The 246,660-nt window shown below is 39.3% G+C and overlaps 31 protein-coding genes across 40 annotated transcripts; 11 read left to right on the top strand and 20 right to left on the bottom strand.

Annotated features, from left to right (window-relative positions):
• Nucleotides 1-3,109: 3,109 nt before the first annotated feature.
• Nucleotides 3,110-4,271, bottom strand: LOC108595716 (serine-threonine kinase receptor-associated protein). The gene has a single exon (XM_033293124.1). The coding sequence runs from the start codon at nt 4,183-4,185 to the stop codon at nt 3,208-3,210; it is 978 nt and encodes a 325-aa protein (XP_033149015.1). The 5' UTR covers nt 4,186-4,271; the 3' UTR covers nt 3,110-3,207.
• Nucleotides 4,272-17,018: 12,747 nt separating this feature from the next.
• Nucleotides 17,019-22,326, top strand: LOC108597186 (ubiquitin-like modifier-activating enzyme 1). The gene is made up of 4 exons (XM_017983614.2): nt 17,019-17,998; nt 18,829-20,544; nt 20,604-20,912; nt 20,971-22,326. Exons 1-4 carry the CDS (start codon nt 17,276-17,278, stop codon nt 21,754-21,756), a joined length of 3,534 nt encoding a protein of 1,177 aa, XP_017839103.2. The 5' UTR covers nt 17,019-17,275; the 3' UTR covers nt 21,757-22,326.
• A 3,844-nt stretch (nt 22,327-26,170) lies between these two features.
• On the top strand, nt 26,171-108,178 carry LOC108596750 (matrix metalloproteinase-2). Of its 2 annotated transcripts, XM_017982825.2 has the most exons (8): nt 26,171-27,531; nt 49,800-49,901; nt 50,029-50,237; nt 105,095-105,235; nt 105,614-105,759; nt 106,290-106,867; nt 107,005-107,146; nt 107,204-108,178. In XM_017982825.2, the coding sequence occupies exons 1-8, from the start codon at nt 27,289-27,291 to the stop codon at nt 107,731-107,733; spliced, it is 2,091 nt and encodes a 696-aa protein (XP_017838314.2). In that variant the 5' UTR covers nt 26,171-27,288; the 3' UTR covers nt 107,734-108,178. The 2 variants fall into 2 exon arrangements, with proteins under 2 accessions (XP_017838314.2, XP_017838315.2); XM_017982826.2 differs by lacking the exons at nt 26,171-27,531; nt 49,800-49,901; nt 50,029-50,237 and adding an exon at nt 63,232-63,769.
• A 1,925-nt stretch (nt 108,179-110,103) lies between these two features.
• On the top strand, nt 110,104-111,675 carry LOC108595000 (alpha-tocopherol transfer protein-like). 2 transcript variants are annotated; one of them, XM_017980132.1, is made up of 3 exons: nt 110,104-110,258; nt 110,642-110,960; nt 111,022-111,675. In XM_017980132.1, the coding sequence occupies exons 2-3, from the start codon at nt 110,647-110,649 to the stop codon at nt 111,647-111,649; spliced, it is 942 nt and encodes a 313-aa protein (XP_017835621.1). In that variant the 5' UTR covers nt 110,104-110,258; nt 110,642-110,646; the 3' UTR covers nt 111,650-111,675. The 2 variants fall into 2 exon arrangements, with proteins under 2 accessions (XP_017835621.1, XP_017835623.1); XM_017980134.1 differs by having other exon boundaries at nt 110,628-110,960.
• LOC108597580 (glutathione S-transferase theta-1) lies at nt 111,656-112,749 on the bottom strand. Its single transcript, XM_017980135.2, has 4 exons — nt 112,533-112,749; nt 112,367-112,469; nt 111,995-112,311; nt 111,656-111,942 (listed from the first exon to the last, which is right to left on the bottom strand). Exons 1-4 carry the CDS (start codon nt 112,648-112,650, stop codon nt 111,794-111,796), a joined length of 687 nt encoding a protein of 228 aa, XP_017835624.1. The 5' UTR covers nt 112,651-112,749; the 3' UTR covers nt 111,656-111,793.
• Nucleotides 112,750-113,292: 543 nt separating this feature from the next.
• Nucleotides 113,293-114,971, bottom strand: LOC108596532 (retinol-binding protein pinta). Its single transcript, XM_017982723.2, has 3 exons — nt 114,582-114,971; nt 114,156-114,522; nt 113,293-114,101 (listed from the first exon to the last, which is right to left on the bottom strand). Exons 1-3 carry the CDS (start codon nt 114,878-114,880, stop codon nt 113,835-113,837), a joined length of 933 nt encoding a protein of 310 aa, XP_017838212.2. The 5' UTR covers nt 114,881-114,971; the 3' UTR covers nt 113,293-113,834.
• A 756-nt stretch (nt 114,972-115,727) lies between these two features.
• Nucleotides 115,728-116,887, top strand: LOC108596533 (alpha-tocopherol transfer protein-like). Its single transcript, XM_017982422.2, has 3 exons — nt 115,728-116,026; nt 116,084-116,456; nt 116,626-116,887. Exons 1-3 carry the CDS (start codon nt 115,728-115,730, stop codon nt 116,878-116,880), a joined length of 927 nt encoding a protein of 308 aa, XP_017837911.1. The 3' UTR covers nt 116,881-116,887.
• Nucleotides 116,888-117,092: 205 nt separating this feature from the next.
• On the top strand, nt 117,093-118,448 carry LOC108594673 (neuropeptide FF receptor 2). The gene is made up of 3 exons (XM_017979774.2): nt 117,093-117,128; nt 117,181-117,810; nt 117,861-118,448. Exons 1-3 carry the CDS (start codon nt 117,093-117,095, stop codon nt 118,389-118,391), a joined length of 1,197 nt encoding a protein of 398 aa, XP_017835263.2. The 3' UTR covers nt 118,392-118,448.
• Nucleotides 118,449-119,051: 603 nt separating this feature from the next.
• On the top strand, nt 119,052-131,092 carry LOC108594674 (maker20). Its single transcript, XM_033293275.1, is given in 13 exon segments — nt 119,052-119,221; nt 120,814-121,676; nt 121,729-121,903; nt 122,166-122,389; nt 122,441-123,154; nt 123,207-123,959; nt 123,961-124,306; nt 124,374-124,759; nt 124,827-125,014; nt 125,526-126,277; nt 126,335-126,445; nt 130,296-130,722; nt 130,777-131,092. Coding segments are annotated over 13 exon segments (5,403 nt in total). The 5' UTR covers nt 119,052-119,073.
• On the bottom strand, nt 119,219-125,382 carry LOC108596702 (RWD domain-containing protein 2A). The gene is made up of 2 exons (XM_017982725.2): nt 125,274-125,382; nt 119,219-120,158 (listed from the first exon to the last, which is right to left on the bottom strand). The coding sequence occupies exon 2, from the start codon at nt 120,140-120,142 to the stop codon at nt 119,255-119,257; it is 888 nt and encodes a 295-aa protein (XP_017838214.2). The 5' UTR covers nt 120,143-120,158; nt 125,274-125,382; the 3' UTR covers nt 119,219-119,254.
• Nucleotides 126,760-128,432, bottom strand: LOC108596530. The gene is made up of 2 exons (XM_017982722.1): nt 128,050-128,432; nt 126,760-127,975 (listed from the first exon to the last, which is right to left on the bottom strand). The coding sequence occupies exons 1-2, from the start codon at nt 128,325-128,327 to the stop codon at nt 126,898-126,900; spliced, it is 1,356 nt and encodes a 451-aa protein (XP_017838211.1). The 5' UTR covers nt 128,328-128,432; the 3' UTR covers nt 126,760-126,897.
• LOC108594607 (putative N(4)-(beta-N-acetylglucosaminyl)-L-asparaginase GA14866) lies at nt 128,758-129,778 on the bottom strand. Its single transcript, XM_017979749.2, has one exon. It carries the CDS (start codon nt 129,770-129,772, stop codon nt 128,759-128,761), a length of 1,014 nt encoding a protein of 337 aa, XP_017835238.1. The 5' UTR covers nt 129,773-129,778; the 3' UTR covers nt 128,758.
• A 498-nt stretch (nt 131,093-131,590) lies between the features above and the next one.
• On the bottom strand, nt 131,591-133,127 carry LOC108596531 (putative N(4)-(beta-N-acetylglucosaminyl)-L-asparaginase GA14866). Its single transcript, XM_017982417.2, has one exon. The coding sequence runs from the start codon at nt 132,971-132,973 to the stop codon at nt 131,729-131,731; it is 1,245 nt and encodes a 414-aa protein (XP_017837906.1). The 5' UTR covers nt 132,974-133,127; the 3' UTR covers nt 131,591-131,728.
• A 77-nt stretch (nt 133,128-133,204) lies between these two features.
• Nucleotides 133,205-134,077, top strand: LOC108595305 (maker22). Of its 2 annotated transcripts, none has more exons than XM_017980521.2 (2): nt 133,205-133,666; nt 133,726-134,077. In XM_017980521.2, the coding sequence occupies exons 1-2, from the start codon at nt 133,638-133,640 to the stop codon at nt 134,063-134,065; spliced, it is 369 nt and encodes a 122-aa protein (XP_017836010.1). In that variant the 5' UTR covers nt 133,205-133,637; the 3' UTR covers nt 134,066-134,077. The 2 variants fall into 2 exon arrangements, with proteins under 2 accessions (XP_017836010.1, XP_017836009.1); XM_017980520.2 differs by having other exon boundaries at nt 133,205-133,671.
• Nucleotides 134,078-134,089: 12 nt separating this feature from the next.
• On the bottom strand, nt 134,090-134,890 carry LOC108595306 (60S ribosomal protein L31). The gene is made up of 3 exons (XM_017980523.1): nt 134,831-134,890; nt 134,345-134,588; nt 134,090-134,280 (listed from the first exon to the last, which is right to left on the bottom strand). Exons 2-3 carry the CDS (start codon nt 134,566-134,568, stop codon nt 134,130-134,132), a joined length of 375 nt encoding a protein of 124 aa, XP_017836012.1. The 5' UTR covers nt 134,569-134,588; nt 134,831-134,890; the 3' UTR covers nt 134,090-134,129.
• Nucleotides 134,891-134,970: 80 nt separating this feature from the next.
• On the top strand, nt 134,971-135,622 carry LOC108595201 (transmembrane protein 234 homolog). Its single transcript, XM_017980389.2, has 3 exons — nt 134,971-135,025; nt 135,085-135,375; nt 135,435-135,622. Exons 1-3 carry the CDS (start codon nt 135,010-135,012, stop codon nt 135,533-135,535), a joined length of 408 nt encoding a protein of 135 aa, XP_017835878.1. The 5' UTR covers nt 134,971-135,009; the 3' UTR covers nt 135,536-135,622.
• On the bottom strand, nt 135,563-137,019 carry LOC108595200 (uroporphyrinogen decarboxylase). The gene is made up of 3 exons (XM_017980388.2): nt 136,918-137,019; nt 136,024-136,767; nt 135,563-135,964 (listed from the first exon to the last, which is right to left on the bottom strand). Exons 1-3 carry the CDS (start codon nt 136,930-136,932, stop codon nt 135,653-135,655), a joined length of 1,071 nt encoding a protein of 356 aa, XP_017835877.1. The 5' UTR covers nt 136,933-137,019; the 3' UTR covers nt 135,563-135,652.
• Nucleotides 137,020-137,368: 349 nt separating this feature from the next.
• On the top strand, nt 137,369-138,261 carry LOC108597623 (death-associated protein 1). The gene is made up of 3 exons (XM_017984266.1): nt 137,369-137,515; nt 137,854-137,942; nt 137,998-138,261. Exons 1-3 carry the CDS (start codon nt 137,470-137,472, stop codon nt 138,151-138,153), a joined length of 291 nt encoding a protein of 96 aa, XP_017839755.1. The 5' UTR covers nt 137,369-137,469; the 3' UTR covers nt 138,154-138,261.
• A 91-nt stretch (nt 138,262-138,352) lies between these two features.
• Nucleotides 138,353-139,460, bottom strand: LOC108597621 (trypsin iota). Its single transcript, XM_017984264.2, has one exon. It carries the CDS (start codon nt 139,362-139,364, stop codon nt 138,609-138,611), a length of 756 nt encoding a protein of 251 aa, XP_017839753.1. The 5' UTR covers nt 139,365-139,460; the 3' UTR covers nt 138,353-138,608.
• LOC108597624 (coiled-coil domain-containing protein 103) lies at nt 139,395-140,012 on the top strand. Its single transcript, XM_017984267.2, has 3 exons — nt 139,395-139,482; nt 139,598-139,754; nt 139,817-140,012. The coding sequence occupies exons 2-3, from the start codon at nt 139,606-139,608 to the stop codon at nt 139,929-139,931; spliced, it is 264 nt and encodes an 87-aa protein (XP_017839756.1). The 5' UTR covers nt 139,395-139,482; nt 139,598-139,605; the 3' UTR covers nt 139,932-140,012.
• LOC108597622 (trypsin delta-like) lies at nt 139,922-140,759 on the bottom strand. Its single transcript, XM_017984265.1, has one exon. The coding sequence runs from the start codon at nt 140,757-140,759 to the stop codon at nt 140,028-140,030; it is 732 nt and encodes a 243-aa protein (XP_017839754.1). The 3' UTR covers nt 139,922-140,027.
• A 611-nt stretch (nt 140,760-141,370) lies between these two features.
• On the bottom strand, nt 141,371-144,953 carry LOC108595541. 2 transcript variants are annotated; one of them, XM_017980796.1, is made up of 6 exons: nt 144,901-144,953; nt 143,362-143,742; nt 142,858-143,014; nt 142,581-142,791; nt 141,990-142,092; nt 141,371-141,928 (listed from the first exon to the last, which is right to left on the bottom strand). In XM_017980796.1, the coding sequence occupies exons 2-6, from the start codon at nt 143,641-143,643 to the stop codon at nt 141,893-141,895; spliced, it is 789 nt and encodes a 262-aa protein (XP_017836285.1). In that variant the 5' UTR covers nt 143,644-143,742; nt 144,901-144,953; the 3' UTR covers nt 141,371-141,892. The 2 variants fall into 2 exon arrangements, with proteins under 2 accessions (XP_017836285.1, XP_017836286.1); XM_017980797.1 differs by having other exon boundaries at nt 143,362-143,696; nt 144,901-144,942.
• A 1,729-nt stretch (nt 144,954-146,682) lies between these two features.
• LOC108594676 (serine protease filzig) lies at nt 146,683-159,824 on the bottom strand. Its single transcript, XM_017979816.1, has 8 exons — nt 159,656-159,824; nt 150,863-151,908; nt 148,498-150,802; nt 147,932-148,118; nt 147,689-147,873; nt 147,244-147,359; nt 147,040-147,159; nt 146,683-146,971 (listed from the first exon to the last, which is right to left on the bottom strand). Exons 1-8 carry the CDS (start codon nt 159,822-159,824, stop codon nt 146,807-146,809), a joined length of 4,293 nt encoding a protein of 1,430 aa, XP_017835305.1. The 3' UTR covers nt 146,683-146,806.
• Nucleotides 159,825-170,190: 10,366 nt separating this feature from the next.
• Nucleotides 170,191-176,666, bottom strand: LOC108595403 (serine proteinase stubble). The gene is made up of 8 exons (XM_017980629.1): nt 176,522-176,666; nt 174,236-174,393; nt 172,742-174,179; nt 172,197-172,682; nt 171,247-171,424; nt 171,034-171,186; nt 170,704-170,975; nt 170,191-170,646 (listed from the first exon to the last, which is right to left on the bottom strand). Exons 1-8 carry the CDS (start codon nt 176,610-176,612, stop codon nt 170,483-170,485), a joined length of 2,940 nt encoding a protein of 979 aa, XP_017836118.1. The 5' UTR covers nt 176,613-176,666; the 3' UTR covers nt 170,191-170,482.
• Nucleotides 176,667-182,602: 5,936 nt separating this feature from the next.
• On the bottom strand, nt 182,603-206,783 carry LOC108594677 (CG13744). The gene is made up of 19 exons (XM_033293264.1): nt 206,634-206,783; nt 206,024-206,106; nt 198,245-200,184; nt 197,672-197,802; nt 196,480-196,591; nt 195,910-196,163; nt 195,516-195,853; nt 195,411-195,458; nt 193,882-194,013; nt 191,529-191,636; nt 190,917-191,436; nt 190,739-190,846; nt 189,986-190,148; nt 188,248-188,360; nt 186,630-186,809; nt 183,956-184,432; nt 183,595-183,772; nt 183,149-183,527; nt 182,603-183,089 (listed from the first exon to the last, which is right to left on the bottom strand). The coding sequence occupies exons 3-19, from the start codon at nt 199,594-199,596 to the stop codon at nt 182,871-182,873; spliced, it is 4,812 nt and encodes a 1,603-aa protein (XP_033149155.1). The 5' UTR covers nt 199,597-200,184; nt 206,024-206,106; nt 206,634-206,783; the 3' UTR covers nt 182,603-182,870.
• Nucleotides 193,663-195,150, top strand: LOC108597595. The gene is made up of 4 exons (XM_017984217.2): nt 193,663-194,023; nt 194,087-194,172; nt 194,670-194,820; nt 194,873-195,150. Exons 1-4 carry the CDS (start codon nt 193,783-193,785, stop codon nt 195,040-195,042), a joined length of 648 nt encoding a protein of 215 aa, XP_017839706.1. The 5' UTR covers nt 193,663-193,782; the 3' UTR covers nt 195,043-195,150.
• Nucleotides 206,784-211,823: 5,040 nt separating the features above from the next.
• On the bottom strand, nt 211,824-214,229 carry LOC108595645 (synaptic vesicle glycoprotein 2C). Of its 3 annotated transcripts, none has more exons than XM_017980918.1 (9): nt 214,127-214,229; nt 213,750-214,074; nt 213,582-213,703; nt 213,222-213,531; nt 213,065-213,172; nt 212,885-213,011; nt 212,557-212,831; nt 212,375-212,502; nt 211,824-212,052 (listed from the first exon to the last, which is right to left on the bottom strand). In XM_017980918.1, exons 1-9 carry the CDS (start codon nt 214,164-214,166, stop codon nt 211,994-211,996), a joined length of 1,494 nt encoding a protein of 497 aa, XP_017836407.1. In that variant the 5' UTR covers nt 214,167-214,229; the 3' UTR covers nt 211,824-211,993. The 3 variants fall into 3 exon arrangements, with proteins under 3 accessions (XP_017836407.1, XP_017836408.1, XP_017836409.1); XM_017980919.2 differs by having other exon boundaries at nt 213,750-214,081; nt 214,127-214,216; XM_017980920.1 differs by lacking the exon at nt 214,127-214,229 and having other exon boundaries at nt 213,582-213,695; nt 213,750-213,841.
• A 1,828-nt stretch (nt 214,230-216,057) lies between these two features.
• Nucleotides 216,058-218,500, bottom strand: LOC108595374 (angiotensin-converting enzyme). Its single transcript, XM_017980601.1, has 6 exons — nt 218,264-218,500; nt 216,924-218,189; nt 216,647-216,864; nt 216,463-216,585; nt 216,228-216,406; nt 216,058-216,168 (listed from the first exon to the last, which is right to left on the bottom strand). The coding sequence occupies exons 1-6, from the start codon at nt 218,309-218,311 to the stop codon at nt 216,158-216,160; spliced, it is 1,845 nt and encodes a 614-aa protein (XP_017836090.1). The 5' UTR covers nt 218,312-218,500; the 3' UTR covers nt 216,058-216,157.
• A 492-nt stretch (nt 218,501-218,992) lies between these two features.
• LOC108594981 (phenoloxidase 2) lies at nt 218,993-221,184 on the bottom strand. Its single transcript, XM_017980114.2, has 3 exons — nt 220,198-221,184; nt 220,045-220,140; nt 218,993-219,980 (listed from the first exon to the last, which is right to left on the bottom strand). The coding sequence occupies exons 1-3, from the start codon at nt 221,179-221,181 to the stop codon at nt 219,018-219,020; spliced, it is 2,043 nt and encodes a 680-aa protein (XP_017835603.1). The 5' UTR covers nt 221,182-221,184; the 3' UTR covers nt 218,993-219,017.
• A 1,184-nt stretch (nt 221,185-222,368) lies between these two features.
• On the bottom strand, nt 222,369-237,086 carry LOC108597329 (putative sodium-coupled neutral amino acid transporter 11). Of its 4 annotated transcripts, XM_017983821.2 has the most exons (11): nt 237,000-237,086; nt 236,435-236,737; nt 233,421-233,480; nt 227,983-228,267; nt 227,727-227,841; nt 227,408-227,660; nt 225,362-225,432; nt 225,039-225,200; nt 224,808-224,920; nt 223,630-223,821; nt 222,369-223,503 (listed from the first exon to the last, which is right to left on the bottom strand). In XM_017983821.2, the coding sequence occupies exons 2-11, from the start codon at nt 236,489-236,491 to the stop codon at nt 223,246-223,248; spliced, it is 1,566 nt and encodes a 521-aa protein (XP_017839310.1). In that variant the 5' UTR covers nt 236,492-236,737; nt 237,000-237,086; the 3' UTR covers nt 222,369-223,245. The 4 variants fall into 4 exon arrangements, with proteins under 4 accessions (XP_017839310.1, XP_017839311.1, XP_017839312.1 ...); XM_017983822.2 differs by lacking the exon at nt 233,421-233,480; XM_017983823.2 differs by lacking the exon at nt 233,421-233,480 and having other exon boundaries at nt 227,983-228,088; nt 237,000-237,078.
• An 864-nt stretch (nt 237,087-237,950) lies between these two features.
• Nucleotides 237,951-239,971, bottom strand: LOC108597331 (NLR family CARD domain-containing protein 3). The gene is made up of 2 exons (XM_017983826.1): nt 239,483-239,971; nt 237,951-238,764 (listed from the first exon to the last, which is right to left on the bottom strand). Exons 1-2 carry the CDS (start codon nt 239,895-239,897, stop codon nt 238,022-238,024), a joined length of 1,158 nt encoding a protein of 385 aa, XP_017839315.1. The 5' UTR covers nt 239,898-239,971; the 3' UTR covers nt 237,951-238,021.
• Nucleotides 239,972-246,660: the final 6,689 nt, after the last annotated feature.

Raw genomic sequence — 246,660 nt, 5'->3', positions numbered from 1 at the left:
GCTAACATTTGTGCTCTCTGAACAAATGTAAAACAACCACCACGTTTTGTCAGCAACCCTCGTTTATCTTGCGATCGATTTAGCAGCCAGAGCGCGTTCTTTGAATGCTCTTTTCAAAGTGGTTGGCACATAATTTGACAATTTGAATAAAAATTGAATTTCTTAACAAACGTTGGCTTAATACAGAGTGTAATTTATATTAATAAAAATCTTAAAAATCGTACGATATTCTATCTAAAAGTAGCGCATGCGTTAGTCGTCTTTAACGACCTGTTGTTGTGCTCTGGTTGGAGCTGTACTTTTGTTTTGAATTGAAAACTGGATTTCGTATGGAGGCGCATCCAACAGGAAAGAAGAGCTAAACAAACTGTATTTAGGGCACACGCATTTTCACTTTCCTCACGTGTCTTGGGGCATGCAACAAACTGGGCCAGACTTGTAATCTCTTTAAGCTTAGAACTTGCATTCTTTGTTGGCCGTTACATTGTCTAGAAAGCGGCATTTTCCCAAGCTTTGAGGCACCTCTATTTGTGTGCAAAATCGTAAAAAATTAAATTACACTGCCAAGGCAATAAAATACGATTTATATTGTTTGCACAAATGCAATTAAAGTATAAAACACACAAGAGAAGAAAAAAACTCAAGCTAAAAAGTCACAGCTCGGTTCAAAACTAAAGACATCATTTGCTTTGTGCATTGGCACTTCAACAAATAAAAGAAAAAACATGCACAATAAGACAGGAAAAAACTGTAGGAAATGAAAGAAAAACTCTAGCTATAATTAAACCAAGCCTCGAAGTGCAATCACCCCAAAAAGGCGATCCGACGATCCGTCGATCGATTAGGCAGCCAAGTCTCGATTTTCAGAGCCAGCCCAAGTGCTAAGCAGACACACCGCAGAGTTCTCTGTTTATGGGACACACCCTCCACCACTGGAAACTGAACGTAAATTTACACACTTTTTAACAAATTTGAAATATTCTGCCGGCGTTGCATTTCAGTTCAGGCATGAAACATAAACAACTCAAGGAGGAAGAGCAGGGTGGGGTATTGAGTTCGTGATCCTTTTAAGTAATTTCCTCAAGTTGACGATATAACTAAAGGATGTCGTGAACAGAAGAAAAAAAAACTATATTATATGGGTTGAATTTTGCTGGGTAAACAGACGGAAAAAAGGCGTCGAAATTGAGCAGGAAAATTAAAGAGGTAACTACACAATGGGGTGTATTTCAAGTGCAGTCCTTACTCCTTTTATAAGGGCAGCAAAGCTGATTTCATAAGTTTTTGGAACGTGCGGGCATTAGATGCGTATTTGTTTATTTTTATAAGCCTTTAATGCTGGCTAGACAAACAAATGAAATTTATATTCGATATAAATAAATGATCAAGCGTTTCAACTGATAAAGCCAAGTGCTTTATGGCTATACGATCTAGTTGTAGATTAGACTTGAACTCAAGTTGAAGGTCGCCATTTGCCGCAGACTGACTTATCTAGCAACAAACCTCAATGCAAGGTTCTTCAGACTGCATAAAATATACGTTACACTCATTTAGAATGCAACGCGCCTTATCGCAACGAGCCGAGCATAAAATCAACAGCGCGAACACCCCCCGTTAAAAGAACAGATATTCGGTTATGGTACTAACCTCGACTAGACTGGGTTAACTAAGAATTTTTCGTATGCCACGTGTGGTAAGTAGCCAGCTAGCGTGACAGACAAACGGCAAATGATATTAAGGTATATGTATATTAAATTTGAAACGTAGCTGCTTTATAAGGAAATTGCCATAAAATTGTTTAGCTCACGGACGTGTGACCGCAAGCTCAAAGTTCCTTGCAGTTGGGCAGGTGCGCTATGGTTAAGGATACGGACGAGGGTATAGCTTGAAAATAATTCGCATGCAGTACCGGAAGTTCTTTCGATAGGGTAGAGTACAAGATCGAAAAGTCTATGGGAAAATTGTTCGACTTTGGGAAAAGTAACGTAAAATTCAAAACAAAATTTTAATTTTAAAATAAATTCATAGTCTGTTTACGATCTTTGTGTGATTCTTATGAAAATTTAATCCTAGGTGTGGCACACTCAATTTTTCATTACTCGAGCTTGAGCTCAAGGCAAATGACCAATCATTAATATTAAACATAGAGTCAGCAGGACATTTATAAATGATCTTGGCTTATCGTGATTTCTTTTTCTATCTTTTTGGACAAATTGCTGCGGTCAGAGTTCTGTTTTGACAGTCTACATGTTAATTGATGAGTTTTCAAATGTAATGCAAATACGAATTAAATTTTAAAACTCATATGCAAATATTTGTGTTGGCTACTGGTTGGCCTAATCCTTTCAGCTACTGTGCAGGACACACTGCAATAACAATCATCATCAATCAAAGGAGGCATACACTTGTGCCAGGGACTCTCATGGACTCATGTATGTATAGCTGTCTGCTTAAAATTACAAAAACAACGCATTTTATTGGAACAACTACAGACTAAGCAAACAAAGTGCGAGAGTAAGAGAGGGAGAGCGACCAATGTGAAAAGGTTCCTCGATGAGTTTTCCTGGTAAGCGCGTGGAAAATGCAGCAGCAACGAAATGAAAACTTGTTTTTATCAGCACGCACAAAATGAAAATTATGGAAATGCTTTTTCAACAACAAGAAGAACAACAACAACAAACAAACAACACATAGAGAGTCAAACTGTTGTCAAGCAACAAAATGTTACTAAGGTCAGGGTAGCAGCTCCCAATGTTTGCTCCAGCTTAAGTGACGCGGCTGTATCTGTATCTTTGTAGCTGTTTGCTTAAACTATCTACGCTCCATGTGGCTGCAACTACCCCCAACAAGAAAAGCAAAGTGAAAGAAACTGCATAATAAAAATGATTTGAAATCCCAAAAGGGCAACAGCGCTGTATAAATAAAAATAAAATGCATTTATGACTTTGATTGGTGGGAACAGACAGACACAAACGACAAGAAGAAATCCTGAAACAGGTTAAGGCTCTAGGTAGCTCTGAGGCAAGCAGGTAGGCAGCTAGTGCCTGTGATTGGGGCAAGGGCAACGAATTTATTAGTGGTATCCCCTTGACGTGACCCTTTTTCTTGCTTTATGTATTTTTTGTATTTTAATTGAAGTCTAACACAGCAAGCAAACAGAACAAAACAAAACAAAACACGTGTGTGTACGTTTCAGTCGAGTTGCGTTTAGATTTGAGTTTCGTTGTTTGAATGTTCGGGTTCAGTATTCCACAGTGCGTACTTCTTGCCCACAGTTTGCTGCCACAAGCGCAGCCCGCCCTTGTTGGCTGCTGTGGCAAACACCTCGCCGTCGGGACTGTACTTGATGCAGCGTATTGGCTCGTCATGTGCCTGGAATTGCTCCAGCACCTCGCCCGTAGCAAAGTCGCACTTGTAGACCATTTGATTGATGCCGGCGCAGACAAAAGTTTGCTTCAGCGGATGCAGCGAAGCGCCCACCAGACGTCCTGGCATGCGGCGATGACTGATCACCTCAAAGCGTTCCACATCGATAAAGACAACGCTGCGGCCATAGGCAATGGTAACTGTGCGCTCATCGGCGCACATCTCCAGCGACTTGGCATGGTGCGGCATCTCGATGGAATGCACTTGCTGATTGCTATTGCGATCCCACAGGCGTATGCAGCGATCATGCGATGAAGTGAGCAGCGCGCGATCATCTCGACAGAAGATGGCATCGCGCACTCCATGCGTTTGTCGCTCGAACATGCTGGTCATGCCGAGTCGCTCCAGCGAGTAAACCAGCAGCAGCTGATCGTCGCAATGTCCTTTCTGCCGATCCAAGCAGCCCACAGCCATTTCGCTTGACTTGGCCGAGAGTGTAACAGCGCGCACCGGTGCTTCCAGTTGTATTTTATTCAGATGCTCGCCACTTACGGCGCTCCAGATGCGCGCCGTGCAATCCTCGCCGCCTGTAACCAACACGGTTGCATCCTTGTTGATGTCCACGCTCCAGACGGCGTCGCCTTCCTTTATGAATGTGCCCACCCAATCGCCCGAGTCGCCATGACGCAGCATCGTCTTGCCATCCAGCGAGGCGGAGGCCAAATAGTAGCCCGATTCGCAAACATTGCTAAACGCCAATTGTATCACATCGCCCTTGTGGCCAGCGCAGTTCACAGGCAGTTGCTTGGTTAGGGACATCTCTCGCTTGTTTTGTAAGTAGTTGAATATTTTTATAAAATTGTTTTATTTTGTTGTTTGCTGGCAGCCAATTGTGCTTGGTTTGATTGCTTTCCTAATGATTGTTTTCTTATGTCAAAGCAAGTGACAGCAAAGTAAAAGGTTCCTAGAATTACGAAATTATTATTGTCATACATCATTTCATACGTCGAATAGCAACAGCAAGCGAGGACTTAAAAATCAATAATGCTATTTTGGAAAATCATATAAAATAGCCAATGGCACTAGTAACTTTTCTTTATATTAAGCTTATCGAGCACACAAGACTTTATTGTCCGCTTAAAGTTTTGATTAGTATAAACTCTTTTAATTGTATTTAACTATTAATAACTAACATTAGCCTGTAGCTGATTGGCCTGGCAAACATAATGTTGGCTCTGAGTAATCCTCAATAAACTTCTTTTATCTTAATAAGCATTTTTTTCATAATATTTTTATTTTTTTTTTGGCAACTGTCGATATTAAATTAGCAATTTACGCAGCATTTTAATTTCTCAATTTTTGCGCTTAACTATTTTATTTTTAATTAAAATTTAGATTTTGAACCAAACTCTTTAAACCTGATAAGCTCTTCATTAATGATATTCTATCTACATGAGTCTAACAATAAGAATCTTTTAACTCAAGCTGCCGCCTTATCTTTTAAACTCGACATACACTATATCCGCTCTTATCTGTATGCGTTTATATATTATAGAAATAATAGAAATAGAAAAAACGTTGCATATTCTTAAAATTACTTTGCTTAGCAAAGCGTATACCGCACTAAGATTTTTAAAAAATATTTATTTTCTAACTGCTGCTGCTTAAATTGAATATCGAATACCGAATGCGTGACCTGAACTCAGCTTACAAGCCAAAGCTAATTAGCATGTTGTAGTAAGTTTAGCCAACTATTTTTGTTTGTTTAGCAAGCAGGGAAATCCGTTTAATTTCCCGCACCACTCACAACAGTCGTGCAGATTTCAGATTTTGCCAACAGACAAACTCACACACATGGGAGAGTGGCAAACAAAAGGAGCGCTGGGTATTCAGCTGTGAAAAGTGAAATTGAGTCAATTGTGGGCGTGTGTGTGTGTGTTTTCGTTTTCTTTTTCTTTTGCGTTTTTACTTGTTAGTCTTGCGGTTTGCAGGAGCAGCAGCTGCTCAGGCACGAGCCTGGAACTGGATCAGACTGCAGGTAGCAGCAGCAGCAGCAGCAGCAGCGCTAGTTATTGCAAAGGCATTGCTGAAGCGTGAAGCTGTTGTGGCTGCCACAGAGATTTAAGCAAGAGCAAGAGTCAAGGACTTGCTGCATTGTGCTGACGTCTCTGTTTGTTTGTGTGCACAGGTGGCATCGTCCAGGCTAAGAATGCCAGGCTTACCACTTAGAGGCGACGCACACGCGCGCTTCCTAAATTCCTCACATGTTGCCGCCTCGGGCGTGGGGCAGGAAGCGGTGGCAGCGGTGGCAGTGTCAAGCGCCTGCCTTTTGTTGGCTGCTGCTAATGGATGGCAAACGCTCTGAAATATGAATTCTCTCGAGTGCATTTAATATACATTACGCCATTGTATAACGTGCTGCTTTAACTTTACCTTGTTAATATCCTGCCTGCCAGGCTTGCTTGCTTGCCTGTCTGTGAAAGCAAAAAAAAAATATCATAATATCCGCCGAAACGTTTAACTGAGATTAACAAGTGATGGCTGATACGACACTCCAAGCTCCAAGCTCCAAGCCAGGCAACGAACTCTCAGCGCAAGAAAAACTTTCCAGGCGCGCTTGCTTTTGATGAATTGAATCGCGGCTTGGCTTGGTTTGGAATTTTTTTTTGATTGTTGTTGCTGCTGCAGAATGTCAATATGCTTAACTGTATTAAACGCCAACTAACTTGGCAAACTCAGCTGGGCTGCAAATATTTAACAATCAAGAAAAACTTTCAGACCAGCATGCATACGAATTATAATTTAATATTAAAGCAAGATTTTAGTTGCGGCCAAGTTAGTTGCCATGGGTGTAGTTAGCAAGTAATTTGGGATGTTTTTTCTAAAAATATCAAATTTAAATACGCTCTTGAATTTTAACAATATATGCAAATAAATTTATATAGAAATGTATAGTTGAGTGCACGAGCTAGAGATATATGTAAATATATTTTCCTTTTAATTGTTTATTTTATATGCCATTTATTATAAAAGCGTATATTGTAGTTGGCGCTTATTGTTGGAATATGCAATTGTCAATAGCAGTCACTAAAAAAAATCTGAATAAAATATTTAAGCTGATATTTCAAACAACAAACCACTAAAGATGTTGGTTTTGCCATAGGATATAAACTTGAATTAAAATATGACGCTTGTGTGCTAAAAGGCAAACGTGCTTGGTATTTGCATACACTTTGCAGAAAGCAAAACTATGCCATAAAAAACTCAAGTGCTTGAAATAGTAGAGAGAGTAAATTGAGTGTTTATGTAAGCACCTGGATGGAATTACACAAGGTGTTGCTAGTAGGCAAAGAATTTTTTCAGCATAAGCTGAGTTTACTACGTTCATACAGACGCACAAATGAAAAAAAGGCGCATAGAAAAAATAAACAACGTCCTAGCAAAACTGAGAGCGACAGTTGTTTTTACTGAAACAAACTCTATGGTAAAACACACAAGCATTTGAGATAAGTTTAACGATAAAGTGTATAACATAGTTGAGCGCTTATCAATAATAATTTGCTTCATTAGTCGCAGGCCGATTTCAAAACGCGCTATCTCATGCCAAAGACTGCTGCTCTAACATTTATAATAATTAGGCCACATATAGAGCAAAAGCCGCCAGTCATGCTCTTAATGATAGTTTAGCTGTTTGTGTTTTTGTTTTTGCTTTTTAAATCGAAAGCAAAAGTTACTTTAAAAGGGGGCGTCGAGCAAAGCAACGTACTGAAATGGAAATGGAAATGGAAACGGAAGCAATTGCTAACTGAAAAATTGTCGAACGTCAGCGCAAGTCCGAGAGCATTTTAGCGATTGCCATCAAAATATTTACAGGGCTCATAAACTCGCAGACTTTATGACCAAACAGGCAAAGAATTTTGTGTGCGTCTTGTAAAAATAATTGCATATAATTTTTATATAGAGCGTACAAGTCGTAACAGCAAGGGGTAAGCTGGGAGATGATAATACGCTGAGCAGAAGGAGTAGCCAGCCAGCCAGCATCAATCTAACCATATGCCAAAATAAGTTCCCATTGAAATATATTTGCGCTGCAGCACAGCAAGGATGTGTCAGGACAAATCAATAAACTTCTAATTTTATGAGGATGTGAGGCATTGATAGCAATAGACAGTTTAGGTAGAGTTACCGATCTGTCAATATCCATTGTCAATTTGACAATTGATATCTCACACATCATTTGATTCGAGTGCGCACAATGAAATTGTTTACGGCCCAAAGTGCCAAATGAGCGACTTGCCAAAAAATATGTTGACTACCCCAAAAAAAATCGCTAAGGTTACAGCCTCTTTTCAATATCCGAGGGTTGTCTCGGCAACTTTCTTTGCTTTCACCCCAAACACAAGCAGCGACTCAACTGAATGTCTGTCTGTCTGTCTGTCTCTACTGTTTACAGCTTGTGGTTTACTGTTGCTTTCTTTTTTGGGTTTGAAAATTGAAAAATTGGCAGCATTTTGTCCACTTAATGCCGAACGCTGGTCAGAGTTCAAATATGGGAATATTGATCTGGCAAATGTTTGCATAATTCCCAATTGTGTCTTGTGGGTCAATGCGTTCAGTTAATGTGGCTAAGCGGAGGATCAGACGAAGAAAGATTAATCTTTGCAGAGTTATAGAGGTTAAGCAGCTGAGCGATCTTTAGAGCGATTTCATTATGTTATAAAAATAATTATAGTTTAACTCAGAGCGCTTACATATATAGAGGTTAAGTGGCGATCTTTGGAAAGATCTCTAAATATCATAGCATAAGTATTTTGAATATTGTTTTAAACTAAAACAAGTTTACCTCATAGTCCTTAACGGATCAAACTCTCGGTTGATCAGCTAATAGTATAAACAATAATTCAATTGTAAATCAAGTTTACTTTAAAGTCTTTACCTAACCGATTCTTAGAGATATCTGCAAATAGGTAATGAAAATAATTTTATCGTGAGTCAAATTTAACTCAAAGATTTTACTGTATCGATCTTTAGCTAGATCACCAAATAGTATACTATAGTAAAGTATACCTATGCTGTACCGATCCTTAGAGCAAATCTCTTATTAGTATAAAAAATAATGCACTAAATCAAGTTTAACTTGAAGCCCTTACTTGAACAGCTGTCTACGAGAATTTCCCCAGCTCTGCCCAAACAAAAAGTATCGTATAACAAAATTTAATTAAAAAACTGCTGCATTTGTTTTTTAATTAGTGCACAACTTTTTTGTAATTTTACCTAAACGGTGTCTGCTTACATATAAACATAAAGTCTATGATTGATGCGTTGACAGCACGCCCAGAGAAAAAGAAACAAGTCAAAAATAATGCAAAACTTACAGTTTTTTCACCGAAAGTTTTTCCAACCACCATTTCGTCGCTTAACGCTCAAGTTACAGCTGCTCAACTATGCAAATCAGCCTAGGAGCAACGGTCGCTTTTCCGACTTGCAATTTGAGTAAGCGAGAGTGACATAATTCCCGACACCCATGACGAACTGTGATTGATATGAGCGAGGATCTGGATCGAGAGAAAGTGCGCTTAAGCGACAGGCGTAGCGAATTTAGCGCTGCGTTGTGTCAAAAACTATTTTTTGAAGGATTGATCACTTGAGCTACGTTACAATTCTCTTTTCTTTTTTTGCATAATTTAGTCTGAGAGGCTTACATGAGTTTTTACAAGGGTTTGTGCCAGGGCTATGGGAAAAACTTAACAATGCGCTATAGTTGGAAAATAACGGTCTTTTATTTATAGTTGCTAATAAAGCCATGCGCGCCTCAAAATTGTTGCAAACTTTGTGTGTCCGTCGTATATCAATCAGTTGTCAGGGCTAAATTTTATAATAATGATTTTATATGTCCAATGTCCAATAAATGAATTAAATTGCATTGAAAATTGTTGCCTGGCAGCTGCTCACACGTAGCTGTAATAAAAGTATCTAACAATGCCCAAATCGCTGTGTTTATGACCATATAAAATTTTGGGTTATTAAAGTATTTTTTTCCCAGCTCAGCTGTTTTCGCATGTCACATAACTTGGCATTTTTTGTAATTAAATCGATGTAAGCGTTGTAAGCTGACCAGACTTAGCGACTGTTGTCTTGGGTCGCGTCTCGTCGCTTCCTGTGGCACGTCTAATTACGCGCAAGGATAACAATGCTAGCACAGGAAGCGGAAACTAAAGTGGCCGCTTGGATGCGCCGCCGCCGCCAACTAACTAAGCCCAACTAGCCAAAGGCACAACACACACACACACTCGAGCAATCTTAAGCTAAGCAAATTTAAATTACGTGCGCGTCGCTCCGGGCGCATTCATTAAACGTCCGCTCGATAATTAACGCCCTTATACACTAGGCCAGGCTCTCTCACAAAATATGTCACTTAACAATGAGCAACGTCCGGCTCTTTATGCGCTCGCATGTGTGTGTGTGTCTGCCAGGAACAAAAGTGTCCCGTGTGTCCATTGTGACTAATTGATTTGCCTTTCGGACTCTCCAGAAATGCGTCGCGTTAATTTACAATTTGCCTGCCCGTCCGGACTTCTATGCAATTTGTATGTGGCTATGGCTAGTTAATGTCACTTGAATTGCTTTTTGTAAAATAAATGCATTTAAATTTTGCATTTTGCATGCTATTTACATTCAATAGGCAATCAACAGAGGGAAACTTTTAACAAAATACGCTTAATATATCTTTAATTAGCTTGCGGAACTGTTTCAAGTCAATTCAATGGAATTTGCGCTAAATAAAATCAAAAGAAATGCAATAAATCGAAAAGAATAAAGATTATCAAATATATATATAAATATAAAATAAAAAAAATGCAATAAATAGAAAAAAATGTATACTAAAGGCTATCAAAAATATATATAAAAATTAAATATCAACAGATGTGTGACTTTATATTATAAAAAAGAATAGTTTGGTTATTTGCACAAATAAAATTCATGCAATTATTTAATAAAATAAAAAATATATGATTAGCTTAATATGCTTTGTCGCTTTATTTTATTTCAAAACTATTTTTAAAACAAAGGAAGCAATAAAATTGCTTTGCTAAATTTTAATAGATACATTTATGTAATTAAAAGTAAACGTACAAAATAAATATAATATATCAAATAATAAAGCTTGGATTTTTAATATTTAATAAACAAAGTTTTAGCATTAAAAAAATAATACTAATAACATTTTATTTCGTTTTTTTTAGAAAGTAACGAAGCAATCAAATATTTCGAATTGCAGCTTTAGTTTATTGTTGACTATTTAAAGATTTTAAAAAGAAACAGCAACAATTTTGTTGTTCTTTTTGAATGTTAAATTTATGCAAGTAATTAATTTAATTAAAAATAATGACTACATTTTGAAGACTATGCTGTTTTAATAATAAATAACTTATGCCAAGCTAAAGTTCACATTCTACATAAGCCTATATTAATTTTTCTAAATTTGAACACGTTTTATAATTTCATTAGCTCATACCCTTTTGGGTTCGTTTTAGCTATTTTTTAACTCAAATATTTGAGGAGTTCACAATGCAGCCCACGACCTTGTGCACTCTCCAGTAGACAAACTTGTCTAGCTAAAAAACTTATTGACCCGTGCTGAGCATTGAAGTGTAGAAATTTTTGGCTACACAAGAGAATGCTCAGGATATGGACAGAGAGCTCTAAGCGTATGTGTCTTTGGCAAATGACATCTTGCCGTTAAGTCGATGTCGTAGAGACTTCACTTGGAAGATGCCGACCGAACCGGCTCAAGTGGCATGCAACCCTTTGGATTTCCACGCTTTCACTTCACTACAAACTGTCAGGGATTACATGAGGATTGCAATAGGATTGTGTGTGTGCTCTGAAGGAGGCTGCCAGCTACAGTTCTAAAATTACATGCCGACCAGTTTGGTAAGGGAAAAGAGAAAGAGAGACAGATAGTTGAGTTGGCAGCTGTTGTCTGTCCAAGCGCTGAACTGACTTATTGAAATTAATTTTTAAGTTTGCCCACAGCGCCCCTTTTGTTTTAAGGGCAGCTTCAGGCCGTCCGTCCGTCTGCCATCACTCATAATGATTATGTTGCATTGTTGCAAGAGTTTTTCAGTAGTCGCCGTTATAATGATTCAATTAACGGCACACAGCAGCAGCAGCAGCAGCAGCTGACCAAAGGCTCTCGCTCTCTTCAACTTCAACTGCGCCGAGGAGCTCGCTCAGTTATTTATGTGTCATATGGGAAGGACACTCACGGAAAAACAAAAGGGTAGAGTGGCCAACAAAACAAGAAAATATATATGAAAGGAAAATAATACAAGCGCTTGGCTTTTCTCTGATTACACGTCCTTTGTTGCCGCTCAGAGTTGTCATAACTTTGGCTGTGAAATTTATGTGCATGATTTTTTCTCTCCTCAACTTCAACTCCTCAACGTCGAGAGACGCGAGACGAGACTCTGTCCATTCGAGCTGCAAGAGAAAAGCGCTTCAATATTAACGTTCAACTTTTCCACGTAGTTGTGGTTGGTAATGGTAAAAACTATGTAGCAAAAGCTTTCAAGTGAGTTAAATATTTATAAGTAATTTATAATCATTTTTTTAAAGGTATCTGTCCATTGGTCATAATAATAATAAGATTTACCTTTTTTTTCTTTTATGTAATTAAAGAAATATAAAATTTCCAAACTATTTAATAGCTATAAATATCAAATAAGAGTTAGACACACTTTTATTTTAAAACTAAAAGCAATTTAAAATTTTTTTAATTACAATTTTGAATCGTTACACTTACGGATATTTCTCAATTATTTTTCAGACTATTTTTAAAGAAGCCAAATTTTTTAGAATAATTTTTTATGTATGTAAAAATGTGCCTGAGCTCAAATACTTAAATTTGTAAATAAGTGCCTTAGATTTTGGGATTGTATTTATTTTTTAAAAGTATTTTAGCAACCAGAATTAATTATAACTAATACTCATACTAAGAAAATAAATTTAATAATAAACATAGGGCTTGGGCTATGTTTTCAGATTAAACATATATTTTATGATTTATGTACATAGATCTTGTGTGTCTTTAAAATAATGATTAAATACAGGCAATTTGGCTCTCCGAATAGCTTCAATAAATAATAACAAAATACTTAAGCTACAAACTAATTGCATACAACTTCTTCTAACATTACTTGACTATAACTTTCTTGCGCTTTGTAACATAAGTAACTCCTGAAAAAAAAAGGAGTAAAGAAAAGCATGTCCTAAGCCACGACGACAGTTGTTGGACTCTCAGTTTACCACAAGCGATGTCAACACGTTTTGAGTGGCATTTAACTTGGGCTCACCTTCGCCTTTGAATTGGCATTGTGTGGAGCGTTTTAAAAGGCTTAAGCTTTAATTAAAAGGCGAGAGAGCAGGAGCGGGAGCAGGAGCAGCTGGAAGAGCATTTGATCTGCTGCCGTGCTGACAGCCAGGAAGAAGGAACTGTAACTGTTTTCAGTTTTCGCTTGCATGTCATGTGAAAAACAAAAAGCGAAGCGAATGTGAATGAGAACGAAAAAAATGCAGTTAGTAATCGGATACTTTTATTGCTGAAAGGATAAACCACAGAATGCTTTGTATGCGCTGTCCATAATATAATATAATACATAAGTAAATGGTTTACACTCACACTCACTCACTCACTTACGCTCACTCCTTTTTTTTGAAGCTTCCTTTTCATGTGTAAGCAGCTTAAAGTCGACGCTGCAAAACTTTACGACTGTTGTTGGCTGTGGGTTTTTGCTTATGAAAGAGTAACGGCTGGATGATGACGTCTTTTGTTTCAGTTTGAGTGGTGAGGTGGGGTGGTGGGGGGTTGGGAAAAGCCATAGCAATGCCTGTGAAAAGCCATAATTGCATGCAACTGCGTATTGATGGCAACGGAATCGAAATATGGCCAGCTGAGCTGAACGTAAATAAAAATACTTGGCCATAAAATTGATGGATTCGTTGCGCGGCATAAAATAAATAAAAAGTAAGAAAAAATTACATTACAAACTGCAGTGACTGCGGCTGAGGTCGCGGGTATGTCAAAAAGTTTAGTGGCCGGAAGTGTTTTAAGCATGTTAAAGCGTTAACTACGCATTATTCAAATGCTGGCCACATTAAGAGGATTAGGCATGGCCAATAAACGGTCAGAAACCTTTGAGTATGCAAAGCTAAGTCTAAGTTTGCCTGCAGCGATCGCGAGTGCTTAGGGGTGGCTCAAAGGGTTAAAGGCTGCGCAGTCGCTTTTAATAGTCTGTGAGGCAAAGGGGTAAAGGATTTCGCATTTTCCTTTTGTTGCCTTTTTGCAAATATCCTGTGTCTGCATGTTAAGTAGCTGGCGTTGAGAATAGGATTGAATTTTCTTTTTTGCCATGTTGTAATAAAATGTTTACAAATTCAATTGCAAATTATTTTTGCATTCGCTTTTCTTTTTTGGCAAATGCTGTAAGTGATTTATTAAGGGATTAAAGCTGGGAACAAATAAAATTGTGCATATCTTGATGACTTTGTTAAATGCGCCTAAGAGGCGTTGAGCTGCTCAATGGGGGTAAAGAGTGTAAAAGGATGAAGCAAGAGAACAGGCTAAGAATCAAATATTTACATATATGAAAAATAAAATATTACTACAAAAGATGGCCAAGCAATATTATTATAAAAATTACTGTGTGGCAAAATCAACAAATGAGTTAACTGTGTAAAATATTGTGCATATTTAAATAATAATGCGTTTGAATTAATTAAATGCATTGAATTTTATGTGTTTTTAGCGCAAACAATTAGATTTAAAAATCATACTTTTTGTTTTATAATTGCACAATGCCGCAAAACATTTGTAGTTTTTATTTCATTTTAATTGTGTGATATATTTTCTATTGCATGTTTTACGAATAATGCATTTGTATTTCTGTTGAAATAAATTAAGCAATATAAAAATCGTTAAAACCCCTTTGCTGCCTTAAGCCAACATTAAAGTTAAAGATCTTAAGTTCCCATAGCGTACTCCAGTGTCTAACCCAGTGCCACACAAAGAGCAATATCTAAGACATCAAATGCAGCTTAAGAAACAGCGACCTATCTTAAACGGGCCAACACGCAATTTTACGACTTGAAGAAGAGCAACAACATTTAATTGTCTGGGAAAATGAATAAAAAAAAAAGTGCATTTTATCTGAGAATGTATCAAGTATAAAGACGCTGCCCGCACCCTCGCTATAAACACATCCCTCAGCTCAGACTAAATATAAAAATACGTTACAAATCCAACGCTTGGCTGACTTGGACTGACTAACTGAACAGAATGGTCAAGTGTCGCGACGCTGAGACTCTGAGCTGCAGTTTGAATGATGGCGCGCCCTATTAACGCGTTTGCTTTTATGCTCGCTGAGTAACGTGTGAAAGACAGCGGCAATTTCAGATTTGAAACCAGGGTGTAGCCCTGGCTACAGGTGAGTGCGTTTAGTGTACGCGGAAGTAACTACCAGTGACTAGTGCAATGAGGGCCTTTGGCTAATTGGCAGTTGAATTTGAAATGTGGCAAATGCCGCGGGCGTCGTTGGACGCAGTTGCAATCAAAATATTTACAAGGCGCAGCGCCCAGTCGAGTGTGCAGGGCGAAAGGTGTGAAAGGACAATAAGCCCGCAGACGCACAAAAAGTCACAGGCGACATCCTTTGAGGGTTGTGCGCTGTCTAACTGTTGTTGTCTTTTTTTTCTCCAGGCCGAGATGCAAATAAAGCAAATGCTGAGATGACGGCTGCACTTGAGAAAGGGTTTGGCCAGGACATAACAATGGCAGTACGACAAAATATTTTCAACAATTTCGAGTGTCTTTTTGTGTTACTGTTCGCTTGCCCCGAGGTCCTGCCAGCTAAAATGACAGCTCAGAACTGCGCTGCAGGATTTATGCAGTTAAAATGTTAATGCCAAAAAGGAAAGTTGAAAATTAAGTTGTAATCTTTGTAATTTTTGCCACTTGTGTGTGTCTATGTGTGTGTGTAAAAAGGGGTTGAAAGCTGTCTCCGAAAATGTCCTGCGACTGCGCAGCCTGCGTCGCTGCTCACACCTCGACAAAGCGACACATTTGTTTTGTAAATATTGCGTTTGTAATTAATGATTGAAATTTGAATACAGCAAAAATTAAAAGATATAATATTGTAATTTTAGTGCCCATTTGCATATCGACTGCAGCTCATTTTTCATCTTGCGTTGATAAATAGCATTTGGCTCATATTCAAATTTCAGTGTCACTCAACGTAGATTAATGAGCTGGAATTTGCATAAGCGCACACTATGGGAATGCCATATGTGATGAGCCTTAATTACGCGTCAAGGAGCACGCGATCAAACAACAGCTGCCGATCCTTGCACCCTCTCGCTCCACCCGCAACTGCATTCCGCACATTTTTATGTATGATTGTCATATGCTAATTTGTCTAACCCACGCGCTAACATAACCGCACGCGATATGCCAGATAGCTCTGACTAAATTTAAAACATAGCTGAGGGGGTTGCTGGCGCAGCTGTGTAACTGTAAATTAAAATGCATTTTACGCAACTGCTGCTGCTGCTGCTGGTCGAACGATCCGCCGCCAGCTGTTGCCGCATAGCTCTTCTAATGGCACGCATTTAGCACTTGAAAAGGTCTCCCCCACATACAAACACATACATACATGTGTATATGTGTATGCTATGCCCATTGTCAGGATCTAAGGCTCTTGTGTTTTTTCGAGGAAATTTACGCATTTTCATGCTCGACTACCGTTGTGTCGGACCGAAAATAGATTAGCTGCAGTGAAAGGATGTTGAACCCACACAGGACATACAGGCCTATTTTATATTTGGGTCGGTCGACTGTTGAAAGGCGCGTGCCAAGCCATAAGCAGCACTATTAATAGATTGATAAGGATCTAATAAAAATATCAATTATGTTTTTCGCCCATTGCTTGCATGTGTATGTGTGTGTTCCAAGCGTGCATGTTTGCTGTTGCTTTTGTTTTTTCTTATTATTTTAGCAAATATTATTTTTGAACATACACACATGAAAATTTCAAACATGTAACGTTTATTTGCACTTCAACAAGCTAGTTGGCAGGCCTTGCTTCTCAAATTAAACAGTCTGGCAGCGTTGTTTTGGTTTGCTGCCTATCGACGCACCACCGCATGACCGCATGCATGTTTTCAAAAATGAAAACTTGACGAAGCTTGTATAGTGAGGAGCAGTAATGTTAGGCATTGTTAAAATAAATTGTTGCTGCTTTTAGTTTATATTATTTATTTTTTGTAAGTCAACAAATTTCTTAGTACTTTAAAAGCAAATGCATAAAGTTGCTGTTACAATTAGGCAATTTCGTAGCTTGGCGCGTATTTTAAAACTGAACGACTAATCGTTTGACTGTAAATTCTCACATTATTAATAAATAAAAAGTACTTTTTACACTAAAACAATTCAAATTAAAGTCTCTCAAAAATATATTTCGACAATAAACGAAATAGTCGCAAATTATGTAAATTCATTTGAAAGTGATTGAATTGAAACACAGAGTTGCTTTGACAACAACATTGCCATTTTTGCAACAACACTGACATTCGCTACAACAGTGTGCTAACAGCGCATGTTAAACTACATACAATTTGCAATAACTTTAAACATTTGCTGCTTGTTACAATTGCTATTTGTTGGTCGCTTAAGTGCAAAGTGTGTGATATTGTTAAACAGCGTTGTGCAGTGTATTTGTGCAGTGAATTCAAGGACACGCTCTTAAGAAGAGCATTATAAAGAAACAAGAGATCACAGTCGCCGGACCCCCATACTCGTGCATATAAACGACACGCTATATTAGGAAATTAGGCATAAACAACAAGCAGCAGCATGTCCGACACGGCGTCTTCCTGCACCAGGACAAGGACAACCGGCACAGAAGCACCTCTATGTAAACGCCGCAAATTAGAGGAAGCCGGCGCCGATGGGGATGCCGGTGGAGCCTCAATGGAACAAGAGCCATCAAGCATCAGCAGTAGCAGCAGCAGCAACAGCAACAACAACCACGAAAATCACGGCAAAGAAGACGACGTTGACATGTCGAGCGAGACAACTAGTTGTGCCATTAATGCCGCCGAAGTATCGTCGTCCACTTCCGACTTGTCAAAGAATACGACTGCCGGTGGCATTAGCTCGTCAGCAGTGCATAAGGAAAGTAGTGGAATTAACAACTGTGCGTCGTCGTCGTCCACGTCCTTGTCGAACGTTAACGTTAATTCAACTGTCAGCTCCACAAACTCCAACGTTAGCTCCACGAACAGCTCGAATATCTGCGGCAGAAATAACAATAACAACAACAACAGCAATAATAATAGCAACAACAACAGTGCAGTGATGGCTGCCAACAGCAATAGCGGCGCCGCTGCCGGTGGTGATATAGACGAATCGCTGTATTCGCGCCAACTGTATGTGCTTGGACATGATGCGATGCGTCGCATGGCCAATTCGGACATTTTGCTTTGCGGATTGGGCGGCCTGGGTCTGGAGATAGCCAAGAATGTCATTTTGGGCGGCGTTAAATCGATCACCCTGCATGACACAGCAACTTGTACGGTAAGTAGTACTGGCTGGCGCTCGGTTAACGGGTTGTTGCTGTTATTAGGGGAGGGGCCAGGGGCTTGAAAATCAATAACTGTTAACTGTAATGTTGCATTTTAATTGCCGCGCGCGCGAAAAGAAACGCAAAACGCTCGCCCGCTCGCTTTGAAAGGCAAAGAAAGAAAAAGTTAATAATGCAAATGATTCATGTTTTTTTCTCGCAACAACAACAACAAAAGCAAATTGGCCAACTAAATGATTTTCATACAGCGTTCAGCTTTGCAGCATCACAGGCAATTTCTAGGTTATGTTTGCTTCGTTTTCTCAGTACTTTTCGTCCAAAAAGCAAGCAAAAAAAAAGAGCGCCGAAAAATTATTAAATTTTGTTAGCTTTTTTTTTATCAGTGTTTTTTTTTTTTGCTAAGTTCGTGTTGTGCGCAGTCGTTGGCGAGTGCGAGCGAGATAAATAGTGTGCTGCGAGCTTTTCGCATTGCGTTTTGTGCTACAAATTCGCTTTTGTTTAACTTGCTCGCTTTTGATACATTTTATGCAATGACAATAACAGACGGCAAACAATTTGGCCAAATTGATATTAAACAAAAAAAATATTAAATTAGCTATAAAACCATGTAGGCTAAGCTATGGCAGTCACTCGTTTAATGGAACGCGCTGGAACGTTTAACGAAACGCAGCGTCGCCCTTCGCCCCTGCACGACTTCAGTGCCTCCCCACCACCCATTTGCTCATTTAGTCACACTTTCCAGAGTCGCTGACTCTGAATTTCACCATGATTTTTTTTATAATTTGTGTTCGTTGAACTCTTGACTAATCTGCGTCTTTTGCAGCTCAACGACTTGGCCTCGCAGTTCTATTTGACCCAAGCAGACGTTGGCAAAAATCGTGCGGAGGCCTCCTGCGCCCAATTGGCGGAGCTCAACAGCTATGTGCGCACCATTTCCCACACCGCTCCACTTACGGAGGACTTTATGCGTCAGTTCCGTGTCATTGTGCTGACCAATTCATCTGCTGCGGAGCAGGCTTCGATTGCCAAGTTTGCACATGAGCAGGACATTGCCTTGATCATAGCCGAGACGCGTGGTCTCTTCGCTAAAGTGTTTTGTGATTTTGGCGACAAGTTCACCGTTTACGATCAGGATGGTGCTCAGCCCATATCCACCATGATTGCCAGCATAACACACGATGCTCAGGGCGTGGTTACTTGCTTGGATGAGACACGTCATGGCTTCAGCGATGGCGACCATGTCACCTTCTCGGAGGTGCAGGGCATGCAAGAGCTGAATGGCTGCCAGCCCATCAAGATCAATGTGCTGGGTCCTTACACCTTCAGCATTGGCGACACTAGCAAATTCGGTGCCTACAAGTCTGGTGGCGTGGCCACGCAGGTGAAGATGCCCAAGACCATAAGCTTCAAGCCGCTGGAGCAGGCAGAGAAGGAGCCTGAGTTTTTGGTCTCGGACTTTGCCAAGCTGGACGCACCAGCTACGCTGCATGTGGCATTCAGCCAGCTGGACAGCTATGTGGCAGCCAACAGCAAATTGCCGCGCCCCTGGAACAGCGCTGATGCTGAAAAGTTTTTGGAACTTTGCAAGGCCGCGAAGAGCGATGTGGATGAGCAGCTGGTGCTGCAGTTTGCCAAAATATGTGCTGGCAACACTTGCCCCATGGACGCTGCCGTTGGCGGCATTGTGGCGCAGGAAGTGCTCAAGGCCTGCAGCGGCAAGTTCACGCCCATACATCAGTGGTTCTATTTCGATGCGCTCGAGTGTTTGCCCGAGGAGGGCGTCACTGAGGAGGAGGCAGCGCCTACGGGCTCGCGTTATGATGCACAGGTTGCCATATTTGGACGCAAGTTCCAAGAGAAATTAGCTGCAGCCAAGTGGTTTATTGTTGGCGCTGGCGCCATTGGCTGCGAGTTGCTGAAGAACTTTGGCATGCTTGGCTTGGGCACGGGCGCAGGTCAGATCTACGTCACCGATATGGATCTCATTGAGAAATCGAATCTGAATCGTCAGTTCCTGTTCCGTCCGCACGATGTGCAGAAGCCCAAGGCATTGACTGCCGCCGCTGCCATCAAGCGCATGAACCCGGACGTTAAGGTGACTGCCTATGAGCTACGTGTGGGCGCCGAGACCGAAAAGGTCTTCTCCGAGAACTTCTTTGGCCAGCTGCATGGTGTGGCCAACGCGCTGGACAATGTCGATGCTCGCATCTACATGGATCGCAAGTGCATTTTCAATCGCATACCGCTGGTGGAGACTGGCACTCTGGGTACTTTGGGCAACGTGCAGGTCATTGTGCCATTTGCCACCGAGTCGTATAGCTCGTCGCAGGATCCTCCAGAGAAGAGCATACCCATCTGTACGCTCAAGAACTTTCCCAATGCCATTGAGCACACGCTGCAATGGGCACGTGACGCCTTCGAGGGCGTCTTCAAGCAATCCGCCGAAAATGCAGCTCAATACATCTCCGATCCGCAGTTCACCGAGCGCATTATCAAGCTGCCTGGCATTCAGCCACTGGAGATTCTCGACTCCATTAAGGTGAGCACATCCAGTCGGTTTACTAAGTTCATATGCTAATCTTTGCTTTTGATTTACAGAAAGCCTTGATCGATGACAAGCCCAAGAGCTTTGCCGATTGCGTGGAATGGGCGCGTCTGCACTGGGAGGATCAGTATGCAAATCAAATCAAACAATTGTTATTCAATTTCCCACCGAATCAGGTGACCTCAAGCGGCCAGCCCTTCTGGTCGGGACCCAAACGTTGTCCCGATCCGCTTGTCTTCGATGTCAACGAACCAATGCATTTGGACTATATCTATGCCGGTGCCAATCTGCGTGCCGAGGTCTATGGCATACCACAAGTGCGTGATCGTCAGCAGGTTGCTGAGATGGTGCAGCAAGTCAAGGTAAGTGTAGAAAATAATTTCCAAGTCTAGTTCCATTTCGTAATGCTCGTTTTTGTAGGTGCCCGAATTTAAGCCACGCTCTGGTGTTAAGATTGAAACGAATGAGGCAGCCGCTGCTGCAGCAGCTAATAGCTATGATGATGGCGAGGTGGATCAGGATCGTGTGGACAAGATTATTACAGAGCTGATTAAGACAGCCGGCAGCCACTCGAAGATAACACCGCTGGAGTTTGAAAAGGATGACGATAACAATCTGCACATGGACTTTATTGTGGCCTGCTCGAATCTGCGTGCCACCAACTATAAGATCACACCAGCCGATCGCCACAAGTCCAAGCTAATTGCTGGCAAGATCATACCAGCTATAGCCACCACCACATCGGTGCTGTCTGGCCTGGCCGTGCTGGAGGTCATCAAGCTTATTGCTGGCCACAGTGACTTGGCCAAGTTCAAGAATGGCTTTGCCAATTTGGCGCTGCCATTTATTGCATTTTCGGAACCGTTGCCGGCACCCAAGAAGACTTACTACGAGAAGGAGTGGACACTGTGGGATCGCTTTGAGGTCAATGGGGAAATGTCGCTGCAGGAGTTCCTCAACTACTTCGATGAGAAGGAGAAATTGAAGATAACCATGTTGTCGCAGGGCGTCTCCATGCTGTACTCGTTCTTCATGCCCAAGGCCAAGTGCTCCGAGCGCTTGCCGCTGCCCATGAGCGAGGTGGTGCGTCGCGTGTCCAAGCGACGCATCGAGTCGCATGAGCGTTCATTGGTATTCGAGATATGCTGCAACGATACGGACGGCGAGGATGTGGAGGTGCCCTATGTGCGTTATACGCTACCCTAAGCCGTTCGAGCTCGTCGCGCTCTAATCTTAATTTTAACAGTTAAATTATTATTTAAACAAATCAAAAAAATATTTTGTCGCTTTAGGCGCTTGGAAAAATTTAACAGTGTGAAATGTTTGCATTTTTAACAACACAAACACTTAAAAACAAAAGAAAAAACACCACTAAACAAAAGAGAGACCACAGAGGAGAAAACCACACTAAACAACACCAACTAACTGATATACAACAAAACAAGAAAATTTATATTATTAAATATGTATGTGTAATCCTTTAAGGCAAGGCAAATGAATTCGCATTACACGAAAAAAAAAGAAAATATTAAGACTCGACTTTACTAAACAAATGTCTGCTCAGCATAGTTTTAACTAAAAAATAACCATTGTCATGCATTGCAAATTCGAAATCGAATTCGTTTCTAAAATTGTTCTCTTATATGTTTATTACTTACTGCGCGCCCAAAACCGCCCCGCCCTATTTTGATATGAAATTAAAATTAAATAATGTATTGAAAAGCAAAGGCGTTACAATTGAATAAAGCTGTATAATTCATTTGGTAAAAAGTCAAACTACGCAGGTTTAACTAATTTTGTATGCAGCACACTTTGTTATGCACTTAAGGCTAAGGGGTAGCTTAAGTTTATGCACAATTATGTAACAGCAGCAAAAGTTTATATGCCACTTACACTTTTTCTTCGTTTGTCAAAGTGTATGTCATAGTTGAGTGGCCTGCTTTTGTTAGTTCGTGCCATTGGCTTGGCAGCTTCGTCTTTTGCATAAAACCACGCACTTCCAAGTGCTTTTCCCCCGGTGAGCTTAAGCAAAATTGCGCTGCACTTTGGTACCGGCAACTACTGGTGGAGCATTCATCCCCGTTGTGTGTTGCACTCGCAGTCAGTTCAGTTAGTAAAAAGTTACGTGACACAATTAAATATTTTATGCCCCCCCCAAAGGCGTTTATGCCGCATTGAGGGTGGTGGGCGCTAGCGGTTGCCACTAAAGTGCAATTGGCAAGTTGTGGCATGGGCTTTGGTCCATGAATGTTGCAGGTTAGCGGTGCTGATGGTGGTGGTGGCACTGGTGGAGCTGCAACGTCTTATAATTAAATATTACACGCAATGCAACTGAAGTATACAAAAGTTATGCAACTTCTCTCCTCTCGCCGCTGCGGCCAGGCAAACTTTTCGCCCAAATTATGCAGTTAATGAAACAAACGAACTGAACTCAACTTGCCACACGCATTGGAGTAGCAACATGTAATAAATACACCTGGGCGGGCTATCACTTTAATATATTTTAAGCAATAAAAATAATATTAAGATCACTCAGACTGCTGCTAATATTTGGGAATTTTATGCGTGCCTAAATTTTGAGTATGCCAGCTCATTTGAGATATGATTTTCCCTTTCTTTCTGCGTAATATTACTAAAAAGCAGAGATATGTATAGCGCTCTTGACAATATACTATATGTTTTTCATATAATTGTGCGTCAGCTCACTAACAAAAAAACGTCAGTTGACTCATCAGCGTATTGACATCTGGAATTCACCCAAGCATGACAAGCAGCAAACAAAGTTAAACCGAAAATAATGTTAACATTTATAATTTTTTAAATATTTAAATTTATATAACAGTTTATTTTATTATGCTCGACGCATGCAAATTCCAGGTGTTAATTATTAAATAGAGTGTTGAATATTTTGCATGCGTTTGAACAAGTTGCTGCCTTTTGTTTTAGCCTCCTTTGTTGTTGGCCTTTTATTTCATATGGTCATTTGTTTTCACTCACACACACACACACACGTATATATAATTGAGTTTGTATAAAGCATGTCCGGTGACGTTGCAAACCTGTTGGCCAACTCAACGATATGAGTATATAAAGCAAATAATATTTTAAAAAATATTTTAAAAATTACCAACGGAGATTCCCCCCAAATACAATGACTGTGCAACTAAATTTTTGTATTTTTTAAATTTCTTTAAATGCTTATTTATAGAGCATGACATAGTCTAATTATTGTTTTTACAATACGTTATTGCACTTGATATTTTCAACATTAATTAATTAATTCAATAAATTTTCACTTGCTGCCTGCTGTGTGACACTTTTGATGATAATGAGAGGCAAATAACAAATGCCAGGCATCGAATGTGATTAATGTACGCACAAATCCTCAAGGTGGCCATCTAGATCGGGTTAATAATATTGCATATGGTGCAATGCACCGTCTGAGGGGCAAATTGCAATTGTTATGACAAAATGTGTGTAAGCATATTTAAACATTTTAATTAATTGTCTCAGATAGGCCCCATGCAGACCTTGCTGATATTTGGGTTGCGTTTCCTGGCGCATAAAAAAAAATAATAAAAACTAGCAACTTTTACTAGTGCGTCATGTCGAGAATCTAAAAAGTAAAAATACAAGCCATATGTAATTTATCACAACTAAAAATAGATAATAGTTCATGCACAATTTCCGGTAATAGTTTTAGATTAGGTTTGCTGATCGATTCGATTTCGAATTAAACTATGAGTTAGCATACTTTTAGGTAAGCAAGCACTATAAAATTATTTTTTTGGGTAGCTGTTTTATTAACCTAAATATTTCGACAGACAATTTGTAATTGTTTTTTTATTTCCTGCCGCACTATCTGGGGGAAACGTGATCGATTTTGCGCACCTAGCGCGCCAAAAATAAAAGTTTTGACATGCGCGCGCTTACAAATAAAGCATGCAAGACGTATTAGGAGGCAAATCATATGTAAATATTGAAATTGAGTCATAAAATGTCATTGCACAATAGCGACAGGAACAGCTTGGATCAGTCTATATCGGCTAGACATCCGTATGGCGCCCACACTGGCACTCGCACACTCTGAACTGTAAGAGATAGTTGCGTATAAGCTTAGAGAGCTCCATAATTGAACCCAAGTCACGAACTCGCCTCGAAAGCTTGCAAGATATACAACATGCATATTTATCAACGGCAGAATATTGCAAAATAACATATTATGGACATTACATGGAAACAACAAACAAAACAGATAGTAAGCACTGAGTCATTGACATTATGCGAGCAAGAGATTATAACCTTAGTACCGTTAAATAAAAAATAAAACTCATTATGTACAGGATGTAATGATATGCGTATATATAATGCGCAGATACTAAACATTATTGTTATGCTTGCATGTATTACAAGGCGATTGAACTTGGCCCTGCTCTGAAAATGCAGCAACTGAACTGATCAGATCCAATCTGTAGATCGGAAGTGCAGGTGCTGAGTTTGATTGCTCAACTCATATCTTATCAACATGTTGTTTGTATGTTTTTATTATATGTGGGTCAATATAAGTAGCGCTACTACTTAGGTACACAGCCAGTGCAGAATGAGTGGAACGAGTCATTTTTAAATCCAATCCCATGTTCAATTGATGATTGAACCCATGAACTTGCGAGCAGTTTACTTAATTTTGCCGACTACTCAGACGATTTGGGGCATTGAAGCTGTTGACTGAGGTCTAGGTCCATGAGCAGCTTATTAAATAATAATAAATTGAATTTAAATGAATATGGATGACAAGATATAGGAAGCGCACAGTCAAAATTATATTATGCAAGCTGTATAAAAATATGCAAATTATTCATATTGATCGATTTCTTATTTAGAAATTCTAGGTAAACTACAAATTAAGCACAAGTATTTCATGGAATAATGCAATAAATCTTTAATTTGATTCACAAATATTAATCGATTATAATTATAATGCTAGCATGACTAGCACAAACTGACTAGCACAAAAGACAGATTGCAGCTCCAGTCATCTCCATGTCTAATAATAATTTTAACAGCAAGCACATAAAAGGAATAATAAAAATATTTACATGTTTTGCAGACTTGCAATTAAATACACAATTATGTACAGCCGTTAATACATGCAGCTAAATATAAGAGAGATGGCAATGTAAATGATTTTGCTCTATGCACTCGACGAACGAAGTTACGAATGTTACAACAAAGCGGGAGAGCAAACGTTTGGAGCTCGCTCGCGCTCTCGCTCTCTTGCGCACACACTGACTCTTTGCTGAGATCGCACAGTGGGCGCGTATATTAAGCTAACATAACAAAACTAATTACAGCACATTTTATAAATATTAATACTTAAAGCCATTAACACTTATGTGTATATATTGATTTTAATTTATAGCATTAAAATGATTAAGATTGATCGAAGAGCTGCATTGTCAGTCATTTTGCCCACTGTGCGATCGACGTGCATTACCCATGTCATGAGTCAAGAGGCAGAGACAGAGACAGAGACAGAGCAGACAAAACAACTTGGTTGGGGTTTCGCGCTTAATTCTCGCTGTCAGTCAGTAAAGACCGGGCAGCCAAAGTCAGCAGAAGGCGCTGGCGCTATAAACGAGATTTTTTGTATTGTAACGAAATAAAAAAATGCGGATTATTTAAATAAATGTATATAAAGTTAAAACGCAAAGGAAACGAAATAAAGAAGACGCATTGCACAAGTCGCGTAAGTGTTTTTGTTGTTGTTGTAGGTTAATGCGCCGCCTACTTTATTTGTAATAAACGCGCACAACAGCAACAACAACGGGATCCCCAGTACGCGCGTGTATATGTGTGTGTGTGAGTGAGAGTGCGTGGGTTAGGGATACAGCGAGTGGGAATGAGGGCGCTGAAGCCAAAGAGCGCGCGCAGTGCAAAATAAACAACGAATGCAACAGCAGCGCAGCAACAGCAGCAGCTTCTTCTTCTTGAATGTGCGTGAATTGGACGCGTGCTAATTAATTGTGTCGCTGGCATTACCGAAAAGCAAACAAAAGCAACCGCAACAACAAACTAATCGGGTGTGTCGCTTGTGTATCGTACCGTATGAAATTTACATTTAGTTTATTACAACAAACCACTGTGCGTAGTGCTACACCTCCTTCATTTAGCTCCAAGTCTTTGCTTTGTATGCGTCATACTCGCGTAGTGTGTCTTTGTGTGTGTGAGTGTGAAAAAAGGCCAAAAAATATATGTAAGCGACAACAAAAGCGAACCAACTGCCACAACAAAAGCAAGAACGCAAGAAAAACAGTTTTCCCCATACGTCTCGCCTCACCGCCGCTTCCGTTACTTTGCCTTGCCGGCTGTGCATATTGCGCATGTGTGGTGTCAACCCTCGCAGCAGCAGCAGCAGCAGCAACAACATTAATAAAAGCAAACACACCAACAAAAGAAGTTCTAAATAAAAGTGAAAAGTTCGGGCTCAACTGTAAACGCAAGCACATGCATTAATAAAGCTTCAACATGCTGCATAAATGTTCATAGTTGCAACAAGAATTTAATTCAAGTCTCTCGCTCTCTCTGTCTCTTTCTTTTGTTTGAAGTGCCTGACTTAAAGTTTAGTTACATATGTATATGCAAGTATATATTTACATAAATAAATATCTGTGAGACGCCAACCTGTGTACCAAGTGCTGTGTGCATCCTAAAAAGAAATAAAAAGTAAAAAGCAACAAAATGTGTTTCACATATGGTCTGACGCTCGCGTTCGCTCTCGCTGCGCTGCTCTGTTTGTCAACGGCGCAGGCTACAGACAACAACAACAACAACAAGCAGCATCAGCTGCTGCTGCCGCATCATAGCCACAGTCATCATCATAATGGCCATCATCAGAGCCCCCAGCCGCCACCACCAGGAGAGCAACATCAGTCAGACTATCCAAATGGCAAACAGAAGAATGCAGTCTCCGAGGATATTATGGTAAGTTGTGCTGTCTCTTTCGCTCTTTTTGTCTAATAATTGTTAACATTTGTTTATAAACACGCTTATCAATGAAAAGCTATTCAGCTGTTAGCGTTAAAAGTTAAAGACAAGTAGTTTGTTTACAGTTTGGAAAATTATTTCATTCAAAGATTGGAATAAAGTGATTTTGAAAGAATGAAAAACAGCAGAAATAATTTTTTTTAAAGATTGGAATAAAGTGATTTTGGAAGAAACAGCAGATAGCATATTTTTGTATACTCTATAGAATAACTTTTTATTTTCAATTTATTTGTAAGAAACTCTTTTTTCCATCATTTTTATTTCATGAGCTATATAGTTAGCAATTCCTGAAATATTCTCTCTCCTACGCTTTTCCCTTTTTAGAACTTTCAGCGTAACTCCTTCTACCTTTTTTTAATTTCCTTGTTATTTTTTGCTGCTTCCTTTGCTTATTGCTATTCCTTGATGATTCATTGCATTCTAAGAAATTCGACACCTACTGCGATCCAATCAACTGCCAACGTTGACTGCTTCATTAGAAAAAACTACCACCAAAAAAATAAAAAACAAGTAAAAATAGAAAGAAAAAACAAACTGCAAGCTAGCCGCAGTGCGAAGAATAAAATAAACAAAATACAAAGACAACAAATAAGAACAACAATGAAGTAACTTGAATGTCTGTGAATGACATTTTCTTTGCCTTGCTGCACTTTTGCCAATTAGAATTTGGCTAAAGTTGAAAGCAAGTTGCAACAGTTGCGCGGCAGTGTCACACAACTTTATAAACAACTCAACAGCAGCAGTAGCAGCAGCAGCTCTTGAATAATATATGTGTGTGTGCGTGCAACTTTGTGTGTGTGTGTGTGTGTAGATAAGTTAACTTCACTTTCTATGTACAATTTTCTGGGCAACTTCCGTTTGGGCATGCAACCGCATTCGCCTTTGTCCCTCACATACAATCTGCCCCAAGTGTACCCCCCACCCCCCCAAACAGCAGCTACCCTTGCAAACTGCTGCTGCTGCTTTGCTGCCCTATCATCTTGTCTTAGTCGTTTATTTGATTACCGCGACTGCGTGAGTGTATGTGTATCTACTCATTGCCATGGGAGTGTAATACATACATACACATGTGTGTGTGTGTGTGTGTGTAAGTGCGTTTATTGAACCGGGCACAGCCAACTGGCGACACTGCCGAGACTCTGTCGTCTTCATCCGCTGCCACTGCCGCTTCTGTTGCTGCTGCTGCCGCTGCGTCCGTCATACACACAAATCTTTAATATGTGCAACACACAAACAAACAAACGAGGGCAGCTGCAATAATTCTTTCACACAGCCATATAAAATTCTAAATATTTCAAGCATTTTTTTCAATTCAATAAGCAACATTTAAAATTTAATAGAAATTCATATAATTTGAATAGTTTTATATATTTATTGATAAATTAGCATCGCTTTTCAAATAAACAGTTTCATTTTTATTGCTAGTGCTAATTATAAAATAATTTGCAAATTCAAAATATACAGCAATAATTTTGCTTAAATATGTGCGCGCTAATTTCAAAGCAAATTTTAATAAAATAATCAATTGATTTAATGCATAATTTTATATATATTTTTTGCATAATAACTGCATTATTTTATGACACACGCTATATACACATCTGGTCATTTATATATATATGTTCAACTTATATTTAAACATGCAAAGCCTGCAGCTTTGCTTACTTCGATATCCTTACTAAATAAACAATATGCGGGCAACATGCAGGCGAAACACACACACACACACATACACACACATATACATGCATATCTTTGTAGGATTTCTCAGCTGAAGCGTTTTTATTTCAACTTGGCTGAACGCTCAATGCCGCTCAATTATAATTTTCTCACTTAGCGCCGCAGCAGCTTTAATAAATGTAAAGTTCTTTTTACATATATCAGCCCCCACTTGTTTTTTTTTTTTTTTTTGTTTTTTATACTTATGCCATGCCTTATATATATTTTGCTGCATGCCAATCCAATGGACTTGTAGGAGTAGTAGGAGTAGTTTCCATTTATGCTGCTGCTCGTCGCGTGTCGAGGCGTTCTGCATATGTGTGTGTGTTTGTGTGTGTGTGTGTGTCTCTGACTCATCTATGGCACTGTAGCTGGTAGTTGTAAGTTGGGCGGGTGGGTTCAATGTCCTTAGGAAAATATTTTTTCGCACTGTTCGCCTTGGCACGAATAAATTGCGCATATTTTGATTAAAAAGATTTTCGTAAAGCGACCAACAATCCAAGACCCACGCAACTCATTAAAGAAAACGCTCCGTTAGCAAAGCCAAACCACACACACGCACAGCAGTGTCAATGTATGCGTGTGTATATATATTTTATATCCTAGCCGGGCCAGACAAAAATGCATTTAACCATGGGACTTGGCCAAAACAATAAGCTTGCATTGTATGCCGGCAACAGATCCCATAGCAAACATGCTTACAATATGCATATACACTGAGAAAAATGAGCATATGGAAGAGTAGTGCAATATTTGATTGCAATGTGACATAAAATAATTATTTAACATTTTTCTTAAAGACATATAATAAGTTTTGAATGCTTAAATAAATTAAACCGATTTTAAAAAATATTAAATATTTATTTAACATTTATAATAAGTTTTGAATGCCTTAATAAATTAAATAGATTTTAAAAAATATTAAATATTTATTTAAAATTTATTTAGAGACAGATAATAAGTTTTGAATGCCTTAATAAATTAAATAGATTTTAAAAAATATTAAATTTTAAGTAGCAAAGACAAAGCATATAAAAATTAAATTATATATTTTATAGATAGGTAGAATTTATATTTATAGCTAATAATTATGTTGTGGGCATTTAAATGAATTAGTTAACAAATTAGTTGAAATGGAATTTGAAATTAATATAAATTTCGTAGCCAATTCTCGCACTGTATTTACATATATATGTATATATGCGTCTACAGTCCGTTTTCGGATTTTTGGGGTCATAGGCACGCGACACTCCCAACTCAACTCAACTGCAGCGTCAGCGTCTGTATGAGGCGCTCTTATCTTGATAGTTGGCCCGCTTCGAAAAACGCATACACATGCGTTTAAAAGGCTATATATTTATGCATACGTATGTGTGCGTGTGTGCTATTCTGGTGCATGTGTTGATTTTATTTACATTTGTTGTAGTTGTTACTGACCTCCGGCTCACGCATTTTGTTCCCTCGATCCAAATTCAGATGCATGTGTTGGGGAATTCTTGTTTGTGCGCCTGACTTTTTTCCATTGCACATTCATAATTGTTAATAATGCATAAAGCGACCTGCAGTCCGAGCTACAATCTGTTGCATTATAAATTTGCTGCTTCAAGTACAACGATTGTCACACACACAGAGCGAAGCGCTCTGCAAATTATTTAATAACAAATGGTAAATCAATGTTTCGCTTTAGGGCTGACAATGACTTTAATATAAAATTCATGTGAAGTCTGTTTTACTTTTAAGCTTAGTAAGCATCATTTTCAAATTAATTTCTTATTATTAATGCAGTTTATTAGACTTGTGTGGTTTATTCTTTCTGCTTAAGATTAGCATGTATAATTTTCTATGAATATGAATTAATATTTATTAATGCGCTGTGGATTTAAAATCTTACATAAGCTTTCTAATTTAAAAATAAGTGTAGTATTCTAGCTAACTTATTATTATTAATACAAATTAAAATAAAATCAATTTATTAGTCATTCAATTATTTCTAAATGTTTTTCTTAAGCATTAAATTAATCATTTCACTAATCTCTAATTAATTATTTATGACTCAATATTATGCAATTCATTCATTTTTAAATCCAAATGTTTTTTTTGGTGAATTAATCATTTCATTTTGACAGTCACTGTATTCAAAGAAGCTGCATATAAATAACTGAAATGGTTGCCTGAAATTTTTAATTAGTTGATCATTTAATTGCTTCCTGGCACCCTCAACAATGGTCCGAGTTTACTTTTTATGGTGCACTTAAAGTTGCTGCGTTTTTTAAGCATTTCTCTTGAATTAATCCAGCGCTGATATGAGTGAAACAATAAAAATCTGTATATAGCATATGCATGTTATTTATAAAGCCTTTCTTAATAGGCTTATGGCAGTTTCTTAAGCGCCAGTTGAATGTACTTTAACCCGCTTTATAGAGGCTACAAATGAGCATATAACGATTTTTAACGTTAATCAGTAAGTAACATTGAGTGAGGTTGAGCGGCAATAGGCGGGTATACAGCCCGCTTGAAACAGATTAAATGTCGGCTATTAATTAAGTGACGACAATTCCGAGTTAAGACCGAGTTGATTCAGCGACATTTTTTATGCACTTTAATTAAAAAACACACACACAATAAGAAAGCGAATAAAATCAAGCTGCCGTTACAAGCAATTATAAATTATATATACAACAAAAAATATTTCCGTTTGCAAAATTTACATATTTCAGTGGAAATAATTTGTCAAGTGATAAATCCGCGACACTTGTTAGCAATGTGTTAATGAGGCTTACTTTTGACAGCTCAAAGACTTGAGAGTGATGTATGGGTGGGAGCTAAGGCTGTTATGTTTTAAAAATATTTAAAGCAGAGTTATCGATAATATCGATTATGTAACGTTTATGCTGCAGCAACTTAAAAGTAAATGTTTCTATATTCTTCTTCTGTTAAAAAAAGATTTCTTAAGCTTTGAAAGCAGTATGACATAGAGTATATCGTTATAATTAATAGGTTGGCAACTCTATTTAAAGCACAAAAGCTCATTGAGTATAACATGAAAGTGTTAAGTCTGTACGCTGGTTTTGAATATATTAAATATATGTAGGCAGAAGTTGCGAAAATATTGCAAGTAAACTTATCGATATTATCGATTAACTAGCGTTTATAGTAAAGCAGCTTTATAGTAAAGTTTTAAATATTTTTTTTAAGCAGCAGAAATGTTTATAACTCATTTCGCAAGCTTTGAAAACACAAAGTGAGTTATAAACTGTTATTATCGATATTATTAACTCTAGTTAAAGCAATCTCTTTGAAAATATGTTAGTCAGCTTTGGTTTCCCCATGTGCTTACTAATTGACGGTGTTACAGCTTTTAGCATGCGAGTAAACTGGTTAAATAAAATTGTTTTAGTTTGCTTTTTAAGAGCGCTTGACATGACGCATGTGTGTGTGTGTTTGTTTGTGTGTGTGTTGGCAGCAAGTCTATGAACTGGGCCTTTTTATTAAATTTCGCTTTCAGCATAAAATGCGACGCATTTTCTATTTTCTTTTTTAGTTTTACTGCTCTTTCTTCTTTTTACTATTTGTTTATATTTTTTTTAATTGTGTCACGTAGAAAACTGCACACAAGCATTGAAAGCTGCAGCTGCCTTTTCAGCTCTTAACACAAACAAAACTGCCCAGGAGCAAATGCGTGTGTGTGTGTGTGTGCAGTTTGCACATTGAAATGCAAGTAGCGGAAAAATGTTGCACATAGAGGGCTCAGAGCTCTCAGAGGAACAAATAAGGCCCAATTTGCATTTTGGCAAATGGAATTAAGCGAATTATACAGCGGAGAATGGCCACTAAAATTTATGCACTAAAAATATTAAAAACAATATATACATGAGTGCCATACTATATAAATAAAATAAAGAAAACGCAAAACGTGTTGTGCACTGCTTATTAGCTGTAGCTCTTTATGTAAATAGGAAGTAAGCATGCATATATACATATATATATATAGAAATATATATTCAGTGCAAGATGCGCCTTTATAAACATTTACTTAATTAAACGGCTGATAAGCGCAATAAATTAAATACGCAATGGACGATAAGTAAGCCAGCCAGCCGCCCCGTTGGCTGCATTATTATTATTATAAGTATTTTCTTTTTTGCTGTTGTTTTTTTTACTTTATGTGCCATTGATTGATTTTTTATAGCATTGGGAGCATTATGTGTGTGTGTGGAGAGCTTCAAAGCAAAATGGCATTATCATCAGCGGCATCAAGCAGCCCGTACACGTGGCGTATGATTGATGCATCAGCTGCAATTCGGTTTTACTGCTGCTGCTGCTGCTGCATTTATGCATTTTATATATCCCGTATTGCATCATTATGGCTTCTAAATATGAGAAATTTGTTGTGCATACAAATTTTGACAGTCAATGTGCATGCACATTAGCCAAAAGCTCACACACACTCAAACAAACAGTTCCAATCTCAGATTATTGTTGTTGTTACCAACAGCAGCAGCACCACCCAGCCATTGTCCATCGGTCATGTGCACATGCATTTTGGTTAGTAATTGAGATGGCAGCGAAAGCGAGCAGACAAACTGAAAGACAAGATAAGTAGGTGTGCCATAAAGAATTTAAGATACTCTAAGTTTTGTTAAACTAAAGAAAAAAAAAGAAAAATATCTAAGCTTAGCTTTAAACTTAAATATGCATTTATTAATATTTTAAGCTTATTATCTTAGCTAAGCAAATTTATAAATATTTATTTTACTAAACTAAAAAGAAAAATATTTATTTATGTATTTATTAATATTTTATACTGACTATTTTAACTAAACAAATTTATACATATTTATCACTTAACTAAAAAGAAAAATATCTATTTATGTATTTATTAATATTCTATGCTTATTATTTTAACTAAACAAATTTATAAATATTTACATCACTTAACTAAATAGAAAATCATCCAACCTAACTTTAAACATAAATATGTATTTATTAATATTTTATGCGTATGCAAGCAAATTAATAAATATTTAATGCATGATATCTATAGCTTCGATATATATTTTATTATACCTATTAATTCAGTATATAATAAATTAGCAATATCGTATATAAATATTTGTTTATTGCGTGTTTCGTAATTTTTTATATATATTATTTAATTATTTTAGTACGAAAGTATATTTTTGAATATTTTAATATTTTTATTTATATATTAAATTAAGCAAAGAATTTTATAATAAATTCGCAGTTTAAGTTTTAATATATTTCTTAGTACGAAAGTATATTTTTTTTAATTTTAATATTTTTTCGTATATAAAAAAGAAGATTATAACAAAATATGCTCTAGCGAATGTCTCGTACAATTTGCTTGATATATTTTAAACTAAAGTCCCTGGAGATTTATTTGGCAGCGCTCCTAATTTTTTTTTTTATTTTAAACGTTACAAAAAATATGCAATACGTACAAATATTATTTAAATATTTATTTAAAATTTAAAATATTTGTGCTTTCTGTCATAATTCTGAATTAATTTGCACTTAGTTCGCTTTTTACTTAGCATACATGGCTTAAGCTGTTTGCTTTAATTAAGAATGCTTGCTCTCTCTCTCTCTCTCTCTCTCACATGTGCTGCCTCTCTTGTTCGCTTGTTAACTTAGAGCATTCAGTGTTCTTGTAGACTTTGGAAAAACACTTCTAAGAATTTCTTAGCAACTCAACGTCTTGACGGAAAAAAGTGCATTATCGAAATTGCACAATTGTTATTGTTTTGCTGCTCTCTCTTTTCTTTTTTTTTTGGTTGGTTGGTGGGCTAAAAGTTTTTAGTATTTGGCAAGTGTGCGACAGAGATAGCTGCTGGTGGCAACACTCCATTAGCAGCAGACGAATATAAAAAAAAGAAAGAAACAAAAGTTTGCATAAAAAACGTTTCATAGTTTGGTATGCAGATTTGCAGTTGGCACTTTTTTGTGCTTACCCCAAGCTGCTAACGGAACTTAATGGTGCCTTGAGTTGTGTGTGTGTGTGTGTGTGTGTGTGCTGCATAAAACTGCAATAAATTCAAGAGAAACATAAATAAATAAATCGCTTGTAAAAAATACAACATGAAGTGGAAAAAAAAAAATACAGAACGAAACATAAGCACATGAAATTTGTTATAGAAACATTTGGCTGTAATGTGAAAAGCGTGAGGTATTTGTTGTTATTGTAATTGCAGTTGCTGCTTCTTCTTGTGCTTTATGCTGCATATAAAGAAATATATACAACATATAAACAAAATGCATAGCAATTGAGTTTGACCTAGATACGAACGGTAAAGTCTCAGCTGCTGTTTGCTGTTGTGCTTTATTTTGTTGTTGTTGTTTTTGTTGTATTGCCTTTTGTGTATTCTTTTCATATTAATTATCACACATTTCGAGCTACAGCGAGCGGCGGCGGCCTCTGATTGCGGCAACTGAACGAACGACAATGCCAACAAATAAGAAAACGAAATCAAAATAAATAAAAAAAAAAACATGCACACAATTCTTGTTCGATATTTCAGTGATTTTTGTTTTTTGGGGCGTCGGCACGCGAGCTAACGGTAAGCGCAAGTCATGGCGCGTGGGTGGGGGGGAGACTTTCTGACATGCAGCATATTTGACATTTGCCAAAAGGCAGCAGCAGCCGCCGCAGCCTTTAAAAGTCTGACTTGATTTTAATGATGCACATGCAACGTATTGGCGACACAACTTGCCGCACTGCCTGCAATCGTTTCCAATGAAAGGCCGCAGCATTCTTGCAACAACAGTGAGAAGAGGAAGCATAAAGTTGCCAGCGACAACGCCTTTTTGGGTTCTGTTGCAAGTTTCCTTTTAAGTGTCGCCTGTTGTTGCTTGTCGACTGTGTCTGCCATCAATTATGCGGCATGTTGGCCAGTGCCTCATCCTCGCATCAGCCAAGCATCAGCCTCAATCTTTATATTGCCAAGCTGCTGCTGCTGCCACATCATTGCCTCAGCCTGTTCGGCTGTTGCAAGTGGCAGCTGCTCCACACCATAGAAGGTGCGTTAAGGCCCAAACAGTCATAGCCCCAGTCAACACGTAGGCGGGCGTGTAGTCAACTTCTCAGCTTCGCCCATAAGGAATTTAAAAACAAAAGACGCGCATTCACATGCTGTGTATTTTTATTTGTTTATTAATATTTTTAATGTGTTTATGCGTACATATTTTCATGAAATTTATTTAATTAATATATTTTATTTGTTTATTTATACACAATTTATACACATTTCAATGCATTTAATTTATAAAATTATAAAAAATGCCTTTATGTATGTTTTTTTTTTTATTTAATATTAAATATATTTATATTTTAATTTTATTTAACAATTGATTTTTGTATTTGCAATTTAAAGTTTAAATTTCTTTTTATTTTATTTTATCTTAAGCTTGCACATTTTCAGCTTTTGCTTTATTTATATTTTTCATTCATTCATTTATTTTAAGTAAATCTAAAAATTCATGCAACATTTACTTAAAATCTTTTACATTATTTTTATTATTCATTTTATTTAACAATTTTTATTTTATTGCTTATATTAATTTTAAGCTTTTGCTTTATTAATATTATATTAAATGCATTTATTTATTTAAAGCTTGCCCATTGCTTAAAAATAGTATTCACTTTTCATCTTCGACATTTATTTATTTTCATTTTCTTTAAACAACTGATTTGTTAATTTTTTTATTTCTTATATTATTTAATATATATACAGCTTTTGCAGCTTTTACTTTATATAATATTAAATTCATTTATTAAATTCATTAATTTATTTAAAGTAAATCTAAAAATTCGTTCAATTCTCTCCCTTTTATTTAACAATTAATTTTCTAATTTTATTGTCTTTAAGCTTGCCCATTTACAGTTTTTGCTTTATTTATATTATATGCAATTTTTGTTATTTTATTTAATTTATTATTTATTGCCTTCTGTCTTTTGTTTCATTCCATAAAAAGCATTCCATAATGGGCTAGACATTCTTATCTCAGATTTGCCCAACAGCAAGCATCAAATGCTTAAGATTTCTTGGCATCAATTCATTTCCTCTTTGCATACCTGCGGCTTAGCTGTTGTTGTAGCTTTCATCATTTGCGCCAGCTCACTTTTGGCTCTGATTCATGGCCCAGTCAGACTGACAGATCAAAGTGCACAGAGTTATTTGTTTACACATCGAGAGTTAATAATTTTTTTTTCGAGGGTTTTACCAAAATCTTCACTCATTCATAAGCTTGCTAATTTTGCTGTGAACAGTAGTAGTCATGCCTCTGGTTCTGGCCTGAGTCTGAGTGTCCACACAAACGAGTTTATTGACCAGCAGCTATCAGCGCTTTAAGATCTGTTAAGTGTTGCTGGCGCTTAAACAAATTCCAGTTCTACAGCAGGTTTTACTCACTTATTTATGTAATAGATGAAGCGAGCTGCACCATAAAAATGCTCTTGCATTTTGCCCAATAAAAAAGTAAACATGTGCATAGAGGAATGTAACAAAAATAAAACTATTAGTGGGTTAAAAAAGGTAGTAGAAGAAATGGTAAAGCCATAAAAGGTAGTAAACAAGTGTAGTGGAAAAAAGGTAGTAAAAAAAATGTAGTGGAAAAAAAGGTAGCAGCATACATTAGCATAAAAGGCAATAAAAGAAAAGGAGTTATATTTGTAGCATGTCAAATTTATAGCGTTCTATATAATTATGCATACATTTTAAGCTTTTTTTTATATATAAAACATTTTAGCTTGACAAATAGTAAATTGTTAATACAAAAAATCGTAACATATAATTTTTAAGCAGTTTCTTTTATGCGAAAAGCTTAAAAATATCTGCTTAATTTATAAAATATAACAGACTTGTTACTTAAAATTTATTAATTAGTTTTTTCAGTATAGACTTTTGCTTAATTAGTTGCAGAAACGACATAACTTCGATTTTAAAAATAAATTCATAATACAATAAATATTCTATAGTTTTTTTTTAGCAGTTTCTTTTATGGAAGAAGATTAGAAATATGAAGTGTATGTAAAAATTTAAATCAGCTTTGTTACTGCTGTAAGTAAATTACTTAAGATTTATTAATTAGTATTTTTCAGAATTGAATTTTGTAGCTAATACAAAAAAGCGATAATAAATAATAAATCAATATTTTTTTTATGGAAAAAGCTTAAACAGCTTAAATTATAAAATATAACAGATTTGTTACTTAAAATTGTTTAATTGGTTTTTTTTCGGTATTGACTTTTTATGCAGAAATAAGATAGCTTCGCTTTTAACAAAAAATTTCAATTATATTTTTTAATGAAATAGATATGCTGCTGTTTATTATGGTAGCAGGAGAAATAAAATGAAAAATAATTGGATTTATACAGAAATTTTGCAATTCAAAAATTTATTACTTTACTTTACTTTAAGAATTATTTTAAGACGTTTCCGTATACAATAATGAATGCAATTAATATTTTAAATTATAAACAAAAAAAATGATGCATTTTGTTTTAACTTTAAACAAATAATAACTTGGCTTATTACTTGCGCTTGCCGTTGTTGAACTTAACCCAAATTGCTGTTGGCCATTATTTGCTTCAGTTTGGTTGTTAGAGCTAGCTTGGGGGCTATTCAGTCCCCGCGGTGTGTGTCGCAGCGCGAGAGGTCCCCAGATCTCAGCTGGCCATAAACAGAGCTCGCACAATATATCAATGACCATATCGAGTGGACAAGCTGGACAAGCTTAATGTGCGCCTGCACAAATGGTCTTAATGTCATAAGTTAAAACGAAACCTTTTACCCCAAGGCAACAACGAGCGTATCGCTTGTCGCTCCACTCCGATTTCTGCAGTACGACGTTGTAAAATTTGCATATAATTGGACTGAATGTCGTCGTCAGAGTTTGATTCCTGGACAGGCGCTGAACATTCGCCATATGCTGCTGCACTTTAGTTGAAAAAAAAAAAAATATAAGCAACGTTTTTAGTTTGAGGCCTGCAGCGCTGACTGTTTATTTAACTGTCAGGCGAGTCATTGAACGCGCAGAGCTTTGTTTTAAAATAATTACACACATGCACATTGTTTAATAAAAATACTTGCATAAATAATGATTTATTTGTTTATTGCAAAAGCACAAAGCGTAGTTAATCAAGTGCATTGCCTTTAAAGTGTGTGCGACTGACTAACTGACTGACTGACTGACAGGCCTTGGCTGCTACTATTTTCCATTTGGCATTCGCAGTTTCCATTTGCCATTTGCCGTTTTGCAGTTTATTTCTTTTTCCATTTACTATTTTGCACATTTTCTATTTACGCTGCTGGCTCGAGGGAGGGCGCGCTCGAGCACTGGGAGCCGCCTGGGAATCAGAGGAACTTGCTTTGGCCATGACGATGATGACTTGTTGCTTTGGCTCTCTCAATTGCGCCGCAGGCAAAAGAGTGGGCGGTGTAGGCGTTTGCAAGTATCTCATCACTTTCCCATAAACATCGAAGCAGCCAACTTGGCAATATTGCAATTTACGTTCTGTGGTCTAATTAAAGTGCAACTACAACTAAACTTGCGGACTGGCGGCAATAGACTCCGCCGCTTCGGTCTTTGGGGTTTGGCTGCATTTGCTTTGGGTTGCGTGTTCGGTTCGTAGTTGTGGTCGGTTCATTTGGCTCTTAGGGGCGCCACTCTCTCTCTCTCTCTCTCTCTCTATCAATATACTAAGCTATATACATATACACACAGAGAGAATAAAGTCGCCTTTAATAGCAAGCGGCAGGCTTAAGCTCACTGTGCGGCTACTTAATCTCACTTGTTTAATTATTGAAAGTGCAGCGCGCACATTGACAAGATTTCTATGCATAAATTTTCAATTGCTTATAGAATTAGTTGCATTAAATTTAACATTAGCAATAAGAAAATTAATTGGTAGCAGCAAAAGTTATAAATGAGCATAGAAACATTTCAATTAATGCATTAAATAATTTAGAAAATTTGTTAAATAAGAAAAAAGTAAATAAGCAGACAATAAAATATTGAATGCATTAAATTTAACATTTTAGTAAAAGTAACTAGTAATTAGTAATTAGTAGCAGCAAAAATATATAAAATTAAAAAATAAGTAAGTGGCTTAAAAAATTAATGAGTATAGAAACATTTCAATTAATGCAATAAATAATTTAGAAAGTTTTATTAAATAAGATAAAATTAAATAAGCAAACGCTAAAACATTAAATGCTGGATTGATTGCATTAAATTTAAAATTTTAGTAAAAGAAAATTAATTGGTAGCAGCAAAAAATATAAAATTAATAAATAAGTAGCTAAATATTAATAAAATAACTAAGCAAACGGTAATATATTAATATTAATTACTTGCATACTTATTTAATTATTTGACAACATTTCTGTGTATAAATTTTAAATTGTTAATAGGATTAGTTAGACTACATTTAAAATTTAGAAAAAGAAAATGAATTGGAAGAAGAATAAATATAAATTTCAAAAACATTTCAATTAATTCAGTGGCTTATAAATTTTAATAAATAAAAAAAAAACTAGGCAAACGTTATTATATTAATTTAACCACTTGCATACCTATTTAATTATTTAAAGGGCATCAATAAATTTCAAAATAGTCAATAGAATTAGTTGGATTAAATTTAGCTCAATTTAAAATTTTAAAAAATCAATTGGTAGAACTTAAATCAATTCATTAGGGTTTAAAAATTAAAAAAAAAATAACTAAGCAAACGTTAATATATTATAAAATATTTATAATTTTTAGCGAGCACATTTGCATATAGTAATTAATATAAAAATTCGTTTGAAAATACTTTAAAAAAATATTTCATTTAATTTACTATACATTGTTTCAATAGCTGAAGCTAATAAATAAAACAAAATTAACCTTAACTTAATATTACAAATGCTTAGTAAATATTTTAAAAATCTGAAATATATGCTATAAAAAACTACTGCTACTATTTTTCTCAGTGTAACCACATAAGCAATATGTGTGTGGGCATTACTATGCTCAGAACTTGGGTCATTTCAACACTTGCTCGCTGTCGTCCCGTAGCGTATTTTATACTTTGCCATGTTGTCTATTGCTGGCCGTTCATTTTTTCTTGTATCCCACATTAATCAATGTTGATTTCAATTAATTTAACCATCTCTTCAGTTGCCAGTCATTGCGGCCTGGCCTGGCGTCCTTTTGCTGCCAGGCGCCTTTTTATTAAGCGCACAACATAAAGCAAAATAAGAACAAGAAGAAGAGCAAACCGCCTTCATTGTGTGTGTGGGGGGCACGCCCACATCTTTCAGCTTTCAGCTTGTCTGGCCATATATAGTATATGCTTTTTTATTAAAATTTGCAGTCTATAAATTTGCAAAGAGGTGTTTATTAGGTTTAGCTTATTGCCAAGTGCGTGGGCGTGACTTTAGCACCAGCACATTCCCACATATGTGGGCTTGGCCGAGGGCTTAGATTATATTGAGCGCATGTGGCGAGGCAACTGCATAGGCATTAAAGCCTTAAAGCAAATTGAAGTACAGTGAGTGTGCAGTACGAAGAATATTTACGATCAATTAAGCAAATTAAAGTGAAATTTTTAGTGCATTTTGAAGTTAATAACGCTTGAACTTAGCAAATTCTTAAGTTAATCTTCTTGTATTTTATTTTTAAAATGAAATAAAATTATTAAAATTGCGTGTCAACTCTATAAATGCTTGCACCTATCTATATATATAGATCTCAACTCTATAATGCTTGAACTTATCGAATTCTTAATTTAATCGTTTCGTCTTTTAGTTTTAAAATTAAGTAAAATTATTCAAATTTCGTTAGTCTAAAATTGTTTTATTTAAATAAAATATTTAAGCGTTCAGTTGGAAGAATATTTACTTAATTTGCTTAATTGAAAAATATAGAGAAATTGAAACAAAAAATAAAATATTCGAAGCCTTCAATGTTAGCCTAAAGTTGTTGCACTTAAATAAAATTTGTAGGCAAATTGTAAATAAAAAAATATCAATTCACATTAAATAATTAAACGAGTTAAGAATTTGGACATTTTAAGCTTTTAAGGCTTAATAATAAATGATAATAATAAAATGATTTATTTCTTTAAGTCATTCGCTCGACTTCTAATTTTTGCTAAATTCTAAAAAGCTAAAATTAGTAACTTAAGATTCCAAAGCCTTAAGTTCTGAGTAAAATTATAAAGAATTATAGCCGCATAAGAAATAAATAAAAAAAGAATTTATAACAATTTATTGCCGCATTCAAATTATATAAGAAATAAAATAAATAAAAATGAAACCAACTCAAGCTGCGCTTATTGATAAAATCGCAAGCTAAAAATACGAATTGGAATCTAAATTTCAAAGCTTGTAGTGCTATTTTAAAATGAAATTATTACTTATATTATTATTATTATTACAATTTTTGTTATTATCTAAATTTCAAAGCTTGTGGTTCCAATTTAAAATGAAATTCTTACTAATATTATTATTATTAATACTTTATTTGATGAAAATTAATACGCATAAATTTATGCGTATTCAAATTAAATAATGAAGTCATCTATTGTTTGCTTTCGATGCTTTGATCTATTGTCATTAAAAATGGAAGCAACTATTTATTATCATTTGTCACATTGCAAAGCTTGCAACAGTGCAACAACTTGCACTAACCGTAGTTCGCAGTACGTAGCACAGACAGACATTGAAACAGATGCAATGCGACCATTATATGATTGAGTTATGTTTGGTTGTCCTTGCGGTGCTGCTAACACGTAAATATCCTCGCATGTGGCAAACATAAATTTTGAGAGCCAACAACAGCAACTCGAAGTGGCATAGAATAGAGCAAACCTGTTGTTGTGCGGCAAGTAAGCATATCATGGGTTATATCCTGTCAATTTGGCCCAGCCAGGCAGCCAACCCACCCACCCACACTAGAATTTCTAGCTCGACTGCATTTTTGTTTTTTGCGCATTTTTCACAATTTGTTGCGCCTGGTCGATTGGCGTTTTGACTTTGCCACACACACACACACAGCAGTAGCTGCAACTTGGCAACTGCTGGTGTGTCCTTTAAAGGATTTGGCATTGCTTACTTGCATATGTCGCATATAGAGCGAGAGAGCGAGAGCGAGAGCGAGAGCAAGAGCTTTAGATAGATGCGCTCGTTTGTTGCAGCTTCTTGTCAGTTTTATAGGTTTGTTTGCGGCTCAGAGTCCTGCGAGTCCTGCCGCTGCTGCTGCTGCTGCTCCGCCTTAAATGGTTACTGTCTATTGGTTTTCTATTCTCATGCTCGGGGGCGCCTTTATTAGTTTGTTGCCGCCGCTGCTGCTGCTGCTGCTGTTGGCCAAGAATTATGGCTGTCAATAGACTTCATGTTGTTGCAGTCCAGATAAACCAATTTGATTTGTTTGTCTTTGCGCCCGCCGCCAGCACTTGATTAAAACATACGACACAACAGTCGGCCACGCCCCACGCCCCCCCGCCTCTTAGTCAGCTACTCAATTACCCCCACTTGGAGCAGCTTCAGCTATTTGTTCAAGTAATTGAGTTAAGTGACGCACTGCGCCCTCGCCTCGTCCTCGCTCTCACTCTCTCTCTCTTGTTCTTGCTTGTCCATTCATAATTATAATCCAATAAAATAATAAACATATCGCATCGTTCAATTTACTTTCACACACTTTCCATTCCATTCACATGCCCAAACACTTTTGGCACGCCAACTTAAGTAAATTAATACCAAACAATTACCAAGGCTTAAGCTCATGCCCTGTGTTTTGTTTATGACCCAAAGCTAAGCTAAACAAAGCTCAATGGGGTATATTCTACTTTGAAGTTGGCTTAGCAAATAGTTTATTAATTTTATAAATTCGAAAAATAAAATAATAAATTACACAAAGTCAATTTTAAAAAGCATAGACAAACAACAAATGTTAACAAATTTACTTAAATCTAAAATTTTGCACACTAAAATTTATTTTATATATATTAACTAAAATTTATTTTCTATATATTAATTTTCTGCTTAAATGTTAATTATTTATTATATATTCAAATAATAAAATTAAAAACTGTACAAAGACAATTTAAAACGCATAAACAAAAACCATAATTTGGCTAAAATCAAAAATTTGGGATCTAAATTCTTTTTTATATATTAATTTTCTGCTTAAATGTTCATTCACTTAATATTTATTAATTATTTATTATATATTCGAAAAATAAAATAAAAAACTGCACAAGGACAATTTAAAACGCTTAAACAAAAACCATAATTTTGCTAAAATCAAAAATTTGGCATCTAAAATTTTTTTATATAAATTATCTGCTTAAATGTTCCATTCATTTAATATTTATTAATTATTTGTCTTAATGAATTTATACTGCTCTCATTTTTACTTAATTTCAATTTTCTGTTAATATTTATCATATTCTATTAAAATGGAACTAATAAAATATGAGTTATTAAAATATGAAATTAATTAAATTCTCTTGTAACATATTCTGTTTTAATTTAAGTTTATTTTCAATGCTCAGTTAATTTGCCAATCGTATAATATTTTTCAAATTTAATTCGTTGAATTCTATTTACTCCATTTTTTAACACAGCTGTAAACTGAAATTATTTTTCATGCAAAGTTTATTTTGCATGCAATTTTACTTTTTTTTTTTTTGCACCTCTTCAGCGCATTTTTCCATTTGATTTGAAAAGCTTTTTTTTGCTTGTCTTTGCGGGTTTTGGGTATTTTGTTTGTCTATCAATTGTTTTGTTTCCAAAGCTTCTATTTCGCTACGTTATTGGTTTCAGCTCAGCTTGTTATTATTATGATAGTTACTTTTTTTTTTGTTTTTTTTGGCTTGTTCTCTATTTTTGTATCATGATTTTGTTTACACGGCGAATGCGCACGTAGCGCGCGTCACACTTTTTACTATTATTATTATGATATTGTTTTTTGTAGTTGTTGTATTGGCTGCTCTGCGTTTTTCACCTGCATTTGGCTGTGGTTGTTGCTGCTGCTGCTGCTGTCGCATTTCTATTAGCCCGAAACGTCGCTTGACCACGTACGACATGCACTAGAGCCAACCAACTCAGCCTGTTTTTGAACTCAACTCTTTTCGATTTTCAAACACGTAGCGCAGCAGCAAATTTTCCATTTCCCATTAAAAGCGCAAAAGGCCAATGCATAAATGATTGATATACTGCCCCCCACCCCACCGCTCACCCACTCCCACAATTGCTGATAGACTAATGCGCTTCCGCAGCTGGCGCTAAGCATGTGCAATTCATTCACTTACTCATTCATTCATTCGCTTGATTCACACACACACACTAAAAGCAACTATTGTAGTTTATTATCCGTAGCATTGGCTGCGATCATAAAACGAGCGTTGTCACTAGGCCTCACTTCGATTGCTGTATGGTCTACACTGCGTATACGTGACGCACAGCTTAAGCTCTGTGTTTATGCATTTCGTTGCTCGCTTAGCCAAATTGATATATGTACGCCCCAAAAACATCGAGGCACACTTAGTTGGCCCTTTTAGTTTCAATTTACCACAAAGATGAGCAGAGTTATGGCGAATTTGATAGCTGGCTGACCAACTGGCCTAGTTATGTGTCTACCTGTTAAATAGAGAGGTAGCTGTTTATATTTAGTGCATTGATAAACATCAAAGGGTTTAGTAAACAGAATGTTAAATATTGGTTACAAGGGCTGAATATATTAAAGTTAAAATAAATTACTTTAAATACAAGTTTGGCAGCTTTCAAATTGGTTTGATTTTTAAAAGAAATGTATACAAATTTTTGAGATATGAAGCTTAATCTTTTAAATAAAGCGTATTGTAGGTTGAGTCAGATTTGTAGAAAAGTTTCGTAAAAACAGAAAAACAATATACGGGGCTCTTTCTATCATAAAAAACTTTGACATAATGCTATAATTTATTTATATAATTACTACAATTCATTAATATTTAACGATGCTCATATCAGTTGAGTAGCAGATTTAATAAAAAGGTGTAATTGCAATCTACTTAAATAATTTAAAAAAAAATATATAAATAAAAAAAGGTGCAATTGTAATCAACTTAAATTTAAAAAAAAAATATATAATTAAAAAAAAATTTCAATTGTAATCAACTTAAATAAATTAAATATATATATATAAATTACGTTTAGAAAGTAAAATCTATAAATATATTTATTTCAATTTGCTAATTTATTAAATTATAGATAAAAACAATAAAAATACAATTACAAAAAATCAATAAAAAATATATATAAAAATAATTTATTGTTAAAGCAAAGCAAAATTTATACAATTACAAAAAAAACAATAAAAAAAATATATATAAAAATAATTTATTGTTAAAGAAAAGCGAAATTTATTAAAATATTTACTCTTTTCTATATTTGCTACAATGTGATAATAAATTAATGAAATTAAGATAAAAGACAAATTTTGGGCATATAAAGTTTGCATCTTAAACAAGCTATTAAACATAAAAATGTTATAATTTTGTTATAGTAACTAAAAATACATAAATGTAGTCATTACTATACATATAAAATAAATTAAAAAAAAAATGTATTAAATTATAGCGTAAAGCAAATTAATAAGCAGCTGCTTTCCAATTTGCTGCAAGCTTTCAAACTGATAGCCAATATAAAAGTACTTAATGCTTTTTATTGCCAACTTAATATAAATAAATGCTTGGCTCTTTCTTTTGGCTGCAATCACAATTGATTTAGCTTATAAAAAATTAAACAAGCGTCGCTATAAGCGAGAGACATACAGTTTCCGCTGTAGATGGATGTGTGTCCAAGAGCCAACAGTACAGCATAAAAAAACGTGTACATAGTTATTTTAATTGATATTGTTTGCATGTATGCAACACAAACTTGATGTTGTTGTTGGGTCTCTTCGCTTTGGCCAATACGTTATATGAATTTCAATGTGCTGCTGACATTTGTGTGGGCTTTCTTTAACGTAGCTAGCTAGCGCTACGTAACAACAATGCAACGTAACGTGCAAAGTTAACCAGCCAAACAATCGACTGACTCTCTCTCTCTCTTTCACTGACTGACTGACGCAGCTTGGCTTGTGTCACATAAACGTGACAACGTCGTCGCTGAATGACGCACTTTGACCAACCTGCAGCCTTGCCCCATGCATTGTTGCAACAAGAGTTGCAACCAAAGGGGTGACAGTTATATAAAAAGCTGCTGCTGTGCGCCAATACCAAGAAATATAACTTAAGGTAGTAGAACGAGCATAACAATGTCCTCGCTGGCAAACACGTTGCAAGCTAAAAAAACAGAAAAGTTTAACAACTGCTCAGCAACTTGCGTATGTTATGTCAAAAGCAGGCACAAGTCATATTATATATCAAAACAGCGCATAAATCTGAGCAATTCAAAAGCTGGTTATGCCACATTGCTGCAAATGCCACTAGACATATTTTAAATAACTAACTAATTAGCTTAATTTATAACTTTATAGCAATACAAACTTTTGCTGCTGCTTTAAGTTAACTCTCAACTATTTAAGTTCAAGTTTTGCTATGCTGCTCACGCTCAGTTTATTGGCAACACTATACATCAATCGATTTGCCAATAAATCGTAACTAATCTGCCGCCCAACACGTCTGTCTGACTGTCTGTCTGCAGCTTTTTAGCTTGTTAACAACTTTTCGCTGCTATTTTTAAATGTTAACTTATATAATTCGACTGCTGCTATTTTCAAGTCAATGAAACTTGTCATTTGCTATATCTTGTTATTTTGCACTTGTTGTTAAGCAAATTTGCTGTGGAGTTTGCCTCTGCGTGGGCGTGGCAATTTCTGTGTGTGTGTGTGACAATTTTCTCATATATATTCGAAATGAAAGAGAAAATTTCATTTGCAGGTCACGTAAGTTGCCACTGAATTGTGTGTGTGTACGCATTTTTGTCTATGTGTGTGTGTGTTAGTAAATAAATATGCGCACAGTTACCCTCTAGCTGTCTCTTTGTCTTACGCTCTCACTGCGTCTCTTTCGCTCTGTGCCACATGTAAAAATATGCAAATCCAGTCTATACATATGGCCAAAGCTCAGTTTGTTTGTCAGCGACGCACACTTTACAGTTATGACTGTTTACTTGGTCCGCTGCTGCCCTCCCAAAAAAAAAACCAAGAGTTATATACGCATGTATAACTTACATGTGTGTGTGTGTGTGTGTTTGTATATAATATAGTCAACAATTTGTTAAGCTGATTGAAGACAGTTCTAGTCAGTGTTGAGCTCTTAGTTGATTCTCAGTTATTTTCATAAGCTATGAAAACTATACACATCGTATTTTAGTAGCTAAATAAAATTTTGTATACGTACGTATTTTGTTAATATATTTTTCAATGGCAATAAATTCTTACGCTAGCAAAATATTTGTAACAAGCTTTCAAAACTTTGCGCCTAATACTTAAAATATTAAATACTATTTAAGATATAAATATTTCTATAAATACATTTTTAAAAAAATATTTTTCATATCATATAAAGGGATAGTTGATTAATAATAAATATTGTGCTTAAGAGCTTAAGCGATTTGACATTAAAATATTTTTAAATTGCTATCAAAATTTCACCCCAAGTATTGCTAATACTAATTACTGTTTTATATACAAAAATGCTTAATAATCTAATCTTTAAAATATTTTTATAGACATAAACATTGATTTGTATTCTTATTGTGAATTTAAAATATTTTCAATAATAATAAAATATTTTTAAAAAGCTATGAATACTTCACCCAATTTATTGTTTATATTAATTATTGTTTTATGCACAAAAATGCTTATTAAAATAATTTTTAAAATATTTTTGTAAGCATATAAGCATTTAATTAATATTATACAAAAAGTTGATTTCTTGTTTCGAAATTAAAATGTTTGCAATAAGCTTTGAAAACTCTGTAAATATTTAATACTATTTGAGCTACTATATAAACTTATTATTTATATTTTTTAATATATTTAATAGCATTTAAATAGTTAGTTAAATCCTTCACACTGCTGAGCATTAAGTTATATATTGTTGTTTAAAAAGCGTATAAGCTTACAGGCAATGAAAGTTTCAGTTTCGTGTCTTTAATCCTTTCTTTCATTTTTACTTTGCATACTTTTGGCCTATTAATGTAACGTTAAAGTTTTTGCTGTTGCTGTTGCTGCTGCTCTATGACTGTTGCTTTTATCATTAACTTTATGTAAAAACGGCAAAACTTTTGTTTTTTATATTTGTTTGTTGTTTGGCATCATTCGCCGACGCGCCTACATTAAGCCAAACGAAATTTCTGCTTTTTGGCTCACAACTGCCAGCAGCCATTTTAGTTGGCACAGTTCCCTAATGCATCTTTCTCCATATATTTAAGTGGGCTGCTGTTTGTTTGTGTGTTTCATCTACTTATGGTGCCTTTTTTTTTGGCTTGCAGTACAATTACCTCATGCAGTTTGATTATCTGCCCAAGTCAGACCTGGAAACGGGCGCTCTACGCTCCGAGGAGCAGTTCACAGATGCAATACGTAATCTTCAGGTAAGTTGCTGCTGCCAAGTTGTTGCTGCTGCTCTAGCTGCAACATGTATTATGCACAATTTCGACAATAAACATTCTGTTGTATTTTATGCTCGCCTTTTGTTTTGCTTTGCTATTTGCCTCACAGACATATGGCAACATTCCAGTCACGGGCAAAATTGACGCAGCTACAGCGCAGCTAATACAGAAGCAACGCTGCGGCGTTGGCGACAATAAGTATGCGAATAATTTCTCACCGGATAATCTGGATCATGGCATGGATCATGGCAATAGCTTACGAGTGCGACGCTATGTGCTGCAAGGTGCCAAATGGGATAAAACGGATCTAACATGGAGGTGAGTGCGAAGGTTTTAAATTACATACATATGTGTGTGCTTTAAGTAGGACATAAAGGACTCTTATAAGCGTGAAATTGAATTTTTGACTATTAGGTAAAGCAATTTGTAATAAAGGATTCTTATTAGCGGGAAATTGAACTTTTGACTATTTGGTTAAGCAATTTTTAGTTATTTTCAATGCTGTTAAATTTTTAATGTTGTTTAATAAATCTTGGTAAATATTCGTAAGGTTCAGATGTATGATTATCAATTAATACCTACACTATAAAGCAAAAATGATTATATATTAATTGTGATTATTTACAACAATTGATATTAACAGCTTAATTATTATGAATCATTAATTGAATGCAAATACTACGCTGCAAAAATGATTATAGATTTAACGAGATTATTTACAACAATTGATATGGCAGTTAGTTTATGTTTAATTACTTAGAAAATTTCAATGAATTGTAAATAATTTGCAATATTTTTGTATTCTGAATGACATGGTGCATTATTTTTAAATTATGATTATAGATGATTCAACATTCAATTCTGAATTTCAATGATTTGCAAATATTTTGCAATATTTTAGTAATTGGGATGCGCTGCTGAATGATTTTCAAATTAAGATTATAGCTAATCCAACAATAATTCTGGATTACTTGAGCTTATACAAAAGAATTAATAGAAGCTTTAAAAGTAGTCAGATTATTCTTATTGACTTTCAATTATATATCAATTATTTGGCATTAGTTTTGTTTGAACGAGTAACTCTGTTTATTTTGCTATGAAACAAATATAAATATTTCAAATTAAAATATAATATTTGTATAAGCTTGCGCTGTAAGTTGGTACAATTTAAATACATTAATTATGATTTATTGATATATATTTTAAATTTCAAATTGTATAATTTTAATGCTCAAGCTGCCGCTAGAAGTTAGAATTGACACTTAAAATGTTTACAAAATATTTAAAAATTCTGCTGCATATTTTTTGAGCTTTAAGCTGCTAAGCAAATGCTTTTTGTTTAATAATATAATTAATAACTTGCGCATAACTGTTGCTGCTTTAACAAGTTATTCAATGTTGCATTACTTTATTATTTTTTAGTTGCTTGAAAATCAAAGTGGCACTTAATTTTGCGTGTACAACTCTTTGATTATTCAACTGAAATTGGTTCTCATTATGAGTGAGTTCTTTTTTTAGATTGCAACACGTAGCACCCTTTGCGCTTGCCACTTGCCACTTGCCAATTCAGTTGGCTATGGTAGCTGCGCATTTCAATTAAACTGCATGCAGTTCATTAATTTTGCAACGCTCATTTAGACGCGAATTTATAATTTTATAAGGCAAGCAGCAGCAGCAGCAGCAATTCTTTGCTAAAATTCCATTGGGGGTGCTGTGCTGGTTGGGGGTGTTGCAGCAACTGCTGAGCGCTTACGCGCTTTCAATTAATTCAAAACTCAAACGTAGCGTAGCTTGTTAATTTTTATTACAGTCATTGCATTTTGTCAGTGTGCAGAAAAAAAAAAAATAAAGAAAAAACAGCAACTACTACACAAACCCCCAGACAGCTCGAGGGGGGTGTGCATTGCATAATTTGATGTGTAAAGTGTGTTTTTATGTAAAACAACGTCATGTTTTTTACGCTGCTTGTTGTTGCTGCTGCTGTTGTTTGGTATATTTTGAGCTTACTTAGCGCATCCCAGTCAGAGCCAACTTGAATTGTTAATGGCCAAGTTTAGACCCGCTGTGCGGACTGTGCTGGGGTCGCCAACTTGGCGCTTTCATTAAACACTTTGCGCCAAATTGAGTTTTATGATGAGCAGCACCCAAAAAAGTTCGGCATGAAAAATATGCAGCTGCTCAAACTGATTGCAGCTGTCGCTTGTATTTGATTTTTAATGCATAAAACTGCAAAAGCAGCTGCAGCTCAATTTAAATTTTTACAAAATACTGTTGCATACTTGCGGGCTGCTTTTGAAAAAAAGGACTCAGCGCGCCCACATGAGCGCGCCCATGTAGGAATTTAATTATTTCTTGTGTCGTCTACGCTTAATTGGCCATTAAGGCCAAGGCAATGGGGGGGCCCCACTCGATTAACTGTGTGTGGGCTGCACAGCGTGGCGCTGCACGCATCAAATTGACTTTACATGAATTATATTATATATATATACTTATTGACTGACCTGGTTTACTATGTGTAATATGATTGCTTGACTGCATGTGTTCGCACTTAATTGCAAACACAAAGGACGCTTGGGGGGCACTATAAGTAAGCGAAACATAAGTCGCAAGTGTTTTTCCATTTCCGTTTGACGCACAACAGCATGCAAATTGCCAAACGGAAGTCGTTTTAAGCATTTTCCAACTCAAACACACACACACACACACAGACATTGCGAACATCCTGCAGCTTGGACAAAGTTGCTAACAAACATTTCTTAACTTACAAGTTACGAGGCATTAACTGCTAAAATTGCTACGACTTTTATACAAAGACACAAATACACAATGAACAACAGCACAGCGAGCCGAACCGCAAGCAAACGGATGTTGGCAACAGCAGAAGCAAGAAAAAAGTCCAAAATACTTGCACTTGCCCCAAAAGTGTGTTCAGCGAAATTGCCAATTGGCTTTGGCGCGTTGCAAGCGGAAGCAGCTGCCGCACAATTGTTTTATAATGTGGCATTTGCTTCAACGCAAATGAACTTGTGTAGCAACTAGCCCCTCCTCTAAAATAAAAAAACTGTTGCCATTTGTTTATAAACTGCGCTGTCCACTTCTCCAAGGTGTTTTTGTTGACACTTTTTTTTGTGTCGCTCTCTTTTCTAGTCTTAATTAAACTTGTTTAACTCGGCAAAAAGTCAACTGTTGACTTAACGCAGCCATCAAATTGGCTTTATTCGTTGCCTTCTTTGCTGTCTAGTTCGCTTTGCTCGCATTTCCCAGTTTGGCTATGCAACTTGCGTGAGCACTAAATTTGGTTGCATTGTTTAAATTGTTATCCACTGAAGCTGGTTAAATGCATTGGCAAACAGTTTCAAACTGTTGCATATTTGAATCATAAATTGCTCTGCAGTTGAATTCATTTCGAATTTGAAGCCGCAGCACAGCTCTGAGCTTTAATTTTTAAATTAGTGAGTCAAGCGCTGCTGCTAAAATTAGAAAAGAATTATTGAGCTGTTGTTGATATAAATAATTATTGTATTATAAATAAATAAATAAATGGTTTTTATTATTTTCACAAGATTTGTTTTGAAATTAAAAATATTTATCAAATCATTTCTTATATCTGACAGCCTAAGCCATGAACTAAAGCCTGAAATTAAATGTTTATATGCTTACAAAGACTTTAGTTAATTTTAATGTACATTTCACAAATTTTTTAAATCAAAAAAAACGTAAAAAAATAATTTTGCTTTAATTAAAACTCAACTAGACAGTTTGGGAGTCTTCATACTAAAATAATTAAGCGAGTCTATGTTAAGCCAACATATTACGCATACGCTATGTTGTATCGCTTTTTGCTTTAGTGCATTTATTTTATGATGTTAGACAACTTTAAAGTAAATTTTACATTTGTAAAAATCGCAAAACTTTAGAATTTAAATTGACAGAAGAAAAAAATAATTTGTCTTTAATAAAAACTCAACTAGATGGTTGCTTACATAGCTAAATAATTAAGCAAGTGCATGTTAAGCAAACTGTAGACAATGCGTATGAATATTACGCATACGCTACGTTGCTTCACTTTTTGCTTTAGTGCGCGGTAGAAAAAATGAAAAACGCTTGGCTATATTTTATTTTTAGTGCCCAACACGACACTTTGTGCAATCATGCAACAATGTTGAACAGTGATCAGCCCTTGGTTTGGCCTGGGGCAACATTAATTGAAGCTTTTATGTGCAAGCGCTGCTTGTGTGTGTGTGTGGCATTAATAAAGAGAGCGGCGAGAGCTGGACAGTTGATAATGCCTGTGCACAGAGCAGAGCCTGGTTGTGGGACATTTGTTAGATTTTTAATAACATTAATAAAGTGCACAAAGAAGTCAAAGTGCTGAACGAACGAACGAAGCAGCGAGCACACGCCAACGCTTGTCCACGCACGCAGCAAACGGAAGCGAGAGCGTCTCACATGGCAGCAGTGAGGCGTTTATGCTTATTAGCGTTGGGTGGGTGGGCTGGTTGGGTGGGCTGGTTGGGTGGCTTGGCGTGCATGTCAGCCATTAATACAATGCAATGACGCTGAAGCTTGCCAAGCTGTTAGCTAAGTTGAAAGGCAGCGTGGGGTGGGGCAGCATCCTTTTAGCTGCAACATAAAGAAAAACGTGCATGAATGTGTGCCTGGCCTAGCTGACAGACAGACAGACACACAGACAGACAGACGGACGTACGAAGTCTCATAAAACCGACGCACATCAGCGTCAAGCTACTACTGCTGTCATGTTACAATGATAAAAAGTAATTTTATGACGCACTCACTCAGACACAGGCACAGGCACAGTCACCCCACCCCCTACATAGAACTAAGTGTACGCCCGTTGCACTTATTGGTTCGACAGCGTTCTTGTCCTTGGCAGACGCCACACGCATTCACATGTATGTCCTTTTTTTTTCTATTTTATTTTTGTTTTGTAATGACTCGCATTGTTTCTGTCTCTCTCTCTCTCTCTCTCTCACACTCTTTTGCGCTATAGCATAAAAGGCGTTTTGCTTTTAAAAGCGCACTCCACGCTCACGTGTAACATGAAACGCCAAACAAAGTTGTAAACTTTAACGCCGCCGCTCACTGCATTTTTTTTCTAAGCCATGCGCTTGCCAATTAACCCCAAAAATTAAACTGCGTGCATAAAAACTCGCTTTGTTGTTGTTGCTGCTGCTGCTGCTGTCGCTTTGCTTGATTTTAATATCATTTGCTGCAGCTGTTACGCTTTGCGTCTAAACCATGGCAACCATTTGTGCAACTAAAACCCAAAAACGCGCGCACAATTTTTGTTTTGGCCAAAACGTTACGTTTAAATCAATTTTTGGTTTTTTCGTCCAGTCCGTGCAACAAAAGCCACATGTGGCAAAGTGTCAATGCAATGGCCACACACACACATACGACAATTGCGCTTCCGTTTCCTGCTGCTGCTGCCCCTGCGGTCGCTGCATTGTTTTTAATTTGCGTTTATTTTTATGACCAACGCGCTTATAATAATTTATGCAAAAATTCTTTGTAAAGTAAATCAAACGCACAACTGGCAGAGCGTATGAAAAAAATTTAAAACTAGCGCAAAAAACGTGCGTAATGCTCTTAAAATGCCGCAAACAGCCAAACGCACTACCCTTAACGCCCCCAACTGTTATTGTTCTTTCTCTGCTTCTTCTTCTCTTTTGGCCAGCAGTCATTTGCAGTTGCACTTTGTTGCCAGTTCCAACCTCATTCACTTATTTTGGCCATGGCGCGTCTAATGGACGTCATTGGCCATAGTTTCGTAGTCGTAGTCGGACTCGGACTCTTTTTTGTTTGCTGTCAAGTGCGCTCGCACTCGAAATTATTATCTGCCATTAATCATGGCTATAATGTTTGGCTCTGTTGCTATAAAAATCGCAGTCCAAACAGCAAGAGAGCACCAACTCTCGAGCGCCAACTCTCTAGCGCTCTCTCTCTGTCCCGCTCACTCCCAGAGCAGACGAGGGCCAGCCAACAAGTCGAAAATTATGATAAATTATGCTAGAAAGTCGCCGAGAAGAAAATTCATACCTCACATAGCATAATAAGTAAGAGCTAAGTATTAAGCTTAATTAAAAGCTTAAGACATTATTAAAAGCGAACTGAGTTCAGGCTGAAAATGAAAAGTTTTTAATTCATTTATATAAAATTTAATAACTTTAATTGAGAAAAAATGCTAAGTTATATTTTTGCTGTTGTTTGCGAAAAAGTTTTCGAACTTTGCAGCTACTAGAGCCTTTAACCATTGGGGGTTCCACTTCGAAATTTTTGTCGTATAATTTCTAAAACCAATTTCAGCTTTTGGGATTTTGAATTAAATAACTTTAACTAGGAAAAAGCTAAAAATTATATTGTTTTTGTGTCTCTTGACGGATTTCTCAGTCTTCCTTTGCTTAAAGGTTTTCGAACTTTACTACTACTACTACTACTAACTAACCATTGGACCTTCTATTTCGAGATTTCTCTTGTATATTTTCCAAAACCAATTTAATCTTTTGAGCTTTATATTATTTATATTAATTATATTTTCTTCTTTTCATGCATTTATCAGTCTGCAGAAAGGTTATCGAACTTCGCTTCTATTAAAACCTTTAACCTTTAATTACTTCGAAATTGCTTTCGTATATTTTCTAAGACTAACTTCATCCATATGGCTTTAGAATTGAATAACTTTAATTAGGGAAGAAGCTAAAAATGATATTTTTATATTTGCTGCATTTCTCAGTTTGCCTTTTCGTAAAGATTTTCGAACTTCGCTTCTACTAAAACCTTTAACCATTGCGAACTCTACTTCGAAATTGCTTTCGTATAGCTTCTAAACCCAATTTCAGCTTTTGGGCTTTAGTATTGAATAACTTTAATTAGTGAAAAGCTTAAAATTATGATTTGCATTGAGTCTTTTGACGCATTTCTCAGTTTGCCTTTGCTTAAAGGTTTTCGAAATTCGCGCACTCTACTTCGAATTTGCTTTTGTATATTTTCTAAAAGCAATTTCCTCTTGAGGGCTTTAGAATTAAATATCTTTAATTAGTGAAAAGCTAAAAATTATATTTTCTTTGGGGCTCTTAACGGATTTCTTAGACTGTCTTTGCTTAAATGTTTTCGAAATTGCACTCTACAGCTTCCACTTCGAATTCGCGTTCGAACTGCGACTTTTCGTATTACACATAAACTTCTTTGTCTGCCCTTGCATATTTTTTATGAAATACTCTTTTTGTTTTTTATTTTGCACTGCGCTGTGACAATTATTTTAACTGCAGGGCACATTTTTATTACAACTGTTGATGTTGTTATTGCTTTATTACTATTACAATAATTTTGTTGATATTGTGTGAGCTCTCTGGCTTTAAGCCCACTTGTCTAGATTTATTTACATTTTTATTATTAAACAGCAAGCCACATGCTGTGGGTTAACTTTAGGCAAAGTCTGTCGGCAATGTAAACTCTGCATATAGATGGGAAGATAAAGCTCAATTTGGTGCTCATATTAAAATAGCCAAAGATGTTTTTGCTGAGCTTAGCAAAAGGTGTGCAGTAGTAGTAAACTGTGTCAATATATTTGTGTGTAAAGGATATAAATATGAGCACACACACACACACACACACACAGATAGAGAGACCGACAACTGAAGCTCATTGAAAATTTATGACATGGCATATTTTCTTATGCTGGTCCAAGTCCTTTGCATTTTGCATGAACTATATCCTTTTGTCTTAACGCTCTTAAGGCAATCTGATATGCCACAAGGTGTAGCATTTCAAATTTAATAACCCCAAAACAACAGCCAAACCGCAACAGCATAAAATCCATAAGCTGCCAACAATGCTAAAGCTGCGGGCCCACACCCACACCCAAGCGAAAAATCCATTGAAAAACCATTTAGTATCAAAATTCCAAAGCTGCGTTGCCCGCACAATTTCCACACACACACTCGCACTCCTTGCTGCTCCTTTTTTTGTTGTTGTTGTGCGCACAGCTTTGTGCTCGGTCAGTGCGTGTCAATGCAGAGTTTTTGTGCCTGTCTTGCGTGTTTTTTTGTCGGTTCTGTCACATCAGTCAAAGCAGTTGGAGGACACACATACGCAGGCGGCTTCATTGCTGTTGCAACGTTTCTATCGCTGCAGCAACTTAACACTCACAGCTGACGTTGCTTGTTCGTTTGTCCAGCTCCGGACGCTCATTTTGGCAGCCGTTTCTGGTTTGGGTTTTGGTTCTCTGCGCTCTTCAGTTTTGTGTGCTAATTTGGCTTCTAATTTTTGATGGCCAGCAAATGAGCAAGTGCTGCTGCTGCTGTTGCTGCTGCTGCTGATTTTGCCTTTTGCCTCACATAACGCAATCGCAGCTGTCAAACCATCAAAATTGAGATGACGCCAGCACTCGTTTCGTTACGTACGCCCGCAATTGCATTTTGTAGCTCAACACATAACAAAACTGCATTAATGCACAGAGCCAGCATTGAAACTCATTTAGATGCCAAGTGCTGCTCTCTCTCTCTCTGCTTGCTGCTAAAAGTGAGAAATGCTGTTAACTAAAATTGCAATGCGAGAAACTTATTTAATCAACTTGCACTTAGTGCAAAGAGTCGAGTCGAGCGCTTTGATTGTTGACTCAAGCGCAATTAGCTAAGCTAAGCCTACAATTTTGGGTTTGGAGTAAGCTGCAGCAATTAAATTAACTTTAAATTTAGTTCGAACAGGCATTGATTGCGATTAATTGCAGTTAGACATGGACTATGGCTAATAGTTAAAAGCGAATTACTTAAAAAATGCGTTATTTGTGACTTTTCTATTTCGAATTATAAAAAAAATTGTTTTGAAAAAATGCACAACACTTTTTAATCTAAATTTTAATATAAAAGTTATTATATAAAGTTGTTTATAAGTATTTATCTTTTAGTTTTGATTCGCACATGATTTAAATCTTTGCTGAAAGTTCAAAATTATTTATCTATTTGACCATTTTTATTTCAATGCATTTATTACTATTTAAAATCATAAAAATAGTGCATAAAATATAAAGAATATATGCTTATGACATTTTTATAACGCAATTTTAATTGCAAAATTTTATATATAATTTTTTTTAAATATTCGTGATTAACAAAATTGCAATCTAATGATAAATATCAAAATAATTTCTATGCACAAAATATTCTTTATATATGCTTATGATATTTTTTAATCGCAATTTTTATATGCTAAAATTTGTTTAAAACATTTTTTTTTTAAATTTTAGCACCAAATTCTTGTAATTAACAAAATCTAATTATAAATTTGAAAATAATTTTTTTTATATATGCCAAATGCAATTTTCAGTGAATTTATTTGTGTCTAGAATATAAAAATTGTATACTTATATGTATATTTTTTTTTAAATATTTTTTGCTCATTTTTGTGCGCTCTAATATTAAATATCAAAATAATTTTTTTTATATAGACAATTTCATATAATATAAAAATAATGTATAATATTTTTTTCACTTGCTCTTATTTTTTATTATTATAACATAAACCATTGCTGTTTGTTTGCTTGTTAACATTTTACTGTAAGCAGCAAGCAGCAGCTTAACATAAACTGCCTGCCTGCTCGATTTAAAAGCTGTTAACAGCTGCTTAACAGTGTATTAATTATAAAGCCCATGTAAGGCAAGCAAATACTTTTGAATGTTTGCTGTGCATAATTTATGCTCAAAAGCAGTGAAATTCAGTGAAGCTTCGCAGCTCTCGCTCTGGTCATGACGCACAGCCAGGACACTGATAGGGGGGATTTAAGACATGAGGCATGTCAGCCATTTATATGTGTGTGTGTGTGTGTGTGTGTATTTTATATGTATGTGCAAAAGGTTATAACATTGGCATCGGCGTAATTATGTTTGCTTACGTGGCCAGTGTCGCCAGCAACAACAACAAAAGCAAAAGCAAAAGCAAACAGTAACAAGGATGTCGCCAGTGTCGCCGACAACAGCAACAAGAACAACAAGAACATCATCATCAACAATGTGGCTTGAAATTTGACACTTTCACAGTTGGTCAGTTGATTTGCTCGCTTGGCCACCACGTTGCTGCTGCCCTCTTGGCCACCTGCTTCGCCCTGCTCATTCCCTCCTATGAGCGCTGCCCTTAGACGGCTGCTTGGTGGCCATGTTAGGTACTGTTACCACCACCCCGCACCTCTAACATTTTGTTAGATTAATGTCCTGCTCAATCATCAATAGGTTCAGCGTACTGCGCCTTTTTGTTTGTATAGCACTTGTTTATCGCCCGGACGCGCACCACAGGCCACTGTTTGGGGCTTGTAGCTCTTGGATTTTGTTTTTTCTTTCAGCGCTGCGCTTTATTCTATTTATTACGGCTTTCATTTTGGCTTGTGCATTCATCCTTTGCTTTGTTCTTTCGTTTACTTTTAATTCATTTAGGTTTTCTTGTTGTTCAATTTGATTGATGACCACTTTAATTGCGGATATTAAATGACAAGCGAATGGCTGGCCAACTTAACACTCCCCAAGTTCCCAAGAGTTCCCTCGGTTTCCTCAGTTATTCGTTTCTTTCGCTCTTCTATTGCCTTGTGCACATTTTGTGGCTTCCTTATAGCGCTCTAATTTTTCCTGCTCGCTGGTCAACAACTGCATGGGTCAAGCTCATATCGATCGTTACGGGTCTTGACCCGTGTATGTTTCAGCTGCTGCTACTCCTGCTGCTTCTTCTTCTTCAATATGAAACTGTAGCCATTGATAAAGCATTGCAGTTAAACATTAAGCAAGCAAAGAAAACAAACTTAATGAGCAGCAAAAGCAAACAACTAATTTAATGTTTATACGTGTTAACATTACAGTTAGCAGTCAGTTAAAAAAAAGTCTCACTTAGTTAAACGCTTTGTTTATATTTTATATTACATCAATTTGCAGTCACATCTGTTAAATTTTACTTGTTAATTAACTTAACTTTTGGTAAAAATCTTGAAATATTTTCACATAACCAAACAATTGTTTACAAAAAATAGTTTAATAAATGAGTATTATTAGCGTTTATTCAAAATAATTTAAAGCATTTGAAAATAATCTTTTTATGTTGTCTAGTCTTTATAAAATAATCGATAAATTATATTTTATTGGAGATTATTCAAAATAATTTAAAGCATTTGAAAATAATCTTTTTAAATGTTGTCTAGTCTTTATTATCTCTTTCAATTATTTTCAGTTATAATCGAAATTCCATTTCTTTATTATCGTTTTCAATTATTTTCAGTTATAATCGAAATTCCAAATTTCTATTCAATTAATTTTAATTATTTTTCTTTAGTTAGTTTAAATTGTAAAATTAAATTAAGCTTTGGAATATTTTGCTGCTTTTCAGTTATATTCCTAATTCCAAATTTCATTTGAATTCATTTTAATTATTTTGGTTAGTTAGTTTTGTAGAATTAAAATGCTTAATAGCGTTGGAAATTATTGCAAATAATTTAATTAATAATGTTTGGAATATATAATAATGTTTTCCTGCTTTTCAATTATTTTTAGTAATTTCTAATATACGTGTATATTTCATTCAATTATTTTCAGTTATATTCCAAAGTTTCTATTCAATTTATTTCAATTATTTTTCTTTAGTTAGTTTTGTAGAATTAAAATGCTTTAATAGCGTTGGAAAATCATTGCAAATAAGTCTAATTAAATAATGCTGTAGGAATATTTTGCAGCTTTTCAATTATTTTTAGTAATTATCAAATATAAGCGTATCATTCATTCAATTATTTTCACTAATATTACAAATTTTTTTCAATTAATTTAATTAATATCTTTACTTAGTGTTGTAGAATTAAATTACCTAACAGCGTTGAAAATAATTGAAAATAATCTAATAAATAAACTTTGGAATATTTTGCAGCTTTTCAATTCAATTTTTAGTTATATCAAATATGCGCTTATAGTTAATCAATTGTAATATTATAGTAATTGTATTTTTAGTATTCTAAGCTGCTGTTTACCTATAACATGCAACTAAGCTAATTAGTAATGATTATAATTAGTTTACATTTGTAGTTAGAATATTGCAATGAGCATTTGCTGCAGCTTGCAGTGAATCAAACGTCAACTTTCTATTACTTTTACTCTTGCTTGGTGTCAATTACTTGTCACAGAATTACGCCTAATGAAATTGCTGTAAATAAAATTCACACTGCAGTTATAACATTTACACTGTTCGCATAAACTAAAAGACATTGCAACTAATTTAACGCTCTGTAGCTGTAACTAAGCTATAAATACATAATAATTCTAATGAAAAATGTCAAGCTGCAAATTTGATTAGCTGCTTTGATTGTCAATTAAAGGGCCAGCAACAACAAATTTGCACAAGAAATCTCGTTAGAGCGCCACAGTGTGAGGGGGTGGTAGTGGATGGGTGGGTGGGAGTGTGTGTGTGTGGCTTGGGCAGAGTTAAAGTGCGAGTATAAATTAATATGGATGCGTGGCTGTTGATGATGATGATGAGTGAATCCTTATTAATTTGCTATACACACACATACATATATATACTATATAGCATGACATGGCAAATCAGTTTGGCTTACTCCTTCATTAGCCGCATTAATTGATAAATTGACATTGGGCAGTAGCAGTTGCTTTACTGTAGTCGCTGTGTGTGGCACTTAAAGTTCAAGTAGTTGAAAGTCGTTCGTGCGCAGCAAATATAAAAAAGATATATACTATATATTCAATTGAAGTTGAGCAAAGCGTGCAGCTTCTAACTTGTCTGGCTGTCAAATCAAACTTTGATTTGATTTGATATTTTTTCGTGCAACTTTTATGCGAACTGACATAAAGTTTGGCGCAGCTTTGACTGCCCAACAACAATCAGTTAATGCAATGTGGCCAGGACTAGAGACGCACACACACATATGTGCGCTAGCATTTTTTTTTTTGGGGGATTGCTGTTGATTAATTATGTGGCAAGCAAGTTGATTAATGTCATTTTGTTGCTGTGGCGCGCATAAATTTGTTTGTTAGCTTAATGTGGCCAATTGTTAATTGTTGTTAAGCGTTTTAATTTTCATATGCGGCCAGGTTAAATGCCAAAGCCAAAGACGAGCGAGAGTCGAGCGCATAGCCGAAGCCAGCCGAAGTAAACTAATTAAAGGCAGCGCCTGCGCTTGAGCGCGCGCGCGCTACTCTTCGAAAGCTTTTATAAGTATAAGTGTGAAAGCTTTTTTGGGATCTCAGTCTTATACGCATTTCATTTGAAATACGAGCGCACAACCGCTCGAGCGCTCAGTTGCTGACAACAGTTCGGTGTGAGTGGTGCTAAGCATAAGACAAAGCAACAAGCAGCAGCAGCAGCAGCAGCAGCAGCACGCAGCAACACGCACACGCAGCTACAATTTTTTTACTTCAATGGCAGTCTCAGTGCATGGCAATCAAAGTTTATTTTCTCTCTCTGTGTGTGTGTGTGCGCCACAAAAGATCGAGCACAACATACTCGAAATCAGCAACGCATTCAACGTCAACATAATCCCAGCCACTTGACAAGATTGCCGCAGCGCTGAAGCAAGCAGCAGAGCACAGAGCACAGAGCACAGAGCTCAGAGTTAGAAGCTGCCAACACACAATGGGCACGATTAAAAAACAAAAAGCCAAACGCTCAAGTGCTCAAGTGGCGGCCAAGTCATTTGTGCGCTTATTGTGCAGCAGGATCTCTAAATGGCAAACAGAATATGAAGAAATGACTTGAAGAGTGAGCGCAGCTTAGCCCCTGCTAATATTTGAAGAGTGCGCCTGCAATAATTGACATGAAAGCGGAAAAGATGCAGCTTACTAATGAGTGAGGTAAGTGGCCTAAGGCCTTAAGCCGCTGCAGCTTTTACTTAATACTCGGACTAGACTGTAGTGCATGCATTTAAATTTTTTGTACCCAAGTGATTTATGCGGCAATAAATGCAAGCAATGGCATTAATATTGCATACGCAATTCACACTTATCTCGCTCTCGCTCTAATGTACTTCTCTGATTGCTCAGCTCGCCAATATATTTTATGGCAAATTAGCTTTGGGGCGTAATTTAGTATTGCATAGCCAACAGGCGCAATCAAGCCAAACAGCCAGACACTAAATTACATAAACTCCAAACAGTCGCGCACAGCACTGAGCATTAGTGTGAGTGAGACAAACAGTCAGCGCGGCTGCCATATGGCAACAAATTATTCAACAAATTTACAAATTAGTGTGTTCACACACACACACAAACACAAACACACAGTTATGGCAATTGCAAATTTGTTGATTTCTGTATTTTTTTACTTGTCGCCTAGCAATCAGCCATCAATTGTCAAACATATTGCACTTAATATTGCCCTAATTTGGATTTACAAATAGCAATGTGCGGTCTTTTTGTCTGTGGCTTTGTTTGTTTTTCACATAATTGCTTGCAATTATTTAACATTCTACTATGCGTATTCATTTACACATTAAGCGATTTTAATTATAGCCCCATAGCCATGGGAAAATGTTAACAAAGTGGTGTGAATTTGGTTTAAAATTCGTTAAGCAGCTTAGCCAAAAGTTAAGTTAGTTATGCTGTTTATAAATTAAGCCAGCAGCTACAAAGTTGTGCAAAATATATAAATATTTAAAAAAAAAACAAGCAAGAGCTTTATATATATAAATATATGCTTGGAAATTAATAAAAAAAATTATATAAAGAATTTAATACAAAATACACGTTCAATAATTTAATAAGCGAAGTAGCGCTTCAAAAATATTTAATATACATAAAAAGACGCTTGGAAATTAATTAAAAAAAATGCATATAAAAATATTTTCAATTGCTAAATACACATTAAATAATTTCGTAAGCGTACGAAGCGCTTCAAAAATATTTAAAATATATAAAAAGACGCTTAGAACTATTAAAAAAAATGCATATAAAAATATTTTTAATATTAAAATTGCAAAATATTTTTTTAAATAATTTTGTGAGCATGCGAAGCGCCTCAAAAATATTTGAAATATTTAAAAAGACGCTTGAAAATTGTACAAAAAATGCATATAAAAATATTTTTAATTTTAAAATTGCAAAATACACATTAAATAATTTTGTAAGCATCCGAAGCGCTTCATAAATATTTAAAATATATAAAAGTCTTGCAAATTATGCAAAAAAAATTCATAATTAATAATATTTTTAATTATTAAAATTGCAATATGCACATTTTAAATAATTTTGTGCGCTTCAAAAATATTTAAAATTTATAAAAAGACGCTTGGAAATGATGCAAAGTGCTTCAAAATTATTTTAAATATTTATTATTCAAAGAATTAAATTATGTTGAATGCTTTCTAGCTCTTCTTAAAATATTTAAATATAGAAAATTCAATTTAATTAATTCATTTGCTTTTCTAAGCTCTACAAATAGTTTGCTCTTCTTTATGCTTAAATTATTTGTCTATGCCGCTTGTGTTCTAAATTGTTTCAACCTTGGTCAAGCATAAACTGCGCGCTTTATTGTTTAATTCATTACGCGCCCAAAAACTAATTGTTTCAAACACTTGCAGCTTAAGTAACACATTCAATTAAGTACTAGAAAAAGCAGCAGCCACAAGCGTTTGGCGCTGGACACTGAAATCTTTTGCTTTTTGAAATAATATTTAAATGAAATTACTTTTATTAAGTACAGAATACCACAAAAAGGCAACGCCAACAGACTCAAATTACCAAAAACAAAAAAGACACAAAAGAAAGGCAACAAAAAAAAGTAGCAAAAAAAGTAGCGCAAGAAAGTGATTAAAATTTAGCTACCTAGCGACTGTTGCCTTTTGCTGCCTTTCATAATTTTGTTGCGTGTTGCCTTTGGGGCCAAAGAGAAAAAGTTGTTAAAGTTACTCAATACAGCAAAAAATCTATAACAATATAGAGCGTAGTGTATGTCAAGTGCGGCGCTGTCTGCGCTGTTATTTTAATAAGTATTAATTAATGCAAAAATGTAAAACTTGTAAGTAGATGGGGCTTCACTTTACAAATGAGCAAAGCTTTGTGCAGCTTTTTTTTGGCGCATTTCCTGCATGAAATTTGAGAGTTGCGTGCCAAGTGACGCAAATTAAGAACCCCCTAAAATAATTATACAAAAAAAAAAAAAAAGAGACACTGGGCAGGACTGTTTTAGGCTAAGGGGCAACAGCTTTAGCTTGTAGCTGCTGCTGCTGCTGCTGCTGGTTGAACTGCCAGTCAAGCAGAAGTAACTTAATGAAAATGAAATTGACACCTCTGGCTGCTTATAAATTGTTGTAGTTGTTGTTGTTGTTGCTGACGACCGCAGCTCAGCGTAAAAGTAAAATTATACGCACGTCTGAAGTTACGTTGAATGTCCTCGCTGAAGTTGCTCATGATGATGATGATGACGATGAGCAGACACTGCGTGTCAATAGTTGCAACCCCAAATATATACACAGCAAGCAGTTCAGTTATACAATACTGCTGTGTGTGCAGCCCTGGCACTTCCTGTATGCTACGTTGACATTCTGTTCGCCATCATCGCACACACAGCTCAGAGTTTTGCGGCAGCCTCATAAATCTTCGCACAGCGCCCCATACTTCAGTTTTGCGCTGCGTTATTTCGATTTCAAAACTACACACACACACACACATACATGTGTATCTCTCTGTGTGTGTGTGTGTGCGTGGCGACTTTATGTTTTATCTTGCTTTTACGCTTCCGAGCTGTTACTCCTGCCTTTTGGCAATGTTCTTGTCACCTCATGCCAGAGCAGCGCATGAGGCGCTGGCCAGGCCTAAACCCTTACTTGGCTCTCCACAGTTATTTCAGTTTTGTTGTTTAGCTCATAAATCTGCTTATCTGGCGACTCGTCGCATTGGCTGCTGCGCCAAACGCCTAAAAGCTTCAACTTGCTTCAATTTGCTTTCAGTTTTTTTCACATACTCTACAAATTGGCGAGTCGTGTCACTTGACAGTGAAAAAAATACAATTTTAAATTAATTAATATATAAATTTTAAATAAATATTAAGCACGCTTGCGGGCAATTCGAAATTGCATAGCAATATTTTGTTTGTTTAATTGCAAATGACAGACATGCGTTAAATAAAAATAAAAAGAGGAATTTTATGCAGCAAAAAAAATATACAAATTAATAATTTAAACATGTTACTTGCATTTGATATTGAAATTTAATGAAAATTGCAATCAAATTGAAAGTTTTTAGTTTAAATTATGTTTAAATGAAAAGAAAAATATATTGCTGCAATTTTATGAAGCAAAAACATGCAAATTAATTATGTAAAATTTTTTAACTTGCATTAAATGAAAATAAAATTTATAATATTATAAAACTCCAATTCAGATGTGTATTTAAATTGAAAGCAAATTGAAAGTTTTTAGTTTAAATTATAGTTAAATAAAAATAAATAAAGCACATTGCTGCAATTTTATGCTTTAATAAAACATTTTACTTGCATTTAATGTTGTAATTAAATTAAAATTATTATTATAAAATTATTATTATAAATTATAAAATTCCATTTCAGATGTGTATTAAAATTGAATGCAAATTGAAAGTTTTTAGTTTAAATTATAGTTAAATAAAAAGAATTAAAGCATATTGCAGCAATTTTATGCAGCAAAACATATGCAAATTAATTATATAAAATATTTTACTTGCATTTAATGTTGTAATTAAATTAAAATTGAAGCAATTCTTAGAGTATTTGAAGTTTGCTGCGCTACTTTGGCAATTGGCTACTGTTTGCTTTTGCTTTTAGCAGTTTGCTTATGCGTTGTTTGGTTTTTTTCTTGCTTTGCTTTTTTTTTTGTTGTTGTCTGCAGCTGCGTCGTATTAAAGGATTTTGCAACTTGACCCTGTTGCAGTCATGCATAAATTTGCTAGATTTTGGCCATTGACAAGCAGCAAAACCAAAAACCCCAAACGCACGCACCGCAGCAACAGCAACAGCAACAATAACAAAATGCTAACCCACAACCCAAAAGTACCTAAAAGTTATAAATATTTTTGGAAATTAATTAAGCCGCTGCACGAAATGCAAAGGACAACAAAAGCCTGACCTGAGTGGCTACAGTTGGGGCCCAGAGTGAAATTAGTAGCCAAAAGATAAAAACATAATGAAATAAAATGGGGCATAAATGTTGCGCGCTCAGTTGCAGATTCTGTGTGACGCGCCAGCAAACAAATACAAAGGGGCCAGGGCCAATAAGCAGAGCTAAATTGAATTATGTGCGCCTATAAATGGGTTACAATGGACAGACGTGGCGACGACTGAGGCGTAAAGCCAAAATTAAAGTTTATAAAAGCTTAAGACTTGGATCAAAAGCAAAAGTTTTAGAACTTTTTGCTTGCATAAATATTTGTCTCAGGAATTTTTATAACTGCAAGCAATAATATAAATTTTTATATATGCTGCATATTTTGTGCTGTTGTCTTGTGACTGCTGCCATAATTTTTAAGTCAAAAGGGTTGTGTGAGTGTGTGTGTGTGTGTGTGTGTGTGGGTTGTCTGCATGCGTCATCGAACTGTTGACCGAGTTGGCATTTGGCCAGCTCTGCAGCAGTTGCCTGTTGCCGCCTTGAGCTTGAGCTTTTTGCATGCAGCACAGACTTTGCTGTCAGCAGAAATTGCAGCAGCAAGATAGTGGCAGGACACGCAGCAGCTGCAGCTAGGACACTGTTTTATGCATTGCATGCATTAAGGCGCAAAGTGTTGATAGGCCACAGTCAGTGCAAGAGAGAGCGAGACGCAGCGATTTGTGCTGAGGCAGCCTGTGGTCATAAAAATGCAGCAAACGGCAATGTTGCCACATTGTGGGTGCCACACTGCCACACACAGTGTGCTGACCACAAAGACATATATATATATATATATATATATACAAATGTAGCAGCAACTTGCTACCTGCTCGCCTGGGGCCGCTTGGCTTTGGCTACAGCAGCATCCATCAAATGTCGCCATATTGAATCAACGTAAAATAATTGCTTTTTAAATGGGTTTTTATGCGATATGCAACGCGCACATAAATTTCAAAGGCGCCACCCGAGCTGCGCTTATGTCTTGTAGTATTTTTTTTATTATTTTTGTAAGCTTTAATTTTGAGATTTATGCGCGCTGTGCAAGCCGCAAGGACAATTTTTAATGAGATTTCTTTAGCCGTAGCACGTAGCCCAAGTCCCCAGCTTCACTTTTAAGCGATGACAGACACAGATTATGAGCCAATGCCAAAAAGTCACTTTTAGCAGCTGCTTGGCCCTGGCCAAAACGCAAATCTGACTATGACAACGCAGCAACGTCTAGAAATGGAAATAGCAATTGCAATTGCAATGGAAATGAAGATTCAAGATTGCAACTTCAAGTTTTATTTGCGCAAAGTTTTTTTTATTATTTCTAGTGCGAGCTTAGAACTTCCTTATGCTTATATTTTTCTTTTATTTTTTGTTATCTGCTGGGGCAACAAACATAATTGACTCATTTATCAACTGAAGTTGGTCGAATCCGTAGCACAAATTGCCAAGTGCTCTGAACTCTGCTCTGCAATTTCAATTGCAACACAAGCTGCAAACTACAGCAAAACATAATTTCTGCAGCTCTGCAACAAATTACGAGCTGAGCTTAGAGCAGCCGCAGCGTAATCTTTAATTTAAGCTTTGCTCTTCCATTTAACAATAAATAAACAGCGCATTTAGCTTGAATTGCTTAAACAAAGCTTTAAATGAATTATTTATGTAGCAACAGCAAATTCATTTCTCTTTTTTATATATGCAATGCAAACAAAATATTGTGCTATGCACAAATAAATTTAATGAATCATTAGCACTGCTTTATGCTTTAATTTTCTTTGGCATAATAATTGTTTAAATGCTCAAAAAATGTTGTGAACATTGCAGCAATCATTAGCAGCTGAAATAAAATTTGAAATTAGAAGCAAATTTCTAAGAAATATTTAAACTAAAACTATGAATATTTTAAAAAAATCTAATTAACTATTAGCATAGCTTCTTTATGCTTTAATTTTCTTTGGCATAATAATTGTTTTAATACTTAAAAAATTTTATGAATTAACTGATTTTAAATTAACTGTCTCAATCATTGCAGCTGAAATGAAATTACATTTACTTTTAATTTTAATATTAATTGTTAATACTTCATATTCGGCAATTGCTTAGAAATATTCAAACTAAAACTATGAATATTTTAAATAAATTTAATGAATTATTTGGAGAACTTCTTTGTACTTTAATTTTGTTAATAACATTCCACGAATCATTAGAAGCTGATGTGAAATTTAATTTGCTTTTAATTTGCTTTTAATTTTAATAATTGCTTAGAATATTAATTCATTCAATAATTTAAACTATGAATATTTTAAATAAATTCAATGATTTATTAGCAGAACTTCTTTATACTTTAATTTTCTTTATAACAATAATTGTTTAAATACGCAAAAATGTCATGAACATTGCAGGAATCATTAGAAGGTGAAATGAAATTATAATTATTCAATTTCTGATAATTTAAACTATGAATATTTTTTAAATAAATTCAATGAGTCATACACAGCAATTTAGTATTAAAAACTAATACTATAAAAAAAACATTCTACAGAAAATTGGGGAGTGACTTTGCAATTGTTAGAACTTTGCTTTGAATTTGTTTCAAAATGCTTTAAAATCTATTATTACAAAAGTGTAGCTAACTTAATTTGTATTAATTGGCTTACAGCATAAATTTTATAAACGTGATTTATATTTATGACATGTAAATAATTGTTAATGAAACTAACTGTGCTCATTGCCAGAGCAATCAAGTTGCTTGTAACAAAAATTAGAGCTGCGTTGAATGAAAAATCCAAATAAATCTCATAGTTGCCGCTTTGTGCCACTTGCTGCAACACACACACACACACACACACACACGCACACAGCAGTAAATTGAGCACAGACATTCGACGCATAGCAACAATCGAATACAAATTTTGATTAGGCACATTGAGCGACAGAGAGCGGGCGACAATTGGAGACACACGAGGCCATAGATTTGTCATCGAATGTTGTTTATGTATGAACTTAATTGAGTTCAACTGAAAGTGTCAAGTCAAGTGCTGCAAGAGTGAGAAAGCGAGCGAGTTAGAGCGAGAGAGCGAGAGCAAAGTAATGTGCGTAACATGCTACGAATATTTTGATGCAAATGTCAAGCGTTTAATGTGACTGCTTCGCTTATGTGTGTGTGCGTGTGTGTGTGTGTGTGTGTGGGTGTGTGGGTGGGTGGTTGATTAGCAATTTGTGGCTATTGTGCAAGTTATATCACTGCATGATAATTGCCGTCATCAAGGCAAACGCATAAAAACGCCCGAGCATTTAGCATATCCGCTATATACGGCGGCAACTGCCAAACGGAAACGGAAGTGTGACTGGCAACACTTAGTGCAACGCTTATCTGAGTGTACACATGTGTGCGTGTGTGTGTGCTAAATGTTTGTCTGTCTGGTTTTTGTGGCAGTCTTTGAGCTGAGGCGCATTTATAATTAACATAATGATGGCATTTTGCTAAACAGCGTTTTCCGCACACACACATAGATAGAGAGACACAGCACACAGACATGCATATACAAAGGACACTTGAGTGTGCTGGCATATGCGTTGTTGAGTAGCACACGCTGCATAGTTGACATGAAATGCCAACTTAATGTCAAAAAGTTAACATGCCACTTGAAATTAACAAGCCGCGCTAGCAACCCCCACACACAAGCACACACACACACACACACACACTTCAGTGGCAGGCTCAACCCTTTTCCTGATGCCATTGTGTGCATGTGTGTGTGTGATCTGACTGAAGTACTTGTCGTGCAGCTCGTCAGGTGAGACGCATTAAAAATGTAGAGTTTTCATCTTTTAGTCAGGAATTGTTACCATTTTCTTGCGCTCTCACTCACTCCCACTCTCTCGCTCTCTGCTGCTGCTTTGTTTTAAGTGCCTGCCTGCCTGCCTGACTGTCTAAGTACTCAAGTGTTTTGGTGTGGGGCGTATTTGGTGTGTGGCTTTGTTTAAAACTGTCGCGCACTTTTGTAACCACACTGAAGTGGGCAGGCCAACGCCAGCAGCACCCGCCTTCAAGTCTTTATATATACATATATATATATATACTATATATGCATGTGCGTGCCTTGTCGCTTTGTATATTAATTTATGCACACACACCCACAATATTACGCCCACTGTCGCTCTCTTTTACATAACTAATGAAGCGCAGCTGAGCAAATTTTGTGTTTTTTTTTTTGTATTTTGCGCCGCATATTTTACAAACGATAGTTGTGCATAAATTTTCTAGCTATATATTTCATAAGCTTCGCCCATCAGCCGCATCATGTCAATTTATTGGAAATGTGAGCTGCACAAAATCTTTTATAATGCAGACTTTAGCATAAATATGATATATATATTCATGTATATTATGAAAGTCAGTGCACAACTTTTCTGTTTGTATTAGCAACAGCTTAAAGCAGCTTCGAGCAAGTTTTGAAAATTATATTACAGCCTCAAGTTTCAAACTGCATAGCAAATCACAAGCTTAAGCTGATTTTAGCTAATACAAGTTGCTATTGTTGTTAGCTAGTTGCTGCAAGTTAAATATTAAGTATACGCAGTATGCTTTATAAAGTTTTTAAAATTATCGATAACAATGTAGACAGCTGGCCTGCAATGCTACAATTTAATTTGAGCACTATTTTTATACTCATTTCTCAATTAGCTAATACAAGCGACTGCTTTAGTTACTATTGTTGCTACAATTCAAATATTAAGTACGCTGTGTGGTTTTCACTTTAAAGCAATATGAGGCTTTGATTATCGATACTATCGATTGCAATTTTATCAGCCGGAATGCCAATCTATAGTTTATTTTAATTCACCTATTTTCGCTAAAATAAAATCTCAATCTCATGTCAATTTCTAGGCATTGTCAATATAGCGTCTTTACTATCGATAACAATCTACTCAGCTGGTCAGCTAGTCTATAATTTAATTTTAGCACAATTTTTACAACTCTTCCAATATCAAATTAGCTAATACAAGCAACTGCTTTAGTTACTATTGTGGCTACAATTTAAATATTAAGCATACGCCGCATGCTTTATAAAGTTTTTGGCTTGACTATCGATAACAGTCTACGCAGCTGGCCAATTTAATTTTAGCACAATTCTTACAACTCTTCTCATTTCAAATCTCTAGAGATTTCTGCAACACAATCCCACTTGATTACAAATTGAAATTGCGTGTAAAAAATTCAATGTGTTAACCTCAGCAATATTTAATTCTAATATATGCGCATTAATCAATGCTCAAAGCTAATTAAAATTAAATTACAAAAAATCACATTTAGTCAGCAATTTTTTTATTTGCAGCTGTCAGCTTCAATTTATTTAAACTCTTAAATGTTTACATGTAATTTGATATGCACATTTCTAAGCAAAACAACAACAGGCACGAAAATAAAAGAAAATGGCAAAGGAAAAATGAAAAAAAAATTAACTGCTGTGGCTGTGGCTGTGGCGCTGTGTGCTCGACCAAATTGGTCGTTAGCACATTATGTTGTAGGCAAGGGCGTGGCTCTCGGCCCCCCCTCGAAAAAAGGTTGCTGTGCAAATTACACGTGACGAAGCAAATGGTAAATGGCAGACTGAATGATGATGTTGCCTTTGCGCTGGCGCTGGCTGACAAAAAGATCATAAAATTAGCGCACAAAAGTAAAACATATGAGACGCGATTTGAATTTGACACCATTAGCCACATTTTGTGGCACGACGCAGGCAACGAAAATGACGCACCAGGCGCCAAAGTCATTTGCATATGCGAAATACACACCGCTCTATATGTGTGTGTGTGTGTGTGTGTGTGTGTTGTGTATTTTTGGTGGTTGAATTTTTTGACTGCTTTGCAGTTTTTTTTATTGATGTCGCTTAAATGAGCGCAGCGTGTGTGGCATACTAAGCGTATTTTATTTTTTATGTTAATAACGATAAAAATAAACGCATAATTATGTATGCTGCTGATAGCATTAATTATGCAGCGCCAGCGCCGAAGCAGCGACAGAGCAGAGCTAATTATGAATTTTTTGAAAAATGTGTTGCCTACTTGCAGGCGCTGCCAGCCAACTTATGTGTGTGGCAATCAATGAGCTCTGCTGTCTATTGTAAGTTGGCAAAACCACCACTCAAGCAACTTCGCACTCAAAATGTGCGCAATCTGCAATCGCCTTAGCAGCAAAGCGTCTGAGCGTTTAGTACGCCACTTGAGCTAAACAAAAGAAAACACACACAGACACAGACACAGACACAGCAGAAAATGCAAGCACAAAGTCACATCCGTCGCAATTATGCTACAAAACGTTGCAATTAAGCAAAGCTCTAACAAAAGCCGTTGACCAGAGCAAACGCTGACTTCCTACATATATATATATATATATATGTTTTATATATAGCGTTGAACTTCCGCTGCTGTTGTCTCGTTTTGCTCATCAGCACTTGAGTGCACTTGCGCTGCAGCAAATTCATAAAAAAGTTGCATGTGTATGCGTGTGAAACGTGTTCAATTGATAATTCTGCACGCGCTGCGTTGCGCAGCTTGGCAAGCAAAAGAAAGTTATAAATAAGCTAAGAAAAGTTAGAGTGCCAAAAAGAACAGACATGGCTAAAAATACAGCCATAGAGACACTTGAGCATGTGTAAGTTAAACTCAAGCCACTCAAGCTAGCCACTCTGCATAGCATAGCTGGGGCTAAGGAAGTCAAACAAGTGCGCCGGCTGTTCATATTGATGACTGCAGCTAAAGCTTTGCAGCTGCGAGGCGTTCAACCAAACATAAGCAGAGAAATTAAATGCGAGACAGCAAAAAGGCTGCCAGCAAGCCAATATTGGCTAAAAGTAAACTTGGCATTGGACTCAAAAATGTAGCCATGTTTTCATTTGAGTGTCACCCACACAAGCACAAGGACACATGTACACGTAGTTGGGGCAAGTTGCTCGGCAGCCAAAAGCCATTTACCTGCCAGGCGAGCAACGAAACTGCATATTGAAATTTTATTGCACACACACACACACACACACATACACTCTGTGTGCGGTACAGTTCAGTCAAGCGGCACAAATTCAAACATTTGTGTTGCTGAAATTGGAAAAAAAAGGTGTCGAGGCTGCAAATGAAAAATTACCCAACGGCCAGGCCAGCCAGCCAGCCAGCCAGCCTCACTCACTGATTGGCAACACAGCAAACAAAGTTGATAAAAATGAACGCGACGCGCGACGCGCTGTGGCATGCAGCATGTTGCAAGGCTTGACAACGAGTGGTCGCGCATTGATAGCAACGTTTTTGTCTTAATTTTCAGTGCTGTTTTTTATCGACTGTCTGGCAGTGTAAATGGCTCAGCCCACTAGTCAGCTAGGCAATTACCAAAGCATATGTCGGCTGTTTGGCTTTATTATTTGTGTTTATTATTAATAATATTTTCTGATTTATGATTTATGTGCTGCGTGTGCTAAATTACGCTTTAGTTAGTTACAACTAATTAATGTCGCATTTTATAACTTTACTGATTTATGTTGATGTCAAATCAATGCACAATTTAGCTGCTGCATTGTGTAATTTAATTAATAAAGCGCTTATAGTTGTTTTAAAATATGCTGACATATTTAATGCATTTTGCGTTAGAAATTATTGTAAATTAGTTGCGACAAGTAATTATAAATGTTAGCTTAGAGCTTAGCACTAAAGCGTTAAATTATATTATTATATTTATATATTCTCTACAAGTGACTAAAGTCGATAATTAAAGCCACTAACGTTGGCCAATCAGCAACTACGTTAGTCCTTATGCTTATTTTGTATATGAGCTGCAGCTTATTGTTTTAATTGTGATTTAAATTTTGAATTTTGCATTTGTAAATTATTAAATTACTGCTATTGATTTTTAGCTTGAGCGTTGACTCATTTTTTTATTTATGAACTTATTTGTTTTTTTACAGCTGCATTTATTTCTAAATAATTTTATTACAATTAATTTTATTATAGTTAAAAAAAAAGAAAGATTATTAGAAAATTTATTAGTGTTTGCTTAAGTTTGAATGCAGCTTAAGCCTTTCAATTATTTTGCTAGCAGCAGCAGCTTCAAGTGTTATCAATTTTATTATTAAACAATAAAAGTCTGTCAGCAGCACTCGCAGCTTGCTATGCGCTGATTTTTGTATGGAACATATTGCTTGAATTTTTTGCTGCGTGTTTGCGAAATTTATCTTTCATTTTGATGCTGGCGCTTTTATGCAAACATTTGCAGCACGTACTGTGAGGCAGGCAGGCAAACAAAACATTTTTTCTAGCAAGCGCAGACAGGCTGCAAAAAAAGCAAAAGCATGACCCAAACCTTGTGCAACAGACAGCTGTCAACAGTCAAATATGCAGCCCTGGCAAAGGACATTGCTGCAACACGTTTGCGGCCATGTATTTTGCTTAGGCCAGCGCCACTTAATCAAGCAAGACAAGCTGCTGCTGCTGTTGCAATCATTATTTGGCATGCTAATAAATTTGAAATAATTTCAAATTCAAGCTTAGACAAACAGCACAGCAGCTGCTGTAGCTAAAGCAATTTTCACAACTCGCCAAAAGTTCTCACTGCTCACTGCTCACTGTTTGTTAAGTGTAAACAAAAGGCGCACAGACAGTCGAGAGTTGAGCTGAGTTGAGCTGCTGAGGCTGAGGCTATAGCCTGTCATTTCCACCTCTGGCAGCAGCTAAAGCTGCAACTCACGTCGTTTTGTTGTTTTGGCTTTTTCATGCACCATTTATATGAGGCAGCTAACCCACAGCCACTCCCCCCACTCCTCACTCACAACATTGTCTGCCATGGCAGCTGTTCCGGCTACCCAAGCCTGCTTCACACCCTTGCACGCTTAGCTGGGGCTACAATTTGACGTGTGCTCGTTTATCATTCATTTTGTGCTCGCCTACATTACGAGCGAACAACAACAACAACAACAACAACAATCCTGACACCTAAAAACATTAAATTTTAGCACGTTTCGCGCTAACGTGCGCTCACTTTAGCTTTTCGGGGCCAGCAATGTCTTTGGCATTACGCACACCATAAAGCTTAGCCTTAGTGCCCAGGCCCAGCTTCTCAGCCTTAACGCTCATTATGCTTCTATCAGCATCGATGCCATAATGAAGTTAACTGATGGCACCGACACGCTCGGCCCTGTCGCCTGGCTTAACAATTTTCTTTTTTAACACAACACACACACACAGGCACAAACATTCACACGTACAGTGATACATAAATAAACAATAAACTTGAGTTGAGACCTTCGCCAGCTTAAATTGACAGCTTGAAACTCAGAAAATTACTTGACTTGACTTGCTTATTTCATAAGCGTTAGACAATATAAATTTAAGAAAATAAAAAAATAAATTACTGTACTTTGTTATAATTCAAATGCAAACAGCTGCCTGTCAGTTGTTAATTGTTAGCGACCTGTTAAGTTAAGTTAGCAGCTCAACTTACAGCAGCTGAAGAACTTCGATGGTTTGCAGCTTAGCTAACGCAATTGATCTAGTTCTGTTAAGTCAAGTTATGTTAAGTTAACAGCTCAGCTCACAGCAGCTGTACTTCGATGGTTTGCAGCTTAGCTAACGCAGCTGATCTAGACTGTCATTTTCGTTAAGTCAAATTATGTTAAATTAACAGCTGAACTTCAATAGTGCGCAGCTACTGATCTCAGCTGCCATTTGCGTTAAACTTATAGCAGCTATAAATTTAAATTTAAAATTCATACGCAGCTAAAACATATTTATTTATTTGTTTGCTGCTTAATTTGCCTGCAGCCAAATTCATTAGAGTAAGAAGTTTTCAAGCTCGCAACAACAAACTTTGCTAGCTGAACAAAATGTGTTCTCCATGTTCTGCTTATGTCCTTAAGCGAAAGCAACAACAACAACAACAACCGTCTGAGCCTATGTTATGTTCATGGCTATTAGTTTGACAGCAGGTGTAATTACATTAGGCTGAACAAAGATGAGCAAGCAGCATAAAAAATGCTAAAATCAACGCAATTTATTTATTTATTATTAATGCCCAAAAAAGCGCAACGGAAGAAGCGAGCAGCACAAAGCTTTTAAACAATTACTATATGCGGCCATGTGAAATTAAAATCCAGCCCAGCCGCCCAACGCACGCAACATAAAAAATAACAACAAATGAGTGTGCGCACTTTGGCGACATTTAAAATTCAATAAACATAATTAAATAGCGTCCAGCGCCAAAGGCAAATGTTATTAAAACGCTGCAACGATATTCAACTGTAGTTGGGGCTGGGGCTGGGGTTGGGGGGCTGAGCAGGAAGTTGGAAAATATGAGAACTGCAGACATAACTTTTAATGTTTTCTAACTACTGCCAGTATAAGTGCCTGCCTGATGTGTATGTCGCTTCCTCCCCAGTTGGGACTGACTGTCTTTCTATAATGGAAAACTTGTTTCGAAACTTTTAAATTAAATTTGATTTTTCGTGCGAGGCAACTGACCAACTTCAAATGTGCTATCCTTTTGTTTAAATTAAAAGTCTCAACTGCTGCCACACAGCTAGCAATTAAAATAACAATATACACTGCAGTTAGTAGCAACTGACAGTTGTTTATGCTTTGCTCTTGCATAATGTGCAGAGTTAAACATAAATCTTTGGGCCCAAGTGCTTATCAACTTGGTGGGCTTGGATCGATATGAGCCCCAAGGTAGCCAAATTATTAGACACGCAAACCTCAACGGGCAGTTGGTCAGCTTAATATATAGCTGAGCTGTGTGTGTGTGCCCCAAGGCACACAACAACAAAACGTTCGTATCTGTGTGTGTGTGCATACATTTTTTTTTGTTTACAGTGTCTGCTGTTGTGTTTTTGTTTAGTTTACTTTACGCTATTGCCACAGTGTTGAGGCCAGTTGTTAAACACGCACACTTTGACCGTTGGGGTCAGCTCGGAAAAAAAAATATAAACAAAAGCAAGCGCTGTGTGTGTGCGTGTTGTGGGCAAGGCAAAACTTTTCAAATTGCTTTTTATACGCTTATCAATTTTTTGTATACTTTGAAATTAAAATTAGCTTAATTATTGTTATAAACCAAACTAATTTTTTATGCTATTTGTTTCATTGCAGGTATGTATCTATTGAAGACGCCATTTTGCAAGCTGAAGGCGGCGGCGGCGGCGGCGGCGGCTACTTCCGCTGCTCACTGCAGTTTGTGCGTTTTTTTTGCTGCTGCTGCGCGTTAACTTTTCATCTGCTGCAAAAGTTTCTAACATGCTGTCATTATGGCCTGGCGACACTTTGCGTGTCTTACAAGCAAACTCGCTGTCTCACTTGCCCCGCTAATGCCGCCTGCCACTTGCAATTTCCGCCATTTTGTAGCCCAACCCACACATTTATATATTTGCGCTTCCAAGTGCGGTGAGTTTTTGCGCATTATGTTCAGCAAAAGTTTCAAGTGTTACTTTCTAATGTAATTAAAGTGAGTTGACGGCTGGCAAATAAATATAATTTGGCACTTAAAGTCTGACGCGCGCGCGCGCCAGACAATCAACAACTAATTTTGCAGCATCAAATAAAAATCAAATAAAATTATCAGTGCAACGTGTAAATGCTTAACAAATTGACACACACACACACATGCATGCAATACACACACGCAGACATATGAGCGCAGTTGTTAGACGTCAAAAGGCGACGACTGGCAATGTCTGGCAAACGAAAATTTGTTAGCAACGTCCTGCCACTTAAGCTTGCTCTGCACGTAGGCGATAATGTTTGCCTGCCATTTGTGTTGTGTGTGCCACAGCAGCCAGTCCTTAAAAACTGCAAAATAGTGAGACGTGGCACATGCTGCTAAAGCCTAAACGTATGCCACACCCCCCACCCCAACCCACCCATTCACACTTACATAACATGTTCAACATACAAAAAACTGTTTATCATCCACCAAGGCGAGAGCTGTCAGCTTTTGCTTGTTTATTCTCTTTTATTTCTTGTTGCTGTTCATACCTTATCGCTACAATTATTTATTGAACGCCTGTGCATGTGCATATGCATATTTATATTTATATTTATATTCATACGCCTGCGTATGTGATTAAACAATTTGTTCATTAAAACTGACCTTTTATGTGGCGCACATGCACATAAATTGCGCTACGTTTCAATTAAATATTTACTTTATTATGCAGAGCCCGCAGTATGCTATAGACAATCAAATGACGTCATATACAGTGGGTGCAGTTTAAGCTAAACGGGCTGCAAATAGCCTAGTAAACATTTTGGGCCATAGCTGACAATATAGCGCATTGAAAATGAAGTATACGCAGTGGCAACAGCTTAATAAATATTTTCAAAATATTTAAACTTGTTTTGAATACATTTGGCGTATTTCTTTTGTTAATTAACAAGTGTAGCTACTGTAGCAAATTATAAACTGGCAATTACGTATGCAAAAATTAAGTATACGCTGCGTTAATATTTATATTAGCTATTTATTATATTATGAGGAAATTATACAAAATATTTAGTGCCAATAAACTATACATATGTATATTAAGTATACGCAGCGTTAACAGCAATAATTTACGCAAGCCTTTAAATACTGACTCATTATAATATTAACAAGTGCTTGCTTCTTAAACATATTTAGTGTCAATAAATTATTAAGCATACGCAGCATTAACAGCATAGCAAACATAATTAAATATTTAGTTTATTTATTAAAATTAATAAACATATTTAATGGCAATTATATATTGAGCATACGCAGCGTTAACAGCATAGCACACATAATTAAATATTTAGTTTATTTTTTAAAATTAATAAACATATTTAATGGCAATTATATATTAAGTTTACGCAGCATTAACAGCATAGCAAGGCATTCTTCACTACTTATGAAATATTCAAAGCTTCTACAAATTTGGAAATTATGACTTCCAAATTTTGGAAATTATTTCTGCATTTTTGCCCACTGTACGCATGGGCCATAAACCATGCCTATGTCAATATCTCATTGTAGGTTCCCTATTGTATAATGCGCTCAATTTTTTTTTTTGTGTTGGGGGGGGGGGGGCCGCCACGCATTCTGCGCATTGTCACGCAAGCCGCAATAAATAGAATATAAAAGTACATAAAAATTGCTACAAAGCCAGATATTTATCTGGGCTTTATTGACAATAGCGTTTTGTCGATTGTTCAAATAAATTATGCCCTTATCAATAAAGTTTGCTCTGGCGATTGCCACTGTGCCGTGCCGTGTGCTGCTGAGTGAGCTCGGTGCCATGCCGTGCTCGACTTTTCTACGTGCTGTCGTGCTTTGGGGGTAAAAGATTTGTTATGCCCATAATTCGAGGCAGCCCAAAATCAAGTGGTTTTTTATTTATGCGTATTTATGAACTGTTCTCGGGGTGTAGTCAACGTTAAAGTGCCGCCCTGTGGCATATAAATCTTTAAAGAGGGTACGCGGCTTGGCTTGACTTTCATTGCGGACGAGCGAGCAGACAGTCGAGAGTGTGGGTGGTGGTGGTGTGGACGAAATCAAAAAATCAAATTGTTTAAGTGATTTTTCATTTTGCGCTTTCACCTTGTTACGTTAACATAATTTTCAGCGCCACTTCAAACAAACAGCGAAGCAAGCGAACAGTAAAAATGGCAGCATAAGTGATTTCGTCTTGTTGTTTTATGTGCCTTTTGATATATATTGTTGTGCACAGTTCACACACACACCAACACACACACCAACACACACACATACGCGTTATATAGTGCGGGCGGCAACCCCAAGCAGCCGTCATTTAATTTTATCGTGCGGAAGTTCTAAGTGCAATGTTTTTAACATTATTGTTTTTGTTGTTGTTGCTAGACAGGTGTGCGTGTGTGTGTGTCGAGCACGACAACATTGCTTAAAAGCGCGCTAAAATGTTCAATTTACGTTTGCTTGCTACGTTTTTTTTTTGTCTTCTTGTTTTCCAATTTTTTTGTGTGGCTGCTTTTTTTTTTATTTACTTCAAGATACATTGAAAATAAATTGAAAATGTTGGGGCAGCACCCCACTCATAAAAGCTTGTTGACAACACAACAGCCGCATGTAGTGTACAATATAAAAAAAAGCAACAACAAATAGCAGCAGCAATAGCTACAATATGCAATTTAAAATTTTGTTATTTATTCATGTTGATTTTATTGCAAACGTAGCAATTTAAAATTGATGTTTGTTGATTTAATAATTGTTGGGGAAAAACACAAGTCAAGTGCCCATAGAATGTGGCTTAAAGTTTGCTGAAAAGTATGCTATACAATTTGTAGCCACACCAATGCGACAGCATTAGCAAACTTTGTTGAACTAATTAAACGAGTAGCGCAGCTAATTACATTTAATGACGACGGCTAAGCAACTGCTGAACCCCAAGCATAAAGCTGAGCGCATGGACTCGTTGGCTATGCAGTGTATGTGGCACTTGTAGCTTTTTGAAGAGCACGTAGCTCATAGAGAGCGCTTGTGGTTGTAACTGTAGCTGCTGCTGCTGCTGCTGCTTAAGTGTTGCGCCTGGCAACGTGTGCTCTCAACTTAATTATAACTAATTTGCGGCTCATGTGAGCCGTGTGGACAGTCCGAAGAAGGCGACAAAGCAACTAAGCCGCAACTTTTCGCAAGCGGCTTAGGCAACATACAAATGTCTAATGATGTAGCAATTAGCCAGCGACAGCAACAGCAACAACTAATCGCATTTGAAATTTACATATATTTTGCGCTGGCGGCAGCTTAAGCGCCATTGAAATTAAAAACCACAGGCGTACATAAAAAATCGCTTAAGCTTAAAAGCAGCAGCAGCAACTGCTGGCCGACACACGTAACCGCATAAAATCAAACGAAATAAGCCAATGCTGGCGAAATGGCAACAAAATGCACTTTATACGCACCCGCAACCCCCCACCCCCACCCCCATCCCAACATCAGTGTAGCGAAAGGTGCTGCAATAATAGCCCTAAGGACACGCACGTGTGCCAGCAATGAAGCGAACCGAACCGAACGTCCGCTCTCGTTGTAATGAAAACTGGCCACAAAAACTACTGCAAACTGCAAACTGTGCAAAAATGTGTGTGCGCATAAATGTTTTGGCAAATAGAAAATTCCGAGAACGAAAAATTTTGTTGCATTGCTGTGCCTTTAATTTGATTTGCAACTGTAATTTAACTAATATTAGTTGTGTGCTGTGCTGGTCAACTTTAGGCAATTAAAAACTTGCAGCTTAAATATTACGCATACGCCACAGCGTGCTCATTTAAATGCAATTGCCGTAGCAAGTACTTAACTGTTTTGTTCTACTCAATTGCTGGCCAATTGGCTATGTCCAGACATACGCAGAGCTTATTGGTTTGGCAAAAGTTTACGTACGTAACTGAATCGCAAAGCTACAGATTGCCAAGCTCAACAGCACTCAAGCACACACACACACACACACACACAGAAGACAATAACCCAAATGCAACTGCCAATATTACTTAGTTAGAAGCAGGCAACGTCAAACACACACGCAGGCACATAGATCGAAGCACATCCTGTGCACAAATCGAACGTGAATCCTACTGAATAGAATAGAATGGAATGGAGCAGAGAGCCCCGTAGAGCTAACGACATAAACGACATACGTGCTGGCTGGCAGATTGGCAGCAATGCCAGCAATCGAGCACAAAAGGCAAAAGTTTTTACCCCCCACACAAGCGGGAGAGGGAGAGCGGGCGGATGAGTTGGAAAACCGTCAAAAAGTAAATATGCAACAAACAATAGCATGATGCAACTACTGTAACTTAAAGTGAGCAGCTTGCTGAGGCGAAGCATGCACAACAATGAACCCCAAAATCCGATTAATGCAGCTGCTGCTACTACCAATGCAAAAGATGCTGCAGCTCCACGCTCCACACTCCACACTCCACGCTCTTCACTGTTGCAAGCGATATAGAGTTGCCACAATGAAGCGAAGCGAGCGCTGCATGGCACATGGCCAATAAACAAAAGGACAAATGCGACGCATCGCAACGCCCCAGAGCCAATCAATCGCTATGGCACCCCAGGGATATGGCAACATGCATGTGTATGAGCTAAAGGGGGGAGCTCGAGCTAGCAAAGGCAAAGGCGATTGAACGCAAAACCTGACACGCGACCAGTTCAATGCACGTTGCCTGCGTCACACACACACACACACACACACTCAAGGCAATGCTAAGCATGTAGCATATAATAAGCTGACTAGCATGACAATTCAAATTATGCAAACTAAAAGGCAATTAAGCAATTAAAATAGCAGAAGAGAGTAGCATAGACAACAAGGCGTATGCGTGTTCTTGAGCAAGCAAAGCGCTCAAGCAATTGATTCAGTTTAACATTTTAATGCCTTCCAAGCAGTGCCGCTCTATGTTATGCTCTATAACAGTTAATGTTAAAAGCTATGCTGATCGATACATGAAACGCACTGTTATGCTAACAGTTTATGTTAAAGCTGCACTTAAGCGTTTGTGTATATAGCATTAAGTTCTAAGCTTTAATTAGCATTTGCGTCATTGATACCATAGAGAGAGAGAGTTGGCATGGTATAGACAATTAGGCGTATGCGTGTTCTACGCTGAGCTGCCAATAAATTAATCAAGCCAAGCGTTCAGGCAATGGATTTAGCTTAATATTTTAACACACGCTTCATATTTCACTGCAGGGCGGCTCTGTTATACATACAGACTATATTAGTCCCTTGAACAGCTCATGTTAAAAGCTATGCAGATCGAGTTTAGAATCGCGCTGTTATTCTAACAGTTTATCTTAAGGCTGTACTTTATCGATTGTGTATATGGCATAAAGCTCTGTAGTCAACACTCTTAGCTTTAATTAGCATTGAAACCATAGAAAGAGAGTTGGCATAGCATAGACAACTAGGCGTATGCGTGTTCTGAGCTGCCAATAAATTAATCAAGGCAAGCGTTCAAACAATTGATTCCGTTTAATATTTTAGCACAGTCTTCTTATTTCGCACTTAGCCAAGCAGTGCCGCTCTGTTATTTATGCAGACTATGTTATGCTCTTTAACAGCTCACGCTATGCTGATCGATAGTCAAGTCTTGAACCGCTCTGTTGTGCTAAAAGTTTATGGTAGCGCATCAATTTCTTTAGTCAGCTGCTCACTACTACACGCTTAGCTTTAATTAGCATTTATGTGATTGTTGCCATAGTGTGAAAATAAAAAAAATAAAATTCTATAGCTGCAGCTTAAAGCGCACAAATTGTGTCGAGGTTAAGCTGTGGCTCACAGCTCAAAGAGCTGTGTTTGTCTGTGGCTGCAAATCAATATGTAACAAATCCACAAACACACACACAACACAGAAACACACACACACATGCAGGCAGCAACACTTTGGCTGGCTTAATTCAATTACATAAACCAGACAGCGAGAGCAGCGAGCGTTTGAAAACTTTAATTTGTATGCAAAATCAATGTGATGCGCAACAGGGAATTGGCAACAGCAACAACAATAAAGCGCATAATGGCAAACAGTGCGAGCTGTGAGTTGCGCGTGGGTGGGCTGATCGTGGGGGGTGTGCGTTGTATGGAAATGTATGCGTCATTGCTGTCATGTCCTTGCGCACTCAGGCATCTAATCCTTTGAAATTGCCATACCGCACACACACACACAAACACACACACACACACACAATATAAAATACTGTAGCTTAAATGCAATATAGCAAAGCTTGTTTATATTACGCATACGACGCATAGCACAGCACAGCGCAGCAGCACATATAAATAAAGCCCGACAAAAGAGCATAAAAATTAATGCATAAATGTGCGTGAATATTGCATAAGCAAATTACAAGTGTAAATGTTAACAGCTTGCCATTTGCTATGCTTCAAATTAGTTTAAAAGCCAGACACACACACACACACACACAGACAGACACATTTGTTGCCAAAATATTTGTATGAGCATTGCCCCTTGCATGTTTTTCTCATTTCCGACAAATTCATATATAAATATATATGTATATATTTTTGCGATTTCCGCTACGCCAAACCCTTATCATTGTCACCCCTTTTTTTTTTTTTGTTGTTAGACGAGAGCACAGCGTGAAATATAAATATTGTGCGAAATAAACGCGTATTGCGCAATATTGTGGAACGCGATATTTATGCACAGACGGACAAACAGTAACGGTTAAGTTGCTACTCGCACGGCTGACAATTTGTCAGTTCTAAAAACATTTTCAGTTGTTAGTTAGTTGTGAAAATTTGTGTGCTGCATTTTAGATGCTAATAGGCTTATAACTGCAAATGTTGCGGCACTAAAAATATTGCAAAATAAATAAATAAGCGCATTTAGTTTAATTTTATTTAAAGCAACATAAATAAAACTGCTCGTCAAGCAGCAATGCAATGCAAATAAAATAAAATTAAAGCTCAATATTTATTTTGATGTTAGTGGCAAACTAAGCAAAAAGCTGCAACTATGCTTAAGTGTATTAATTTTCATGCTATAGCAACAAATATTTTTCAATTTTAAATTCATTAATTTTAGCTTTGGGCAATGCGCTTTGCTGTTTATTTAATTTTTTATGCTACATTTTTGCTAAACTTAAATTTTAAATATTTTTAAACAAAAGTCTCTGCATGCTTGAAATTGTTGAAATAAATTGTTTGTCGCCAGCACCTGCTGTACCCTTTTTGCATTGCAAATCTTTGTAGGGGGGGAGGGACGTTGCCCAGCATATTCATATGACACTCATTTGTAGCGCCAAATGGCAAAAAGCGTTGAAGCAATGAAATGAATTTGCACGCGCTCATAAATATTTTACATATGCATATTGGCCACAAAATTCTACGCTTCGTTGTCTGCTGCTGCTGTTGCTGACACGCTGCCTGCCACGAATGGCGCCTACAAAATGTGAAGATGTTAGCTGCTGGCACATGAAATGAATACATATATAATACGCAAACACACACACATACACATGACTGTGTGTGTGTGTGTGTATACAAATGGCAAAGCGCGTTGCAAATTATTGTGACATAAAGTGCTTTGACAGCGACACCCAACAGCAGGCTGAGCGAAACTGAGGCTGGCATTTAAGCAGCTGCTGTTGCTGCTGCTGCATGTGTATGCGTATGCGTATGCGTATGTGTGTGTGTGACATTCATGCGCAACATAATTCACTGCATACAACGAGGGGGCGCCTCGCATTGCAAATTCAAAATGCTAAGCCCGTAGTCATATGATTAGTCTCAGAGTCATATGCATATGACATATCTAAGTGGGTTATATTATAGCACACACACACACACACACACACACATATATATGCTCATTAAACTGAGTTTGCCTCTCGTTCAAAGTTAATACCACACATATATATGATAGATAGTTAGTACTCTGCAGTTGTCACCGTAAGCGCCTTAACTACTCAAAGGCAATCTCTAGTGGCATATAATACGCTTAACTGCATTATAAAACGCATTTTTAGTTTTTAATTGGCAGCTGTGTATGTCACAAAGCCAATTTATGCAAAATGAATAACGCAATTAACAGTTAATTTGCTGTGCGTTAGTTGCATTAGTTACACACACACGCACGCACAATAAATGCATTTAATAAAATTATGTATATTACAATTGCAGCCTAATTAACAGCTGAGCAATCAACAGCTGCTAACAGCGACTGTGAGCTACGAACTGTTAAGATCAACAGCGCAACTGTTACTTAACAGCTGCTGCTGTTGCTATGTTTGCTGTCACTGTCTCTATTGAGTAATTAACAGCTGCTAACAGCGAGGCTGTTAAGATCAACAGCGTGACTGTTACTTAACAGCTGCAGCTTTTGCTTATGCAAATTTGCTATGTTTGCTGTCACTGTCTAGCTTTTGAGCTTATTTAAATTCTAATCTATGGCTTACTATTATCTTATAATATGCATTATCGTTTAGGCCAACTAACTTACTTTTTTGGTTGCGTTTGCCAGCTCGTTCCATTTGGCTTATAGGCTAATAAGGCTCAAAATACAGCTGCGTGGCGCTAAGCAGCTCAGCAGCAGCAGCAAAAAAAAAAGAAAAATCCGTACAGCCGTCAGCGTAACAACAACAACAACAAACAACAAGAATACAACAAGTGCGAAACTGTCAAGTATCACACTTGAGCTGGCGTTGCTTACGCTCCCACAGCGTCGCTCCAACGCCATCGTCGTCGTCGTCGTCTTCGCCATGAGTTTTTGTTGCTTCCCCTGGGGGCAGTTGGTTGCTTTACTTGGGTTTCAGCGTTATTCTTTTTTCGTTGGCTGCTGCTGTTATTTCATTCACTTTGCCTTATCCAAAAGTAATTATTTTCCATTTAACGTAATAATGATGCCTGGAGACTGATAACAGCGTCAACTGTGCAAATTAAATTATGCGCCGTTTGTTTTTACTTGGCATTTGTAATGGACAATGCCCAAAGGCGCGTGTTGTCACTGCTGCTAGCTGAGAGTGTTACGTGCCGAAAAAAAAGAAGAAAAAAGTAACAGCAACAACAACAATTGCTGCTGTCGCTTGCTGTTGTCGAGGTTTGTTAAGCGGCAGCCATAAAACGGCTCAGTACACTTGATCGACGCCACAAATGACTTTGGCCACACACACATTGAAACACACACATGCATGTGTGCAAATAGACAAGCAAGTACTCCAACGCTTAGCTGCTGGCTGTTGGTCTAGGCCTGTGCCAAGTGAACGCCTGACTGGCTTTCAATGCGTTTATCAAGCAACGTATACGTAATATTGCTCGTCTGCCCATTTGTATGGGGCGCCTGCACATTATAACAAATTTCTCGCTTGCATAAGCAACACACACACTCAACACAAATATGTGTGTGTGTATTGGGTATGCGCACGTGAGCGTAAAATTTATAAAAAATATGCAAAAATTATTTATTTGCAAAGGCTGCACCGCTCTAAGGCTAAACAAATGGTAGACACACACACACAAAAATGGAACGGAACTGCAAGTAAATTAGCAGCGCAAGCAGACACAAGACTCAACTCACACTAGCAAAAAAACATAGCATACATATGTGCGCACTTGTTTTACATAATCAAACCTCACTCACACACACATGCAACGCATATATATGTGTGTTATATGTGTGCTGCTGGCTACTTAGGTTACACAATGACATTTTTGAATGTGTCAGTATTTTATTGTTGCAAGTTTGCTTGCATTGTTGTTGACAACTGACATCTTTCTTTTTTCTGCAACTGACAGTGGCGCGTCAGTCGTCGCTGCTATTTACAAATGATGCTGCTGCTGCTGCCTCGCTGCTGTTTTAGCCCATTGTTGGTTGCCATGTCCGGAACTGTTGCTGCTGCTGCTGCTGTTTTTGCTTGTTTTGTCTTTGGAATATGCTGACAACTGTTTTGCCACTTTTGCTGTAATTGAAAAAAAAATACATGCAACGGCAACTTTTAGCATAAAATGTTATATGCACAGTTTTCAATTTTCAGTTTTTCAATTATAGCACTGATCTTGACAAACACTCAGCGTTGTTGCTGTTAATTTCCTTGCAATGCAACTCAATTTGCCAGCAAGCTAATGTTGCCTGCAAGTCATAAATATCAAAAGCGCTAAAGCAATTTACAGTACAGCAGCCGTGTGGCATGCAACTGACCTGGCAAGTGGCAAGAACTCAAGTTTGAGCGTCAGCGCCACAGCCAAAAGCAAATAAATGCAAAAAAATTCAAATTATCTGCAAGGCAGCATAAAAAATAAAGCAGCGCTGAAAAGTACAGTAAAACTCCAGCGCGTAGTTGTGTCTGTGTGTAACTGTGTGTGTGTGTGCCAAACTTGAGTTCTTTGCACACATTCTGGCACTTGAACATTTTTCTTATTGTTTGCCAGCAAGTTGTTGAGGGGTGTGGAGCGGGGGGCAGTTACAGCGGTTCGGTTGTTGGAATTTGGTGGAACCAAATTGCGCGCGTTCCTTTTGTGCATGTGTGTGTGTGTGTGTGTGAGCTCTTAACGTGTTGGCCTTAAGTTGGCTTGGTTAGCTGTTCTCAGTTTTGCGTTTTCGCAAGCTTTGCCTTCTTTTTTTTTTTTTTTGGGTATTTTGGCGTTTTATTTGCATGCCAAAAGGCAACACACACACACACACACACACACACGTAAGTTAAGTGAAATGCTGCGTCTGTGTGCGGCGTTATGCTCATTTTTTCACATTTTCTTCAAGTTATTTTCTTGGTCGCTCTCTCTTGTGTGTAGGCGAACTTACTTTTGTGTTGGCTGCTTAATGCATGAGCGCAAATGAAAAATGAACGTAATACACTTGCCCCAAACACATATAATTGCACGCTGATTTACAAAATGGCCGCACACACACACACACACACACACATACAAATTGTGGCTAATAGCGTGTATTAAACTTTTGAGTTTTTGTGTGCTAAAGTTAAAGCCGTTTGCCCACATTTTGCTTTCTGCGGTGCGCTTGCGGTCTGACCGTAAAAACCTCAACCAAAAACAACAACAAAAAAAAACCAAGCAGAAATTAAAATAAATAATGTAGCAACTGTGCAGCAAAAAAAAAAGGGGAAAATATTTGACAGTTGGCATTTTGCAACAGTTTAGCAGTTAAACAAAATGTCAAGCGCACAAACATATTGAAATGTAAGCAATGTGGCAGCCTTTCGGCAACTTGCCGCAAAACCCATTCTCTGCCTCTCTCACTCTCTCTCTCTCTGTTGCTTTGTCTGGACTGCCTAAGCTCCATGTTGCTGCCTCCATGTGGCTTTTGAAGCTGACAATTTATTCATTGTATGCTCTGCTCGCCTTTTGGCTACACATAATCCATTAATGTTGCCAGCAACAAAGCCTTGACTAATAGCTGCAAGCCACTATGATATATACATATGTATATATGCTACATATATATGATTTTAATCTGCTGATTGATTTTTTGCAAGCTTTGCTTTAGTAGCAGAAGGCTGCACTTAGGAGAACTCTGAGCAAAATATTCCTATAGAGCAATATGAATTTTTAAACAAGCATTTGAGTTGCTTTAACTTTGAAACGCATAGATCGGGCATCAAAGTTAAAAATAGAATCGATAGATTGTTAATATCAAGCGACGTCTGTAGTCAGCTGCTCAACTATATAAACAAATAGTTTTGAGATTAATTTTAGATTTCTAAAGAAAATGTTGCTGTTGGAAATTCACAAGCCTCAAAAATTATCTCTAAGTGCAGTCCATAATTTTTTACATTAAGCTGTTGCTTTAAGCTTAACAACAATTTAATTTTGTAGCGCATGCAATGCATGAATTATTAATCTTCTTGTTGTTGTTGCTTGTATTATGCTGATTGCATTACATGGCTCATTTAATAAAATAAAAAGCGTAAAACAAATCAATTATTTTTCATATGACACCATGTCAAGCAATTTAATTAAATTACAATAATTAACAGTTGAGCAAATAGTCGACAGCCAATTGCAAAAGTTTTCCGCACAATTGCGTTGCATAAACAAATAGTGTTGCCTACTTTGTGGGGCGCATTGGCAGCACTGGCAGTTGTCATTTAGAGTCTCTCTGGGCTGACAGCTAATGCACTTAAAACTTCACAAAACGTCTTGTCAATGTTTAAACGCTTGCGCATGTGTGTGTGTGTGTGTGTGTGTGTGTGTGTGTGAGCGCGCACTCTGCGCCCCAAAAACGACAGCGTCAACGACTTGAGTGCAAAATTCAATTAACTTGCTTAAGCACACATACAATGACACACATGTGCATGTGTGTTTGTATATGTGAGCTATCAATTTCATGTCCAATCAAGCAGTCAACCAGCCAGTCAGGCAGCTGCAGTTGATGCTTGCAGTACATTGACTTACGTAAAAGCCAATGCGGATTGCCCAAAACCCCAGCCACTTAAGCAGATGTCAACTTCATTTTGCATATGCCAGCTGCCACCAATTGATGCAGCATACATATATGCAGCTGTCTCGCTTGCACAATCGATCGTTACAGCAGCAGCAGCTGCGGTTTGGTGCTTGCGTAACGCTCTAACTGTAAATGCAGCTAATTGTTTTGTGCGGTGCCCGCTCGGCTTAATTATTATGTAACTGCCCCAGCAACAACAAATGAGCGCATAAACAAAAGTCTAATTAAAACGCTTTGCATAATTATTTGGCGCACACACACAAAGTTGGGCGGCAGCTGTGGCAACCACATGGCCATGTCAGTGTCAAGTGACCTGTCAAATAAGAAAGCAGTTTGTCCAAATGTTACCGTTACCGTTACAACAACAGCAAAGTTTGACAGCCTTATGACGAGTGCCCGCCCAAACTAAACGCCCAACCCTATGGCGGGCTTATGTCAATTACAGCAGCTTTTCGTATCTGAGCGCTGCTCGTTATGCATTTGACAATTTCCACTCAATATAAATATATAAAATAAATGTGTGTGTGTGTGCGCACCTTTTTGCATTTGACAACACTATAAATAATCAATGAATTTGCTGCCATCTTATGTATTATGCAATTGATTCATTTTATTTGCTTTTCAATACAAATACAATTTATATAATAATCAATTGTTGGCACTTAAAATGCTGCCATTAAAAATTCCATTTGCTTTGATATAGATTATTTATTTATTGGCTTTGGCCTATTGGCGTGACTAGCAAGTAAATTAGTTTGGAATTCTTGTCGTGAACTTTTGAAAGAGAAAGAAGCAAAATTGCCCAAGCTCAAAGCCAAATGTGAGCTTGTGCGCTTAACTATACATTGGGGTATGTGTATTTAACACTAGACAGCAGCAGTGTGGGTCGAGTGGGTGGTGGGTGGGTGGTTGGAGTCAATGGTTAAACTATTGTTGTGCGTCCTGCTAGCCAAAGCTTAATTGGCTAGTTTAATTGTCAGCAAATGAAAAACAAAAGAAATTTAATCAAGCAAAGAACAATTGCTATACATAGACACACACACACAGGCACACACATACATGTGCATAAAAAGTGCAAACGTTTATTGGATTTAACGAGCGCTCAGTGTCGTCGCGTCGTGGCATGCGGCATGTGATATGTGGCAAGCAGTGGGTGTTGGTTGCAGCGCTCTCGACATGAAAGCACTTTTAACAACGTTGGCAGCTTAATTTAAATGTCACCTGCACTAAACAAATAAAAAGCAGCCAAAAAAAAAGGACGAAACGCTGGGGCGTGGCGCGTCAATGTAAAGCAACGCAGTTGGGCGTAGGATATTGTTAGTGACACTCTTTCAGCATTAAGTGTGTACATGACAAACACACACACACACACACAGACTGCACTTCAGCAGCCACTCAACACTTGTGTGTGTGTGAGTCCAGCGCTGTCTGCAGCTGCTTAAATATTTTGATTGCCAAGCTTTTCTTTTTTTTCCCCAACACAACAAAATAAACACACTCCCACTCTCTTTCGCTCTCACTCTCCCATTATAATGCCAATGAAAATAAATAATTGACAAGTTGGCAGCTAGGCAAATGCTGTAGCTCATAGTTCTAACATCAATTCCAAGTCTGAGCTCTTGCAATCGCCATTTTGTGCGCTGCTTTTCTTTTTGATTACTTTCTGCTTTCTTTTTTTTGGTTTTGTTTTTGTGGTTAATGGTGCGCGTCTTGTGTCTCATATCATTATGCATCATTAAGTTGATGGGGCCCAGCAACGGACACACTTCGATTTTATGGCAATCGAACATACGTTCCCAGCCCTGGCAGCGTCTGCTGTGCGCGCTATTAAGCAAAGGACAATATTTTTGTCGCCTTGCCTGGCTGATTGCAAAAGTCATAAGAGCCATTAAACAAAATAATAAACGCCAAAGCCAAGCCGTAGCTAATAATTTCATAGTTACTTATGTGGCCAGGCAAAGGGCGTAGTCAGGGGGGGCTGAGCTGTTAAAAATTCAATTTAAAAAACAAATATACAAGACAAACATAAATCAATCATTAACTTTGATACTAGTACACTGCAAAAAAAGAAGCAGAAAAATAATGTTGAGCTGTATTTGGCGCAGTTTTAATTTAAACTGTAAATTAACATTGCGTAAAATTTGTAAACTAAATTAAAATAAATAGCAACAGCTGCTGCTGAACTAATGTCGCTCCCTTTAATTACCAACTGACTACGCCGCTGCTCGCGCTCACTCTTATATGAGATTTTGGGGCGTTACGTAACGACTTATTAATCTATTGGTAATTAAATACTTTGTCCTTGCGTAAGACACAAATTTTGTTTGGCAACTTAACTTAATCAAGTGTTAATGCGCGTAATTAATAAAGTGTTTGCCAATTAGTTTTTGCAACGCCGTCGTCAGCGACATTGCATTACGTAAGACGCTTACGTCAGCGCGCGCGCGCGCACACACACAACTGTACAGCCCTATAACTTGCCATCTTTATGTCAACTTGGCTACATTCTTATTTATTTATTTTCTACGTTCTTATTATATTTTTTTTTTTTGCTGTAGCACATTTGCTTGACAAATTGTTTTGTTTGCGCCGCTTGACGTGGGCAATCGATAGCATAAAAAGCACTTTGCTTGGGTTAAGAATGTTGATATAGTATCACGTAGATAATATAGGAAAGCAGCGACAGACACACCCAGACGCACAGTAGTTGCCAGAGCAACAGCAGCAGCTAACATTATATATATATATATATATAGACTACGATTGACTAAAATTTCAATTTCATTATATGCTAACTTTTCTACACTTTTCTTTGCAGGTAAGTCGCAAATGCTGATGCCTTGAGCTGCTTACAACGCTCGCTCGTTTCGTTATAAAATCAAAGTACGTACACACACACACACAAACACACACAGGCACACCTACAGCAGTGTCAACAATGGCGTCAGGCCATGAGCAGCGAGCGTGGGCGAGTGTGAGATGAAATCAATAAAGTCAAACGTATCCTGCTGATAGCTGTTTAATGTTTACAATATGTCTTTATTTTCTTTGGCTGCTACGACGCTCAACGCCCTACACCATTTGCCTTTGAGTTTACCTTGAAGCCCAAGCCCTTTGGCAATTGCGCTGCGCTGTCTGTCTATGCAAAACGATTTGATAATATCCCCAGCGTTATGACCAGCTCCAGCTCCAACTCGAGCTGTAGCTGCAGCTGTTGTGATAGCAACTCTAGGGGTCGTGGCTAGGTCAAGCATAATGCCAAACAATTTAGTGCTTAGGTTGAGTGGGTGCTGCCGTCGAGTGTCGTCTGACAAAGGTATAACCTGCATTATCCGATTTGCATTTAGGTTTAGGTGAATGCGCTCAAAATGTGCAATTCAATTTAAAGCCAACCAAACAAACAGCAGCAGTAGCAGCACTAGCAACGGCAGTTAGTGGGGTAACTGTGTTTTGGCCCTGCAAAAAGCAGCTTAGCTTACAGGCCAAGTGGAACAACAGCAAGCTTAACATTGCGCATAAAAAATTCAAAGTCACTGAAACGCAACTTAAGCCATTTTTTTTTCTTTGCAACTCGTACATACGCTGGTTAGCACAAAATCAGGATAAACACACATGTACTACAAGGCAGGCAGGCAGTTAGAGTGAGATGCAGTGTGTGTGTGAGCGAGAGAGACACTGTGTGTGTGGAAAAGCGGAAAAGCGCACAGGAAGTTAGCACATGAGCAAAGTAGATTAAACACCGCAAAACAGGCGCTCAATGAGTCGCATGCAAATGCTACACACATACACACACACACATACACATGCATACAAAAGTTGAGCTGCATTTTTTTTAGTTTTATGCTGTTGCTGCTTTTTTTTGATGCCCACAAAGTGCGCTTAAAAATGTCAAAACAAACGTAGCAAACGCTTCTGCTACTCAAATCAGAGAATTGCACAAAGTGAATGCACAAACTGTTGGCAACTCATTGCCACACACACACACACACACAACAACTTTGTTGACCAACTCTAACTACTGTTGGCTGACTGATATGAGCATAAGTATATAAATGTTAGGCTAGGATTAAACACAAACACTTTTGCATTTAATTAGCATAGCTAAAAAATAAGATTAAATTAGTTTCGTAGCTTTCGAGCATTTATAAATATAAACAGAGCCAAAGTTGCATGCAAATGGCTTTGCATATGCAATGAAATTAGTTTCGCCCATTTGAATTGCTTAGTTGTGTGCAGGTTCAAGTAGAAATTAGTAACTCTTTGCACTAAATATTTATAGCATTTATTGTTAAATAAAATTTGATAGTAAGCAAGAACTGCAGCTTAAGCTATTACTATGCAAATTTGCATATTTAAGTTGTTAAATATTTTAATAAAAATCATATAATGTTTTCATCTTCATACTAGTTTTTATACTCTCGCAAAAGTAACTAGCATTTATATTAAGAATTCATAATTAGCTCAGCTTGCCCATTTAATTTCCATACAATTGCTTTTGTTATTGCTCATGCATTTGTAATTGGCTTTCATTAATTTTTAGCTGCTTTGGCTTAAACAAATGTTTTTACAATTATTGAGTCAACATTTCCTATTGCCGCATAAAGCGAATTAAGCATTTAACAAACCATAAAAAGCACATATAGAAATATTTTATGCATTAGCTTGGTTCACTTGCTGCGCACACAAGCAAAAGCGCGCACACACACACATGCACACACATGTAATGGCATTTTATAAAATGTATTTTACAAGTGTTTTATTCAATTCTTTTATACACTTTGACAACAAGAAAATATAAGTTAAGGTGTGCCATAAATTTGGCTTAGATATGTTTTCATTATTAAGTAAAATAGCTGCTCAAAGTGTATGCAGCAGTTGGTTGCAACCCATGTTAGACTCGTCCTACTTCTTACTATCTTCTTCAAAGTGTATGCTGCAGTTGAAATATTACTCAATGCTGTGATTACTAAGAGAAGCAAAGCTACGCTCAAGGTGTAAGCAGCAGTTGGTTTCAGTACTTTGCCTTTAATGATTTATTCAAAGTGTATGCAGCAGTTGCTTGCAGTCTCTTTTGTCATACGTTTGTATTCCTCCTCACTATTAAAAGTAGTGCAGCCTTGTTCAAAGTGTATGCAGCAGTTGTTTGCATCCCTTTTTCATACGTTTGCTTAATGCATTGCTCAAATTATATAAAGCAGTCGCTTCCAGTCGCTTGCAGTCGCTTTGTTATGCCCTTAACTTAATGCTTAGCCCCTTTGTATTGCTTACAACCATTCAGTCTTGCTCAAAGTGTATGCTGCACTCAGTTGCAGCCATTTTTTGCAACTCTTACTTAATGCTTTGCTCATATTATATAAAGCAGTCGCTTGCAGTCGCTTTGTTATGGCTTTTACCTAATGCTAAGCTCCTTTGTATTGCTCAGTCTTGTTTAAAGTGTATGCAGCTCTCAGTTGCAGCCTTTTTTTTATACGCTCACTTAATGCTAGTTGCTGCTGTATTACTCGTAATGCTTTTCTCTTGCACAACCGCAGCCACGTGGCGCCGCAATGTGTTAAATTTTTACAGTTGAATTGTGTGCTGTGCTGTGTGTGCGTGTGTGTGTGTGTGAGTGCACTGAGTAAATTTGAATTTGATTGAAAAGCATGTGACATAGCGCCACAAAAAAAGAGAGAAAAAAAAACCAAGAACCATTTGCTCGTTTGCTGCTTTTCCTACCTTAGCTTGTCGTTTCCTTTTGACGCTCGCAGCAGCGGCAGCAGCAGCTCGACGTTGTCGTTGTCGTCTGCAGTTTAGATAACGTTGAACGGTGCGCATCATTTGGCGCTCAGGTTTGACTGCTTACTTTGCCACACGTTGGGTTGCGTTGCGAGTTGCGGCTCTGCGGGTTGCGGGTGTGGTCTGGGTCTGGGTCTGGGGCTCCGCTTGTCAAATGGTTTTGTATAGATTTCTGCCTTTCCTCGCCAAAACGAAACCCGAGCGGGCTTTTGTGAGTTTTTGTGACAGCTTGTTAGACGTAGCGTGTACTCTAGTTAGTGCTAAGCCAGCAGCAGCAGCAGCAAGCTGGACAAAGCGTCTAGCTGAGGGAGTGGGGAGCGGGGAGCAACAAACTGACAACGATGAATGTAAGCGATTTATTTTATGATTTATTGCGTATACGCATTGTATGCGCTGCCAAGCTATATGCTAACAAATACAAACATGCATGCATGTGTGTGTGTGTGTGTGAGCCCATTTATTTTGCCGCATTGTTAACACTTGCAAATAACTTGGCTATTGAGATTTCCGTTGCTTTTGCACAACAAATGAAATGAACGCGCATGTAAATCGTGCGGCTTGGCAGCATTTAAAAATTTAAACTCAATCAACTGTCAAATTAGTGTGCATGCTTAATTTAAGCATTCAGTGTTTCGTGAGTCCCTTTTTTTTTTTTACATCTTTTGATAGCTTTTATTTTCGTTCAGTGCTCCCTTTTCGGCTGGCATTCGGCTCATAAATAAAACATGCACCTGTCACTCAATTAGGGAACCCTGAATAACAATCGGCTGCCGGCTCGACCCGTGCCAGCGCCAGCTGGGCAGCTTGGACAGCAACATTGCATGCGCCTGGCCCAGACCGGCACTGCCAAGTGCCAAAAGTTACAAATCAAAATGTATAAAACATGCAATTTGTTTGCCAAAAGTCACGCATAAAGTGCGCCCAGGCTACAGTCGAACTTCTTTAGGGACTAGCTACAAAAAAATAAGTAAATAGGAATTCAAATGAAAAGCACTCAGCATATAAGTCATATAGCTTTAGTGTGTGTATTAAGTGCTAAGAACTGAAAGAAAGTTAGTAACATTTTGTCTTGCTTTGACTCACTCAACCTGGGTGTGATGTTATTTCTATATGGTATCCATCACAACCTCCTTGAGTGAGCGATAGCAGGGTAGAATATCCACAAGAGCATGCCAACGTTTATGCAAAAACAATAAATATAAAGTGCAATAGTGAATGAATAATTATTTATGTAAGTGAAAAGTGCTGCGCGCTAAGCTAAGTCAAGTTATGTTATGTTAAAATATCGAGTTGTGACTGCCAAACTGATCTTGAAGCGCTGTGTTAAGCTAAGCAACATATGTTATGTTAAGTTTAAATTTTATGTTAAATGACCAATATTGAGTCGTGACAATCGAAGTGATCTTAACACGCTCTGTTATGTTAAGTTTACATTCTATGTTAAATAAGCTTATCGAGTCGTGACTATCGAAGTGATCTGAACGTGCCGCCACAAGTTATGCTCACTTTACATTTTATGTTAAATAGAATTAAGAATATCGAGTCGTGTCTATCGAAGTGTTAAGGTTAAGCTGGCTAACGAATGTTGTGTTCAGGTTATATTTTATTTTTAACAAGTTTAACAATATGGAGACGTGTTTAAACTAGAAAACACTTTATTTAAATGAAAATGAAATTATAAATAAATAATTTATCTCTTAGCTCTGATATTCAATTTCCACACACTCACACTTTAAGCGTAAAATCTTTGCCTAAGCTTGCGCTTGCGCTTGCTTCGAAAAAAGCGATTGCTTTAAAATTCATAATGCATGCTGGCCTCAGAGGCCTCGAGGGCAAAAGTCAAACTGCGAACATGCATAATAAAATTTTGGAAATGCCAATTTAATAATGCTTAATGGCAAAAATCATTTTTGGTAATAAATTTATAAACACATGCCAAGCAAATATTAGGCGGCTGAGCTGAGCTCTTGGCGCCTCTGTGCGTTGCCACATGCGTGTGTGTGTGGCTGTGTATTTGTGTGTGTGTGTCCTCGGGGCAAACACTCAAGCTGATGTTGTAGCATATTTCTAGGTAGCGGCAGAGAGTCTTGTGGCAAATATTTACCTTAATCAGGGGTTGCTGGTTGGGCATGTCAAAATAGCATTTGCAATTTTAAACACTTGAGACTTGTCGCCAGTCGCTTCATAATTTTCACAAGCAGTCAAAATGCGTACATGTGTATGTGTGTGTGTCTTCGCCTAATGACAATTTTCATTTATATAGATTGTTTTTGATTATTTTCTTTTGCGTTTTATGCTTGTTGTTGTTGTTGTTTTTGTGGTGCCTGCAGCTCGTTATTACACTTGTGGTTACAATGTGATTATTTATTAATTAAATTTGTTATGAGACAGCTCTGGCTTGTTACGTAGGCCTTTGTGGCTTTAAGCTTAGCAGGCAGCTCTATTATTTTTTGCATTTTAGCCTGCGCTGCTCTGCCTTTGTATGTTTTTATTATTATGTCTATACAGTTTTTTAAGCTCACTTAATTGGCTTTATGAGACCCTTTTCAGTAGAAAAGGTACAGAACTCTACCTGTGCCCAGTTTTAATGTCAAACGTAATTATTTTGCTATGCTCAATGCTGAGCCTGAATTATGTGCAGCTCAGCTGCAATAAATTGAGCCTGGCAAGGATACGCCTGCAATAAAAAATTAAAGCAATGGGATGTCCCCAACGCAATTTTCGTTTATGAAACAAGAGTGAGGCAGCATACAAACTATTTAGACAGCGCCAACAGCTCATGCGCTTAGTATTTTTATTTATTGCAAATAATTTAAAGTGACAGTTATGTTGATGACCCCTTTCTGGCCAGGGCTGGGCGCAAAAGCCGTTAGCTGCCACTCTTCACTTGCCAAAATGTCAGCATTACGCCAAACTGTGACAGCCTATCTCAGTCATGTCACAAGTATCCGTTCACACAAACACACACATAGAGACGCGCCCAATATTTTTGATTAAAATTGCAGGAAGGCAATCTGTATAAGGTAAAAATAGCATAGAGCAGAGCACACAAAGGGGTGGGGGTGTGGGGTAGCCAAGCAGGGGTGATTCGCTCTCTGTCTGGCAGCGATTTGTTCGCCCTTCGTTTGCCAATTGATTGAATTGAGCACATCGAGCCATGAAATGTTTGTCCGACGGCTAACAACTAAATCACCGTTGGCAGCGTTTGCATGTAGCTCTCAGTCTCAGTCACAGTCGCTGCTTTGCCCAGACAGCAAAAGTCTAGAGGCAAACCTACTTTATAGCATAAAATATATACAAATCAGTCCAACTTATTTTATTTATACTTTTAACTTGCACTATAAGCCATTAAATATAAACATGCAATAGTTTAACTTTTTTTTTAAATTGACAAATCTTTGCTACCCTTTCCCTCTCAACTTACAGCGTGTTTAGGCGCATTTTGCACAATTTTTCCTGCAGCGCGCAGATTTTTCGTTTTTCATGCAGAGACAATTTCATGCACATTTTCGCTGAAGAAAACTTCCTCCGAAAAGTTTGCGCAGTGTGCGCGATTTTTTGGCTTGAGTTCGTTTCACATTTTCTTCTCTTATTTTTTTTTGTCGATTTAATTTTTTTTTTATTATTGTCAGACAGCTATCGAAAAAGTTTTCTGTGCTATGTTTGGCCAAAAGCGTTGCGAACTAACAAAATGAGTTTATTTTTTGCTTAATTTCGCACAAATTAAAAGCGTAGCAGCAGCATCGGTTACAGCTGCAAAAAAAGTAGTAGAAAAAAAAATAAAGATACGAATAGATAGAAGTTTGGCTGGCTGGGAAAAAAATGTAAAAGTTTAAGCTGCGTGCGCTTGGCTGGAAATAGCAATTTTTCGTCGCGAATGCGAAAACTTTTAGACGGCAGTGTAAGGACTTGCGTATAAATATTAAGCTACATGTAAAACATACACATGTGTGTGTGGGTGTTTTCGTTGGTGTGTAAAGTAAATTACATAATTTTTTATTAAGAGTTTTTTCACCCCACACACACACACACATACACATATAAATATTTATGAGTGTGCGTATGCGTAGCACTTCTTAAAAGTCAATTCAAAAGCGCAACTTAACTTATCCAGACACTCCAATAAGTTTGCTTAAAGTGCTTAATACTTAAGCCCCTCGAGTGTGGGCCAAGTGTAGCGCAGACGAATCCAGAAGATCCAGACAGCTCAAGTTATAAGTAGCTGCAGCTACTTTATGTCTATAGCTCCGAATCGAAATGACAATAACTTCAAGTTGTTGTGTGTGTGTGTGCGGCAAATAAAAATACATTCAATGCTGTAAACATAAAGTTATCGATAGCAAAGCTGTTAACGCTTAGCTGTTAAAATTTGAATTAACATTTTATTGCAAAGTATTTTAAATAATTTGCTTAATGTTGTAAAAGTACTTCAATAAAATATCATTGCATTATACTTAATGTTATAAAAATTCCTTAAAATTGCTTATGATTCAGTTTTTTGCTTGTACTGTAAAATCCTTGGGCTGCCATTTGGCTAATTGTTCAGTTTGTTTTACGTGTAAGACTACAAATTGGCCAAAGCACACGGTTGTTGAAAACAGCAGCAGTCATGGCAGGTGCTTGCTTTACGGCGGACAGCAGCAATATACGGCAGACCGAAAACCCATAAAGCCGAGCCTCAATGACAGTGGCAAGGCATGGCCTGTGCTGCTCCTGCTGCTGCTCCTGCTGCCTACAAAGCAACGAGCTTACTGCCAGTTAGCGAGGCGGGTTCATAATAATTTAAATGCTCGGCACACAAACTGACATGGCAAAGACAAACAGAGGTCAAACCGAGGCTACAGTTGCTGCTGCTGCTGCTGTCGTTGCAGCTGAAAATGACTACGTGACAGGACACAGTGCAATGGTTTACATTTAAATCCAAGCGCAGCAGCAGCAGCAGCAGCAACAAAATTAGCACGACAAAGGGTCCGTGGGTTTTTGGTTTTAGCACTGTGCGAGACTTGGGAGTGGGAGTGGGAGTGGCAGGCAGCTGGGAGTAGTGCGCAGTTAATTTAGCATTGCAAGCTAACGACAAGAACAGTGGCTGGCACTCTAAGCAAATAGCAAACGAGACAATCCTTGCCGCCTTTGCCTGTTACTGCTGCTGCTGGCAAGGCAAACGGATCAACAACTAAGCAAACAAATGGCGTTGCAATTGAGCACGTTTTGGGCCAAAAGCGACAGCGACAGCAACAGTCGCCCCATGGAAATGAACTGAATGACAGCAACGCCACACGACGTTCAGGTCAAGTGCTCCAGCAACAGCAGCAGCAGTCTCCAATCATATGTTAGTACGTGTGGCTAATGATGTTGCAGTCTACGCAATAGCAAACGCAAACGCTCTTCGATTTGCCAAACGTGTCAGCAAGCAATGCGATGGGGCAAGGCTCTAACACAAATGTAAAGAAAAAAAAGAAAAGAGTAACAAGCGGAATTGGAATTGGAAGCATAACACTGAGAGAAATGCAAGCAAACTAAACAAAAATGAATGACAAGTTGGCATGAATATTCATAAATAAAAACATACTTAATATATTTTAATTTTCTCTAATATTTAGGGTGAAGCAAATCATAAATCATACTTCTTAATATATAGACAATCTTTTTAGTTTTTCAACTCGCCATTTATTATAATTTTGCAAAGCTGCTACATAAATTTTCAGCATCAAGTGTCAGATCATAAATTTTAGTTTGCAGCTTTTATTTTTGTTTTTTGCTGTGTAGAGCGTTTAACTGAAACGATCATATGGGTGTGCCGCAAACAGTTAAATGCCTCAATGCATATTGAGTAAACACGCATACGCACTGTAGGCTATGCCAACTAAGGCCAGCAGCAGCAGCAGCACTAAAGCTAGCGTAAAAAGCACAACAAGAAAGCAAAAACATCAGCTGGAATAAGAAAGGAACAAGCACACAGCGGCTCTGTCTTTGGCTAACAACCTCAACCTCAGCTTTGGCCAGTTGGCTGTTGTTGCTGCTGTTGCCTTTATTAGCTGCCATCTCCCCTGGGGGCAGGCGTCGCTGCTTCGTGAGCAGCAACTGGCACGTTGGCATAAAAGAAACATAACTAATTTGCATAAAATGTTTGAAACATAGTGCTTTGGAGCCAACACCGAAGCGACAGAGTGAACTTCTGTCCAAGCGGAAATCGAGTAAGTGAGTGGCTGTTGTTGTTGTTTCTACCTGCTGTGCTCTCCTGGCTGTTGGCTGCTGTTGTGGTCCAGACAACTTTGCTGTCAGCAAATAAGCCAAATAGGCAACTAAGTGAATCCCCTACAACTGACCGCCTCTTAGCCTTGCTATCTACACACAGCAAACAAAGGATATTTTTGCATTTCAAAGTCAAACTTAGTTACGTGTGTGCGTGTGTTCATGTGTCTATGTCTATGTGTGTGTGCCTCATATTAGCGGTTTTTGTTTCTTTGGCAACCTGACCACGTTGACACAAAGTTCTAGGCCAAAATGTCAGCAGACAATGCGCAAAGAGTGCAATTTATTTATTTTTATACAAGTGCTGTCTATGCAAAGTACAGTGAGCACACACAATAGCGAAAGTCAGTAATTGGAATGCACATTGTTTTTATATTAAGCAGAGTTACACAATAAAGTGAACAAATTTGAATATATTAATTTAATAAATCTTTTACTGCAATCAAACTGCTTTAGATTTGTTTATAAAATGCATTAATGTAATTTTTAGCTTAAATGTTATTTAATATCAGCGTCGCCCAAAATAGATTTGTTTAAAAAGTAATCAATTATAGGTGTGTTTATTTTATAAATTATAAAAGTTACAACGCTCTCGAAGTTGAAATTTAAATTAACTTCAAGTCTAAGATTTATCTGGAGCAAACTTTTCACAAGCAAATAGCAAGAGCCAAGGTAGGAAGACAACTTTAATATTTCTTAGAATCTAGAGCGCTGCTGTTTGCGGCCCAAAATTAAAATTGCTTCACCTTTTATTTGCCAACACCCACTGTATGTGTGTGTGTGTGTGTGTGTTAAAAGCAACAAGATACACATAATTTTAGCCAAGTTATGCACTTTGAAGTACGTTTATAATTTGAATACAAGTAAAAGGGCAACATGCCTTGCTTAAAGAATTTCCATTACTTGAAACGAACACAAAAAATGAAAATTTTGCTCTGTGTGCATGAGAGCATAATAAATCAATCTATTTAAGTGAACCCAACAGGCAACAACAGTTATGCATTGCTCTTTAACTTGCGTGTGCTTTACAGTTGCAGCAACTATTTTATATTTTATGGCTTTATAATAATTACACTACTTTTAATTTGCTCTCTCTCTCTCTCTCTTGCAGTTTGGTCAATCAATCAATGCCCGAGGCGGACAAGATACGCATAATGGTGGCACGAGCCTTGAACGTTTGGGAGAGCAACTCCAAGTTGACATTCCGTGAAGTGTACAGCAGTCAGGCCGATATACAAGTACTTTTTGCACGGTGCGTATGAGTGATATGCGTTAAAAATTGGCTGTAGCTAGAGTTATGTGCTGCGCCATAAAAAATAACGTTCTTACGTTACGCAATAAACTTGGCGCTGCAGCAGGCAACGCTCATAAAATGGGACACTTAAAACTGGAGGCAGCGATAAATATTCCCAAGTATTAAAAGCATGAAACCAATGAAGATGCTGACAACAACAGCAACAGCAACAGCAACAGCAACAGCAACAGCAACTGAGCGTAAACTGAGTCATGGCCACATTGATGTTAAATCAAAGAGTTTATGCTGCTGCTGCCCTGACTGCGCTTAGATAAAATGTTTGCCCGTTGCCATTGATTGAAGCTAATAATGTGCGTTTGTGTGTGTGTTTTGCAGGCGCGATCATGGCGATAGCTACAAATTCGATGGGCCTGGGCAGGTGCTGGCGCACGCCTTTTATCCCGGCACAGGACGCGGCGGCGATGCGCACTTCGATGCCGACGAGCAGTGGGAGTTCGAGTCCAGCACGGACGATAGCCGAGGTGAGTCTATTTATAATATGCATTATGCATTTTATTAGATAATAATGTAATGCAGCTGCTGCTGCTGCTGCTGCTGCTGTTGTGTGGTTTGCTTGCGGGCAAATTACTGGCCGGCGCCACAGCCACAAGGCAAAATCAATAAACGAGCGGGCAACCAGCTGGGCACAATGACTGGCGCCAGCGCCATCGCCAGCGCCAGCGCCTGCATGCGTTTTGTAATTTAGCGCAATAAATTGTGTGCAGCAGCAGCAACAGCAACAGACTCCCAAACCCACACCCAAACCAAACCATGAATGGTTTTTAATGCCAATAAAAAATTGTCAGCATGACGCGTCACGTTGGCAACGCCACAACTGAACAGTTATTGTTGCTGCTGCTTGAGTAAAATGTTGCAGCGACGCCATTTTTATGCCACTTACAAAGTCGTCAAGGCGACGACAACGCACGTCTTTGTGTCAGTGGCTTTTCTTTTCGCTTTTGCTGCTGCCATTAACCAATTCGCATGTTCTTCATTTTTTTTTTGTCTGCAGGCACCAACTTTTTAAACGTTGCCGTGCACGAATTGGGTCACTCGCTGGGCCTGGGCCACTCCTCGGACTCCAATGCGATTATGTTTCCCTGGTATCAGAACAATGAGGTGGAGGGCAAGCTGCCCGACGACGACCGCTTGGGCATACAAGAGCTCTATGGTGCCAAAAGCAAAACCTGGGGTGTCTACCGCCCACAGACCACGCCCTCAACAACGAGCACTACAACAACAACCACCACCACCATGCGCAGCTACTATCCACAAGTGCGACCCAAGAATCCCAATCGCCATCCCTACTATCCCAACTACTATCCAAACAAGGATCGCAGCCGCGATCGCGATCGCTATACAACAACAACTACAACAACAACTTCGACAACGCGCGCGCCAGCAACACGCCGCACTGCAGCCACAAGATCGCCACACAAGCCATATTACTATCCCGGCTATCCCACCTATGGCCAACGACACAACAAGCCCATCAAGCCAATCAAGCGCAAGCCCAAGCCAGACAAATGCTTGACCAACTACGATGCCATCTCCATGATACGCGGCGAGCTGTTCATCTTCAGAGGACAGGTAAGACACACAATTAAATGAAAACGCATTTTCCAAGTATTGCTATAAATTTAAATATTTATTGCGTATTCTTTTTACTATAATTTTAACATCAATTGATATTTTTATAATACGTATGCGTCATTTATTTCCTACAGTTTCTTTGGCGCATTGGTACCAAAGGCTTATACAACGACGAAGCTACCGAAACGCGCAGCTATTGGTCAGTTCTGCCCGAGGATTTCGGCAAAGTGGATGCAGTCTATGAAAATAAACAGCATCAAATTGTGTTCTTTATAGGTAAGTTTAAACGTTACTCGCGTTGCAGCTTAATATTTAATTACATTTTATTATTAGGGCGTCAATACTATGTCTTCGATTCGGTGAGTTTGGCGCCTGGTTATCCACAGCCCTTGACCAGCTTGGGTCTGCCGCCCTCGTTGACGCACATTGACGCCGCCTTTGTTTGGGGCTATAATAATCGCACGTATTTGACCAGCGGCACTTTGTACTGGCGCATCGATGAGTTTACGGGCAAGGTGGAGCTGGATTATCCCCGTGACATGTCCATTTGGGCAGGCGTGGGCTACAACATTGATGCAGCCTTCCAGTGGGAGAATGGCAAGACCTATTTCTTCAAGAATCTGGGCTACTGGGAGTTCAACGATGCGCGCATGAAAGTGGCGCATGCCCGGCCCAAGCTATCGGCACGCCACTGGATGAAGTGCCCGCGCAATGCCAACGATGTGGACGAGGAGCAGCGCTGGACGTCGCCGCTGGTCTCGGGCAGCAATGAGACAACGGCAGGCAATGCGGCGGCTGGCAGCACTAAGCAAATCTATAGACTGACTTTATGCTTAGTTTTGCTGTTTACGTCTTTAGCCTGACGTTTTTAGGATTGGCCTGCATTGATCTATAAATAATATATTATAAATACTAGCTTAAGTTTAGGCAACTGGCCACGCGTTTATATTTTTATTGAGTTGTGATTGAATTCAAGAGTTTCTGTCAACTTCCGCATATGGAAAGCTTGCCAATTGTGCCTACTACCAGCATAATTGCTTGAGACAGTTGCTGTCAAACTGTAATGTCAGCAGAGTTTCATACAATATACATACCTAACTATTAGTTTATATATACAATGACTAGTTACATAAGCAGCTGCGAACGATAAATCGAGAAATTCAGAGCCACAACTGCCTTATAATTAAGTACAGTATTCTCTTTGAATATATATATAACCAACAGATGGGCTTAAGCCCACACATTTGTATGTATGTAGCTATGAGCTACCCGAATATATATTTTTTTGATTTGTGTTTTGTGTTCAAGATTGCCTTTCTAATAATATTTATTTTTAAATAATGTGATATTATCTTAAATTTAATGTGTGCGTTGAAAAACAAACAAAAGCAAGCAAACAACAAAATAACACAATATGCCTTATACAATTTGCTTAGAATCCGAATTCTTACTAGTGTTAGTTATACTTTTAATTTACGCTTAAACAAGATTTTAGGTTGAACAATTGTATTTTTAAACATTTTTTTAATAAATCATATTGAAAGTAATAATTTTGAATTGAAGCGATCTCTGCTATTTAAAAACAATTAAGTTAAAAATAAAACAAAAAGTTACTTTGGGTACTTGGAGAAAAAGTTAGCCACGAAAAAGATAGCCAGCTAGCGGCAATTTTATGAAACATCAACCGAACAGAAATTAACAGAAGATGGCTGCACTAAGCCGCGACACGCACCAGCAGCTAGTCGCGACACTAACCCGTGTTAATCGAGGTAACAACCAACAACACTTTGCAGCTTAAAGTATGCAGCATTTTCGGAGTTGTTTCTGCACGGACAATTCCTGCAGGGAAAAATAGCCATAACTCTGCCGTATCCTGCCGAATTTTCAAAATTTTTGGATTGCCACACTCGCAGGACGCCACTCTATCGATCGGCATTCAAATTTGAAAAATTTCGATTTTTCACTAAAAATTACTTTGGCCCATTGGACCAAAATTCAGAAAGGACGCAAACCACTTTTTGAGGTTTCAAGCCACTGTTTACGTCCTGGCTAACTTTTGGTCCAAGTGTCCCAAAGCAATTTTTGTTCAATTTTTTATTTAAATTTTAATTGTTTTGGTAATTTTGGCGATTTAATTTTGAAAATTCAAATGCAGAGGAATTCCGACACACTCACTGTTCAATCAGCATTCAAATTTGGAAAATCCAAAAGATTCGATTTTTTGACAAAATTCATGATGGTTACATCACGATTTTTCTCAAAATCGCGAAAAAATTAAAAGTTGTAAAATGCAAAATGTAATGATGCAACTGTTGTTTCTAGCATCAATTTACGAGCATAAACAGTAAACAGTTAGAAGCTGAACTAGCTAAAAAAAAAACTGATTAACTGTTACCCGTTTTACTAAGCGTGGAAAGCATAAATAGATGGTTTAAAATGGTATGAACAAAAGAGTATAAAACATTAAACCGTTTTAGAATCGGATATTTATTGTCCTTGTTATAACAAAAATACATATGCTTAGCGTTTTGTTATATTTCCAGCCAGTATAAAACAAAAGCAAATACATTATATACATCAATCAATATCTCAATATATTAGGCAGTAGTTATGAAAAACAACTGAACATAGTAGCTACTTGGTTAAAGCACAATTTTGACTGGGTTCAATATGCAACGATAACAGCTGATAAAAAGTGAATATAACTAAGTATAGTTAAGCAAAAAAAAACCATAATAATCAAAACAGATGTATCATGTTTATAGATAAGGACATTATCTATGTAACTCCCTGGACAGCTAAATGGAAAATACTTAGTAGATAGTAACTGATAATTGAGGCATTGACAGTGCAACTGACTTGACATTTGTAAAGAGCCAAATATTTGCATTTCGTTGATGAACATAGAACACAACTGTTATGCAAACTACAAATAGTTTGTCTTACTCAAATAGATTTGCTAACTTTGATATCTTATCGCCCACACAGATAATTGACTTATATGACAATAGGCGTAAATTACTGTAACAAGCTCTCGCCGGCCCCCAAACTCAAAAGCGAACTTAACTCTCTCACTTGTTCGCTCAATTGCACTCACTTAAGTTTCAAGAGCAAGCAACTGTCATTAGTCGATGCGTCACGACGACATGACGAAAGCGAGGAGTGCGAGAACATAATCACTGAGCAGGGCGCAGGTGAGAGGTGATCGGACCAAATTGGCCAGCACGCTACCGAAGCGTCGACAGTCGTGCATGGAACGCAGACAGCGGCAGTAGTTCAATATTTAAATACGGAGCAGTCGCCGTAATTTATAAAAAGCGCGCCTGGTCAGCTACATAACAAGTGCACGCAATCCATATATACATCTATATATAAACATTTATAACTGGTAATTTAAATTAAAGACAATTGCAAAGTGAAGTGGCGCAGCTGAAAAAGTTCGGAGCAGATCAAAGCACTGATTAGAAATCTGTTGTACTTATAACTAAAATTTACGAGTATGACTAAGCTATACACTCACTATAACTGGAGAATACCAGCTGAACTCAAGTCTGGGCATTTAATTTAATCTAATCTGCAGATTGTTTAATGTGTTTTGTTTGCCAATATTGATGACAAACTGTTTCACAAATTCCATCACCTGCTGGCCTTACTTAGTTCATATCTAATCTAATGTATAAAACAGCATGACAACCCAAATAGAATAGCCGGAAAGAAAATTAGTAACTTATCGCTAAACTTGTTCAATAAATCAAAGTCTTCTTTACATAGCCAACATGAGCGCCAATGAGGACTATGCCATACGCCCGCTGAGCGCTGAGCTGGCGCTGAAGGCGCAACAGGAACTGGGCGAGGTGCCCGAACGCATTGAAGAGGACATCAACATGCTGCGCGCATGGATCTCAAAGCAGCCGCATCTGAGCGCACGCCAGGATGCACAATTCCTAGTGGCCTTTCTGCGTGGCTGCAAGTACAGCATAGAGAAGACGAAGCACAAGCTGGACAACTTTTATGCCATGCGTGGAGCAGTCCCCGAGCTGTACAAGAATCGCTTTGTGGGCGAGAAACAATTGGCTATCTTTAAAACCGGGTATGCACTTTTCCACTTTAAAGTCTCTTTTGTTGTAAATCAATTGATTTTCCCATTAAAGCTGCCTGTTGCGTCTGCCCAAGCCGCTGACAATCGATGGTCCACGCATACACATATCACGCTATGCCCAGTACGACGCTGCTAAGTATTCCATTGCAGAGGTCATGCAGGTCAACACAATGCTGGGCGAAATACAAATACGTGAAGACGACAATGCTATGGTCTCCGGTTTTGTTGAAATTATCGATATGAAAGGCGTCACGGCTGGGCACATGTTTCAGTTTGATGTGGTGCTAATTAAGAAGCTCGCAGTGCTGGGCGACAAGGCATTGCCGTATAGACCCAAAGGCTTTCACTTTATCAATGCACCTGCCACCGCCGAGACGGCCATGTCCATAGCCAAGAGCTTAATGAGCGAGAAGATACGCAAACGTTTTCATATACACTCCAAACTGGATACGCTCTATGAATATGTGCCCAAGGAGTGCCTGCCAGCTGAATATGGCGGCACCAATGGCTGCATACAAGATGTTATCGACACTTGGACTCAAAAGCTGGAGAGCTATACGCAATTCTTTGAGCAAGATGTGGCCTATGGCACAAATGAAAAGCTGCGACGTGGTCAGCCCATTAACTCGGAAACACTTTTCGGCTTGGAGGGCTCCTTTAGAAAATTGGACATTGATTAGTTCTTATGGTTCAGTACACAATTAAGTATTATTTCTTTGTAAATTATTAACGTTTAAACAAAAAAGCACAACAATAAATATACATACTTTAATTTAACTGGGCAGTAAATGCTGTGACTAAAACCAAATTGTTGCTGTAGCTGCTCAAAGCTTAGCTTGAGCGGCTTGCTTGGACTTTTTGTTTACAAACTCATGTGCAAAATCATGATAGGGATTGGCTGCTTCACGCACTTGCTCCAGCCATTTGGCAACCTTTGGAAACCGCTTTTCGCTAACATTGTACATACAGAGCTCTGAAAAATACACAACATTAATGCATAAACAAAGGTAGACTACGCGACTTACTAATCTGTTCAATTTCAACGCTGCCAAATAAATCAGCTATTGTTAACTTGTCTCCGTTAAGGAAACCCTTGTCCAGCCAAAAGCGCTCGAGTAATTCCAAGTTGGTCTCAACATCTTTGATGTATTGATCGATCTTGTCTGCCTTTGGCTTGGGTGCAATCCCGTTTATAGGTAGCAGCCAAGCATCGCGGAAGTACTTGCCACAAGCCATACGCAAGTTGAGGTGTTGCCACTCCAGGAACTCATCCACACGTGCACGTGCCTGCAAATCCTTTGGATATAATTGCTGGCTTATCTGTCCTTTATCAGCCAAGTAACTAAAACAAAGTAAATTTTTATAAATTTATATTGTACTTTGACTAAAGTGCAAACCGTGTCATGGCAATGCTCTCGCCCATATGAAAATCACCGTCCACCAGCGCTGGCACCTTCTGGAAGCGATTAATCTTCTTGTACTCATCTGTCAACTGTTCACCTGCATAACAAAGCTTTTAGAGCACCTGCACCGATCTCAATTGCAGCAGCTTGTAGTACTTACGTTTGCGCAATGCTACAGGACAATCTTCAAAGGTAGCTTTGCTCAATTTAAGTCCAAGCCATAGAGCACGCGATGGCGGCGAAAGAAAATCGTAATAAAACTTAATAGACTTTGCCATTTTAAACAAAATAGCAATTATGTGCAGCGGCTAAACAAAGTACAAAGTGCAGTAGCCGTTTTACAACACAAATATCGCTAGCCAGTTACCAACACTGCTTGAGCTAACTAGTATAGCTATTTCGCTCGCACACGATTGGGCGCTTGAATTTGAATTTCAAATTGAAGGAAATTATGCACAAAAGCTGCTGCTGTCAGTCTAAATGTGAAACGTCGCACAAATGAATCAAATGTTAAATGCCACACACACACACACACACACACAGACACATTAAGATATTGGAGCATCAGCTTATCAGTTGGCAAATGTGCATAAATCAAAGTGTCAAACTCTAGGTTATTGTCCAAAAAAATGTAGATACAAAAATGTTTAAAAGGGGCCAATTATGCTTACAATTTTTTTTGTTGCTGTTTATTTTTTTTTTTTTTTTGACATTCAAACAAATTTGTTATAATTTATTAACGTACTCAACATGGGTCGCTACAATACACTGTCAATTATTTCAATAGTTTATATGTATGTAGACTAAATTTACCTATGTATGTATGTAATATATGTATATATATGTAAACTAGTATCAAAATTAGTAGAAACGACACTTAACTAATGAAAAATAATTATCAAAAATTATATGCTTGTATATATGTATTTATATGCATGTATTTGTATGTGCGTATCGATGCTTAACTTAAAAGCCAACAACAACTTAGCATAGTACAAAATATAGAAGACCTTTCCGAAATGAGCAGGGGGGTAACATGTACACATGCTTGTCATGTTTGTATGTATGTATGCAGTTAGATAAGAACAATAAATTATAATCGACTTTCATGAGGTTTGTTGCCATTTGATGGCCGTTTAAGTTTCTTCTTTAGTGTGTGTGCACTTTGCATTAAAATTACATTTACTTTTTTCTTTTTGCATTATAATCTTGTTCAAATTTATGTTCGATGTTGCTTTCTATGAATTTTTATAAAATATCAGGTTCTGCTATGACCAATGTTTCACTTTAGCTCTGCACTACATACAATTAAGTAGAATGTATATATAAATATATATGTATAGAGAGAGGAGGAGGTGTTTGTTTGTTTGTTTGTTGTATGTGCAATCTGGATATACAACTAGTTATCTGCAACAGGGACTGCATCTGTATCTGCATCTGCATCTGCGCTTGAGCCGCGACCTCAATCAAAGTTCAGTTTGCGAAACGAACCTTCCGTGGTGACAGGAGACACGATGGTGGTGCGCGCCTGCTTCTCACAGGCCTCACGCAAGTTCTCGTCGACTCTGTAGCGTTCGTCCTCCTTGAAGTAAGTCTCGAAGCTCTTCAGCTGCTCCTCATAGCGTGCTGGGGCATCGTTGAGCGAACTGTTGTTGCCGCCCAGCTCTGTTGGCAGATATTCCTTACCCAGTGCACGCGCCAGCGAGTCCACATTGGAATGTATGTGCAGCTAAGGACAAGCAGATAATTAGTTTACGTTTAGCAAGTTGACCTGCATACGCACCAGTTCCTTCTGCTTCATTACATTCCGCACCAGGCCAAGCACAAATTGAGTTTCTCGCGAGGCGTGCACAATGTGCGTGGCCACTAAATTCGTGGGTATGCCATGCTCGAGGAAGGCATTCATGCGCTTGAACATGCCCGCATCGAACTGCAGCATAAGTGAATAGGGGATTTTTGTGAAATCGATGATTTCAATGACGCCAGCAATGTTCCAATTGTCGTCTGTGTTGATCTCAATTTCGGAACGGAATGCATGAAAGCGAAAGATGTCGCTGACGCTGTGCTTGGAAGTCTCAATGTGTCCCATGCGTGTGTAGTGTATACGCGGGCCACCGGGACCTATGGGATTTGGTAATGTTGCGAAAATTCTGGAAACAATAAAACAATTAAAAATTAATTTGTTGGGCTTATCTACATCTGCTCTTACCCCGTTCTGGCCAACTCGTAGAGCTTTTCGTCTATGCTGCGCGACTTGAACAGCTCGTGCTCCTTGGTCTTGTATGTGTAATAGAACAATATGCGCTTCTGTGCCTCCTCCACGTCCCAGTGACAGAAGCGCAGGAATGCAACCAAGAACTGATCATCGGTGCGTGCGGTCAGATAGTCTTGCTCATTGATCCAGTTGCGCATTTGTTCAATCAGCGCCGCCATGTTCTCATCGATCTCATTTAGCTGCGTGCGCGCCACCTCCTTCAGCTCTGGCGCCAGCTCTCTGATATTAGCCATGTTGTGGAATTAACTGCAAAATTTGGAATTTCGAAATTTTAATACAAAAATTTCGAAAGGTGATGTTGTCCAAAATGTTTCTAAAGTGGCTACTGTACTCGAACTAAGCAGGAACACGACTAATGACAAAATCGACGCCTGCTTTGAGGCAACAGCAAAGCACAAACAACAACAAAGGCAGCGAAAAAAATAAATATGAGTGTAAATGTACTAGCCAAAGCTAGAGCGATTCGTAGTTAGCGTAAAGCAATGCACAGTGGTGCAAAAGCAATATGCAAGCAGGCAAATTAATTGAGCTTTCCCATAGATAACAACATAATTGTTAAAGCAGTAAATTGCAAATTTATGGCTTATAATTTATATGTATTAATATTGTGCGTTAAATTAAAGTGCCAACAACTAGAAAATGCTGCACACAATTAATATAGCAGCTTAACAAGCATTTTGGCGTCACTGTGCAGCGACAGTTATGCGATAAGATAACTCTCAAAAGTACATATCTACCCTGGTGTGTGGTGTATGGTTCGATTAATAGATGACGCTATAAAAAATATGTGAAAAAGTTGCGCGGCCTTTGCAGCTGCACTTCGCTGCCTCTTTAATCCCCAAGCCAACCCTCAGACCTTGACTTATCAGCTATATAGCAGCCAATTAAGTTGTAATTGCTGCCGAAACTCTTAAGTTTCCACAGCAAAATGCAGTGTCCAGTTTTAGTCGCACTATCAAAACTCAACAGTTGGTCATAAAGAGACCTTCGAGATTAGCTGGAACTGATTAGCGTAGAGTGAGAGCAGCAGCAACTGCTAGATTTTTAGTTTACGCACAATTGCCACGAGACACAGTTGTTATGGCCAACATACGTCCGCTTAGCGCCGAGCTGCGCCACATAGCCGAAACGGAGCTGAACGAGGTGGAGGCGCGTCTGCCAGAGGATATAGCAACGCTACGTGAGTGGCTGGCCAAGCAGCCGCATTTGAAATCACGTGACGATGAGCAGTTTCTGGTGGCTTTTCTACGTGGCTGCAAGTTTAGTCTGGAGAAGGCCAAGTCCAAGCTGGATCACTTCTATACAATCAAGACCATGATGCCCGAGCTGTTTGCCAATCGCCAACTGGATGACAAAACGCTAGCGCTTTGCCGCACTGGGTGCGTTACTCAAAGATATTTAAGCAGTTTATCTTACAACAATATTTAATTTGATAGCACCTATCTGCGTTTGCCCAAGCCCTTGGGGCCGGGTGGTCCACGCATACAGCTAACGGACTATGCCAAGTTCGATCCCAAAGTGTTTAAGCTGCTCGATTTGTTTCGCTATCAGACTGCGCTGCTGGAGCGCCAAATACGCGAGGATGACAACAGCATTATTAGCGGCTATGTGGAAATATTGGACTTGTCCAAAATGAGTCTCAGCTTTCTGGCCCAAATGGACTTTCCGCTGTTTAAGAAAATGGGCGTCTTTGCCGAAAAGGCGCAGCCGACGCGCGTCAAAGGCATACACTTGGTTAACTGCCCCAAAGAGGCGGTAACAGTGCTCAACTTGGCCAAAAGCTTAATGCCAACAAAGCTGCAGCAACGTGTAAGTAGCGTGTAAATTATCAAATGTCTAGATTTATAACAGATTGTATCAATGGGGAAGTACACAAGATACTTTCAGTTGATAAGCGTTTAGTCATGAAAATAATTCTAAACTCGCTTTATCAACATATATAAATGTTTAATAGGCAAGTTTTATTGCTATATTGCAGTTCTACATCTACAAGAACCTGGAGGAGCTGTATAAGGTAATTCCACGCGAGTATTTGCCTGAGGAATATGGCGGCAGCAATGGACGCATTGCAGAGATTATAGCACAAATGGAGTCAGATATACGCGCCTATACGGATTATCTACAGCAGGATAGTCAATATGGTGTCAATGAGCAGCTGCGTCCTGGCAAGCGCCTGAATCCCGATACGCTCTTTGGCATTGAGGGCTCTTTTCGTAAATTGGATATTGATTAACTAACTGAACTGAATTTTGTATTTATTAGTTTAAATTAAATAATGAAATTAAACAAGTTTGCATTAGCATATGTTAATCTATATCAGATGTCAAACAAGCTAATTGTTTATCAGTGACAAGTGTTAAAAGCCTTATCAATCAAATCAGTTAAGTGAATTACATGGCCAACAATTTGCATGTTCGCACATTTACCAAACAGTAGCTGCTCAAAATGGCTGCAAGCAATGCCAGCGGTATCAGCGCTCAGGTAAGTTAAGTTAAACAACTTTTGATATTACTAATTTTTAATTTGTGCGTAGCTGGACTTTAGCAAATGGGACTTTCCGCAGGAGCGCATTTGGTGGCGCAAGTCGGACTTTGAAATGGCTTGCAAAATTTGCACGTTTGTGCCTTTGATTGTGTTTGGTTTGTATGGCAATTTCATGATGGTTTACCTCATAGCCAGGAATCGTGCGCTACGCACGCCTACGAATCTAATTATAGCCAACATGGCTGTAGCGGACTTTCTAACGCTGCTCATCTGCCCAGCTATGTTTATGATCAATGACTTCTATCAAAACTATCAGCTGGGCTGTGTGGGCTGCAAGCTGGAGGGTTTCCTTGTCATGGTGTTTCTCATCACAGCCGTGCTGAATCTATCTGTGGTTAGCTATGATCGTCTGACTGCCATAGTGCTGCCCATGGAGACGCGCCTGACGCTGCGTGCTGGCAAAATTCTCATTGGCTGCACTTGGCTGGCGGGCGTGCTGCTCGCTCTACCGCTGGCTATCTATAGAGAGTACAGGGTGCGGGTTTGGCGCAACTTCAAGGAGCGCTACTGCAAGGAGAACACCAATGTGCTGCCCAAGTATTGGTATGTGCTCATTACTGTGCTGGTCTGGCTGCCTTTGAGCATTATGCTCATCTGTTATTCTGCCATATTCTATAAGGTAAGTGAGTCGAACTTCTCTTCGAATCTAATCTGCATTTCTTCGCTCAGCTCGATCGCTATGAGAAGCGCGTTATGAGCCGCGAGCATCCCTTGACTGTCAGCTATAAGCGCAGCGTGGCCAAGACGCTCTTCATTGTGGTTATTGTATTTGTCGCGCTGCGTTTGCCCTTCACCATTTTGGTGGTGCTGCGCGCCAAGTATTTCTACACCGCCCAGACCAGCTGGAGCAGCGGCATGCAGTTCTTTTGGTACTTTTCGCAATATCTAATGTTCGTCAATGCCGCCGTCAATCCCATTATCTATGGCTTCAACAATGAGAACTTTAAGCGCGCCTATGCCCAAATCGCGTGCGTGCAACGTCGTCGTCGAGCAGCAGCAGCAGCCACAGCCAACCGCAGTCACTATTGTTGCTATTGCGAATTTATGCAACGTCAGCGGCCAACAGCAAAGCGGCCTGAGCAGTCAAGCGAACAAATTACTGAGACGGCTGCCAAGCAATCGAAACAATTGCAAAAAACAACACAAGACAATGCTGACGCATCGTTAGTTTGTCAATTAGATGCAGATGGTTTTATATAATAAAGTGAATGCTGGCTAATTTGCAATGCAGACCAGTCAACAGTTTAAGCAAATTGTGGCAATTTAAAGAACAAACATATAAATAACACATAACTGTTTTATGCTTGTTGTTAGCATATTATTTAAAACAAAATGCAGCACGCACTATGTATTCAATTTTAATTGCGCTTTATTATTTTGTTGTAAATAAATTTAATAGTTTTTTGAATTGATTGAAGTTTGTTTATAAAACAAATTCAAAGCAATTCATTTGCGTAAAATTGTTGTATATTTAGTAAAAAAATACAGCAAGTCTAGTATATAAAATTTCAAATTACAATTCACAGCATATTTTCAAAAGGGCGGGGCTCAATTTTAAATTGCAAACTGTTGCCTAACGAGTGTTTACTGTATTAAAGCAAAAAAATATTGTTGAGTATAAATTGCTAAGTTAGCTAAATTTTGTTTTTTAAGTTTGTCGCACAAACAAATAAAAACTTTGTATACAAAATATGTTTGGCTATTGACAAAAGCAAACTAAATAAACTTTGTAAGACAAACAAACAGCTGATCAGCCTACTCAACTCTCTCTCGCCCTCTCTCACTCTTTTATCTTTGCAGCTTTTAAAGCCGTTAGAATTATTTAGTTAGCTTTGTGTGTAATGCACGTGTTTAGTTTTTTGTGTTTCTTTGATAACTAAAAATGTTTAAAATTGTGTTTATGTTCATGTTCATCTGGCTGGGATGTCTGGGATTTGAGGTGCGCTTTAAGCAGAGCTATCCCAGCTATGGCATAAGCTCGGACTCGGCTGCGCGCGACAAACGCGACAATCAGCAATTTTTTGATAAAGGTGCGCAGCTTTAATAATTTGATTAAAAAAACATTAACAATTTTGCTTAGCCAAAGAAAAGAGCAAGGCTTTCATGTAGCCAGAGTTGTGGCTCTCTAGGAATTTGATAAACTGCGACATGCTCATAATATTCTCCTGGCTCGGCTGCTCGCTGTCGTTGAAGAGCTGCTCCTGGAAGCCATCGAAGCGCCGCTTGCGCTGCTGCTGCTCAATGCGCACCAGGCTTATCTTTTGAAAGTGCAATCCCTTAATGCTGCGATAATATTCGTGCAGCTGCTCCGGCGCACCCTCTACGCAAATGATGGCCGGCTTGCCGGGACGGCTGAAGCCGCTCAGATGCAAGTGCCTGGCCAGGCGCACAATCTCCTGGCGCTTATCGCTTGATTTAAGGTGATGCAAGTATATCCAATGACGCTCCAGTGCGCACGTCTTGCCCAGCTGCTGCTGCTGCTGTTGCTCCTCCACCAGGCTGGACTCGGCTGTACTCAGCGCACGCTGCATGAGCGCCTCGATCTGCTCCTGCAGCCAGCTTAGCAGCTGATATATGTACGGCTGCTCAGTGTCGCGCTGCTGCTCCAAGAACTCTTCGGTTTGTTGCTTCAGATGCTGCTGCTTGGCCTTGTCCAGCAGCGTAGTGTGCACGCTAATCTTGGCCAGCTCAAGCAGCGGATACAGATGCGGCAGCTCAATGCGCACATCCACACTGCGCCTGCCGCTCAGGCTCAGCTTGATGATGTACTCCAGATGCGAGCTCAAGCGCTCAACTGACACAATTGGCTCTTGCTTCAGCAGCTCACTAAAGTCGGCCACAACGCCGGCGTCGAGCAACTGCAGCTCACCAGGGGCGCAGTAAATCGAGCTAAGCAGCTCCAATTCCTCCAACTGATGGTTGAGGCAGCGTGGATAGATTTGAGCATCCATGGACAGAGTACAGTACCTTGGCAAAAATACAGCGCAGAGAGAGAGAGGGAGGTTTAATCGCACGACTGCTATAAGTCTATGAAATAACGGGCAAATTAACAGAACTTTAACCCTCGAGTGGACAAACACACTTTTGATTTTAAGCTACACATAGATTAAGAAACGTAAATAGTTATGTGCCAATTCAATGAGTGCTTTTATTTTCAAGCAGTGTTGTTTTCAACACTTATTGTAAGTAATACAATATACAAAATCAACCATAAACAAACTTTAAAACAGCTTTGAGTTGGCATTGGGTTAAATTTTGAGGCAATTGGCAGCAACTTAATATTCCAAATAATTAAACCTCTTTAAATGCTGCATCAATTTGAAATTTCTGAACATTTTTGTGGCAGCCCTGTTATTTTTATTTAGACATAGTATGCCTAGATAAACGTAATACTTTGCTAATAAAAATATTGTAATGTCAGAAAGTTTGACAGTGACATGAAAATTACATAAAAGACATAAATTATAATAATCTATTGGATTAGATTAACAATTTCAAGTAGAAAGAAAGTTTGCTTGATAATTGCGAAAGGTAAAAGGTTGAACTGCTTGCAGCTATTCGAAATTTCAACAATTCTTTGCACACTTAAAGGTTAACAAATGAATTCTCTTTGCTTTTTTAGCTGGCTACAGTTTCGATGGTCTGGATCGCATTGCCTCGGTGCCGGTGCCGTTTCCGCTGGACATTTGCATGCTGCAGCTGCCGCAGGTGAAATATGCCACAGCGTTGCACAAAGACGCGGATGGGGCACGTCACTTTGCCGTCTACGAGTGGCAGCCAAAGCAGCAACAATATGTGCAGCTGCTGCAGCAACCAGCATCCAAAGCCATAGCGCTGGACTGTTTGGCCTATGCGGGATTGGGCTATGTGGCGCTGAGCTTTAACTTGAGTGAGCCCGTAGTGCAGGCACGCGATGGTTCGCCCGTGTTTGAGCTGTCGCCGGAGCGTGGACTGCGCACTGTGCAGTATTTTGCCGGACAACGACTGCGTGGCATGTACTTGAGAGTGAGCAGTCAGGAGCTGACGCTGCTGCAGGCCTATGAGGGCAACGAGCAGGGACAACAGCGCTGTCCCTACTTCAAGTGGCTGGGCGGCAGTTTTCAGCGCCTGGGCGCCATTCCCTGCAGCAATGCGCGTCGCTTGGAAGCCTTTGGCATTGACTACGCCGACTATGTGGCTGTGGCTAACTATGCCAATGCCGCCGGACGCACCTCCACGCACTCGGAGATTTACAAATACGACAGCGCCAAGCGACGCTTTCAATTGTTTCAACGCTTGCGCAGCTTTGGCGCCGTTGATGTCAAGTACTTTAGTCTGCCAGTGAGCGAAGTGTCCAGACGACACTTTCTTATACTCGGCAATACAGTGGGCGTGGCTAATGCCAGCGCTGAGGCGGACACAGTCATCTATGTCTTTGACAATGGACAATTTGTGCCCTATCAGCGTCTGAGCTTCTTTGCTCTGGAACGCGTACTGCCCATGACGGTGAGTAAGCAATTCTAGCTTAGTCTTAACTACATTTAAATTTGCTGGGCAGCATGCAATTTCAGAAAAGTTTCTGCTGCTTGTTGCATGCAACAAGCAAGCGGTCAAAATTTATAATATGAACGACTGGAAGTTTGAGGAATCAACGGTGCAGTTCACCGAGGGCGCACTCAGCAAGGGCGTGGCACGCATGCGCAGCTACGAAGAGACAGGATCAAAGCTACTTGGTAAGTTGAATATCCAAAACCTAAAAGCAAAAATTAATCTGCAAATCAAAGCTTTAGAATAAAGCAAGAGAAATCAGCTTAAATCAAAAGTACCAAGTTATTTAAAATAAATGTTTAAATTTGTTGCTTTAATTTGAAAGTGAATCTTTAATATAATTGCTGATTAATTTACTAAATGTCTCAATTAAAGTTTCAAATAATTCTGCTCCATTTGATGCTTGATGCTCATAATTAATTGTTGAATTTAATTTAATTGCTTCAGTGATTGCCAATGAGAACATGGCGGCCAATGAGACGAACATATTCCAGCCGCTCTACAAGCAGGACGAGCATGCCAATGTGCTGAGGCAACACATAATTGAGTGGGCACGTGAGCAGATCAAGCGCTTGCAGCAGCTGAATGTGGCACAGTTGAAGCTTGAGTTGCAGCAAAAGTTGAGCGGCAATTTGCAGACCGCGCACATAAAACGCGTGAATACCAAAAATGTAAGTTGGCCATAACAATTTAAAGCTTAGCTAATTACGCTCTTGCAACAGTTTGTGGATGCGAGTCGCAGATTGAATGTAAACTATTGGGATGCACTGCGTTATGCCAAGCGCGCTGTGGATCTGCTGGAGGAGCATGCTGCCAAACGTCGCGGGAAAAGACAAACGCAGCATGAGTTTGAAGAGATTACAGTGCGTACGCTGCTGGTGCGCAGCAAGTTGCAAGCAGGCAACATCAATGGACTTGATGTGCAGCAACCAGTTTATAATTCAATCAATGCCAGCAAGGTTTATGTAAGTGATGTCTACAAGGAAGCGCCAGGCGCAGCAGCAGCACAAACGCTGGAGAACTTGACACTGCAGCAGTTGCAATTGGAGCAGCAGGCAACGCTGAATGGCCACAGCTGGACTGAGCTGCTGCAGCAGACGCTCAAGCGACGCCACAGCGAAGTGCAGTTCCTCAAAGCGCCGCTGGTGCTAAGCAATCTCAAAGCTGAAGCGGTGCGTGTGAATGCAAATGAAATCAATGAGCGTCCTTTGAGCCAGCTGGTGTCTGTAGACGGTGGCGACTTTGTAGTGCAGCAGGATGTGCGCTTTGCTCAGCCCATCGAAGTGCAGCAGCTGCGCATCAATGAGCGTCTCAATCATATACACGTGGATAGGCAGCGCCTCGATGTGCTCACCCGTCGAGCGAATCATACCCAGCGCATTGAGGGCAACAAGCGTCTGCAGCATATGCGCGTGCTGGAGCCCATTGCCATAGCCGTAAGTAGCTCAACCAGTGGCTTGCAGCTTTAACTTATATTTGCTATTTCAGGGTCAGTTGTTGGGCGCCGAGCTGCAGGCTGTGTCGCCTATGAAAGCTACACATCAGCAACTGCAGCTAACCGGCGACTATGTCATCGATGGCGATGTGATTATTGGACAGCTTATGCAGCTGCAAGATCTGCATGATGTGGCCACCAACAAACACAGATCAGCCGAGTTAATACTGCAGCAGGCATTGCCAGTGGACAAGCCGCTGGAGAATGTTAATCTGCGCTTTGAGCAGCCGCTGCTTGCGAATCATACAGAGCTCAGTTTTCTTAATACTCGCGATCTGCAGCAGCTTGTGCAACTAAACTCCGCTGAGGTGCAGCTGGTGCAAGGCTACAAGCACTTGCCACAGAGTCTAAGCATTGAGCAAGGCTTTGGCGAGGTGCACACATTGAATGGCGTGAGTGTGGCGCAATTGTCGGAGCAGCTGCTGCTCAAGAGCAGCAACCAAACTCTTAGATATGCCATGCAGCTGGGCGGTCTGGAGGCGCCACAATTAACAGCCACAGAACTGCGTTTAAATGGCTTGCAATTGCCACAATATATGCAACGCAGTGGCGTGCAACATTCCAATGCCACACTCTATGTGCAGCAGTTGCAAGCGCAGCATTTGCAAGTGGATCAACTGCGGCTGCATGGCAAACTATTTGGTCATGATCCGCACGAGCTGCAGCAGCTGGCGGCGGCGCAACGTTCGCACTTGTGGCAGCTGCCTGCCAATTTTAGTGGCAGCATACAAGCGACACAAATGTTTGCTACAAGGAGACATCAACAATGTGAGCGTGGCGCAAGTGGAGCAACAGTTGCAACAACTGGCGGGCAACATCAAATATGTGGGCGACTTTAGTTTTCGTCATCCATTGAACATTAGCACTCTTAGCTTTAGCGACAGTCTGAACGGCATTGAAGCTCACAGATTTGGTCACTGCTGGCTGCAGAGCACCGGCGATCAGCTGTTCACTGCTCCGCAAACTTTGGCTGGCATTACAGCCGAACAAGGTATCGATCTGCAGGGAAGTCTCAATAACTATACGCTGGAACAGTTCATCAGCGGCACTTATAGACTGAATTCAACGGAGCAACTGCAAGCGGTACAATTTGGTAAGTACACTTTTACTCAAAGTTCGTTTGAAAGCTCTCAACTAATTCAAATTTCACCTGTGCACAGTTAATCCCATTGTAGTGGAGCAGCCACTTGTTGTGGCACGTCTCAATGGACTGCGTGTGCCGCAAGATATGTTGCATGCACAGACTGGAGGAAGTTTCCAAGCACCGGTTACTATCAATGGACAACTCTTGGTTGCGCCGGAGCAGCAATGCAATGTTGGTATACTCAATGGCATTCCATTGGATAAACTGAGCGCTTACTTGAAGCATGCGGGTGATACGCTGCTGGTGGAACAAGCGCAATTTGAGCAGGCGCCCAGCTACGAGAAACTAAATGGATACCAACTGCAGCAGCTGCTGGATGAAATATGGCTGGACAATGAAGAGATTATATTGCAAGGTGTGCAATTGGCGAATGCCAGCTTTGAAGGTTTATTGGACTTTGAGGTGAGCATTGGGGGGCCAGTCTAAGAGTCAAAGTGCGTTTTGTTTAAAAATTTATTGTGCGCAATAGGGCACGCTTAATGGACTTAATGCGGAGCATATCGGGCGCAACTATTTTAGCCGAACGCGCAGTCAGCAGCCCGCTGCTAATGTGGCTCTCAACTTTAAGCATGACGTCACTTTTACACAACAACTCACAGCAGAGCAAGTGCGGCTACGTGTACAAAATGGCGCACTTGTTGAGGGCATGGGCATAGGGTAAGTGGTCATAAAAGTAGTTCAATTGCAAAATAGTATCAGGTTTCACTTGATTTGTTTACGCGCTAAAAGCAACCAACACACACACACACACACACGCACGCACACTTATGCACACACGCAGACAACTCACAAATCAGCTGTGCGCGCTAGCCTGCGCTACTGTTTGGGATTTGCAGGTGAAATTTGTGTATACGTTGCACTCACTGCCAGCCTAGCTGCATCAAAGTTCATATTCAATTGTAGTGTTTATTCATACCTTGTACTTGCTAGTGATTAATACAACTTAAATGCACTTTCCGCGACAACGGGGATTTTAGAAATTCACGATACCACTATGAAGCTTCTTTTGTTGTCAAAATACTGTAGAATTATTGGCATCGCAGCAAAATGTATCGATGGCTCGATATCATATAGATACAATGATATGCAACCTTTACTAGTAAACAGTGTTGTTAAATATGTGTTTTGTGTAGAGTTATTGGCGCTTAATTTTAAATTAATATTACAGCAACAACTCGCTTAATTTTGATGATTTCGTATCGAATACATTGAAAACTGCTGGCACACACACTGTAACTGGACAATGGCATTTACCAGAGGCTACGGTACAAGCGAGCTTGCATCATGTGTCAATAAATCAACTTAATTTGGTTGATGACGTGCTGCGCAGCGACAACCGCGGCATTACAACAATAACTGCACCAAAATATGTTAAAAGTGCCGCTATAAAACGCCTCTTTGCCACGCCGAGTAGCACAGTTGCCGGCGTGCCCGTTGCACAGTGGATTAATAACACGGTCTACATTTACGGCAATCACAGCATTAAGGGCACAACTATTTTGGAGTCAGTTAATCTTTACAACGATTTGCGCGTAGCGGGCACCGTCAATGGCATACACTGGCAGCCCGATCAGCTTATACTCTGCAATCAAGAGCAGCAAATACCAGGTGCATTAGTAATAGACAACACGTTAGCCGAGCAGCAACGCATATTGAGTAATAATATGGAAGAGTTGTGGGTGGATCGCATTGATGGTCTCGATGTGAATGAGCTGCTGGAAAACAAGGCACACAACCGTCCCAATCTACACGTGGAAAGCAAGCTGATCTTCAGCCAGCCTATAACAGTGGCCAACTATGAGTTTAGTGGTGTGCCAGAGAATGTTGGACGCAAACTAAAACGGGGTGTACACGCAAATAAGCTGGAGGATTGGTCACAGCTGGATGAGGAGTTGGCTGCGCTGCAAGAGCGTCTGGCAGGTAGGCTTATAGCTAATTTATAATAACAGTTATTGCTCTAAAATCTATTATTTACAGAGTCAGCTTATGTGCTGGATAGCTTTACATTGGTACACAAGCAAAATGTCACAGACTTTCAACCAAGCGAGGACTCCACACTCAGTGGGGACTATTACCTTTATAATACAAGTAAGTGAGCTTCAAATGCGTCTTTATTTATTATCTTTATATAAATACATATATATATATATATTTATGAGTTGTGCCATAACTTAATAACTAAAATGACATGAATGTTTGTAGTCTAAGTAAATATTTATGCGGTAGCTTATTTGGACACAAATTACAAGATTTTACAATTTGGAGATGTAATATTTGTCATATATACTCAGCTGCTTTATTTGTTAAAGTAACTATATACTTGTTGTTTCACAAATGCTTAGAACTAAGGCTGTTAAAAGTCTGCTCGTGTCGAAACTATATACTTGTCTTAAATCGGTTTGCTTCACCTTCGGCTTACACGCGTAATCTCTGGCAAGCGCAATGTGTTATTGATGTGTAAATGACAGTATGACAAAAAACATTAATACTACGTAGAATGCTAATCTACTGCTAAAAAGGTGTTACGCCTGTATTATTGTTTACTGCTCCAATTCGTCGCTTTGCACATCCAGAATGGAACGCAATATGCCGAGTTCTAGTTTAGCGGCGCCACGCTTAGAGATTCGATTCATTACATTGGCCACATAAAGACCCAGTGCTTCGTGCCGCGACGAGTTGCACAAGTTCTTAAAGAATGTGGGCGGCAATGAGCTGTCCAAGTTACCCAAGTTAATAATCTCCGGTGTGGCATTCATCTTAGACGAATCAAATATTATTTCATTGTTAAAATCCAACTCCTTGCAGTTCGGTGAATAGCCATTTGTGCTTGAGGCTATAGTTGCAGCCGTGGACGAGTTAGCGCCTCCACCAGTGCCACTCAGCAAATTGCCATTAATCTTCTGTGCGGCAGGTATGGTTATTATGTTAATGCCCGGCGGCGGTGATTGGTTATCCTCACGCTCCTTCTTTACCTGCAACAGTTGTGCTGTGGTTGTGTGCACCACACCGCTTGTAGCAGCTGTGGACTCAGCGGCAGCCGTAGTGGCAGCTGCAGAGGTCGTAGCTGACGAGTTGCTCGCCTGCCTCGGGCTCTGTGCCTTGTGCTGTTTCTTCTGAATGGGCATGGTACATTCGTCAGACAGCTTACGCTTCATAGATTCGGGCAATTGAATTGTAGTCCTTGAGGACCTTTTATGGGTTTCTGCGTGTGCTTGTGAGGCAGCGACAATTGTAGGCTTGTGTGCCACAGCGCTGGGAGTCTTTTTCAAAGTAATACCTTTTTTCTGCAGTGCTGCTGCAGCCGCAGACAACGAGGCTGAAGGCTGTGAGTTGCTTGACCGCTGCGAGTTACTTGCCATGGTGTTAAGCACTTTCTTTTCGTCAAATGAAGGACGAGGCGTATCAGCCTGCGGCTTAGCATATGGCTTATCCTCCTTATCTGGAGTGCCGCCGCCTGTGCTATGCGATTTAGTTGGGCTTTCACCATCCGAACTGGCCGAGCCTGTGGAGTTGCCCGGCTGTCCATATTGCTTCACTGAGCTGGAGTCATCATCGTCTTCCTGCTCCTGTACCTCCAGCATTTCAAATTCTTCCACATCTTCCATGGGCAACGGCTCTCTTTACACACACAAACATACACACACACATGCATTAGCAAACATTGAATGCAATTATTATATACGTATACTCACTCTTCTACTTTGACTACTTTGACAGTCTTGGGCTCTTGGTGAATTTTCTGCATAAGCGCAAACAGCTTCCAGCCGGAGTTGCCCTTTGCCTTCTCCTGCTCGTATTTCTTTTGCAGCACTGTGAAAATGGATCGCGCTTCATGTATAGTTAGTTTATTCAGCCGACCTATGCGCGTCCAGGCTTCGTCTTGTTCGAGCTTGGAGGCAGCGCCATTATTAGGATGCAGCGCCTTCTCCTTGGCAATATCCGTTAGAATCTTGTCAAGCTGTATTGCCATTTTAGTCAAAGACTTGTGGCTAACTTTTTGCGCGTTTCTATTAATTTTGATGGTTTTCTTTTCGCAACTTCTTTCACCCAACACGACTGCTTTGCTTAGCGTTTGCGCCTTTTTTCAACTTATACTCGTATAAGTGTATAGGTGAGCAGGGATGCTTGCAAAATTCGCGCATCGATATCTATAGATACACCTCCGCAAGGTATCGGAACTTTCTTTCGTATTAAGTCTTAGTAGGTCCCTCTTTCGTACATTATCTTGTTTATATATTACATTTAAATTTATTTATTACAATTACACAAGGTTAACAAATAGTCCTAAATAATTTCCACTTACTCTTGTGAACTAGTTCACAGTTCATTTTTCAAATTTAAATATCAGACGCCGTTTCGCAGCACTACAATAACGTATCAAAAATTCAAAGAAACAATTGTTTATGTTTGCTTTGTCAGCGGTACCACCTCCACACTTGGCTCTGGAGGCAAGCACTTGACTGTTTCCACATGAATCGCTTGAGTTGGATTGCTGACAACAAAGGGAAACTCTCGCATGCCATGGCATGCTGCTGCATACTGTCCCAGGCGATTTACCGCAATGACGGCGCCAGAAAATGTCTTGTAATGCTTGCGAATACGTCGAATTCCCACCTCAGCAGCTTCAGCTGGCGACTTACCATTTCTCATAGCCTCTACGGCTAGTAGTGTGGGCAGGAAACGCATCATTATATCGCCATCTCCTGTAGCAACAGCGGCGCCCACTTCATTGTCAGCATAACCGCCGGCACCGGCAATGGGCGAGTCACCAACACGTCCATGAATTTTGTGATTTAACCCATTGGTAGAGGTGCCTGCATGTATTTGATGATCCACATCAATGGCTATCATGCCAATGGTATCATGATGCTGTGCACCAATTTGATGTTCCGTGCGTGCACGATCCTCCTTCCTGTGTGTCAGCGGTGTAGCCGTGGGCTCGTAGGGACCACAGGATGTCTTGGGATCTGGATGCACATTACGCCAGAAGTTTGGCTGACAGTTCTTGGCCTTCCAATGCTTATAAATGATCTTTGTTTTGGGCGTCACCAGCGACTCGGAGCGGAAACCCATTGATATAGCAAACTCTGTTGCCGAATCGCCCACTAGCAGCGTGTGCTCTGTGCGTTCCAGTACATGTCTGGCCACTCGTATTGCATCCTTGATGCGACGCAGGCCTGCTACCGCGCCCACATCCATTGCTGCACCATCCATTACCATAGAATCCAATGTCGTTTCACCCTGCTCATCAGGTGTGCCACCATAGCCCACGGCGAGGTCGCACTGCAGCTGCTCACACTTCGTGATGCCTTCGACAACAGCGTTGCGAGTCTGACGCACTCCACCCCGGGATTGATTGAGTATGTGCCATGCCATTGCATTGGAATCCGGAAAGTTCCAGGTATTTATGGCCATGGGCAATAGTTTGTCAGTAGCACCCTTTTTGATTCCCACTTTACCTTCGGCTACGATTTGGTTTATAGACGCACTGGTTAAAGTTGCGCAAGTGTCTGTCTTTATATTATAGCTATAAGCTATATCGCTGGTAGCTCGAGTTATGGAGGTAAAGCTCGGCTTTGTGGTAAGGCCCCAATAAGGGGACGAGCTGGCCTGTGTTGTTGTTATCAACAACAGGCAGATGATTATTTTAAACATTTTTAGTTCCCTGCAGACACTCGATTGGCGATGGAACTGCCACTGCTGCTGCTTTTATATACAACATAAAAATAACCTACCTTATGTTGATATGTTTTTATTACATCTTGTGATAAGCGACAGTTTCTTCCCGGTATATTTGTGCCCTAATAATGAATTCGCAAATTATGAAAAATATGGCCCAATAAAAACATAATTAAGTGTGAAAAGTTAAATAAATCGATCTTTGTAGATTACAGCGCATATGTTCAGCTAATCTAAATACTCCTTTTTTTGCTTACAGCTTTATTGAATACATCGACGCCCACTGATAACACAAAGCAGCTAGACAAGATAAACTTGGAGCAACTTGTTACCGAGACTGCGTTCGTTAGTACGTTACATTTGGGAACGTATGGCGATTGTTTGGCGATTCAAAAACAGCATAAAGAGGACCTTGTTATCTACTGTCCTGTTGACAGCAATGGCATCATGGGGCAGCAAGGAGTGATATCAACGGAACAGATCGTTAGACAGCTGCTGGTGGGTGTACCAGAGAGCGGTCTATTAGCTTTACTGGGTCAGAATGCTGTTGAGTTTTGGCGCTGGAATGGCAATTATAGTTTGGAGCAGCGACTGAACATATCCGCTGCTTCAAAAATGGCATTTGCTGCACATGAGCAGCGCAACTACTTGGCCGTACTGACAGCTTCGGGCATACAAGTCTACAGGTAAATTTCGCCAAAGCGTACAATGGTTAAATATTTACACAAACTGTTTTCCAGCGCTGGAGATACAAGCATTTTACAATTTGAGCTGGAGCAAGTGCTGCACTTGGAGCTGAGTGAACAGCCGCCACAATTTTGCTTTGCCAAGTTAGAGAAGTCCAAGGATCTGCTACTAGCGCTAAGCTATGAACCTTTGAAATCACTGCATATCTATCAGCATCAAGGCGTCGCAGGATTTGTGCCCATTCTGGCCTCAAACACACTGCAGACTCTGCCGCTGAAGCTACAGCTAACAGCAACGCGTGACAATGAGCTGGCACTGGTCAACGGCGAGGATATATATGTGTTGGTACCGCAATTCACAAAACTTTAGTGCACATTGTTAATAGTTTCTAAATAAAAATTACTTTTTATTAAACGTTATTCCGTTATCGGCGTATTAAAAGTTTTTGTTTATTCGTCGCTGACCTCAACGTTCTCCGTTTGCAAACTCTTGAACGTGGGCACGGGCACGTAGGTCACCAATGTGTACAGTTTGTTGGGTGAATCTTCGTCATCGTTGCGGCGACGCGCCAGGCGCACACGTACGCGGAAAGGCGTAGATCTAAAGTAAAGGCAGAATGTGAGCTAATTTTTTTTTATTGCGTTTCTCGCCCATTATTAGGATGCAGCTTCTCCTTGGCAATATCAGTTAGAATCTTGCCGAGCTGTATTGCCATTTTGGTCAAAGAAATTCGCGCATCGATATCTATACTTTCTTTCCTATCAAGTCTTAGTAGGTCCCTCTTTCGTACATTATCTTGTTTATATATTGCATTTAAATTTATTTATTACAATTACACAAGGTTAACAAGGTTAACAAATAGTCCTAAATAATTTCCAAAAAACAAAATTTAGATTTTTGTCTAAGCTCTTGTGAACTAGTTCACAGTTCATTTTTCAAATTTAAATATCAGACGCCGTTTCGCAGCACTACAACAACGTATCAACAATTGAAAGAAACAATTGTTTATGTTTGCTTTGTCAGCGGTACCACCTCCACACTTGGCTCTGGAGGCAAGCACTTGACTGTTTCCACATGAATCGCTTGAGTTGGATTGCTGACAACAAAGGGAAACTCTCGCATGCCATGGCATGCTGCTGCATACTGTCCCAGCCGATTTACCGCAATGACGGCGCCAGAAAATTCCTTGTAATGCTTGAGAATACGTCGAATTCCTACCTCTGCAGCTTCAGCTGGCGACTTGCCATTTCTCATAGCCTCTACGGCTAGTAGTGTGGGCAGAAAACGCATCATTACATCGCCATCTCCTGTAGCAACAGCGGCGCCCACTTCATTGTCAGCATAAGCGCCGGCACCGGGAATGGGCGAGTCACCAACACGTCCATGTATCTTATGACGCGCACCATTGGTGGAGGTGCCTGCATGTATGTGATGATCCACATCAATGGCTATCATGCCAATGGTATCATGATGCTTTGCACCAATTTGATATTCCGTGCGTGCACGATCCTCCTTCCAGCGTGTCAGCGGTGTAGCCGTGGGCTCATAGGGACCACAGGATATCTTGGGATCTGGATGCACATTACGCCAGAAGTTTGGCTGACAGTCCTTGGCCTTCCATTGCTGATACATGGTCTTTGATTCGGGCGTCACTAGCGACTCGGAGCGGAAGCCCATTGATATAGCAAACTCTGTTGCCGCATCGCCCACTAGCATGGTGTGCGCTGTGCGTTCCAGCACATGTCTGGCCACTCTTATGGCATCCTTGATGAGACGCATGCCTGCAACCGCGCCCACATCCATTGTTGCACCATCCATTACCATAGCATCCAATGTCGTTTCACCCTGCTCATCCGGTGAGCCACCATAGCCAACGGTGCCGTCGCACTGCAGCTGCTCACACTTTGTGCAGCCTTCGACAACAGCGTTGCGAGTCTGACGCACTCCACCCCGGGATTGCTTGAGTATGCGCCATGCCATTGCATTGGCATCCGTAAAGTTCCAGGTATTTATGGCCATGGGCAATAGTTTGTCAATAGCACCCTTTTTGATTCCCACTACAAATTTACCTTCGGCTACGATTTGGTTTGTAGTGCGACTGGTTGTAGTTGAGCGAGAGGCTGTCATTGATTTATAGCTAGTACTACGAGTTATGGAGGTAAAGCCCGGCTTGGTGGTAAATCCCCAATGGGAGGACGTGCTGGCCTGTATTGTTGTTATCAACAACAGGCAGATGATTATTTTAAACATTTTTATTTCCCTGCTGACACTCGATTGGAGATGCAACTGCAACTGCTGCTGCTTTTATATACAACACTAAACTAACCTAACTTTTGTGCATTTGTTTTGATTACACCCTATAATAAGCGGCAGTGGCGTGTGGGTATATTGGTGCCCGAATAATCAATTCACAAATTGTGAAATATATAGATATATTTTTAACAGACTTAAATGTTTTTATTGGGCATATTTTTCACATTATATATTTTACAATTTGTGAATTAATTATTCGGGCACCAATATACCAATGTTAAATAAAGTACAGCTTTATTGAATACATTGACGCCCACTGATAACACAAAGCAGCTCGACAAGATAAACTTGGAGCAACTTGTCACCGATGCAGCATTCGTTAGTACGTTACATTTGGGAACGTATGGCGATTGCTTGGCGATATAAAAACAGCCCAAAGAGCTTATTATCTACTGTGCTGTTGACAGCAATGGCATCATGGGGCAGCAAGGAGTGATATCAACGGAACAGATCGTTAAACAGCTGCTGGTGGCTGTACCAGAGAGCGGTCTATGAGCTTTACTGGGTCAGAATGCTGTTGAGTTTTGGCGCTGGAATGGCAATTATAGTTTGGAGCAGCGACTGAACATATCCGCTGCTTCAAAAATGGCATTTGCTGCACATGAGCAGCGCAACTACTTGGCCGTACTGGTAAGGTAAATTTTACCAAAGCGTACAATGTTTAAATATTTACACAAACTGTTTTCCAGCGCTGGAGATACAAGCATTTTACAATTTGAGCTGAAGCAAGTGCTGCACTTGGAGCTAAGTGAACAGCCGCCACAATTTTGCTTTGCCAAGCTACAGAAGTCCAAGGATCTGCTACTATCGCTAAGCTATGCCGATCCTTCGAAATCACTGAATATCTATCAGCATCAAGGCGTCGCGGGCTTTGTGCCCATTCTGAGCTCTAACACACTGCAGATTCTGCCGCTGAAGTTACAGTTAACAGCAACGCGTGACAATGAGCTGGCACTGGTCAACGGCGAGGATATATGTGTTGGTACCACAATTCACAAAACTTTAGTGCACATTGTTAATAGTTTCTAAATAAAAATTACTTTTTATTAAACGTTATTCCGTTAGCGGCGTTTTAAAATGTAGTTGTTTTTGTTTATTCGTCGCTGACCTCAACGTTCTCCGTTTGCAAACTCTTGAACGTGGGCACGGGCACGTAGGTCACCAATGTGTACAGTTTGTTGGGTGAATCTTCGTCATCGTTGCGGCGACGCGCCAGGCGCACACGTACGCGGAAAGGCGTAGATCTAAAGTAAAGGCAGAATGTGAGTTAATTTTATTTTCATTGTATAGAATGTAGTGTTTGCTTACCTGATACCCTTGGACCAGATGTGCTTGTTGAGACGTGTGTCAATGCGCACATCATTGGTGCCCATCTCGCGCTCGGCAAACTTGCGGATCTCCTTGATGGCGCGGGGCGCACGCTTCTTGAAGCCGATGTTGTGCACCCGCTTGGCCAAGTGGATGGTGCACTCGCGAGTCACGACTTCCGTGATGGCGGACTTGTTGCGTTTCTCACCCTTGGTCTTTGCCATTGCTATTGCTGTTCAATATCCTGTTGAACAAAAACAAAAAACATTTGTTAGCACTTGTTATAATATTGTATACGGCAACAAAACATTAAAGCAATATTTGTATGCACTCAAAATACACGCACACTGCCCAACGGCATCAAATTTTGATGTCTTCTTTTAGCATTTTGCATTTGCCATTCATTGTTATACAGTTTGGGGCATTTATATTGTCATTTAGTACGATGTTTTTTGATTATATTTCGTGAAAATAACAAAAACCCACCTAGAGGAAACGAAAGCTAGACGTAAAAGAAATTGACAGATGAAAGTGTTGGAAAATGCATACAACAAGTAGTGTTGTATGACAGCATGCAGCAATGTGACCAGGTGTCAAAATACTAGCCCATACGCACAGCAACCCTACCAGTCAGCTGGCACACCGGTTTGTAAATAAACAAAGAAATGCTAACAACTGCTCGTAAATATCATTATTTTATTATATATTAAAAAATAATAATAATAATACATATAATTTAGTGCAACTGCTGGCTGTTGGTTTGCTCTGGGGCGTAACGAATCCCTTTATTCGTCTGGGCAGCCAAGGCATCGAGTCTGTGCCTGAAAAAAATGTAATTGCAGAGCTACGGATGATTGGCTCGCGTCTACGTTACTGGATACCATTTGGGCTAAATCAATGTGGCAGCGTGCTCTATGTGTGGACATTACAGCATGCTAATATTACAGTAGCTGTGCCCGTGGCGAACTCTTTGAGTTTTGTGTTTACAGCAATTACAGGCTATTTGCTGGGCGAGCAATTGCCTGGCAAAAGTAAGTATGACATTGATTGCTATATCTGTGTTTATTTATGAAACTTCACATTATTATAGAAATAATAATTGGGACGCTACTTATTTGTTGCGGCAGCACACTTATGATATATGACAAACTGTTGCAGGAACAACAAAGCCAAAGTATAACATTCCAATAGTTGATTAATTTCATTAAAACATATTCAAACAATTGAAAATGTTAACATTTTATTCCCCTAACCAAAAGCTAAGCTGTCTTTATAACACTAACGATAAAAAAGGCATATGTATGTGAATTATAATGCTTGATGCACGGCCTCTACAAGCACCTCCATGCTTGTGATTGGAGTTTGTGGGGTAATGCCATGTCCCAGATTGGCGATGTACCGAGATTTTCCAAATTTGTGCACCATTTCAGTGGTCAGATTACGCAACTCTTCAGGATCACGGTACATATCCTGAGGATCCAAATTACCTTGAAGTGTTATATTTGGTCCGACCTGCTCACGTGCCTCTCTCGGATCCACAGTCCAATCGAGGCCAATAACATCGTATCCCAAGTCGCTCTGCTCTTTTAGCGAGTGTCCAGCACCCTTAGCAAAAAGAGTCTAAAAAATTTAATTTAACTTAGTTTGGTCCAAAAGTTAAAAGTATTTTCATTACGTACAATGGGCACCACTTCCAGTCCTTTCTTTGTCAGCCGATCCACAAGATCATTTCGTATGCGACGCAAATAAGGCACTGCCCAAACCAAAAACTCCTCTTTGCTGAGATGCTCCGCAGATGACTCAAATACCTGTAACATCTGTGCTCCCGACTTGACCTGCATTTCCAAATAATCCACAATAGTATCAGTGAGCAGATTTAGCAGCAGCTTGGAGTCTTCTGGGTACTCTGTTAACCAGGCCTTGGATTTAGACATGGTCTTGCTGCCGCCGCCTTCAATCATGTAGCCCATTAGAGTCCAAGGTGCACCAGTAAAACCAATCAGTGGCACACGCCCATCTAGTTTGTGGCGCATCATGGTAATCGCATCTCCCACATAGCTTAGTCGCGACAATGCACCATCCGGTGTCAGCCGTTTTAAGTCCTCGGGAGTACTAAGTGGCTGTGGCAGCACAGGTCCCACACCAGCATGCATCTCAACTGTTAATCCCAACGCCTGGGGTATAACCAATATATCCGAAAATATAATAGAAGCATCCAGATCGAAGCGCCGTAACGGCTGCATGGTCACCTCACAGGCCAACTCAGGTGTGCGACAAACTGTAAAGAAATCATGCTGCTTACGTAGCTCCTGGAACTCCGGCAAGTAGCGTCCCGCTTGTCGCATCACCCAAACTGGCACACGATCCACGACATCGCCGCGTGCGGCACGTAACAAATTGTCATTTTTAAGTGCGGGGAAGGGCTGCAAACGTTGGAGTGTGGGTTTGTAAGAAACGATTGTAATGAGTGCCAGCAACAGCATTGACAATCGAAGTCCAATTGCCATTGCTTAATTTAACTTGAATTGTGATGTAATTTATAAGTATATGGCTTTACACACAACGCTACCTACCTTAGCGTCTTTCATTGTGAGTTTAAATAAATTAGTGTTATTATATTTAGTGTAAATTCTTTATATTTATTTATATTACAATTTACAGTTAATTTTGATGAAATGTTTTATGATTTCGGCGAAACTTAATCAGCGATGGCACAAAAATAATCACTGTTACGTATCGATTGTTGAACTATCGAATGCAATACAACACAAGTACTTATCACCCAAATGCAAGTCAATTTTTGCCGGTAATTTAAGCTGCTCCTAAAATTAAATTTAATTAAAATATTTTTGCCTATTAAACTATATCTGAGCTTTATATTGTGATTTTTTCTTAATTTAATATTCAAGTAGAAGTAACTCGCGCTACTATTTGAGAGTCACTTGAATATCTGTGCAACAGTCACTGCTGTTTCCGTGACTAGAATATCCAGCTCCAGAAATTGCGCATCTCTATTTCCAAATGCATTCGTGTCACTGCCACAAATAGAACGCAATATCAACAAGATTCTCCATTCTGCTTACTGCTATTTACTTTCAATTATTTAAACCTTTCAGTGTGTTAATATGGCTGATGAACAACCAAATCTGGTGGCTGGACACCCACCTGCAAGTAAGTTTACTGTTTTAGCATGCATTTACAAGCTTTGGGCTTGTATGCATTTATTTGCATGTGTGTGTGTGTGAGCATGCACTTCATGTTTTTCGCTTGATCAAATTTCAAGTACTTTAAATATTTCAATTTGCCACGCAGTTCACTTAAATTGTCAAATTTGAAACAAATTGCGTTGTTTGCTTTTATCAGTTGGCACCTCTGCAGAGGCTATCAGAAATGATGTATTTACCAACACAAGCGCAACTGCACACACACATGTACTCGCACTTGTTTTTTTTTTTTTTTTTGAGTATTTTCAAGTGTAGCTCATGCCTAAAACTTGTTCTTGCTTACAGTGAAGGCCGGTGGAATGCGTATTGTGCAGCATAAGGCACCAACCGCAGAGCGTCCAGCTAAGGATGCTGAGGATTGCACAGGACTAACAGTAAATAGTTAAATTAAAATGTTATTCTATGATTTAAATTATTATTCTTTTGCAGCAACCAGTGAGTGTACATTCGGGAGCAGTGAGCGGCGCACCAGTTAAGGGAAACGCTGACTTTACGCCCGCATCGGCACAGGTTGCCCACTCGCATAAGCCACCAGTTGCTGTGCAGCAAAAGACACAGATAAACATTCAGCAACCACGCAAATGAAGAGCCCAGTTCATCAGTAGATTAGCGGTAAAACTGCATATGTATTCTTATTGCTTTTGTAAGTGAACTTAATTTAAATATTAATGCATTGTATTTTTCTAACCTGAATTGTTTTGTAAAACTTTGCCTTATTGCTTTAACTCATTCCAAATGCATATTTTTGCAATCATATTGTCAACTTGAATAAAGTAACATTTTTTTCTACGATAGATAAGAGTTGTGGATGCTGTTGAGCGTTGAAAGATAACAATATATTGCTAACTTATAGTTATAATTCCCAAGTTTAAGTTCCGCTGCTTGCACATTTAAATACAGCTAATGAGGCGCTAAGTAGTTGCCCCACTGAGCTTCGGTGGTCCGGGGTGCGGACTTCAAATCCGTAGTCGATTAGCGTCGAAGTGGTTCGATTCCACCTGGGGGGCGGTTGGGGTTTTGTATATTTATTCTGAGAGCAATTACATTTCATTTGCTGTCTTTATTATCCAGGCACGCAGCTTAGCCACGTCTACATACACGCCCGGATAGTTGGCCAGCGCACAGTCGTAGCCCCGCGACACAATGCCGACAAGCAAGTTGTTATCAGCTACCAAAGCGCCGCCAGCATCACCTGCGCAAGCATCTTTATTGGCAGCTGCTGCGCAAATCGTTTCCTCACCCACCAACAGCCAGCCGTAACCGTATTGCGAGGATGCACAGTTCTCACGCTCGATAATCTGCAGCTGCACTGACTGCAAGTTGTTAGCAAGGCTGCCAGTTGGCTCTGTGCTGCCCCAGCCGCTCATCGAGACGCTCTGACCATGCGCTGCACTGCTGCTGGCCAAGCCAATGGCTCTGACAGTCAAACCAAATGTCAGATCTGTGCTCAAGCGCAGCAAAGCAATATCAAAGTGCTGAAACTTTGCATCATACAGCTCATGCAGCTTATAGTCAGCCACTGACATTAGTTTACCGCCCGAATTGTGCTGACCTGCACCCACACGCACTTGCAATAAGGTCACGGATTTGTGCTCCACGCAATGCGCTGCCGTAATAATAATATTCTTGCTGTAAATGCAGCCACCGCACACATGCCGCGCACTCAGCTGCAACGAAACTTGCCACGGAGCATTGTATATATTAATGTCGTTGCCACCCACAATGCGTTGCTGTGGCTGCAAGTAAGCAGAGGATGCAGCACAACATAGAAACAGCAGCAGCAGTGTCCAATACATGGCAGCAAACAGAATGTAGACTTGGGACTGGCTGCATCTGGGACAGTCCACTTATTATCGCATTTCAAATTGGACTATTAACGCTAATCGGTCATAAATACTAGTAGCTTATCGACAGGTGGGTGTGGTTTAGGGTTGTGATTAGGGTTGTAGATTACCCAGGCAACCGCTGCCAAGCAACTCAACTCAAATTCTTATCAATTGTTTATTTCTCTTTTTGTGCATTAACGCAGCTAACTCTATGGCCGACCTGAGCAAGATAACAACTGAGGAGCTATTGAACTTACGCGATTCTTGTCTACGCCGTATACGCGATGATGAGCTCTACCATCTGCGCAACGATGCCAAACTGAGAGCTGTAACCCAAACACAAAACTACGATGAATTCAAGTAGCTAAATTTACTTTGCTTTACGCTTTCAGTCTCTAACTGTTACTTTCTTTATGCAATAGGGACATTGTGGATGCTGCTCATTTGCGTCCCGTGAGCAAGCAGGACAAAGCAAATGTGAAAACTAAAACTCGCCTCTGGAACTCATCCGTACGTGAACACAGCACTGATGCTTAAGTTGCTTTATTTATAAATATTTATACAATGCATGTGGCGTAAATATATCGCATTGGTTACATTATCATTTATTCGTTGCTTTATTTAACAAGCAACTTAGTCCTCTGTATTAGCGTTAATCCAGTCATAGTGTGAGGGTATAGACGTGTAACCAGTTGGGCTACCTAATGTAGTACGGCCCCAGGAACTAATACCAATGAGCTTGTTATTATAGACCAGTGGGCTACCAGAGTCACCCATGAAGGCATTTTCCCGAAAAGCGCAGACATGGGTGTCCAGAACGTTACTATAGTGTATACCACAGCTTGTGTAGTCGAGGAATTTAACCTCCATCTTAAACAAGAATTTTGGGAGCAAATTACTTATAAGATTGCCCCAACCGGTGACAACAGCAGAAGCACCGTTGGCAGGATTGGAGCTGGCCAGAGCAATTGGCTGAATATTGGGACTTAAGGTGACTGGTTTGCTTAAGCGCAGGAGCGCAATATCGTTAGCCATTGTGGTTGAACTATAATTCGCGTGTATTATTGTACGGGAAACTTTTAAGCGGTCAACGCCAATATTTAAGAGTCTGGCACCAGCGACTACGTTTAACTTCGATGCCGGCGCTCCTTCCACACAATGTGCAGCAGTCACAACCACATTTACAGTTATAAGACTGCCACCACATATGCCAGGGCCCTGCACTGAGACCATATGAGGAAAGTCTATGTTGGTGGTGAGCGATCCTCCCAGAATGTGCCCACTCAGCTTGGGCAGAAGACCCTCGGAAATGATGGTGCCGAGAGCGCAGGCAACAACGGACAACAAAATCACAAACTTGAACATTTTACAAAATACAATGAATTCTCAACGGAGTTGCATTCAGCTTTTATACAATATCTGCGGTTATGGATAGTCTTTGTTGCTTGTTATCCACATACTTTCCAACAATATAAGAATAAAGATAAAGCTCTAAGTATTGACTTAAATTTTTTGTAATAAAGATAAATTAGCTAGACTTTGTCTTTGTTGTCTGCAGAATATAAAATTTTTGGTCAGCAAGATAAACCGAATCAAATGAGCCATGTCCATGAGCTCAGAGACTATAAGATATATGTAAATATATAAGTTTGGTATATTACTAATTCTAAAGTAGATCGAGTTTATTTCTATTTTTTATTTTATCTGCTTTTCATTTTAAAGGGCATGTCCTTTTAAAACGACTATTTTACTCATTACGTTAGTTAATACCACAATGGATGCAACGTTGTAAGCTAAAGGGTCATAAATTTAATTACCTTGTTTTGTTTAAAGTAACTCAAAAAACAATAAAGCAACAAGAAAAGGTAAAGCTAAGTACGAAAACGAAAAAAGACTTTTTAGACTCGCTTTTGGCGAAGGCAACGATAATCATATCGAGAACCCCAAAATAGATGCAGGCAAATGTGTAATTTTGGTTTTGTGGGCGTTGTGAGCCCTTTGCACTTTAAGCGTGCCTTAGGTTTGTTTATTTATTTTTGTTTTTGTTGCTTTACATTAGTTTGACATTTACATTTACATAGGTTATCACTTAATTAAGTACATAGAATATATTTGTGGTGACTGGACTTGACTTGACGCGAATGCAAACGCAAAGTTACAGTTACGACCATAGATATGCTTATATGTTTATTAATAAAATTGATTTCTAACACTTAGAATCGGAATGAGCTAGAATAAAACTTGTTATTAATACTTTAATTTTCTTGCTGTAATAACATTGAATGCCTCAGTCAGTAATTTTTATAATTTTTTTTGTTTTTTTTTTGTTATGGTTTTTGCCGCTACAAGAAACAAGTGATTAATAAATTTATTAAGTATCAACATTTAGTTTGATATGTATTTGTTAAGCATTTGATATGCATGGGTTAAATATAGTTTATTTGTATATTTTTAAATCGTTGCCGCTTGCTGCGTGTGTTGTCTTCAAATTTAATTGCTCAGTGGCCATGTTGCTGAAATTTGTTTGCCAAGCGCTAAGTGCGCAACAATTTATATTAAATATAATAAGTTATAATATTTGCTACTTGAGCTTACCTCCAGCGATACGTCTACGCAATCGAAGGCATCACGAAAGTAGCCGCAGCTCAACTTGTTGCCGCCACGATGATGCAAACGCTGCTGCTGGCAACACATGCCGCTATATAATAATAATTTATGTTTGTTATAAAAAAGGCATTAAAATTAAGCTTTTATATAAAATCAGCAAAGAATTCTTATGCTAAATATTTATTTTAAGACAATTATACAGTACAAATTGAAATAATAATACACAAACAAAGAAATAAATGAAGTAATTTGTTAATATACAATAAAAAATAAAAGAAATTGTCACGATCACGAATAAATATGAATATATAAATTTCTTATAGAAGTTGATTTCAATTAAAGTATAAATTTGTTGAATATTGTTTATTTAAAATGATTGCAAATAAAAAATAATGCTGTATAATTTTTGGTTGACTATAGACAATTGAAGTTAAAATAAAATAATTGCAAACATGCATTTAAATTTAATTATGCAAAGTATTTCTGCTTCATAGCTCTCTTCAAGCTTTTCTCACTGTTGTGTACTTGTGACTGCTGAAATAAACTTTCTCTTTTATTGGCATTGTTCTGGCTACATACTTGATGACTTGGCATTCGCTGCTGCTGGCGCACTCGCCACCGAGGGGCTGCTTGGCACGTAGACTGAACACATCCTGCAGCAAGGGCGCCTCCGCCTCGCAGCGCCAGATGCCCTCCTGGGCGGCCAGCATGCAGGCGCTGCCAGTGGCGCAGTCCGCATGGCGCAGGCAGAGATCACGCTGCCGTCCGAAAACGTAGACGCATTTGCCCTCTGCAGTGCCGAAATGTGTTTAGATGCTGGAACAATGAATTGAACAATCAACACACAAACACTCACCGCCATAAGTGTTGACACAGACGCCAGTGGGGCAGCAATCATCGTTTTGGTAGCAGGCGCGATTGGCGCAGGGCGTATCCTCAATCAGCGGCTCCACTATGCCGTATACTTCGGTCTGCTGCTGACGCAGCGGCGCGGCTAGCGGCATTGTGGCTGCCTAAAAAAAGAAAGTCTAGGGTTATGCTGAGCCAATGCGGCGTATGCGTAAATATTTATAGCATAGCTGAGTTTTAAATTTAGTAGCAACCAACGGCAGTTTAAATGAAATTAATAAGAATTGTGCAGGCAGTGTGATAGACACACGCTGCGTATACTTGATTGAAATGTGATTAACCTTTATTCAATTTCAAATGCAATCATAAACGTGTCAAATACTTGGAATTCCGCAGCAAATAGCAAAGCTGACCCCACGCTGCTTCCACTTAAATGTTGTCCAAGGCTGCTGCCCCCTCCCCATGACTACGCCCATGCCTGAACATAATTGCTTTTTGCATACACACTCACCTGTTTTTGCGCTTGCTGTAGCTGCTGTTGTTGATCATATGGTGCAAACAGTTGCCCATAGTCATTAGGGTAAACTGCCGCATTGAAATTGCTGTTAATCATATCGTATGTGCCATCCACATCGGCGGCGCCAGCAACTGCTGCTGCTGCTGGTGGCTTGTTCAACAAATTGCGCGAATTGCGTCCAAAGAGCGCACGCTGCCAGGCTGAGGAGGGCGCATTGGCCGTGGCCAGGCCCAGCAGCAGCACGGCTAATGCAACACGTAGCGGTATGCTTCTCATATTTGCAACGTTAGTACCACATTGCCTGCAGCTTCTTGTCCAACGCAGCAAAACTTAATTAAGCCAGAGAAAAGTATAAACCGAAATTGAGTTGAGGCGCTGTTTTGGATAAAATGAACGGTCAGCAGCGCATTAAATTTAGCTTGGCTGTTAAGCATTATTAGCAGCGGATGTGACTTGTTGGCGAGTAATTTATGCGTTTCATTAAATTGCCTTTTTATAGCCTATATAGCCAACAGCTTATCAAGTAAACGTATGTGTGTGCATATATTTAGAATTTGCTTGTAGCGTATGTGTGTGTATGTGTGTAACGATTTTTTGTTGGTTAATTTATGTAGGCAGCGTAAGCTAAAAATAATATTTGCGCGCATATAAAATGTAGCATAAAAAATTATGTGCATAATTAATTTATAATTCCTATGCATATTCAAAATAGCATAGCATACTTTTCAGCGCTGCTGAAAGCAACTTTAACTTTAATGAGCTGCGCTTGTCAGCAGCTCAAAAATAGATTTACTTCAATAGTTAATGCAGACTGCCGCTGCGCTAAGCGCACTAAAACTGCTGCCAGCTGTGTGCCAAAGCTATTTAAGTTGCATTAACAATGCAACGCGCCCTGGCGCTAACGCCGCCAGCTTGGCAACTTGGCTGCTTAACAGCAGCTGCAGCTAGCCTCATAACTGGCTTAGCTATGGTAAGTTCTTAATATAGACTGTTGACATACGCTGTGTCGGCAGCCTGAAACGTCAAAGGTTAATGCAGCACGCCCTCAATCAATTTCATTAATGGTGTGCTTAGTACGTATAGAAATTTGTTTATTTATACGACAAACTTTTTAATACTCATGTGTGCGCTTTAGCAGCTCATAAAAGGGCCAGCTCGTGTGACAAGGCCCAGAGCATTTAATGACTTAGTTAGCTGTCAAAGTAAATGCTAGCACACCCACACACAAACACACACACAGAGATGTTGGGGCATGCCAATGGGGCGTGGCATGCAAATGAGTTAATTATGTCAACGCTTTAATTGTAACACAAGAGCACAACGCACACTTCACAGTTGGCAGCTTTGATTTAAATTTATGGCACATACACATAATTAAAAAGAATTTGCTGCACTTGCAGCGTTGCATGCCACAAGCCGCAAGCTGCAGCAGCCACTTACACATGACTATGCCAAAGCAAACACACAACACATAAACGAAACTAAGTACATATATATAGTTTAAGCACTAACTGGATTTATTTTGTGGCATACCTGCAGTCCTGCGTGTCCTTACAACGACTGAGGCCAACACCTGTCGGCTGCCGCTAATACAGTGAAGCTTAAGCGCGCGCCAAAGCTTTTTTCCGCAAGCTTTTGTGGCATTTTATGAATCAAATTGCTTGCCACGGCCAAAAAAAGCTTGCAACGCTCATTTACTCGCGTGTGTGTGTAGGCCTGCGAATCAATGAAACTAAAGCTAAGCGCGCTGTGTTATGTATGCCCAATGACGTCACAGGGCACGCAACATTGTTGCGCGTCCTTTGACTGCTTTCGCTATTATCGTCAGTCAGCCGGCGGGCAGCTTGGTATAAAACGTGTGCAGAGTCTGCAGGCTGAGGCTCAAGCTCATGTTAACTACGCAAATTATCTAAGGATTTAGGCGAAATGAATGCGCCCACAGCCAAAGCATTTTGTGTCTCTATTTACGTTTCTTAAATATTCAAATTGTATTTTATTTAATTTATTTGTATGGTTTGAGCTTGCTGAAACAGTCTCAAGCAAATCAAAGCAGGAATTTTGCCAATTAGTTAAATTGATTGCATTTTAATTAGCGGCTCACGTTTCCCTTTGCTGGACTTGGCAGCATAATTACAGCTTCCATAGGCAAATCTAGTGCGCTAAGCGTGAGAGCGGAAGGTTTTTATAATTGCCATTTAAATTGTAATAGAAATGAGAACCAAAGGTTTACAAAATTGGCATTAACAAAAAGGCATAAAAAACTTATTTGTAATTCAACTCAAATTGCTTGCAGTAAAAGTTAAAGTTTATTTGCTTTTTACTTGGAGTCTGAAGTGCTATAGCCAGCAGCATTTTTTTATATTATTACGCTCTATATGATTTAGTTTTATATGTACATTGAATGCATAAAGCTTATGCTCTGTCCTTGTTCCATAAATAAAGCTGGTTGCAATGCTTTTAGAATACATAAATTACGTATACGCCATATGTAGCATAAAATGTTATTGCAACCGGCTGACTTGTTGACCTTGAGCGGCGAGCACTTTAGCATTACACAGGTAAGTAGTTTGATACTAGTGGCAACTGTGTGCGGTAGCAACTCAAGGCTGCAACGGAAATTGTGGCAAGTCGCTTTCGTTGTCGCTGCGTCCGGCGTGCAATTTATTGACAAGCAGCTTTGCTTTGATTAAAATTGATTGATGCCAGGTAACTATAAATTTTCACTAATTCAAATTGGTTTTTATTTCGTTTTCGCTTTGTTCGTTGCTTGCACTTAAGTGGCTAACAAATTATTTATATATAAATAAATACATGTGTATATCAGATTTATAATAAATTAAATAATTAGTAAATTCAATTGAACTAAAAACATTTGCTTGCTTGCAGTTAAACATAACAACAGTTTGCCTATGAAAATAACAATTGTTTAATATTTATAAAAAAAATTATACGATCAAAATTCAAACGCAGACAGTTTTTAGTTGAATCAAAGCACAAACGATTGCCCCTCAGCAATAATAAATATTAAATAAATAAATAAATAAATAGAGCTTACAAACTAGCGTTCAATAAATATGCGCGCCTTAAACTAAAGTTTAATTTTGCACTTCGTATATCAAACACATTCAGACTAAACAAAGAACAAAAAGCCAAACTCCAAGCGTGCAGTGCAGTTTGACAAGCACTGCTGGCTAGAGCGTTTTTTGTGTGTGTGTGTTGTTTGTTGTTGCAATTAAACTAATGAAGATGAATGTGTGTGTGTAAGGAAAACATGAATGAAGGATGGGAAGGAGTAGGAAGTGCGACATGCGTTCGTTTATGAATTATTTAAAAGCTCAAGCTGTCAAGCTGGCCACTTTTCTTCTCTAACTCTATTGCTATTTACAGTTGCTGGGCGATGACGACGACGGCGACGTTGTTTGCTGAAAGTGGGCGTGGCCTATTTAACGCCCGTTATGCTGCGCAACCAAGGCTTGTAGAATGTGGTGCGCATATAGACGCCGGGCAAATAGGGCGCCGCACACTTGATGCCATGGGATACGGTGCCCGCCAGCTCATAGCGTCCGTCCGGACGTTGCAGCACCAAAGGACCGCCGCTGTCGCCCTACAAAACAAAATGGCAGAAGTTAGCAAACTTTCAAACTGTTAATTGCATTTTGTTCGTCAACTCACTTCGCAGGAATCCTTTTGTCCATTGGCATAGCCAGCGCAGAGGAACGAGCCAAGTATCTTCTTGTTGTGTCCAGCGGTGTGGAACATCTCCTGGCAAACGCTATTCTCGATAACTGGCACCTGTTGCGTGCGCCAAGGCAATTAAAAGTTTTTAGTTGTCACATACCAAGGGCACTCTAATAGCTTTGAGCTTTGTCCACTTACCTGCACCTCCTGCAGCACCGAGGGCACACCGCCGCCGTACTTGAGGCGTCCCCAGCCGGTGACGGTGGCCATGCGACCCGTGAAGTCCGCCTGATCGTTGGGCATGCAAATGGGCACTGCAAGTGAAGACAGCAATGCAGGTATGAATTTTAAACAATTTAGAAAATGTTAATTGTAACTTAGTTTAAGAAAATTCTTACAATTGAAAAGTAAATTGAAATTCTGTTAATTAATAATAAGCAAATATTATATTATTAACATGAATTGTACTAATGCAACTTGAGCTACTATGCTAAAGAGTTTGCTCTTCAAGAGTAGCGCTCAATTGTAATTTGTATGATTTTATTTTAAAGCATTTGCAGTCATAGTACTGCCCAAATTTTATTAAGTATACGTTGCAAGTCTTTTACTTATATTTGTATCTTTCAGTTATCGTTCTGCTTACCTATGTGTGTGTCGAAGGTGACGGGACTGTCCATTTCGAGCAGCGCCAGATCGTTCTCGAACGTCGCCGGATCGTACTGACGATGCACAATGACTCGCTTGACATTCTTGGTGATGGCACGCTTGCTCTCCAAGTCGCCGGAGATGTCGAACTCACCCATGACAGCGACAAGCGAGGCCAGGAAGCTAAAGCAGCCGCATTAGTTGCAGTTTCAACTCAAACAGTTGAGTGTTGTGGACTTACCCTGGCTGACAATGAGCAGCGGTGATGACGTAGCGACTGGTGATGAGAACGCCGCCGCATTTGTTTTTGGTGAAGAGGCCCAGCCAGGTGGATTCGCGTACGAGCACTTGCCAGGGAAAGGCGCCGAAGGTGGAGCCCTTGCCGCCGACAATGCGGCCGGACTTGACATGGGGACGCATACCGCATTCTGTTGATGGGGAGTGAAATGTGAGGTTAGGAGTAGGGAGTGTTCACAAAGCGACAGAGAGTGAGTGAAACAAAGAGTGAAAGAGCGAAAGAGAGAGACTAAACAGCTAGTGACTATGTTAGGGAGCTGGGGATCAATGTTGAGGACGACGACGCTGATGTGTCCTGTGGGCAGGACGCTTGCGACGACGCTTGGCTGCATGTTGGGAATAATGCGTTTGGATAAAGGAATGAGCACATATGAGCAAAGGATCAAGTGTGTGAGAGAGAGAGAGAGAGAAAACAAGTATAAGAGCATGTGAGAGAGAAAGAGAGCGTGAGTGAGTGAGAGAGAGTGACAGTTGTTGTTGTTTGGGACAGGCGAAGTTGTCAACACTTACGTATCTTGCGTGAACCGCCGCCGCCGTAGGCTCCACTGATGGTGCCCTGATCGATTTCATTGTCATGCGCATTGGGATTAACATCCTCCTCGTCCTGCTCGTCAATGAGCTCATCGTTGGTAGCTGGACGCGCTGTGGTTTTGATGGTGCTGACACGCTTGGTGGGCTTCTTGGAGCTGGGACGGCGCGTGCTGGCGACAGTGGTGCGCTTGATGGCGGGTTTGCGTGTAGTGCTGGCGGAGATGCGCTTGTTGGGCGCCTTGGTGGTTACACGCGTTGCTGGCTTCTTGGTGCTGACCTTGGGCTTGCTGGTGCTCGCAAGCTTCACAGGCTTGCGTGTGGTCTTACGGTTTGCATTGCTCACAGTGCTGGCGGCGTAAGTGCCAGCGGTGTTGTTGGCATCATCAATCATATCGGCGAGCGCTTCAAAGTTGCCTTGCAGCGAGGCCACCAGCTTGTGCACCAGCGTATGCATTTTGTCCTTAAGCACGCCGTCCTCCACAAAAGCGGGTGTGGACAGCTCCAGATCGCTTGTGACAGCGCTGGCGGCAGCAGACATATTGAGATTAGGATTGCGCACAGGCGGAAAGTTAACAAAGTCATTGGGCGATGTGTAGGTTTCATCTGCAAGTGGCTGCACTACTTTCTCGCCAGGCACAGCAAAGGCAGGATAAGTGGGCGTGGGTCCATAGTAACCAGGGAACGCAGGCTTGTCATCCACGGGCACGCCATACATGGCCTCGGTGCTGCTGTAGCTCGCATGCTGCGCTGTACTGCTGCTGCCCATGCCAAAGTAGCCCGGATCCTCAAAGTCATTGGCCGGACGACGCGTTACATCCTCAGTAAAGATGTTAATATGCGTGGGCTTTGGTGTTATGAGCACTGTGGCCTTGGTGGGCTTGGCTGCTGCAGAGATTTGCACAAAGCTGGGCTTCTGATAGTTGCTGGTGGGCGCTTGTATGTGCAGCGGCGTCGAAGCGGTGGCGAAAAGTGGTGGATAGCCATTGCTGCTGGGCGTGCTGCCAATAATGTTCTCAGCTGTGCTTTGTATGAATGCGTCCAGCTTGTCGTCGGCCATGAAGAGCGGCGGCACTTTGTCGTAATGATAGTCAACAGTGGCGGGTGGACGCGGCGTAGTGGGTCCGGTTACATAGCTGGTGGAGATGGGCTTGCCAGCGCTCGCAGGTTTGCGTGTGGCGTCGCTATAGCCTAGACCAGCGGGCTGCGGCAGCTCGTAAGTGGGCGCGACGGCGCTAACTGCTGTGGGTGGCTCGTAACTGGGCGTGGGCGCTGCTGGCTGTGGATACGCTGCCTCTGCTGGCTGCTTCACTTGTATGTGCGTCACTGGCGACTGCGGTGTATCATAGCTGGGACTGGCTGGACGACGTGTGGGCGGCTCAGCGTAGCTGCTGCTGCTGGGCTGCTTGGGCGCAGTGCTTGCTGGCGCTGGCTTACGAATCAATGGACGCTTGCTGCTTGGCTTGGGGCGTGGCTTGGGACTGGCAGTTATAAGCGCAGGACGCGTGGCTGTGGTGCTGCTGGGCGAGGTTTCACTGTAGCTGGGCGCATTATCCGTAGCATACTGCTCCTGCACTTTGGTTGTATGCGAGGATACTGAAACCTCGGCGGGCAGCGCATCGTTGTAATGCTGCATGGTGACCATGCCTATGTAAGAGGCTACCGGACGCTGTGGACGCACATAAGCAGGTGATGGCGCTGGCGCTGGCTCTGCTGGTGGCTCTGTATACGTATTGGTTATCTTTTGATAGCTCTGCTCAGTGTTGGCTTCCTGGCTGCCACTGGCGCTCACTTGCGCATAGTCGCTCTCAGCTTCGCCCTCACCTATGTAGCTCATGTCCACAGGATAAGCAATGCCCATCACTGGCATCTTGTTGAACTCTGCAGTTTGCGTATTGCCCGCTGCGCTAGCATCATTGTAGCCACTGGCGGGCATTGTGTGCTCCTCCAGCGTTTCCTCCGCATAGTTGCTTGCCTGCGTGGGCAGCTCCGCCGACTGCTCTGCCGAAACTCTATCGTACTGCGGCTCATAGTTGGCGCTGGTTGTATACGCATAATCCTCTGTAGACTTTTCGCTGCTCTGCTCCTGACTCTGATAGCTGTAGCTAGCTAGCGGTGGCGCAGTGCTGCTCGCATAGCTGGCAGTCTGCTGGCTCACTACATTGTAGCTGGGTCCATGGCTGCTGTTGTTCAGCTGCAGTATGATCGACTCAATGGAGTCCACATGCGTGGTTATGGAAGAGACTGTAGTGGCGGCACTCGCTGGCTGCTGCTGCTGCTGCTGCTGCTGCTGATGATAAGTGGGCACCAGCACATACTTATCCTCCGGGTGTGGACTGTCCGCAGCTGGCGGCTGCGCATACACAGGCTGTGGGCCATAGCCCGTGCTGAACTGCAGATCCTCAACCAAATCCGCATCTGCGCCTGGATGCGTTATATCGCTGTGTGTAAACTCATTGCCCTCGAGTATCAAATGATTATGATGATGCATATTGGCAGGCTTGGGTTTGGGCTTGGGCTGCTGCTGCACTGGACGCTTCATGCTCTCGGCCAGCTGTGGCTGCTGCTGCGGCTTGGGCTTGGGCTTTGGTGTTGCCTTGGGCTGCGACTTGGGCGTTGTAGCTGTTGGCTCCTCAAAGGAGCTCGACTCGCTGCTGCTCTGCTCCGAGTTGCCGTTAATCTTGTTGGGCACTTCAGTAGTGAAAGTCTGCACTTCATCCGCATGCTCAGGTGGCAGCGTTGCCAGCACCTGCAGCACAAAGTCATCGTTCTGGGGCGGCGCTGAGAAGCTGTTGATCTTCACTGCATGCTTGTGCACATGTATGTTGGGCGGCTGCTCCGTCGACGGCACTTCGTTGTCTAGAAGCTGCGCCTGCAGCGTTGCCTCCTGCTCAAACTCTTGACTGTGTGTGGCCTCCGTCGAGCTGCTGCTCAGCAGCTGCTCCACGCTTGTTGGCTTGCCCGCTGTGCTGCCCAGCTGCTCATAAACTTTGTTGAGATTCTGCTGATCATAGATTTGCTGCGCTGGCTGCTCGTCGCTCAGCGTTTGTTGCTGTTGCTGCTGCTGCTGCTGCTGTTGCTCGCCATAGCTTTCGTATGAAGACTGCGCTGCCTGCTGCTGTTGCTGCAGCTTCTGCTGCTGCTGCAGATACGCGTTCTGTGCCTCGTTGATTAGCGTGCTGGCCAGCTCATGTGTTTGGGGTATTTGACAGCAGGCGCCGAACAGAAAGCCGTCCATGCAGGCGCCCACCACCTCGCCGCCCCGCTGCGCACACTCGTGATTGAACATGCAGATTGTGGGGCCATTGGAGCGCGGATCTGAGCTGGGCAGCGTCTTTGTGGCACGACAGTGCTTGGGGGTAATGCGATAGCCGCCAAATAGTTTGCGACCAGCTGCAAGTAGAGCGAGCAAAATAAAAGAATTATAAATTTGTAATAATAATAAATGTTATCTAAAGAATTTGGTTGCAAGCTTTGAATGTATGAAATCAATGCAAACAATTATTTTAATTTATAATTTTGTCATATTCATTGTTTAAATGTATTATAGACAAACTTAATTAAACGTACAGAACACACCCACCCAAATATCTCTTTACTTTTGCAAAGAACAAAACTATATAATTTCTTAAATTGCTTATTTGCCATAATAAGCATTTGAAAATTGCTTAATGAAGAAATTTCCATTTCAGCTCGTTACTAATTAAGTTGCCAATCAAAATCTGAATGCCAAGCAACTGTATATAATTGGATTAACTGCTTAACTGCGTCAAGTTCGAGTGAAAATTAAGCTTAGCCGAAGCCATGAAATTCTTGAAATGAAAGTGACAATTCGCAGCATGTAAATAGTTTCTACTTGCTAGTATTTTTAATTGCACATTTTTAGCGCTCATTATGAGCAGCAGCAGCAACTAAAAAGCAACAACAATAAACTCAATTAACATGAGGCAGTGTTTGGCAGCCAACTAAATGTGCCACTTGAAAAGGCAGCCCCCAAGTGAAAGTGCCACCAGCAGCTTTTTTATTCGTCGCTGTTGTTGCTGCTGCTGCAATGTCAAAGTTCAAGCTGCTGCTTGTTGCTGCTGTGAGTTAAATGCAATTTGATTGCATCGCCGCTCATTCTGCCAAATGATGTCGGCGACCAAATACAACGCGCTCTGGCTGCTCATTAGAAAATTCCCAAAATACCACGAGGCAGCTGCCTGGCTGCCACAATTAACACTTCAGCTTGGACCAGTGCTCCCATTTGGCCGCTGCAGACTGTGTCAATGTTTGTAGAAAATTGGAGCAAGAGAACAGCAGCAATTCAATTAACAATTAATGTGTTAATTGAGCATTAACGAAATTGAAATTGCAGGCAGCAAAGCCGCAGCTTAAACTTTATTAACTTAAAGTTAAGTTTAAGTTAAACTTACAAGTGAAAGCAAACAAAACGCTGCGGCATATAAAAAAAATTGTTGAATAATTCAACAAGCAAAATACAAAAAAATCTTCAATTAGAATGTCTCGTGCATAAAAATAAAAACCACAAAAAAATAAAAAAAAACGCAGAAAAAAAGCAGTAAATACATAATTGAGAAAAGTGATAGTGTTTTGTTTGGCTTTTTATTTTGTGCAAAATGTGCGCATTTTACTTTTATGATTTGATACTTAAGTGCGCTTAAGTAGCCACAAGCCAAAAGATTGTGAGAGAGTGAGAGAGAGAGCGCGCGCTGTTAACTTAACAGCAGCTAAAACTGTTAACATAATTACAACTCAGTTGGAGCGCTTGTGGTTGGCATTAATTATGTTGTTTAAATTCATTTGGTTTGATTAAAACTAACAGCGTGCGCTATAAAAGAGTTGACTTTGTTTAGTTTTATTTATTTATTTATTTATTGTAAGAACTTATGCAGATTAGAAAGTTATGCAGCTTGCTGTTCTAAGCTAAATCCAGTTTTGCGTATTATATAATTTATAAAAGTTATGTGTGGTTAAGAATTTGCAGAGAAAGTTGAAAATATTTTAAATATAAATATTAATAACAACTCCATGCTCTGACTAGAGATGGAAACGTGACCGAAATAAATGAAACTCAGTTCAGGCGCAGTCCAAACAAATTTCCAAAAGACACAGCTTGAGCTGATATTATTAATGAAAAGAAAAATATACTCTTAAATTTATACAATAAAAATATTCATTCATAATATTTTTAGTTAGCAGCGGGATCAACACTCCCGTGCCCAATTCTAGCGCTGACCTTCAGCTGCTAATTTCACTCAAGTGTCTGAGCATAAAATTTATAGACCACAAAAGTACTCGAGTAGTTTTTTTTTCTTTATAAAATATGCAAGGAATGTTTTTACGCCTCGCTGCATAAGTCATAAATTTTGTAGCTAGTCATAGAGCGCTTGAGTGCGTGACTGTTATCACTAATTTGTGATTAGTTTTCAATTCAATAGACATTGCAGTATTTATATGCGCGCTGACCCTAATTGTGGCAAGCTGAAATTCAAGTTGCTGCAGCTGTAATAAGCGCAATGTCGCATGCAAAATAGGTTACAGCATCGCCACCTGTGAAGAGAGCTCTCATGTGTGTGTGTGTGTGTAAGCCGGCTCACACAAACACACACACACACACAAGCGACATGCGAAAGTGTGTCAAACGCCTGAATAATTTTGCGTTGCTTGTAAGAAATATTTTTGGTGTTTATCACAAGCCAAAAACGCACGACGGGAAGCAGCTGCAAAATGAGCTAACAAGTTTCAGATGTGTAGCCCACATTCATAAATCAATACGCGGCTGCTGTGGCGGCTGCGGCTGCAGTCGAGCCGAGTGTGTCACTGGGCCCTTGAGGCACAGAATTCCAAATTCGAAACAGTTATCATCGATGCAGTGAAATTTACACACACACACACACACACGCAGTGGCAAATGAAAATAAATTAAATCATGAAATATGCTGCACGCCAGGCCAAGAGCAAAAGCTGCGCAGCTGAGAGCAAAGCAGATTGGTAGAACTTGTTTTTTTTTTTTTTTTTACTAACTTGCGAGCGAGCCAGCGCTACAAGAATGTAAACAAACGAGGCGCTTTAACGGTAAAATGGAAAATTATTATCGATCAATTAGCTCAAAGCTGCAAAAAATAAGTTATATATATATATTTGTTATTTTATGCAAACATGCAACAACACGTGGCAGCTGTGGCAGCTGTGGCAGGCATATAATTTGGCCAGTTGCTTGTGCTCTGTTTGCGTTGTGAAAGTGTTAATTATAGTTAAATGTTAAAAGAACACTATGGGCAAGCATTTAAATATAAACATTTAAAATTAAGCTATAGTAGCTTTTGTCAAACGAAAATTCGTTGGCTTAATTTCACTTTTCATAAACAAAAGGAAAACTGTTTGCCGTTTACAGTTTCAGCGTTTGTTGCTTTTGATTTAGAGCTACAACTAATTAAGACTAAGCTAAAGCGAGAGTGCTTAGCATTGCGTTTTTTCCCAAATAAAAAAGTTAGTTGCTTTTTGTGTTGTTGTGTTGGTTTTATTAATTTTAATGGGCTTTATGTGCGTCTTGCAGCTTCTTGTCACGCACAAGAAGTCTTAAGCTTTTGCGTGCTGGAAAATGAAAGTTGTTTGCGTTTTGACCCTTACAGCTGCTGACATAGTCAAGAGAGAGAAAGAGAGAGGGGGGAGTACCTTAGCTTGGGTGTGTGTTGCTTGCCACAAATAGAGTGCAACTGCGCAACTGAGACGGAACCAAACATTTGTATTAATCACATTGTAATTGAATTGTTTAACAGCAGCAGCAGCAGCAGCAGGCAGCGCAGAATAACAAACGAGAGCAACATAGCTGTTTGCAACATATTAAGCATAACTCTGTTGCATGCTCTACTAGGCGCACTGTGAATTAGACTGTGGCATGCAACAGCAGCAGCAGCAGCAGCAGCAACTTGCACGCAAAGCCTTGAATTACATAAAATTGCTATTTGAAAGTCAAGCAAACCAAGAGAGAGAAGTTCAAGAGTAAACCCATTGATTTCCAACCTGTCGCCAGCTGAAATTGGCACAGCCAGCGTAGCAAGCTGTAGCTGCCTGTTGCATGCAGCTCTGTTCCAGCTTTGGGTGTAAATTGTAACAGTGACCCAAATAAAATGCGACACCAAAGCAGCAGCAGCAGCAGCAAACGACAACGACAACCGAAAAGACCGGTAATGTAACAGTGAATGTGCAAGTGCTCTCTATGTATGTGTTTGTGTGTGTGTGTGTCTACACATACATATAACATACTTATGCTTATTTTACGCATGCAATTCTAATGGAAAACGCTTGCTTGCTTGCCTCGTAGCTAAACCTGAATACGAGAAGCGTAACAAGTGTTGACAGTTGCCAGAGATGCGCTAGTGATAAGCTTCACTTTATGCTTCATTTAACTTGCCAGCAATAAATTCAACTGCCATAGTTTCCATTAGCAAATTGGAGCTTAGCTTATTTGTTTATTTATGCAAATCAACTGAGAGCAGTCAACGATAAAAAAAAACAACATTGAAGCTTAAAATAACTAAAATGAAGTTTCAATTTTAAATGTGAATTTATGCAAACTTTGCTTTTAAAAGTTTATTCTTTGCTATAACTTTCAATATGCATTCATTTAAACGCGCCTTTATTTTATTTCTTTTGTAACAAATAATTGATTTTATTTTGTAAAATGTTTTCACTTAATAAAAACGTTTTATTTGCTTAAACATTTTATGTAAATATATGCAAAGTTGCTTTTAACTTACAAAAATTTGTAATATGCTTTAAACTAACTGAAATCGTTCCATTATTATTTTCGTAGATAGGCCTAAATTTAAATATTTAGTAGTTGTTGATTTTCATTTCCGCTTGTGTATAAAATAAATACAACTTAATTGACACAAATTCGTTTAGATTTATTATCTCGCTGGCCGAACACAGATTTTAGTAACAGTAGCCAAGTGTAGTGGCCAGTGTAAATTACTTTTCTTGGAAACTCTTTCACGCGCGCAGCACTGTCTATGTGTGTGTGTAGCTGTGTGTGTGTGCTCGCAATGAGAAAGGTAATCACAGTGTCAACCACGAGCCGACTGCTCCAACAGGTTGCACAGCGGCACCAAAAGCAGCACGTCCAGTGGTCAAGAACACACACAGACAGACACACACACACATACATACACACATGCATATGGCATATGCTATGAAATGCTGCTTGTCATTTTGCGCCAGTTTCGTTTGTGCTCCTATCTTATGGTGCGTACTTTTCTTCTTCTTGTAGTGCACAAAACCCCGTTTTGTTTTCATTACATTTATATTATTATTCTCATTTTTTTTTTATTCACTATTGTTGCTGCTGTGTGGCATTTTTAGCTTTTGCCAGGTCATGCCGTGGCCCAAGCTTTGTCTTTGGCTTGGAAAGATCTTTTTATCTTTAATGCATGCGCCTGAGAATTTTGCTGCAGCTTGTGGCGTCAATATGCAAAGTTAAAAATAGATAAAGCTGCCCGAAATAAAAATCTAAATAAATATGCTAGCCAACAATACTTAGTCAGCGTATAGTGAAAGTTGTTGGCCGCAATAAATGACATCATTTTGACAATAGCAGCTCCAAATTTAAGCACACAGTGACTACGAATTGCACATAAATCAATTGCAATAAAAAATCGTGTTCCGATATGTATATATATATAGATATATATGCATATGTATATATAGTTAACGCAATAGTTTAAGCAGCAGAGAATTTCACTTTCACCGCCAAACATGTCAAAACAAATTTGAGGTTTGCTATGTATTTCCTGTTGGACGTATCCATAACAAAAGACAACAACAACAACAAACTGCAGACTGCACAGATGGTAAATGGTAGATTGAAGATCTATGTGGAGTCTGCGCAGTGTTGACAAGTCGATAATTTGTAACTGCGCTGTCGATAAAAGGAAACGGTGGCCAAGACAAGGCAATAATAGTAGCAGCACTCGAACAATGAGCTGATGAGCTTAAAAGATAAACTAAGTAGCGAGCAAACGAGTACACACACACAAACACACACACACACACAAACACACATAAACTCGACTTTGACGTTCACATGCACTAATAGTTTCAAGTTATAGGAAGTTGCAGCTCAATTGTCAGCATATGATACGCTTATATATGTGTGCGTGTGTGTGTGCCTTGGGTGTATGTGTGGCACTTGATGTTAATGATCTGTCACAGTTTTTAATGCGATTGAGTTTAAAGTTTTATGATGTGGTAAATGTCTGTGGGAAAATTTGTGTGTGTCTCTCTCTCTGAGTGAAGAAAGTCTTCAAAATGTCACTTTCACATTAATGCGCATGCAGAGCGGCAAAATATGAAATTAAATGAGCCAAAAAACTTAAAGTACTGTCCAACAGTTTTGGCAATTAGCTGGCCTTAAATGCTCGGCAAACAATAAACTTATGAATTGCTCTTGAAGCTTTAAACGCTTATGTGGAGTACAGCGGTAAAAACGTGATCTCGAAATTATATCGACCGACTGCTTGCTGTAGTCAGTCTTCAGTCTTCAGTCTTCCAGTCTTCAGTCTTCAATCGGTTATACAGCTTCCTTCCCCAGGCCGCAGTGCACGTCAACTGAGCCAGAAATTACCGCAAGCTCAAGCGTCAACGGCAAAATGGCAATGGCTATGGCTATGGCAAATCGGTCGACAAGTGCATAAGACGCTAACTGGCACACGCTGCAATCAGAAGCTCTTAGCTTATGCTATTGTTGTTGTTGTTGCTCTGACTCGGAGTCTGACTGTGGCTACTGGCCAAAGACATTTTCATTTCGCATGCGCAATCAGCTCGTCGGACACTGGCCCGCAGCTTTGATTTGCTTGCTGCCTGCCTTTTTCGTGAATAGAAATTGAAAATTGTTTTTAGCCACATGCATGTATGCATATGTATGCGTGTGTCTGTGTGTGTGCAGCTGCTACTAATGATATATTGTGTGTGTGTGCATGATTGGCATTTGCCTGCTGCGGCAAACATTGTAAACTAAACGGAAGCTTTGGGCTCTGGGCTTTTCTTTTCTTTTATTTTCTTTTCTAGCGCTGCACTGAGCTGAACTGAACTGAACTGAACCTACTAAAGTGTTTATTTAATGATTTGTTCATTTGTTTTCACACACATGCAAACACACACACATATGCATAATTCTCTTTTTGCTGCATAAACTTTTGTCAGCTGGTGCAGTCGAGCTTTGGTTCTCATAGAGTTTGTTAACCCAAGTGCAGTGGATTTGCTGCTATTTAAAAATTAATGGAAATTCAATAAGCCGTTGGCCAATTTAGTCATATTAATCAACTATTTATTTACTATAAACATATATTTTCTGCTGCACTTAATGCTCTGCTTAAAATTGTTGCAAACTGTTTTCGTTTCAAAAATTTGTCAAGCGTGTGCGCTAAGTTCGTTGTTGTAGTCATTCGTTTATTGAGCACACGCGACACAGTGCCTTCGATAAAGCAGCTAATAACCTGGCACATTAGAAATTTGTTTCACTTTTTAAATCGGCAACAATTAACACTGAAAGCAGCGACTCCACTGCAGAAAGCCAAATACAACAAATACAGACGCTAAAAGCAAAAAAATAAGAAAACAAAACTGTCATAAGAAAGTCTAACTGTAAGTGTATGCGAACTCATGTGCTCATCTCGAGCGGTTATTGCTTTTGTTGTTGACAATCGTTCGTAATGTGGCATAGCATAAAATGAACCAAATAATTGTCAAGTGCGTGGCGTTTAACATTGCTGAATGGCTTGCGCTATTGTCTGATGTGTGTGGAAAGTAATTTTCTATGCCAAAGTTTTTCATGCGATTTTGTTTGTGTAGACAAAGCCTGAGTTTATGTATTTGATCTCGCTTTGTGCGTTTGGCTTTTGTCAATAGCATTTGGAGGCTTTCACTGGCAACAACAAGTGGCAAATAGCTTGGCAAGGTGGCAAGGTGGCTGACACGCTTCGATTTGTCAATGAGAACGAGCCGCAGAGCCATGAGCTTGCAATTTGCCAAATTGATTTTCTTCCAATACACACACACACACACACATGCATGCATGTGTGCTAATAGTTTTTATTGTGTGTGTGTGTGACTTTCTAGGCAATTGTTTGTCACTTACCGCCATTGGTTTCAATTGATGATCTAAATCCACTTGTTGTCTGCACAAATAATGCGCCAATTATTATTAAAGTTGTTAAAGCGTTGGAAAGTAGTAGCTGCCGCTTTATTGTTGTTGTTGCTGTTCTGCGCGACGCTGTGGCCGGCCTAAGCATAACCCACTTAAACATGTTTGCGGCCGTACGATAACGACAACGACAACGACAACGACACCGACACCACACACTGCACCACACACTCTCGGCTAGACGCTTTGTCTGGCTGTGTTTATGTTCTAGCGGCGAGTTGAAGAAGTTGACGTTGACGTTGAATTTAGTTTAGTTTAGCTAAATGTTGTAATTGCCGCGTCGCGTTACCGCTATAAAACAAAAGACTTAGGCAACGAACGCGTTCTGTTGCATGCACGTCGGACCAACTAACGCGAATCGATTGTAAATAATTTCCTAACTGTTTAAGGCGTGCGCGCGCACCAGAATTACATTTAGTTATAGATCAAGCTAAATCACTTTGCATGGCAAATTTATTTTTTGATTTTACAGTTACGAGAGTCGAGCCGAGTCGAGCGCCATGCGTCTGGTCAACTGAACGCTTCGCGTGTATCTGAATTTGTTAGTACGCTGCCCGGTTTTGCCAGCGCTGGCCAAAGCAGATAACGGACCTTTGCCACTTTTGTCTGGCAAAACTTTCACTTTAGCGCAAGAGAGCGAGAGAGCGAGCGAGCGAGCGATCCAGCGATTCAGAGAGCGAGCGTACGTGTGAGTATTTTGTTGTTAAGACGAGCGCGTCGCTTTTGGCTTAAATGGTAAACATTTCTATTGCGAGATTTCGTTTATTTGTTTTGGCCTCGACGTCACGTCTGTTGCACTACGCGCCTCACACTCAACTGAAACGGTTTACAGCGTCGCGTTGCGGTTAAGAACGCGGCAATTAACAGGCGCTGTTAGGCCGCTGTTAACGCGCTGTTATGCATATGCATATCAATGTGTGTGTCCATTAGCTTTCGCCGCATGCGTTTGGCAAGGTTATCGGCCCAGCGCAGCAGCGCGCTGCAGATCCGTTTGAGGCCATAACAAAAGACTCAAGACACAAACTTGGCAATTAGTCTATGCAAAATTGCAAACAAGCCTAGGCAATAACTGTTGTTGGCTTGCCAACCTGTCGTTTGGCATTTCCTTGACCCAAATTTCACTGACTCAACGTTTTGTCAACGAGCTGCACAATTTTTGCATTGGGCTTGGCCAGCGACAACAGCAACTTGAACATGGCATTAGCATAGAGCTCAAGCACTTGGCTGGTCAAGCGTGGACACAAGCGGCTTTTGGCCACGATCTTTTTTTTGTAGAATTTCACTTTCGTTTTACGTTGACGTTGTTGTTGTTGTTGTTGTTGTTGCCATTGTTGATTGTTTGCTGCTGCGGCTTCTTGGCGTGCTTGGTCTTGCGGTCAGCCGCATGGTCATTGAAATGGAAAACGCTTTGCCAGGCTTGATTGCCATTTGCGCATGCCGGGCACGTGGGTGGCGTTCATCTTGATAAGCAGCAAAAAATGAAACAAAAAAACAACAAGCGAACACTTTCACACTTCAGACGCTGCACGATATTTAGTGCGTCTAAGATTTTGGTGACGATTAGTTGCGCCCACATGTTAGCTATGTAAGTATTACGACACACAGAGCGACTGACTGATTATAATTCAAATGATTTTCGCATAATATAACGCCTGATTAAAACAAAAAGCACATTAGACACTCGCTACACTTTCACTCCGCCCGCCCAGACAATGAAGCCAAAAGCGCTGCGAACTAGGTGCCAAATATAAGCCAGACCACCAACCTAATACCAAAGACAAATACAAATACCTCAAAGGCATTCTGCGTTCGTCAGAGCAGCGCTTATGCAATCGCTAACATGTTGAGCAGACCCCGCTGATCATTGATAGCAATTCCATTTGAATTGAATTGTCATTAGCATGAATGAATGAAGCATCAAATTGATTTAAGGCGCTTTAGTTTAATTATGCAATGTAGTTGACTGTTATTTAAATTTTCATTCAATTGAAACAATCTATGTTGACAAAGCAGTTGTAGCTTGAATTTATGTAAAATGTATATAAAATAATCCCATGCTGTGTGTTTATACAAAATATTTCAGATTTATATTTAAATTTGATGCATTTAGTTAAATTCGTATTAAATTTAAATTTCAATGGCTGTAGCTAGTGAAAGAGTTAAACAAATTCTTGAAGAATTTACAAAAAACTAAACTTTATTGGCTAAATAAAATATTTATATTGCATTGATGTAATATAATGCTAAACAATTAATAAATAAGTTAAGTTATTAGTAGCTTTATTTTGTTAAGTGTTAAGCAAGTTTATTTTCCCAGCATTTTTTGCTTAGGCTAGCTTTCATTTATTTAATGTTTGTAAATTAACGTTTAGTAAAATTTAATTCTAAAAAACTGCAGCTTGCCAAGCGCACATTAATTATGTTTATAACTATAAAACGGCTGAGAGTTTTGAGCACCGCTGTGCAAATATTTTTGCGCATTAAGCAGCTCGCAGTTCGCAGCAGGGAGGCTGCGGCCCAATCGATGAAAACCAGCAACATAATTAGCGGCAAGTGAGCGACAAGTGTGTGAAATTGAATTTCTAACTTTGCGCCAATCATGATCAGCGTGAAAGGCGATACAAGCAGGGGGCGTGGCTACCATAAGTTTGACTGCTAGCAGATATTTTTGGTTTGGTGGGCGTTCAGACAATCAGCGGTCAGCTGAAAGTGAAGTTTCGTTGTTTGTTTTGACTATTTTTATGGTTGATATGCGAAATTCAGTTGTAAGCGTTGAAAAGTAACAAGCTGCGTGCCCTCAGGGCCAGCGGCTTTTGATTTTAACGAAAACGAAAGTTCAACAGGTTGACTGGACTCAATTTTAGATCTAATTAATCAAGTTGATGTTGCTGTTGCCGCCCTTATGATTAATTGAGCAAATATATTGCGCTATTGACAGCTAAATCAACAGCAACATTAACAGCTAACACTTTCCCAAGTCTAACGCATTTGCAACAAGCTAAACTCATTCAATGGGCAACAATTGTGACAAACTAATGTATGTTGAGTTTAAACTAACAACAATATTTTCACTTTTAGCAAGTGGCTAGCCAACAAAACAAAAAAAAACAACGCAGAAAGAAAATGTAAATAAAGTGCTAGAAAACAAAATGAAACGACTGCCTAAATACACTTACTGTAGTAATTTGTTATATATTTATTTGTTATATTTTATTACGCCTAGAATACGTTTGTTGTCTTCTTGCAATTTCTAACATTTTTAGTGTGAAAGTTGTCGCAGCAGCTAAAGAAACCTTAACTTTTTGTCTTGTATTAGAAATGAAAGTGAGTAGCAGCAAGTACAAATACCAAACAGTCACACACACACACACACACACACACAGACAGTGGCAATGATTGTTAACTAACTAATGTATGACACGTTAACAAAATGCAAACATAACGAGCTTTGAATTGAGCAGCGCTCAGCTGAGCCAAACACGCGTCATGCTGCCCTTAAGGCTGCGGCATACGCTGCGTATGATTTAATTTGTTTTTTTTTTCGTAGCGGGCAAGTTTAATTACGCAAATGTTATTCAATATTAACATATGGGCGAAACTTTTGCATGCTTGTAGCTTGGGCCATATGTCTAACTAATTGCGCTATTATTTCATTTGTATTTGCCATTTTAATTTAATTTCATTTTTGCGCAACAACTTTCGTCTTCATTGCGTTTTTGTTTGCACTTTTCCCTTTCACAGAATTTTAGTTTTATTTTGCTTTTTCCAAGCGTACACTCGTTTTTGCCTTGTACTTCCGTCTTCGCTCATCGAAAAGGCGTTTACAATGTAAGCATCGGTTTTGTCTGCTTTTTTTCTAACTATTTATTTATTTAGATAGTGTGAGGCTATTTAATTGGCGAAAATTAAAAAGGGAAAAGTGTATGCTTTGCCGCATTTTACTGACGCTTTGTGTAGGCGTCGTCATCATCAGTCGCAGCCGCAACAGCAGCGGCAGCAGCTTAGGCAATTAATTAGAAAGCGAAACTACAGCAGAGAAAAATATAAAAAATATAATTGCATTGCTGAGCACTTTAGCATATCATTTATCAATTTCACCATTAGGCATAAGATGTGCAAGAATTTCCTTTAATAATGCAAACAGTTTAATTAAGTTGGGCTAAGCTTAAGCTGCTTAAGCACTCATAAGTGCGGAATTTTCCTAAGCCTTAGTGATTGATGCAGTTAAAACAGCTATTGATTTACTATATATTATTAATTTTTCTGGGAAATAAGTTACATCAATCGAACAAGCACTCAATATAAGATGCTCAAGCTACTGCGCTGCGTTTGATTTCCAATTAACGCGTTAAATGAGCTTAATGCAGCTCAATGAAATTTTACAACATTATTACTTATACAATAATAAGACTTGGAAGTATTTTGTAATGTTTATGATTTAATTATGTTTTATTTTGATTATATAACAGCTCAAGCTTCTAAGGCTTTTAATCTAATAAGCAAACTTAGTTATTTTAAGCTTTTCATGGATTCAACACAAAAATGTAGCTCAGCTACTCATGTCATATTATTGAACACAAATGTCTTTGTTTTTTGGGAAAACTGCTACCAGTTGAAGGCTTTCTAAATCTTTAGAGCTTAGCACTTCATCATCTAAACTAAATCATAATTATGAAGCCCATATTGAAGCATTATGGCTGGACACAGCTGAAGACAAATGCAAGCCACAAAGCGAATTCATTGGAGCCGGCGGCGCTGAGAAAACGCTGGTTGCAACTGTCTGTGCGCGCATTGGGGCAGTTACTTGTACATGTCGAAGATCTATCTATCAAGATTTAAGGGCCTGGCGAACCAATAATTACCGGATGAAGCGTAATTTCCTATGGGCTGCAGTTGAAAATGATGCGATCAAATTAATGAAGCGTTGTTACCAAAACGCGTTAAAGAAGTGTTCAAGCTGCTTGTTTGTTTTGTTGCTTGACCATTGTGTTGGTTGCTTGGGCGAATTTGTTGGCTAGAACGGCAGACGGTGGCAACTCAGCTGGGCGGCAAGGCAACTACTGCAACTTTGAGGCGGCTTTCCAAGTGCCTTTCAATTGTTTTCAAATTTATTTTGTTGTTTTTTGTTATCTTGTGTACATTTTATTAAAAGGCCGAAGAGAAAGAAAAGCGTTTGAGACTTGAACACTTGCAGCGCTGGAACTTTCGTTTTTTGTTTGCTTCTCGAGTGCGCGACGCGACGCGACGATTCCTATAAATCTTAACAAAAAGGCAAGACATTGCCAAACGCCAGTCGAGAAGGTTTTCATTTTTCTTTTTTTTTTTTTTGGGAAAGTTTAGAGCAGCGCTTGCAGTCATAAACATGCAAAGTACTGTAAGTTGGACATCTGTCGCCCACTCGCTGTGTACAGTGGCCACCATGAAGTGCGTAGCGTTTAATGATTCTTTATACAGATGCTTCAAGCTGCTTAATTGTGCAACTTTTCCATGGAAAAAGTTACTTCATCGCTTTCGTTTTTCATTGTATGCACAGTTTCTGTGGGAACTACGATTGCTGCCGTTGCCGTTGCTGTCGCTTGACATTTAGTTCCTCAAGAGTTGGATTAGATGAGGGTTAGAAATAATACTTATAAATGAATATGTCTTTAGCAATCGAAAGGTAACAGCCATAGCTGGTCAATAGCAATTGATTATTATTTCAGAACGTCAAAAATGATTGACTTACTAATATTTCTGGCAGCAAAGCGTTCAAGAATCAAAAGATTTGTATATCAAGTTATGTATAAAAAGCATGTTTTGTATATTAGTTTCAAGTTTTGATGAGCTGCAGCTTAATGATATGAATTAAATACTTACCTTACTTACCTTGATAGTCCGCCATACTTACCTTTCTTCCTTTATGCAGCTTTTAGGTTTATCCAGTTCAAATTGAACTTAGTTCTTTATTAAATTTAAACTTCAACTAAAATCAAAAGTATTGCTTATTCATTTCATTTATGCTTGCCATTTTATAAATAATTTCAGCATCATAAAGCTTACATCAATTACTTTCTAAAGCTAATTTGCTAAATTTATTATTTACCCAACCGACAATCAACATTATTTGTATTTATGGTTTGCAAGCAATTTTGCGGCTTAGCGCTGCAAATAAATATTTAACTAATCGGCTTGTGTTTGCTTTGCCAAAAGAGTGTTAAAAGTATGACACATTTTATGCAGATGGACTGTGCCTATAATCAAAAGTTATTGACTTATGCAAGCGTTCACAATAAATTTCACCTGCTTGTGGTATGTGCGTTTTGCATAAACGGCACTCCAATTAGTATTGATGGTAAATTTAACAAGTTTACAACTTTATGAATGGCATCAAAGAGTAATGATTTATGCTTGGCTGAGAAATATATAAAAGTGAATGCGCAAATTTGCACTTTCTCTTGATGGTCAGAGTTAGCTAATCATAGATGCAAAAGGATTATTGTCGGCACGTTTCGAATTGCCAAATCGCATAATCTGCAAACGCCCACAATTTACTAAATATCGCTTATTAGTTACACGAATTGCATGTGAAAGTTCATGCTGCTGCTTGCCACTTGCAGCTGGCAGCTGGTCAAGGAGCACACACGCCACGACTTTAAGCAGTCAGTCAGTCGGCCAGCCAGCCAGCGACAGGTCGTGATTGCAGCCGTTGATAATCTAGACACATGGAAATGCTCGTGAGACGTGAGCTCAGCACAAATTATGATATGCTAGTCGGCTAAGATCTCAAGCTGTTAAGCCACTGCACATGCAAGTGGCCAAAAATTTATAAATTTTCATTGCTCCCACACGCCATAAAGCAAATCGCAGTCGCAGATGATCAACAATAGACAACGAAAGCGAAAGTTCCCAGGCCGTGTGACGTAGCTGACAAATTGTTTTAATGCGCCCTTAAATCAGATTTGTAGTTGCTTATTAAAATTGAGTCTGGCTCAACTGTGAAGTAATATTTGTGTTGGGAATAATTTATAAAATATTCATAAACTAACTAGCATACAATATGAAGTGCGTTTCTTTTAGACAAGCGAAACTGCGCGAGTTTAAAGAAAGAAACACACAAGCTAACAACAATTGTTGCTCACTTTATCGTTTGCCCGCTTTGCGCTGCATGCCTTGCATATTTAAATATTTATTTTTTGTTTTATTTCATTTTCGAAATTTGTTACTTGCAAAGAAAGTTGTATATTGCTTTTTTGTTTTAAATATTGGGCAATGTTTATTGTGTTGTTATTGATTTTATTTTTTTGTCGGCAGATGCCAAAAGAAACAAAGTAGAGTGCCGTCTAGCTTTGCATACGAAACAGTTAACTTAAGTGCAGCGCTCGATGATTAATATGTTAAGCGTTTGAATTTCAATGCAAATGCTTGTGATGCATCTGTCGACATAACTGCCAACCAATTTCTCACCTTTTAACTTCAAGCTTACAACTTTTACGATCTGCCATATATATTTTGTATAAATTTGCATATAACGTTTGCTTAGCAAAGACACAAACCAATCGCTAGCAATCTCTCCACTTACGACACTTCAGTGCCTGAAAGTATTCAACGATATTGTTTGTCAAACTAATAATGTTTAATTGAAGAAGAACAAAATTCGTTTTGTTGCAACCAACAAACTGAAACTGGAACACAACTGTTTCAATGGTTTTGTTTTATGTTAACAACAAACGTTGCTGTGTACATCAACAACCAAAGGTTGTTTTGCATCAAGAGCCAAATGATGTTTTGTATAAACAACCGTTTGGAATTGATGCAACAACCATTTGTTATTGATGTAATATATTGTAATATAATATTTTGTAACAAAAGCAAGTTGGCTTCATTTGTTTTTTGCCATAACTTTAATAAAATCCATCCGATTCTTCGATGTTTTACTGCGTTTTGCTCGTTTTGTTGCTGAAAACAAAGTTGCATCATTACATTTAGGATATCACAGCTTTCAAATCTTCGCATTTTTTAAATTTAAGCATTTTTTACCAAAATATGGAAAATGTTAAAACTTCCAAATTTTAATGCAGTTTTATTCAGATGTATCTCACGAGTGTAAAAACGCATAAAACTCTGATATCGGACTCCATTTAGCTGAATTACAGCTTGTCAAAATTTCATATTTCACAGGAATTTGTCTTGTTTGTTTACTATTTTGTTCATAACTTCACCAAATAATTTCTTAATTAATACATTATTATACTTATTTGAATTGTATTTTTAACACCAATGTAAAATGGTATAAAACAGTTGAGTCAGATTTTTTTTCGCTGACTTATACCTTCACAAAGTTGGAAATGAAGCAAAAAGTAAGTCTGCAGCATTGATTTCATTGCCATAACTTAGTCAAAATAATTTTTTTATGCATCAATCTCAACAGCATATATTTATTTACAATCTCATGAGTAAATTAAGCCAAAACACTTTTTAGTCCGATTTTTTTTTGGCAGAGATATAGCTTCTCAAAGTTAGAAAGTGATAAGAAATGAAGACGGCACCATTTTTGGACAAATTTACAGGGGTTACATCCCGTTTTGCCAAAATATCGAAAATCTTAGACTTTCCAAATTTGAATGCAAGTTTTATTCTTATCATCCCATTGAGTTAGCAAGGCAATGAAACTCCGCAATCGGGATGGCAATTTCGCTGAATTACGGCTTATCAAAGTGCGAAATTTCTCAAAAATTTGTCTTGTTAGTTTTCTATTTTGTTCATAATTCGCCAAATAATTTTTATATCATTCAATCTTATACTCATTTTTCTTGTTGCTTTCCACGCAACATATTGACGTACAAAAGCATTGGATCGATTTTTTTTTTAGCGGGGTTATAGCTTCTGAAAATTTGAAATTAAACAAAAAGTACTCTTCAGCATTGGTTTTGTTGGCATAACTATGTCAAAAACATTTTTTTATTTAATCGACACAACACATTGTTATTATAGTATCTTCATGAGTAAATTTAGCCTGAAAACACTTCTGTGCCGATTTTTTTTTGGCTGGATAATACCTCAAAGTTAGAAAGTGATAAGAAAAGAAGACGGCATCATTTTTGGCCAAAATTTACAGGGGTTACATCAGGTTTTTTGCCAAAATATTGAAAATCGTAGACTTTCCAAGTTTGAATGCAGTTATCTTCTTATGCATCTTACGAGTCTAACAAGCCATTAAACTTTGAAATCGAACGCGATTTCGTTGAGTTTCAGCCTTTTAAAGCTTAAATAACGCGACCGTTTGGTAATGATGTAACAATCTTTTGTTATTAATGTAACTATTTGTTCCTCCAGTGGAGAGCGGCGTTCACCGCTGTCTGCCTGAGAATAAATATGCGAGTATTACTTACCTTACTTACCCTGTCTATTCTCTATACTTACCTATCATCCAGTCTTCAATTTTACCCAATTCAAATTGAACATTTACATTCAACTTGATCTTAGTTCTTTTCTTAATTCGTTGTCTTAAGATTATTTATGTGTTGTACATAAAACAAACAAAGCTTATATTGTACATCAACATTTAAACCAACGCTTTGTTGTTAACGTGCATCACAACCTTTGGTTGTTGATGTACACACAACAACCTTTGATTGTTGATGTACAAACAACAAACTTTGTTTGCTTATGTACAAAACAAACAACTTTTGTTTGCTGATGTACAAACAAGGAACCAAAGATTGCTGATGTACAAAACAAACAACCTTTGGTTGCTGATAAACAACCTGTGGTTGCCAAGGCTGATGTTTGGTTGCTGATGTAACCTTTTGTTATTGATGTAACTATATTTGTAACAAAAGCAAGTATGCTTTGGTTTTATTTACACAACTTCCTTGAAAATCATCCGATTATTGAATGCGCTACTACGTTTTGCTCGTATTGAAAACAAAGTTGCATTTTGGATACAAATTTGAATGCAGTTTAGTTCAGATGCATTGCACGAGTATAACAAGGCATGAAACTCTGAAATCTGACGTCATTTCGCTGAGTTTGAGCTTATCGAAGACTGATTATGCACAGAAAGTTTAAAATTCAACACAACGTAAATTTCTAACCATTTGTTGATAGAATTTTGGGTCGTTAGATAAAAGCCACATTTTGCATTCGTTTTGAACATTTTAATTGTATTAATTTGTTGTGCGTTTTTAAATAAATAATTACAATACGTTTATTAAATTAAATTACAATAGCTTCTTCGTATTATCGCAATAACTTCGTGATCAAGAAGCGCCTATTGAATTGCTCTACAGTTAGAAGTAGCAGCTAATTCTCAAGATATATATATATATACCATAAATATGCATAACTATAAAATAAAACTTAAATCTAAAATAAATGATATGCAATAATTTAGAAAATTATTTACAGAGCAAATTGAAAGAAAATAAATTAAAGTCAAATCAAATCGTTCAACAGCTATTGAGACTGCGATTCCCGTTTAGTGTGCTAATCACATTCACTAACTAGTTTTGAGAGCGGGTGAGTGAGGAGTAGTGTGTGCATGCTATAAGATTTATAAATTATGATAATGGAATTGCTTGTCATAGGGGGCTGTGTAGCTGGCGGGGGGCGAGCAGGTGGACTGGAAGATTCAGCGAAATCGTTGCTCAGATTATGAGCGAGCGCTACTTTGCTATAAAGCGTGGGCCATAACCGAAGCACGAGTTCGCGTCTTGATGCGTTATGGTTGCTAGGCATTCACTAAGGATTAGGCATAATACACAGGCATAGACTATACGGCGACTAAAACTGCAAGATCTGATTGATCCAGTCTCGGAACTCAGAGATGCGCGTATAAACGCCAGGCTGATTGGCCTCCGCGCAGCCAATGCCCCACGAAATGACGCCGCCCAGCTGGAAACGCTTGTCCGACTCACGTTGCAACACCATGGGGCCACCAGAGTCGCCTACAAAAGCAAAGAGTGTTGTTAAATTTAGTGCGCCAATTAAATATGCAGACTTACCTTCGCAGGAGTCGTAGCCGCCCTTCTTCCAGCCAGCGCAGATAAAGATGTGCGGTATATGCTCAATATAGCCCGCCGAGCGGTACATGGACTCGCAGATGGTGTTGTTGATGACGGGCACAGCCACTTCCTGCAGCACGCTGGGCAGCGGTCCGTCCTCGTAGAGACGACCCCAGCCTGTGACAAAGGCAGTTTGGCCTATGAAGTTCTCATCGTTGTCTGGCACACAAACGGGTATAATATTGGGTTGGAAGACCACCGGCTCATAGAATCTGCAATGGATATTTTATAGCAACAATTTGAATGCAATTGGCGCGGCTTGTGACTTACCTAAGCAGCGCCAGATCGTACTCAAAGGTGCGTGGATCGAACTGCGGATGCGAGGCAACAATCTGCACGCGTCGCTCTTGGAAGCCATAGGGCTCCTCTTCCTCAGCCAAATCGTATTCACCCAAACGCAGCAACAGATCGGAGGGCGGCACGCTGAAAGGCACAAATTGTTGTTGTCAGTTGGGCCAGTTGGGCGCTGATTGCTTCACTTACTTGTCAACACAATGTGCGGCGGTGATTGCCCAGTTCTCGTTCAGCAGCGCTGCGCCGCATTTGTGCAGATAGGTGGAGGTGCGCCATTGACGCAGCGATATCTGCCAGGGCCAGCGACCGAAGGCAGAGTTTGCGCCGCCAACAATGCGCGGCTCGGGGAACATGCGACGACCGCAGACTGCAAGCAAAAGCAAAAAATAAGCGCGTAAGAGAGAGAGAAGGAGACAGTTTAATAGGCGAGCAGGTCACAATTAAAATAATGGCCACATAAGGCTTTTAAGCATTTTAATCACTGCAGCCCAGGCACTCAGTCAAGCAGGCTCAACTCAGCTGCAAGTCAACTCCAAGCCAAGCCAAGCAATATAATATGCTTTGGCCATGTCTGCTTGGCCAGGCCTTGACTTTGGCCAGCAGCGCACAGTCAACGGCCTACTTTATGACGATCTTAAAGCAAGTCGACACAAGCTGGCAACTCGCAACTCGTTTTTCGTGCATCAAGATATTGCAGTTCTTTTGGCAAATCGGTCAACAGGCTTAACCGACTGCAGCAGCTCGCTAGCCTGACTCACTGGCATGCAGCCGCAGCAGCAGCAGCCGCAGCAGACGTGACCCAGGCGGCACAATGACCGCCGTCATTATTGTAAATTATTGCTGTAAAAATTGCCATGGACATGAGTTCTCTCCACGCTTAGCTTTCTAGACTAGCTCTAGCTAGTCCAACTACACTCCTTGCGCTCAGACAAACCGAATACGTTAAAAGAATAAATACTAAAGATGCTGTTGCTGTTGCTCAAGGCCAATGTTTAGCCTTCAAATTGAATTTAATGGCCATACGCATCTTTGTCTTATGGCCAAAGTCAAAGTCAGTTTCTCTGTTGATATTAATAGAATGCTTCTTCTTCTGCAGCAAACAAGTTTTTCTTTTGCTTTTCGTTTCGTTGTTCACTCACCTTCCTTGTAATCGACGCCCTCCAAGCCACTTGCTGGCGTTACTGTGGTATTTAGTTCCTCAATGTTGTTATCCGTTGTTGCTGTTGCGTTGCCTAGATCAGTGCTGGGCTCGCTGGTTGCTGTTGCTGATACTGTTGTTGCTGCTGTTGTTGAGGATGCTAATTCCATGCTGCTTGTGCTGCTTTCAGCTGCTGTGGTTTTGTTAGCAACTGTTGTTGTTGTTGTTACTGCTGCTGGCGTTGTACTGCTTGCTGTTGTTGTTGTTGTTGTTGCTGTTGGCTTGCTGCTAACTTTTGGCGGCTTTGTGGTGCGCTGCGGTTTGCTTGTCGTTGTCTGCATTTGACTTTGATCCGGCTTCGATTCGCTGCTGGTACTAACGCTTGTTGCCACCGATATAATCACTTTGTCTGTGCTCGAACCACTGCTGCTGCTGCTGCTGCTCGAGCTGCTGCTGCTGCTCACGCTTGTGCTCGTGCTGGGCGTTGCTGCAATTAGATTGTTTACTAAGCAAGATTTTCGCATAAGTTTGGGTTTGCTAATTTACCTGTGTTGCTGTCGGCAACCGTTTTGTTGTACAACTCGGGCAACAAAGTGGGCAATGGCACCCAGTCGGCTGGCTGACCTGGCTGCCAATTGCTGGCAATTGTTGCATTGGTTATGGGCTCGGCCTCCACATCGGTCCAAGTGATCAAACCGGGTTTCGTGGTGCTCAAGTCTGCGGCTGTTGCAGATGTTGCTGACGCGGGTGTTGCTGTGGGCTTTGCTGGCAATTTAGGCGCATCGGTGGTAAGCAGCGTGGCCGCTGTGCTTGTTGCTGTTGTTGTAGTTGTAGTTGTTGTTCTTGTTGGTGCAGCTGTTGTAGGTTTTGTTGTAGTGCGATGTGTTGGCTTGTGCGTTGTTGTTGTTGTTGCTGCGCTGCTGCTGCTTGTGGGTTTCTTAGTTGCTGTTGTTGTGACTTTAGTTGCTGTTGAGCTGCTGCTGCTGCTGGTTGTTGTGGGTCTGCGCGTTACTTTAGTGCTAGTTGCTGCTGCTGTTGCTGTTGGCACATCGGCCAGCAATGCAGGCACTTTAACAATTTCGCCTGTTGGCTGTGGCTTGGGCCTGGGCGCATGTGTGGGCCGCTCTGTTTGCTTTGTAGTTGTTGTTGTTGTACTGCTGGTGGTGCTATTGGTGGGTCGACGCGCAGGCAATGTGGTGGTTGCACTGCTGCTGGTAGCTGTTGTTGTTGTGCTGGCATTGCTGGCTGTTGTTGGTTTCTTAGTGGACGCTGGGCGTCTGTTAGACTGCGTCTTGTGTGTTGGTTTGCTTGTAGTGGTGCGCAGCGGTGGTGTAGGTCGAGCTGTTGTTGTAGTTGTTGTTGTTGTAGTGCTGCTGCTGCTGCTGCTAGTGGTTGTTCTATTGCTCAGCTTGGGCGCTGTTGTTGTTGACGTTGGCCTAGTCTGACGCCTGGTGGTTGTGGTTGTTGTTTCAGGCCAGCGATTGGTGGCTTCAGTGGCTGCCGGCGTCGTTGTCTCTACAATTTGAAAGGTAACAAATTTGCTGGGCGCTGTGGTGGTTTCAATGCGCTGCTCCACAGCTGGCGCAGTGGTGAGCACAGGTTTGCTGCTGCTGGTGGTGCGTCGACGCAGCGGCTTGACAGTTGTTTCCTGCGCACTTGGCTTCTGTGTGGTGCGCACCACAAAGTGCGAGTGCTTGTGTGTTGTATGCGCTACAGGCGGACGACGTGTGCTGTGGCTGCTGCTGCTAACAGTGGTGCGCACTGGCTTGGAGCTGCTTAAATAACTTTGTGTTACATTCTTAAGCAGCTCGCTGGTGCTGTGCTGTGGTTGCTGCTGAGCGTGACTGCTGCTCACTCCGCTCTCTGTGGTGAGTTTGAAGAGCGCGCTGGTGGGCAATGTGGTTGACTCATGTGCAAAGTGTGAAATGGTATTCTGATCTATGCTGTTGTCGCTTAGCTCAGGCGCAAACAGCGAAGCTTCCTCCTGCAATATAAATACAATTTAATAATTTAATTAAAACAATTCATTCAATTGCTTACCTTAACTGCACAGCAGGAGCCAAAGTAGAAGCGATCTATGCAGGTGCCCAGATGCGTGCCGTTCTGTTTGATGCAGTCAATGGCAAACATGCAGACGCCCGAGCGTCCGCTCTTGCGCACAATGCATGGCAAATGGCGAATATTGCGACCAGATTGAACTGCAAATAAAAGAATCGAATTGTAACGAGTTTGGTTTAAATCAAAGCCCGCAGGCACTTCCGTTTCAATGTGACAATTTAAGGTGCTGGCTTTACCGTTAGGCTAAGCATATGTGAAATTCTGCTAACCATAAAAAACAGCTAAAGGGCGTCCCAGTCACAGTCACAGTAGCTGCCACAGTCAGCTTTATTATTTATATTTATTTATTTATGATTTGGCTTTTGTGTTTGCCACTTTAAGAATCAGCAGACACAGGCGCAAAGCGCAAGAGTGAGTGAGACAGAGAGAGGCAGAGCGAGTGAGCAAGCGAGAGGAAGCGCTTGTGACTTATGTAATTGCTGCTGACAGTTGAAAGACCAACCAAAAAGAATAAAACGTAAAATAAACGAAAGACTTAAGCAACAAACTTGCTGCACAGCCACAGCCACAGCACTTGGCTTTTGTTTGCGACTCAGCAGCCACAGCCATAAACAATGCGAGCGCCCTAAGTAACGTCTCGTTAAGCGTAAATGACTTTTGCGTATAAATTTCATGCGATTTGCTCGTATTTCAAACTCAGCAGTCGCAGTTTATTGAACTTTAACTGTAAACTGCGCTTCGGTAGCAATATTGGTTATGCAATTAGCACGAAATGCTGCTGCTGCTGCTCAAAATAAGCAACAAATGACTTAAGACACGAACTTGCGCTCGCAACTTGATGAAAAATTGAAATTTATAAACAGCATGCCCGCTACGCTGCTTTTACATATGCGAAGACTTTAATGTTGTCACGTTTCGTAGACGCGCCAGTCGCCAACCAGAACCAGCAGCTTTTACTTTGTCTTTGTATGCGTGAGTAGAGCGGGTGGGCACGGCTCTCTGTGTATGTGTGTGTTTGCATACGTTTTGTAGCTTTTTGGGTCAACAGCTTTAGCATATGTTTCGCTAACCAATCGACGTCGAACTGAACCGCATTGCAATGCCAAGGAAATATATTTTTGTCAGCCAACAGCAACAACAACAGTGACAGCAGCAACTGTTGCTTGTGGGCGTCTATGGAAATTGGGTCATTCACTGACCTCAGCTCAACGCATTTGCTGACCGCTGCGCTGAGAATTTTTTTGTTTTATTTATTTCCCTTTCACTTGCCGTCGTCAATTTACTTTCCGCTTTCTGCTCAGCCACGCTGCTATATATTTATATATATATATATATATCTTTTATTATTATTTGATGTGCCTTTGGTCCAGTCGGCGCATAAAAATGAAATGCTTGCCACCTTCAAAGTGGCTGTTGTTGTCTGGCAAACGCTTTCTTGTGGCTCCATTGGTGGCTCAGTTTATGGCAACATTCTTTGATGGTTGACCTCAATTGCTTTTGCTGGCTCTGTTTGCTTTGGTAGGAAAGTTGTCTGTGTGTGTGTGTGTGTGTTTGTTCGTTTGAGTTTTATTTATTTTGTAGCTTTTGAGCTGCTGTAACAGCAGGCGAGGCTGATCAGACAAATTGGCAGCTTATGGCATAAGGCCAGAGGAAGTGCTAATAGCCTTTAAATTTGCCTCTTAATGACCGCGTTGACCCAATTAAAGCCTTCACACTCTAAACCGCCTGTCGCGGCTCATCATTAATTTTGATTACTTTCATTTGCGCAGCTGCTGCGTTTGTTCTCTCTCTCTCCATCTCTCTCTCTCATTTTGTTTTATTCAATTGCCAAACAAGTTTCGGTGCTTGTTCTTAGCAATCAAAAGCTAATGGATTTCGTACCGCGCTGCGATTCTAGTCTGCAGTAATTATATGGCAATAAACATAGTTCAACTGACTACAGGTTTAACTATTGAGGTTGTATCTCAAGCATATATTTGGCAATAGCTGCGCTGCTACGCTTTCTACAGCTTCCTGAAATTGAGTAATAAAAATGCCTACGCTACGTAAATTGCGTTCCCTTTTATTTAATTTCAGTGGTGCGCGCCCCAAAAAATAAAAAAGAAGACGCTTTAATAGCCTACGTGAGAGAAAGTGTTGAAGTTCTGAGAAAAACCTGTCAACACAGCAGCCGCAGCGGCTGCTGCTTGATGTCTTTATGCCAATCAAACTGAATGTCTGTCTGTCTGTCTGTCTATCGATGCTGGTCAGTTAAGCTGTGATACTTACACTGCGCTAAGCTGGGATTATCCACAAAGACGGGCGTGGCGCTCGCTGTGTAGAGCAGACTGCTCAGCGCCAGGATGAACAAGCTACGCATGGCGGGCTGGCTGCTGGTGCTGCTTGCTCTACTTTTACTCACAGTAGCTGTAGCTGTAGCTTTAGCTTTAGCGTATCTCTTGCTCAGCGCACCCATCTGCAAGTGAAGCAGAAATAAAGATAAATTAGCGTGAGTCATAAATGTGAAATGGTTTACAAATTAAACTAAACGTCAGCGTTTTTACCCGCAGCATTGGGCACGGCCTGACAGCATAAAAGAAATAAATATTCAAAGAGCAAGTGCGTAGCTGCTTTGGGTGACTCAAGCGCTCAAGTAGGTGAAAGTCGTACGTTTTCAGTGACTTGCATATGCAAAAACACAAAAAAAAAAAACTTTATCATCATAATAACCGTAGCCCAGCATACAAAAAAAAGACTTTCTAACGCACGCCAACACTTTAGAAGTTACTTAACAATGGCCATATCATAGAAAAACTTTAGATCCCAGCACTTGACTTATGCACAAGATGAACATGAAGACATGTGCGTTGGTTCTTGTAGCGTGGGAATTTTATTGTTTCAACTTTTTTCTTTATTTTTGCTTCGTCAGCAGCCTCTGGCATGCAAATGAGCGTTGCGTTGATTTTGTTTTAAGTGCGCATTTCCTTATAGAGGAAGCAGCTGTTTTGTAGTCTAGAGAAATTTTGTGCGACAATTTTTGGGCATTTCTAATGAAAAAGAAAGGCAATAGAGCGAGTTTTGGCTTAAATAAATTAAGCTAAAATAATAATTTCTAAAATAAGCTTTTCCTTTTCTTATGTGGGAAATATTAACAATAACAGAATGTTTAAGTAAAAGAAAAGCAACAGTTAAAAATAGAATTTAGCATTTTATAAAAAAATTGTGTGTCGTTATAAATAAATAGAAAGGCAATAGAGCTAGTCTTGTTTTCAATAAATGATGCTATAATAATATTTGCTTAAAAGCTTTTGTTATTTATGTGATGTAGTAATGTCAACAAAAGAAAAATGTATAAAGAAAGAAAGGCAACAAGCATAAAAAGAATACAATTATTTAATAAATAAAAGCTTGTAATTGAAAATATAAAGTTATAGCTATAGCAATTAATATTTGCATTTATTGATAAAGCAGCCATAAGCAAAAAAGCAATTGTTTGAAATATGCTTAACACCCACGGCGTATGCTTAATGTCATTGTGTTATCAAGTGTTTAGTCATGACTAAAGCAGCCGATGGAAAGCAAAAGTGTGTGCTGCGTAGAAAGCGCGACAGCTACAACGTGCTAACGGCCACAGGCAAGCGACAGTTAGCCAACAGTTTTCTCAGTTCTGCAAGCGCCTCAGCGTCAGCGTCTGTTGTATAATCTATGTTGGGCAGAGAGCAAAGCGTTTATATAACTGTTCAATGTGTTGCGTTTAGGCTGCATTTGCAACTGGTTCTCAGCGTGGCGACGCAAAAGTTCAAGAGACGACTAATTGATGGCTAAAGAAAGTTTCAACGCCGCAACGATGACATAAACTGTAACAATCAAAGAAAGCGCTAAAAAAATATAGATAGATAGCAAGCAAGCAAGAAAGAAAAACAAGAAGCAGCCTAACTGAAAACTGGAAATGTAACTGCTGTGGCTGCTGCTGCTGACAATGCGCAGTCTTTGTTTGTCTATTGGTGACAGCATTCATTGATCCGTGAGCTGCTAGAAGTTAACATAGCTGTAATCTTTGCTTGTCACGATCTGCAGCGTTCAGTTCTCAAGCAGAAGCTGCGTTGCGTAATACGTTCATTGAACCCAAGCTGAAGAAGCCGCAGGCACCGTTACGCAGCTTACCACAGCAACAGCAACATCAACAGCAGCAGCAGCAACAGCTGCGTGCAAAAAGCAAAGCAGTTAGCTAAGTTCTGAAAAATGTTATTAGCTCATTAGACTAAGGCACGCAATTAAATGTAATTGTAATTTGTAAGCGTTAACAATAGTAGAGAAACTAAAAATAGGAACGGAAGCTATCAAAAATTTATGCGCAATTGCAGCTTCCAGCTAAGAGGCTATCGCTCACTTCAATCTTGGCTCCCAGCTTTGTTAGCGTGCGCTGTCATTTTGGCTATTTGTGTATTTGGGTCACGTTCTTGGCTCAAATAACAGTACGGCGTGAATATCTATAAGCGATTGTGTGCCATTTTGTTGTTGCTGTTCAAGCTGCTGCTGCTGCTGTTTGCGCAAATTAACATGAGCTCTCTGCTACTGACAATAAAAACCCGTCAAACTGTTCGACAAAACTCGCCTGGCACGTGAGCAGCTCAAATTCTTAAACGCCAAATAAACTGGGTCAATACACACACACACACCAATACACACACATACAGTTATAATTATTGTACAAATTGTACTTAAAGTTGTAAATTTTGACAAGTTGTTAAAAGTGAAATTATAAAATACACACAAGGCACTTGCCTTAAATAAAAGCGAAAGCCACACAAATTGTATTTTTATTGGTCTAATATGTGTTTTTTTTTAAATTTAATTTTGTATGAAAAGTGAAATTGTCAAATTAACAAACAACCGAAAATATAAAAGTAAACTAACCATTTGACAAACAATAGAATTATGCCATGCGCCAAGCCAACATGACAACATAAACAGAAGTGCGTCAACTTTTGCTTAGCTGCTGTTAACTTGGCTTTCATTTCTGCTTAACCAAAAGCGGACTATGGAGAAATTTTCAACGTGTTTGCTTGCGTCTGTCTCTATGTGTGTGTGTGTGTGTGTGTGTTTATGGCTAGCTGCGGGATGCGGGAGTTCATTAGTTCAGCTAGAAAGCCATGATAAAAAAAAAACAACAAAAGACTTAGGGCACAAACTTGAGCTAATTGCGCTTAACCAACTGTTTGCAGTGGAACGACGACAATTTCTCAATTGCTGTGTGCAAATTATAATAATTAACATAAGAAGCGGCAACTACCACAGGGGGCGGCAACTGCAACAGCAGCAGCAGCACCAGCAGCATCTTTAATGCTCGCGAAACCAGAATAAGCTGAAATGCAAATAATGCCAAAGGCGCGCCAAGTCGACTTCCAAAGCTGCATTTTAGACCAAAGCAGCAGCAGCAGCAGCATCAACTACTGCCAGACCTGTTCTGCTTGCAGCCCGAAAAGAAGTTGCCATTGTTGTTGTTGTTGTTGCTGTTGCTGGCAATTGAAACACTTGTACTAAAGACTGCCTCTTGTGGCGTGGAGCTGCTGCGGCTGCTGCTGCTGCTGCTGCTCTTGCCTGTTGTTGCTTTTACAGGAATTTCAATAAAAAGAATCGTTGCTGTTGTTGTTGGCAGCTTTTGCTTTGGACTTGTTTGACTTTGGCCGTTGATCAAAATCAAGGCGCTTGAACTTGTTGCGCCTTGCTCTTGTTTTGTTGCCGCTGTGGCAAGTTGCTGCTGCTGCTGCAGTTGCAGTTAGTTTGCAGTTATGCTCGCGTGTATGTGTGTTTGTCTCTCTAATTGACTTGTACGTGGTAGAAAGTGCAGAGCAAAGCTACTTTAAGCACACTTGGCGCGCATCTTACGGATGCGCCTTATCTTAAGACTTGTATCTTTTGCATTTACTTGCGTGTCGTTGTAGTTGCTGCTGCTTGAACTTTTCCTCTTGGATTTGGTTGTTTTTGTTTTTTTTAGATTTTTTTTCGTTTGTTTTGTGGTTGACTGCGTTGCGTTTGCTGGCAACTATTTTGGGGTCATTTCTTTTAATTTGTTGCCACACTGTTATTAAAAATTTTTGTTGTTTCTTCTTGCGGCTTTTTCTCGTTGCTGTTGCTGTTGTTGTTGTTACTTTTATGAGTTTCTTCACATTTGGCTTTTGTTTGACACTACTCGTAGCTGTATTTGTTATTCTCGCTGGCCTTTTGTTTTATGCGCAAAGAATTATTAAAAAAATCTTAAGACGTAAACGCTCACGTACACGTAATTTGGCAACTTTGCGGTTGCGTTGCGGTTAAAGCTACAGAAATTGTTTTATTTTTATTTTACTTTTTTGGACTGCAGCGCGCAGTGACCAAAGCCAATTTGAGGCCAATAACACAAGGTTCTAAGCGCACACACGCAACACGCAACACACACACACACACACACGGACACAGACACGCGCGACGTAAACAGGCGAAGATGAGACCAAGAAGTTTAAGTTGTGTGGCAGCCGCGTTGACGTTGCGCTCGTCTGAAGAGAAGCGCGCATACAAAAGATCCACAAGCCAGTTGAAGTCAGCCAAAGCCCCAAAGACACAACACACAACATTTGTGAGCAGCGCTGCCAGCGCAGGCAGCAGCGTTGCAGAGATTTTTTTACATGTTGCTTGCGACAAAAGCTAAATTGTGAGAGAAAGAGCGACAGAGAGAGAGCGAGAGAGGGAGAGAGTGTGGCGCATGCGTAGCCGGTGAGCAGCGCAGTTGACGTTAGCAGCGCTGCTAGTTAGCGACTGCGCGCATAACGGTTTTCATTAAGGCCAGTTCACAAAATGGTGAGAACAACAAATGCTAGTTGGCTCTTAGGCTTGTTGTTGGCTTATTCAAATGAACAACACACAGACACACAAACACACAGATACACGTATGTGTGTGTGCGCTCTCTTGCTTTGACTCTCTGGCTTTGTTGTCAAAGGCACACACAGCTGATTGGCGGCAGTTGTATGCGGCTCACTGTGGCGCGGGGGCGGGTTAGCTGCCTTTACTTTGGGGTTAGCAGCGCTTTCACATTAAAATAGCAAAGCAACAACAACTAGGGAGTTCTTGTTGTTGCTGCTGCTGCTGCTGAGTGCAAATGAGTAGCGCAGCTTGTCGCCATTCTTTGTGCTGACCAGCGTGTGAGTGTGTGTGTGAGTTTGTGTTATAATTTATGCACGTCTTCAGGTTAAGAAAGTCGAATCTTTTAACACTGCGCCAAGAGCTGTTTCCGCGCTCTTTTTCTACACGCTCGCGCTCTCTCTCTCTTGCTGATAAGCATTGCATACAAATTAGCTGCAACTGTTGCACTTGCCCGCCAGCAATTGTTGCTAATTAATGTTTTTAAGCCAGCAGTCACTTTACCAAACACAAACAGCATTAACAATTAATCAATTAGACTCACACACAGCGACAGCTTATTAAGAAAATCGTTTTGTTTGCCTCTTCTTGTTGTGGCTCATCACATTTTTCTGTGTATTTATATTTGCTTTTTGGTTAAGCCACAACGCGTTGAACTTGAGAGACCTTGACACTGACGCTGCTCCACAGCAACTGCGGCCAAGACCAGACAGGCAACAAGTTGCGGCCCATTCTTTGGACAAACATCACACAAAAGTGTGGATGCTGTTGCTGTTGTGTTGTGGATGCCAAGAGCAATACGCTCCACACAGCAGCTCAACTTAACTCTTGAGAGGCTGTGATAAGCCGCCAAGCAGTTTTTTTCAATTAGCATTGATTGCATTAATTCTGTTTTGGCTATGCGGCAGCGGAAGTGGCATCATTAGTTATGCGCTGCATGTCTTTTGTCAACCTGTTCCAGCAACTTTTCTTTATTTGCTTTGGCTGCGCTCTTATCATGCATTGTTATTGTTTCTCTTGTGTTTGCGCGGCAGCTAACAAATATTTGATTTGAACCTGCCGCATTTGGTGGCTCAACAATAAGAAATTGGGCGCTGCCAACTTGCTGCAAAACAAATAAAAGCGTTCGTAGTAAATTACAATTTACAGCCTAAAAGTATGCAAATTTTTGTTTACTATTCGTTCGTTAGTTCGTGCCCTAAGTCTTTCATATTTGTGCGCTTGAAAAATGTAAAAAAATTATACAAAATGAATTAAAAAAATAACAATCAATGCGCAGTTAAGCAAAATAACAAAAAAAATTTAATAAGCTAAGTTATTAACAGAATTTAATAGTAAATTATTATTGCTTGCAGTCTGCGTACATCAATTTGATGTACTGAATTAACTTTAAAACAAATTTCAATAGACGCACATTATTCAATTTAATACTTTTTTATTTCAGTTAATCGTTTTTGTTTTGTTTAAATTTAAAATTAGCAATAAAATACTATGCAAATAAATGTAATAAATAAATGAAGCTTAAGCTAAACAGCAGAATGCTGCCAATGTTTGTTTTCAAATGTGAGTGTGTGTGTGTGTGTTTACAAATAAATATTAAAATTGCAAAGGCTTAGACTTAAACACTAGCAACCCCGAGTCGTGGAGGAATCACATGGCCAGGCAAACGGTGCTGCAGCTCAATATGCACTGCAATCCGGCTAATTAAATCCGTTAACATCAAATCGCAACGAATGTGCACTACGCATTGTTGTCATTGGCAATAACCTTGTTGATCCACGGCACAAAGTGTTGAATGTTGGTGTAGACGCCGGGCAAGTGCTCGCGACCGCAGCCAATGCCCCAAGAGACCAAACCAATGAGCGTTTTGCGGCCATCAATGGTGAGCGTAAGCGGCCCACCACTGTCGCCCTGACATGAGTCACGACCGCCCTCCTTATAGCCAGCGCAGAGAAAAACCTGCAAGGGAACAGCAGAGTTAATAAATGAATTTTGGGCATGGATGGTGTTGAGCTTACATCATGTATAGCCTCACGGCGGCCGGCAGCGCGAAACCAGCGCTGGCAGCGATCATTGGAAATGACTTCCACATCCACCTCCTGCAGCACCGAGGGCACTGTGCTCTGGCCATGCCGCGTGCGTCCCCAGCCTGCTACAGTGGCCATTTTGCCAGTTAACTTGGTTGTTGGCGGCGGCAGACAAACAGGTATAATATGTTGCTTGTAAACCACATTGCGATCGAGTCTTATCAACGCTACATCGTTCTTAAAATCAGCGGGATTGTAGTGTGGATGCACCTCCTTGCGCTCTATGGCGTACTCCTCATGATTGAAGCGCTCCTCCTGCGCACGCACATCCCACTCACCCAAACGTATTTTCATATTCGAGTTGGTGGTGCTGGCAACAACAAAAGACAATAAATTGTTATTAGAGTCAAGCGCATTAACTAAAAGGCAACACTTACGTAGCTACGCAATGAGCAGCAGTAACCACCCAGCGATTGGATATTAAAGCGCCACCACAGCTGAGCTTGCGTGTGAGAAAGCCGCTCTTGATAAGCGCCACCTGCCAGGGATGCGAGCCAAAGCCAGTGGAGTGACCGCCCACAATGCGATTGGAGCGCGAGTAAACTTCGCCGCAGCCTGCGAATAAATCAAAGTATTAAATTAATAAAATTGCTAATTCAATGCAAGACATAAAACAAAGTGCAGCTCAAATAAACATAAACGGTGCATTGGAGTGCGCATAAGAGAGTGTGACAGAGTGAGAGTGTGTGTGAAAGAGAGAGAAAGGTAGACAGTCAACAGTTGAGTGAGAGCAAATACCAGGAACGGGTCGATAGCTGGCATCGTTGTAGCCACCGCTTTCATATTCTTGCGCCGCCTCACCCGCATTCAGATCCAGCACATTGCCCACAGCAAAGGGCTGTGCCTGCGGCGTCTCTGCAGCTGGGCCTTCCGCTTCAAAGAAGCTATCCAAATGATTGGTTATGCCCAAGTGGTTGCTATCATGCTCCCAGCTGTTCAAGCTGCTGCCCCCGCTGGGACGATGCAGCGTTGAGCTGGCGCTAGCCAGCGGTTTGTAGCTGCTGCTCTGGCTATGGCTGCTGTAGTGCGTTGCTGGTCGCTTGGTGCTGTAGTAGGCGTGGCTGGGATAGGCGGGGCGTGTGGCTGTAGCAGTGGCCGACGACAGGCCGTTGTTGCTGCTGTGATGTTGCTGCTGCTGCTGCTGCTGCTGTTGATGCGGCTTGCTGGCAGTGGGCGCCAGATCGGGATATATGTCGTGCAAGTGTATTATGTCACCTGTGTGTGTTGAAGAAGCATGTGGATGATGATGACGATGATGTTGCAGTTTTCCTAAGTGAAATTCACTTGTAGCTTAACTACTTGGAGGTCGACTTTCGACTTTCATTGCTGCTCGCCCGACTGACTGCTCTGGTCGACTATATTATTATGTCAGCTGAGCCAATGAAGTCGAAATTAAACTCGCCAAGGCGCAGCGTAGACAACCGAACACTCATGTATGAGATAATTTTTCGCACGTAATTCACTTAAATGAAAACAAAACAACAACAACAACAAACACAACACAACACAACAGAACGTCAGTGCTTCATTAACACTTTCTTTGTATATTCAAGTTTGGTTTTGTTTTTTGGCTGGCCGAGTTTGGACCTCAGACAAACAAAATTTCGTAACTCTGGCGCTCGAAATTTTCCCACAATTTAATTTTTTACTTTTCTCGTGCAAAACAAATAAATTTACCAAAAACCCAAAAAGCTAAAAAAAAATTTCACTTTTCAAATGCAAAAAAAAAAAAAACAAACAAAATTTGGTTCAACTTGGTTTACTTCCGCAAAGGAAAATTTTACACTTGAGCAACAAGCCAAGCAAAGCAGCAGCAGTTCCCAAAAAAATGAAACATAAAGAAAAACCAAATATGAATAGCATTTTCCCTTTAAAGAAAGTGAGTAGCCGCCAAAGAACGAACGCGCGCTTTTATGCGCTGAGCTTGCAAGAAAATTACCCAAAAATAAATTAAATAAAAATTAGCTTGGCTTGCGGTAAAAACTGGTATAGAATTATTTACAACATTTTGTAATGCGTTGTTGTTGTGTTTTGTTTTTATTGTTGTTGTTGTTGTTTGTTACACACAGCAGAAGCCTAGAAAATTAAACAGAGCACAACAAAATGGCAGCAAGCTACTTAGTAACTGTCTAGCGCGCGTGTATGCGTGTGACTGTGTGTGTGTACATAATATTTGTTGTTTTGCTATAGCTTCGCTTTGTTAATCAAATGATTACGATATGCACTTGATGCCTAACGAATTTGGGCAAGGAATGTAAGTACAAAAAAAAACAATTGAAGTGTTAAATTAAATTTAAAAGAAAAAACGAACTGCTAAACTTGTTTACGTTGCGTTTGCTTAAACAATAAATAAATGTGTGCAATAGGAAATAGTGGAATTCATTATTTGTATTTACTTATATGCAAAAGTAAATTGAAAAGTTGTAGCTGATTTTATTTATTTTTGTTTGCTGAAGTTTGCAATAAATCAATTCAAATAGTTTTTGCTTTTAAACTACTTGTGGGTTTCACTTTACTAATTAAGTTGCATTTATTTAACTTTTATTGCATATATATAAAAGTTAAATAAATGCCAAAATAATTTATATAAATCAACTTATATATTTGCTTACATCTTTGCCGTCTCTAAAAGTAAAAGTATAAGATTAACTGCAGTTAATCAAGCTTATCAATCAACAAAATAAACAATTGTATAAAATAATTAAATAAATTTAACTAAACTAATGAATTACTATGTAATTAATTAAATTGATTATTATATGCATTTTAAGAACTTTAGTCTTGATGGTGATATGATGAGAACTAAGCATGAGTTTTGTAATCAAGTTTTCAATATTTGATTTTATCTAAACTTGAATTGATAGTTTAGATAAATTTATAAAATTATTAATGTATTTGTTAAAAGCAACTTTTATCTTATTTACAATTTAGTTATGTGCAACAACAGAAATATTCTTTGACTATTTGCTTAGAGCTCTGCAGTCTGCAATTTAAAACTAAATCAAATAAACTGCACTCAACATAATTGTTAACTCTACAGATTGTTTGCTCTTTAATGCAACATACCGTAAGCAATTGATTTAATGATCTACCATTGACACCTACATGTTAGCTTGGCTTGCATTTGATTTGGTAATGGAGACGCTTGCGTGTGCTTCTGCCTAGTTAGCCCTAAGGCTGCCATTTCGTCTAGTACCAACTCATGTGTGTGTGTGTCTGTGTGTTTGTGTTGTGGAGCAATTTGTTGTCATTTTCGAAATGCGAACTAATTTATTGCGCCATTATGCGCAGAATTGCATAAGTCGAAGCGCAGCAATTTGCAAAATACAAAACAAAAACAAAAGCTAAAGCGCTAGAGCAACTGCAATATAATTGGAAATGCAGCTGGCGTGGTAGAATCGTTTAAACTCACTCGTATTGTTGACGGGCGCTGCATGCGGCGACTCCTCGGCATCGAGATCTTTGTCCACGCAGCATGACCAGATCATGCCGCCCGAGCAGAGATCCAGCGGCTTGCCGCCGCCCAAGACGCACGAGATGGACAGACCGCACTCGAATTTGTGGCCACGAAAGCGGCACGACTGCGGTATCACTGAAAAGCAGAGCAAAGGAGTGAACATTAGTTAAAAGCACAAAGCAAATAAAAGGAATTGAAGGGCGCTACTTCGACTAAGCATTTCCATGACGTTGTTCTCGCTGTAGTAACCGGAGCCGCTGCGCCGCGACAGCGCATCCAGTATGAGCATGTCATGCTCCTGCTGCGCGCTTGGATAGCCCAAGGCGCAGACGCTGCCGAACAGACAGAGCAGCAGACTGAACGCTAGCCAAATATCCTTTAACTGTCTGTGGCGGCAACACATAATTTGTGGTTGCTGCTGCTGCTTGCGGCAGCTGCGCGCACTTTCACTTTCCAACAAAAACTAAAGCACTTGCTTTTAATGCTGCGCACTTTCTTTTTGTTACGATCCTGCGCTATAACTAATAAAAACAATGCGCCAGGATTTCACTTTTAGTTTCAGCTATTTGACTATGCAAGCGCAACGAGCAATTTTTCACGGCACGCGGCGCACGCAAAGAAAATTTGTAATTTGTAATTTGTTTTTGGCGTTTTCACGCGCTTTGCTGTTTATGTCGTTTGTTTGCTTAACGTGTGCAAAGACGACCGCACGTCGGGAAATTCAGCTCAGAACTAAGTCAAAGCTGTGTGTTTGATCAGCAACGAAGCGACGACATTTCACCACGCCGAGACACGAAGACGCCGACGAGCGTAAGAAAGCGCGAGAGAGAGCGCATCGCTCACTCGCTTAGCAACATGTTGCTGCAACATTTGGCGCTCAAAACGGTTTTTGGTCAAGGTTTCAACCAGCAACAACAAATAATCTATAATCTATAACATGTTGTTGTTTAACACTTTCGAATGTCTTGCAGCAGCAGCAGCAACTGCGGCAGCAGCAATTGTCGTTAATTGCAGTTGATTTTCCTGCTCTTGAGTATCACTTTTGCTTTTTTTTTGTATCTGTGTCTATATTACATGTCGCCGCTGTCGATGCCATTGAACTTGCTCGCTGCAATTTGCGTTCACATCTTGTGCTATTTGCTGCACTTTTGTCAAAAGCCAACTATTTGTTGCCATAATTTGCGTTTTATTTTGGTTAATCATTTTAATGGGCGCTTTCTTTGGGCCATATGTTAATGTCGTAGCCGCGCTTGAGAGTATAAAAAATAATTAACGCAGCGCTTGGACTCTTAACTTGACTTGGCTGTTTCTCTAAGGTTAATTGGCTGTGTTTTGTCTTTTCGAAAGTGCAATTAAAACAGAATTTGCGCGTGAACACCAAAGAACGCTTTACTTTCGCCGCTGCAACTGACTGAACTGAACTTGACATCAAACTGAAGCTTTGCATAAGCTAAACGGGTTCGAACAAAAGACTTAGGCAACAAACTTGCTAGGCGAACAAGAAAGTGAGCTAACTATAACACAAAATTTAAATCAAGCGAAATGACTTAAGCAACAAACTTGGCATACTTACAGTCCAGCTCATCGAAGAATTTTGCTTGCTTGGGCAAATCCTTGTTGATCGCCTGCTTCAGCTGTGGTGTTATGACAGTGTTGTAAACAGCGTTATAGCTGCTGCTGCTGCTGGCAGCATAAACGCAGCAGCAACAGCTGAGCCACAACAATGTTGCTGTTGCTGTTGTTGTTCGCCATGCAGCTGCGCGCATTTTGCAATACTTTCGTTTATTTCTTTAAACGCAGCTATTGTTGTTGTCGTTGTCGTTGTTGTTGTTGTTGCTCGTTTGTGCAATTGCTTGTTTCACTTTAATTCACGTAGCGGCGCGAGTTTTATGATTGAATAATCGCTTGTTTGCATATCAGGCGGCGTCGGCGGCAAAAATTAAATTAAATTAATGCTTAAGCCACAACAATTTTATGCAATTTTATTATTTTTGGCAACACTCGAACTATTTTGCACACATCTCTTTTATTTAGTTCATAATTTTACTCCACTTTTATTTTATTTCTGTAATGTCACGCACTTTTCTTTGAGTTGGGCGCCTTGTTATATACGAATGCTAAAGCGCTGCGTTCGCGAACGTTTTGCGGTAACGTCAAGACACTTAATAAACAGTCGGCTGACAAATTCAAAAAATCAAAGAGCCATCAACACGCTCAGCAGCACCAATACACACACACACACACGCATGCAATGCTGAGACTATTGAGTAATAAGCAAAGCAGCGCCAAAGAGCGCACGTCTGTAAGTCTCTATGTGTGTGTCTATGTGTGTGTGTGTGTGTGTGAAGAGACACACTCGCATTGAAATCGAAAGTGAAAAGCAAAAAGGCAAAGACGTGGCCTCTGCGACTAAATGTTGTCGCTCACTTTGGCAATTGCATATCGCGTATCGCATGTTGTCTGACTGTTAACTGTTGCTCTGCTTGTTTGTTATTGTTGCTGCTGCTGCTGTTGTTGTTGCGGCATGACTAATGTCAAATTTAGTGGAAAACAAAATTAAAGAGGAAGTTGTAGTGTTAAAAATTCAGCAACTAAAATCAACAATTGCACAAATTGCAACAGGAAAAACCAGCAGCCAACTTAGCGAAAGCCACACACGCATGCAACATCAACATCTTATTTCAAGTTTATTTCAAGCGTGAAGCTGCAGCAGCAGCGACAGCAGCAACAATTGAAAATTGATAAGCCATTAAACAATAAATAGAAATAATTGTAAGTTGCAACGTTAACGTTACGTTGAGTTCAGGGTTAAGCACAAAATTTTTAAGCTACTTACAGCATAATATTCATTTATTTGTTTCTGTTTCGGTCTTTGTTGTGTTAAGCAATTTACAGCTTAATGTGTTTAATGTTTAAATTATGTTTATTGTGTTGACTTGATTGTGCCATTTATGGCAGCCACCACTAAATGGGAAATGGGCCAGCGCCAACGGTTGCTTGCCAAATGACATAACAAAGCAAATTGTTGTTGTACGTGTTGCCGCTGTAAAGTGCGTAATTCAAATATAAGCATAACGCTGCAATAAGCAACAAGCAAGCAGCAGCGTTCAAGGTCGTTCATTGTGCCACCCACCCACTTAAAACAGTTGGCCACGCCATGTTTAATAAATCTAATAAATTATAATTTGTTTACTTATCATTTTCTGTGGATTGCTGTGGATTGCACATGGCCATTGCTTAATGCTACACACGCCATAAACTACTGAGATTTCTGCTTGACAAATAACTTAGAGCTAAAGAGCTGCCACTACAGCTGATTGTGTGCCACCACATCCTCCACCCAGTGCAGACTCTTCTGCAGATTGTGATAGATGCCGGGCTGATGATCGACGCCGCAGCCAAAGCCGGCGCTGGTAATGCCCACGAGCACAAAGCGGCCACGCTCCTTGATTACCAATGGACCACCAGAGTCGCCTAGTAAGAGAAAAGCAAATTGAAAATAATTTAATTTAAATGCAATTAATGTAAAATAAAAGCTTATACAGAAATAATTAAGCTTATAGTGTCTATATGAAAGGAAAGCAATATTATAAGCTCATTATATAATTTATAAAATATTTAAAATAAAATAAAACAATCAAATCAAATGAATTTATATAAAAGGAATATAAATTAAAATAAATTTACATACATTTATTATTATGAACTCATCATGAAAATATGGCAAAGTTTTAATAGAATTTATGCACAGTAACAAAAACGAAATTAAATGTAAAATATTATTATTATTATTCTTGTATGAGCTCATAATAATAGTAATGAAAAGAAAGTAGTATAAATTTAAAATTTGATTTTGAGCTCAGTAGAGAGTAAATAATATATGCGTTTAAAATTTAATTTTAGCTCAAAAATTGATTTATCAATTGTGTCTGCAGTCTTTGCATGCCGCTAAGCTCAGCTTATGTTAAATTTGCATAGCAGCTGCTAGAGCTAACAGCACTGTTAATGCTCGCTGTTACGACTGCGCCCAAGAGTATGCAACACATATTATATATTCAGCTTACCTAAACAAGCATCCATATGGCCGTCCGAGTGACCGGCGCAAAACATCTCTGACTTGATTTCCACATTAATCTGCTTGCTCTCATGCCAGCGAATGCATTCCAATGTAGCTGCCGACAAAACACGAGTTGAGTGAAGTGTGAATTGAAATGACTGATTGACTGATTGCTGGGCACTTACAAATGATGGGCACGCTGGCCACCTGCAGCATATTGGTGCCCGCATGGCCCATGTGCGCCTCGGTCTTGCCCCAGCCAGCGATGAGGCCCTTGCGCCCCACCAAACGCAGCGGATACTGTGGCAGGCAAATGGGCAAGATGTGCTCACTGAACGCGGTGGGACGCGCCAGCTTAAGCAGCGCCAGATCATAGCGATCGGGTTGTGTAATGCGAAAGTTGAAGCGCGGATGGATAATCTTCTGGAGTACGCTGTGCTTCTCCACGGGCAGCGGCTCATGTATGTGCCCCAGATTCTGTGTGTCCAGCTCACCCAGATACACCGTTATGTCAGCCAGCTGCGCCTGCTGTATGCAATGCGCAGCCGTCGCGACCATATTCGCCGAGATCAGCACACCGCCGCACTGATACTCTGCAATGCGTATGTGCGCCAGCCATGGATACTCGGCGAACTGCGCCGGACGACCGCCAATGATGCGCTTCTGCAGCGTATTCTGTGAGCTGCGCGCCAGACCGCACTCGGGCTAATTGCCCCGATGTTGAAGAAAGTTGTAGTTGTAGTTGTAGTTGTGCAGTTGCGCTTATTAATCAAATTTTCAAATGGACGTGCACTTACCTTAACAGCCAGCAGCTCATTATCGTCGCGCCGCCGCAGCATAATGCGCTTTGGCAAGCTCAGGCTCATTTTGAGTTTGCTGTAATCGACGAGGTTCTCCAGCGGCGACTGATAATGGGCCGGATGTGGATGCTGGTGCGATTGCTGCAGCTGCGGCTCGGCCACGCAGCAGCTGAACAGCCACTTGTTGCTGCCACAGCCTTTGGCATGCTTGCCGCCTTGCAGCCAACAGGAAAAGCTCAGCTTGCAAGGCCAAACGCCGCTCTGATGCACACACTCGGCCGGCACGCCCAAAAGCGTGTTGAGCAGACCTAAGCCAAGAAAACAAGTTGTGTCTTCATTAACAAACTATAAGCTAGCTAATGGCACTGAGCTTAATTTAATCAGATCATTCACAAAAAAGAAAGAATTAAGTTTGCTAAATATTTAATGCTTTCGCCCAACTTTTGGATAGTTAATAAAACTTTACGTTCGATACATTCTCTCTGGAATGCCTTTCTAATTAATAAGCAACAAAGTCTTATAAATTCTCATAAACTGAAATGTTCTAATCATTTAATTGTACATTTAATAGAACAATTAACTCTCTTGGAATGGAATTCGACTAAATCAAGCTTAATTATTAAGTGGAATTAAAAGAATATACTATGTATTTGCATTATTCATTACCATTAACATAAATGCATTTATTTACATATTGCTAATGTTCAGTTGCTAGCTAAGTTTTAAATATATTGTTAATAAAATTCTTTATATTTAATTTAGTTACCATTTGGAAGAGCGTTGAACTCTCTTCAAATAAAGTGTGCAAATTGTTTGGAATTTTTATTATTAAGAGTCTTGTATATTTATAAGTTTATTTATTATTTAAAACGTGATAACTTTATGCAATTCAATGGCAATAATTGTTACAAATATATATGTATTAAATACTTACTGGCCTGCATTGGCTCAATTTGGCAGAGCAGCAGACACAAGCTGAGCAGCAGCAACTCACTTAGCGGTCGCAGCATTTTTTTTTGTTATTTTTATTCTTATTGAAGCAGTCACAGTTTTGCAGTCACAGATTGTTAGTGGGCGTGCGAAGCGTTTAGCACAATTTGTTGGCAGTTTAAATTGCCGTTGGCAGCACAACTTGTTTATTTGTTGTGTTGTTATATTCTTGTGGTTGTTAATGAAAGCATGACAATTTTTTATTCACTTTTTATGTCGTTGATTTGTTGTTGTGGCGCGTAGCTTCTGCTTTTCCATTTCGAGTGTCTGTTTCTACTTAGATTTCTTATGATTGTTGCTCCACTTTTACTGCTTCTAACTGGTGTCAGTTGGGTGACTCAGCTGCTGCTGCTGCAAGCCAAGCTGGCTGTGTCCTTGCCAAAATGGGTTAATGGATACACGCACTGACGTCTGATTCTTAATTTCTAGCACTCGTTAGCGTATTATACCACAAGTGTGCCAATTCTAGAGGCTTGGCATAGATTTCAGCCAACTGCAGCCGCACGCAACGCGCAAAGTTTCACACATTTAAAGAAGCGGCAAGTCGGCGACAGCGAACCGCACGCGTTGCGGGTTAGAATCTAACTGGGCGCTTGGCGTTTGGCGCAGCTTCAGCTACAAGAAAACCAAAACAACAGGTTGGAAGCGGCAGCAACAGAAGCAGCAGCAGCAACAGCAACAGCAGCTTGATCTGATCTTGGTTCTTTGTGTGCTCGTTTACAGCTTTGGGCGCTTGGGTGCTTGGGAGCTTGGCTAATTATTACGAAACGCAGTGGCGTCTCTGGCGCAGGAAATGTTTGCCAAGTCAAGTTATAATTATTTTATGCGACATAATTGCAACAACCGCTGAGAGCTGTCAGGTTTCATTCATATTTATTTATTTATTTTGTTTTGTCTTTTTTTTTGCGCGATCGCTCGCCACGAAATGAGAGCAACTCCAACTCTATGGCTGTCACTTTGTGTGCGTCTTTGTTGAGTTCCAAGTGGCGTTCTTTCTTTTATGTAACTTTCTAAAAGCATTTATTTGTTGTTTGTTTGAGCCGCGCTCATTAACATATCAAATGTTGAAAATATGCGCTCACCAAGCAAGCATTGAATTTATTTTCGTGCGCTATAGAAAACTTTGGAGCAGCACTTTTGTTTTTTTATTTATTCCAAATACTACACGCCCAATGCGAATACAAAAAATACTTAAATTCCACACGCACACGAAACTCACTAATACACAAGCAGTCTCAAGTGCAAATTCTTTTTTGAGAGCATGGCAGCCAAAACAATTGCAACACCCGCTGTTGCAACAGCAGCAACTCTTGCCCAAGGCAGCAACATGGCTTATGTGCAGTGCCAGAATCTAAAGTACAATGCCATTATTGTAGGCTGGCTGGGCATTATCATATCCACTGTTATTATCTCCAGCTCCATGCTGGTCATACACATGGAAGGCGACATTGAGCTGCTGTTCAAAGATGTTGCAGATCAGCAGCATGAATTTCTAATGAATCGTAAGTGCGCAAATACTAAACTAATAATATTTGCGAAAATCTAAAGTATATAATGTTAAGCAGTGTTGACTATCTTTAGCACTTGTATCTATGGCCTGTCGCTGATCAACTTGGGCGTCAATCTATTGCTGCTCATTGGTGTTGCTCGGGTAAGTTAAAAAATCTATAATATATTCAACAAATATTTATGTGCAAAAATTTACATAAGCCAAGCCAAACTAAAAACATTTTTATAAATGTTACGCTAAATAGTTGCAGCTAATTTTATGAACATAATCAACATAAGCATATCACAAATTAGTATACAATTTGAATCAATATATTTTAAGTGATTACGATTGAATTCATTTTAAAGACTTTCTCAAAAAACAATACCAAGTGTATTAGATTTTTATTTATATGAGTTCAAGGATGGATTTCTATAACAAGCAATAATTAATAAACTTGCTTTTTGTATTAATTTTAAAGACTTTCTCATAAAATAATACCTAGCATATTAGCAGATTTTGTTTGAAGAAAATATTTATAACAGTTCAAGGATTCATTTCTTCACAATATATGATTAAAGCAATTAATGTTTATTACGCTTTTAAAACCACAGGCGCTACACATTGATTAATTATATATTTTTTTTCTAACTTTACAGGATTCGAGTGGCCTGCTCTATCCCTGGCTCATTTTACATGGCGTTACATTTGGCTTTGCGCTTTACCTGGCTGTGTTCTATGCCATCACTGGTCTGTTTATAGATCTCTCAAGCTTTCTCATGTGTCTGTTAGTCTTTGCTCTTGTGCTAGGTAAGTTGTAGTCACCACATAATTAACTAGAACTAATGTTAGTTATCTGCAGTAATCTTTTATAAAATATATCATGAGATCTTTACTCTGTTTCGCGTTATGCAGCAGCAATCGGCGCAGTCTGTTGCCCCATGGCACAGTCAGCAGCTGGAGCCTGCTTGGGCCAGCGGCATGCCCTATACACCGATTTATATGCCGCGTATGGCATTGGCGAAAAATTAAGTGATACAATTGGCAGTTGTGTATTTAAATCAAACATTTACATAATTTATTTACAAAAAATTAGTTCATAAATAGTTACAAATTACATAACAGCGCATATGACTAAATACATTAAATAATAATTAAATCGTATGCATTAAATGTAAATTTAAATTCTATAGAACGCCAATATGCGCCAATCTGCAATGCACTTAGTAAGTTTAATGTAATTGTTTAGCGCTGTGTGTGTGTGTGTGTGTGTAGCTTAAGCTAGAGGCATAAATAAAGTGGAAGCATGGAAAGCTGAAGAAATGAATGTATGTACATAAACAAACGCTTAGCAAAGCGATAAGCGAGCGAATAAATTAAATGTTGGCAGTCAAGCCAACCACATAGGAAATCCAGTCCACAGTATAGGCCAGACGATGATAGATGCCCTAGAAATATAAGAAATATTAAATATGCATAAGCACAATCGAAACAAACAAACTTACAGGCTGACCACGCGAGGCGCAGGAGTAACCAGCCGAGACTACTCCAATGAGATACCAGCGTCCATTCTTTTCATGCATCAAAGGTCCGCCCGAGTCGCCTTGGCACGAGTCCTTGCCGCCGTTTCTGTAGCCAGCGCACAGCATCTCCTGATAGATAACAACATTGATGCCGTTCTGTCTATGCCAGCGCTCGCATATGCGATTCTCTATAACCGGCACATCCACAGCCTGCAAAGTCTTGGGACGCAAACGCGAGCCAGGATTCAACGCACCCCAGCCAGCTGCCCAGCCGTATTTGCCTAGGAAATCTTCATTCTTCTCGGGCAAGCAAATGGGCGCTGCAAGTGGCTAGACATTAGTAGCTGTGCTGCAACAAATTGTGGCAGCTGCTTACCTATGTGCGGCATAAAGTGCACAGTGCGCTCCAGCGTTAGCACAGAGACATCGAAGCGATCTGCCTGCGGTGTAAATTTGAAATACGGATGCACATCAATGCGACGCACGCCAAAGGTGTAGGCGGGCAGCGGCTCGACGGCGGAGTTGATGACATAGTCGCCCAGCGTAACATGCACCTGACGCGGCGTTGCACGTGCCACACAATGACCAGCGGTTACCACATGACGACGCGATATCAAGGAGCCGCCACATCTGCAAAAATTATATGAGAAATGCAATAAAGAAAATCATTTAAATTATTCAAATGAAGTAGATTTTGAGTCTTGCTGAAGAACTAAGAATTAATGCTAAGCTAAATAAATTAATAAAGAAAGTAATTAAGTATAGTTTGACTATATCTAAAGCACTCAGTTTGTATAGTTATAATGCTAAGCTAATTTGTATTTAAAAGTTTCAATTACTTTGCGTGAATTTAACAATAAATAAGTGAATAAAAAATTATGTCTAGTATGTATTTATTATAACATTTATTTATGGTTTATAGTTTGATAGATTTCAGCTTAATTACCTGGATGATCCAATGCGTATGTATGCCTGCCATGGAAACGAGCCAAAGCCCGCATCATCGCCACCCACAATGCGACGCTGCGCTGTCTGCTTGGCCAATGAGATGCCGCAACCTGTGTGAGTGTGTGAACAATAAAACAAATTAAGCACTTGGCGCAACAAGCTGAGAGCTAAAAATATATTATGCAGGTTAGTAGCAACTCGAGCAAGACAATAGCGTTAGGTCAGGTGATCCACAGGCAAACAGTGAACAAACCACACACAAAAATTAAATAATAAACAATAAGCGCCGCTTGGAACTGCCGCAATCTGTAAAATCTGTGTACGCAAAATTCAACTTTCTTTTAATTTAATTTACTTATGTAGCTAAGTGTGTATAAAAAATGATATGAGGTGCTGTTGTGAGCGGTTTAGGGATAAACATTAGCTGTATATGTGTCTGTGTGTTTATGTCTTAATTAAACTTAACTAAATTAAGGTGCGCATGCTGAACAATTTCAAATTTAAAGTTTAATTGCAGCGGCATTTCCATTACACTTAACTTTTTAGTAGCGTGCAACAACAACAACAACAACAACAATGATTTATTGCAGTGCAACAACAATTAATTATAAACAAGCAATAAACAAAATGCTACAAAACAATTGCATGCAACTAACTTTAGTTCCTGTAGCTTCAATTTAATTTAAATATTAAGTGCACGTGCTTGCAGAATTATTTTTATTTTTTTTGTTTTAATTTCTTAGTGTCTGCCTGTCACTCACTGGGTTCGTTGTTGACCGGTCCGTAGTTCTTTTGCGGCAGATCTGTTAGATCAACCGTATTGCCCACAAAGTCCGAGCTGCGCAAATTGGCGGACTTGGCCGTGCGATGGCAACAGCCGCGCAGCAACCCACTGCAAGTGCCTTGAATGAGGCCGCCGCTGAGCCAGCAGCCCAAAAAGAATTCGCAGGTGCCGCCCCGATGCTGGCATTCCATGTCCGTTGTGATGTCCACTGTGTAAATGGTTTGCATGTAGGATGAGCGAACAGTTGTGTATGCATGTGTATGATATGTGTGTGGTTGTGTGTGTGTGTGTGTTGGGAGTATTAGGCCTAGTGCAAGCAGTTCCCAGCAGCGACACTAACTGAAGCTTAACTTAGACAACTAACAACTCTCTCAATTCGTTTTAAACTTGAATACTGTGCGCTTACCTTTCTCCTTAAACGTGCTGGCTGATTGTGGACTACTGGTGGCCTCCGAGGCGCTGTCCAAATCCTGCAGACTGTAATCATTGCGCACATCCTGCACAGCAGCCAACTCATTGATGCCAAAGTTTTGATCTCTATTAAACAAAAGAAAAAGGCATATTTTTGTATATAATAATATAAATGTTTAGAGACTTTCTTGTGCTCGAAATATATTAATTGATATTGTTTATATGGTTTTAAATGGAGTAAATTGATTGATTGTTTAAACTAGACTAAAATATATATAACAAATTGAATTTAAAAAAAAGTGAGAACGCAAGAGCTTTTAAAAGAGAGATTAACTTAATAAAACTAACATTACATTTACTATTGACAAATAGTATAAAATAATTCATTATAGTCTCTTTGCTATTATGAATTAAATTGCAGGCTCTGTTCTCAACAATAATAAGTTTGATATATTGAAAATTTAATAGCGCAGACAAACTTCAAATAAACTGCAGCTTTTAGATTTAAGTGCAACGAATTCAATTGAACATTTTACTTTTATATACTATAATTTACTTGCTCACTCACCTGAATGCAATATTATCGCTAAAGTAGACGCCATTGCCGGAGGGCGCGCTGCCTGCGTTACCACTGGGACCTGTGGTGCCCACATTATCATTGCTGGGAAAGACAACACGCGGACTGCGCGAAGATTTGTACGGAAAGTAGCGACTCTTGCGCGAGCTTTGATAGTCACCAGGCGCTACATACTCATTGAATACTTTCTGTGGTCCAAACTGACGCATGGGACTGGGCCCGGTGCGGAATTCAGTGTCGCCAAAGTAGAGACCACGCTGCAGACGCTGCGGTAAAGCAGTAATGGGTCCATTGATATCGCCAAACTTGGTGACATCGTCACGATAATGTTTGCCCGCTGCAATGGCAGCATTGAGCGTATGCGGCTTGGAGTTGGCTACCAGGCCAGGAAACTCAAAGCTTGAAGGTGAAACCTCAGAGTCAAAGTACAGCTGACGCGTGTGGCGTGACTCGTGCTCAAACTGCGTGGGCGTGGGCGCAGGCTCATCCGCAAAGGCAGACTCAGAGTCATCGAAGATGGGACTGTCCTCGCGATAGGCTTGTGGATAGAACGGATTGGCTGGCTTCAAGCTGTAGCTGGGAAACTGAAAGCCCACGCGACGACTTGTGTGCTCCGGCTCAGCATAATCCGTGGAGCTGGCGCTGGCCAGCAGATCGCTGCGCTCAGTGCGTTCCGTAGGCAGCGCTGCGCTAAGCTCAGCAGCAAATTCTTGCGCGACAGCAGCAACACTTGCAGCTGGTGGACCAAGCGCGGACAAACTGGCATTGCGACTGGGACGCAGCTGCAGCAAAGCGTTGCTGCTGCTTGCCTCGGCGTCAGAGCTCAGCGGTATGTACATGTAGTTGCGCTTGCGTCCCTGGCGCGTAACATTCTCCGGCAGCGTCGGCACCAGCTGCTTGGGTATGGTAATCAGCTCGCTTTGCGGCAGCTCCACTGAGGGCGCGGGTACAATTTCCACATCGCTGCGACGCTGCGCTGACGGCGACGACTGACGCGCACTGCGATAGCTGCCAAAGGACTGCACAATGCTGCCATCCTGACGCTGGCGCACATCCTTAAAGCTAACATCGTCCTGGCGGCTGAAGCGCTGATAAGGCGCATAGAGATTGCGCGCAGTGGGCGCGCTGGTGGCTGCACTTGTCGCTTGCCAAGGCGCCAGCTGCTGGCCGGTGAGCAGTGCGCTGGCCACAGTCGAAGTGGGCGCGGTTGCGTGGGCGGCGTGCAGGCAGACGCAGCAGCAGCTGATGAACAGACTGAGCTGCAGCTTAAGTCTACTGTGTGGCCATTTGCTGTGCTGCTTATTGTTGTTGTTTTTACTGTGCTTGTTATTTGTTGCTAACATTTTACATTGAGCGTTATGTTGCGTGTGTTGTTGTTGTTGTTGTTGTTGTGGTTGCTGCGGTGGTAATGACACTGACGCCTAATTAAGCTGCAGCTGCAACTTCCTGCTTGCTGTTGTTGTTGTTTTTATGGCGATTTTGAACTTGAACGTGGCTTCTATGCAACACTGCCCCTTGCTGTTGCTGTTGCTGTTGCTCTTGCTGATTGCTGTTGTTGTTGTTGTTGCTGGCAGCTGCGTGTCGCGTTCATTGATCCCACTACACTGGTTTGTATTGCTTTTTATTTATTTAGTTTTATTTTTATCTGTGCTGTTGTTTTTTTCGGCGTTTGGGATTTTCCGGCGCTGCACGCTGCTACAAATTCAGTTTCAGTGCCTGCCACGGCTTAGCTCGTGTGGCAAGTTTCAGTACGCGCAGCACTCCTTGCCGGTTGCTGCTGCTGCTCCAATGGCAATTATGGCAATTGCTGTTGACGCTTCAACAGCCAACGTTTCATGTGGCTGCCTGCATGGCGCTGCTGCTCTGATGATCTTGCAACGAAGACAGCAACAACAACAATTGCTCGGCCAGCAAATTACTTCCTTAATTGCCTGCAAGCAAAAAAAAAACAAAAACAGCAACATGCATGAATAATATAAATAAACAACAAGCGGGTTGGCATTTAATAAAACATTTTCGGTTATTAAACGGCTTAGAGCAACAGCCATTTAATGTGGGTGTGGTCACATACGTTTATGCCTCTTGATGTTGCATGCAACAGCGCTAAACGCTGTGCTTTCATCTTGGGGGCTTTAATCAGCGATTTGCGCATTAAATGCGCATTAAGCCGACAACAAATTAATTGTAAATTACCGATTTACGCTGCAACGTTGTGGCAAGTGGCAGCCAACTTGCGTTTCCTCGGTCACAAACCGAGCTGCAACAGCAGCTGACTTTTTGGCAACCGCTTGGCAAACCAGTTAATGAAATAAAATTCGCTGCTCAACTGGAAAGCGGCAAATTCACGTTGCAATTGCTTTTATTTTTCTTTTATTTTCTTTACTATTAAAGCTTAAAGTTGCGCCGTGTGCAGGCAATAGAAGGAAATGAATGACGGCAATAAAAACTCAAGTTGCCAGTTGCAACTTGCAGTCAACTGAAAAGTACTTTAGCTTGATTATAAGTCGGGTTATATCGAAGATTTGCCTTGAACTCAACTGCGCACGCGTGAAAGGTTCAAATTGTATAAGAATTTCTTTCAATTTAGCAACAAAGCATTTCCTAGTAGCTGCTCTCAATTGCAAAATTAATGTTTAACTAACAAATTTGAGCAATGACGTACAGATTATAACACAATTCTTAGTTTATTAACACATTTGCTATGAATTCAATTTTTGCTAAGAGCGAGATTTAACCGTTATTTAAATAAGTTGTAGCTGCGTATTTTTGTTAAGAACATTTTGCTAATAATTATAATGTTCAACTATTATTCATACATATAATGCACACATTTATTTATGCAATTATATATTTCCATTAAGAAACTGTCTATAGATATTATAAATAATTATTTTATTATTATTGAATATTTATTTATTTATATCGCAAGTGCATTAAGTAATTTCAAATATTTTTATTATAACTACAATAATTTTATAATATAAATTTAAAGTATTTGCTTATTAATTTTGCAACTAAAATATATTAAGCAACTAACTAACGTTTCTTGAACTATAATTAATATTAAAGTAAGACAGAAATAAGTTTTGTTTAGTTCAAGATAGAGCATCGCTAAGTTGCAAGATTCTGCTTTGCTTTATTTGCTGACTGTGGTCAGTGAAGCAGAAACAGCCAAAGCAACAGCAACAGCAGCTGCTTTGAAAGTAAGAGCTGGCAACAATTTTTATATTTATTTTTATTTTTTGCGCTCAGCTGCGTTGCAGCTGATGTTGACGCCGCTGCCAGCGTATTTTCACTTTCATTTCGAGTTCAAACACCACGCAGGCAGCTAAAGTTGCTTGTTGCCAGTTGTTGTTGCTGTGGCTGTTGCTGTTGCTTCCTTTGGCGCGGGCGTTTTATAAAGACTGCAGCCAACTTGACATTTTGAACTTGATTTTGGTATTGTCTTTGTCGTTGACAGTAAAAGGTAAAGGAAAATGCTTGGCTAGAGGGTCAAAGCAGCAAGCAGGAAGTATTAATGAAACGTGAGCAGACGTAGCTCAGCCTGTTTGAAGATTGTTTTGCATAATAGTTAACACATTGCGCTGTGGTACTAATAGATTTTGGTTATGAAATGTGGCAACGCGACTGGTTTTGTCAACATGCCAAACTGCACGATTTTGTGTATGATGCAAGCAAATTTTCATACATACATTTGCACTTATATAAAATGCGTTGCAAATTGTTTTAAGCAGCAGCAGCTGTAGCATCAACAATAACAACAGCAGCAGCATCAATTATTGCAACGGCCTTGTGAAGGACGCCGGAAACTGGAAACTGAGTCTTCGATATTTATGCTGGCCTTTCTCTCTTTTGGGTTTGCCTTTTCGCCTTGTCTTTTATTCGCTGTTATGCTTTGTAGTTTCTTTTTGTGCTTCTTTCTCTTTTCGTTGCACGCATAATTCACATTAATTTCCAGCTGTCTGACTGACTGTTTATTTGTTTTAATTAACAATTGTTGCTGCTCTTGAGCGTCTCGAGCTTTTGTTGCCTTTTTGTTTTTGGGCCCTACTTTTGTGCCGCTGTTTCATCTGCATGTGCACTTTGTTTTAGTTTTGCGCTAACTTCAGCTACAGCTACATAGTGAAAGTTTTTTGGTTGCAAACAATGCGTCGTTCAATTCGTTCGCTCGTTCGTTCGTTACGTTTCGTTTATGCGTTGTAAACAAGCAATTTTTTTCTTCTGCTTTGCGTTGTTTTTTGTTGCTTTTTCGTAATTGAGATAAATGCATTTTAAATGCGCAGCAAACAGCTGAAGATGCGTATACAGCAGATTGCGCATACGCCGCGTTTGACTAGCTACACGCATAATTCCAACATTCAAACCCGAAACAAAAGTAAAACAATGCCTAATACGCAAAATCACAAAAAACTAAACAACAACAATGGCGCCAGACAAGACAAGACAAGAAATGTTGTCTTTCTCTAACTGTTGCTGTTGCAATGTTATCATTGCGGCTGCATCTGACGAGTTGCACATAAATAAATGTCAACGAATGGAAAATGTGCATGCATGTAATTGGCAAATGGGAAATTGCTTAAATTACGGCATTAAAAAATTTGTCAATTAAACTTGCTATCTGATGAGCATAATGTCGCCAAAGATTGTCTAAAGCAACAAACAAGCTGTGAGAGAGACATATCTTCAACTCCATATAAAGCCAACGGTATAAACAAAAATTAGAAACTACGTTGGCTAAAATAAAATTGATTTATATTTATTACAAACTAGTTCTAAATTTGATTATATACTTTTGTTGTATTGTTTATGTTTTGTTTATAGTATTTATTGCAGCTTAAATATAAGCATTTATTGTATTTAAAAAATATATTTGATTGCTTTTTATAACAAAGTGCAATGTTCAAAAGAAATTTGTTGATTGTTATAATATAAAATAAATATTTGTAGAATTGATCAAATTAAATTAAGCTTCAATTCTATTTAACATTTTTGTTAATATTTTAAAATAGTTATTGATTTATTTGTGGCACAAATTGTTTATTGTATGTTTAATTTCAAAAAGTGTTTATAGAATTTTTTGCAATTTAAAATGAAACTTGATTATTATATTTAAATTTGTTTTCAGCTTAATCACCGCCATTTAAATTGAACTTTTCTTCTAAATTATTTGTCCAAGCTTAATCACAATCGCTTGTAGTTAACAAACAGTCAAACGAATTAAATAAATCTAAGCAATTATTTGAATTGCTACCAATTGCCAATTGTTGTGCAGAAAGGTCAAAGCGTTTGACTTTCCCATGCTGACAGCAAGTGGGTCAGCAAACTCAAATGAACAAAGGTATGGAAATTGGTGTCATGCCATTGGCACATTTAGCCAGGCCAACAAAATTAAACATAAACACAACACAACACAGAGAGCGATACACAGATACGTGGTCGAAAGGCTGGCAAGCGTACAACTCTATTGAGTAAGGTAAGTGCAGTTGATTTTGGTGCGGTTGCCACAACTAGAGGCGTTGCCACAATCAATAGATGCGCCGCCACAGCGAGAGAGTAAGAGAGAGAGGGGACAGCGTTAATTAATATTCAATACACGCGCCAGCGCTGCGCTGCGCAATTGTTACGAATGTGTTAAATTAATACCGGCAGCAGCGAAATGTGTTAAGAAGTAGCAGCAACAACAACAATTGGCAACTAGCATAAGCAGTGCATGCAAATGAGCAGCAACAACAATATAAAGCTTATGCATGAACATATCAATAATGCTTATGTAATTAGCGCCACTTGGCGTATGCGCAATAATAATAAAACTGTTGCACACTCAATTTTTTTTTATAAGCAAATCGCTTTTTTGCTTGTCAGCATTAGATAAGCGCCATAAACTTTACATATACAACGCTTACTGTTTGCTCGCGTCAAATGATGCTAATGACTCGTGCAACTTAAGCTTCGATCTGCTCACTAACCACACAAAGCTGCTAAAAACTAAAACAAAGCGCTCGGCATGAATTTATATTAGCCTATCAACTAAAGGGGCAACAGTAGCGCCAGACATAATCGTTGGCAAACGCATTGAGAAATCATTTATGTAAAGCCAAATGAAGCCGCAAACGACAGAAAGAAAGAAAGAAAGATTGTGGCGCCAGCAACAAAATATAATTTATATTTACATAAACAATAAAGTAGCAGCTGTATATGAAATCCATTGCCATGGTCACAGTTTAAGCGGAACTTGTTTTTCGTCAGCAGACGCTGTTGAACTCGGATACTCTCCCAAGCAATGTTAATTGCATAACATTAACAAAGCAGCAACTTTGCTTGCTGCATGGAAAATTCTCAAGTTTGTGTCTTAAGTCTTTCGTAATGAGACAGCAGCAGCAGCAGCAGCCGCCGCAATTCAATATAACATGCTCTAAAGCGCATGCAGAGCAATACGAGTTTCTCCGCTTATGCAATAAGCAAAGCCCTAAATAAAAAATAAAATAAAACCACTTAAGGAAAACAAAAAAAAAAACTCAACGAAAGAAATGCACGAAAAAGAGATGTTACCAAAAAAAAAAAAAAAAAGATTGCTATATATGTATTTGTGGCAGCGTTGGCGTCAGCTGCCCGATAATGAAGTTCATGTCATATGCACACACACACACACACACATACAGCTGCAGCAAGCTATAAAAAAATCAACGTTGCCAAATAATTTGTTGGCCGTCTTGTGGTTTTAAGCAAATTTGGGTTAAATTTTCGTTGGTTTTGCTTTTGTTTATATTTTTGTTTTTTGGCTTTTTGTTGCGTCTTGTTTGCCCTTTTTTATTTATTTGCTTTCAACGCACTTTTATTTATGTTTTCCTGTTTGCTTTTGTGCGTCTCTGTTTTTTTCATTTTGTTTTTTGCATTTATTGTCTGTCGTTGATTTTATGGGCAACTTGACATGGTTTTCTTTATATTTCATAGCAGCTAGTCCGGCTCATTTATTATTCAATATGAGTGTTTATTGCAAATGTTTATTATATAATAATAAACAAACTGAATTTTGACTCAAGTGCAATTTATTGGGTAAGTTATGACAAGTGCGGAGTTGTTAATTGATTTGATTTTTAAAGTTGAGTGGGTTATTTCGTAAGTGAACTGTAATGTTTGCTTGAATAATAAATTTTGCTTTATTTAAATTTAAAGAACGTGTGCTTTGAACAATATTTCGTTATCGAAGTTTATTAGGACCTTTTGCTTTATATTGAATTGAGTTTGCTTAAGAAAAAAAATATTTTCTAAATTCACAAACTTCAATCCAACTGGAACTATTTCTAAGAATATTTATTTCAAATGAAATTAGCAATTTGAGTTCATTGAAAATAAAAACGAACTGTAACTGATCGATCTACCTGGAATTATTGTAAAACTCTTTAAACTATTCAAACTACTCGCAGCTACGAAGCCATATAATTTTGTTAATTTCTTTGAATGCAATTAATACGAATACTTTCCACATGTTGCAAGCAAACATCGCGCCATGTTGACGCGTTACATGTGCGCTCAGCAATTTGTGTTCATATGTGCATAAGCTATATTGCAAGATTTATTAGATAATGACGCTTTAGTTGGCGCCATGGCAAAGTTTCATATTTCTTTTGATTTGCTTTTACAATTTGCTTGGCTGTTGCAATTTGAATGATTTAATCGCTTGTCGCGCCAATCGATCGATTGCCAATAAATGTGATTGTGATTGTGATTGTGAAATTTATGCAAAGTTTATTGAAGAGAAGTGTAGCTTACCAATTAATGCTGCTGCTGCTGGGCCCAGGTTAATCCAAAAGTATTGTAAGCTGGCGTTTAAAATTGTAGAGCGGCTGCTGCTGCTGCTGGGCACAGTGGAAAGAAACACAGTTGAAAAATAAGATGTTGGCAACAGAGATTTGAAATTTTTGTTTATACGAATTTAATTTGGTTTGGTTTGGTTTGGCTTGAGTGAATGTGTTTTATTTTGTTATGATTTGATTTACAGACAGACTACAAAGTGATTAAAATGCAGCAAACGCTAAAAATATTATTTACGCTGTAGCAACAGCAGCAACAGCAACACGAGCAGCAGCAACTGTTGCTGATTGCGATTGCAATTGCAAAATCAAATCACTTTCACTGTCAGTTTGCTGGCGCGCAGCCGCAACGAAAATGAAATTGCAACTCACAAACAAACAAACAACAGCAACAACAACAAAAGCAATTCAATTGCAATTTCAAACTCAAACCAATACAATTTCAAAGCACGATAAACACAGCGAATTTAACAATTGTTATACCTCTCACTCTGTGTTTATTTAAAGCAAAACTTAATCCTTAATCCTTTTGGGCACACACACTTGCACACAACTTGGCAAACACTTACAGCAAACACGCTTTGCTTCAAAGCCAAACTAAAAACACGAGCGAGGCGAATAAACGAACGAGCGACTCACGTACCGCAGCGAGTATGACGAGCTGTTGGTTTGCGTTTGCGTTTGGCGTTTGGTTTTAGTTTGGTTTGGTTTGGGGGGAAGGCGAGCGCACACACGACCTTCTTGAGCAAAGTCTCAAAGAAGTCTGAACGCAAGCGCAGCAGCAAAGCTTGAGCGAAGCTGCCGCCGCCGCTGCTGTTAACTGCGCAGTCGCTGCTGCTGCTGCTGTTGCTTTCGTTGGCTCTTCCTACTCGACGGCCGCTGTGCTGGTTTTTTTTTCCTTTCATATTTTTTTTGGACAAACCAAAGCAAAGCAGGGAAAAACAGCTGTCGCTATGAGGCAACAATAAAATGCACAGAAAGCATAAAAGCGTTGCCAAAGCGACGAGCATAACTGTGCGTGTGTGTGACTCTATGTGTGTGTGTGTGTGTGCGTGTGTAACAGCCAGCGCTTTGTACAAATATGCACAACAACAACAAAAATTATTGCCTAATGCCGGCGCCCTCGCTTAATTGCCAGCCACCCCCCACAGCAAAGTATCCCGCTCGCTGGGCTAAGCTATAATTAAGCTATGCAAGAAACTTAAAGCATCATTGAGCGCGCCATGGTCAGCAGCTACAAAAAAGCAGAACAACATATTTATTTAATGTTTTGTGACGTTCCGGTGACATGTTGGCGACTTGTCGCTGACAGCTAATTGCAGTTGAGCGAGCGATTGAAATGTAAGCGCAGCGCTTGTCAAAAAGCGCGCGGCTCAATCTATAAATATATAATATAGCTATAAAAAAGAATTAACACATAGGCGTAGGCTTGAATTAATTAGCAAACACTAAATAATGTTTGCAAATTCTGGTTTAAGTTGCGGCTTGAGCCGCTTCATTTTAATTGTACAAAATTCTGTTAATTGTTACAAATTAGTTTATATTTATATTGCACAATAATTGTTAAAAATTGTTCAAAATTATTGACACTTTAAAAAACTTTGCTTTTAATTGTGTTTATTTTTACTGCATATATAACATTGGCTTTAATGTTGTTTTAGACAATTTTAAAATAATAAGTTTTTGTTTTTCATTGTACAACAATTGTTACAAATTGTTATTGCTAACCTTGTGTTAGCATAAAAGAAGTTCAACAATTTGTTAGCTCATCAGTTGGTCAACAATGTGGCTCACTTGTGCGTACATGCGTATAGAAACAAAAGACTTAGGCAACAAACTTGTGCTCGAAGTTTCAACGTCAAGGCTAAACAGGAGCCTTGATCTCAACAGTTAACGCTGCACGGGAAACTCCCAAAGCAAATAGTGTTGACAAAAAAGCAGCACACACAGACACACAAACACACATATGTGTGTGTGTTTGGCCTTTGGAAAACCAGCAGCGACAACGACAAGCGAAAACTTTTGAGCGGTCACAGCATCCGCTGTGCGTTCACCAAACAAGATGAATCATCATTTGTAAGTTGCTGCGATTTCTTCTATTAAGCTTTGCTGTTGTTGCTGCTGCTGCTGCTGCTGCTGTTGTTATTATTATCGCAGTGTGCCCGCTTGTTATTGGCAAACTAAAGTCCGTTTTGCTCTCATTTCGCACACTGGCGAATTGAAAGTGAAAGGAGCAGCAGCATTTCTACAACTGTAGTTGTTGTTGTTGTATCTGTTGCTGTTTGTAGCTGTAGCTGTAACTGCGGATTGCCAGCGGGCTTGGGCAATGGCATTGGCGCGGGTGCTGCTGCTGCTGCTGTGGCGGATGCTTGCGACAGTTGGAAAGTGCCTGGGCAATTATTTGCATACACTTACAGCCAGCGCGAGCTGCTGGCCAAAACCACAAAATAATAACAACAACAAAAAGCAAAAACTCGAGTAGCAATTGCTCTTAATTTTGTAGCTGGCACAATTTTTTCGGCGCAACTGTTTTGTGGCTGACTAATGAATACACAATTTGCCTAACAATTTTATTTAGTCTGTATGTGTGTGTGTGACGATTTCACTGCCGCAACATAAATTGCCTTTAACTCGAGTTCAACACGAGCTTGCCGCTCAAATGTTGTCGCTGTGTCATATTTCGTCAGCAACTGCATAACAGCGAACTGCAATGAGGAAGTTTTGATTTTCGGCGGAGACAAACAAAAATCGATAATTGCAAAAAATGGCAAGACAAACATTGTCAGCAGGCATAACAAAAGCAACAAAATGCAACCAGCCACATACACTGAGATTAACATACATTTGCTGCTGCTGCTGCTGCGGCTGCTGCTGGCTGCGCAGCCAAAATGATGCGGCAGGAAAATGTTCGCACATGCTTCATTTAACTCTGCATGTGTGTGTGTGTGTGTGTGTGCTGTGGCTGCTGCTGCTGCTGCGCATGCCATCATCACTTTCACCCAGAGGTGATATAATGGACTACCGGCCTCTCAGCCAAAAGCCAACTTGCAAATTTACAAAAAGCCAACAACAACAACACAAACGCAGCTAAATATATAAACTCCAAGCTCAGCTGCAAGGCCTGCAACTTGGTCTGCTGGCTGTTGTTGTTAATTTTTGTCACATTGACAAACAAAAAAAGCAAACGCGTGATCGTATTTAGCACAAGTTCTTTTCATAGAATTAATGGCAAGTTCGTGCCTTGAGTCTTTTGTTTGTGCGCTGCAACTGTTTAGCACCCAACGCTTAGGCTGTTGTTATGTGTATAAGCCGCACACTAATTCAATTAGCAAACAGCAACAAATTATCAATAATTTGTGTATTTTTAAAAATGCAAAGCAAAAAAGTTATATCAGCGTATGTTTGATTCGGATATATGCGAGGACATTGAAAACTTTCCGCTGCATGTTAAATTCAATTAAAATTTGTTATATAAAAAATCTTAAAATAAAACAAGTTAGTCCAGCTTAAAATACCTTAATCAATTACAAATATTTTTAGACATGCTAAGCTGCTAAAAAATTAAAAATAACGGCATCAATTTCATTGCTTAATTTTCTTAACAGCATATGCAAATGTGCAGCTTAAAAATAAATCCCAATGCATTGTCAGTCGGCACGTGCCCTGCAGCTTCAATTAGTTGGCCCTACTAGAGATGGCAACGTGACAATAACAAATACTTTAAAGCGCAGTACAGCTGCGACCTGATTAAAAAGCTCAAACTGACATCATAAAATTATAGTAAATAATTATTATTATTTATATTTATTTGAAACAAATATCTTGACTTTTCTAAAGTAAGTTCCTGGCTTTGAGTTATTTGCGGGACCTTCCTTATTCGATTTTTAAAGCCCTTTACGTTTTTATGAGTCCCGCGCCCATCTCTAAGCCCTACGGGACAGATAAAAAAGGCGTGATATGCGGTAGCATAAGTGGCAGCTGCCAGTTGCGAGTTGTCATAAATCAATTTCAGCTTGAACTGTTGAACTGTTGTCTCTGAGTTATTGCCAAATGTTATTTGAAAATAATTGAGCAGCTTAGGGAAAAGCCGAAAACGTTGTTAGATTTTTGTAGCCGCTTGTTTTCTACACATTTTTTTCTTTTCTTTTGGCTAATTACACAATTGTCTGTGCAACGACTTTGGCTACAGCTGAGAGACAAATTTATATGTCGAGAGACGCTTATACAACCAGCAGCAGCAGCAGCGTCGTCGTCAACGAGGCATGCGTAACTGAGGGTGTCGAGCTTGTTTTATGAGCGTCTCTTGTACTTGTAATATAAAAATATGCGCCACGCTGAATTTAATGTCTCAGCTGTTTGGCTGCAGTTAATTAAGTTGCGGCTCAGCTCAGCGCTGCGAGTTGGAGTTGCATGCAATTTAAGTTTAAGTTATTGTCAAAATATGAAAGATGACAACATGTTGTCAGGCTCAGCATAATTTGCACATTAGTGCGCAGTTGCCTGGAATAAACAGCGAGCGGTTTGTTTTGTCAATTGGGAAAGCTTTGGGTTTGGTCTGGGGCTTGGGCTGGGGCTTGAGGTTTAATGCAAGTATTTCGTTAGCTGACCTAGAAAGACAGCGCGCCAACAATTGCATAAGTCTTGCCAAAGAAAAATTGCCCAAGCCTAACTGTTTGGCGGCTGGAAAACAAATGCCTGGCTTATTAAGTGGCAAAAACCTCAAAGCCCATTTAACTTTCAAACGCAAATCAAAATTCAAATTACTGTTGTTGCAAATTACTATAAAAAATAACAAATACATATTTCCTTATGCCAGCCAACTGACAAAACGTTCACTCAGTCAGTCAGTCCGTTATAAAAACAATCGACACCCAGTTGAGTTTACAAAAGCTTCCTGGCAGCTCGTTTATGTCTAAGTGCATCAAAGTGAGTGATGAAAATGAAACGAAACTGTTTCGACTGTTGGCAAAACTAATCAAAAAGCAATCAGCTTGGATAACTAGCTTTTAAAATAGATAGCTGTGAATTTAATTAGCAGCAGCCGCAATACTCTTTTAATTTTAATTTGTATTAAGGCTTAAGCTATGCTGCTACAAGCTTTAATTAAAAGTGTTCTTTGCTTAGTTAGGCATTTCACTGGGTTGGGTAATAATTTTAGCAGCTACGAACTAATGCCCAGTGCCAGCATAAAGTTTGACTTTGAAGAGTATTAACGATAAGGCATTAAAATCTTAAATAAAATGCGCGCTGACGAAAATGAAAGTAAAATAAATTTCTTGTTGTTGCTGCTTTATTTATATTTTTCTCCAGCGCTGCGCTTCTTGGCAAACTTTTTTGGCATTTTGGCGTTGTTTTTAGCGATGATGTCAACATAATTTCTCCACCTACACAGCAGGCCAGCGAGTCGCAGAGTCTCCGCCTCAGCCTCTCAGTTTCTGACCCCGTGCGTGTTGGGCTGTGAAGTTTAATTTAAGGCGAGCACGCGCTTATATAATCGGCCGCAAGCTGTGCTTAAAATCTTGGCGCGTTCGTGCCTGAAGTCTTTTGTTTTTCAGCATTCGTCTTGCGGCTCTTGAACAATGCGCCGAAATAAAATAAATACCTGATTTACATTTAAAGCGCATTTTCCAATGCAGAGAACATAAATTTCGCTTTCGCGCTTATAGAAGTGTAAAAGATTTACAGCCAACAATATTTTACACGCCTAATGCCAAACAAAGAGCCACAAATAAATTCAAAGCCAACCACACAAATGATGATGATTATGAACGGACGCTGGCCCAGCTTTATTCCCAGACACAATGCCTGCCTGACCAGCGATGCGTAGACATTTCGAATGTTCACAGATTGTTGTTGTTGCTTTAATACATGGGGTCACAGTAGCAATTAAAAATTAAATATTACATTTAAGTATACAATATTTGAAACGCTAATCGGTTCCAATGTCATCCGTGTCTTTGGGTAGCAACAAAATAAGAATCAAAGAAACTGCAAAACGAAAAGAAAATACAAATATAAATAAGAGCGGGTCAAATCTACAAAGAATTCTATAAGTTTTTAGATCAGAAGGTGTTAGGGAGAAAGATTTTCAATTAAAAATTGTTTTTAGAAACCAATAAATAAATTACATTTGTATGTCTGTGTAGTTTTAATAAAAATTACAAATTTTGGGCTTAGTGCTCTCTTAACAAACAGTTTTTAACAAATAACATATTTTTTATAGTCTCTTTTTTGAGATAGAAACAATTATTTAAATACTTTTGTATCCTAAGCTAGATTTATAGAATTCTTTTCAGATTTGAATACTTACCTATCATGATAATCACATAGGCATTGAAGGTGATAAAGCAATTATTAGTAAAGGTATAGCCCACATATAAAGTGGCCATCAAAGTGCCAACGCGACCAATCATCATAGAGAAGGCAACAGCTTTGCTTCTACATAGCGCGTCACGAAAATTAAACTGAACTACAAAATAAACTTGAACTCACCGCAAGCGCGTGGGTATGACATCAATGATGACCGATAGCACCATATGCAATGTGCAGAGCGGCGGCACACAGAGCAGCACATAGCAGATGAGAAGAACATAATAACCTCTAGCTACGTTTAAAAGCAATCCCGCTATCACTGACACGGAAGAGAAGAGGATCAGTATGGTCTTGCGATGGAACCGCATCAAAAGCAAGCTGATCAGCATAAAGGTGCCCAGACAGATACAGCCATAGATCATATAAGAACGCAAGATAAAAAAATCCAAACGGCACTACCATGAAGAAAATTAAATATAAAGCAAACTAAAGTTAAAAAACTGCAAACCAATTCAACTTCTGTAATATTTAGTTTAGAATAGATATGCATCAAGTCACAGAGTATGGCCTTATTCTCCTCCACTCTTTGTGTAATGCGCACAATGCGCGGCGCCCAAACTGTTAAGCCAAAGCCGCTAAGGTAATGCATATTAAAGACTAATTCGCAGCAAATATCTGAGCGTCTTACGTGGAGTATAAAGTAAAGCAAAGCGTAACACAAAGCCCCATATACCTGCGATTGTGGCCTTGCACCAGCGGCTTGGCAGACAACCACAAGCGCTCCAGTTTGCTGCAACTGAGAAGCAACTGAAGCTAGTTAGTTTCACTTTGATAACGTAACTTACTAGCGACTGGTAATACGGATTGGCATCGTGCTGCGTCTCAGACGCGGCAGTGCTATGCGATCAATGCCCAAGCTTTGCAGCGTTACATCCTTGCCTTTGTTCAGACGACAGCACCAATTCAGCACAGCGTACGCCTCATCATGCTTATCCACTGATAAATAGTACTTGGGACTTTCCGGCATGGAGTATATCAGAACAAAAGCTATAAGCCCAGGAAACAGATTCATCCATAGAAGCAAACGCCAGCTGCTCATGGAGATATAACGAGATATGCGTACAGCGGGTTGCGGCAGCAGCAGCATAGCTATGGCTATAAACAAATGCCTGACTAAGTTGTGTTTGCTGCACTTCACCACTTACCTGGCACATAGATCATGCTTAGGCCAATGAAATAGCATACAAAGATAATAATGCGCGGTCGCAGCGATATTTGCGTAAACTCACTTACATACGTAAGCACCGCCTGGGCCAGACCTGTTACACTATGAACATGAATAGGAATATGCTTGCTAAGCTTGTCCAACTTACAAGCAACCGACTAGAAAGCGATTCGCCAAAAATAACCAAAAGTTTGGCATTAGCGCGGATATAGAAGAGAGTATCATTGTCATAGCTGCAGCGATCAGCATCTGTTTGCGTCGCCCAATTTCATCGGACAGAAAGCCCCACACGTTGCTCGACAATATCTGTGAGGTAAATATCGAGGCTATCATCCAGGAGGAGCGCTCATCATCTATATTCAAATCACAGCCGGCGGCTACACCCGCAATACCCGATCCAAACTGTTCATTGCTCACATACCACTGCTGTATGGCGCAGCCAAAGAAGATGATGAACTGCATGCGACCAAATCCTGCAGGCTAACAAATTGTAGACATAGTTCTATCTCTTTCTGTCCAACTTACCCAGCTTCTGCAACACCACATCTATGTCTTCTTCAACCATAATTTTAAGTTAAAATATGGTAAACATCTAAAACATTGTATAAAACAAAATAAAATGTTTACACTTATTTTGAAAACAATTTCAAATAAGTCAAAAATGTATAATGGAATAAAGTGTATTTATTTATTGAAATTCAAATGATTCGAATGGTTATTTGCTGCATCCAAAATATATAAAATTGAATTGAAAACTGAGAACATAAATTTGCTAATCTTAAATGAATATAATAAGCTTATCTACTGATTTATGTAACGATTATTGCCAAAGCATAACCCCAATTAATTTTAATGCCAATTTCTTATATAACCAGATAATTAGGCTATCCTCATTTATGCCCATTAATTGTATAATGAAACTAAATCAAGCTAACGATTTGCATTTCTATAGTTCGCTTGTTAAATGGATTGTCGGCGAACTATAACCCACGCTACTCCCATTTATGTTTAAGCCCATGGTAGACTATGTGGACTTAGCGCCATTTGTCAGATTGTGAGCTTTATTTGCTCTTTGCACGTTTCGTTTTCATCTGCATTCGCTTTGTGCAAAATTAATGAGAAAATATTTGCTAAAAACGCGTCTCTTGAATATGTAAACAAAATGTACACACACACACATATATATGTATGTATGTATGTATGTATATAAAGCTCAAGTTAACACGATTTTTGGGTTAATGTTAATGCATTTGTTGATGGGCATGGGCAATTTAAAAAAGTTCAGTCAAATTGCCTGACAGCCGCATGTAAATTTCATTTAACTCCCTTAACGACTTTTATGCATAATTGTTTATCTCTGTATGTGTATGCATTTTGCATAAAACTCATATGGCTTTAACATTGGCTGTGGCTGTGGCTTTGGCGTGGGTGCCTTTCACTCAAGCTCAACTTCAACTTAAAATTCAGCTTCAGCTTCAAGTTTGAAGTTGAAGTTCGCGTCCGGCTGCTGCTGCTGCTGCTGTGGATATTTTGTATTTTTGTAGGCGTGCCACAGTTGCCGTGTCATGTCAAAGTTACAGCCGTATGGCTGCCGCTGCTGGAAACGATTTAATTTCACGGCCATTCATTCCGCGTCAGCTACAGCTTCAAGCTCCAGCCTCCTCCTGACTGCAATTTGGCGCAATTAGCGGCGGGGCGGCACAAGCGGCACGCAATGCTTACATACATTACAATAAGCATTTTACAAATGCCGCCCCCACACAACCAAGCCAAGTCCAATTCAGTGAAAGAGCTTGCAGCTAAATGCTCAACGCCCGCTGATTACAGTCCACTCAAGAAGAAGAAATATATGTATGGTTACGACCTTGCGATTTGTCTGCAATTGCTTCACAGTTCGACTTGGCTGATGACCGTCATGTGCAACAGCAATTCGCTGACCTTTTGCCGCAACTGAAGCGTTGTCAAGTCCGGCACACACAAGTCCAGCTGCAATCAAGCGATGCACGCACCGCCGGCTGCGCTTCGCTAAGCTTCAATATTGCAACACTTTAGCGGACGCACCACCCGCGCCAGTCAATGTTTGTTTGTGGTTACAGCTTCAGCGAAAAGCTTGAAAGCTAGTAAAGTGCATTGATTGCCCAGCTGCTAACAACCGGAACAGATTATTCGGATGACTGAGAGTCAATTGGGAAATATATCTAATCATAGACAGGTTGCAACAATAGTTAACAAATCAGTAAGCAATTCGAACACGTGTTTTAAGCCAAGGCTAAACGAACTTATATCTGCATTTATAATAGTTTTAAGGCTGGCTAGCAAATTTGTTATTTCGAATTCAAAAGCGCGCCTAACTTAGTGCTGAAGCATATTTATCAATATTTGTCTCGCTCTAACAAGCATGGCGCTGCATATGAACTAGTTCAGCTGTTTGAACGCTTACATTCGGCTACAGTGTTGTAAAACGATTTTCGCTGCGCGCTTATTCAAACTGACATTTAAATATATAAAGGCTGTCTCAAGTCACATTTATTGGCAAAATTACAGGTTGAAACAAAGTTAAACAATTTCTGCAAGCAAAATAATAGAATAAAAATAAAGGCAATTTGTGATAAGAATAAGAACTTACTTTTGCTGCTGGCATTCCAGCCAATTTTGACTTTAGTCTGTTGATTATTCGTGTTAAGCCAATTGACAATGGGCTGATAGTACTCGAGCAGTGCCAGACTACTAAGACCTGTATTTTTAGGCAATATTTCGCTCACCACTTGCTTCCAGGGCTTGGTAGAGCCCAATGACATCATAGCTCTAATGAAATAAATATTTATAAGCTGTGAAAAAACTAAAAAGTTAAATATATGTACTTGAGACTGTTGCCCACGGCGTAGTTGCCATAGAAATCGCAATTGTGCAGCAGACCGCGATGATTGCTCTTCTCACATAAAGCGCGATAGAATTGATAGCCCAAAATTTCCGAAATGAATTTTCTGCCAAGAAAGTTTGTTAAGTTTAAATGTGAAAAAGTTAGCACTGAGTAAATAAACTTACTTGGTTTGATAGTTTTGCTCAATGTTCACATAGAACTTGTAGGGAAAATCAATGGCGCCTTCTGCGCGATCTGTTGGCGGCTCAATGCCTGCATGCAGCTCCATTAGTTTCCAGTAGTGCTTGTTTACAGTGTCCATGTCCACAGTGCCGTTTAATAGATCATGCATCACTCTGGTGTGCACATAGAAAAGCGGTATGTTCAGAATGGTGTGAATGCCCTAAGGAACCAAAGATATAATTATCGAATTTGAAAATTAATTAAAGACCTTTCACTCACCATGCGGAACAGTCGATTTGTTAGCGCTTTTTCTGGAAACTGTTCGCTCTTGGCCAAGCCACGCGAGGTTAAATGCGTGGGCGAGGAGGCGGAGAGCACAACGGCTTCACCCACAGGATACTCCAAATTATAGGCTTTGAAATAATACGAAGGCAGCTGCTTCTTCTGCTCGGCGTAGTAGACACGCCCCATTTGGGCGTGGTACTGCATCAATTTTCTAAAGCTCACCTTCTCGCAGTACATCATATAAACATGTGGCGTCAAATCAAACAGCGAGGGACGACAATCATCATCTGGCCTATCCTCATTGGGCTCCTTGAGCTGATCTTTGTGAAACTCCGCACTCAATGGCTGAAAGCCCAGCGAGGTGAAGAAACGTTCGGATTCATTGACCAGTGCCTTGGCGCTTAACTGACGCACAAAGTCATCATACTGCGGCAGCTCACGACGTGGAAAATAGGATTCAATTATGCTGTCTGTCTCCCAGGCCTGCTCCAACACCTGCTGAAACAAGTGATCGGGTATGGGCCCCTGGGCATTCACGACCTCAGCGCCGTATTTCTTATGCAGCTCTTGACGCACAAAGGCGTGCAGCTGCTCATAGGCAGGCTTCAGCTCCTGCATAACCTGCTCCATTTGCTGCAGCATCTCCTGGCTGTCATAGCGATACCAAAGCTCATGCACGGGCATCTCCAAAATTCCCGCTGCCTTGCGATAAGCCTCTACAATCGTATAGAAGTTAACCGAAGCCCAGATTTGGTTCTTATCGCGCCAAGTTTCCCAGTAGTATTTGAGTTCATCCGCATCGCTGCTATGCTGCACTATCTTCTGTATATCCGGATAATAGGCCAGCGGACTGTCATCTTCATTGGGCTGCTTAGCGCCGCCCATATACGGCTCAATGTCCTTGTCCGTCGACAGCTTCTGTAGCGCCGCCAAGTTCATCTGCACCGAGGAAAAGTACTCCTCACCCAAGACGAATAAATCGCCCACGCTGCGCAGCTCCTTGAGCGCCAGCTTAAGCGTTTCATTTTGTACTTTGCTTACATCAAAGCCGCTAGCTTCGCGTGATATGCGCACAAGCTCATCCGCAATGCGTTTGACATTGGTGAGCTTTGAGTAGAGCGCTTCAAAGTCCTCCTCATTGTTGGCTGTATAGGTCTCGGCGGCTATCTGATTGTAGAATTTATAGTAGCGCTCGCTTGACTGCTCAATGAACGTCTTGGCCTGCAGGTCATAGCTGGCATCGGTGCTGGCCAATGCGCACTAAATTCGCAAACAAAAAATCACCAAAAATTTTTATTTTTTTATTTATATTGCTCTAAATAATAAAGACTTACGTTAATGGCCGCTATCAGCAGCAGCAGCTGTTGACACAAATTGCGCATAGTTTATTAAAGATTCTATTCACTTGCGCTGCTGGATTATAACTGAACTGCCGCCAGCCGCTGTGGCTTTTTTATAAACCCACTCTGATCTATGTGAGAGGAGCAGCTATCAATAGCATACATATGCCACTGATAAGCGTAATCACTGATCAAGTGAAACTCGTCTAAGGTCACGTCTTAAATAATGGGACTGCGCAAGCTTTCAGTTTCAATTTCATTGTACATATTTTTTGTTTATGTTTTGTTTGCTTTAAATGCTCCATGGTGTGTGCGTTTATTAAAAGCTCAATCAAAATGCAATTGCCAATTGTCAGCTCAACAATTGCAACTGCAACTAGGTCACGGTCTTGATGCACACACAATGAACTAAAGATAGACATAGTAATATGTAAATTAAGTTAAATAAAAAGATTTGCTTTTTTCTTTGCATTTTGATAATAAACTTGTTAGCCTTCAACACTGTTGCGTAATCTATCGATAAATTGCAAGTCGGCAACACTTTGTTTACCTTATCGCTAAGTCTGCAAGGCTTGCTCAACACTAAAAACTATTTGCGTTTTTAAAAGCACAAGCGAACTGCAATTGTCGATTTAAAAATGGGTATGATTTTAATTTTTTTTTGGTTAATTCTCTATGCTGCATTTATTAAAAGCCAATAATTGTCTTAAAGCTACTTGGTTAGGTTATCAGAGCTGATATTTAGCGTTTAGGCCACACGATTCTCATGACGAATGTTTACATCCACAATGCTCATGTTAGGAGTCAAGAAGTTAACCAAACGATCGGCGCCAGTGCGTGGCAGACGATCGAAGGGATAACCCATGGACTGACGATCGGGATAGAGACGATCGCGCACGCCACAGTAGCTGGCAGCATCGCTGCAGCGACCAACCAGCTGCTGGTCAATACGATCGTTCTCATAGTTGGAAACCATGACAAAGAGATCACACTTAAGTCCTTCGGGCAGACCCTTGGGAATCAGCATATGATTCGGCCAGCCACAGCCGCAGAAGTTGAACTCCAGCTCATCAGCGCTGCCAGCAGTTGGACGATTGGCATCCAGATTGCGGAAGGTGCGCTCGAATGGAATGGTGACGCTGGACTCTGTGGAGCGACGGCGCACAGTGTTGGGGCCGGGATTGAGTGACACGACAAACTTGTCCAGCTCAACCATCATCAGACGCTGGTCGCGCAGCAGCATAGGCTGACCACGCTCATCATTCTTGGGCGCCATGAAGATGCGCACATAGCCGAAGCGCTGAGCGCCGCCATCGTTGTTCACATTGATGGTATAGGTGAAGGGCACATGCATGAGATGAGTAAAGCGAGCAAAGACATTGCCACGTGGTGTGAAATCAAAGCCACGAGACAAATCCATGTCCGACTGACGCCAGTGAGTAGTCAGCATGTTGGGTTGACCACCATTGGCAGCGACCTGCACACCGGTAATAGAAATGCCAGTATAGTTGAGCTGTGGCTCAGTATAGGCAGGCAGACGCGACTTGTGCTCCTGGAAAACGCGATCCACATAGGCATGCCATCTGTAGAAAGCAGGATCACGCATAGCCGTAGCAGAGTCGCCCATAACGCCAAAGGATTCCAAATGCTTGTTGTTGGCATCATGAGAGTAGGAAATGAAAACGTGGCCAAAGTTATGCAGATCACCGTACTTGAGACAAGAAACAAAATAAATTGTTAAATATATATTAAAAATAAAGGTTTGAATGGCTTACCAAGGTGCGATTGGGTGAGAGTATGGAAGACTCCATAATGTTGCCAAGAATATCAATACCACGTGCTTCATCAAGCTCAATGCGATTGCCGCGCTCCTGTAAAGATTAATAGCTAAGCAATGGACGTTTATATAATGTTGAAGCTGAGCTTACATCCATAACGAAGCCCTGGTGTATAGCTTCGTAGATGCGATCGCGCCAGCGCTCCATATCAGCGACCTCCACATTAATCTGATCTGACTCACGATTCAGATCACTGAGGCGCGTGTTATCAAAGCGTGGTGGCCAGGCTCTGCTGGCAACCAGCGAGTCCATCTTGGGGAAGTAACCCTCGACAATGGGCTCACGCAGATTGTTGAAGGGCTGCACGCGCGCTAGATTGTTGCTGAAGCGTTCCATATTGTAGCGAGCCATAATCTGCTCGTGCATGTAATAGAAGAGTTCACCACGACGATCCTTGTCCACAATGCTGCGATCGGAGGCCTCGAAGGGATAGACCAAATGCCAATGCCAGTGATGCAGATTGATGCCCAAATCCTCACGGAAGTACCACAAGCGATGCTCTGGCTCCAAATCGGACGCGGTATAGTCACGTGGTATGACAATGGGCATGCGTGAGCCCTCCTGCACCACAAACGACTCCTCGCGCAGCTGACGGAACACCTGCGAGTCGACAAAGCGATCGGGGAAGGTTTGCGCAAACGATGGCAAATCCAGGCCTTGAGTATCAGGACGATGCAGCAGCGCCACACTCAGCGCATAGTTGAACATTACAGGATTAACGCGATCGCGTGCATAGACCGCCACGCTCTGCAAATCATCAATGCTGCGCATATTGACGAATATATCAATCAGGCGACCTGCAATGCGACGATGCTTGGGTATGAACAGCGAGAACTGCTCCTCGCGGCCCAAGGACATGGGTATGCGCAGATCGGGAATGGAGATCTCACGCACTGGCACACGCTGTTGCACCTTCTCACCCACACGGCTCTGCACCTCATTGCTGATGGGACGATAGCGATCGGTAAGGAAATTATCGGGCACATCGAAAACAGTCACCGTCTTGCCCTTGTCCATGAACACGGGCTCAGTGGGATGCTCAAAGAGCAGCAGCAAGTTCTTTGTCTCAGCCATTTGGTGTATTAATTAAGGATTCAAGTAAAGCGCACTCAGCTCTTTGCCTAACTGTGTTCCAACTTGGCGCAAGCAGTGCTTTATATACTCACGATATGTGCATTATCACCAAAATTTCTAACCACAAAACTTAGTTATGCTTAAATTCATTCCATCGCCAGCCTAAACAAACAAACTGATAAGCAAAAGCCGCAAATTGTTATTTTTGAATTATATTGCATTTTTCTAAAATACATTCTTTATTTATTTATCATAATGCTTATACATATGTACATATGCATATCGTACTAATTTTGGAGTGAAGTTTTATCTTTGATTATTTTTATGCATATAAATTAATATTATATTTTTGTATGCAACAAATTCTACGCTCTGCACATCAAGGCTAAATAATTTATTTAACTACATGCACAATTGTTGTTTTTGTTTTGTTTTTCGTTTGTAAACTTGAAGTTTCTGCCTGGTTTATAAATATTATAAAGACAATAGTTAGGGTTTCCCTAAAGCAAACAGTTAAATTAATATGCTTATCAATAAAAATAAAATGCAATTTGTTTTGTTTAAAGTAAAACTGGTATGCATGTGGTTTTCGAAATAAAATTGCTGATTACACATTTTTTCATGCAGCAATGTTCTGAATTCCAGTTTCGCTAGAAAAACGCCAAAGTGTAAGCGGAATTCAAAAGCAACTAAAAATTTACTGGAAGCTGTAGTTACAGCTTACTAAATAGTGTATATACAAGAGTATATATATATGTTGTATATATATTTGTCAGATTTGATTTTGTGTTGCTGTTTTGTGTTGTATAAGCGATAGTTGTTCAGTTGTTGTTGTTGTTGTAAAAAGTATTGTAGAAAAGCCCTTGGTTAACATTTTGGCCATTTGTTAGTTTTGTTGTTTTTGATTTAGTATGTGATATGTTGTGTTATAAGCTCTTAGCATAGAGGAGTTAGTTCTGAGTCAAAATTATAGAGTTTGGTTCCCAATTAACCAATTAGAGAGCATTGTGTGTATTGGTATTTGTATAATAAAGTGCACTCGAAACTAAGCATAAAATAGATTATACAAAAATATACAAGTGTTCGTACTTATATGTTATACATAAATATATATGCAATTTAAAATATAATCAGTGCTTGTTGTTGTTGTTAAAGCAACAACTAAAAACTTAAAACTGTTTACAGGTATTTTCAGTGTTTGTGTTTGTTTCTTTGTATGTTTGTAACAATTTGTTTAAAGCTTAGTCACAAGCAATGTTTTCCTATATTTGTATACATATATATAAAACGTTTAAATATGATTCGATTTCGTTTTCGCAATAACATTAGATAAATTACAAATAGTTCGCTTTAAATATTTTTTTTTTGACTATAATGTTTCATTTTTAGTTTTGTTTCCATGCTCTGTTTGTTGTTGTTCGTGTGTCTGTTTGTATATTGGTGCCCAAATATAATTTCAGACTACGCTAATGCTACTTGTTTAATTACAATAACAATTATGCCAAAGCGTTGTGCACAATTACAATTTTTCACTTGCTTTTCGTTTTTTGGCACAACGCTGTTAAGAGAGAGAGAGATGAGAAATTTCGCATGCATTACACCAATAATCTGCTAACGTTTAAGGAACTTGCACTACAATTAAATATATTTAAATAACAGCTTAATGTATGTTTTACAAATTAAGTTGAATACTTTTCGTTCGCTTGCTTTAATACTTTTGGATCTTAAGCACTCTATTTTGTACTGAGTTTCAGGTTTCAAATTGCTCGTATCACTTCAGCCTCACAGCTAACACATACACGGGACATAGTAGACGACAACGACGACACACACACACACACACAGACAGACGGACAGATACATTTGAACTTGAGATACTCAGGTACCTTTACCTTTATAGCAAGCATTTGCTGCTTATCCACAAAAAGATACCAAACAAAAAGAATATTTAAATGTGAGAAAATGCAAAACACAAAGCAATGAAGCGAAACATAAGCACGAATCAAAGGATGCCAATCCTTAAGGACTTAACTAATGACATTTGGCTAGAACACTCGGCTGGCCTTAATTCAGCACCACCTTGTTCGCAACGGTGGCATTCTGAAACTCCTGCCGGCAATAGCCCATCACAATATCCGCTCGACAATCGCCGCCCATTAGGCCAGGCAGCAGCACAGCCGCTCCTAGAATAGTGACCAGTGCGCCAAACACCACCAATCCCAAGGCGGGCAGCTTCTCCCGACTGAAAAGCGCATGCGGTTCCATTTGTATGTAGGCCAGACCCGGCAGTATATAAGCCAAAGGTATAGCAGCCAGTAGACCCTGCAATGTGTAGCACAAAAAAATTTACATCAAATTACAAAGCGCTTTTGCCTGTGTACTTATATGTTATTTGCTTCGTGTGCTCATGTGTGCGTGTGTTCAAATCATTATACAAATCAAACCCACATTCAATTCCAACACCGAGCCCAGACAGTCGGTCATGGGCGATATAATGAAGGCGCTGAACACAATCGCCAACGTAATTGCTTTCGAATACTCGTCAATTTCGGCGCCCTTCTCCAAGCTGGGATCCTTATCCTGTGTGAACTCACTGATGGGCTCCTTTAGCACAAACCGATGAACCAAGGCGCGCACAATCTGCAAAAGTAATGAAAGTATATAGAAAAAAAATAATAAATGTGGCTGCAAAAAGTTTGCAATTTCATTTTGTTTGTCAAAATGATTGTCCAAAACAAACAGGCAGAGCCAAAAATATAAACTACGCTTTAACAGCAGCATGATTTACAGATAAATTTATATATTTAGTTTAATTTATTTTACTAATTTGCGCAACAAATCACACAGCTGACTCACGAAAGTAAGTTAGCGCTAATTATAAGTGTAACTAAAATATATTTTCGAATTCGCACAAGAAAGATAATAAGCAAAGTAATAGAAAAGTAGACTGTATAGAATGGAATACTATATATACAACTATTGTTAATTAGTTCAATAGATTGTTTGTTAATAAATATAATATTCGTATATTATATTATTATTATATGTAGCAACTCACTGGCAACTCGTTCACTGCGTGCTTAGTAGCCAACAGCTCAGACCCAACTGACCTGCATGGCCCCTTACGTGTCAGCCTCACTCACATTGATCTCAGTGCAGCAAGAGCAGATGAGAGTGCAAGCTGCTCCCAGAGCGTGGGCGACAGTTTGCTCGCTAGATCGCTTTGAGCTGCTGTGACTCAATTCGAGCATCGCTTACGCTCTTAATAAGAGCGCTCAATATGCATTATACTAATGGTTGGGTGGGCTTTGTTTTAACTGCAGCTAGCAGCTTAGCATGGGCAGTAGATAGCCTGAGGCTTAGCTAAACAACACGTAGTTTAAACACAATTGTGTGAACAGCTTTGAAGCTACGTGCTAACCTGCATGTGTGTATTGAATATTTGATGTTAAGCATTAAATAAATTATGAATATTTGTTGTTAGTATTGTTGACCAATTGATTGCTTGTTTTACTATTTTGCTTACGCAAACAGCTACACTCTATATATATTTCTATTAATTAATCATTTAATTTAACTGCCTGTTAGCTGTCGTCTTATCTTACTTATCTGCTGACTATGCGTACCTCACGTGATACGAAGCATTCGATGGGAAACGTCAGCAGTATTGAAATAGAGAAGAGTACACGCGAGAAATTCATCAAGTCATCATCCCAGCAATAGTTCTCCAGTAAATCACCTGCAGGTGCAAAAAAAAGAAACAGACACCGTAAATAAATAGGATTTAAGTGGGCAGTGTGGGCAAATGCAATTAAATATACAGCGCAAGGTGGTAAATTGTCAATTAGCTGGTTTACCTTGGGACAGAGCACGGAATGTCGAGTAGCCAGCAATGCCAAAGAGTGCGGCAACTGTCCAGGCAAAACCAATTGAGATGTGGGTGACCTTCTCCCAGCGCTCCAGGGTCGCCTCGCGCATCGATTGATAAACGAGAAAAGTATTGTGATGACACATGAAAGCTGTGCCAAATGATAGATGATAACAGAAAGTAAGAGATAGAAAGAGAGATAGAAACAATTGACATTGAGTGGCGAACATATGTTTGTTATCCCTTTTAGCTTAAAGCCGTTTATGTGTGTCTGGCCTAAGCGCATAAATTGCTGTCGAGTTAACTGCTTACCAAACACCATGATGCCCGTGGCGGGGATTAGATCCGTGTTTGCAAAGCGCCAAGACTCGGCCGTATCCGTGCTGCAGCAACAGGCCGTAAGTAGAAAAAAAATTACACAAAGTTAACACCAAATTAACATTTCGTTTGCCTAGTAAAATATTATAGCCAAGCAGCAAAAAAACACAGCATGTATATAAAAATGTAAAGCAGGTAACATGCTCCGGCAAGATAAACGACGTTGGAACAAACGCTGAGTGTAACAGTACGCTACATAAGCCGCAAATTGGAAATTTATTTAAATTTTATGCCCCAGCAAACGCAACAGGGACCCCAACGCGCATCCACTCGTTGACCATGAAATACGCAATGGCGAGAGCGTGGGCATGAGCACAGTTATCGCCTCAAGTGCTGTGGCAACTGTTGCAACCAACAGCAGCAGCAACAGCAGCAGCAGCAGCTTGGACTTGTCTGTATGCAACAGAGCGCGCTAAAAAATGGAAATGAAAAAAACTAATGAAAAGCCATAAAAGACCAAACAAGTGCTGCAGAGCATTTTATGCGCCTTGTGGCCGCCCCTGTTCAATGCCAGTCGACGCCAAACTCTGGGCCACAGATTTGAAGGCTCTAAAGCGCCACTTAGCACTAAACCGCACAATACGCCCACCCCAAAATTCAACTGCAGCTAAGCCAAAGCCGCCTGCATCATTTGAAACTAATAAAATTTACTACAAATTTGTTTTCTTTCCAGCTTGGCAGCCCATAAACTCACACTTAATAGTCTCTTAAATGGCCACACACACACACACACACTAATACCAACGCCATATCATAAATATAGTTTATATACACTGTTAAGCAATCTTTTAAAGGGTACTTGTGCATTAAAATCTCAAGGTGTGCTCGTTAAATTTTGTTACCCTCGCGTACACAAATTGTAATTAAAATGCAAATAAATCTGCACGCGTTATTAGACAGCGTCAGCGCCCACTTAAAACTAATTAATTTTTCAAATGTAATTTTTATAAATTGCGCCAGCTAGGTAGCCAGTCAGCCAGTCAACTTAGCAGAGCAAGTAAGCGACCCTAACTAGGGGTGTAGTTAAATTTTAGATTTATAGCTGACATTTTAAAGCATACTTAGGGGCGCAGCAGAAAAAAGAAAAAGAAATTAGTCATTTAAAAATAAATTAAAACATGCAATGTTAAGAAATAACAAATTTTATTAAGGCAATAAATTAAAAAAATTATTAAATAAATTATGCCGACAAGAATTGTTATTATTTGGCATTATTTAAATAGACTTGTTGTAGCTAATTTTGGTAACAAGATTTGCTGCTTAAGGAATTAAAAAATAAAATAAAAGTAGATGAACTGTCTATAGTTAGTAGCTAACTAAAATGTAGACTTAACAGTAAATAAATTACTTTGCGCTATACTTTTGAGATTAATTTGATTAAAAGTAAACTTTAGTTATTATTGCTTTTGAGTATAATAAATTATAAATCATAATGGCTGCACTTAATTTGTGTGCATTCAAATTCAAAGTAATTGTTATGCTAGTGGTTACTTAAAACGTCAAAAAATTGGCTTTGGCTTACTCAAAGTCAAGCAATTGCTTTGGTGAACGCATGTATTTTGTAAGTTGTAGCCATTTCTAATTTGAGAGAGTGCTTTTAATAAATTTGTATATCTATTTTTGCTTAAAAGGCGACAGTTGATGTCCTAGCGTCTGCTTACTGCTTTGACATAACTTTGTTCGCTAGAACGACAGTTGCTTAAAGTTAATTTTTGGTTTGTTTTAATTGTTGTGCAAGGGCTAATTGCAAAACTTTAAGCAAACAAAATTTAAATTAAATTTGTAACTAAAAACAACGCAACAAAAATAACAATTATTTATTTATTTAAGCAACGCACGTAACGGCTTTGAAAAGTTCTGCGAAATTTAATTTGGCACACACTTAAAATAACAAATCGCATACACATGCTCCCACTTATTAGTTTAGACCCCCAATTTTTACGGTTATTGTTGTTGTTGTTGTTGTTGTTGCATACTCACACTTTGTAATCGCCCGACATGAGCTTGAGTATGACAGCGAACAGAATGAAGACAACACAGGCGAGGCTTATAAAACTGGCGCGCGCCAGACGCGAGACGTTCTTATAGAGGCAAAGGGGCACGACGACGCCAACGGTGACAAAAAAGACGACGCCCAATCGAACGGCGCCCATGGAATCGCCCCATGAGGGAATCAGGCGCACCAGCACTTTGGATAAAGTGTCGCCAACAACAACATTGTATGATATCATGGCTGTGTAGCAAAAAAAAAAAACGTTAAAGTTATTGGTGAGATGGGATTCGACGATTAGGCACTTACCCAAAAAGGGATACATAAACTGCAGCAGCGATAGCAAATAGTAACCATATTTGCCATAGGCAGCCTCCATAATGCCGGGATAGCTAAAGCGCCCGCAAATATGACCGCATCTGACCTGCAAAACGTAATGAGACTTATCAGCAGCTGCAAACCCAAAAACCCAAACGCTTGGCTCGTTATTAATGCAAATTTTCATTGCGTAGCGTTGCACACACACAGGTCGCAATCAATTTCCGTTTGCAGCAAATTTACTCACCATTAGTATGAGCGAATAGTCGGTAATGTAGGCAACCAGTATGAGCAGTGCCAGGCCCAGACCGAAGCCAGCGCGATGTAGAGCGTAGGGTATGCCAATGACGCCGCTGCCAACGATGGAGTTGATGTAGTTAAACGAGGCCTGTGGTAAAGAGGAGAGCGCATCTCCTGCTATGCCAGCCTGCTGCTGTTGTTGTTGTTGCTGCTGCTGTGGCTGTTGTTGTTGTTGTTGTTGCACTGGTTGTGGCTGTTGCTGGCCCTGTTGCTGATGTGTCTGTTGGTCATGCTAGCGTGCATAGCAAAAAAAAGAAATAAAAACAAAAGTCATAGCTTATTTGTCTAGCTCGCTCACTCTGGCGCTCTCTATTATGGCACGTTGATTGGGATAAGAGCTCAAATTGCCTCAAGTGCCTCTTTACATCAAAAGCAAACTGTTTTAGACGCAGACAACGTTGCGTATACGCAATGGCTCAGGTAAGCTTGCGCATACGGCACGTTGTTGTCACTTTTTTTTTATGATAAAAATCCCACGACCACAAACACAAGACCAGGCGCCATAAAACCCAACTTTTATATGAAAAGGCTGAAGGCCCATAAAACAGCAGGCAGGCAGCCAAACCAGAACAGAGGCAAGAACAGAACAGAGCACGTCACGCAACAAGGTCAGACAGTCTCACTGACTGTCGCTACGCGCGTCAGTTGGCAGTAAGTAAGCCAAGTTTGATTGGCTCTGCTAGCATTTACTGCAATGCGAGTGCCAAAAAAAAAGATACAAATAAAACAGGAACAGGAAATTAAAGCTGGGCACAGTCAACTTTTTTATACACTTTGACAAAGGGCAGCAAATCGTGCTGAGATATCGCATAAGAACAAAAATTTGTTACTTGGCGCAGCGAAGTTTTTGCTACACTTTGACAAGCACATGCTTAAGCTTGTGTGCTGAATTTGAAGCATGTTACATATTGTGGGCGGAGGAGCTGGGCGGAAATTAAAAGAAAAAAGCTAAAAGCTGCTACTGCTACGGAAGTGGGCGTACCAAATTTTGACTTTAGCGCTGAGTTCTTTTTGCTCAGACAGACAGACAGGCAAATATACGAGCAGCACTCCAGCGACTCAGTTTATCTTGCATATTAAGAAAACTCTTTTTTCTGCTTGCCATGCCTCCATTTTTCTATTAAAATGTCAAAGTGTATGAAATGAAACTTTATGCGCTTTATTTCGTATGCAGCTGCTTCGTTCTGCAATTAAAACAAAAAGCAAAACTTGCAAATGCCAAATAGCAAACAGCAGTCAAGTTTTGCTACGGCGACAAACAAAGTTTATATAGCGTAAATATTTGCAGCTTCAGCTCTCCAGGCTCTCTGGTGCTCAGGTGTTGACACATGCACACACAATGCGTAATGAAAATTTTTGCGAAGCAAGCAGCAAATTACATGCGAGTTGAGTTTTCAATTCAATTAAGTGGCGCAAAGCCGGCGACAGGTGGCAGCAGGCTGACAAGTTCGTGCCGCACGTGGCAAAGTGCCATTAAAAATGCCATTCAGTCCCCAGCAGTATCAAAGCAAATTGCTAATTATGTCTGCTGAGAGCGGCCGTCGCTGCCGCCGCCGCCGCACCGAACGTTTAAGAGGCAGACAAAAACTATTAAAGTGTTTGCACTGCCACATCATAATGAAAAACAAAGTAAAGAGAGAGCAGAGCGTACAAACTCAATGCCAAGGATGCGACCTGGACAAAGGCTTAGGCAAGGCCATAGTCAAACAAGCAAATGAAATTACAAAGTGTCCTTCCGCACACACACACAGAGAGACACACACACAGTGTAACAAATTGCGGCAACGCTTGAGCGACAACAAAACTCTGCGCTGTGAGAAATTGTAGACAAGTGGCTCGCTCGTTAATCTGGCAGCCACAACAGTCGAAGGCTGTGCGCTACCCAAAAAAGAGAAAAAAAGAGAAAATTTAGTACGCTTAGGCTTTAAGTTTAGTTTTTTTTTGCGCCTGCAATTACAATTACATTGTTTACACAATTGAAAATACCAAAGTTTAAATTGAAATTGAAATGGAAATGCCTCGACAGTTTGCCTTGATTCAAGCGCCGCCCACTCGATGTTTGGCATGCAAATAACGCACACACACACACACACACACACAAGTCATTTGTCTCTGATGCGTAAAAAGGGACGCGCACTTGTCTGCTTGGAGCACAACATATAATTATGCGTGTTTATTCACATGGAAAGCATTTCCTTTTTGGCCTGCCCTTTGGGGTTTTCGCTCTGTTGCAACATTTATTGTTGAACATTAAATTATTGACATATGCTAATACAGCAAGCAGCTTAAAGGCTTTTAAAATGCGCATAAATAATTTTTGGCAAAAGGCAATGCATGGCAACAACAACAACAACGACAGCAAAAATACAATTTGCCACCCAATTCCCAGCCAGGCAATTAAAGCACAAGCACAAAATCCAATTAATTCGTCGCAAAAGCGCAAAAATAAATGCAAAAATTAAAGTTGAATTTAAGTGAGGCAAAGGCAACACCAAAATGAACGATGAACTGCTGCTCTGTAGCTAAAAAAACATAAAAATATGGAATTGAAATAAATTGTATTATGCAAAATATGTAAAATTAAAGAAATATGAAACAAACAAAAATTTACATAAATATAAAAATATTTTGCATATTTATAGTTTAGGTTTTATAGTAGTAAAATTAAATAAATTATATTAATATGTAAAATTCAAGAAATATGAAACAACAAAAAATTTACATAAATAGAAAACTATTTTGTATATCTATATTTTAGGTTTTATATTAGTTATAGTTTAAAATTTAAAAAATAATTATCGCTTTTAAAATAATTCAATTTATGTTTCCTAATTTTAACCGCTTTATGTACATTTTGTATTTCAAACTGTACATAAGTCTTTAATTCAGCAAAAGTCAAGTGGGATTAACGTCCCGAGCCAACTCTAATATGCAAAGCGAAGAGTTCATTGTAAATCTGAATTCACTCAAAGCTCTTAATCTGCGCATTTTATGCAACAGAATATAAAATTCCACTTTGCCTTTGAATTTCTGCCGTCATAAATTCAGCATTAATTGCAAGCTGTGCTATAAAAAGCAAAGACCACAGGTTTTCTCAACTCGATTGAGCCAATGCAAACAAGCAAACAACAAATGGCCAGCATAGCCGACAGTCAAAGCTGCTACAATGTAGTCGAAGCCGAAGCAAAACATAAACTGATGTCGTTAAGAAATCAAGTTTGTAGTACAAAGCACTTGAACATGATTCAATTAACACGGCTATGAGTAGCTGTGCAGCTGTGTGGGTGTGTGTGTGTGTTGCAGCAAATTAAAATCAGAGAAAAATGTTTCACACACACAAAGCAAAGGTAACTAACAAAAGGCAAACATTGTGCAAAGATAAATACAAACAGAAAATAACGTTGGGGCATTGCTCAGATAGCAGGCCAAACAAACCTTTTCATGCATTGCACGATTTTAATTAATAATATTCATGTTACAGCTGAAGCAAACACACACACACAAGCATACATACAACGCCTATAAATGTGCTACACGTGAGTTAAAAAAAAAGCAGCAGCAGCAGCAGAGTTGGAAAATTGGCTTTTGTTTGCTTAATGAAATTAGGCGCCTGCTAAAACAAAAAACTGGACATGAAGCGTGGCAAGCCAGCATATGCTTAAGTGTATATGTGTGTGTGTGTGTGTTGCAAGTTGACTGCGCCACATTTGCGGCAAACGCTTAGGCAGAAATGTCAACAGGCGCTGCTGCTGTCTGTAGGTGAAGGCGCAGCAATTAACATGCGCCTGTCAAATGTCAACGCTTAGTATTGACACAACAGCAATTTTTTTTTGCTTTTTTGCTGCTCCGCTTTTCTCACTCGCTGCTGCAGCTGACAGCGCAAATAAACAAAGTCTCTTGGCTTGACCCAGTTGAGCTGCTGCAACAATAACTTGAGCATTTAATTGGATTTGCTTTTGGCGCGCGCGCTGCTTGGCTTTTAATAAATTATTTTTGTTTTTGTGTACTGGATTTTATCAAGTGCATAAATTAGGCAGCGTTAACAACAAATTTGGTTGCTTATTATTAGCATTGCAAGTGGCTGCCTGCTGGCGCTTCAGCTGCCATTAGTTAAGCAAACAATCAAGTTTCGTTTCCTTTCTTGCTTTTTGCACATTCATTGTGGCAAGCAGCCAATGGGGGGCGGGGGCGGGGGCTGGGTGGTTGGCATGGACAGCAAACTTAAGCTAAGCTAAGTTTCTTTTGTTTTGATTTGGGGCAACCTTGCCAGTGCCAGTGCCAGTGCCAGCCTTAATGGCAATGCCAACACATTTACGTGCCGCCTATAAAAGTACGCCACATATCAAATTACACAACTTGCTTGATTGACTTGTGCGCGCAGCTAATAGAAAATTTTTTCACAAACAAATTACAGCAAAAAATTTACATTTTAATGAGCAATTAATAAAGTTTTCTCAAAGCTGTAAAATAATTTTAAAGCAATTGCAAGTATATTAAAGTAATTTATATTCAAGATTAGGCAGCAAAATATGCAAAAAAAAAATTTTATTTCATACTAGAGTTGGACACGAGTTTGTTCACACTTTATGCGTCAAAAATTCTATAGGCATGAATATTTTGAAATGCACTTAATTTAATAAATTCTTCAGCTATTGATTAACAAAGTAAAAGAAAAATCATCATTATTTTAAATTTAATTGTATTTAATTGTGCTGAACCTTAAAATAAAACCACGTGTCCATTTCTATATAAAATTTATTTTAGCGCTACTTGCAACAAATTCGTTTAAAATGCCATTTGACAGCTGCTGCTGCTGCTTTCATTAGCAAACATAACTTGCAACCAAAAATAGCCACAAAGCGCTGCCACACGCAACACAAAAAAAAAACCGAAATTTGCCACACCATATTTCAAGCTTTATGATTTATAAATATATATATTTGCCACCTACACACGGCACGGCGCGTAGCAGCAGAAGCCTGCAAGTGCTGCTTTATCTATAATAAATGATCTAACATTTGCAGCTCAACTAGAACACATTTATATGGAAGATTTTTTAATAAATGAGTGCAAGTAGATATGAAATTTAATAAGAAGACACCAGACCAGACCAGACCAGCCAGCGAGCAAATGTGCGCACATTCTTTGATGCCAGCAATTTGGCACAGAGAGCTTGTTCCAAGAAGTGGAGAAGGTCGTGGCCAATGGCAGCAGCAAATTGTGCAAGCGCCCGCCCTCGCCTTTGGCTTTTGTGTGTGTCTGGAATTTAATGAACGTGAATGCATGTCGCTTTGCATGTGATTTTAGCATGCTTCTGTGTGTGTGTGTGTGTGTGTGTGTGTGTGTGTGTGGGAGTTTACATAAAATGTGGGTCAAAAACATTACCTTCATTAGGTTGTTGAAGTCATCGAATGCATAAGCCTCAACGGCGGACACATCGCTGCCCTGAGCGGCAGCCAACAATAACAATAAAAAAAACAAATTGAAAAGCACAAAAAAATATCAGTCAATATATAAGTAATGAAGCAAATAGAATAAGTTATTATAGTATATATGCATAGCTGTGCAGTTCGATTATGCAATGGCTGTAAAATGCGAAGCTTAACATGCGCTATAAAAATATGCACAGCATACCAAGTAACGGGAAAGCGAGAGATATATAGATCGAGAGCCGCACGTGTTTTTGCTGTGTGCGCTGCTTTATTTATTTATTTTATGTGCCAATGTTGTTACTTTTACGTTTTTTCGTTTTGTCGATGCTGCTGGCGGACTGTGATACATACAACATACAAAGACAATTGCGCCCTGCGTGGAGCCCCAGAGCGCATTTGTTTTTATTGTTTTAGCAGACACACACACGCACACACACACACGCACGGCATGCAAACAAAACAGCAAGCTGAATTCATCAGAGCGGCATAAAATCGCACCGAGCACTGAAATCGACAAGCATTTAAAGCCAGCTAGCTAAGCACCCCAGAGATATGCACACACACACATACATGCGCAAAAAGTTAGCACACCTTTGGCAGCGCTTTAACCCCAATGCCAGCTTTATGTGCGGCTTGAGATTTGCCAATTATGCAGCTGTCGTTGCAAAAAGCATTGACAGCAGGCGCCTTGAAGTATGCAACAGTTGCATAACGTACACAGACGCACACACACACACACATTCGAATAGTCAAACAGACAGACAGCTAGCTAAATAAATTGAAAACATTTGCGAGCGCAAGTTTTGATTGCTTTTGGCTAAGGCCGCGCACTACAGCGCGTATACTTAATATTAGGCGCAACAACTTGAAAATAAACTAACAGCCTGGCGCGCGCGCGCTGCATGCAAAACAAACTACGTCAATATTTGTGCCACGTGCAGCGCCCACCACATTTGCATGCCACTGTGCCACAGACATTGCGCGCATTGATTTCTCTTATCGCAGTTGCTGACGTATTTTTTATTTGATATTTAAACAATGCAAACGCCAAGACAACTCAAGCCAAGTTGAGTGCAGCAAGGCCTGCCTTAAGGTCACACACACACATACGCGCGCACACACAGACACGCAGACACTATAAAGGGCTCAAGCCGCATGCCTTGCATATTAAGCGACGATTAAGAAGTTGCTGCGCCGCCACAAGGAAGGCAGCTCAGCTCGGCAGCAAATACATCATAACAATGCTCGGGCACAAAAACTCATCAGTATGTGCAGCAGGCATCATAAATTCGCTGCATGTGTGTGCGTCTGTGGCACATACTTGCACTGAATGTTGTGTAATTAAAGCTTAAGACGCGCGGCTTATCGATTTTATTATCAAACTTGCAATGACAGGCAGCTGTAATCTCAAGGGCAGGCCACGCCTAATTAAATTCTTACGCACACACACACACACACACAGCCGCAGTCAAGATAAATTGCCCATGTGTAACAAAGGTCAACCAGCTGGAAGTTTCATCAAGTCTTGTTGAGCGCCATTAATCATAAAAAGACCAACCGCTGTGTTTGCTTTTTTTTTTTTTTGATTTATTTGGCATATTGAATTAACACTCAATCAAAACAATATTAAAGGCACACATTGTCGCAGTGCAAGGCAAATTGAATTCAATTCGTTCGCTCTGTTTGCACGCAACCACAAAAGTTGTTGTTGTTGCTGCTGTTGCTGTTTGTTATTGCCTGGCGCAGCTTATGGCATTATGAGCCCATGTCAATAGCTTTAACACAACCATCAATATGCTATTTACCATACACATACACATACACATATGCATGCTTATAGAGATATAAATGTTAAGGCTTTCAGCAAAATTTGTTTTCACATCATTCATATGCAAATTGCTGCCGTTGCCGCTGCCGCTGCATATGAAAGTTGTGCTTAAAATGCAAAAGTAAAAGGCTTTTTAATCTAAAATTTGTGCTGCCATCAAATTGTAAATTGCACATGCAAAAAAATATTTTTTGATATTTTTAAAAGCAGGCAGGGGGTACCATTGATAGCTCTCGAGTGGTTTTAAACTAAAATAACTTAACAACAAATTTGTTGAAGGATCAGCAGCTAAATAGATAATACTTGATACTATTTATAAAAATATATTAAAATATATAACATCTCTTGCATCTAAAAGAAGCAAAAGAGAGAATTTCGTTTAATTTGAATTAATTACATCTTGATTAACTAACTCTCCCCTAATTAAATGAAATTATTCAATTAAATTGCTAAATATAATTCACCCATTAACTAAGTTGAACTATATAAATGCAAACTGTTTTAATTTGTAGCTGCTTCCGGATTGATTTGATTTAATAATCAATTTCCTTACACTACTTTTTAGTTATAACAGCCAAAGAACTTAATTTCTATTTCCTCAATTGTCCTTTTTTTTTGGCTTGACTTGGCTTAGTTGTCTAACAAGCTAAACCTACGACTACGACCAAAATTGCTCGAAATTGATTGATTGACAATGCATGTCAGAGCCATAATCCCCAATCTAAGCTGCGTATGTGTGTGTGTGTGTGTTGCATAAATAAATAATGTGCAACAACAACAGTCAATAGAAATTTGTTAATTTTGCAGCCATTTTAAATGCCACAATGCAATCAATCCGTTGCACATAGGCATGCATATCAAGCATACGCCATGTAGTGTGTGTGTAAATTCTTTTTTTGGGGGCTATTAAGCTGCCATTTTGCACTCAGTGAACAGCAGCGGGCAGCAATTAGTTTGCCCCGCAACAAAACTCTTGACTGCTGGCAGGTTAATGAGCGCAATTGCTTGCAATTAAAGCGCAACAATGGCAACAGCAACAGCAGCAACAACAAAAAGAACTATACAAAATACATGCAATTAGTTGCAAGCAGCTGTGCTAAGCAGGTTTTGGATAACAAGTTAAAGCTGCTGCAGCTTACCTGACGCTGTAGTATGTAACTAAATTCCGTGGCCGTATTCCGTCGACTGTCGTTCATTTTGTTTGTAGTCCTGCTGCGTTGGCGTCCTGCGTTGGCGTTGAGCGTTGGCGTTGTGGCTTTTGCAAGTTAATAGTAAAAGTTTTTTAACAGCAGCTGCTTTGGTTTTAGTAGCAGTTTATTTGATTTTTAGTTGAGTTTTTGTTTTAGTTTCAGTTTTAGGTGGGTAGTTGTTCGGCTTCAGCTCTCAGCTCAGCTCTCAGCTTCTCAGCAAATGCTAATTTTTGAGTGTGTGTAGCCTGCAAACTGCAAAAATATAATCACTTTAAGACTTGAAGACAACAATTGAACAACAAGCGCCAGCTTGAACTTGAACTCATTTCGAGACGCAGCTGACTGCAGCTTTCACTTTCGCTTGCCGCAACAATTAACTAAAATGTATATAATAATAATACTAATATATATATTTTATAGCTCTAACTGCACACTCAAATTATTAATTGTTTATTGCAATTGCAATTGCATTTTATTTAATATATTTTTTTTATTTTTGTTTGCTCGCTTGTACCGTGTGCTTAGCTGAGTTTGCTGCGATTTTGTGACTTCGACGCTTACGTTGAGACTGCTGCAATAAAAATATATTGCAAAACTCTCAACAAGGATAACGTTGGCTTCGCCTCGTTGTCGCTGCTCGTCGTCGTTGCTTCTGCCCGATGTTGTCTTCGTGCTCTGTTTGCCGTTGAAGTTCTGTGCTCAACGCTTCTCGCAGCTGTTTTAGCTGCGCATTATGCTCTTGTTGTTGTCGCTTGACTTTGAAATCGCCAACAATAATGCACACACACAATGGGCCAAGGCATAACAACAACAACAACAGCGAAGCCGGAAACGAAAGCGAAAGTTGCCAGACACACAAATCAGCTGTTTGCGCTTTGAAACTTAACTTAATAATCAATATACATTTATATTATAAGCAAAATAGCTTAACATATATTTCAAATATTTTAAATTTAATTTAAAGTAGCATTTATTTATTTAACTTTTATGCTCAGTAAACTCAATTTAACAGTCTGGCAACTTAAAGCGCAGCTAAGACTTGCTGTGTTGCTCAAAGCTTGCTATAGGTGGCGCTCATATGCGGCGCATAAAGTTGGCAAACTAAACTTAATAATTAGAAATAAAAATTAAAAATATCAATCTCTCAATTTTAAAGATAAATGAATAAAACATAATGAAAATATATTCAAACTTATTTTTAATTATTCAAATTTTAATTTTAATGCACTACAATAATAGCTTACTACGTTATAAATATACAACAATAACGTAAAGTATATCAACAATAATTTTAAATAATATCTATGCTTTGAGAACTTAAGAAAATATCAAAGCTCTTTGAAAAGTAGTTTAATTGTAATGTAAGATAAGTTAAAACGAAAACTAAATATACTTAGGTAATTAGAGTAATAAAATAACTGATTTAAATCTACATAATTAAATAGTTATAAACAAATTTACTTACAATTTTTTTTAAAATTTATTATCCATTGTCGGCGTTGTTAAAATTAAATAAAACATAAAAGCAACGCTCTGTTAACGCCAAGGCACAATGCGATAATCCTGCAGTGCCTCATCATAAGTGTAGCTAATATCAATCTCCTCATGCAGCACCACTTCCGCATCCAGGAGACGCCGCACAATCATTGCCGTGCATGCATCAAAGCTATTGCCATACAAAGTCAGACGCTTCATGCGACACGGTTTCTTTAGCGTGAGCAGTATAAGATTAATGGCCTCGGCGCCAATTTCGTTATAGTTCAAATGCAAATGCTGCAGCATGAGGCACGAGCTGAAATACTTGGCAATCCATTCGCCGCCATGACTGCCAATGCTGTTGCCGCTTATATCGAGCAGCTCCAGCTTGCCGCCGCTGGCCATGCCACGCATCAGATACATAGCGCCATCGGCGGCAATGCGATTATAGCCGAGACGCAGTCGCCGCAGACTGCAGCTTTTGCTGTACAAATACTCGGCCACCGTTTCCATGTCCTGTGCCACAAAGTCGCAATGCTCCATGGTCAGCTCAACGAGTTTGTTTTGCATTAGCAGCGAGCCCACAATCGAGGTAATCTTCTCTGTATCCAGCGTCAATGTCAGGCCTAAGATTCTGCTGGCATTGAGCGAGCGCATGCTGCTCGATTTGTAGACGCCATCCGCTAATGTGGCAAAGTTGTATTGATTCAAACTGCAGCTTGCAACGTTAAGTGTATGCAACGTGCCACTGGCTAGCAGCACTTCGCGTAACATAATCACATCTCTCTCAGATAAGGGCGTGGCTGTAATGGGGATATAGAAATTAATGTAGATATTAATGGAGAATAGTAAAAATAAATAAAGGCTTGCAATCAAAAAGTATTTATATTAATTAAATAAATGTGCAAACATTTTGAACGCGCGTCAACTTTCGATGCTGAAACTTTAATTTATTTGGCTTAGTTACATTTTTTAGCATTTTATTTTAAATATGAAATTTATAAATAGCCTGAAGGCCTTTGTTGCTCTGGCTATACCAATTGTACCATAGAATTTAATTCTAGGATACAATTAAAATAAATAAATTTATAAATAATAATAAAATATTTATTGCATGCATTGTGCATAAGCCAAAAAGAAAACCAAGCTGAGTATAATGTTAGCCTTTGTGATTATTAATAAGATTATTTAAGATAGCAATAAATATTCGTTAGGCTTTTTGGTAAAACAATTATAAAAGAATTATAAACTTAGAATATATTTAAGCGTCTTGCTTGCTCTTATGATTTTTTATAAATATTAAGCAACAATTTTCTCTTTTGATTTTATATAAGTAAGCAACAAAAGTGTGAAGGAAATCTATTTTAATTGTAATTATTAAAAATATTTATAAATAAATTCACGCTACGTTGTTGCTGCTATCAAAGTATAAAATTAAATAAAAGTATAAAATCTTCAATCAATTGCATTTGTTTAAAAGCCACACTCTGCTCTGTTAAATTTGCTATTGGATTTGCTTACCCTCGAGACTAAGCTCACGCAGCTTCATTTGGCGCACTTTGAGCCGCAGCATGACAAAGAACTCGTGCGGCAGTCGCATCAGCTTGAGCTCCACTTTGGGCACTGACAGCAGTGAGCGCACAAAATCCTGCAGCATGCGAGCATTCCAGTTGCTAACGACAACGCTGCTAATGGACACCGAATGCAAACGACGTTGCAGCAAAAAGTTGACAATGGTGCGAAAGTCACGTAAGCAGTGATATCTGCGATTCATGCGCTCCTCGAAATCCAGGCGACGAAACTGAAAGTGCTTATAGGGGCGTTTATCGTATTCGCGCTGCCAGCAGTAGAGCAGCAATATGTTGAACGTGCGCCCCTTGATGGGCGTGCCCTCGAGACAGTTGTTGGCATTGTAGACACAGGGCAAATCGCACATCGTGTTGAGGGGTCTAAATAATAAATGTTGGCTGTTGCTATAAACTGTAACGAAATGTTTGTGTGGAATTTGTGACAAGCAAAGCAAGGAAATGAAGTTGAGGCGCACATAGCTGTAAAGTTATGATTAGATATAAGCTTAGATTTGTATTAAAGTTGAGCTAATTATTCAATCAAAATTGTTTAGTTGCAACTTATTAGTAGCAACAAAAATTATCTTCGGATTAGACTCAATTTTTCTTTTTTGTTGCTTAATTGAAAGAAGCAAACATAAAATACCGGCACGCGTTGAATGCCTTATAAATAAGACTGCGTAAGCTATAAATATTTTAATTATGTGCAATTCGGACTGAGGACGACAGGAACTGTGTGCTGTTGGTTGACTCCATTGGAATGGCATCGTTACACACGTAGACAGTGGGGAATGCCTGCAGTTATTTGCGCCATTTAAGGCCCTGCGCTTGCATTTTCATTTCATTGCCTTTGCCTTTTATGCGACACACGATTTCGAATCAACTGCCACAGCAGCCAGCTTTTGTCTCTGTCTGGCATGCAGTCTGGGCTCTGATTCTTCCGCTCTAAGTCTATTTTAAGTCAAGTGGCAACAGGTGGCCATTCAATAGTTAGAATGACGTTTTGGTTTCGACTGCGAGTTAAGGAATTCATTTTCACTTTTACTACCACGCAGACGCTTGTGGCAAGCAAGCAGGCACTTGCCACCAGACCAGGCCGTTGTTGCGTCTGCAATTATGCATTAATTTATGGTCAACTTGTGTCCGAAGACAAGCAAACAGACAGACTGGCAGGAGCCGCAGGCCGCTGTCTTAGTCATCCTCACAAGATGGCTGACACACAGTAGAAAAGTCTACACTCTGAGAAAATTGTTTATCAAGCAGCTTAATATAAAAGTTACTACAAGGATTTAAGAAAGTGAGCAGAAATAGAATAATAAAGCCTAATAATAGAATATAACATTTAGATTAACTGCTTGAATAAATAAACTATACTAAGGGCTCTAAAGCTTATTGAAGTAGCAGAAATATTAAACTGATAAACTTATAATGAAAATCTCAGGTTTGTAGATTACTTTTAAGTTATTTTAATAGCCGAGTAGCAAAGTAAAGCTTTTGATTAATTAAAATAGTCAGATCTGCCAACTTAGCTTCGCCAAGGATCTTTTCATTTAATTTAATGGGAATAGTTTGAAATAAGCTGATGAGTCAAGACTTTAACTTATTTAGATCTAATATAATGAGAACATGGGAAATAGATTTTTGAGTTTATCAATATAATATAATATAATAGGACCAATAGTGCATATGCCTGTATAAGCAAAAGAATTTTAGATAAAAAAGAAAGTCTTGAAAATTAGTATAAAAATAAGTTAAATTTTGAATGTAATTCTTTGAAATACAGTGGCTCCATCGCATAATCGGACAAGCTCTTGTTGTATGTTTAGTTGAGTTAAAATGAATAATAAATTGACTATGAATACATTTTTGGAAATATTTATATTTAAAGTATTATACTAACTATGTATTACAAAAAACGAAACATTTATCTTACATTATTGAAATATGAAGCATATTACCTAATAATGATAAATACTATCTATGATGTCCTAATAAAAACCTAATAAATAGATAGTGCAAGCTCAATTCACATAAAATATTAGAAACGTAACCATGCAAATGCAACTGCAACATTTAATTTCATATTCGTTTCGCTTAAGCCAAACTAATTGGACGCTAAATCTGTTTAAATTTTGATATGTGCCATTGCAAATTGTGATCATATCTTTTAGTAATTTTCCAACGTGTACACGTAAACAGCAGCGCATGCATATGTATGTGTGTGTGTGTGTGTATGTGTGTATGCACTTACTGCAGGCAATTAACAGCGGCGACAATTTGGTGGCATGTTGACGTTTAAATTGAAATTTTAAATTTTGTGCTCACATGTTGATGGCTATCTGGCCGAGGCTCGCTTAGAAATCAGATAATTAAAAGAACTTGCAGACACACACACACACACACACACGCATACAGAGACAGTTAGTGAGCATTGTGTAAGGCAGACAGCCAGACGCTCATAATTGCAGACAGTCTCAGTTTACAGCTACGGGCCAGTCAGACGACAGCAGCAACAGCAACAACAACAAGTCAGCGAATTGCATGTGCATATCATTTAAATAACTTTTGTGAAATGCAAAAGTGTGAAACTGCAACAGAGCAATAAACTATGCGTGCGTCGCGGCGTCTGCGCCAGTCTCTTTGCCTTATTCACCTGCAGCAATAGTCCTTATTTGGCTGCAGCAGCACTTAAAGACAGCAGCAGCAGCCACCACATCGATAGCTCCGATATCGACATGCACATCAACCTTTGTCCAACCTCCAGACAAACGCCAGACACAAGATATATGCACTTGTCTACCTCCATATGTCTGCTAACTAAATACATATGCATTTACTATATACATGAGTGTGTGTGTGTGTGTGCGAGCGCATTCATTGTCAATTTTGACAATCAACAAGATGCGACTACACGCCTGCTTAAATGCCAACATCAACATTACTTACGTCTGCTGCTGCTGTTGCTGTTGCTGCTGCTGCTGCTGCTGCTGCTGCTGTTGTGTCTGTGTCGCTGTCTTCGTGTCTGTGCGACGAGCTGTCTGGCTCGCGGTCTGGGTCTGGGTCTGCAGTTGTCTTCTGCCTCCTCCTACTTACACCCTCTTGCGCTGGTCGGCCCGCCAGCCTCTTGCGGGCTGATTGCTGCTGGGCCAGAAGCCAAACGACCGGCACGCGAAAGGCCTAAAAAACCAAAAACACCAAAATGCACAAAATTAATAACAACAAGTCGCTAAGATTTGCGTATAACACAAAACCGACTACAATATACACTTTGAAAATGTTGTAAAAAGCACATACGAAGCAAAATTTAACTTTATATATTAATTAAATTTAAAAACATTGTTTAAAATATATTTAAAATAAATAGCATAAAATATATAATGCAATTAATAGCGCAAGACAATTTTTAAAGCACAAATGAATGTTAGCATATAAAATTTTTCAATAATAATTTTATAGTTAAAACAAAATTAATTAAAAATTTACGTGAAGAAAAAAGGCTTTAAAACTATTACAAATGAATTATTTTTAATTAAAATTTTTAGATAAATATTTTATAGTCACAAAGAAATTAATTAATTTAAGAAATACGTAAAGAAAAAAGCCTTTAAAACTATTACAAATTAATTAATTTTATATAACTATTGCAGTTTATAAATGTATATTTAATGTATTGCCATTTGTAATGCACAAAAAATATTTAAATGCAAAATTCAATATAAAATACGCACATTAAATTAACTGAAGCTATTAAAAAATAAGATAAATTTAATAAAGCAATATCGGAGAACAATACAATTATTTTAAATTTAATTATTTGTATTCTTTTCTTTGAAGCTTTAATAGACATCCACAGCAAATTATGTATTATGCAATTTGTAATTCATGTAATGTTATGAAATTTAAGCAATAACTTAGAACAATAAAATTACTTTAAATTTAATTACTTGTAATGTTTTCTTTGAAGCTGCAGCTAACTTTAATAGAACAACAACAGCTAATTATATATTATAATTATGTTTTAATAGCCTGCGCAATTGCAACGCCTTAGTCATAAGACTCGTTGCAAGTTGTAGCAAAATGTATATGCATGTGCTTATATATAAATGAAAACGCAACAAGAAGAGCAGCTGAAAGACGTCAAACTGCAACGGTAGCAGCCAGCGGGCTACACGACAACAACAATAACAAATTGGCTCCTGGTCTTTGCATTCCACATGCAATCTGAGACAACAATCACGACAACTGCATTCAGGCGACTGCTGCACCCGGCACCGGCAACACCCAAGTTCTGCTGCTGCTGCTGCTAAGAGCAACAACAACAACTGGCTAACTAACCAACTTATTGAGTTGGGTAGATGTCTGCTTCTGGGCCCCAAAGTTTTCTGGTCTTGGACTTGTGGCTGTCTGGGTAAAAATAATGTATGTATGTATATTTTTTAATAGAGCTCTGGCGTGCTGCTGCTGCTGTGATGTTGCTGTTGCTGTTGCTGCTACTGTTGTTGGTGATAATGATGGTTTGTTATTTTGTAATCTCTGGAAACGCCTGCCCCAATCACAATTATATTAATTATGTGTTATATTGCCAACACTTGGCCACGAATTTCAGCCCAAAGACGCTTTTCAAATAAAGTTTATAACAGTTGCCTGCCTGGTTCAATCACCTACGCACTAAAACTGATTAGATTGCCATTTAGTATATACAAATATAGCATTTAATAATAGTAATTAACGAAAGCGAATTGCAGTGACGCAATGATTGTTTATAACTCAAACAGTAGCTTAAGTGCTTTATTGACCAATTGTTTTGAGCAAACTTAATTGCAACTGGCATTAGCAAAATTAAAAATAAACTATTTGCGCTTTATATTATTTCGGCGCTTTAAAAATAGTTAGGCACAGCTGGCGCGACTGTTCCAAAAATAGCTGTCAACTGTTGTTGTTTATTGTTGTGGCATGTGGCAGGCGTCGCGGCATTAAAGATCAAAGCAAACTATGCCAATTACAAGTCTCAGCTCTCTCAAGCGATGGTGGCCTTGAAGTTAATGAAATATCGAAAGTACTACTGACTAAGTTTTTTTTTTGCAGCAGCAGCTCATTTCGCATTCCAATTGTCGCGTCTCGGCATAACAAATTTTTTGGACTGTCTGTCAGTCTGTCAGTCTGTTGTTGTGTCCAGGCTGCTTGGTTTATTTTGGTGTGGGAGCGAGCTTCACGCCACGCAAAGTGGGACAAATTCTATGCAAATGTGCGAATAACTCAAATAAATAAACATTATTATATAAACGTCTCGACAAAATGTCGCGATAACAGACAGTTCTAGGGGTCTGCGCCGATTGAAAGCGCGTCGCTTCGTCATTTATTTCGTTCTCCTTAGATTATGATCTGCGTCTTTGAGTATTTGATGCGGTTGCAACTTTGCATAACAGTCGTCGTCTGGCCAGCCGCGCCCCTTTGCCGCCTACTTCCGCACACGCTTCGCTCCGCTCTCCCGCAGCTTTGCTTGTAGGTGTTTCATTTCACAGTCACAACAATGTGTAGACAAACTCAAATTATACAATCATTTTGAAATTCAATTTTGTTGCAGACAGCCCAAAAAAAAACTGAACAGCAAACGAAAGTAAGAAGAAAAACAAAATACACAAATTAGATGACACGATAAGAACTGTTCCAAATAAATAAATCAAGAACGTCCTTGAAGTCTGCGCTGCTCTTGATTTCCGTATGCAAATTGAATGAAATATGAAAACAAGCAGGAATTTTTGGATGTCGCCCGCCGCCGCCTGCAACAAGATCTAACTCAACAGAATTTGTTTGCATGGGTATCGTCTGCGGCTGAATCAGCATTTACATATAAATTAAATACATATAGAGCATATTTTATATATTTTGACACAGTTAAATTGTTTACTCGCTTGATTAAACACTCGTGAGCGACATTTATGTATTGCCAATAGCAAGTCCATATCAAAACTAATTAATCTTTATCAACGAAAGTTAATCGCAATGGTGCGTGTCAAGTAGGAAACCTATGATTAATCACAATATTAATCCAAATGTAAATTCTAAGAGATTAAAACGTTTTAAAACATAGTTTTCATTAAATTATGTTTATCTACCTTTAATTTACCTATTACTGCAACGATTTATGAATAGAATAAAAAAACCATATATAAATATCCATTTTAATTCTAAATTTAATAATACCTAATTGTAAGTTTCATTTTTGTTTTAAGATCTTTTATAGAATTATAACAAATTAATTTAAAAATATTATAAATTCAAAACAAAGCCTTAAAAGAAAATTTAAGCCGCATTTTGTTGTTATACTAAGAAAAATTGTTTAATATTAAGAAAAAAAAATTGAAAGTCTATAAAAAAACAAGATAACTATTATTAGACTTATTTAAGTTATATGCTTATTTATTTATTGCGTTTTAGCATTTCAAGTAATGGACTTTAAACTAATTTTAACTTAAAAATTTGTGTACGATATTAAAAAAAAAGAAATATAAAAGAAACGTTGTATTAATAAATTAAAGCAAGAGCATATTATTAATTTTTCAATAGCTGAAATTGTTTTCAATTTCAATGAATTTATTTTTGACTGTCTATCGAAAGATTACCGTTAACTTTGGGTGTGGTTGAAATGGTGCCAGGCTGTGCCTGGTGCTCCTACGCACCTTAATAAGATATATCCGCCGATTTGCTTAGATATAACTATATAATAGCACGCACTTTTCATATATCATGAATCTACTAATCAGCACGCACTAGTAGATTAGTTAATACAAACGCATAGGCGTAGGCGTAAGCGTTTTATGTATATATAGTATGTCTATATACAAACTTACGGATACGCACTGGACTACAATGAACGACATAGAGTCAAAGTCAAACGGTAAATAAAAGTAGACAAAAAATAACAGTACATATATTGTATAGAACACGCGCAGCTAGCTGAGCTATCAAAACAATTTAATTAAAGACTAGCGCTGATCTTATCATAGACATATGTAGCTGCTGACTAAGTTATGCGCAAGGCAAAGTTCAAAAGTAGTCACGCTAAAAATGGCCAAGCTAACACAGATTAGGCCATTTTTGTTAACAATAATTTGTAGGCTGCCGGCACCA

This window comes from Drosophila busckii, chromosome 2R (genome assembly GCF_011750605.1).
Source record: "Drosophila busckii strain San Diego stock center, stock number 13000-0081.31 chromosome 2R, ASM1175060v1, whole genome shotgun sequence".
Classification (NCBI taxonomy): domain Eukaryota; kingdom Metazoa; phylum Arthropoda; class Insecta; order Diptera; family Drosophilidae; genus Drosophila; species Drosophila busckii.
Note: the sequence above shows the minus strand (reverse complement) of the source record. Positions and strands in the feature narration are given on the sequence as shown.

Bases quoted from the DNA above. Each gene is read 5' to 3' on its own strand.
- LOC108595716 (XM_033293124.1), bottom strand. From the start codon at position 4,185: ATGTCCCTAACCAAGCAACTGCCTGTGAACTGCGCTGGCCACAAGGGC.
- LOC108597186 (XM_017983614.2), top strand. From the start codon at position 17,276: ATGTCCGACACGGCGTCTTCCTGCACCAGGACAAGGACAACCGGCACA. The intron at 17,999-18,828 runs GTAAGTAGTACT...CGTCTTTTGCAG, and splicing joins ATGACACAGCAACTTGTACG to CTCAACGACTTGGCCTCGCA. The intron at 20,545-20,603 runs GTGAGCACATCC...TTTGATTTACAG, and splicing joins AGATTCTCGACTCCATTAAG to AAAGCCTTGATCGATGACAA.
- LOC108596750 (XM_017982825.2), top strand. From the start codon at position 27,289: ATGTGTTTCACATATGGTCTGACGCTCGCGTTCGCTCTCGCTGCGCTG. The intron at 106,868-107,004 runs GTAAGACACACA...TATTTCCTACAG, and splicing joins TGTTCATCTTCAGAGGACAG to TTTCTTTGGCGCATTGGTAC. The intron at 107,147-107,203 runs GTAAGTTTAAAC...TTTTATTATTAG, and splicing joins TCAAATTGTGTTCTTTATAG to GGCGTCAATACTATGTCTTC.
- LOC108595000 (XM_017980132.1), top strand. From the start codon at position 110,647: ATGAGCGCCAATGAGGACTATGCCATACGCCCGCTGAGCGCTGAGCTG. The intron at 110,961-111,021 runs GTATGCACTTTT...TTCCCATTAAAG, and splicing joins TTGGCTATCTTTAAAACCGG to CTGCCTGTTGCGTCTGCCCA.
- LOC108597580 (XM_017980135.2), bottom strand. From the start codon at position 112,650: ATGGCAAAGTCTATTAAGTTTTATTACGATTTTCTTTCGCCGCCATCG. The intron at 112,470-112,532 runs GTAAGTACTACA...TTTGTTATGCAG, and splicing joins TCCTGTAGCATTGCGCAAAC to GTGAACAGTTGACAGATGAG. The intron at 111,943-111,994 runs GTAAGTCGCGTA...TGTATTTTTCAG, and splicing joins CGTTGAAATTGAACAGATTA to AGCTCTGTATGTACAATGTT.
- LOC108596532 (XM_017982723.2), bottom strand. From the start codon at position 114,880: ATGGCTAATATCAGAGAGCTGGCGCCAGAGCTGAAGGAGGTGGCGCGC. The intron at 114,523-114,581 runs GTAAGAGCAGAT...TATTGTTTCCAG, and splicing joins TACGAGTTGGCCAGAACGGG to AATTTTCGCAACATTACCAA. The intron at 114,102-114,155 runs GTGCGTATGCAG...GCTTGTCCTTAG, and splicing joins TAATGAAGCAGAAGGAACTG to CTGCACATACATTCCAATGT.
- LOC108596533 (XM_017982422.2), top strand. From the start codon at position 115,728: ATGGCCAACATACGTCCGCTTAGCGCCGAGCTGCGCCACATAGCCGAA. The intron at 116,027-116,083 runs GTGCGTTACTCA...TTAATTTGATAG, and splicing joins CTAGCGCTTTGCCGCACTGG to CACCTATCTGCGTTTGCCCA. The intron at 116,457-116,625 runs GTAAGTAGCGTG...GCTATATTGCAG, and splicing joins CAACAAAGCTGCAGCAACGT to TTCTACATCTACAAGAACCT.
- LOC108594673 (XM_017979774.2), top strand. From the start codon at position 117,093: ATGGCTGCAAGCAATGCCAGCGGTATCAGCGCTCAG. The intron at 117,129-117,180 runs GTAAGTTAAGTT...ATTTGTGCGTAG, and splicing joins CCAGCGGTATCAGCGCTCAG to CTGGACTTTAGCAAATGGGA. The intron at 117,811-117,860 runs GTAAGTGAGTCG...TTCTTCGCTCAG, and splicing joins ATTCTGCCATATTCTATAAG to CTCGATCGCTATGAGAAGCG.
- LOC108596702 (XM_017982725.2), bottom strand. From the start codon at position 120,142: ATGGATGCTCAAATCTATCCACGCTGCCTCAACCATCAGTTGGAGGAA.
- LOC108596530 (XM_017982722.1), bottom strand. From the start codon at position 128,327: ATGGCAATACAGCTTGACAAGATTCTAACGGATATTGCCAAGGAGAAG. The intron at 127,976-128,049 runs GTGAGTATACGT...GTGTGTGTAAAG, and splicing joins AAAGTAGTCAAAGTAGAAGA to AGAGCCGTTGCCCATGGAAG.
- LOC108594607 (XM_017979749.2), bottom strand. From the start codon at position 129,772: ATGGCCATAAATACCTGGAACTTTCCGGATTCCAATGCAATGGCATGG.
- LOC108596531 (XM_017982417.2), bottom strand. From the start codon at position 132,973: ATGTTTAAAATAATCATCTGCCTGTTGTTGATAACAACAATACAGGCC.
- LOC108595305 (XM_017980520.2), top strand. From the start codon at position 133,622: ATGGCATTTGCTGCACATGAGCAGCGCAACTACTTGGCCGTACTGGTA. The intron at 133,672-133,725 runs GTAAATTTTACC...ACTGTTTTCCAG, and splicing joins TACTTGGCCGTACTGGTAAG to CGCTGGAGATACAAGCATTT.
- LOC108595306 (XM_017980523.1), bottom strand. From the start codon at position 134,568: ATGGCAAAGACCAAGGGTGAGAAACGCAACAAGTCCGCCATCACGGAA. The intron at 134,281-134,344 runs GTAAGCAAACAC...CCTTTACTTTAG, and splicing joins ATCTGGTCCAAGGGTATCAG to ATCTACGCCTTTCCGCGTAC.
- LOC108595201 (XM_017980389.2), top strand. The intron at 135,376-135,434 runs GTAAGTATGACA...ACATTATTATAG, and splicing joins CGAGCAATTGCCTGGCAAAA to AAATAATAATTGGGACGCTA.
- LOC108595200 (XM_017980388.2), bottom strand. The intron at 135,965-136,023 runs GTACGTAATGAA...TAAATTTTTTAG, and splicing joins GACTGGAAGTGGTGCCCATT to ACTCTTTTTGCTAAGGGTGC.
- LOC108597623 (XM_017984266.1), top strand. From the start codon at position 137,470: ATGGCTGATGAACAACCAAATCTGGTGGCTGGACACCCACCTGCAA. The intron at 137,516-137,853 runs GTAAGTTTACTG...TCTTGCTTACAG, and splicing joins GGCTGGACACCCACCTGCAA to TGAAGGCCGGTGGAATGCGT. The intron at 137,943-137,997 runs GTAAATAGTTAA...ATTCTTTTGCAG, and splicing joins AGGATTGCACAGGACTAACA to CAACCAGTGAGTGTACATTC.
- LOC108597621 (XM_017984264.2), bottom strand. From the start codon at position 139,364: ATGTATTGGACACTGCTGCTGCTGTTTCTATGTTGTGCTGCATCCTCT.
- LOC108597624 (XM_017984267.2), top strand. From the start codon at position 139,606: ATGGCCGACCTGAGCAAGATAACAACTGAGGAGCTATTGAACTTACGC. The intron at 139,755-139,816 runs GTAGCTAAATTT...TTTATGCAATAG, and splicing joins CAAAACTACGATGAATTCAA to GGACATTGTGGATGCTGCTC.
- LOC108597622 (XM_017984265.1), bottom strand. From the start codon at position 140,759: ATGTTCAAGTTTGTGATTTTGTTGTCCGTTGTTGCCTGCGCTCTCGGC.
- LOC108595541 (XM_017980796.1), bottom strand. From the start codon at position 143,643: ATGAGAAGCATACCGCTACGTGTTGCATTAGCCGTGCTGCTGCTGGGC. The intron at 142,792-142,857 runs GTGAGTGTTTGT...TCGGCACTGCAG, and splicing joins CTGTGTCAACACTTATGGCG to AGGGCAAATGCGTCTACGTT. The intron at 141,929-141,989 runs GTAAGCTCAAGT...TTGCGCACTTAG, and splicing joins GCGTAGACGTATCGCTGGAG to CGCTTGGCAAACAAATTTCA.
- LOC108594676 (XM_017979816.1), bottom strand. From the start codon at position 159,824: ATGTTTAAGTGGGTTATGCTTAGGCCGGCCACAGCGTCGCGCAGAACA. The intron at 151,909-159,655 runs GTAAGTGACAAA...CTCTACTTGCAG, and splicing joins ATCAATTGAAACCAATGGCG to CTGGTCGCAAACTATTTGGC. The intron at 147,874-147,931 runs GTAAGTCCACAA...CGGCTGCTTTAG, and splicing joins GCTGCTCATTGTCAGCCAGG to CTTCCTGGCCTCGCTTGTCG.
- LOC108595403 (XM_017980629.1), bottom strand. From the start codon at position 176,612: ATGCGTAGCTTGTTCATCCTGGCGCTGAGCAGTCTGCTCTACACAGCG. The intron at 171,425-172,196 runs GTGAGTGAACAA...TTTTGCTTGCAG, and splicing joins GGGCGTCGATTACAAGGAAG to TCTGCGGTCGTCGCATGTTC. The intron at 171,187-171,246 runs GTAAGTGAAGCA...TGTGCCTTTCAG, and splicing joins GCCGCACATTGTGTTGACAA to CGTGCCGCCCTCCGATCTGT.
- LOC108597595 (XM_017984217.2), top strand. From the start codon at position 193,783: ATGGCAGCCAAAACAATTGCAACACCCGCTGTTGCAACAGCAGCAACT. The intron at 194,024-194,086 runs GTAAGTGCGCAA...AATGTTAAGCAG, and splicing joins GCATGAATTTCTAATGAATC to TGTTGACTATCTTTAGCACT. The intron at 194,173-194,669 runs GTAAGTTAAAAA...CTAACTTTACAG, and splicing joins TGCTCATTGGTGTTGCTCGG to GATTCGAGTGGCCTGCTCTA.
- LOC108594677 (XM_033293264.1), bottom strand. From the start codon at position 199,596: ATGTTAGCAACAAATAACAAGCACAGTAAAAACAACAACAATAAGCAG. The intron at 194,014-195,410 runs GTTGGCTTGACT...ACGATTCATTAG, and splicing joins TGGACTGGATTTCCTATGTG to AAATTCATGCTGCTGATCTG. The intron at 184,433-186,629 runs GTGAGTTTAAAC...CAACACACACAG, and splicing joins AGCGCCCGTCAACAATACGA to GTGACATAATACACTTGCAC.
- LOC108595645 (XM_017980918.1), bottom strand. From the start codon at position 214,166: ATGGTTGAAGAAGACATAGATGTGGTGTTGCAGAAGCTGG. The intron at 213,704-213,749 runs GTAAGTTGGACA...TCATGTTCATAG, and splicing joins CGCTTTCTAGTCGGTTGCTT to TGTAACAGGTCTGGCCCAGG. The intron at 213,012-213,064 runs GTAAGACGCTCA...GCATTACCTTAG, and splicing joins TGCTTTACTTTATACTCCAC to CGGCTTTGGCTTAACAGTTT.
- LOC108595374 (XM_017980601.1), bottom strand. From the start codon at position 218,311: ATGCGCAATTTGTGTCAACAGCTGCTGCTGCTGATAGCGGCCATTAAC. The intron at 218,190-218,263 runs GTAAGTCTTTAT...TTGCGAATTTAG, and splicing joins TGCTGATAGCGGCCATTAAC to TGCGCATTGGCCAGCACCGA. The intron at 216,586-216,646 runs GTAAGTTTATTT...CTTTCTTGGCAG, and splicing joins GAGCAAAACTATCAAACCAA to AAAATTCATTTCGGAAATTT.
- LOC108594981 (XM_017980114.2), bottom strand. From the start codon at position 221,181: ATGGCTGAGACAAAGAACTTGCTGCTGCTCTTTGAGCATCCCACTGAG. The intron at 220,141-220,197 runs GTAAGCTCAGCT...TAATCTTTACAG, and splicing joins ACCAGGGCTTCGTTATGGAT to GAGCGCGGCAATCGCATTGA. The intron at 219,981-220,044 runs GTAAGCCATTCA...TCTTGTCTCAAG, and splicing joins TCTCACCCAATCGCACCTTG to TACGGTGATCTGCATAACTT.
- LOC108597329 (XM_017983821.2), bottom strand. From the start codon at position 236,491: ATGAACGACAGTCGACGGAATACGGCCACGGAATTTAGTTACATACTA. The intron at 225,201-225,361 runs GTAAGCAGTTAA...CATTTGGCACAG, and splicing joins CACGGGCATCATGGTGTTTG to CTTTCATGTGTCATCACAAT. The intron at 223,504-223,629 runs GTGGGTTTGATT...TACACATTGCAG, and splicing joins GCTCGGTGTTGGAATTGAAT to GGTCTACTGGCTGCTATACC.
- LOC108597331 (XM_017983826.1), bottom strand. From the start codon at position 239,897: ATGTGCGATTTGCCCTGTGTCTACAATGCCAACAACTGTCTCGAGGGC. The intron at 238,765-239,482 runs GTAAGCAAATCC...TCCCCATTACAG, and splicing joins GCGTGAGCTTAGTCTCGAGG to CCACGCCCTTATCTGAGAGA.